Source organism: Enoplosus armatus, chromosome 9 (genome assembly GCF_043641665.1).
Source record: "Enoplosus armatus isolate fEnoArm2 chromosome 9, fEnoArm2.hap1, whole genome shotgun sequence".
NCBI lineage: Eukaryota > Metazoa > Chordata > Actinopteri > Centrarchiformes > Enoplosidae > Enoplosus > Enoplosus armatus.
The window spans coordinates 15,896,089-16,184,446 of record NC_092188.1 but is presented as its reverse complement, the minus strand read 5'-3'; the positions used below and the strand labels follow the sequence as shown (position 1 = coordinate 16,184,446).

At 39.5% G+C, this 288,358-nt stretch overlaps 2 protein-coding genes across 2 annotated transcripts; both read right to left on the bottom strand.

Annotated features, from left to right (window-relative positions):
* Nucleotides 1-65,588: 65,588 nt before the first annotated feature.
* Nucleotides 65,589-274,360, bottom strand: cdkal1 (CDK5 regulatory subunit associated protein 1-like 1). The gene is made up of 15 exons (XM_070912255.1): nucleotides 274,242-274,360; nucleotides 272,485-272,648; nucleotides 271,340-271,452; nucleotides 237,505-237,589; nucleotides 209,263-209,359; nucleotides 205,351-205,399; nucleotides 199,922-200,042; nucleotides 185,079-185,182; nucleotides 157,373-157,539; nucleotides 147,481-147,626; nucleotides 126,726-126,906; nucleotides 116,954-117,016; nucleotides 82,721-82,804; nucleotides 78,625-78,789; nucleotides 65,589-66,659 (listed from the first exon to the last, which is right to left on the bottom strand). Exons 2-15 carry the CDS (start codon nucleotides 272,640-272,642, stop codon nucleotides 66,498-66,500), a joined length of 1,695 nt encoding a protein of 564 aa, XP_070768356.1. The 5' UTR covers nucleotides 272,643-272,648; nucleotides 274,242-274,360; the 3' UTR covers nucleotides 65,589-66,497.
* Nucleotides 274,361-278,674: 4,314 nt separating this feature from the next.
* Nucleotides 278,675-286,633, bottom strand: LOC139290590 (transcription factor E2F3-like). The gene is made up of 8 exons (XM_070912413.1): nucleotides 286,526-286,633; nucleotides 284,542-284,662; nucleotides 282,921-283,051; nucleotides 282,566-282,654; nucleotides 281,323-281,481; nucleotides 280,841-280,955; nucleotides 279,976-280,121; nucleotides 278,675-278,942 (listed from the first exon to the last, which is right to left on the bottom strand). The coding sequence occupies exons 1-8, from the start codon at nucleotides 286,571-286,573 to the stop codon at nucleotides 278,675-278,677; spliced, it is 1,077 nt and encodes a 358-aa protein (XP_070768514.1). The 5' UTR covers nucleotides 286,574-286,633.
* Between the last annotated feature and the right edge of the window lie 1,725 nt (nucleotides 286,634-288,358).

Sequence of the window (288,358 nt, the reverse complement as noted above, 5' to 3'; positions counted from 1 at the left end):
CAGAAGAGGACATGAGAAAGAGGGAAAAGCAGATCATCTGCCTTCAGAGCAGACTTCACATTTTGATGGAGGAAAATGACCAGATCAGTGCCGCCTGCAAGGAGGACAACGATAGGATGAGAGCAGCACTTGAAAAAGACCTTAAAGAGGTCAAGGTCGAGTGGGCCACCAAGCTAAAGAAAGTGGAAGACAGCTGGCAAAAGAAGGTGAGCCAGCTTGAACAGATAGTGAAAGAAAAGGAGACAGAGATCAGCCTGGTCACTAAAAAAGGGGGAAGCTCGCACAAAGGCGCATCTGCAGACCTTGGCCCTCCTGAGTGTAAAAGAGGAAGAGCTGAATCAGAACGAGAAGCAGTGGAAAAACAAATGTGGCGGTCTGGAGGAGAGCTTCAAAGAGGAGCTGGGAGAGGAGAGCCCAGGAGCTGGAAAAAGAAAAGAGGGAGCTGGAGGAGATGTGGCTCATGAAACAGGAGGAATGGACACAGAGGACAAGAAAGACCGAGGAGGAGATCGAACTCCTGACAATGCAGAAAAATCAGCTTCAGGTATGTTGCTTTATGTTGCTTCACCTGGTCATTTTGCTTTAGAATAATTGGCTTGTTGAATTCTGACAGCATGGTTAAGATTGCATCAGAACTAGCCTTTAGAAGTGAAACAAAAACATTTATTGTCATTCCCTTCCAGGAGCTCACCTTAACAAAGAAGAAAGAGAAGAAGGGCTTCCGGTCTTGGAGCAGTTGCAGGAATAGAAATTGTGACAGTAAGATGGAGGCAGCTTCTGTCTGTCAGGTTAGAGACGAAGAAACTGAGCTTCTGGAGCTTTCACAGGGAGAAGACAAACAGTGAAAGCAACAGTAAGGCGCATGGTTCAGGCTGGACCCATCCGAAATGACTTCCTGACCTATTTTTACAATAGCACCACACCACTACCAACCACTAGTGCTCAGTTTTTTAGCCTTTAGGATGCTCTACTGCTCAATAAATACTTTACTTTCAGCTTTTAGATCTTGTGGTTATTTGGTGGCGATATATTCTATTTAATATTACACATTTTAGAATGATAAAATTAGTGATTTATTTGATATAGAATTATTTACAATTAACAGTTGCAAACTGAAATGAACTCATGTAACTAAGTACTTTTACTCAAGTACTATACTTAAGTACAAATTTGTGGTACTTGTACTTTGCTCGAGTATTTTTCTTTTCATGCTACTTTCTACTTTTACTCACTTTCATTTCAGAGGGAAATATTGTACTTTTTACTCCACAACAATTATTTGACAGCTTTAGTTACAAATTACTTTAGTTACAAAAACATATGAAGTGGATATGAAATATGATGCTTTGTTATAAATTAAACTAACTAAACTATTAAACTAAATGAGCACTGTATGCAAGTAGAGGAGAAACAGTCGATTAATTGATTAGTCGATAAACAGAATTGCCGACTATTTTGATCATTTTTCATGCAAAAAAAGCCAAACATTTCATGGCTCCAGCTTCTCAAGTATGAAGATTTGCTGCTTTTCCCTTTAATTATTTTGACAATTTTAATTTATAATTTAATTTTGAGGTTTGGACTGAATGTGTCACTTTGGGCTTGGGGTAATTGTGATGTCATTTCCCACTAAACTTTTACAAGTCGACCAATTGAAAATGTAATGAGGATATTAATCAATCATGAAAATAATCATTAGTTGCAAAATAGTTAAAAATTAGCTCCACCTCAACCAACTGCAGTATATATAATAGTATAACACTAACAGGGGATATTTTTCTACATTGAGTACTTTTTCTTTTAATACTTTAAGTACATTTTCCTGATTATATTTACATATTTTTACTCACACATTTTAATGCATACTTCCTCCACCACTGCTGACCAGCACCAATACAGAAATAAATCCCATCCAAATGGGACCAAGTCTTGCTCTGTTACAACCTATAATAGTCCTACCTAGAGCTGAGCTGAAAGACAAGGTCGGCACTCTTCCCTCAGAAAAGCTGAGGAACTGAGTGGCACAGGAGGAGAGAGGAAGGGAAAAGAGATGAGAGGAAAATAACAAGCTTTGGGTCTATGACAGGTGTGTGACTACCTCACTGTCTTTCTGTCCGCCTTTCTATGTTGAACACTTCAGAGTCAAGGGCAAAGCAATCTCCTGTTATTTCACACAGACAAGCATAGTAGGGACATGGTAGTGTTCCTCAGAGGCTCTGTTTACTTCAAATGTTCTGAGATACTGAGCATAACCATTATGTGCTTTCAATCCTTTAAAATAAAAATTGCGTAATTGCTACCAAGATGATGCAGTATATCAAATGTTACTCTTGGTTCTATTATGGTTGGAATTCGTCTTCTGTGATCAGTTTCTGTTGTCTTTTTTCACTTCTTAACCACAGCTGACAAAAGGAAGTTGCAGTGTGCTGCGGTACAGAACTATACACAGTTGGTCAAATGCTTCCATCACTCAGTTGGTCAAATGCTTCCATCACTCAGCCTACATGTTTATGTGGTCAGGAGGTCATCTATAGAATAATGAAGTGCTTATCAGTGAACATTAATAAAGAAGCATCTGCTGAAATTAAGCAGCATCTGCTTCCAAGGTAGTGTTGAACGAGGTAAACATGGGTCTATAGGCTAAGGTGCACGGTGAACACCTGCTCATCTCGTCTCCAGGTTGCGCTTCTATAATTACTTCAGTCATGAATTTGAACAATTAAGACACAGTAAGGTAATGATGACTTAAATATCTTGGGACAATTGAAAAATTCAAAGATTTCACATTTGGAAGGTATTCAAACTGAAATAGACATATTAGACAATAGATTATTGATAGTTGGGATTTAGTATTTGTGTTTATATTTTTGTATGGTTGTGTCTGAGTGTGAGTGTGTGGTCTATGAGTTGATGACTGCCGTGTCCTCACCCACTTATACACCCACTCACCCTCGCACATACACACACAGCTATTTGTTACAACAAAAGACAGCGGGTGACAGAGATTGATAGTTGATTGATGGCCTCAGCTGATTGCTGTAGAACACTGCAGCCAGCCAGCTACACACACACACACACACACACACACACACACACACACACACACAAACACTTTCTGCCAGTCTGCCACCACAGAGTTAGCAACAGTCTGCGTTTGCCTCCCTCACTTCTCCAAGCCAGTCGCTCTGCACTGCGGCAGGCAGGAGAAGCAGACACACACTCGCACATGCACACCCTTCTCTGCTCCACTCCCATATTTTTTGGAAGGGAAGAGACGAGGAGCGAGCAAAAGCAAGACAGCACGGCGTTTTTCGTATTTTTCTAACGGAGAGCTGCTGCAAAAAGCCAGCAGATATTTCAGGGATTTTGGTTTTCTTGCCTTGTGCCGAAAGTTGTTTCAAAGAGACTCGGAGTATCATCATTATAAAAGGAATATGCACAACTCGACCTGCCAGCCAAGAAAGAGACCCACAAAAAGTGGGAAGAAAGACAAGGAAATTTGGACCTATGTGATGGATTTTGGAAGCGAGCGAACATGCATGTCTTTTTTTTTTTTTTTTGGATGGGAGTGAGAAGGCAGGAGCGAAGCCAAAGGGGTCTCCCTGCTCTTCTTTAAAAACACTCTTGCAGCAGCTGACCCCTTGGGCTCTGGCTATGCTCAGTCTCCGCCTGCATGCTACTGATGATAAAGCGATGGAAATCTCCTGCACTCATTCCAGGATATAGATGCAGCCAGGCCTTGTGATTGTGCAGATTTCTGCACTCTCCATATGCAATATAAATCATATCCAGTGCAGCGGTATCCAGCTAGGCGAGCTGTCCAGAAACCGGCACCCAGCCCAGAGAAATCGTAGCCCCAGTGGAGGAGAAGAAGAGGCAGAAAACAGTGGAATGAATGAATGGCGAGAGAATGAGAGAGAGAGAGAGAGAGAGAGAGAGGGAGAGAGGAGCTTCCAGACAGGCTGACCTACATTCAACACTGTCTGGAGTCAAAGACAGAGTGAGAGAGAGAGAGAGAGAGAGAGAGAGAGAGAGAGAGAAAGAGAGGAGGGGATGCAGAGAGCCAGCAGAAACAGAAAGCAAAAGGATGAGATGGCATTTAAGGAAGATGAAAAAGAGAGAAGGGGACATAGAAACAAGAGAAACAGAAAAGAGTAGAGGCAGAAAGAGGAAGCTAATCATCAGCTGAGATCATCTATTCCATCCTGCCTTTTCCCTTTTGCTCCCTTCCTCTTCCCATATCCCCTTTCTCCTTCTGCCTGCTGTTCTACTGCTTTCTTTCCATCTCTTGTCATTAATCAACCATTGTCTGCGGTGTCTGGGGGGAATGCAGCTACCTGTAACCCCAGTCTGTGGCACACAAACAGGCAGAGAAACAATCATTTAGGATAGTCACTTATCACGCTTTTGTTGTTTTTGCTCATGTTCCTCATCCTCTTCTACAAGCTCTATTTTCCTTTGTCTCTTCATCTCCTATTGCTTCCTCTCTCCTCCACTTGCCCCCCTCCCTCCCTTTCTCGCTGTGCATCCCCTCTTTTAACCCTCTTCCCTCCATGTCCAACCACCCCATAATGCTCCCCCATCCACATTTATCTCTCTCTTTATTTCTCCTCCTCCTCCTCTGTCAGCATTTATCTATCTCTGGGTAGCTCTAACATTATTTTTATGGTGGATTACTTTGTCTAGCTGCATGCTGTTATCTAGCATCACTGGAGGGGAAGAACAGCACCAAAGCAGCGGCAGCAGCAGCAGCAACAGCAGCTCTATCAGTCTATCTGTCTGTGAGCCTGACTGGTGAGCCAGGCTTCATATCTATCTGATTGCCTTTTGGATGGAAAGCTGTCTGTCTGAACGCTGGTGGCTAACAAGCTGGTTCTCATAGCTTTTTGTAGCTGAATGTACGGTTAGTAAGGTGGTGAATTCAAGTGTGACTGCCTGCCTGGCAGAGAATTTGTCCACCTGACTGTATGGGTTTTATACTGTGTCCCACTGTTTTGTTTTACCTAGGGATGGCTTAGTTATCTTCCTGGCTGCCTTCTGTAAATCTACTCATGTATCTTTGCATACAAGCCCAACTATTGAGAATATCATTGCCCTCTGTAACCACTCTTTCTCCTTCACCTTGTCCTTTTCTAGTTTTCACCCCTCTTTCTCACGATTTCCTTCTCCCTCCCTGCCTCCTTCCCACTCCATCCCTTCCCTCCACTTGCATGTCAGTCCTCAGGGATCAGTGTTAAGGACATGAGAGGGGATTGCAGTTGAAGGGGAGGAAATGACATGGGTAATGGAAGAGGACACACGGGCACCTGTCAGGGAAAATCAAGGGTGGAGAGGGGGAGGAAATGAATTATTCATGAGGCAGAATTACGCTGCGTTCACCTTCTTGAATAAGGTAGATCAGAATCTTATGTTTCCTTAAAATCTTAAAGAAGGGGAATTTCTCTCTTTGAAGCACCCCTTATTTCTTTTTAGCAGCATTCATAAATATTTTATTTCAGAGGTTGACATGACGTTCTTAATTATTATTAGTTAATAGTTATTGGTACCTCCTGAAAATGTGTGGTGTCTCAATCATATAAATGGTTTATTAGAAATAAACTACTAAAGGTATGTCTGTGAAAGGCTTTTTCTATTCGTCAGTAGAGCTTTAACTGTGTTAAAAACTAGTCACTACTGCTCTCTGTGGTCAGGACAGTGCACACTTTTCTCTGATCTCACATCTTTGTACAAGAAATGATGTGAATTTTTAAATGGAGTGCCATTTCACCTTTTTGTAGCACTGAGGCAGCCTAAATCATCACTAACTCTGCCTCCACTCACTGTAACCCTGACAGATACTTGCTTGCCTTGGTTGACAAGCTTGTTTAGGCCACTGTGTTCTTTCTATATCAACATAATAAGGTTGACCTTCACATAAACATGCTTCTAATGAACCAGTCGCAACCCCCCACTTTCCATACTGCTGTCTTCCCACATCATATGACAGGTCCATTATTTGTAAATGGCAACTACACAGCACATCCCTCGTCACTTACAGTGAATCAGATCTATTTGTGTATAGTGTTTCTTTCCTTCTCTGTTCTTCTCACTTTTATCTTTCATCCTGTTGAAGCCTGGTTTGTAAATATCTCTAAAATCATGGAGAAATTGAAGAAAACCTTCAACATAGTGCATTATCTGTGGTTGGGCTTGTTCCTATTGAAAGGAGCACATCGCAGACAATGCCAGCTGTCAATTGCAGTCCAAAAAGTGTTGTAAAATTGGACATTCTCTGCAGGACTTTGTAGAAGATGGCGAATGCACTCTGCTTTTCACCTCTTAAAGTAAATGGCATCTATTTGTGGAATGGCGTGAATGAGTTGCTGTTTTTTTCCCTTAGTATCCTCACCTTATGGTGGTTCCTTGCCAAGTAATTTTCTATATGACATTTTCACAGTGAATAGTGGATGCAGTTTTTACCTTGCGTGTACAGCCTTTTCAAAGTCTGCTCTATAATTTAAAAAAAAGCATGGTTGTCAGCCATTTTTGAAAAGCTGACATTTTCAAATGATAAGGTGTTGGCAGCGGTGCTTTGCTGGTACAGTGTTGGGCCGCACTGTATCTTTTGAGGGAATAATTTGAGCCCCAAAAGACAGAAAACAATCTTCCAGAGCCAATAAAAAGTCATCAGCTTTTGTGTAGTGTGTTACTAATCAAAGTCTGTTTCTTTGAGGGTGTGGCTCCTTATTGGATCCATCAAGCACATTCAAAAAGTAAAATCGAAGGTAGACAAATTGGTTGTAAGCTTTAACACATGCCATTTACCAGTTTTAATCAATATGAAAGTGTACTGTAAGTGGGTCAATATGCCACATTTCTATTTCAACAGACCTTTAAGAGGCACCATGTCATCACTGACATAGTATAGATTGTAAAATTAGCATTTCATTTAACATTTTTCATTCTTGGATACAAAAGGTTAAACAAGCATTCAGAAAGTCCAGAGAGTCGTTAAATGAACCTCTCAAAAGCTGACACGAGGAGTCTTCCTTATGTGTTGTTCCTAATGTCACATTTTGTCTGAGTTTATAGGAATAACTGGCACCCTGGGGAGTTAACATCACTAGCACAGTGATATTCATGAATCAGTATGGTAAAATTGACTGTTGAACATTATACCAATAAAGCAACAATCGTCTTCTCTTTCATAAGTCACGTCTTTCACATTAAGCTGCATTTCCTTCCTGTGTTTGACACGGCTCTATTCTCAGTAGGTGGTCAAGTGCTGTATTAAGTCCTTATCATATTCTTTTCCGTGTCCCTCGTCTAATTCATTCTTCCTACTCAGACGTGTGAGAGGAGATTGTCTTATTATGTGAAATTTTAGACAGTAACAAGGCTCTTCACAATCAATAAGCGGAGTTATTCTTAAACTATTTAGAATGAAGACAAGGTGGAACAAATTGTTTATCAATTTTTCGCAGATCTCCTTTTGCTGTCTTCTGATTTATATTTATGAAAGAAACAACATCTGCTGTGTGAAAGAGGGGTACTGTTGTATTCAGATGTTGATGGATTATTACTATGTCACTTTGGTCCTTAGCTATGAAGTGACTTCTGACATATTAAACTGGGAAACCATTTCAGTTTGTCACTCAGGTCTTGTCACTTAATTCCCTTCTTTGTTCAGTAACTTCAACCAAGCACAACGAGAAACTCTCTCGGGTTGTCATATTTAGCCATTTAGATTTTAAAACAATTCTTCAATTAACAGCCAATACTTCCAATGAGGCAAGCGTTGAATCCCAATGCACCAGGTAAGTGGCTATTTTGCAAACAACCAAGCGTATCCAGTCTTAATCTTGTCTTTGTGATTTACATTCATCAATTTGTAAACATTTTTGATGGATAAATGTGAAATGTACCAAATATCTGTCTCCAGATCTGTGAAAAATGTAAGCAATTAAAAACGATTTTGTCAGTGATGTTTTTGTCCTTCCTTCTGCACCATAATAACTGTAATCATGAAGTTGCTGAAAGCATCACACTCCCTTTTCACACATTATTTATTTATTCTTTTTTATGTCTTTGTTGCTATCCCAAATAAAATATCTAACACATTGTAAAGTAGCATGCTACAATAAGCAGATCTGTATGAAACTGTGTTTTGACATAAAACAGACACATCAAAATGTTTACTGAAGATCCTCTGTGCCATAAGTAATTAACATTTAAACTTGAGTTTTGATATTCTGCAGACATAAAGCCTTCTTCCTTATTGTTTCTGCAGCTGTCTCTCTGTTCCAGGAGGTGAGAAGCAGGTTTCATGTAACAGACAGGTCAAACCAGCTTTAAACCACTGACTCAACTCAGTGACACACATCATGTTGTGTCAACAGATACAGAGATAGCACTTTTGAACTCAAATGGAAAAAAATATGCATGTGGGGTGTACACATTATCAACCGTGTGAGACACATAACAGATCTGTTTATTCACAAGTTCAGTTTAACTGATCTAACTGCTGCACTCATGTGTACAGGAACATTTGAACTGCATTCTGCTTTGAAACTCGATATAATTGCAGCTCTCTTTTCTTGGTTTCATGTATTTTGGTTGTATATATTTTTTAATATTTAAATAAATGGGTAAAAAATGACTATTTAATCTAACCATTCATTGTTTTATTGAAGCATTTTGGCCCAATACAGACAAATACAAGATTAAAAAAGATTAAGTAACTGCAATGGACAGTACTGGTTACAGAATCTGTGTTTTGATCTTTTTGCAGTTGCAAAACTGGTGAGTGTTTGCTTGTTTGTGTGTGGGTGTGTGTGTATGCTGGCATGCAGGTAGGTAAAAGGTTGATGAATCTATTTCTTTTTCTCTTAGGGGATGTGTGTCTGTTTTTGCCTGTAAACATGCCAAGTCTGAGTCTGTGTTCCTTTAAAGCTTCTTATTAGCAGAAGGAGTATATAGCTTCACACCGACATGTTGTGTTCTGGGGCATCTGGCAGAGAATCAGCACACAATCAGCATGCACACATTCAGTATAACATGTCTTAATGATATGGAATCTGACTTAAAGACACATATGCACACAGAGGGAGGGCATACAGTCAAGTAAGCATGCCCATGGCACATTCCTGTCAGGAGACTATGTAGACATGTTGACAGGTGAAATGGGATACAAATCTGCAGCAAATAAAAGTACAAACAGATTAAAACAACACAAACAGCCTGAAAAACAACATGATCATGTACACGAGTGGTTGGCAGGTTCACTGAGTTCACCCTCTGTGGCAAGTTTCATCTTTACCACACTCACAAGCTGGGTTGTTCTTTCTCACATACAGCAGGGTTTTTCCTCTTAAACACACATGCACACCACAAGAACATTAATATATACAGTACACACTGACTGTCATGGGCAAACACACACACTCACAAGCACACACCTCTCCCAGACAGTCCCATATGGACTCATTAGGGGCCAGTCTATCGCCACCTGTGCACTGAAAGGCCCAACGGACCGGCTTTGACACTGACAACGGACAGGAGCTGTGCAGGGAATACACACACACACACACACACATACATACACAGGTGTAGGCTATCATGCTCACATATGGACACACAAGCATGTGTTCACACACCAGACAGATACACACCCATTCTTGGAGGCAGGCAGGGGCAGTTTAGGGACATTATGAGCACTAGCTTGAGACAATAGAGAGTAGACTTCCCCAATTGACTTTATCCTTGTGTGTAAGACACCCCCCCTTATAGACACTGAAATGTGTGCATATATCATCATAATAGCACAGTTAGAGAAACTTAAAAAATAAATTGGTTAATACTTATGCTATACTTAATATTACAACAAGAAAACAAATGTGTGGGCCTGTTTCCCAAAGACATAAGAGAGATGGGGACAGTTGGGAAAGATAACTGTAAGAGAGTAGAAGGCAGGATGGATACATACAGGAATTAACAAAGGAGAAGAGAGCAGATGCAAAAGAGGACATTCTGTTTCAGTCCTTTTTCTTTGGTTCACTACTGTTCTTGTCATCACAGGAGGGATAGCAGGCAATCAGTTGTGTCAGTGATCCTCCAGGAGTCCTAGCTGTGGGAAAACCGTAATCCTGACTATCATGTATGTGAAACAAGTGGCTGACTGTGTGTGTGTATGTGTGTAAGCCTCGACAGTCACAGTCTTAGACTTCTTTCCAGGGGACATGATCGACCTGCACAGACGGTAGAGGTTTGTGTCTGTATGTGGGGGGCAGTGTAGGGGGAATTAAGGTGTGTGAGTGTGTGTGTGTGTGTGTGTGTGTGTGTGTGTGTGTGTGTGTGTGTGTGTACTGTATATCAGAAGAGACAGGCCCTCTCTGGAAACAGATGGTCCATAGAGCGCTGCTTATCGGGCTGATTGCTGAATTACGACTGAAGTTAAGGAAGCCAGCCTTGTATTGGATTTGGATCTAGGAGTTTGTCCATTTTAACCACGATAGATTGGTGTTTGTAGAGTATTTAGTATGCCAGTAGTAGCAACATTTGTAAGCCTGCCATTATATAGTAGCTACTACATAGTGTCACATCCAAAAGGTCTATTCCAGAGTTATTGGTGCTTTTGTCTCTTTTCTACATTTTTCATCCCTTTAATTAAACTTCTAAACACCAAAAAAGGAGCATGGTATTAATTCAGGCAGAGCACTTGAGTTGTGCTTGTACAAGCTGATTTTTTAATATTTTATTATGATGTGCTGAGTGTTCATTGTTGTTGACTGAAGTAAAGATATATTTCTAGGTGAAGCCTTTTTAAGAATACCTTTTCTCTGGGTGATATTAAAGCAGACCTTTAAGATATGAGGGTCAAACTCCGCTTTGTGCTTTTACTGTCCTTCTGTTATAGTTTATTACCATACTTGACAAGGCACATCTTGTCTTGTGCATTTTGTGCTTCCCACATCTTTGTAACATGTCTGTTGAGGTCTGTTCTGTATAGCTTCCCGCTGAATCCAGCATAGTGCAGGAGCAGCCTATTCCACCAAAAAAAGTGTTTAACCATTTAAGTAATAATTGGTCCTACAGCATATTTTCTGATGTAAGTGCCTCTCACGCAATCATGTTCACTGTGCTGCGTGAAATGCAAGACAAAATAATTATTTAGGAAAGTGGGAAACGAACAAGCTAAGGCTTATGTAATCAGGTTTAAGTTATTAAGTTATGTTGATATATGAATGTCAACCAGTCTATCGTAATGTATTCTTTGCTACATGCCTTATCTGATTAAAAGACAATATCATTCTATAATGTATGATACCTACTGGCTCTGCGATGACCTTGCTCTGGATTTCAAATATGTCATTTCCACACTCTTACAATCTACCGGCTGGAAAAGGGTCAAGGTCATCGACCAGGAGTCGGTGGACAGAGAAAGATCAAGGAGGAAATTCACATCTGAGAGCCTAGAGCCCACCCCTGACTGCGACAGAAGGCCTTAAATGTGGTTGAAAGCTCAAAAAGAAGCTAGTAAGTGGAACTTTGAAATATTTTATCACACAGAAGGCGTTCACCAAATCCCTGCAATACAAAACAATATAAAGGCCACCAGGAATCAATTCATTTGGTGCTGAAATACACAAGAAGCTTAGCAAATGTGTGGACAAAGTAATGAGTTTGTGTGGCGCACATGAGTTCATGTGACCACATTTATGTAATAAATTTGAGAGTCATTATTATGCTGTTATTGTACTGTGATTAATGCGTTTTGAGGCAGAACGTTCGGGTCCGCGTTAGTGGTTCTGGGAGGGGGGGGGGGTCAATGAGGGGGGATCCGTGTTCACGGTTTCTTCAGAAGCAATCTGGAAGGAAACTGAACACACCGTGTCCTCATTGCTCCTGCTTTTACCTGCTTGACACAGGTTGGTAAACTGTGAATAAACTGTAATGATGTACCTTATAAGGCCAGACGTAATTAACGTGTCTGTCCGCTAAGGGTTTAGAGCGCTTGTAATGATTTTGACATGCATAAAAGACTGAAAGAGAGTAAGTAAGTTTTCCTGAATTAGCTGCTAATTTGCAGCTGAAAGTTTTCTTTCTCACTAATTGAGAAAGAGTAGCTAGGGTGAAAGTGTGTTTTATTGAAACTGAGGATACTGAATGATGTAATGGACTCTAATGAAGGGAACTGATGAAACATAACTGAAATGTATAGGACAGAAATGTTTTGTGTTTACATGATATTGAGTGGTTTAATAAAACAACCACAGAAGCAATCTGGAAGGAAACTGAACACACCGTGTCCTCATTGCTCCTGCTTTTACCTGCTTGACACAGGTTACATATCTGTTGCTGTGGGACTCATTCGTGGGACACGTAACATTTGTCAGATGACTAAAGTCTGCTATGGATGAACTGTTCACTGTCATCAGCCGTTGGTACTGTATGTGGTTGGATTTTCAACTTTTTCATAACAAATTTCACTTTTGTTCCTCATGAATAGTTCTGTTTGGCAACAGCAACATGAGAGAAGTTCCCAGATCTCTACAACCTACTGTATTTGAAAGACTAAATTAACACATAAAAACAGTTTCATCCATTAGTTGATGGGATTAGGACCATATATTTTTAGATGTATATTTTTCCAAGTTTAAATTAACGCCACCTGACTACCACTTGTTATCCAGCCTATTAAAACAGCCTATTTACAGCAGTAAAATATACATGATCTGTCAGACCTCCACTACAATATGCAGGCTCTCTGGCACTGCACAGCACCAATTGACCCTTCGACCAAGTTGCTCACAGCATGAACACAGAGTTACATGTTGTTAATGACCTGTCAAGGTCATGTTCTACTTTGAGCTGTTTCTCCATGTTTCCACACTTCTCAGGGGGCATAGCTTTCATACTTCATCACAGTAGATCACAGCCACACTGCTCCCCTCTGTATTGCACAGGGTTACACCTTCCTATCTCTGTCAAGGTAAAAACTTTTACCATCCACATATGCATACTGATGTGTGTCCACACACACCCTAATAATAGCCTAACCTTTATGCTGGATCAGTTACTGATGTCTTGGGATATTTCATCATGTTGAAGCAAGGTGAAAGATCTCATTCTCTCGTTCCCTCTTCTGCTTCCGCTCTCTCTATGTCTTTCTCCCTCGCCAGTCCCCCCCCCCCAAACTGGCCTTTTTCTGTGAACTTTGCTTGACCCTATCCCGCTAATCTACCATGCTCTAGGGAAGCCAGCGTCAAAATGCAGAGCTTTAATAGAGTCTGGGAGCTAAGGGCTAAAGTAACACAGAGAGTAAAGGGAATAAGAGATGGCAGCTCGTGGCGTGGCTAATGCCAGGCTCCGTGAAATGCTCTGAAAGGGCTCTGCCATCTTTCATCAACTTGTCTCGAGGTGAAAGAGAGCTCGTCATTTTCATCGCAAGTGTACAATTAAATCGATTGCACTTGTACGCTATTTTGTGTTACAGCCTTCATTGTCTCTTTCAGTGCTGCTCATTACTTTGCTCTGGTTTGCTACTTTCTCCTCATATCTGTTTTTCTCCTCACGTCTCTCCTTAATGCAGAGCCATGTAGAATTTGTTAAAATAGTATTGTATAATCCAAAAACCGCCACATTTACTATGGTTGGCGACTTGGCCATACTGATGGGTTTTTTGGGTTGCACCTGTGCCAATAAAGTCCACTCTAAGCAGAGCCAGCGGACTGGAAGCGACGCAGTTCACACCATGTTTGTATTTTTCACGCGTCCAAATCAATTTAAACCCAGTACTTTCACACTTGGCTAGCTGGCGCATTTTCCAGGTTTTGCAGTGGCTGTTTTAAATAATCAGCGGGGCTCCATTCAAACTTCCATAACTTTGCCACCAACGTCTGTCCGCCTCAGAGGGCAAACACATGTGGAAGGTTACACATTTCAGCAGTGTGTGATCTGTCCTCATCCTTACACACTTCATGCCACCTTCTTTCCATCTCTTGTTACCTCTGAGCTGCTCCTTTCATTTGACCCCCGCTAAGAGAGTGAGAGGGAGTGATGGTTGAGATGGGTGAGAAAGAGAGAGAGAGAAGAGGGACAAAGACAGGAGATGGGAAAGAAGGAGGGATATAAAGACATGGACAGGGAAAGAGGGAAAGAAACTATTTATTGCCACTTCCAATTTTTTGTTGGTTCAATTCAACGACATTGTAAAGAAACGGAAACTCACTTCAATCACACACTTTTCAAAAGATTTTTTTTTCAATAGAAAAGCAAGTTTAGTGAAAAAGAATATGTGATCATACAGTTGGCAAAAGTCATGTTATTTTAGAAGCTTTTCTCACAAATCTATTGGTATGCTACCTTGATCTCAGTCATTATATTCATCACAAAAATTTATTTATTAATAATAAACACTCTAATTGCACTTATAGGTTTCACAAGGTCTGGAAGGTGGCCTTCTATTTAGTTCACTTTTTAATTATTAATATTATAAGGGTGCAGAAGTCAGTAAATGGATGAGAACTGGAACAAATTAAAGCAGTTTCCTCTTCACACAAAACACAAAAATGTTACTTTTTCTTCCCCACAAAGAAAAAGTTTGTATCTGATTCAGCACCTTTTGACCTACAGTATATTTACCTGAAGAAAACAGATGCACACGTCTCTTTGAGAGGTGTGTCCATGTGAAGAAAACCCTAATGAAATCCTTTTTCAGCTCTTTAACACAGATGCTAAGCTTTTCATTTTCTCTTCCATCTTCATCCACTACCATCTACTTTAATGCATAGTTGTGTTTGTCGTGTACTATTTGTATGTTACCTCTAACATGGTATTGTTGCTATCCTTGAACTCACAGTCTCCCTTCAATGGGTCCAGTTAAAAACATCCATTTGTGACACGTTGTTGGTTTTCAATGTCCATCTTTTGTTGTCGTCTTTTGCTTTTCACTCACTGTAGGATTTTGTGCATCGCTGCTTCAGGGTCATTAACTGTTATGCTTGTATTTTACTAAAAGTGACAACTAACAACTAACTGCCAAGGAGAGAGCAGTGAAATCAAGTGAACTCTAAACACAGCCAGACGCACACACAAACCAGGTGTTTCATAGATAAGGTCATAAATCACTGTTTTACATTAATTTTTCAAGGCTTGGCTGTAACATTATGGACTGCGCCACTGGACATGACAAAGTCTAAATGTTAGTGTAATGCTGGTGCACCCTTTAAACATTCATGCAAATACAATCTGGAAAGCTTTGTACAGTCTAATTTGCAGCTGAAAAGCTTTTAATTGTGCGTATCAACAAGGTGCTTGTGTGCCCATGTGTACGTGTGTATGTACATGTGTGTAATGTCCTGGTGCATTGCCAGTGACTCAGTCATTAGCATCCTGCCTACACACATACACGCACACACCACCAGCCCCAACACCCCAGCACACACCCCTTATGCCCCATCCATTGAACACACACATTGTTACTCCCATTTATACACATCCAGCAAATACACACACACACACACACACACACACACACACACCCACGCATAACATCCCATTCAATTTCACACATGTCAGGGGAGACTCCCAACCAGGCAGTCATATTAAACCAGCTCATTATTTATGCAAGGGGAGAGATTGCCAGTCCCCGATTCACCTCATAAAATGTTAATATATTCATCGGGAAATTGTAGTCTTTTAATCTGCCCCACCAGAAAAACACTTATCTGCCACTACAGCACCATGTTTTACAGTAGCTCTCTCTCTCCTCAGACTCATTCTCCTCCTATATCTCTCTGTTTTTCCCCTCTATTTACCTCTTGTTTCTCATGCCCTATCTCTCTCTCTTTCCCTCCATCCAAGAAGTAGCTGGTAGAGATCATGTATGACATTTGGGATGCTAATTCCTATTGTCTTCTTCGTGTTTTTAATCACCAAAATGTTATATGAAAAAAAACAGGGCTGTTTTTATTATTGGGATTGTAGTATGGGGAACATTGTGTCACTCTTCGACATGCTGTTTTTGAACTTCATGGGTCTTAAAGCAAAATAAAGGATACCTGAATAAATAAATTTGACTTTTTTAGTGTGCAGTGATTCTGGTTTTTGTCGATACTATCAATCACTAACACCAACGAGTAGATAGCTATGCACACTGGACCCATGACAGGGAGTATCTTTTACTTGCAATAATTCATTTCATCCACAGTAATAATACTGTATTTTATCTTGATATAGTATTTTGAATATCTGTTTATCTTATTGAGGTAAGTTAATTATTCTAGACAATCAAAGTTCAAGCTGAACTGCTGTGTATCTTAACAATATCAACATACTATTGTTAAATTATCCTCTGTGTTCTTTTGATTTCCGTCCCCATTTCTTTTGCTCCACGGCAGGCAGACAAAAATATCTCCACTCCTCCTGTTTTATTAAAAAAAAAACAAAAAAAACATTTCTATCACCTAAAATGAAGCAGTGCTAGCTAGCTGAAAATTACCTTGGTTGCTATGCAACCGCAGCATCCGTGCAAAGCCCTGTCATTTCCCAAGCCAAACTAATATCCCATAATAACCTCAAATAAGCCCTCTACTCGTGCGTGCATGTGCATGTGTGCGTGTGTGTGTGTGTGTGTGTGGGTGGGTGGTTGTGTGAGAGACAGAGAGAATGAGAGACAGTGTCCGTCAGTCTGTCTGCATGAATATTGTTCCTGTGTGTACAGTTGTGCGTGCGTATGTGTGTGCATTTGTGCAAGTCTGTGGACATAGCTGCCAGTCTGCCTGTCTGTCTGTCTGCCTGTCTGTCTGCTGAGTTGTGGATTACACTGAGGCAGTCATGTTCAAGGAAATCAAAAGGGAGGAGCCCAAGAAGAACTGAGGAACTGATGTTTTTGTAGTTATATACTGCTGTCTATGGATTTATCAATATTAAAGTATTGACATGACCATTTTCATGTAAATATAAATGGTTTAATGCACTCAGAAGACAAGTCATTAGTGGAAAATGTGTTTCACAAGAGATCTCTGGGATGGGTAGCGCAAAAACCTTACAATGAGGCTTGGCAGCAAACAAAATCATCTGATTGGTATTGCATATCAGTAGAACATAACTGAATTGCAACTTATGTCCAAGTTATCTATTTTGCAGCATGGTGTCTTGCTGTGAGGAAAAGAGCAATGCGGGACAGACAGAAACAGCTACACCAATTAACAATAACAATAACACTCTGACTTCCATGTCAACTGATCTGGGAGATGCTAATACGTCACTGAGCATGACAGGCATCCTGACACCAGTGTGGGCGTCCCATCAGTGCCTGCAGCCCTGCAGCCTCACTGAGATTTATCAAAAAGTGTCGAGTGCGGTGACAAGTTGTTGCATGTGTGCCATTTGCAGGATGATAGCTGGTGCTAGTGCCATCCACTCCACAGGATGGTGTGGTGAAATGAATTTAGGAATGAAGGTCATATTGAGATATTGGAAAACTTAACAGGGTAATGAATGACAACTTCACCTTTCCCCTGACAGCTGCTACTTCAGAGCCCTTGAACTAGCCATTTGATTGTCCTTCTTAAAGTACTGCTAGCAATACTAAGGATAAAAACTGATTGAGCGAGGCAGCCCACACAGGTTTGGGAATGTGAATAACTTTACCCTATGACTATGAAATTTACTGATAAAGCTGATTATCAACATAAAACACAAGCGTAGACAACACATAGATCATATATGAACATAATCCAGTCCAAGTGCCCAGCAACAATAGGGATTATCATGTCCAATTTTATTGAGACTGTTTTAGAGAGCTGTTGCTTAAATATGGGCATTTTTTGTAATGTTGCTTTGTTATTTTGCATTATACTGAAAGGCTCAATGAACCCCTTTTAAACATATACGTAATGCTTGTATCCTATTTTTACTTTAAGTCAACCACTCAGGTCAAATTATTTAAAGAATGTGTGTGGATGCCCGGCATTCAAAAGCTTGCATGTATTTTGAAAAGCATTAAGTGATCGAAATAATTCCCTTGCATGAAAAGCGTTTGCAGCACAATGTGCATTTTTCTTGTTCCACATGTTATGTCCTGCCTGGACCAAATGTACGGATCTTTATGTGTGAAATTCTATTTAAACACATGGCCATGTTAGATTAGGCATTTAAACCTGTTCCATCTTACCTGTAGAAATAAATGAACCCAAAGAGTAGGTCAAAGACATATTAGGGTTTACAAGAAACCTTTATCCAGCATGCATAGTGTGGATTAATACTATATTTATCCACTGCATATTCGAATACTATATTTCTTCTTCAGTGAAACTGCAATGCTTCTGGCATAGCTTCTTTCAAAGAACAGGTCTGACCCTAAAAATGTTGCAAAGAACATTTTCAAATAGAAAAGATGCCTTTTGATGTTCTGCTTTATCTGCTATATGATTAAAACATGTAAAACGACTTTATATTGTAAGAAATGCATTCATCAAACTGCTTTGACAACACCCCTTCCAAGGGCAGAGTTCACTCTCACACAAAGACAAGTAAAATATGGTATAGCTGAAAAAGAAAATATATCAGTAAAGTGATAATCTAAAGTGTTTGACATTAACCATGTCATTTTTATTCTTCACATCACAAGTGTTTTTACAGGATTTATCAGCATTCATGGAAAAAAGGATTGAATAATTGGGCCTTTTGGTTCAGTGTATTATACAGGAGCAATAAGGTGGCCTTTCTCACAAATAAATGTTTTTTTTTTTACCTTTTCTGTACTATGAACTGTACCTGTAAATAAAACAGGTTCAGTTTTTTCCCCTGCACCACCACCAAGTACCCACCCTGTAGAAGTGAAAAAAAAAGGAATCAGTTCACAGAGGATGATATCAAATCTATGTTAAGGTACAGAAAGCTGCTTCCTGTTGTGGGTGCTGCTGCATAAGTTCTTGCAGAGCTTTTTTAACCATTTCTATTCTCTTGACGAATAGTGTAATATATTGTATATCTAGAAATCAGTTTGTACAAAATCAGTGGAAAACTTTCTTGAAGGAGGTCAATATTTTAACAAATGTTAATTGTTCTAAAAATGTCTAAAGCCTTAACTTTTTTTTCCCTTGATGAATACCTTGCCATTGAAAGCCTCCAAACACACAACAAAACAAAACCATACTGGAATATGTCAGCCTCCCTCTGCCAATACTTTCGATCCAAGTGTTTACACAGAAGCAACAACACCAAGCCAACAAGAATGAATTGTATAGGTACGGGCCTTTTTCTGCCTTTTCCTGTTTGAATCAAACCATGTACAATGTACATGTACACATCAAAATACATTTTCAAAAATCCTCTTGGCTTTCAAAGCTCGCAGTGATTTAAGTCCAAATTGCACTTTGAGTACAAACTTCAGTCTAAACTTTCTTCAAAGAAACAACGTTGGCCCTGACAGCATGTAACAGCCTGACCTTCTGTACTTTCCAAATATCAAAAGACTCATTTCAACACCCATTCATTCACTTTCACACATTAATATAACACATTCCCTGGTACAATAGGCCAACATACAAACACACGCAGATGGTAGGCACTGGGACCAATCCAATGTGTGCGTGTGTGAGAGAGAGAGAGAGAGAGAGAGAGTGTGTGACTGTGGCTGTAGGAGGTTGACAGGCAGTGTGTCTGTGATTGTATGTCCAGTCCAATGCTGTCTACGCCTGCCTGTGGTAGGAGACTCAATAGGCAAGCAAGTACATAAAAGGTAAATGTATGGGAGTGTGAGTCCAGTGTGTGTGTTTAAACAGGGCAACTAATGCAAACATGTGTATCTATGTGTTTAAGTGCACAAACGTCTGTGTGCAAAGGCAGAGAAAGATGCAGAAACAGGCTTTACTCAGTTACTCAGTATTTCTGGCATGCTGATAAAGCTCTTGAAGCCATCAGAGTGAATAATATCCAACAGACCGGGGAGGCCTGCTTAGATTCTCCAGCCAGCCCTCTCTGGTTTGATAAGATTGTGTTAGCCACCACCTCGCACCGCCTCAGACTTCAAACAGTTACATATTGCCCTGGAAATTGTCGCAGGGAGCGCGTCAAGCAGATAAATTCATTTCTGATCATACATGTAGCTCAATTTATTTATAGCACCACCAGCCAGCCAGACAGGAAGCGAGGATGAAGGAAGGGTAGGAGGGACAGCTGGAGTGAAACAAGAGGGATGGAGAGATGGAGAGGGAAAGAGGAGTAGTTTACACTCTCCACTCTCCTCCTCTCCTTTTACAGTCCTAGTTTTCCTCCTGGTCATTCGATGCTCTCTCCCTCCTTCATCATCTCAAGTCATAGCTGAGCACCATGCAGCATGCAAAAGAATAGGTTATCAACATTAATGAAACATAATAAAACATTCTCGCAGATGAGTCTCGCAGGTTGATCACACTTCTCTACAAATCTGGCCCCCCCCCCCCCCAGTTGAGGGCCTTTTATAGAATCTCCTAATGTGCAAAACAGGGTATCAACATCTCATATGTTTATGGAAGTTGCCTGAATCTTGGTTGTTTAATGATTAGTTGCAGATTATCTGCTCATCTGATGAATGAAATCACTGTGGATGGAGTTCACAGCCCCATAAACGGTAAATAAACTCTCACGCTAAGTTACATAGCATTGCTAGTTAGCCAGCCGGCCAACTGTGTAGCACATTGTGTCTATATCATGTTACGTGTTGTAATTGCTTTGAACCTGTAAGTAACGGCAGGCAGCAACACCCCTGAGTGCAATCAAGAGGAGGGACTCAAGCATCTCCTCACAGTGCAATCAACACATCAGTCTTCTGTTTTATAAGAACGCCATCTTTCCATGTAAGAGAGAGGAACATTTACTGAACAAATGACCCAGCTTTCCATTAGTACTTTAAGTAAAACAAATTGTACAGTTCTCTGTAGATACCTGCAGTATTATCATGCAACTACGTAAATTGAACTTTTTTATTTCAGCCTCTATCACGATTCAGTCCTTTTTTCAAAATGCAGGCATCTATACATTTTCTTGTTGAAACACTGACTTGTCCTGATACTTTTAGCTTTTACAACATCTGCTCTGCTCCACCAGGTTTTAACAAGGTCACAGTATCAGCAAGAGAGGAAACAGGCTTCCATTATGAGAAAAAAAAAGTAATTGACAGCATGTCACACAACTGTGTATGTGTGTGTGGGTGTAGGAGTGAGACACCCGACACACCTCATCAGGTGGTTTCACCAAGCTGTGATGTTCTCACAGTGCTCTGCACTGACGCGCCTGCTAACTTCCTGCCTCTAAGTATTTTTAGTCTCGCTGTCTCACCTCCATTGTCTCGCTCTAGTACACACATACCGCAATCTCTTATACTTAGACAAAACAACACCTTTTTCTACCTCTCCAAGCCTCTCAGGCCACTCAATTACATGGACTTACATTACTTAAATGGATTCATTGTCTCTGTCTTTCACATTCTTGGCATGACCATTGAAAAAAAACTTTTACCAAATGGAAATCACTGCACTCTCTCTTTCTGTCTCTCAGGAGCGAATGATGACATTTTTATGATCATTATTCTTCCACCTCCAGGCTGACTTCAGAGGTAATCAGCAGGGGGACAGTAGTAGAGCTGGAGATTGCATGTGCTGCGTGTGAGTGTATGTACTGTAAGTGAGAAGAGAGAGATACATAACATGCCTTTATCCTGAGTTGAAATCCAGCTTGTTGAGCTGTGCGCTGCTTTAAACTTTATAGTGGTCCTTCATGTGCAGAGAAAGCTTTATTAAACTGGGACTGTGGGACTGAGTATGTGAAATGCAGATGTTTTCCTGGTTTCCTGAATAGCAGACAATCTGTCTTTAAGATGTGCAGCTTTCATCCGACAGTGGTGATTGTATTTGCACATGAATCAGGATTAAACAATTAGAAACTTAGAGACAAAATGTGACACTCTATTACTGTAATCCTTTTAGGAGAATGCAATCTCTCACTTCCTATAAAGGTCAGAAGGATAATAAATATACACGTTTTTTTTGATAACTCAATTATTGAATAGCAATAATGGTATTTCTTAAAATATACTTAATGTGTTCCTTAATGTTGCAGAGTAACTGAGCAGCTTCGAATGGGATGACATCAAATTTAAACAATGTTTAAACTGGATTGGCGAAGAGCAAAATGTACAGCAGCCACACTCTCTTTGATTGATCTTAGCTTAAATATCCTTCATCACCAGTTGACAAGAAGAAACCGTAGTTTATACAGACCACAGACAATAATAGGGGCACCAAAAGCTCATTGATTTGCATGTGCCATGTCTGTCAGGTGGAGCATAAAGCAGACAACTATTATCAATTGTCTGGAATCTACCGAGGTGCATGTCCTCATCATTTATAAACTACTGTAATGAACCACTGTCTCTATCAGATCTGCAGTGAAGACAGCGCTTGCAGTTGCAGAGACACAGAGGACAGACAGTGACAGTGATGTCTGTGCATTACAGCTGCAAACCCTCACTTCCACAGTAGTGATGGCACCTTGACCTTTTCAGCATTGGATGTTCTCACAGCGGTACAAGTGACAAGTCAGGTGAAGAGCCAGGCAGGCAGCAGCACTGTATAGGTCTAATGAAGAAATTAATGAATGCTTTACAGTGCTGAAGTGCTGACAGCAAGTGAAAAGACAGACAATGAGTACATGCTGAGAAAAAGTAATGCTATTTCTAATTAACATTCCCTTGACTTTGTCAATGAACTTGTGTAGGCTATTAATGCATAAATGCAGTTACACGGGTAGTAATGAATGGTTTAATAATATTTCCTTGTTAGTGTGGTAGCAAAGCAGTGAAAAAGACACTCAATACATAGAAATAGATGTATGGAAAAACATGTGAATACATACATAACTGGAGTAGAGGGATAGATAAATTCTCTGCACTCGGAGAGCACATACCTCTACTAAGGCTGCATTGGTTGTAGCAACAATTATAGGCTACATTGCATCATAATTTGCAGGATTTACTTAAATTGATATGACTATGTAATCTAAATGTGGTTGCAATTGCACATGAGTAGCGATGAAAATGTATTTTTTCTAAGAGTGGTGTTATAAGCAAAATTCGTCAAGTTCTTTATAACTGGCTAGATTGTGGCACTGTGTGCACCAAAAAGCAATCAATACTTATAGCCCAATGTTTCAAAAGAATGTACTGATATCTGCAATATAGTTTTTGAGAAATCCTGCGAAAACAAACAGGAGTGAAAACATAATATCCTTACAGAGTTAATGAGTGACTGGATACATTCATTTGACTGAATAAATGATCAGATTAAACAAATGTGTTTTTAGAGAGGTGGATGATATTAATAATTACTGGGGAAGGAATTGTCCATATTACATCTGGCATGATTATTCGGTTTGCTGGTGGCAAACTGAGAGAGTGAGAATGGGGGAAAGCAAGCTTATTTTAGCGTTGTGTCATTGGCCATGTGAACCTCTAGACTTGTCTCAATGTAGTTTGTGAGCTAAGACATTTAAGTCCTTAACCCTCACATGGCAGAGGTTCTTCTGCTCTGGCCACTCAGTGCAAACATTTAAAACTACAGCTGACTTAAACTTCACGGTCGAACTGATAGTCACATAGTCATTAAGGTATCTCCCATGCAAACAATACATGCGCACATGCCACAAGTTTGTCTAATGTCATCTTGTGTCTTCTCTCTGGTGTTGTCCCAGTCACCATCCAGTACATGCTGTCTATTTAAGTGGGGTGTATCTACAGATGAGCAACAGAATGAATGTGTAAATATTAAAAAGAGATGAACAGTGTAGTGTGACAGGCTGGAGGATGAGGTGGTAAGAAGGGATGAGGAAGGCCTGCAGAGGTTGTTAATCAGTTAGTGTCAGTGGGAGATAAGGGGGTTGGGAAGCAGGTAATGTGTGTGTGTGAGGGATAGCATTAGTGAAGTGGGTGTGGACGAGTATGAAAGGCAGATGCAAAAAGTGTTTGTGTAAAGGGTGTGTTATCAAGCTGTGCTGCATCATCACGGTGTAGCATGTAACACTTTCTCCTGACTTGCCTTCTTTGACTTGTAAAACTAGCCTCAGCTGAGACCTGTGGACGTCTGCTTTTCTAACTGCAGAATGCTTCATTTACTTCTCACTGAAGAAGAATTACGGGATGAGCAAATGGTCTTTAATTCATTCAGTCTGAGTGTCGTTTTGGTTTCCTTGTCTCTCATTTCATAAAATTTTTCATCATCACTCGCCAGGCTACCAGCATCAATTTGTCCATCCTTCCTGTTTCTTTTCCTCTGTACTTTCTTTCTCAGACTCTCTGTTGTCCCCTTTTTTCTTTCTTTCTCCTTCCTTCTCTCTTTCTTCCTTTCTTTACTCTTCCCCTCCACCCTAGCTCCCTCTGACCCCATGTTCCCTCGGTTTCATCCTTCATCTTTCTCCTCTTTTCCTCATTTAATCCTCCATCCTCGTGTCAAAAGAGAGGGAAAAAGAAGACAAAATGCAGGAGTTATTAATAAACCAAAATTTGTTCATTTATTCCTTTCCTCCCTCTTAGTCTATGCTATCATCATCCCACACCCATTTCATTCAGGAGAGATACAATAAAAGAGCTACTGGATCACAGATCTTATGGATATGAGATGCAGCCTTTAATCATACTGATGTTAAATAGATTATCTACAGAAAGCAGTGTCTATCTATCTCTGTATTTTCTAACACTATTCAACTAAGCATGCTGATACCGTGCAAATTGATTTGTTTAATAAGGGAACTGACATCCATGCACTAAGAAACCTGATGTTGGAACAAACAGAGGGTATATACATACATACGGTAGGTCATCCTGCAGAATGGGGGCCAAGGAAGAGGAGAAAAGAGGAGAATGAGAGACAGAAACAGCGGTTGAAAAATAAGCCTTAGGTACTATTTTGAGACGGTAAAAGTTATGTTAGGTATCCGACCTCCACTTTGACCTCAGAAATGTCAAGTCCTCATTTTCTTCTTTGTCTGAAAATGGAGAATTTGTAACTCATTATCGTAGCTGGAATGAATGTTTTCACACAACACTCTCACTACTAACGCAGCTCCATTCACTTTTGCTTTGTGAAGGTTTTCCCATGATTACATAAGGGAGACTCTCATAAAAGTGTATGAAAGATAAGTAAATCAGATGAAACAGATTAAAGCATATGTATTTCTGTTTTTATTATATCCCCTCTCATGTAAAATATCCCACTGCACTTAGTAAGAACAAAATATGACATAAAGAGAGGACATGAAGGACATAGTACATTGTTAATTACAATACAGTGCAGCTCACACCATCACAGAAATGCTCTTTCTGCCTCAGGCAGCTTGTGTGTATGTCCACCCTGTAACAAAATTCACATGTTGTTGTTGTCAGGCATTCATAACAGTGAATACTGAGAAAGTACAGACCTATATCCAGCCCTAACATTAATAGTTACTTGAGGTTAAGATACAGTTAGGAGAGATGGAGATCAGCAGAGGTTCAGCATCTCATTTATAGTATTGTGGACAGTTGCTTTACATGAGGCCTGAAGTCGTAACTGGGAATGTCAGAGAAAGACAAGCACTCGCTCTATATGAGGCATTATGGTGTAAAGGAAGAGAAAATATGAAAGGAAAAAGATGGAAAAGTGGCGCTTTAATCACTCACTCATTCCTCTCTCTCGTTCCCCCTCTCTCCTTCGCTTTCTGTATGCCTTCGGAGACGCTTTAGTCACTATAATCCGCTGAGCGTTGCTTTAATCACATCTTCGTGGGTCTCCACTTTTTAATTAAGGCCCGTGTTTCAGCTCATTTCACTGCGCATATTTAGCGAGCCGGTGGGACGCCGAGGCATTCATCAGAAGGATAGTCTGACAGAACAGCATCAGGCTGCTCCTGAGCACGGATTTTAAAGACACTGATTGGGTTTTGAACCAAGGGCAGATGAAGACACACACACACACACACACACACACACACACACACACACGTGATTGTAGAGACAAAAAGATCACTGCCTGTCCTCTTATTTGAAATATATTTCCACAGGATACACATTTTCTTACCCATTCTTACATACACAATGCATTGACTGCAGGAGTAAAGGGCACCTCTGACTCTTGGCTCTTTGAAACAAGCCAATTAAACATTCTCTCCAAATAACATTCTCAGTGGATAACATAACCTCACCTTAATTGCTTTTTTTGTTCGTGATTTTAAAGTGTGTTCCAAATAAAATGTTATTACTTTAATTGCTGCCTGCCTTTCTGTGTAGCTTGCATATCTAAATTTCAAATTAAATATGGTCTGTGTGAGTCTCTTTCCACTGCATCAAATGTTTTACAGGCAAAAGGCAGATTGACACACACACATGGACGTACCTCTGCAAGCATATGCATCTGCATAAACATGATCTAAGACTTATTTTCTTTTCTTAACTTATATTCCATATAGCCCTCTTATTCCCCTATACTCACTCTTCCCTTTTAGTCTCTTTATCTCTCTGTCTCTCTCTCTCACACACACACACACACACACACACATGTCCACCCATTGCTCCATCAGTGATCATCACACAGTCTTCCATTAACTTCGCAGCAAGCAGTTTTCCATCTCCCTCAGATTGTTCTTGTTTGTCATCCTAAGCTCTGCCTTCAATCATGTTTGCCCACGCCTTTACAGCACATTGCCCATTTAATTGGATTGAGAACCCCGTTTTGAATATGTAAGAGCAGGAGCTGCATAATAATCAGAAATATTCAAATGAAGGACAGTGCTGTTAATTGACATTTCTGGATGTGTTAGAAAGGACAGAGTTATTTTTTTATGGAGGGTTAACAAAGATGTTGGCTTTGCAAGAGATTTGTTACAGAGTGAAATCAGAATTTTCTCTTAATCTTAAATGTAATCTACTGCAGAACTTGTGTAGTCATCACTGTATCATTAGATTATAAATATTATTATACGGCTAATTGAAAATCTCCTTTTATACACGGTTTTAAAAGGGCATTTCATTTTGAACATTTTGTGAATGTGCAGAACAATTCTGACACATAACACTTCCAGCACCACACAGGAACATACCTTACACTGAGCCAACATGTGTTCCTATTAACACATCTTTGACACTTCAAACTGCAGCATGAGATGAGATCAAACATTATTGATCAGTGTGAGCAAATCAGGTAATTGCTACAGAAATTGAGAATGAACACGAGAGGTTGTGGCTGACAGATGTCACTTGTTGTCTTTCACCTTCACACAACAATACCTAAAAATGACTCATGCATTTAAAAAGAAAAGCATCGATCTGAATAAAACTGTACACCAGCCCTTTCCATTTGGCCCAATCTTGGTTTAAATTGTTCCGTTAATGGCCAAATGTTGATTATTGGCAGTCTCAGTGAAGGCTGAACATCGACATCCCTTACACCAGCGACACGTTGGAGATGTTGGGTTTAAGGTCAGGTTCATGGAGTCAGAGTTCACACCTTTGTGACATGAGGCCATGCTTTGCTGAATAATGAAAGAGAACTATCACTGTATTCACTGGAGGAGAACTAAATGGTTCCCACTAAATGACCAAAGGGTAATGGGCTGTAGAAAGGGAAACAGTCCCATTATTTGGTGAGTAAGTAGATCAGATGGATGGATGGATGGATAGATGCATGAACGTCATAGAGCTTTTTCTTATAAAAAAAAATGATGCATTCTTATTCCACATTCTTTTGATCTTGCTGTCAATTGACGGCAACGAAGGCAGTACGCTTTCTTCAACCCCACACAGTCAGTATCACAAGGAGCTGATGCCTGAGAAGTGGAAGGAGCTGCAATGCCTGGATCCTTCCCTTGTGTTTTGAGATCAAACACCTTTTAATGGTGATTAGAGCTTCAGGTTGTAACGAGACCACATGCGTAGATCTTGAGGGAGAAATGTATGTCTGTATGAACACCTGCTGCCTATTGCTGTAATAGAATAGAAGATCAAATGTGCCTCTTGGTGTATTGTTTCATACACCAAGTAGTCTTCCTGCACTAGAGGAGAACCCTGGAATTTACTGATAGAGACGGAAGATGGTCGGAGTGAGGAAACCAGAGAAACAGATGAGCAGAGATGGCAAGAGCTCAAACGGAGAGAGAATACAGACAGCATAAAGCAGTGACTTATAACAAAGTGACAGAGTTCAAAGCAAGGCCGAGTCCTCTTGTCTCCTCATTGCTTTTGCCATGCGCACGCACACACATACACACAATGGCTGACAGAGAAAAGGGTGATTCCATTTCTCTGAGCTGACATAAAGATCAGTGTTCCATGGCCCAGGGGGTCTACTGAGCGCGCTCACAGTCGGCTCCGACACTTTTCGACACTGCTGCCTCGAGACAAGAAGACCCTATCTCTCATGCACACACACACACACACACAGACATGGAAACCACATAGACAAGACGTTTGTGTATATACGTATGTGTGCTGCATTGTACTTTTGTGTGTGCACCTGTACGTGAGTGTGCACACTTGCAAACTCAAGCTTCAATGTGTGTGTGTCCGTCTCTGCTCAGGTGAGTGTGTATGACTCTGCCTCATCGGCAAATGCCAGCAAGGACCAATGTGTCAGTATTATGTGCAAATGCCAGTCATGATAAGGTAGAAGGGCAATTACCACTACAGGACTTTGGAGTTAGACAGCCTGTGGCCTTCAAAAAAAGACTTGAATAACACACATTAAAAGAAGCATTCAGGTTTTTATTGAGTTAAACAAATAAAACCTTAACCCTGATGTGACTATTGAGGCCTATTTCTGAGTGAAACAGACACCACCTGTTAGGTGGCGATTAATAATTGCTGTGTGTACCTTACTGAGTGCCCTTGAGCAAGACATTGGATTTTTTCTACATTATTATCATTCTCCCAAAGTTGCTGCTAGAAAAGCTGAAACTGATCTAGACTGTCACAACAATGTGCAGCTGCTGCACTGAGGGAGAATGGGAAATCAGGTTTGCTGGGGCTGTGAAAATGTAAGTAAAACACACATATCTATATTTAGGTTTAAAAGATCAAAAGGAACTCAATCTGCTTCCAATTTGAATCCAGCTTTGTAAAAGATTTGCTTTCATTTGCAAATATTTAAGATCAAATTTCCCCAGTGAGGAATGTGACTGGACCTTTGACTTTATCTTACCACTGCGACATTCAGTGCAAATCTCTGTCCAACGGTAGTTTTCTATTACTTTTGATCTCAATATAAAAAGGCAAACATCCAGTCGAAGGTCACTGCTTGGAGTCATGAAAGATGTTTATGCTTGTGGTCTCAAGAATGTATATTATGAACCAGATAGAACAACAACAACAGCAAGTGCTTTACTGTGCACCGAAACTAAAAGAATCGTTCAGAAAATCTTGTGAAGGACCAATGTATGTAGGAAGTACGTCTATAATGGTCATGAATGCAGCTTATTTACCAAGTTGAACAGCACTGTTTGTACAGTTTATTCATGAACATATGCATCGCTCCTAGGCTTATAACAGTAATATATATACATGTGAAACATCTCAGGTCAAATAACTTAACATATGAGGAGCTCTTAGTCTTGTCATGTTATGTGGTGTTTTGTGTAACTGATGTTTTCTTTCAGCACAAACAAAACAACATATGCAGAGCTTTTAGAGCTATTCAAATGAAAACATTTCTTTGAATGCACATTTCATACAGTAAGTATCTGAACATCTTTAAGGCTTGCTGCACAATACACAATACAAGATGTGTGTAAGATTGTCTTCATGCCTATAGATATATCTATGTGCGTGTATTTGTGTGTGTATGCATGCCCATAAAATGTGGTTACACATATCAAATGGGATTGGGGTCACCTGTGTAATGAGCTTTGTTGTCCCCACATGGTCACTGGGTGTCCTATCGGTAAAGGGCTGAACAGACGGACACACACACACACACACACACACACACACAGGTCCCCCTGGAGCAGTGTACATATAGGCGACATGTTGGCACTGATGAGGGCAGACAGCTCGCCCCCTACACATAGACAGGCACAGACAGGATGGCGTGGTGCCAGCAGCAGCTATGAGGTCTGTGTGTGTGTGTGTATGTGTGTGTGTGTGTGTGTGTGTGTGTGTGTGTGTGTGTGTGTGTGTGTGTGTGTGTGTGTGCATGTGCGCATCTGTGTGTGTGTCAGCTCTGCCCACCTCAAGTGTCCTGCTGGGATTTAGGCTCCATGTTATAAACAAACAGGCAAGAGCAAATAGGAGATGGGAGAATTGGAAAGAGAGAGGGACAGAGACAGAAAACACAAAGAAAGTGAGAAATAAATATCAATTTCTGGTTTCTATCCATCGAAGTATCTATCTCTCTCTCTTCCCACTGTCTCTCTTTTCTATAACAAAAAATACAAATGATAAGGGAGAGATAATGAAGGAGGAACCTTTTGCTGTGCGACTTGATGTCAGGTCAAGTCACAAGTCGAGCACCTTCTCTTAGCCATATGCTTTATGGTTGAGAAAAAGTCTCTTGTGTGTGTGTGTGTGTGTGTGTGTGTCAGATCCAACACATCTGTAGGTGTAAATGAGACTCAGGCAGCAGGCAGAGGCCTACTTCTAACTAAGCGAAAGAGCAAACGAGGGAGAGGACTGACATTCTGTCTCCTTTAAAGCTCTTTTTTCTCACGTACATGCCTCAAACAGAATAACACACACACACACACACACACCTACGTACTGTATGTGAACCACACAGACCCCCTGTTGTTCATGGCACTAGCTAGTTATGCTAATGTCTCTGCTCACTAAAACTGTCAAGGCGTGGAACAGGATTAGCATAAAGTTGATTTCAAAGCACGTACACACACACACATACAGGCATCTGGGCTATTTAAAATAATCACTCTTCAGGCTGAGTGTGAGTAATCAGCGTAGGGTGTCAGGCGTTAAAAGAAAAGAATATATATGATGTGTATGTAAAAGAAACGTCTGCAATCATGACATTATGAGCCTAACTTAATCTGCATAACAGCAATCTTAAAGTAATTTGCAATTTTCCTCAAATAGTCTGAGGCCAGAGGTGGTAATATTGGATTAGCACAAAACACACAAACTCCCTGAAGAATGCACATATTATATTTGAAGATCACATGTGCAAAAGTTAATCACAAAATCAATACCAGGTAACCATATTTCAGCTGACAGCTGACAGAAAAATTGAAAACTTATTTTCCACAGCAAATCATCTGAGGACAGAGGAGCACAACGCATAGAGCTCTACTTTTCATGCAGCATATGATTGTTAAACAGGAATACACTGTTTCCTTTCATTTCCTTCTTCCTTCATTTGAATAAAGATTTGATCAGAGGGAAGTAAATGATACGTACAATGTATGCATGAAAAAGTAGTGAGAGAACACATGGAATGAAACAACTAGTTACTGATATATAGAAATACATAGCATCAGAAAAAAAAGAAAGAAAATTCTGTGTATTACAGTATACAAATTAAATAAGTAATAATTAAATATAAAGTATCTCTCTCTTATATACACACTGAATTCAACATGAAGAATTCCTTGTTAAAATATGCAAGTAATCAACACAACCACAACACAGTTTGTTAAAATGTCAACCTTCTTCATGATGCCAATATCCTCTCAATGTTATCACCTCTAACCCTGTTTGTCCACTACACTATGGAAGGCCAATCCATCTGCACTGCATTGATCACTGCTGCATAAGAGTTTAATTCCCTATGAAGAACAGTTATGTTACCTTTACACTCGAAATGCCATTAAAACCTACACAAAAAAGTCTGCAGTGAAGAATGATGCAACGCACATTACGTTAAAAGCTGGAAGAAATTACAGCCTCTCCTATAGCGAAATCACAAGTCCATTCATTATATCCTTTCTCATGCATGTGTGTGTGTGTGTGTGTGTGTGTGTACGCAAAAAACACACAGACACAAATCAACAGAAGTGTGAACACATGCACGTGGTCACACTCACACACAAAGTGGCCACACTGCAGGGCTATCAGCTCCAGCTCACCATCGTGGGTTTCATCAGATGTTTCACTTATTTTTTTTCTCTCCCTCTGTTTTCACTTTCCCAGCGTCTACGGGAAACGACAGATGGAGGGGGGGGGGGGGGGGGGGGAGAACCGAGGGTGTTTTCTTCTTTCCTTTTTTTTTCTCTTTCTTTTTTGAATCTAAACTAAATCTAAATTCTGTGCTGCCATATGCTGACCTGCAGAGGAATGTTCCATATGCCCAGAAATTAATCAAGCAATACCGGAGGCAAACACTGAATGAGACTAAATATTAAGTCAATTCAAAGAGCCGTGCCAGAGACCATGGTGCTGTAGCAGAGTTGTGAGACAGTTTCTGCAAAAGCAGCAGGTAGAAGAGGATTAATGTGTGAAATTAAACTTTGAGTATGGCCTTGTACATAACTGCCAAGGTGAGTATGTGAAATATAAAATAAGAGAAAGGCCTTTAGACGCTGCAATACATGAGTTATACAAATGAACTAAGTGATGCTTTCAGTGGTTCTAATAGATGATGTTTAGGGGCAGAACCTTTTTCTTTTTCTACCTTCATTTCTCATTTCTCTTTTTTATTCTTTCGTCCTCACATTTGTGTCAGCATTGAATGGTATCATTTTCTTACCTTTTCCCTTCCAGGCCTGTGTCCATATAAAGGATATATGATATATGGGACTTGGGAGCATGCAGGTGTTATCAAGTCAGCAAAACTACTTCAACGCACAAGTAAGTTGATCTAAAAGTTACCAACTGATGACTTGAAATCCAACATGAGAGAGCATCCGAAGTCTATTTTCATTTGAAATCAAACATATATTTCACTTAAAAAACAGACCAACATTAAAGCAATAATCTACATTTTACTGCTGACTTTTGTCCTTCAAAGTCATTGACCTATCATTGACTGTATCATTAATAGCACACGCTTACCCATGTCACTTACATGTAAATACCACTGTCTGACTAAAACCATATAGTCTGGAATTAAGGACACATTTGTCTAGTGCAAGAGTAATATTAATATAAAGCAATCTGAAAACCATAATTGTATATTTAGGGAACTTTAAGAAATCAAATGGTCATTGAAAATTCATATTCAATATTGCTGATGCTTTTAAGCCATCTTTTGCCTGAGCCTAAAGCAAAAACACTGCACTGAGAAAAACATTTTAAACGCTCTTATATTCAATGACATGTGCCTCCTTCAAACAAATATAAATGCAAGAGTTTTCAAAGCTGTTTCCACATTTGTGGAAATGCAGAAATAGTATGAAATACATATACTTTGAAAAAAATGTGAATTTAATCGGGATGTTTTTCAAATCAACTGTAGTGAGTAGGGGGATGCCCCAAAGGCCTCCCCTTGATCGAGGGTGGAGGTATATGCACAGAGCTGGCATTTTGGTCCTCTCTCACACACACACACACACACACACACACAGTCAAACAGACTGATATGGGGGTTCTTCCCACAGATGTGATGGGGGATCATTTGTGTGCATGTGGAGAAAGCCATGCCCCATACACACACACACACACACACACACACTGCCTGGGCCCTGCCTGTCTGCCACGGGTGTCAGTACATCTAAAAGGTCTCAACATAAATGGGATTAATGCAGTCTCTCTCCCATCGGCAATCATTAAGCATTCTGTTTAAAGCGCAAACACACTCAAAATAAACGCACTTCCACTCTCCCCCGCTGCAGTAAATTATTCAAAGAAGAAAAAAAAATTAAAGGAAAGAGAAAAAGAGAGAGCAACTGAGATGGGGGGAAAATATGAGCGACTCCTCCGAGGGGAGGAGGTGCGTTGGATAGGGGAGACGGATAAATAAGAATGCAAGGGGAAGAGGGAGAACATGAAAGAATTGTTTTAGAGCTGAGAATCCTAAAATGCAAGCGGCTTTGTCACTCAGGAGTGACGCCCGCTTTCTCTCTCACTCCACTTCTCTCTGTTTTTCTCCCATTCCCACTTCTCCTTTCTTTCACCCTTCATCTCTTTCATTCTCTCCTGACACGTTCCTCTCTCTTCCTCCTCCCACCTCCCTCCCAGTTTGAAATCCCTGCTTGCTGCTTGCCATACGTTAATAACTATTTACTTCCCACTGAGAGCAATTACGCTAAGAGGGCTTATTTTTTTCTCCTTTCATAGTCTTGAACTTTTGAAACCAGGCGTATAGTTTGAAGTCCATGTTTGGAGGCCTTAACTAGATGGAACATGGGAAGTATGGCTTTCTGTTGTAAATGGAAGATTTGGTAATGGGGCGAGAAAGATATATAGACAAGAAAAAGCTTCCTAAAAGTTTAATTAATGTACAAGAGATTGTCTTTAGTTAATCAAAGGGGTTTTTAATTGTTGTTAATGAAAAGAGCAGTTTTAGTTTGACAGGAGATTCATTTTGCTAATGTTTCTCCTTTCCTCTTATCCTACAGTAAACAAAACCAAGGTGCATTTGATTTGCCCACTAAATGGAAGCCATTTTTTCTTTGAATGAACAAACTTGAATGCTATTTTTGTCATCACACTGTGCGTCGCATGTCGCATTGAGAGGTTTCCTGAAGCTAAAAGCCTCTGGTATGAAGAAATGCTGTGAGATGTGTCCATAGAAATAAAAGACAAAGTGATTAAAAACCTTGACTATTCAAAGCATTTATTGACTTTCTTAAGGAAGTGCAGTAGCACGGGCGATATTGACAGGGTCTTTCAGTCAGACTAAATGAGTGTATACAATTAAAAAGGAAATGAAGAATACTCTCAGAGGGAATTAACATTGCTTCAGTGTCAAAAGAAATGAGAATCTTGTGTTTGAGGAAAATGTAATGAAAGGGGAGCAACAGTTGTTTATTTATTGCTATTCAAAAATATAACTACTACCATACAACAACAACAACATCAAGCAAACAGATGCAACAAATAACTTTTTGAATGACTACATTAATACTGTCCGCACACTTTGACGTCTGCGACTTTTGTCAAACCAAGTTGTGTTTGTTTTTAATTGCTCTACAATTGTAAATGTATTTATTAGTACATCCGCTGTATTTGATAAAAGGAGTTTGTGTGAATAAGCAAGCTTCAATAAATACTTTTTTTCTCACCTTTGATGAAACTGCATTCAGAAACAGAAGTTGATTCATGCCTGTCTGATTTTGTTCCATCATCTTTGTGCTTTACATATTCATGTGTAAAATTGTTTTTTCTCACTTATTCGAGGTGTCTTGCCTGTTCAGCTCTCGCTTGTTATTCCTTTCACAAGCATAAGGCTGGAGGTTAGATTTAACATGTTCTTACTTGAATGCTGCCTCTCATTCTTGTCTTATTCTGAATGTTAGAATTAGCCATAATTAGTGCTCATCATTTTCATTTTTTTTTATCTTAAATGGGTTATTATCAAACCAAATCAAAATCAACACCACAAAAATCTGACTACAAATCACATTTTAGTAATTACATTTTACAGACACTTCAGTTTGTCTGTTTATTTTCTGTTTTTCTATGTTTTGACTTGATAGAGGGATGCTGGTGCATAATCAACAGCTCATTTGCAACTTCTTTCCATTTTTCTCTTCACTTTCTATTACCAAAAGCATCCTCTTAGCTGTCACTGCATGACAACCTCATTTACTGTAAACTGCTGAGCTCAGTGACTTCTTGCAGCAGGAAACACAAAAACTTTTGGAAGCGTGGGAACATAAAATCTAGCTGAAAATCACTAAATCAATCTGCTACAGTATTGGGCTCATCATTATCTTAAACAATAGCCATGATGTTTAAACATATTTACAATATGAGGCTGTATCAACCAGACTGTGCAGTGATGTTTTACTCTTTCTGTAGCAGCAATCTTCCATCAATCAGAGACGTCGCTGCCATCATACAAGGTTTTCCCTCTTGTATTGTATGTGATTGGCAGGTCAACCAATTTCAAAATATTTTATGCTACAAATTTGAGTTGATAATTAATCAGACATGACGTCATTGGTTAAAATCTTTTTCTTCTTATTGTTCACATACTGTATTTGCTGTATATGCTCTCCTCTTTCCTCTTTCTTGCCTCCTGTTTCTGGTTCTTTTTTTCCCTCCTTTCTTGAGCTATCTTGTCCACATACTGTATCTTTCCCCCCTCCCGCTTTCATCAAAGTGAATTAACAAGCAGACGTTCTGATTAACTTCACATGTAATATGCAGCCACACTGACATGAAATACATAAAAATAATTCCCACTTTTTTTTTTCCAATTAGCTATGACTTTGCTGTGGTTAATTACATTTCTCCTGGTTCAAAAGCTAGATAGAACAAGACTTCTGAGCGTAGATATATATTCCACTTATCTATCCAACAGTGATTTATGAAGCCTCAAGATGAAACAGCAGAACTGTTGGGCAATTTCTCTGCTAATGCATGGTTTTTATTCAGATTTTAAATGTACTCATCTAGTTGTAAGTACAAGAGTGCCACCACTTGGGAGTCCTAATAGGTGAATAGATTTTTTTATGGCTACAGCTTCACATGTTTATGATTCTATCTATCCATGAAATAGCCTGGACATTTGTAAGGATATAAGTGTTGATCCAAAAGTTTTACCACATGGCACTTCCACTCCTTCCACTCTGCCCCCCTCTTTGGGCTTTCTGGTCTCTCACCACTGTAGACTATCAAATCAATCAGAAGACTCATGAAAGTGGAAAAAAGAAGTATACATTGAGTTAAGGGAGCCCGGTGCACCCCGTCTATGACAACCGGTCTCCAGCCAGGAGCTTTGATGAAATATAGTTCAAGGGATGAGGCGATAACATCCATACCTTCTTATCATCTCTATCTCTCCCTTCTCTTTCGCCTTCTTTTCATTCATAAGTAATGGTACACAGTGAGACTCATCAATAACCTATAGCATTCATAAATGTTATCATTACCCCCAATGTATAGCCCTAGACGGTATCATATATCAGTGGTATCTGTGTGCAGGCACGCATGTTTGTGCTTGTATGCACTGTAAGAGGGAGAGAGAGGCTGAGAGAGAGTCAATGAGCCATGGGTGAAGTCATTCTCATGTATATTTTACTGTAAATGTATACGCTCCCAAGGGTAAATCTGGTGAGAATGTGTAGATTTCTTTGTTAATGTGAGTGGAAAATTGTACTCACAGTGGCCCAGAGCTTTCTCACCCTCTTGACTGCATATTTGTGTCAATGTGACAGTTTGCTCCTGCAGCTTTTGATTCATTAAATCAGATTAGGATATGGAGCAAAAAACATGGGCTCACAAGTTTGATTCAACCTTAAACTTTGGTTTAAAATAGATATTTCTTTGGTTTAGAATAAAATATTTCTTATATTATATTTTTTTAATTTTTAGAATAAAATATTTTTGGGCCACTTCTGGGCAGCGGAAACAAGCTGTGAACACAACTTTGAAATCATCACCTTTTAAGTTAATATGGTGAATTTGTTAGCAAACTGTTGCTTATTTAAACATCAAACAGTGACGGAGCAACTCTATCATTCATTTGAAGTCGTGTCAGTCCAATATTCACTCTATTTTATCTCAATTTTTGGTCTCTACCAGGGAATAAAGTACAGTAAAGGGCCAGACAGCTAAACAATTAGGTGAAACTCTCTATAGAGCTTTGTAATGCTGAGGGGAGCTGCAGTTCTAGTGACAATCCTCGAGAGGTTCATCACTTTGAGCGACTTTGAGGGACCCTTTTCCATTGCCACATTGTTTTCACATTGTCATTTGATACATTGTTGTGATAAAAATATACATTTTCCACTTTGAAATGACCTATTGTTACATTTTCCTCTCACAGTAGCAAAGGATATTGTTATGCCATCACAAAAAGGAAAGAGGTTGGGGTGGATGGTTGGGTGTAGTGTGTGACTTTGACATGGAAAACTGCAGTGTGCATCCTACCTCCTATCATCAATCAGTGTTGTTCTTTTATACATGAAGGAGACAGTAGTCACAAGAGAAATGACAGCACTTCAACTGCCTACTACTACCTATGTTTATGTTTACAAGACAAGGACCTCTCACTAGGTTGTGAGAATAGTGATTGTTGCCCATGAGGAACAACAGTGAAAATAGCATGATGTTGTAGGAATGGGGTCTGGGTGGATAGACCTCGGAGACAGCAATCAGCCTTGTTTTCTTTGAACCATGTCTGCCATCTTTAGTTTTTATACCTAAACTTAATCAAACCGTAATCATGACAAAAGGCTCTGACAAGCTACCCTGTCCTGCTGATTGAGGCGTCAGATAAGAAAATGCTCATATGTGTCAATTTTGAAGGCAATGAGAAACAATCTATTATATTGTTTCATTTGAAGGACTTGCTGTCATTAAGGCAACCTTTCCTGATACCCAGTAGCCTATTCTTCACCAGGCCTGAACAGTGGCAGACCACAGAAAACACTGCTAGTTGATTTCGACATTTAGCTATTTGTCGGGTCCTTTTTTTGTAATCATTATTAGCGGAAAATCACACAGTCTTCATTTTTTTACACAAATTTTGCACTGGCGATCATTGTCAATGCATTAATCCTGATTCTTGTTGATGTGTCCTTGAGCAAGATACTGAATGCCCTACCTCGGGGATGGCACCATTAACTTAATTAAATTTCCATCACCAAGTTAAAACATGTACATGTATGCACATCTCAGAAACATACCTCTAATTACATGGCCACTTAACATGGCCAGTGAGCACTCTAAATTCCTAGATTCTAAATTCTTTTTTTTCAAAGAAACGTATAAATATCATCATTTCCCATTCATCGCCCGCTGCCTTTTGTGAATGTTAGAGAATAGAGGTTCATGGGGTTCACATTAGCCGTGGCGGTGGTCGGGGGGTTAGAATCAGAGAGAGTACTTTGAACATATCAATTAATAATCCATGGCTGGGTTATTAGTGTATGAGGGATTTCAGGCCCCTATTACTGTAGATGAGTAGGACCAGAGGGCATCATGGGTAGGGATGAAAGAAAATGGCACACTGCTTCTTAACTCTAAACACATTAAAACAAAATGACTACATTTGTTTCACTCAGTACTGTAAGTCTATGGTCAAACTTCTTCTAATGAGCTCATGGACTTTTGGCAAAAACTATTCACTGTTGTCTAAAGCTGATGGTGATTCTTTAAGTTCTTTTATTCTGCTTCAACCAAGTTGTCTTTTATGTCTAGTCAAAGCTAAAACTGAATCCCCAGCTCTTCAATAGGTGAAATCCTGAATTTTTTCATCCAATTAATCAGTTTATCATGACTGCAGCTTGCATTTTAATTAATATCAAATGTTGTTCGATAACATTTCCATCAGATTTGCAAGCCCCCTTTTAAACCTTTTGGGATCTAAAAACACCTCAGCTTTGCAGCTACGCAAGATGAACACAAATCGTGTAAGAAATCATCAAATGTAGCCCATTACCCACACATCACATGGAAAAACACCTTGAAGCCACCACGCCACTATAGTCAATTTAATTTCCATACGCTTATGCTAATTACCCTGAAATAATCAAGCTAATTTAGAGAGATGCAAATGTGTTTGAGGTTGGGTTCATTAGTAAAGGGGGCCAGTGCGTGTGCGCAAGTATGTGTGTACGTGTGTGTTAGAAGGAGAGCGAGAGGTGGGTTTCATTAGTGAGGGGCCCTAATGTGTGTGGAGAGGAGAGCTGTGCAGTAAAGAAGAGAAGAATAGTGAATATGGCAGGTTCCTCTCACGAAAATAACCTTTTATACTAGACATACTTTGAACTTCAGTGTGTTTTTTGAAACTCCACAAGTCAGTCATATACTGCTATATACTTTGTAACGTGAGGTAATGGACAGATCTTTTGACTTTTGGTAATATACGTTTGACACTATTGCAGCTTCTACCTCACGACTTGTGAGATGAGGCCTATCTGTAGCTACTAATTAAACACTGTAATATCTCTTTACCCTGCTTCACTAAGAAGCTGGAGACTCACATTACACACAGACACCTCTTCTGCAATTATCCTGATTGCAGTAGAGCCACTGTGCGTTCACATTCAGATACACACACACACACACACAGGCATACTCTGCCTGGTCCCTCAAGGCCAGGCTTCGGTGCCACTGAAGGTTGTAGCAATTAAAAACATCATCCTCCAGTTGTCACAAACATGATGAATTTGTACCACCAGAGCAGTAAGGCATAACTCTTACAACCAACAATATGTCACTTTTTTTCTGTTCTTCTGGTGCTTTTCTGTGACATGATACCATCACTGAAATTACAAAATCTACGTATTTTTATCTCGACAAGGTTGTTTTTACTTTCTTGTTGACAGAGATAAGGACATGAAGCTGTGATAGCACCAACTGTCCTGCAGTTATTAAATGATTAGATTATACAGATAGAAATTATACAGTCACATAGCCTGAAGTCTCTTGCTGTTGGAAAAGGAAGAACATTCAGATTTTTCCAAACATCCTCTCTGGAGGTGGTGCAGCAGTGCAGTAGTAGTGACAGCTACATGTGCAAATGAGCGGATTTAAAAGGACAGGACATTTTGACGACACGAGGAACACTTGACTTGTCTTATTGCGACAGTGATTGGTGAGTGTGCACAACAAATCAAGCACTTGCCCACTCAATCAGCTACTTGTCGACTCAAAACCATGTTGAGATTAAATGAGCTGAAAATGGTCAATTCCTTTAGAATCATTGTCTCAATAGACACCAACAAGGATCCATATTAAAGTCAGTCTAATCCATGTTGCTGCATCATAAGGTGCTTTAATTGAGACCTCTAAACCATTCAAGACGTGTCCCACTATTTGAAATCTCACAGTTAATTGTCACCATGTGGTGGGGAAGTGGCTAAACAAATGTCTGGGTTGTCTCCTAGTTCTCAGAGCACTTTGAATCATCACATACAGAGTTTGTCTTGGCCATCTCAAAATGATGACATTCATGGAGTAGATGAAAGTGGTTTAAACGCCTGAAGGCATCCTTTTCTGTTTCTCTCTCATCCTAGTGGACTCCTGTTTGGTCACTGGTCTGTTTGATGGTAAACAACAGAACAAAAGAAGAAAAGAACACAGAGGAGCTTCAGAAGCTTCACTTCAGTTCAAGCTTCTCCAATGACTGGCGTCTTTACTGTCAATTTATGTCAGTCACAAAACTTTGTTTTGTGGTGAGAGCGCACTTTCTGATGATCAAAGAGTATAAGTGTGTATGTGTATGAATGTGTGTGTGCTACCACACCATAACATATACAGTGCTTCTCCCATATACAGTATGTCCAAAGCTCCAACGTGTACTTAAATATTGTATGAAGGGGAAACTCTAAAATGGAGTAAGATTGTGTGATTCTGACAGTGAGAATGAATGTATAGGGCATAAAGCAAAACATCTGCAGCACAAACACACATCAAAGAGATAATGTTGACGGTTTAACATATTGCAATTAATTGCTGTCCTTAAAAGTTGCCATGAAGTAACAACTTGTTACTTGTGCTATATATATATACAATTCTGGTCAAGTGACATCAACAACTAAACTGAATTTTCCAAAATCAATCGTCAAAACAATGTCTATCATAAACATCAGATCTCTGAAGAGATTTAAAGCCCAGTCAATATACACATATATAATTGTTTTCCTTACTACAAAAAACATCTGGATCACACATGGCGACTTTAAGGTCACATTTGGGTCAGTATCCATATTTCTCTGAGTATTACGACCAGAATCACATCATCACAAATGTACCTGTTAATAGTGACAATACAGCTTAGTTTAATGGTGATCCGTTGATGGCATTCAGATCGTCCCCTTCAGTGTGGAATAAATCATCAGTCTAAAAATCATCCCCCTAATGCAACCCATCGTTAAACAATCAGCGCTTGTTAAGCTCCTTGTTTGTTAATCAAGCACTTGCTTGTTAACTGGGAGATGAGATAATAGACCTCTAGTGTGTGTGTCTAATTTTTGGGGCTGTCTATCTGCCTGATTGTTTATTGCTTTTAAATTTCAGGCTCTGTCGCGAAGGCTTCACTAATTGTTTGTTTGCATTGCCTTGCAGCACTGATGGAGTTTGACTCAGTCAGGAGTTGGTTTGTGTTTTTTGTTGTTATTGTTGTTGCCGTTGTTTTGTCTGTCTCCTAAAAATCCTCTGCAAATGTTTTCTGTGACATCACAGTGCTTGACTGTACTCATGATAAACACCAACACTTAAACCTGCTGCAAGATGCTTACACTGAGACAATCAGGTATTGAATTTTATGATGGCTCTCTTTTCCTTAATCTCTTGTTTATTCCCCTCATGTTTCCATCGACGTTTACACTCATCTGACTCCCTGTATTTTATTGTGAAGTGGTTTTAAACACGAGGTCCAAATTGTGTTGATGAGTCAATCACACCATGGGATACACAAAAAATACCTCTTGTATTTGGTAAGGGGATTGAGTGTGCTGTGTGTACATACTATTACCAAAATGTAAGTGTACTGCAATCCACACAGATTATCAACCTCCACAACACTGACATCAAAGGTTGAGAAAGCCTCCACTTTATGCCACAGTGTACATAACCGTAAGTCATAAATCCTAAAACAAGAAAGGGTTTAGGGGGAGAGGTGTTTCTACTCTATTATGCATTTTAAGTCTCTTTTAGAGAGAAAACAGTGCTGACAAATCCTTGTCAATGAATGCATCAAACCTGATCAGTCTGGATTTGATTAGCATTATCTAATATGCCATTGAAGACGCAGAGAGAGAAAGGGAAAAAGAACATTTCTAGTCTTGGCTTTTGAAATCATTTCATTATGAGCCAATGGGCAAATATGCTGCTTCTGTTAAGATGCTTTGAGGCCTACAATGTCTGCATGGTTACATGAGAGTGTTTTGATGTTGCAGCAGGTAATTCATGGCGCGTTGGCCTAAAGCCGGCCACAGAGCTATGCCAGATGATAAATAACATGGATTTAGTCAATGATGTCTGTTCTTGTCAGTAAAGCCCTTTTCTCTCTCTCAGGAATTTATTTTTCTGAGAGGCTCTTAGAGGAAAATTGTCATGTTTTCATGTCAAAGGCGTGCTTTTATCTGTTTGTTTTCCAGGGTGCTTAAAGTTGTTTACTGTGCCAGGGGGGCTTTCAGTCTCTGTCAGTGTATTTGTGTGTGTTTGTGTGTATTTGCGAGAGAGAGTGTGTGTGAGCGAAACACCTAACCATGGATGATGCAAGAAGGAGGTAGAAATTTGACATCTAAGTCTTATTGTATCACTGTATCAAGTACAGAAGTACTTCGCGCCAGGACAAAATTTAGCAGTGGCCTACTTATCTTTGATCACGAAGAGCTGCCATTGATTCTCAGCCAAATGTTGACATAAAATGAGTCAAACGTGCAGATGACCTTTCTGAGTCTCCCAGAGCAGAGCGGGGGCAAGGTACAAAAGCTGGCAGAGTGTGCAGTGGAAATTATTCCTCCTTGACATTTCAGGGACCTCGGGCCGTCGATTTTTAGCATTCCAGTCCAGACACCAAGAGAAAATGTCACCTTTTTTATTTACTTGGGGGAATACACCAATTAAATGTGACTTTAAGGCCAGGCCATGATAGCTCTTCTCTACCACTGCCACGGTTGCTCATGAGCCAACACACACTCACACACACACACTCGAGGAATGTGTCCTCATCGTATCAGTGACATTTTAAATAATGCTGATGCTTGACCCTGTTGAGGTAACCTTTCTAACACAGGCTGATTTAGAATGAGTCTCTGTAGCTTTCTGAACCAACCGCTATGACCTGTGGGTGGTTGAGGAGACGGTCACTCTCCACCTGTACGCAGTCCTGCTCACAGCGTTCAGTGCAAACTCAGCTGGGACAGGAAGACCTGGACATTCCTGCAGTGCAGTTTGAAACTGGCTCACAAACTATGATGAACTCTTCAAAAACATTGTTGTCAATATTTTCTTGATAATAATAATACTTTTTGTAGATCATTACTTTATAAAGTCACTACTCCTCATAAATCATAAATAATTCTAATAAAAAATATATAGTTAAATCATTGTTGTGAGTGTTTACATTTATGCCTCTAATTCTGAAATACAGGACATAACTTCTGTGACCTTAGTAGGAGCTAGGGCCCTGGTTTTGAGAAAATCTATAAATAATTTTTAGTAATTTTTTGTCTGCTAGGCCATTTGGGAATGTTAATGGAACCTCTTCTCATCTAAGAAATCACAAGCAGTTTCTATGGGCCAATGAAGCCCAATTTGTTTCAGTTAACTTGACTGACCACTAAAACTTTTTTGTCACGTAAGTTACTTCTTTTAAAACAACAAATGACCATTCTTCCGAGTACACAAAGTGCTGGTAGCCATGGGGCCAGTTTGCACAGGCAAAAACTTAAAGCATTCCTTGACATCCAGACAACAAAATGCCAAATCTGATTTTCAGGGTACAAACATAATACCTGTCACATCCAAAAATGCAGGTAAAATTGTTTTTTTTTTAAAAATGTATGTAGTTTTGTAATTATTGGTCACATATCCATGTCACATATTACTGTATGATCCAACTTTTCAGGCAGTTGCAGCAACCAAACTAAAGGGGAAATCACACCAGTTTGTTTTAACTGCGCCAAAAGCTTCCACGTTATAAAATTAGTCTTTCTTGTGGCACCCAACTCAGTCTCTCCCTTTTCCCTTTTCTCAGACAAACAAGAGAAGATGAGTTTATGCCACATAAAATTATCAATTAGCATTTTCTCCGCAGCAAGAAATTCAGTGATTAATAATAATTAGACATTATCACACAGAAGACATAGCACCCATGGTCATTATCTCAGTGACAATGAAGCATCTTGAGAACATCCTACACAGCCGTATCCTTGCCAAGTTCACTCTAGTTTACTCGACTTGGACTGGGTTCAATCAGTGAACCCTGTGGAATCGTGACTTGATGCAAAAATGTACAATTTTATGCAAGAAACAGCAGATCAAAAATAACTGATGCAACATATTAAATTGGACAGGAAATGTCTCTGAAGCACAGGGGATCCTCCATCTCTTTCACCTCCTTCCCTCCCCCATAACCGCCCTCTCTCCGTAATTAGTGCTTTTTCAGTATTTCCAGCAATATTTTCATCAGTGTATAGCTTTGCTAGGCTTGGCTGAGAGAGAGAAAGAGTGAGACGGGGAGAGAGAAGGTCCTCTGTGGCTGTTAATAGTTCTCATCTCTCCTCTGGACTCTCCTTTAATTGCTCTGCTCTGCCTGCAGGGTCATTATTACTCTGATCAAGTGCAACTCTGTTTTTCACTGCTTTTCATGAATATCATTTTGCAAAACAACTGCTTTGAGGTTTCGCAGGCAGGGGATCAAATTTGATCACCTACCCCTATGTAAATGTATGAGTGTTCTTGACATTAGCAGGACACAATATCTTTCATATGCAGGGCTTTCAAGTCTTTGACAAATTTGACATCCAAAACACTTTGAAGTAATTTTTCCTCGTTTACTTGCTTTAATCAAGCAAAATGCCTTTCGAGGTTTTGACAGTCAGTGGTCAGAGAGCGTAGATTAGTTCTGCAACTAAGCAAGATTGTGGAAGGTCCCAAAATGCTCATATTTGTATCTTCCTGGTAAAATGGAGCTCAGTTCCCCTGGCCCTCCTTTCTAACTGCTCAGCTCTGTCTCTTGGGTTATTATTGCTCTGATCAAGTGCAACTATGTTTTACAAGCTTTTTTTGGAATGTCATTTAGCAAATATGATAGTCCTGGTTGTCCCAGCAAAAAGGGAGGATGAAGTACACAGTATTCAGGAACATTTATTTTACAAATTGTATTTGGAGAATAAAAGCATTGTGGAAAAAGAAAAATGTTGGATGTCACTGTTTGAAAAGGACAACTACAGCACACATGATTTTGGAATTAGATTTGGCACATCAAGAAATACAAATTGTGTCAATCTTTCATTGTTATCTTGACTAAAGGTGGGTACTAAAACACAATGAAAACAGAAGTATGTGGAGCGAGAAGGCAGATGAGTTTCTACTTTCTATACAAAAGCTCCACTGACTCCACTGCGATGATTTTATACAGTAAGGGGATAAAGTGTAGTTCATAGAGTGCATTTACTTCTGCCATTCAAAGTTACACATTTAGACTAACATCACCTATTGATTGCTTCCAGCTGAATAATGTCAATTCTTGACATTTAAGATCACATCAAGATTTTATCTATCGGCAGAAAGGTTGTTATGGTTAAGGTAGAGGTGCCCATTGGAAGCACCCAGTAGATGGTATTTGACGTTTTTCAAATATGTTAACGTGATAAAGATCTTTGAGTGCACTGACTGTTCTGCAGCAACATCTGTACAGCTGACTACAGTAAAACCAAATGGAAAATGCCACCGAGACGTAAAATAATAGAAAGAAATGATTATATCTTATTTACCTTAAATATATACAGTATTTGTCTTATAAGCAGCACATGTGCCTGAAGCCAAAATTCTCACTCCTGCTATAAAGAATTACATGACAAAGACTGCTATGCTGTTTGCCAATTGATAGTCAATCACGCAAACTCTGTGTCGTGTGCAATCCACCGTGCGGGAGCTGTCAAATAAACAAGTGGATCTTCAAATATGGAGAGGCTTATCTTTCACTTCCATTCCCTTGATGTTTTCTAATTCCACCGGTCTCACCAGTGTGCTTCTGAATGCATATTTTAGTGAGCAAACACTCCCATAAACTTCATATAAACCATCTCCCGAAACCTAACATCTGCCTGGCCAGCATTTGCCATTGGATTAAGAGTCATCTGATGCACATTATACCAGATAAACAATGAAAAGAAATGTCTGGCAGGTTCATTCGGTTTCAACAGTTCCACTCTCAAACTGCTTCCTTAAAAGAAGCACCAGGTGGAGCAGATTGTGTTTATGAAGTCAGCTCTCAACTTGTGCTATAATATCAACCAAAGCAGAAATATTTAAGGGCTTAAAAGTGAGTCCAGAGTTTCACACTCTCTAACTCACTAAAACACACCTGGGCATGAAGCAAGGATGAGCAGCAATATTTACAATAGCATTTTACTGTGATCAATTTGATTATATGTTGATGGTTTGTAATTTTTACAAGGATTGGGTCATTTATGACAGCCCTTGTTGCTTGTTCAGGCAATATTGTGTCTCAAATGTATCTCTTTTGACACATAACGTAATGTGTGTTTCATGCAATCAAAAGAAAGCATTCATGTCCAAGGTGTGACTGGCTGCCAGGGGTGCAATAATGAATACCTTCCTCTGCCAAAGACCAAAGCTGCTTTAGTTTTCAAATGACAGTGAACCCAAAAGCAGCTCTATTATTCGCCTGGCTGAATAATAAGCCTTGTAAAAATATTGTCAAATACACTTCTTCTGGATATCAGAGGAAGTCTCTTGCCTGTGATTCAACTCAGTAATGTGGTTAGAGGGTCCAAAAGCACATTTTATATCCAATTTTCTTGGACTGTGCAGTCTGGCAGCCTGCGGGCAGGACACTCAAAGCAGAGGATTCTGTAATGGTTGCATAGCTGTTGAAACAATTTGTTATGCAACGTCTGAAATACAGAAAAGAAATGCAAGGCAGAGTTGCCTATTTACTGTTAAAATAACATAGAAAGAAACATCACTTTTACATTTTTACACATGCAACAGTTATATCTAGATACAGCCCTGTAGACTGTTGAGGACTGTATAACTTGTATATCTGCTGTGCAAGATAAACATCCATGTATCTGCTTTTTTATCACACACTCTATGTGCTTTATTTGAATTTCATTCATTTTACACGTCATTTGTTAAAATCTAATGTACATATCTTAAATGCTACTGTATGTGTAATTTACCTTAATGTGTGTTCTTCTGTTCATGTGTTGAGGTGAACTGCAGTCCACATAAGAGGTTCAATTCTCAAAATCATTACAAATGCCACTGAATCTGTAAAAGTATAATGTTAAATGTGAACAGTGTGGGTTAAACGGCACTTACTGACATGAAGAATGAACTCACATGCAGGGCACGGTATATTAACCCACACTATTTTCTCTTAATGAGACACAGGCATTAACACTAAACAATAAACATCATCATCACATTATATGAATCTAATTGGTCTACTGATTGTATGTGGATGTTTGTGAGTATGTGTGTGGAGATGGATAGAAGGTTATCAAAAATTGCTATTTTCTTCCAGCTACTTTCCTAAATCCTGTTAGGATTGTAATTATTTTTCAAAGGTATCGTGCTGTGAGTTAGGCCGTGCCTCTTGCCCTCTAATAAATACAGCAAACAGATAATACCAACTGGATCTCACAGGGAGCCTCACTGTGCAGAGGGGGGTTGGATAGATTATGTAAGAGTGTAATTGTTTACATTTAAAATGGTGCTGCATACGTTGGCAACACATGCAAACACAAACAGACAAATCACTGTAGAGGTACCAACCTGTGTATAACTTTTTAGGAACTAACACCATCATCTATGGTATTTTGAGACGAACCCAAACAATCAAAAACCCACAAATATTAGGTGGAGGATGAATAAACAATGCCAATATTTCAGCATAATGCATAAGAAAAGAGAAACGTAGTCACATGTGACAAATACATGAGCCCAAATGAGATTTGATTCATTTTTTGATGGGTTCTGGCAACCGGTGGCTTTAGTATTACGATGTTATTGTGTCATATTGTAAACCAGTGTCATTGAACAGGTGGAAGAGGGATTTGAATTTCAGGACTATTAATGCCAGCAGAAGCTTGTCTCATATTATTCAACACACACATACTTTGCAGCATCCATGCCTTTGTAGCATAGCTTATACATCATACCAAATCTCTGTAAATGTCAGAAGTGTTGTACCCTGAGGTTTATGAAGTCAATGAAACAGTGTGTATATAAGCAAGATTCATCATACCAGGGCTCTTAAAGTGCACTGGTCTTATTTAGCAAAGCTGACCAATTAAAGATGATTTTTAATCTGAGAAGCAATGGGTTAATTATCTGAATTTGTCTGAACACACACACACCCACACACTTGACATATACTATTCTGATAACATTATACACACAGAGGGATCCAAAAGAAAGAATGTCAATAAATCAAAATTCAAATTGAATCTGCCAATCAGCGCACTTCCCCCCAGGTCAATCTGCCAGTCATATTGGTTTTCAGGAGGTCAGGGTTCATTTGGCAGAATCCTATGTTGTCAATATATCACAGTGTAGTTTCCAGTCAGCATCTGGTGTGTGTGTGTGCGTGCATATGTGTGTATGTGCATTCGTTCCCAGCAGACCTGCCACTGGCCCTGTTTCGACAACAGATCTGTGTACAATCCAACAGGGAAGAAAGTCAGTCTATTGATCCAAAGCACGAGAGACATCAAAAGATCCATAGAAGAAAGAGCTGAAAGAAGCAGAGAGGGCTAAGAGTATGTACATCTGTGTGTGTGTGTGTGTGTGTGTGTGTGTGTGTGTGTGTGTGTGTGTGATTGAGAGAGATCACAGCTTTCATTACATTTCTAATAATATCTTTATATACATCTAGTGATATTTTTGTTAGGGCATTGATTTTCTTTACATTTGTGTGTCAAATGTTGTTTACAAAAATCACAATTTCTTTGCTATCCTATCACTAAAACTGCTAAAAACAACTAGAGCAATGTTCATAATTGTGATGTGGTTGGCTGAGGGAATTAGAGATGTTGTAATGCCCTGGCAACACACACACACACACATACACATAGATCCTGAGTCGAATGACTTGCCAAATCTCTGGGTAGCAACACGGGCCCTGTGCCTAAAAGTCTGTGTTTGTGTGTGTGAGAGAAGGAGACTGTAGACATAATACACCATACTTGGAAATGGGTTTCATGTACCAAAACAAGATTTCAATTACCATTCTGTTACATCAACCAGTAAATCTCTCCCTCAACAAATGCACGTAAACCTGCTCGCTCACACACACACACACACACACACACATACACGCCAAAGCAGCAACTTCATCCTCCTTCTTCCTCTGTTTGCAACACAACAACATTTGTGAAAATTGTTCACCATTATGTTCATAGTAAGAGATAACACATTGAAAGACAGGATGAATAGAAGCCGGCACGTAGAGAGGACCTTGACTCAGTGTGCTCGCAGGGAGCTGTTACACCCTGAGCTTTCCTAAAAAGGGTTATTTTGTCTGCTAAACAGCTCCATTAAGAGCATTTGTAAGGCAGTGTATTAATGTTCGTTGTAGCTGTGAAAATGTCCCTTGAACAAAAATAGTGCAGGAATTTGTCTCATTCATATGTCAAAAAGGAACAAAACACAGCAATAACCAGAGGCAACAAGGCCTTTCAGCTACTGCAAGAGGGGAGGAAAGCAAAGGTTATGCAGCGTAACCCTAGTTCTATGGTGAAGTCTCATCCAAGGCGGTAGAGCCAGTTAGACAAAAAAGCTCTCTTGTCACTGTGTGCATTTAGACAGCATGGCATGCAGTAGGTTGTAGCTGTCAAAGCCTTACATGGTGCCTGGAGCGAACATTTGATTGGTTTAATTAAGAGGTGCAATGGGAGAAAAAACATACAATTCCCATAGACTGACAAAAATACTCCTTTAGATCTGTAGTTTTATCTGTATTTTAGTGAACCTCTACAGCAGTGGTTCCCAACCTTTTTAGCTTGTGACCCCTTAAAATGATGCAATGTCTGCTTGAGACCCGTCTTCACTGGTTTCATTTGGGTGCTGGTTGCCACTAGTTGAACCAAAGAGTGGCTTTTTTCCTTTTTTTACTGAATCATTATTACAAGTAAAATTATCTCGTAATTCACAAAGCAAATATTACACAAAAGTCTGAAAAATGAAATATAATTTGGTGTAGCAGATGTATGCTACTCTGCTGTCCTATCTTCTCTATCATCTTAATGACCCCTCAGATTTGTCTTGCGACTCTATGTGGGGGTCCAGACTCCCAGGTTGGGAATCACTGCTCTACACTATGAATATGTTTTGCAATCCATTGTCTTTTTTACCCTGCTAGCAGTGGGGCCTATCAAATTTCAGTTGGTCTGGTATGGTAAAGGTATGGTAAGGGAACCTGTGGTCCCCAGAGGATGATAAATCTTTTTTTTGTTGACCCCTGATCTATCTTATCTAGCACCATGGTGAGGGATCAAAAGTTTCCTTTCACCAATATGGGCACGACTGTGTATTTCAAAATGTCTCGCAGAGAGAGAGAGCGAGAGAGAGAGAGAGAGAGACACAGTAACATATGATGTACTACAGCGGTAATCCATGACATGTAATATGGATGGAGGGATATAAATTCCGTTAAAACTTTTATTTAGCTAACTATAAAAGTCTGTTTTGTGTGTTTGTGTCCAGCCTCTAACACGTTCATCGCCAACGTTATTAGTGTGGTCTTTAGCTGACTCCATCTGTTGACTGTCAACTGATGCAATAGGAGGCAACTGCTAAGAATTACTGTAGCACTCTCTCTCTCTCTCTCTCTCTCTCTCTCTCTCTCTCTCTCTCTGTCGAACACACACACAGACACACACACACATTTAGTTTTAGCCCGCAGGAATTATGTGCTCTGAGTGAACAACTTGAAGATTTCCCGTAAGAACCTGTTATGATGATAATAAACAACTTCATCTGTATTCTAGGTCAGCATCATGCAGGTATTTTTAATCTATATCCTGATTCAAACACACTGTATTATCTGCTGTTTGTGTGTGTACATAGGAGTATGTGTGTGTGATTCCCTCCTGCCTTCCTATCCGCCACAAAATGTATATTTTTTTAACCTATTTGAAGAACTGGCTGTGCAGACGTCCTCCCTTTCTCCCCCCTGCCGACTAATTCATCTTCCGTACGGGTGACACTAACAGCCCTGGGTACAATATGGCTTCAAACTGACACATGGCGAGGGCACGCTGGGTGCAAACAAGACAAACGCACACACGTGCACACACACATACAAAAGGGGATGGCAGACGGGACAGGGGTAGTGCATCTGCTCTTTAATTAAAATGAGAGGGGGGCCCACAGACAAGACCTGAATCAGGATGGGGCCCATGTCCACACACATACACACTAACAAACACAGACCTCTGTTGTTGGTCCATGAGGCAGACAACCGGCCCCCTACTGCAAACCTGAGAGACAGATAGGTGGGGAGGAAGGAAAGACAGAAATGTGGAAAGAAATACACAAAAAATGACAGATAAAGGAGGCAGAATGAAAGAAATAAGTGGTACAAGTAGAAATGTATGTAACACAAAAATGCAAATTGAGAAAACAGAGCATGGCACTTTGTATGTCCTTTGTAATCAAAAACACCATAAAGACTACAATAATGTTATTATGGATGGACTGAGGTCAGAGTTGAGCATCTGACATCCTAAAAGGTCTGCCGGTTGAAAGTCGATCTACCTCCTCCATCCCTTCATTTGTATATTATAAAGAACAGGAACTGCAAAGGCATGTACTGTACATCCTCACATTTGAAATATCTCATAGCAGAACACTGACACACTAGAGAAATCTAGGTTTAATGATCTGGTACGGTGAAGTAATCTCAGAGAATAAGGGAACATTTCAGTGGGCTGCTGCGGGATCTCTTCTGCTGTTTCAGTATTTGAATCAAATCTCTCTTTTGGTCTCTGTAAAGAAGTATATTCATAGAACACATACTTTACTTCACTCTTCATATGGTGGACACTAGTAGACAAACACTGTAAAAATAAAGAAACTTTAGGTGAACGTCAGGATGGAAAAGAATCACCGACCAGAAAATATTTCAAAATAAATGATTGAAAAGAAATAGACATGGAACTGGATATACTTAAAATGATTTCATAACTATGTGAGATTGTAGTCATATTGATGGTTACAAGGCAAGTGTTTCATTTCATGGATCAAAGACATTAGCCAAAGTATATGGATATGTTGTTTAAAGGCAGCATACACACTACATAATGTACTGTGTAATGTATTTTAAACGTAGCCACCAGTTTCGTCAGTAGTTCATAAAATCCTCATTTTAAACTTCTTTTGATCCAGACATTTACAATGGTCAAAGTGGGTATATCCAATGTATGTATGTGTGTATTTGTGTAAACGCATATGTGCGTGTGTGTGCAACTGAATCCATAGGGTCTCTCTGGGGAATGTCTCTCTGGAACAGAGTCAAACAGAGTGAGCAGGACCCCATATATCTACTGTGACTAACAGGATTAAACCTGACTGGGTTGGGAGACAGATAAAAAAAAAAGGAAGGAGGGAGGGAGGGAGGGAGGGAGGGGGGCAATGTGAGAGAAAGTGAGTGGCAGAAATCAAGTTCTCCTCTTTCATAAGGATGAGGGGAAGAGAGAAGAAGAAAGAAGTTATGAGTATCAAAAAGAGGTGGGCAAGAGGAGGAGGGGGAGGGCAAAAAGAGGAAGATGATCAGAGGAGGATGATCAGTCTGGCTGAGACGATGGGGAAGTGTATGCGTGTTTGCCTTTTCATTTGTGCATATGTATACATACAGATAAGGCATTTTGTGTATATCTACGATTGCGGTTTCTTCTTCTACATGGAAGAGTGATGCTCCTTCCATTAGCCCTGCAGGGCATATATCCACCTAACCCCTCCCTAGAGCAATTTAAGAGCAATTTAGAAACGCTTTCACACTTTAATGCCCTTAACACTACTGAGCATACACAGACAGACACACACACACACACACACATAGACACATACTGCAGGGAGCATGAAAGCACAGGTCAGCAAGATGTGCTGTTACTAATCATACAGCATCTACTATTAGATTAATATTTAATATTATTACTCAACTATGGAGAAAGAGAGAGAGAGAGAGAGAGAGAGAGAGAGAGAGAGAGAGAGAGAGAGAGAGAGAACATAAAGTCTGTTTTTTTACACCATCCCACGCTGGGTAAAATATGTTTTCCATAAGCCTGTCCTCTGCAAAGTGTGAGCCCTGCTCAGCTGGGTTTATGTATTAAACACCCTGCAAAAACTCATTTACCACCAGCATTGCAATCTCACTTAACACAACATTTGGAGATGTTATTTTACATGATACACTTTGGGGTTGCTCTAGAGGCTACCAAATCTTCTGGGAGTATTTACATTATTTTTTCTGCAGGGATTGTGAAGGCTCTAAAAATGGCTGTAACTGTGAGATCTTGCACCAAGAAGTGCAAAAAAAAAATCACATTTGCTTATCAATGCATTTAGTAGTAATTACTACATTACACGTCCCGTGGGGCAAGAAAAATGCAGCAGATAATAGAAAATAGAAAATCTAAATACATGATCAGGACAGCATAAAAAAAATGTAGATGAAAGTGAATGAGTAGATGTAGTCAACCTTGCTCAAATCCCAAGTCAGTGTAAAGCAGAGAGAGTAAATGAGTGGAGAGGAGCAGCAGCAATTTCTGCTCCCTGCCCGAAGCATTCTGTAATCACTCTGCTCCCAGGTGCTGCAGGATTTCTATCTGCTGTTCCCCACTCTGGTTTTTTTTTATTTTTATCTGCCAATACAGAGGGAAAAAAACCCTGTTCGCTCTGTAGCTGGGCTTGAAACAGGTTCAGTTTGTCTTATCACCATAACACTAAAAAAGTGTGAATGCTGCCCTACAGTTGCACTATGGGGCTGTTAGAATGTACTCTTTGCATTCAGATGCAAAATTTAGAGGTGGCTCAGATATATACAAAGTCAAGTGGAAATGTAAGATTCACCTTAGGCAGCAAAGACACATGTGCCCAAGTTGGAGTGAAAAAATGTGCTTACCCCCATACCTCCGCTCCCTTAATGCACAGAGACAGGAGCAAAAGGAAGGAGGCCAGGAGGAAAATAAGTGAATCACCTTGAGTTCCTGGTAAGTCTGATCTGTCACACATACGCATATACACTCCATACGCATGGAGGAGGACATGTTGTTACAGCAAATGTCTGCACTGTCAGCTAGAGAACTCATCCATGGGCTGTTTATGGTTCTGGATGTGTTCTTTAAGACACAGACACAGCAAAAGCAAACCAAGGGTCCAAGTCGCACAAATAAAGCAAGGCAAAAAATCATGTTGATATATGCCTCAGACTCTATGCTGCAGGCAAAATCATGCCGCTCCACCCTCCCCTCTGCAGTGCTCACAGACCCTGAACTCTTGAGGTCCTTGAAGCCTTAACTATAAATGCTGTAATCCAAGTGAAGTCAAAACAAAAGTGTCCAGTTCCAAGTTAATAAATCTTAAGTGAATCAGATTATCTTGAAGTTTGATGTGTAGGAAAGCATGACAAACACTGGGGTGTTGCAGTAGAAGTGACATGCTTACTGTTTGGAATTTTCTTTACGAGCAAGAAATACAATATGGTGCATTTCTATGCTAATAAACAAAAGGTCACATTGATAGCAAGACGCATTTACACACAAACACACAGGGCATGCTTACTCTCAGCATATCTAATTGAGTTTCAACCCCATGCCAGAGCTCTCTCTGATGCAGAAGCATATCCACAGGTTTCACAGTGGTCTGTCTCTGTCAAGACACTACAACCAAAGTCAGTTCTCTTTTTACTTCAAGTGAAGTCTCAAATAAGTCAAATTGTCGAGTCAAATAAGGAGTTTTTTCCCCCTTCGTCACTAGCCACGGCTGAAGCGCTCTTGAGCTCAGCCTTCAGCTGCTGCGGTGGAGCAGCTCAGAGGACAACAGGAGCATGTGGTCGCTCTCATGGAACCAGAGAGTTGCCGTAATAAAAGCTAGTGTGTTCAGTTGACTTCCTCTGGATGAATAAAGGTTGATACCCCATAAACGCTGATGACTGATACAAACACTCAGAGAGATTATATAGCGCTGGTAGCCTCCACAGTGTGCCGTAAAGAATCTGAGAGAGGAACTGGAAAGTGGAGATACTATTATAATGGGAATAAATCAAGTGATACTCTGGGGCTTGAAAATGAAACCTGACGTGGGCCATAAATCTTCAGGGATGTAAATAAAGTAGGACCAGAAATTAGATATTAGAACTTTGATATTAGATGACACCGCTACACCGACTCACTCTTTTTACCTAAGAAAAAAAAATCTACAAATGAGTAACATGCTCCAAGAAAGAGGACGATAGAGAGAGAGAAAATATTTATAGAGAGCAAAGGAAAAGGGCAGAAAGAGACAGTAGACAGCATGAGCGAGAAAGAGACAGGGATTATGGGTACTTTTCTTTTGCAGCCTCATCACAAACAAATAAGCCGATCGTCAAGCCAGGCAATTAATATTCAACAAATTAGTTTTCTTCTTTTTTAAAAAAGGGGGTGTGGTGGGGGGATTTAGATTCTTTTCCCCCCTTTTTCTGCACAAGGATCCATTTTGTGAGCTTAGGCTATAAACAGCTTGAAATCACTTTGACAGCCTGCTCTATCTCATGGAGTACATACACACACACACACACACACACACACACACGTAACACAAGGGATTTTAATTTCAACCTGTGAAATTGTAATTGCCTCTTCGGTAAGAGGCAAAGGATTGTGGGAGAGCTGAGTGCAATCTCTCATATATATATTTTTTTACCTTTGTTATCCATTTATTGATTCATTTATTTATTTTTTTTTTTACTAGCCTTCCATTCTTACCTTTCTCCATCTTTTCTGCCGTCTGCCTGTGCCTATCCTCTCCTCTTCCTCCACTGTCTCGCTCTCACACTCCCCTGTGCTCAGGTCTGTTTGTCTCACAGCGATGAGGCGAGCTGGCAGAGCTGACATTGAATTAACTGGAGCTGTCAAGACAGAAGAAGGGCAGCCAGGAGAGGAAGAGGGAAAAAGAAAGAGCAGGGAAAAGAGGAAGAACGTAAAGAGGAAATGAACGAGGAAGACAGAGGAGAGAGAAAGAGAGAAAAACATACCACAGGGTGAAAACCCCCATGACACAAAATGTGATGAAAATGTCTTAAGGGCATTTGGATGCTATTATTATTTTTCTTCTTTTGTTCATTTTTTTTATATCTGACTCCTCGCTGCGAGGCTGCCCTGAGAATGACTTCTCAACTCTATATGTGTGATCGTTGTTTTGCCTGCCACGCAAACTGTCAGCAAAAGCTACATTCAAGACACAGAAATAAAATTCTCAGAAACAACAGAAAAACAATCTTCCAAAACAGAAGGCAGAGCAGGCATGAAAGGCTTGCATGTGTGTGTGTAATTAGTTGAGATATTAAGTCATTTCTAACCTGTCACAGTTCTGCTCTCTCACTCAGACACACACACACACACACACACACACACACACACACACACACTCTGAGGTGAAGAGGTGCCTATGAAATAACAGTTACCTCTTATCAGGGCTTTGTAGTAAAAGTACTTTAGGTATATAAATATGTGTGTGTGTGTGTGTGTGTGTGTGTGTGTGTGTGTGTGTGTGTGTGTGTGTGTGTGTGTGTGTGAAATCTGTAATGTAAGAGTACAGGCTGGCTCTTGGCAGGGGAAAAGGTTGGCATGTAAACTCCCCCATTTCTGAGAGTACATCCACATTAAGCAGGATACATTTGTAAACACACGTTTTTCTCTCTGTTTCAGATATGTTGCTAACTGTACTGTCTTTTAGGTTAGCACCTACTGTATTTATATTAAATTGGTCCAGAATTTTCTCAGTCTAATTTTTCAAGTTTTTCCATGTACTGTTCATTTCAGAGTCTTGATGTCTCCAATACTTTCTCTGACACTTCATAAAAATGTAATGATCATGGTAGTGGAAAATAATAGCCTGGAAAAGAGCTTAAAAAGAAAAGCCAGCTAACATTTCATTTCAGTCATAGTGGTCTGGCAGCATCACAGATGAATTTGCTCAAGGGAGACCTCATTTCAAGTATTCTGCACAATAAGTTATTGACAGCTCTCTCTTTTGCTCAGACATAAACATGAACTAGTTTGTTTTAAACATGACTAATATACAATAGGCCTCTCAGAAGACCAATGTGTTCCTAAGGTCTCGTAAGTACACACTGTTCAAATAGTTTGTAGAGTTTGTAAGCTGGCCTTGAGAAGGAAATAATGCATTCACTGTCCATTGGGTAGAGGTTCATGTGAACACAATCATCACATTTGTTTCATTGTAACATTTTCACATGATGCTTTTGAAGTCAAATCTGAGAGATTATGCCAGTTAGCAACACTTGACTCATCCAGCCCTGAAAAAGCCCCTTCAGTCCATAATGTTTGACTGTGATGTGATTCAAACAGTGTGACATGTTCACTTCAATTAGTGCTGGTTGTCATTTGGCAGTCTTGGCAGGAAACTGCCAGAAGTCTCAGTCCTTGTGACTCTTGTTCTCTCTCTTGCCTGTACTTTTATGGCTCTTTCATGGCTCTTTCCCCCATAATAATCCCCTCCCCCCTCACATGCACATTTCCTGCTCTTCCTTCCCTATCGCTCATTTTTAATTAGCAGCAATAGATTAGTTCCACCATCATTTAAAGGATCTGCTTACCCTGAGTGTGTGTGTGTGTGTGTGTGTGTCTTTATAATTCCATCAAACATCAGTTGACAGCCTCCTTCTGAACTCCAAACATGACTTTCTATTGATTTCTTCATTCATTGTAAAGATTTTATGACAAGGTCATATCACAATATCAGAGGAGGGTGAAATCGACCATCAGGCAACAGAGTGAATGAACAGTGCCTGTAATTACTAGCAGGTTGTGTCAAAGCATTAGGACATATTTAGAAATGTAGAGGGAGAAATATACTTTATGAGGTTTAACAAGAGTCTACAGCCTTGCTAGCAGCTCTGTGCACTGGTGCTTTGTACTAAACGTGAACGTCAGCATGCTAACATGTGCAGAATGACAGTACTAACATTCTGATGTTTAGCAGGTACAATGTTTACCATGGTCATTATCTCAGTTTAGTGCGTTAGCATGCTAACATTTGCTTGTTAGTATTGGTATTTGGTCATAAACCAAGGTATTGGACAAATCAAAAATTTGAAAAGAAATCAGGAGATTACCAAGATTATGACAATTAACCCTGAGGGGGGCATGATCATGTGTACCAAATTTCATGGCAGTCCACCCTGTAGTTGCCTGGCTATTTCACCTAAAACCACAAATGTCAACCTCATGGTGGCCCTCATCAAGAAACATCAGGAGATCATTAGGATACATCATCTGGGAACCAAGAATGTTTCTACAAAACTTTGTGCCAATTCATCCAGGACATGTTGAGATCTGGGCACCAGGGACATCTGTATCAAATTGTATGGCAATCCATCCAAAGGTTTTCACAGTAACTTTTCATTAAAACACGTCAGCCTGGAAGGAAAAATCAGGAAACCACCAAAGTTGGTAGGATTCATCTTCTGGGGACCATGAATGTCTACAAAATTTCATGGCAATCCATTCAGTTATTGTGATATTTCAGTCTGGCCCACAGTGGTGGACCAACAGACTGACAGACATTGCTATCCTTAAAGCCATTCTGCCAGCATGGCTAGAAAGAATGGTGATGGATAGGCTGTTAGGCTCAACATCTTTACCAGGCCTGGCTGGAGTCCAAAATATCAGGGCTGTGCAGTAGGAAGCAGCCTGTTCTCTAGTCCAAGACAGGAGGGAGGGACGTTGGTTACCTCTAGCTGCCCACATAGATGATGTTTTTACTATTATAGATATCATTGCATAGTACTCATACAAAAAAATATCATCTGGTAAGAGTACTCTTAAAACACAAGAACCTGAGCCAGCCTTAGATAATAATAGTCACCTTTCATACATCTGAGAGGGTTGCCATTACATTACATTAAAAATGTAGTTATGTAAATGAGCATTGTTTCATGTGTGGACAACGCCACAGGAACACTTCACCATGGCAACAAACCAACCCTCAGGAGTCTCATGCAATGTACAGCTATTTCCGTGACAACATCATTAAAAGTTTCACGGCTGCCATCTGAAGCACTCTAATCAACATTAGCAAGATGAAAACAGCCATGAGACCTCAAGGTGACTTCTTACTTTTTTGTAATTCTGGTTTAAATAGATGCCAAGCACATTACTGCTGTTTGATGAAAAATATTGAGATAGAACTCCTCAGATGGTTCATTGAGTTAAACCTGCTAAATGTCTTTCATTGTCATAATGACCAAAGTTCCCTCTCACAGTTACTTTTTTTGACTCTTGTTAAATGTGACTTGTATTCCTGCCAACATCTAGATCTGCTGTCTGAGTGAACTACTCACTGAAAAGAATTTGAATGGTTAAAGAGTTTCATGAAAAGCTCTTCATTAAGTGTCCATGAATCCTGACAGTTCCTCCGTGAACTTTTTCAGTAATGTGCTTTTTGGTTGTGTTTGGGAAGAAAGTTCACTGATCCATAAGATTTTACCGTGAATCACATAATTTCAGGACTTCTTAACACCATATTTTTTAATTTTTCAGGCATGTGAATGTAACATTTTAATTCACTCTGTTATGAAAACAACACATGGCCGAGGCAAATGGTGTGTCAAGAGACATTAAAGCAAGCATTTTTCCAAAGCTAAACAGTAATGTCTTTAAAACTGTCTTCAAACTAATAACAACTTTTAACACCAAGTAATACTGCAGTGCTGCCATGTCTCTGTGTGATTATTAAAGTGCTTTCAAGAACAATGCTGCTGTAGAGCTAAAATATTGACTTTGGTCCCCCCGTCCCACTGGTGAATACAAACACCCTTAACCAAAGTCAAAGATGTATAAGCCCATCAAACACACACACACACACACACACATACACACACAAAACCATAGACACACAAAGATATACACACTACAACAGAACTGGCAAGCCACCAAGACACTCAATAGAGCCAATCTCTCCCTCGCACGGCAGGCTGTGAATTCCCAGTTTGCTTTGCAGCGACAACGGAGTGTATGTGCATCTGTGTCTGTGTGTGTGTGTGTGTGTGTGTGTGTGTGTGTGTGTGTGTGTGTGTGTAGATAAAACACAGCAATCACTGAATGCAGGCACAAGGGCCACCAAACTAAATGCTTGGACGAAGCTGGCATGAAGCCTCATGTACAGACACACACACATGATTAGGAATGGATATGCTTGCCAAGTCATTTTCCCCTCTGTTCCAGAAGGCACTGAAGTGCTTACACACAGTGAACAGACCTCAGCCTATAGAAATGGAAAGGCAGAGTGAGACGGGGAAAAAAAGAGGGAAAGGTGGGAGGTGGAGACAGAAAGCAACAAAGCATGCTGGTCACCAAAATTGCAAAAATTAATTGGTCACACCCATGTGGGCTTGCATTTGCATCTACCAATTGCACTTGAGCGTAGTTGCAGGGAAATTGGAAGCCTTTGTTTTTCACAGATTTTAGGTTAACACTAAAGTGCAAATATTTCAATTTATAATCACAATCTATCCTGCTGCCTCCTCAATTTACACTTCTCCCACTGGTGCTCACTGAGAGTTAAAGTTCAATTAAAATTACAGGCGGTTCCACTGCCATTACATAAAAATCCTTTCAGTGCAATACATGCATATATATATATACATACATATACGGTACTGTATAATTTCCCCCTGGGGATCAATAAAGTATTTCTGATTCTGATTCAGATTCAGATTGTTTTTGTATATATTTTTTATTTCTTTTTATATCTTATTTTTGTACATACTTTTATTTCTAAATTTATGCTACTTTCTACTCTTGAATGGGAGCACCGGTACTGTATAATTCTCCCCCGGGGATCAATAAAGTATTTCTGATTTCTGATTCTGATGATTCTGAACTGCCACAGAAAAGGAACAACTGCTCTGATGATTTAACAAACTTAATTCACAAGGTGCTCAAAATTGAGCTAAGCATGACAAAAAAAGGCAGATGTTCTTCTGATAAAGCACTTTGACATAAGTTAACAAAATAATGGTAAAGGTTTGTCCAACAGGTGAGAAGTTTAAGAATGGAGGAGAAAATGGGTGAGAAAAGGAACAAAGCTGCCAATGCATTAATATACAGAGGAGAAGAGTTTCATTCACCACTTCATAATCACTTAAGAATTCTTAATTTCACCGTGTGTTCACTGTATAAGGTCGAAGCAGCATGTAGAGCACGGTATATACAAACTGTACTGGTATGCAGACCAAACCAACTGAGCACATGTTCAATATCCAGTAATGTCACAGTCAAGGCCAAAGGTAGAAAGATAGAATAGAAGATGAGGAAAAGAAAGGAATATCTGCCCTTGTTTCTTCAAACCAAAGCAGGGTCAGGGTGGCTGGTACTTAAGGCAGTGACACACACACACACACACACACACACACACACACACACACACACACACATTACTAACAGACATTTTTTCAGCCAGGCCTCAGTTGTAAAGCAGTGTCAGTCACTGCTGTTATTGTACGTCTGCCCTGGAGCTAAGTAGACCTCCTCCCCTCCAGCCACACACACACACACACACACACACACGGCACAGTATTTTCATGTTTTATGTCAGTGGCTGTCACTGGCTGCATCCTGTGTCAGTTAACGTCAGTGCTAAAATAAATGCGATGTGAATGCTTTGATGCTGTAAATAATAATAAAAATTATTGTCTCTGTAATCTCACAGGAAGATGCTGCTGCTTCCACTGACATGCTGATAGAAGTTGGTCAAATTTTGAGTTAAAAATAAAAAAGAGAAAAAATGAAAATAATTTTTTAATAGAACAGTTTTGAAGCATGGTAAATTGACTGAGCTAAATTGGGCTTAACCTACCTGACAGACATCAACATTGTAATTATTCAGGTTTTTCTCTCCATACTTTGCTGATTGCTTGCCTGAAAAAAAAAGTGTTACAGCCCAAAAACAAAGAGTATCAGCCGTGCGTGGAAAAAAACCCTGCTGTCTACATTTCATTTATTTTTTCTTTCCTTTTGCTTCCACACATCGAACAGTTGAACAGTTGCCTGAAACCAAGCCATGCACTGTAGAAGATCCCGAATATATAGTGTGAGTGGAAAATTGTGCACTGTATGCTATTTATTCATTTATATTTTTCAATTTTATTGAAACATGATTTAAGTCAAGTCTTTGAGGTATTGATTCTGCTATACAAGAGTCCATATACCGCATAAAACATTCATTTAATTCAAATGAATGATTTATGTAAGATATCCAGACAAACACACAAGCAGGAGCTTCAGCAAAATAAAAGTGGTGGATGCAGATGTTAGTAAGGAAATAACTTAGGTTAAGCACTGTGACGGCCACAGTCCTCAGCAACAGAAAACTGCAGACTCAAATATCACATTTGTCAATATAGTCTAAATTTCCTTTAGTTAATACAGCTCCGCAAGACCTTAGTTTGATCTACCACTGTCATGAGTTCAGATCAGATGACAACATATAACTTTCAAAACAAAAGCACGATTTATCCTGAGATACTTCACTATGTTGCACTCGCAACCTCAGACTGTCTCAAACATAAACGTCCTCCTTTGAGTAACATCATCATTGCCTGCGTTCTTATGCAAGCCAAACCACTCTGAATTTAAAACACTTAAATCAATGAAATGAAATGACGTGATACATGAGAGATGACACAGGCAAACGCATTAATGTTCTACCCCCCTTGCATTGCCTCGTGTCCAAAGTCGCTCCGTTGCACATCAAAAAGGACGTCATTGTGTAGATGACAAATTGACAACAGCTGCAACTAAGACAAGAATTCAAAAACTCTTGCTTTTATTAGAAACAACTGAAGTGAATGATGTGAAGTGAATAATGATCTCCTTTCTATGGTTCCCGCCTCAATATTTCATAGTAAGTGATGATCTCCCAAACATAAAGGGTGTCGTTGCATCCATATTTCATTGGAGAACAATGCAGTCTAACTGACATACACAGTGAGGAAATGTGCTTACAAAGCATCAAAAGAACTGTCACACAGTATGGATGGCTGCAGAATAATATAGGGCACTGCAGGATGGATGTAACAAGCTTCATAGCTACACGCAACATTTGATCACATAATACAAAGCTAGTGTGTGTGTGTGTGTGTGTGTGTGTGTGTGTGTGTCTATGTGTGAGACACGCATCATTTGATCGGGTAATATAAAGCTTTGGTGCCTGTGTTTGTGTGCAAGTTTGCTTGCCATGTACCATTTGCCCATATACAACAATATTGCAGTGTGCTGTGTGTCATGCACCCGCAAGGTAAGAAAAAGCCAGGGTACATGCATGTATCTGTGTGTCAACAGAATGTGTGACATGCATCATATACTCAGATAATACAAAGCTAGCGTGTGTAGGCTACAAACAGTGGTATATCTAATAACAGGGCTTTCTGAATGAGAGAGTGATGAGTCCTGTCATTCGTGAACCACACATACACACACAAATGCACGCATGCTGACTTTCTGCTAAATTAAGCATTGGCGGAAAGTACAGACACAACATCAGACAGCGCAGGCATGTACAGACACACACACACACCCCCCTTCTGACAGTGAAACAAGCTCACAAACAAGCTGAAAGAGACACTTGTGACTATGAATATGCACAGATCATGTGCGCGCACACACACACACACACACACACATAAAAATGCAGACATACTGACAGAGACACATGTGCCAGTGCAATGCGACGCATAAATTGGGGCATGCATTATTAACTGTCGGAAATTTCAGAGCACATGTTGGGACTGTTGTACCTCAAAACAGAAAGACATTAGACAGAAACACAGACAGAGTCTCTGCATGACAACAACTGAGCGATACATAGCGCTGTAAAGAAACAGGGGATTGAATAGTAAAAACTTCAGCAGTTAATAATTCAATGAAACAGTCATTTCACACATGACAAGCTGATTTTGTCCTTTATTAAACTGTTTTGGATGGTTGGGGCGATGCTTATCAAGAAAAACAAAACAATAGTCCGTCTCAATGACTCAGACTATACATTCATCACAAGTAAGTAGTCCACATATCACCAGAGTAGATGTATTACAGGGTCAGAAAAACATTTCTCATGTACCTCTAGTGATGTCTAGCAATGCTAACAGTTTGATTATATTTGCCCACATTATGAAATATCTGGGACTGAGATTAATGCTGCCACCCCAATATAAGTAACAAGAGTAACAAGGTTATTGTTTTTTTTGGGGGGGGGGAGGGGGGGTATTTTTTCTACCTTTATTGTATTGGAGTGGCAGCAGAAATCCCATAGGTGGATATCAGCTGGACACCACAACAGGTAAGTGAGAAAATATGAAACAACCCTTTAAGTTGGCAACAGAACTGCCCATCACATACACATAACATTGGGCGTGTGGTGTTCTGTAGGACTAAATGATGAGTCAGTAATGACCATCAATCAGCAGTCAGCATTGTCCACCTGGCAGATTGCCACTTGTTATAACTAATCAGGTAAGGTAAGACATACATATCAAATGAATTCCATTTGACTTTAATGTACAAGGCAAAAACCATCAAATGAAACAAACAAAACACTTTTTGAACAACCACTTTAATGAAACAACGTTAAAACAACTTGACGTCATGAAGATCTGAAAATATATTGTCCTTGTCTCTCATTCAAAAATAAATACTTTGAAATGAAGGTTACAAATGACCCTTAATCAGAGTATTATAAACATGATTACTTCTTTTCACAGACAAAAATCACTCATACTGTAAAGTAAGCACAGTTGAATGGGCAACTCTATAATGTACCTATAAAATTATGTTGGATAATTCATTAACACCTGAGAATCACTCAGCAACTCAGCAAGCTGAAAAGCGACTGACAGTTTCATCATTCTCAGACTTTGTTCAACTAGTTGTCGTGCTTAATTTATCTGTGAAACAGCTACACTCACCCAAAAACATAATTCAAAACACATATTTACCAGTTTACAGACGACGTCAGGCTTTAGCCTTTATTGAACAATAGACAAAGCATAACATTTTCCTGAAACAGCCTACACTTAGAAAAGTTCAAGCCTCATAATGAAACAAAAATATGAAACAGAATCTGTACTTGAAATACATTGTAATTCAAATCTAGGATGAACCAAAAAGGCTTGTATAAAAAGTGTTGGCTAAGGTTTGCAAAGACTGCTGACCTGTCATTGCCCATGTGGTTATTCTTACTTCACTGACAGAAGACACTGACATCAATTTGTTTGAAGAAAACAAAGTAAAATGACTGCTAAATGGTAAACTATGCCCTTTAATTAAAAAGTAAAAGTCTAGGTGACTGTAGGTGTCACTGATGTCGTCTCCTTTTCTTTGGGTTCATTTAAAATTAAATGAGAGCGATGTGGAGTTTGTTACAGGAGATCCAAAGAAACACCTGCTTCAAAAACACTGTTTAGGCTCCTATGATGTCACTGTCCTCTCCCTTGTTCAAAACCTTCTTCTCGTTTGCAACTGCTCCATCAGTACAGTTTCTCCACAATGAAGGCCAAGATGGCTGCTGCCAGAGCGAGCCCGATTCCCAGCTTCTTCAGGACTTCCCTGTCCAGACTATAAGAGCCCATCAACAAAACAGACGAAGAAGGTGTAGAGGCAGGACCTAGGATGCCATTGGCCACCTGTTCCTGTGGGGGGAAACATACAGAGAGACAACCACATTAGACTGAGATCAAAAGAGGTAGAGATTTTTCATGTAGCCTTTAATTATTATCATCATCCAAACACTGTAATAACAGTATAATTCTTGGTTTGAGATTTTACTGATTGCTCTCCTCTGCAAAGACATAAAGATTCCTGGATATTGAGCTTGGAGTTATTCAATCGAACTGCATGGCAGATATTTACGGATATGAGGGTCTCAGCCTAGTCTCCCCGCTCATTAGGAAAAGATGAGCATGTAAAGAAATACATATTTATTAAGTGCCTTTCAAATAATGTGCATTTACAATGGAACGTGATCGGAGGTTAAAAATGAACTATATAAAATGAACATAGCACAGATCCTCCTGTCATGAAGGCCACCATGTTCACCAGGTGGTGTACTTCCTGCTGTAGAGGAAGAGGAACTTTGCACTCACTGACTGAACCTGCTGGTGCTGTATTTTTTTCCCCCTGAAGTTTATTTTGCCACATCAATCAGCCAAATCATTATCTCCATAAACAGATGTCTGCATAGGAAGCAAGGGACAAGATTTTGATTTTGGAAACCTTTGTCAGACGATAGCCGAGATTGGCCAAATCATAATTCACTCAGCCCTTGGTTTTCCTTGGCTCTTCATAAAATTGCCATTTATGTGAGTGGGTGTAAGACTACCCTTCATGGGTCATTGCTGTTGATCATTATGTACATTTAGAAACACATCTATTGATGCCACTTGATATTAGGATCCATAGATACTGCAGTGGTGTCATCATTTAGGAGTGCAGAAGGGAATTACAGGGCTTTATCATTTCCTCCACTTTCCTGTCTCTATGTTGTCCTCTCACCATCTGTCTCTCTCCTCAGTTTCATTTGGAAATTACCAACACAATAATAAACAGAATTATAAAATTCACTGCTTATTTTGATAGTTTGTGGATGAAAGCATTCATAAAAGCAGCCATTTGCTTATGCAAATGAGTGCTTTTCAATTATGAAGCCATTATCTCTCTGAAAAGCAGTTAATGCAGTTTTGTAGTGATCCAATTATTACAGAGTGCTGTCTATTGAATCAAGCTGATGTTGAGGAAGGTGCACTGTGATGTAGTTACCTCAGGAGAGACATGAGAAAATAAGAGTTAGCACACCATTTTCTCGTTGCTTTTTTCAGTTTTTCTATGTCAAGTATAACTTCACATACAAATATATAGCAACATAGAAAATTCAGATTTTAAGTGTGCACCCTACATCAATGACTGCTTTGGGCTGAGTTTGCGTGTTTGACAAGTCGCCAATAGTCCAACATGCACATTTAAACAATGCACATGAGCATGTGATGCTGCTTACTGAAGCAACACTAAAAGCAGCTGTGATGAGAGCAACAGCAAAAATAAGAGTGTTTTTCAGTCACTGATGGTGTTAATATTATTCAGTTGGTAACACTGAATACTGATAACCAGCACCATTTCTCCCTCGCCCTCCCTCATTGATCATCATTACACATTTATTTTTATATGTTTTATCTTAATATCTGAGAGTCGACACCTGAGGTGCGATTTCAAGCAAAGCCAATTGACTGCTAAATAAATAATTCTGAACAAGATGTGGCTCTTTTACTTTGAGCAATCAACAAATTGGATGAGAGAACCAACACTGGTCAACATGTCTGGGTGGAGTGGAAATCAATCTGCATGACCTTGTGGTAGCTCCTATATGTCTCCTCCTGCATGACAGTTGGTAAAATGCCTTATCTCCAAGAAGGTGGATTATGCAGGGTGGTATTGAGCAACTGATCAGCAGCTTTCTAGAATAACCTTTAATCAAGTTCACTGGGGATAACTGTAAGAGGTTTGGCTTTGATATTTACCATAGATAGATTGACTCTCTGTCTCACCTTCCATTATTCCTTCTCTCTAAGGATTCCAAGTGAGAAGTTTTTCCACTTTTTTTCATCCTCCATCTTTTTCACCCAAGTAGGATGTTAAGCAAACTTAAAGAATTCTGTTTAACATTACTCGCATCTGGCTGTGCATATTATCTATTGCTATCTTATTTAGTTAAAAAGTTCCTAAAAGTTAGTCCTCAAAGAGTTCGAAATTCAGAAAAACTCAGAAATGTACATAAAAAGTTGCAATTGTAGAGAATTTGCATTCACACCTACGGCACTTTTGACCCATTAACTAAGAGTAAAAGCATGACAGGTTTTGGTGAGTACAAACGTGTGCCTGTATGTACAGTATGTATTAGTATGTAACAGAGTCAGTGCATGCCTACACGTGTTGCATGCACATGGATGCATAAGCAGCTGCAGAGTGTCTGTCCTCTGCCTCTCTATCCTCACCATTACTCCCATGTCCTCTGTGATGGTTTTGAACGCTACCTTGCCACCCACTCTTCTCCTCACTGTTGCTGAATAGTTTCTTCTGTTACCGCACACAATGGAGGACGGATACTATGACCGACAACGCCTACGTGACACATCCATAAGTCACTTATGGTAACTTCAGACAATACATGGAGGAAGAATCAGTAACAGAGGTCTGGCTGACGTATCCACGTTTGCTTAATGTTAGATATGGACTCCCATATGGTGAAACTGATATGCGGTTTTGTTGCTGTTTTGATGCTTGAAAAACAATATGGGTGCTTTTTGATAAGGTGTATCCATGTCAAGTCCTTGTCATAGTGCATGTGGTACTTGTCATAATCTCATAAGCAATAATATATTTGAAAAGTACTGTTGAGTGAGGTTACACTGTACGCTTTTAGCAGGATGAATGAACTGGCAGGGAGAAAAAAAGAGACAGAAGTTGGTTTTCTATCATTCATAACTTCTTGAACATGAATGAATGTCTGAATGAGAAAGGCTGCCCGTAAACAGAATCCACTAAATAACATCCACTTAATAAACTTGAGGAAGAAAAGGACCAAGATGAATATTTAATGGACTCTGAGACAAAAGGTGAAGCAGAGGAGCAAAGGACTGATGAAATAGAAAAAAGTTGAGCATCAAAACCATTATATTTCTCTCGGCCGAAACACCAAGTATACTGCCTTCTCTTCTATCCATCTATGTATCTGTCTCTCTGCAGGTGTCTTTTAACAACAGGCTACCAGGAGAGAGACTGAATAGTAGTAGTCTAAAATCTATTAATAGTAGGGAGGATAAGTGAAAATCCAAGTGCCAGTAGGTGCGTGTCAGCACAGTGGGAGAGAGTGGAGGAGGAGTGAAAAACTGAAAAAAGTGAAAAAAGAAATGAGGAAGGAGTGGAAGAAAGGGGGCAGGAAAAGATGAGAGATGTGGCTCTCAATGATAGTTCACCACCTGCTAGCTGGCATGCTGAGTTTGTGCATGTGTCTGTGAGAAAGAGAGAGCAAGAGCGTTGGCATTTGTGAGTAAGTATGGTTGTACGTGTAGGCCTGTGGTGGATAATGTCTGTCTCTCTGCTCACAGCGGTAGAACAGAGCAAAATAATCCTACTTTAAAATGATCTTACACTACACCAGTGGTACAGACTGGCTAGCACAGCCAGATACTTTTCCCTCGAGGTCTAGGACTCTCAAATGTCTCTGGGTCTCTTTCCACATATCCACACTTTAAAAAAAAAAAAAGAAAATCTGCTGGCGTGTCTGGTGCAGCCTCCGCCAACACACCGACATATTCACACAAAGATACACACAGCGACACACACACCACATCACGAGAGCCAGAAAGCACAATACACAGTGGTCACATTTCTCACATGATCCTCACCAGCTGTCAGTGTCACTCTAGACTATGGAGGTGGTTTGTGTGTGTTTGTGTGTGTGTGTGTGTGTGTGTGCATAAACAGATACTGTAACTGGTTCCTTAGTCACGGGTGATTTGACAAAGCCATAGTGACAATCACAATGAGCTGCAGCTGTATTTACAACTGGACAGTGAGATGGGAGAGAGGGATTATAAGTAATAGTTCTGATACAAATGAATGTCTTCGTTGGAACTCACTCACCAGTTCACAGATTATAACATTTGTTTGGTTGGTTAGTAGAAAGATAGAGGTTACAGCTGTAAAAAAAAAAAAAAAAAAAAAAAGGCAACAAAACAATGAATAGAGGCTCAGTGGGGAACTTGGGTCATGTCTCTTTGTGTCTTCCTCTTTCTCATCTGAAATTCCTCCACCAATGCAACTGTAAAACCCACTGACACCACAATGTATAGGCATGCAGGTATACCTGTTGTCACTTTACACACACTCGAACAAACATCCTAAACAACATCCTAATCCAAACATATTGTCAACAGAAGCAATAAACACAACAGTGAATCTGCTTGTGTCTGCAAGCCATGGGAATGGAAATCAATATCATCAGTTCTATCTACAACAAAACAATCAGAAAGTGAGAAATATCTTCTGTGATGAGGGCAAATGTTTGCTTACAGTTATTTAATGTGGTGTTACTGTGATATTTCATTGCTTTTAACTGCCTAGTTGTCACTAGGGTTGGTGTCCCAGTCAAGCAGTTATGTGACACAATTTGGAACATAATCAATTATCACAATGATAAAAAACTAAAGTGAAACAAAGGTCATATTTGAGAAAAGCCAGACTTACGTTTTTTTTTTAATTATTCTGTCTCTGCTTTTCAGGCTGTGATGACGTTTTCATGGAATTAGTAAAGTATTGGCTGTGTCCCACATACACGCTTCTGTATTAACATACCGTAGATGTGCACATCACAACATACAGTACCTTTAATTGACATTCAGCGCCACTATCACCTGCATTCTCTGCAAAGCCCACCAATGACTGTGCTTCCTGGTCTATCATCTAACAAAAAAATTGAGATATGGACACTAAAGCACTAACCAACTAATTCCATTGTACTGTCGAGGACATCCTGGCAGGATTATAAAAAAACTACAGTAGTGGCGTCCAAAATAATTGAGACAGACCCACCTTCACTTAACAATCCCTGTTGAATGTTACCTGCTGCATACGAAAAACCCAAAACATCATTAAAGACACCAGTATTCCTGCTCACTCACTGCTTCCTCTGCCGCCAGATGGGAAACGCACCAGAGCATCACCAAATCAGCAGCACCACCCAGCTGATAGACAGTTGCTTTCTATAGGCAACAGACTGATTAAAACAACTATCTCTCTCATACACACACTTGGACTCATTGCGCATGTTACAGGGTATACTGTACTTGTCTATATACCTGACTAACATAGACATAAATAAGTATCCTTTATACTCATTAAAACACACGCACACACAAAGATGCATGAAGTTGTTTCCACACAAATAGGTTTACAGTTACTAAATACAGAAGACACTACATAACTATCTATCTACTATCTAGTGTACTTACACACACAGACACACAGTCAGATTACAAGTAAATACGGCACTGCAGTATACCAATTACTCTTCACACAGACAAAAGCCTCCTGTTACCTCAGTCATATTGTAACTTTACCTGCAAGCAAAGAATGGAAGAGGCCTGAGGTGGCTGTTAGACAACCAGCAATATATTTCAGATTTAATTTGACATTATAAATTACACCATTACATTAAGTAACCTGGTGTTCAAAGCAATTTACCAACAAGGTATGTGTTTGGAGTCATTCCAGGTAATGCCTCTCTGGTGATAGAGTAGCAAAGTGTTTTCCTGAGCCTGGGATTCAAGAGGGAAGATTATATTTCTCAGGTGGATCCCAACACTGAAACAAGTTTAAGTGAGCAAAGTTGCGGATATCATTAGCAAGATTACAGATTGGTGAAAAATGTCACAAAAAAATGTGAAAGCAAAACCCCACATTAAACGGTTGACTGCCTACAGTCTATAGACTGGATGTGGAGGTTATGGGAGACCAGAATTTCCACTGAACCTTCATTCAGCCACACATCAGTGCAGGGAGATGCCTAATAAGTAACCAATATAACATATCTTCTCTCATCTAAGTCTTAACACATTCAGCAAATTTCTTCTTAACAAATAGCAGAAGGGATACAGTAGGTTGCTAAACCTCTCAGCCTGATGCAACTGAGGATTAGGGTATGTCTGAGGGTTTAGCGGGACTGCTCTTGACATGTGCTTCTGTTAAAAGATAACTTTTAACAAGGTTCATGGTTCATGGGTTTTAAATAAAGATTATCTTCTCTCTCAATCAAATACTATTCCAAAAGCAAGAATTAACTGCTGAGACATACTTCAGCCAAACTGCAGCTGTAATTCTGTTGAGACATGGCATGTTGAGCTTAAGAGGACAGTGAAATTCACAAATCAGTGACTCATCTGCTGAAGAGCTGTGCTGAGAAGAGTTTGTTTACAGGCCCATACTGGGGAAAGTCTATTTTTACGATAACATGGAAGAGAAAGCCAAACATGATTACTCAATAACTTTTTTCCCAAACAGTTGTTGGCTAAGTGCTTTGTTATTTACATCTGCCATCTGTGCTTCAAAAGCAAACTCGGAGCAAGGGGCATTTAAAACCCCCTGACATTTTAAATAAACAAAACACAATGAAGCTACGTGATGCCATTTGACATGTTAGGTAAGAAAACTGAAAATAGACGTGGCTGATATTTTGATGGCTTAACATTTATTCCTTTGTTACTGTGGCTTTGGTTCTTCAAGTATACACAAAGCGCAGGCCATGTAATACAATTTGACATGCTAAATGAAACGCTTAAAATAGCTGTGCCTGCTGTTTTGAAGGCAAAACAAATTATTTGCTACTAGAGTAAACAAAGTCATGCAAAGGCCAAGCAAAACCTTTTGACATTTTAAATAAAAAGTTTAAAAATAGATTTGAGAGGATTAACTGTATCCCGACCAGAACAGACAGATTAATCTTTGATTTTTGTTATTTTCCTGACAATACAGATGACAACATGTGTGCTCAACGCAACATCAAAGCAAACAATCCATAACAGCTGCATGTCAACACGGAGCGGTTCAATTGTTTGGGGTGAAATACAGATTTTTGTTTGAGCGTTATGCCTGTGTGTGTATATGTGTGTGTTTTGTCTACATGGTGATTGTGTGTGTACAGCCAGTGTCTCATATAGCCTGCAGCTACTAAGAGTCTGCCATGCACACCAGGGGGGACTGTGCATCGGTGTATATGTGTGTGTATAAGCTTTGTTTTACCAATGAATCCGTAGTATATGTTAGTGTGTGTCTGTGTTTATGTATTGCAAGCATTATGATGCAAAGTACCAGCAATCCTACCCACTCAGCCTGTACAAGGATATGTAAAGATATAATTAGAAAATGACCACATCCACGCAGTGTGTGTTTTTGTATATTCCTCTCCTGCCACCCATTCAAGCCAAACCAGTAAAATACAAACACAAACACACAGGATGGATAAACTGATTAAAACAGAATTGGGAGGATAAATGAGGCATAAGGAAGAAAGGTAGTGAAGGAAATGATGAAAATAGAAACAGAAAGAAAGAAACTGACAAATAGAGCTTTAAAGAACAAGAAAGAAAGGAACAAGGAAGGCTGGAAAAACTAAGAATACCAGCTCTAGACAAAAGGAAAAAGGCCAGCAAATGTAATACTCCAGCGGAGATCTGTCCATTTACCTCCATTTTTTGTTATTCTGTCCTCTCTCTCCCAGTTCTCTCCTTTTGCTATTCTGTTGTTCATACGAACTGTCAATTTGCTGTCTTGTGGAAGGAGCAGAGCCGTTTTCTTCTCTCTCTCCCATTCTCTCTGTCTCCTTGACAAAGTATGCTGTGAAAGAGCTGGTTATTGGATGGCACTCAAGCTGCTTTTCTGATCCGTCTACCTTGCTCTCTCCCTTTCATTCTTGCTTCATATTTAAGCCCCCCCCCCCCCCCCCCCCCCCCCCCATCATTTAATTTCATCTGAGGATGGGGACTGGTGAAGATGCTTCCTCTTTTTCTTTCCTCCACCATGCTGTTGAGTGCTTTCTCTGCTATTGTGTCCCACTAAAAGACTCATTACTGTCCTTTCCTGACGGAAAGTGCTGTTTCTGTGAACAAAGGGCTGATAGACGGAGAGATAGAGAGAGAGAGAGATGTCATCCATGTCAATAAAAGCAAATTTCTTTCTCTAAAACCTTGCTCTTGTTTCATGTAATGAAATGGCAAAAACACCAAGGCCTGTTAATGAACATGTCACACCGCACAAAGGAATGAAAGCCAAGGAAGGAAAAATGAAGGAGAGAAAGTCAGGCTGAAAGACAGAAAGCAAAACAAAAAGGAGGGGAAAGCCAGGAGATAAAAGATGACAGAAACTGAGGAAAAAGACAAGAAATAATAATAATAAAAACCCCTCAAACATTATACTACTGCTTGTGAGGATCACCCACACCTCCTAATTCCTATTCTGGTAAGTGGCAGGGATCATCATCAGAAAGGCAGGGGAACACCACGACAGATTGCCAGTTCATTACAGGGTGACCACAGAAACAAACACGTCATAAAAGTCTTCACCTGACCTGCATGTTTTGGGGGTTTGGGAGAACCTGACGTGCCTAAAGCGTAACGTCTAGTGAACACAGGAAAAACATCCACACAGAAAAGATGTAATCAAGTCAAGCGTGTCAAATCGGCCAATTGGAATTAATGTTACCCTCGCTGGTATTTACTTTCAAATTTTTGACTTAAAAACGGTGGGTGCCACAGCAGCTCGATAGCTTTAGGCACTAAAACCTCCAACCAGCATCTGATTAAATACGTCAAGAATTGCATGTTGGGTTTGGCTCCTATGCTTCATAAATTTGGCTTTAAGAGCAGATATCCTCTGCAAACTGCAGAAACAAAGAGCAGTGTGCCATTAGATCACTACTCATCCATCCATAATTCCTATATTTGTCTATATGTTCACACATCCATGCATCCATTCATCTGCCCATCCATCAGCTGTGTGCATCTAAGCCATCATGTCCCACATCCATGCATCCATATTTGTCTGTCCACTTTCAGGTCCATCCATCCACAGCCATCCACACAAGCTTTCACATGCCACTCCTCTATACATCCATCCATCTATCCATCCTGCCATATCGCTTAATTCCCACACACATCAGTATGCTGGCTGCTGAGCAATCATCTCTCTCCATCTCTGAAATGATAGATCTCTCACTTTGTTCCTCTTTCGACAAATGGACATTATAGACCTTAGTGGGTTCCTCTGCCTATCCAATCACCCACTTATCTACCATTCTTTCTTTTTCTCACTTTCTCTTACAACTCTCCTCTGCATCTTAGATGAAACGACAAAGCTCAGACTCCGTCCTTCTATCAGCTACCCAGCTATCATGGACCTCATCACACAATCTCTCTCCTCCTGGTCCTTTATTCTTCTGTTTTTCTCTCGCTCTGCCAAAAGCCTGTAATTATAGACTCTGCTGCAAGACATGGGGGTGAGCATATATCTGCCTTTCCCTAATCACTCATTCATCACACACACACACACACACACACACACACACACACACATACACACTCAGCTCAGTGTGTGGTGGATCCACGCAGAGTCATAGAAAATAGATGGTCTTATATAATATGTATAGGCCAGCCACCAGTGTGTATATGCACAAGTGCATATCCTTAGATATGTGTTTATATATGCCAGTGTCAGATTGTACAGAATGCATGTCTGTGTATGTGTATATTCAATCAGACCTCTTCACTCCTAATAATAATAGTGATACTGGACACATGGCTGTCAAGGACATCACATATACTAGAGGGCAGTACTGTAAGCGTGTCTGTGTGTGTAGCTTGCAGATACTGCTGTTTCCAAGCCATTAGGTCACTTATCTATTAGCACTGTGCTCCAGAGCCACTCTGCTGTCATTAAGAGCCGACAATGCAGGTCATAAGGACTATGGATTGCAGATCATCAGCAGCATCACTGGAGATCACTTAATATAACAATATGTTAATTGCCAATATGCTGTGGACAGCAGAGACAAGCATTCATGATTTTTTCCAGATACACCACTGTATTACATTTTTAACCATACCTTAGCAAGTGCACATTTAGTTTCACTATTCTTTGTTGCTCTTGCTATGACTTTCTTATGCTGTGGTTACCAGTCTTGTGGTTGTCTAAAGCCAGCACACCACTGACGCTGCCCATATACACAAATAGTCAGAGTAGATTTTATACATCGTCACTCTATAAAAAAGAAAGAGACAAAATATGTAATATATATATGAAATATATCTTTTTACTCCCTCTAAATATAAATGATCTTCTAGAGCAAGTTGAGGGTAAGATGATGACTTTACCTCAATTTTCCCCTGAAGAAAACCCCCCGAGACACATGTAGACCTTAGGACTGGTAATAATTGTCGTCAGGAAATATTTGCATAAAGATATTTACAGTACAAAGACTGGACAAAGTGTATGTCAGTGTGTGGGAAAATAAGGTGTGAAGAGTGTGACAATCTATGTACAAGCGAGTGCATGTGTTGTAACATCAGTAAAAGTAAAATGAAGGCCTGCACGTTTTGTGTAAGAATGTCGAAGAGTGTTGAAACAATGCCAGTCTGGGGGAAAGTAAGAGGGGGAAAACAAATGCAAGTGTGTGTGTTGGATGGGCTGCAGACTTTATGAGGCTACTAGTTTTACAAGGTCTAGTCCTTACTGCTGAACTTTTCATTGCCAAGTGACGTGCTGCTTGGCTTGCTGTGAAACCTTTCTCTTTCTTTCCTTTTATCTCATTCTCTGCCATCCATTTCTCTCTCTCTGTCTCTCTGCTTGCTTTCCTCTTCATCAGTGTCCCCCTCTCTCTCTCATGTCTCTGTCTGTTCCTTCCGTCCCCTCCCTCTCTGTCTGGTAGTAAAGGCTGATGGAGTGTGAAATTAGAAAGTGTATCATATTCTGCTCTGTGGCTCCATGTCCTGAGCTATAAGCTACAGCTAGTCAGAGTGAAAAATAACATGCAGTGAAACAGATACATTAACATGGTGTTTGTGTGTGTGTGTGTGTGTGTGTGTGTGTGTGTGTGTGTATGTGGTAGAAAGGAAGATAGAGGACAGTTTAGCCAGGCACAGCTTATCTAAAATTACTTATCTCACGCCTGGTACACTGGTGCTTTTCCACAAGCTGCAGAAGCAAGCATGGATTAAAAATGTGGACAGACACACACACACACACACGCACACACACACACACACACCTTATTCATTTGCTGACCGAACAAAATTTGAATAGCCTGTTGTAAACTCAACTTTTATAGTTTTGATAAGGACAAAACACACAGTGAGAGCTTGACAGATGTAGGATAGGTCCTCTCATTACCTGAAAATATCTGGTAGACAGATGTACACTAGCATAGACACACTACGTAGGCAACTGATTCAAAGTTTCTAAGTATAGCCTGCACTGACCTAACTTTATCAAGACAAAATTACTTAATATGTAATAATATAGGTGAATAAGGCTAGCACTAGCAGCTAAAACAACTTTCAAAGAACCTGAATCAAATTGCATCAAATGGACTCTAAAACACAGTGTATCCTATCTCTCCAAAATGATCTATTGTCTTTGTATTGGATCATGAACCATGTATCCAGATACCTACCATACTCATCTCTACTGCTCAAATGTGTGGTATAGTGTAAAACAATGCTGTGTTTTATTTATTTAGTACTGACTGACATCTCTAGGTCCTGTATAATTCATTTCAGCTCCATATGTAGTGCAATTCCTTCTTTTTTACGTCAACCACTTTGTAAACTCTAGTTCAAGGTGATTCTTAGTAAATACAGTTTACGATAAGTATTATCACTTCAGTTGTGTTGTATTCTTCTCATAGTACAGCCATGAAGTGATGCCAGTGTTTACATACATGCATTTGTTTGACTCGCTGTGCATTTGTTTTTATGTCACTTTGATTTATAGTACTGTAGCTATGGCTACTAACTATGTCTGTATGCGGGTGTGCATGTATTTGTGTTGGTTTACCTGCATCAGGCCAGACACCTGTCCTTTCCGAAGTGGTGCAGCAATGGAGGGAGTGAACGGTTTACTGTCTTCTAGTGGTCGACCTTTCAGGAAGTGTTTTCCTGCCTCGTAGATGTACACCTCAATCATCTTCCCTTTGAACTCAGCCCTCTTAGGTACCAGCACCTGCAAACCAGGAGAGACACGTCATAACTGATGTCACTGCAAATGAAAGCCCTGACAAATAACCATAAGGAACAATTATTTAACATTTGGGTTTTTATTCATTGTAGCAGCGACTGAGGAAATACACCTACACTGAAAAAGATACCAAATAAATCGCATCACATTAGTAGAGCACAATATATAATACTACTGAGTGAATGTTATGAGATTTATGAGGAACAGGACAAAAGTAATGTGTCATATAGTGACTGCATTTCAGCGATATCAGAGAGATAAATCCAGCAACTTGCTGTCATTCTCCTCAACAGGCAGACCTGTATCAACATCCATTCCACCAAATAACCAACCCTCTGCATGTTTCTCCACATCTGTCAATTAACCACTGCTCAAAACTGTTCTCCCCAATGCACCCCCACGTTGTTATTTAGCTAGTCCCTGCCTGCTTACAAAAAAAAACACAGGGCTGAGTGTTTTCAGTTCCATTTATGGAAGCCCTCAAGGTCACAAACTACAGCAATAGCTGTGAGATGAACCACTGGGATTTACTGGTTTGTCTTATTATTTCACCATGGCAACTATAAATCTCGGCTGATCACAGCAGGAAGGAAGAGAAAACAAAGAGTTATAATTACGGCTTAGTGTGAAATGGAATTTGTTCTTAATGACTTACCCCTGTAAATAAAGATCATATGCAAATGCTTTTTTCAAAACAAGTTTTAAACTAACCACAAAGCTGACGGATTGACAACGATGTATGTTGTTCGGCTAGAGAACTGATTTACTTCTTTTCTTCAGCTCTTGCTTTCAGATTCAATAGCTCTGGCACACACAAATAGAACGATTGGTGTGGTGGCACTGCAATTCCTTAATTAATTAGTAATGAAATTGTTACACAAGTTCAAACACAATGCGTAATATATTATTATTATTATTATATATAAATAATGATAATGTGGATTTTGCTTGCCTCTGTCCACGGGCAGATCAGAGACTAAGATCAGCAGCAGTACCGCAACCTTGGACCTGCTGGGGCTTCAATGTCTTGCCCAAGTTCACTTCAGCAGGGTGGTTGCATGCTGACTCAGATCATCTGGTGGTCTGTCTAAGCATTACAGGACTCTGCAGGGCTAAGCTACTGACTGGGCAGAGAATAGCACGTGAACTGGTGGAGGGAGTGTTACTGCTGTGATGGCAGGAGAAAGCCTGGCTCAGTGTTAATCTGTCAGTCTTTATCCAGCTGGTGGAATATAATAGCCGACGGAGAACAGGCCAGACAGACACACAGCCAGCGCCACACCTGCCTAATCAACACACCTGCTGCTCGACACTCTGACCACTGTGAGGGTGTGTGTGTATCTGTGTGTGTAAGTAGCCAGCAACCAGGCTGGGAGCAGAGAGGAAAAACAGCAGGGCACTGGGGGAGGTAGGTGAGCATGTGTAAGTGTGTGTGTGTGTAGGTGAGGGTCATTCGAGGCCCATTACAAAGTGATTAAATGATGAAAGAGCTTGTCCGTTTTCATTGGAACCCAACCCCCCCCCACCCCCCCACACACACACACCTCCTGCTTCCTCACATAGCCACTAACAGATACACACACACACACGGGTTGGGTGCTTATTATACCCGTCAAGATAGATATCCATCTGATGGTGTAAAAGTGAAACTAGGCCAGTTGTTCACGCTCATACCTCTCTCTACCTTATTCCCCACTTCCCTCCACGCACATACCCACCCCCGCCTGTCCTTTTCTTTGCTTTTAACTTCTTTCCTGACCCATGACTTCCTCATTTTGTTCTCCCTCAACCACCCAATCCCTCCAAGTGAACTGTTCTATGTTTTTCTTCTCTCTTTCTCTACATTCTCTCTTTTCTATGAAATCTTTGGGATGTCGTTATCCAGAGAGATGTACAGGAAGTTTAACCTTTGTGATTACAATATACCACCAAAAATAAATATTGAGTTCTTAGAATAATCATATACTGTATATACAAGTGAGGAATAATGACTGGAGGTTCTCAAAATACAACTTGCACTGTGGGTCAGACCTCTGCAACGTGTATACAAGCTTATGTGTATGTACTGCATGTGTCCATGTGTCCCGTGGATGTAGACATACAGGCTACATGATATGGGGATGTATCCCTCGGGGGAACATATTGGTACATAGTGTTTTCAAGTTCTTTTTCAAAGTCAGAGAGTGATTTAGGAGGGAAAACATCAAACAAGTCAATGTGCTCTCCTCTTGAGTACAGTGAACAGACACACATGACATACATGTCTGCATATGCACAAATGCATGAAGGAGTGTGCACTCACACATACATGAACCGAGTGACACTTGTAAGTAAAGTTTATAGCCTGCAGAAGGAGGTGCAAAGGAGGAGGAGAGGAAAGTGGAAGGGAGGAAAATTATTGCCATCCCCTGCCCTCCCCGCTAATAAAAAGCATAACTTCAAACATGTTTCTGATGATGGTTAAAGCAGGAGGAAATTGATTTATTTGAAGATGTGTTAAAGTGAATTTTTCACAGGTTGAGAGAGGGTCTTTGAAGCCATGCGGATTTGTGTGTATGTGAACAGCTGTATGTGCGTGTGTAGGATGGAATGTTCATGTCTTTAGGGCTGACCTTAATGTTAGTACAGTAAAAAAAAGCAAAAGGTACTGCCGCTATCAGCTGCCAAATGCTCTCAAGACCACCGCAGGGTGGATGTGTGTGTATTTGTGAGTATGTGTGATATTATAGCTAACCTACTTTAGTCAATACAAGCTTAAGCTTCTGACACCTGCTGTGAGTACTCCTGTGACATGCAAAGCAAAGCTTCTGATCTGAAGCCCCTTTCACACGTGCAGTCTATCCCTGAAATGTTCAGGAACATTTCCTGCATGGGATCATGTGTGAATGGGAGCAGGGATCGATATTCAGGGAAATCTGTACCACCAATTTCCCACCTCAAAACCTAGTAACATTTCAGGGAAAATGACGGTACACGGTGCTGTGAATGAAAGCACTAACATTGCTGGGACCAACAAAGGTAAAGGGTTATATCCGTCTGACGAAAGACGCTTTCATGTGGAGCGAGCGAACCAATCAATAGACTGATAACATATTTGAATCTGTGACTCACTTACAGTTGCCTTGCCAATGCTTTCGCAGGCGATTTGATAAGTAAAACATTACTTGTCTTGCAAACTTGTTGAATATTAAATACATTACAAGAACACTGGCACCAGACAAAAGCAGTTCCTCGCCTGCCGTGTTCTTGAAAATAATAAGAGACATCTTCTGCCGCATACACGTACATCCGGCCTTGACTTTTATGGTGGCTGGCATTCATAAGTGTTGCATTACCGCCATCTGCTAGACTTTTCCTCGCCGGCAATGCCATGGCATGTGTAAAAAGGCACAAGACGGAAATGTTCCTGAATGTAGCTGCATGTGTGAACACTGAAAATCACTAGTTCACATATGGAAACATTTTCATCAAATGCAGATTAAATGATGCCTTTTTCACTGTATGTTTTCGATGGTGGACGGAGTGTGTAGGCCAACTAAACTATTTTAGGATTCATTCAATGCAAAAGTGTCAACAAACATTCAGCATGCTGAATCGTCTTTCAGCAGACACAGATATCCATACCAGCCAGTGCAACTTCGCTTGATTATAGGGTTGATCACCAAATAGGATAACAAAGAATAAAAATACTCATTCATTCACTCAATCATTATAATCTCTTAAAGTATATACGTTAAGAAAATATAACTAAAACACTACCAGTACTATAATAATGTCTTAAAGATTGTTTTTAGGGTGGTTTAAACATTTTTAGTATATTTTAAATTGCTGTGGTCAAAAATTGTGGTTGTACATGAATGTGCTATTAACCCACAAAGTCATCATTTATATTTATGTATTTTAACAATTGTCTTACCTGTTCGTAGAACTTGTTGTGAGCCACATAGTATTGTGCATCAAATGACTCCTCTGTCACCAACACATGTTGCCTCTCCCCTACCTACACAGACAGTGAGAGAGACAGAGAGAAAAATCATATCATGAAACTGTATGCTCAGACAACAAATATCAACCATATACAAGTTTATTAACTAATGTTAATCAGCCTTTCATTGTTGTTTTCATCTGTAGACGTGGCCATCTGTGTATGTCCTCAGCAAAACAACAGGATTAATATCCCTGGCAATCATTTAGGACCCTTCCTTCTCTATCCCATTCTCTACTTTCTTTTCTATCTCTGCATCTCTTTCTGGTTGGTTCAGTCTGATTACACTAAGTGACTTTGTTCTTTTTTCCCCCCGCCATTGATGTGTTTTTGATTGGAACCCCTCTTAGACTCAAATATTCATGGGTCAAATTTCTTGCTCCCCACTTCTCCTATTACTCTACTAATAGAAAATTGTTAGAAATTAGGGTAATTTCCTTCCACGGAGCTGACAGAACCACACTGTTTTGGTAGCTAATTTCAATGCATGAACACATACACTAATCAGTTGACACACATCTACTGATGTTATTTGACCATTTAAGTAACTTGTAAAATGCTTATCTTAGTTTATGTACAGTAGATATATATGCAAACATTGGCTATGAGTTTAATGCTTTTGTTACACAGGCGGTGTGTAAGGGCTGTGCATCTTTTAATTCAACACAAGCAAGCTGCCTCAGTCATACAATATACTTCTATTCATCAAGATCCCAGTTCAATCAAAGCTTTGCACTTTCATGTTTTTTCATGCTTTCTGTTAGTGCAGTTCACCATTTAATTACAATCTCAAGGTTCCAGAGCCACTTCAGTTTTAGCGCCTTGGCTAAGAGGATAGTGAGTACTATAAGGACTCAGGTCCTTACAAAAAAGGGAACTCAATCAAAAGGGGAAAAAAAACACAAGGCTATACAGGATATAATTCAAATGCTTACAGAAAACAGTCTATTCAGGACATCAGAAAATCAAATACTACAACAAGGCCTCCCAATAAAGAAATTTACTGACAGAAATATAATAACAGAAACTATTTTTTTTTAAGAATGTTGTTGACTCAAAGAAGGACAAAGAAGAGAGGAGAGAGAACTCTGTTGAAAGTACTGCAGGCATGAATGAAACCATCTCATGTTACACAGAAAGTCAACCAGAATTCAACAACAGACTGGAAACTTTTTGATAACCCTCTGCTGTTTTGTGCCCTAAAAGCTGCCCCCCCCCCCCCCCTCAGATCCTACTTAGTAGGTGCCACCTGAAGCTGCTCAATTGTCCTCCTGGACCCATCCTCTTCTCTTACATTTTACCTTCTACATTTTGTTATAATAATTGTATATATGAAGATTTTCTGTTGTGAATCTATTCTGTACATGGCATCTAGTGCATGTCTGTCCGTCCTGGGATGGGGATCCCTCCTCTGTTGATCTTCCTGAGGTTTCTTCCATTTTCCCCCTTTTTTAGGGGGAGGGGGTTTCCTTATTTGAATCCAGGGTCTAAGGATAGAGGGTGTATGTTGAAGAGTGTAAATCCATTTTTGACAAATATCTGACTGTGCTTGAAGGGGTACGTGCTCATTTAATTTTACTTTATTGCGGCTGGACAAAGTCTAACATATTTTGTTGTTAGTGTGGCCTAATACATCTCCTTAAGTGTTCTGATTGATGTACAATTAATCTTGGATGCATTTAGCACAATAATGTCAGCTGAAACCAGTGCCCTAGATGAGACACATCATATTTATTTTACCATGGCATCCTTGTCATATTATATATCATATGTCAAGGAATCCCAACAGAAAGTTTTGATCCCAGCCAGAAATTCAAGAAACGGGGCTGAAGAGCATAAACCAGCTGTGTTTTCAAAAGCAACATATAGTTGAAAATGCTGAGGACAGAGTGTCCTGTAGGCTCAATGGGCAGTATTTGCATTTCAACTCTGTCAGTGATGAGCCCTGCACTGTAAAACTGTGCTGACTGATCATTTCCTTAGAAATGTGTCAGAGTCTTAGAAGTCATGGCTCTGACACATTGCTCTGGGTGTTTCCATTTTTGCAGACACATATCTTCTTTGCTCTTTTCTTCCCTCCTTCTCGTCTTTATCCTTTTGCTTCCATCCCTCTCTCCTATCTCTGGGCATTTTCTTTGTTGTTACCTTTCTTCCTTCCACTATAACTCCCTCTCATCCTTCTCTCCTTTCTTTTTTTTCACTGATTTTACTGTGTGTGTGCGTGTGTGTTCCAACACAGACAGCACCTGCACAGGCATGCTGACAGACTTAAAAGGAGACCAAATAAATCACTGTTTCCTGCAAACAGAGCAATTTTCAGAAAAAGAGGGTGGAAAAATATCCTTTGAACATTATTACTGGATGGCAAACATTTGATTTAGGCCTGTTGTTTGCTCCTTTGGACTGAAGACAGGTGTTTGTCTTTTAAAAACACTTAAAACATAGCAAACTCGTCTGTTAACATTTTATCATTCAGTTAAATAAAATACTGAGTAATGACCATCATTTGCTTTACCTATGTACTATGAGTCATTTAGCTCTGTGCCAGACAGAAGATAAGATAAGATGGAACTTTATTTATCATAAGGGAAATTCATTTTCATTTAGTTTTCAGTCTTACACTGTGGAGCAGATGAGAGATGCACTGGAAGAACTGAAGGCTGGATGTGAATGCTGTGAATTTGTATGGATCTTCCTGCCTTAATACCTAATCATTAAACAACCAGCGAGGAGCAATGCTCTTGGATTAAGGTATATCCTAATATGTTGATTGAACTCTGAATAAGAGGATGATCATGCATTAACACACCCAAGCATAGACAATGACACATATGAGAATGTAGTGAATTCAGTAAATGAAAAGTTGATGAGCTCCACACACCTCTGTGCCCCACACCTTGAGCTGTGTATACATATTTGTATGCAGTATGTGTGTTGGTCTTTGCTTGTGTGACTGCTGGTCTTTCCTTGCATATCTGCGCTTGCGAGAGTCTGCATTTAGATTTGTATTTACTCCATCTGTTGGAAAACGGTCAGAATACCAAACAAGGCGAGTATGTGCATGTCTTTGCACAGTGAGACGTGTATTTACTTCACCATCCAGAGAATAACATCCCACGACACACAGCAGATCCACCACAGATTTGTGGGATCATGAGTTTAATTGATAATTAATCCACATCTTAACAGGGATAATGAGAGAACTGTGGCTTTGAATTGTAATCAACATTTTCATCTGCGTCATGAGTAAAGGAGCTGTTCACTCGAACTTCATCTGTGGCCTTTTTTACCATGCAACTGGATTATGATGCTAACCAGACTGAAAAGAAGCCAGACTGTTGCATGGGATTAATTATAAAGGAGCTAGTAGTAGTGCCTACAATGAGGACACACTAGATTATCTGAACCTATTCTCAAAATGCATTGCATTACATGCTCACTCCCTTTAAAGCTCACGCTAAATCATCACAAAAGGATGAGATATTCCACACACAGATATAACATAATATGATGATTTTTACATTTATCCATTTGACTCAAGACAAAACAGTCAATGAATCAAGCCAATGATGTAACAACCACGGATGTACAGCGTGACATCAATCAGAGCAACAGCCATACACCTCTTGTCTACTTCTGTCTCACCTGAAGTAAACTCTCATTGGCTATTGGTATTCTCAGATCTTGCTATAAAGGTGTAATCACCACACACCTAAATGTTTTTGTGTCATAACAACATAACTCAAAACAACAATCAGCGGCAACACATTCAGTCCTCCTGCATTTATAAGCAGTATATAGCCATTAATAAATGGTTCAGTCAGAGTCAATCAGGGTAATTGGGTTTTCAAAGTGCATCCATCATTGCATGCTGTAAGTCCTCACTTTTGTGACTAATTTTGCCAACATCAAAGCACTTTTATTTGTGGAGATGTATGTCTACTGGATGGTACTGTTTGTTTCAGAAAAACTTTTACCCCCAACTGATTTTCAGCTTTTCATCATTAGTTTAATCTACAACAGTGTTTGACCAATACACAGCCGTGTGTGAACCGCACCCCCCACTGTTGAGCAGTGTTTTGCAGGCTTACGCTACTCATTGTACATTTATGCATCACTCCCTCTTCCTCTGTCACAGCTCGTTTTTATTTCTTCATCTAGCTCTTAAAGTCATTATTCACCCCTATTGTTCCTATTTACACACTTTCCCTGTACTGTATCACGCAAACATGCGCACACACAGTCAGAAAGATGGAGGAATATGATATGCCTTCTTGCTCACAAACTTTGCCAAATTATCACAAACATACAACCACCAGAACACTCACACAAAGATCAACTGTGACACACAAACCCGCAGACACACAGCCTTCTGTAGCCCCTTGTAGAAAGAGATTTTGTTTTGTTGCCTGCTAAACAATCGTTGCAGGGAGTAATTTAACAGGGCTAAAGAGAGATGCTCTGATCTTTTGGAGGTTCTCTTTGAATAAGCTGCTTGAAAGAGGAAGAAAAAACACCCCTGTTGGTTTGGGTATTTTGTTTTACCCTCAAAGTCAAAACCAAAGTAAAAGAGACTTAAACTTTTCAGTGTTTGCCACAAAGACCTAGGAGATTAAGGGTGGCTTTGGTTAAATGTTTGAGGGGACAAATGTAAAATCAACACAGATCAAAGTTATACAAATGAACTGTAACATAAATATTTTACTCAAAGTAAAACACAAACAACATGATAACAAAGACAGAGCACAGTAGACATATAGGATGACAGGATGGACAAATGAGGAAGGTTAAAAGAAACTGAAAAATAAGACACTGAAGCAAATAAAAAAGGAGAACATTTTGTCAAACACAGCTAACTCCAGAAACTCTTTTCCAGAATTGTGACAGAGTAGTTAACAAATCTTTGTCCTGTACAAAACCTCTGCAAAGTGGTCTAGGCCAATCATTTCATGTTTGTGCACATACACACCCAGTCATGTCTTTTTCAAACTCAGCCACCAGCAGTCGATTTTCTCAGTTTCTCCTCACGCTTTATCTGTCTGTTCATGCACTGCACTCACCTGTCTTTTACAATACGTTCAAATACAAATACTTTCAGCCTTCCAGAAGTGTAATGATATCAGGTTTACATTCTAATGTGTAAGAGGAAATAGGTCCTTCTGCACTAAAGACAGGAAAGTCATGTTAACCACTGCTCCTGAGTTTACAATGTGATATGACTGGCTCCAACAATCAACAATGATATCTATGATATCAAATTAGTAATGTTGTTTGAATTATTGGTGACCACTTGCAAGTTTGATAAAATGAAAACGACTATGATTAAGAACAGTTCATGAGGTCAGGTTGATATCAAATGTTTGAAATGGTGTTTACACAAGGGAAAATTAAAGAATACAAAAAGGAGGAAATGCTACAATTAATGGCTTTAAGCTTTGAAAAAGGAAGTACCCTTTGAGAAACAATGGGTTAGAAATTTCAGTGGTAACAGAAAGTAAACAGTGAAGAAAAAGGACATTTGTGAGTCCTTCAGCTTTGATCAGACCCAGACACAAACACTTCTGCCAGTAAGACAAGTGGGCTACGGAGTCATGAAGTGAAAAGGCACATGGCATCTTTATCTAAACAGCTCTGATAATGCAGTGGGTGTGTGCATGGATTAGTGTGTTTGATAGAAACAGAGAGAGAGAACATATTAAAACCTGCTGTTTGTTATGTGAATCCAACTTGAATCCATCCACCTACCTGTAACCAAATGCAAGTGAGTGTATTTACGTACATATGTACTTTATGTGCGCACTGTGTATCTGGAAATGTGAATATAATACATATATAGGAGTGTTTGTGAAAGTGCATTTATATTACAAAATCGACAACATAAAGCTACAGTGCTTTCCAGCCATTTTCACTCTGTATAAATTCCTTAAAGGAAAAAGACACTCTTGACGTTCTGGGGGCTTTTTCAAGGTTTTTAAGTGAATACAGGCTTTAAATATCCAAGGTGTTGTGTTGTCATACAACTACGACTTGGGACTTGAAGAATTTATCAGCAGCCGATCAATATGTTTTGTGACATTCCACAAGTTTTATAGCACTTTTAATGAAACATATATTGTCCAGAATATTGAAAGCACACCCTTTATATCTCATCATTTCTCCACAGTTTTTGAGAAAATAAGAGCCCTGATTTTACAGAGTGACTGGAGTCAATGCTCAAGGGAAAACAATTTTCTTGCTTGTTTTCTACTTCATGGAACTTTGAAGCACTCAGTGAATAGCAATAATCAATGAACCCAGCTATGATCAGTGTGAAATATTGGACCCTTAGTTATAAGAAGTTGGGAACATAGAGAGGAGCAGTGGAATATAGCAGAATTTTGACTCTTTCAGACAACTGAGACACCATGAAAATAAAGTTTGTGTGTGGGAGATTTAGAACAGATGAATGATGAACAGAGAGAAGATGCATAACGATGGAGTGACAGTAGATGAATGAGGCACAATATGTGCCTTGGTTTTAATTCAGCCTCATTCCTGGTGTGTGTGTGAGTGTGAGAGACAGAGAGAGAGAGATAGAGGGAAGCAAAGAGGAAGGAAAGATATTGGGCAAGGCAGACAAAATTACAGCTTTATTAGCATGATAAAAGGACTCTCGTACAAATAGACCCAACGAAACTAACCAACTCACACACACACACTTACTTACAAACAGAGCAACATGAAAACAGAGACAAAGCTCCACACCTACAGAGAAAGACCCTGACACACCACTATACCGAGTATCTCTTTAGGCTCATTTAATAACAATTACCCTGATATACCTCCATGAATACATACTGGGCTGAAGCCTCACTAGCTCTGAGTGTGTGTCTGTCTTGAGGCTATACACCAGACCTCTAATGCTTTCTTGGCTCTTGTAGCCACCCCCGCCCTCCCTCTCTGAACAGGGCTGGGGAAATACGAGAGGCTTTTGCCAGAACAGAACGCTGTGCACCTGCATCAAATCTACAACCCCCCCTCCAGGCCCTCTCTAGCTTTCCCAAAGTTCACCAGGCTATGCCTCACACACACAGTAAAATAAAACACATAAATGGTTACCCTTACTGTAAATAGAGGTGTGGTGCTGCAAGAAGAGTAAGAAGTTAAATAGGAGAAATGTGAGTAAAGGAATGGAAAGGTTTGGAAGGGAGAGACAAGCGAGCAAGTACGCAAATGACCTACACTGCAAACAACAGCTTTAAGTGTTAGCCTTACAAGCACTCTGAAATCCTGGTAAAGTTTGCACTTATAAGACAGGCTTTCATGAATGTTGAGGTCACAAAACTTGTTTGGTCGAACAAGGACTTTCAAATAGTTTCATAGAGAATGGAAGAAGAATGGCAAACATGCAAAAGTTAGTATAAGACACACTGCAGCAGCAATGGGCAACTACAGACATCCCCTTTTAAATGTTGTTGCAGGTTTGGTCTTCAATGCCAGCTCTGATAACCAATTCTAAAACATTCTCATGATACATGGTCAACAGCCTCGAAAGGAAACTTCTACAAAAAGACAATACAGTGCATTTTTCTCCAGCGTGTTAGCTATCCATCTATTTTTTTCAGTGTGATTTAATAAGTTTTTTTTCTTTAGGTCAACCTAGTACAGAAGATTTGACTGCATTTGATTTGTGGCTCTCAAAAAATGTAATATGCGATAATGAAATATCTTCACTGTAATCCACAGACATAGCAGTAAACAACTTCACAGAATACTATTTTCAACTACGTACATACAGCAACTTAAATCCCAATGAACATACAGCGCACAACAGTATTTAGAAAGTGACACTGATATCAGGGTTACAATTCCTTCACTTCCAACATGGATGTTAAGACTGTTATGTCAAAAAGTAGGGAAGGCACCACATCACGCTCATTTTAGATCCAATGTGTTGGAGTACAGAGCCAAAGCAACTAGAAATGTGCCACTGTTCATATACTGCATGGTTCAAAGATGGATAGATCACATTGCAGCTAATAGTTAAAATATGTCACTATAAAAATACATAAGATTGTTGATACATTACAGCTGCAACCAAAAGACTAAGTTTAAAAAAAGAATACAAAGAGAAAGAGGACAAAATTAGAGTGAAACAGAAAAGCTGTAGCAGAGGATGATGAGTTGTTACATAAAACTGATTTATGTGTTTCCATTTTTGCAACATGGACCTGAAGATCATAATGCTATGTGACAATGTGCTCTGCTCCGCCTTGACAATGCACAGGTGCTGCATTTATGTACACAAAACATACTGTATGTTGGCACAGTTACACAAAAAACACACACCATCAGACGCATACACATTTGATTGCCTCATCAATTTCAGCTAACCAACAGAAAAGACAGTCTGGTCTGCCACCAGTGTGACAGATCTAGTTTGTCAGAGGAGACAGATAGATGTCTCTCTCACACACAATACACACAGGCCTGTGACAGTAGCCTGTGGGCTGTTTAGCGTCTCAGATGCTGGGATGAATCACATCAAAACATAGACATGGCAGAAAACACAGAATGAAAGCCTCAGAACCATCAGTTAGTAAAATACATGATATCACACATGGAAACACAATCCCACAAACACCAAAAACACATATACTTGGTCATATGGAAAAGTACTTTGATAGTGTCGTGGAGAAAGTAAAGAGTTCTACAGTATAAGATGACCTTTGCAGAATAGAGCTAGAGTAGAATTTGTCACAGTCACGTGTTTTAACTCTTCCTTCAATATTTTAAGTTCTCTTACATCAATTACTATAATGAGTAGAAATATTAACTTGACAAAATCTACCGTGAATGCAGTATTAACCCAGATACCAGCCTGGCCAAAAAAGAAAACGTATGTAGGTATGTCACCTTTCTTTACAGGAGATATTTAAGATCTCACCTCCTGACAGACCATGTAACTAATGCTCTTTGGCCTAAACCAGTCCTTCTTCTGATACAAGGTTCTATACTGTTAAGCATTGACCATGTATTTCTTTCCTCTGCTGGGGTGGTTATAATTGATATCATATCTCACGTAGCCACAGTGATTGGAAATTGTAAAAACATTCCATACTCCTTTATTTATTCATCCACTGAGGGGCTTGTTTGGCAGAGTATATGTGTATGTGTGTGTGTGTGTGTGTGTGTGTGTGTGTGTGTGTGTGTTTGTGCGTGTGTTTCCGAAGTGGGTGTGGGGGACCAAGCCCTTGGCATTACAGCATCTATGTGCCTGAAATTGTGTGTATTGGCAACTGCAGCATCAATCAGAGCTCAGCTGTGATTGTCAGGCTGATTGTCCGTTATGTCCCTGTGGGCCTGGAAGCCTTGGTGTGTGTAATTCATGTGTATGTGAGTGCAAGAGAGAGAGAGAGGGGAAGAGAGTAAGAACGTGCATGTGTAATGCACACATCTATACATCCACATTAATCTATAATTGTGGCTTGGCAATAGCAGTATGATTATGATTATCACTGGAGGCCACACCGGAAGACACAACAAATCATACATGCATAGGAAGGCCTATCTAGCGAACGTGTCTGATTGCTGTTCAAGGCTAGCCCTCCAGTCGTCCCATTAGAATGACAGAAATGTATGTATGTGTTTTGATAAAGGAGAAAAAAACATGAGCTACAAGGCCATCCTGGTGGCTCTGTGGGATAAGGCTCATGTACTCCTAATGCCTGATTGGGTTAAAAGCCGGCTCATGACTTTTGATGCATGTTCTATCTCTGTCTCCTTACTTCTTTTTTTCCTGACTTTTAGCAATTGCGCAAATCCAAATAAAAAAGGCGATACAAGTGATTGGAAATGTGGGTGGAAAAACTGATAAGACCAAGAAAATTGTGTGCTGCAGAGAGAAGAGGGGAAAAAAAGCAGCAGTCTGTTGATGTAGACTACAACAGCCTTTCCAAGTGTAAAAGATGGTAGACTTTCAAACAAATGTAAAGAAGGAAGTGGGTGTAAATATACAAGTGCCCTCATCCATATGCGTAAAACCCTCTACGATCCAAATGTGTTCAGCTGTTGGTGTTAAACTCTGCCTCTGTAGTGCAGTCTCCAATCCAACAGTCAGTGAGAATACATGTAGTACTGTGCTGTTTAGGTAGCATGGCAAAAAGTAGCATGCAGAGTGTGGATGGACACACACAGTGGTGGAAAGTAACTAAGTACTCAAGTACAGTACTTAAGTACAGCTTTGAGGTACTTGCACTTTACTTGAGTATTTCCATTTTCTGCTACTTTGTGATTCTGCTCAATTCAATGCTCCAAATCACGACAAAAGTTATCTCATGACACTTTACATATAGAACAGGTCTAGACTGTACTCTTTAAAATATTATTTACACAGACCTAACTGTTCCCACTATGAGCAAGCACTTGGCAACAGTGGCAAGGAAAAGCTTCCTTCTTTACTGCTCCACTACAATTCAGAGGGAAATTGGAGTTCGAGTTGTGGGACCTACAAAAACACTCCTCACAGGTTTTTTCTTCACAAACAATCTTTGGTCAAGTAGACACTGGACTACAGAGAGCACAGAAATCAAACACCCAAGTTGAATTGTTATCAAGTTACTCAAGGAATTACCATTAATTAGCGGCAGCTGATATGACCGACATTTGTCATTTTGACCGGCAAAAGTGATGGTAAGTGCTGGCTAAAACTGAGAAGCTGTTTTGTACTCTGCTCTTTGGTAATGGTAGTTGGCGTCAGAGCTTAGTATATCCGTGCATTTTGCCAAAATTGGTCAGTCACTGGTGCGCTCAAATATTATGCACAGTTCCACAATCTAATTTTCACTTGCATATGGAGCAAAATTCTTGCACTGTAGAGGTGAAGGAAAGCAGTGGTGGACAAAACACAGTACAGTAAAGAAAAGATTGGCTTTCACTTCATCCTATTAAAAATACTACACTAAATACCATTCTATAGTTCAGTCATGTGAACGTGAACCTTAGAAGACGTTGGTACTAAACATAATGTGTCTATCATGTAAAATATTTTCAGTCTACACAAGGTCCATAGTACCCTGTAAAGCTCTTCTTTGCCTGTAATGTGAACACATATTCTTAAAAAATACAGGAAATGGTTTTCTAAACATGTTTGTATTTGTTTGTTGCGTTTTCGTCTTTCACATCACTGTAGCATTCTTCTCAACTGAACAATAAATAAAACAAGTTCAGTCCATGTCAACCAATGTCAAGGAAGCCCTTAATAACTATCATTGTATACCACATACTAGGGTTTGCCTACGATTATGATGTACTCCTCCCTTTTCTCTCTCTTGTACATGCTGTAGAGTGATTCTCTTCATGGGCTAATGATTCTGTGTCAGTGTGTATTTGTGTATGTGTGTGCATGGCTCAGTATGGCTTGTGTCCTCTTCATCTGTCCTACTGATGGTACATTCTGAAGTGGTGCAATGATGGACTGTCAAGTACTCTGCGTTTTTTTATCCCTCCGACTCACTCAGGTACCCAAGGACAAGAAAACAACAGATGAATCAAGGGCATGTAGAAAGGAAGAAAAATAAGAGGGAAGATTTGATTTTCTGTATGCATTTGATTTTTTCTTGCTGTCTCCTTATCTTTTTTTCCCTTTTGTACTTTTGCTACATTAGGCAGTAACCACAGGCGAGTGACAGCGATGTCTGTAGTGAGGGAGGGGACAGACATGGGGAAAAGTTTGTATTCTGCATTCAAACACACAAAACACCAATAAAGTGGCCAGGAACATACTGGCCCCTTCAGTGGAGGTCCTCATTTATAACAAAGATGTGGTAAATGTGAATTGCTTTAAGAACATCTGAAAACTCTCCTTTAATGTGCTATTCATTTGCTCCAAAGTTTCTTTCGTCAACACTAAATTAGATTTCTTTATTGATTGAATGTTGCTAATGAGTGTTAACTAAAACATTTGTTTTGACAGTGAACACTACTATCTAGTGAGTAGACACTTGAGAACAATTCCTGCTTAGTATAACAAGGGCAGGTTCAGACTATTGTTGAACCAGGAATAATGTCAGGACAAGTGAAAGAGACTCATAAAGAAGAAAACATAGTGTATTTACAACAAAGTAGAAGGAATTCAGTGGCTAGTCTGACACTTAGTTGGTCCAGCTATATGGAGCAAAAGGAGAAGAGGAGAATAAAGGAGAAAATGCTGACATGAAATCTTGATGCAAGGAAAAGGAAACTGATGAAATGTTAACTTCCTATAGGGAGAAGTGAGCAAAGAGAAAAGTAGTAGTAAACTCTGCAAAGCCTTGGGCTATTACTGGTTTTGACACAGTATAGCATGGAAAGAAGATTGGGTTGAAAAGCACTGACAGTACTGATCATATGTATATATAAAAGGTCACACGGCAAGGGATGCATGAAACCCACAGAATATAGTTCCCTATAGGGAGACAGCAAGCTTGAGGTGACAAAAATCATGTATGCTGAAAGGCAAATCACACAAAAGGCATTTTGGCCATTCCAGCCATTCCGGAAAGTTCAGCAAGAAAAGATGGTGACAGCTACAGATTGTATGGATGTCAGCACCATATACCAAGTGGAAAGGTAGGGCCACTGAAGAAGCTGCTTCATTCAATTTCTATCTCAACTACCTCCCATGATCCCCCTCAGCTACCACATTAGACCTGCTTCAGTTTTCTCTCTAACAGTGTTCTTTACTCTGTTTAACTTTTTCTTGTGTTTGTCTCCTTTCTTTTGTTCTGTTTTTCTCTCTGTGCTGTGAATCACTTTGGATCATCTGTGGTGTGTGTTAAGAGCTGAATAAAGCTGAGTTGAGGTATTATTTCACATATGAAGCATACTACATGTACTTTACACATGATTTCCCAACTCCCACTCACATTTTATACACCCCTGTCAATGGGACTGTCCCACTGTACACCCATCCTAAAAATAAACACCACATTCTGACTTTGCCGGCCAGGATGCAACATTACAATAAAAAAAGTATGTAAAGAAATGACTATAAACCCAAAGCTAGTTACAAGTTTATCGTAAATTGTATATTGGATTATTAATCCTACTGTACCTTAAGAGCTAACATAACACACTGACTCCAATACACTCTGGCGTTCCTTCCCTTCAAAGAAAATCCTTATTCCACTGAAGATGAACTGCATCAAAGCCATTAAAGTTTAGAGGTGGCTACAGAATATAACTTAGAATAAAAGAATATAATGGTTTATGCAGTTTAATGTCAAAGTTATGAGCCATGCATCTTTACTTAAACCTTTTGCTACATGCATTGTGGAGGTTGAATAATAAATATAGTATGTCACTAAAGTGTTTATGTGAGTGATATAGACTATGAGTGGACAGAAAAAAGCAGAGATGAATGTAGTATGCCTGTTTATTGGCCACAGGGTCATAAAGCATTGACAAACCAACAATGAAATGTGCTTATTAGCCAATGTATGGACAATGTGTGAGTATAGCACGAGGTGAAGGCTGTGGTATGAATCTATTTATGTGTCTGAGAGACCAAGAATCTGATAAGATGGATGGGAAAACATGTCTGCACATGGGTTATTATGTGCATACATGTTTTCCCATGTGCAGTTCATATAAAGAATAACCTACTCTCATGATTATGGAATTTGCTAAAATATCCCACTCTCTCTAGCTTGAGAGGATATTAATAAAGTATGGCTGTTTGGTGGCCACAGGCTCAATGAGAGCTGACACAAACCCGCTCTGATGTATGCATGCTTACTGGCCAATGTATGGACAAAGTGCCGACTATAGCATGATATGCAGGCTTTCATATGAATGTATTTTTGTGTCAAGGCAGACAGAGAAGGGGTCTGGACAGTTGGAGAGAATAAATAAACATATTATGTCTCCTATTGGTCTAATCCACATAGAAAGAAAGACAAGGAGAGACTAATAGGATCAAAAAGAGCTGACATGCACACACGCAGGGCTGCTTGGCAGATTCTAACTTAATTAACTTCAGTTTCAAACATGCTCAGACCAGACACCCATGATTTTTTAAAATGGCTTTTTCTTTAATATCATCTAGCAGTTGGCCTTACTGTTTCATTTATATTAAGCAGATTGAAAAGATTTCAGGCCTACATTGTTTGAATTTCCCTCAATAAATCTAATGTATACACTGTAGATATAACAGGTTCAAAAGTGAGATCTCAGGCAGAAAGTGAAGAAATACCAATTAGGGGACATAACTTAGTAAAAATCGAATATTAGTTAGAATGTCCTTTACACTGGCCAAATATTGAGCAAAACTCCATATTTAATGCAATACCTTATAATACCTATCAGAGGAAGCAATCAACTGCATTATCTCACTGAATCATTTTTTCACCCTTTCCTTACAAAGATGAAAACATGAGAGGGAGGATCATTTAAATATCTAAATACTATCTAGTCAAAGAAAAAATCAAAACAGACAAGTCAAAATCCTCATCAGTAAAAGTCATATTGGCTTCAGCAAGATGAGACTTGAATGAGCAAATGGCTCACAAAGGGGGAAATATTAGCACTTCAATGGTGTTGATTGATTTGTGGGTGGGGGGATCAGGTTGAATTGACTCCGAGAGCGCGCACGCACGCACGCACGCGCACACACACACACACACACACACACACTGAGACATAATGAACATTAATCAAAGGGAGCAGGTAGTAATCAGACAGAGCTTTAAGAGGCTAGCCTGCTAGCGCACAGCTGTGCCATTCAAAGCAACAGTCATCAGAGGCAGACAGATAAACAAAAAGCACAACCTCTCAGCATTTACTCAAGACCAGTAAAGCTCACACATAGCTAAAACCCAGGATACACTCACAGATGCAATCTTGTTTACTGCTCCTATTAAACCACTTCAAACAAGCATGCTTAGTATGTTGCAATGTGTGTCTATTAATGGTTCTAGGGGAAGCATTGTGGGTTAAGTCTGTTAACGGTCACAGAGATGTGTAGACTAACAGCAGTATAAACTAGGCAAAGTGTCTAGTGTGGAATCAATATCCTACAATACTTATGACATATATACGAATGTGAAGAAAACACTGAATAAGTGTGAATTTGCTGTGTCATATAACAATATACCAAATGCACATCTAACTGCAAATGGTGTGTGTATGTGTGTGTGTCTATGGAGAAGACGCAGGGGGCATGTTGGCAGGCCGACCCAGCTCTGATTGTGGGCTAATGGCACAAATGCAAATGAGGGGCTGATCTAAATGGCTTTAACGTCATTTGAATATGCATTATAACAGCCTGTGTCTTTGTGTGTACACAGTTATGAATGTGACTCTGCATGTGTTCATAAATGTGTATGTCAGTGCTGTATTTATGTGCATTGCCTCTGCCAATAACTTTGCCTCCCTGAATATGTGTGTGCATTTTTGAGGGGCTGATTTAGCATCTAGTAAGCTCTGATCTGCTGTCCAAACAAACAGGGATGCAGGGACCAATATGCCAGGCTTATACGTGTATAGCTCCAAATCTGTTGTTTAAATACTGTGAATGAGCATCTCAAATGGCAAGTAAAGAGGGAGTGCTTGTGTTTTTCTGCGCGAGTGTGTGCATGTATGCAAATGTATTTGTGTGCAACAGAGAAAAAGTGATTACTTCAGTGTGTCTCTTGTTACTGTGTGTTTGTGTGGCAGCAGATGCCAGGCCCTTGGGTGGCATATGGCTGAGTGGCAGGGCTTTCAAACGGCCAGTGCTGTGTGTGTCCATGTGTGTGACAAGCCACACGGCTGGGGCTTGAGTAGGATTTGAATGTTCATCCAAAAGTAGACCCTCTATATTCATCACCTCTGACAAACACACACACACACACACACACACACACACACACACACACAAGTACCTCTATGTTTGGCACAGAGGGCTCTGTTAATTTGTACACCGAGCAGATGCTTGGAGCAACTGTACTCATTAACACAAATCCATACACACACACACACACACACACACGCACACACACACACACACACACACACATATGTACGAACAAGCAAATGAAAAACAAAAACACTTTCCTGACATAATATAAACACAGACACTACAAAGATTCACACTGACAAATTAGTGCACTTTTGTACAAATAAAAACATATACAGTACATATATTCAAAGTCTAGTGTTTATTACTGCAAGAGTCACAGCTTTTTTACGATTCTATGATATGTCAATAAGCTATTTTCAGCCATTACAGTTTTGCACAAAGTTTAAAGTAAGGCTGTGTACTCTCTGTTGAAAATACATACATCCATCAAGGGGAAAGAGTTGGCAGCTTTGTGCTGCTTTGAGGTGAGGGTCGAATTAGAGCAGCACAGAATCTGCATTGATATAGCTGAAGTTGCATGGGAAGTGAAAGTAAAACGTGGATTCATTTCACACATCAGATAAGTATTTGTAAAATATTATCTGATGTTTGGAAAAGCAATAAATGTGTGCTAAAAATATATAGTCATCATCTATCATTTCATCCCTTATGCTGCAAAAGGATGTCAATATTTGTACAACAGCTACACCAAATTTCATCCAACTGGGAACACATTCCCGATTCATACAACATTTTTATGTAAGGTTCGTCACTGTTTTTAAATAATGTCCTGAATACCACTGCATGCACTTAATGTAATCATCATCATTATATGCGTTTTAGCTGTAAGCTTAATCTTTTCCAAGAGTGAAAAGTCTTACTGGACATTTAAGACATTTTCAGACTTATAAAGGACTCATGGAAGCTCTATCGATTCAAAGCTACTCTTTATCTGTGCAAATGCTGAAAGCAGACAACTCTAAGTAGAGGGCATAATTCAATATGATGGCAAAACTTGTACTACTTGATATTTGTATTACCTCACAATATGTTTTTCCTTACCTCGCAATATGTTTTGCATTCCCCCAATACTAAGGACAGTAAAATGTGTTGGGCCAGTCCAGTTATAATACACTGCCAGTTTAGGGAAGTGCTCTGCAGAATTTACATAAAGAAGAGCGATGATGTGACACTTATATTGTAGGTAAGATCTCTGCTGTATGAGAGTGGTTAGCAAGAAGTTAAAGCATTAAAGGCTTGTAATCAAATTTCTCTTCAAAGTATATATGGAAACCTGCGTACATGACTGACTTTCACTGCATATAGTGCAGTTTAAAACAATATCAACGACCTTTTAATGCCTTGAGAGGCTGGTTTTGTGACCTTGTTTGTCTGAACAAATCCCTTTTGCCTCTACTCACATTTATTCATGGGCAGTGGATAAAAACATATCAACTTGCATAGTGGCCTGTGGTGAACTTGATACATAAACAAGCCTACTGTATGTACCAGATAAAAGCCTATGGCAGTTTTGCCAACTCCATATACTAGCCTGCTAATGGGCACACACTGTCATGCTCTAATGTCAACAGGCATTTACCCATAAACAGGTCAAAGCAAGTGAAAATTACTTCATACTACATTAGATTAATTAACTAGCCTATAACCTCCACAAGTCCTCCACACAGTTATCAATTCGATCTATACTTGCCAGCAAAGGTTATTCACTCATGTATGCTACATTAGATACATAAACAACTTGTGTCCTCAATAAAGGCCTGAGGCATTCCATGCACCACTCTGCAAAGTGTTATTTACTCATGAAATAACCTATCAGATCGCATAATTTTCAAGCAAGCCAGTGCAAGCCCTGAATGACTTTTGACTTTTTCTAAGACCTGAAAAAAAAAAAAGTGAAACATACACATGCAACACACTATGTGCTCTGTAAGAGCCGAAAGCACAGCTGTATGAGGCCTATTAGGTACAATTTTAATGTAGGCAGTGTTCTGGCTCAAGGGGAAAAAATAAATAAAATAAAAAGGAACATATACCTGACATATAATGCAATTATACTTGCAAACATAGACACATTTTCCATATGTTAAGAATCTTTTTTAACAGTGAAAACAACACAAGAATGCAAACAAAAAGACAAACTTAAAGTTTCTAATTTCAATAAAGCAATGGGTTAATAAAATAGGAAACACCAACTTAACTTTTACTGTAGAAATTTCGTCGCAGGAAAGTAGAAAAAAAATGTATGTACAAGCTATACAGACGCACAGCCAGGTATATCACTTTAAATAGTACATATACAGATCTTTAAAGTTTCACAGTGTATATTGTAGTAGTTGTGTATATTGTAAAGAAAGTTCAACAGTATCCAAACAGTACACTAAAGTGGGCCAAAAGTGCAACAGCAGTTCAGCAATAATGCAGCAACTATGGGATTTCAAGCCCGGCTACGTCTTCATATATGATACATTAAAGAAATGAGCCACACATCCTCAACAAAAGCCTTAAGCAATGGTTGTCAATGCACTCTCACCAAACTGAGGTTATTCACATTTTATATGTGCTTCATTGGATACACACACTGGGCTCAAAGGAAGCCCAAAAGCACAGTTATCACCTCCACAAATAGCAAAGTTCATTTACATTATCTACTAAATAACATATGACAAACACAACTGATAATTTACCCCACAGTTAGTAAAAAACTAGCCAGTGCCCTTAATTCTTCTCTGAATTCTCGTACAGCTAGTGCCAGATGTGTAAAAGGTTATACACTTACCAGAGGACACTGTGTTATCCTATAGTCTATACTGTTGTGGCCGATGGGGAATTAAATGTACTGACTGTGTCTTAGCTCAACTTTAGCTTGAGGACTTGTTGTCACTACATGTGTTGTCCTGATGAAAAAACACTCTCCAAACAATGTGATTACTATGTGGCCTTACAGTGACTTGTACACACACTGCCTCAGAGTACGGCAGTCAAAACGCACTAAATACTCACACACACATGAGCATGGAAAGGCATGCCCTTGTGTCAAAGGCATATCAACCACATGCGCAGTGATACAGATTTACACACACTGACTCACACACACAAAACCCAAAACATAGAGGCGTTGAAAAGACACAGATTCAAGAATACACAAAAAGACACACATACATCTCCAGATACGCACATGAAAAAAGAGCTGTAGGGATACTTTGGCTTAATTTGTTTATGCTGGAGTTCCTGGAAAAGATTGTGCTCAAGGCAGCACATCACTTCTGCATGAGAGGAGATGACTGGAACTGGTCTGCCCCTCTCTTTATTTCTGTCTCTTCTCTCTTTTGGTTTTGTCTCCATCGATGACCATCTTTCACACAGCATACACTGCAGCCTCTGTTTATCTGTCTCCCTTTTATTTTACATCTTTCTGTTCTTTGGCCCTCTTGACAAATTAGCAATTAAATCTCTGAGAAGGTGCAAGGTCTATAAGAGACACACACACACACACACGCACACACACACACACGCACACACACACACACACACAGACATGTCTTAAGCTATGCAGATATTGTATGTATAAATAAAAGTAAATTATATATGGGAATTGAATGCCATGGCAATCACCAGCATACAGACAGATTCAGCAATGTTGCAGCTACAACACACAGAGGTTGGGTCAAGAAGAGGTCACTGAGCACTACAAGGAGCCACCATGACCCACGGGGTTGTGGGTTTGTGAAAACCTGTTATAACAAGACATTATCTAATCTGCTATGAAGGCACATAACATACTGTATGTATGTGTGTGTTCTAATAAACACTGTGCTCCCCTGCTTGAGTCTTCTAAAAGACAGCCTCCATCTGACCAGATATTTGCTCTTTCTTTTTATAGTTGTGTAATTATTTCTCACTGGATGATGTTCAGGAGGGTATAGTCATTTTCTGCCTCTTGTTCTACTCCTTTACTCTGGGTAAAAATATGCATTACATGCAATATATCTGCAGATTTTAGAGAGCCACTTAAAACATTTTAAAATATGTTTTAATGCTATGCATTACTTAATCAAAGACCAGGCTACTGATCAAACAAAAACCTACCTCCACGGCCAAATCAGCCTATTTCCTGATTAAACATACCAGATTATTCAATTTCTGAAACTATAAAAGTCTCTTTAAAGGATTGACATAATGCCAAAATGTGTTTACAAAAGCAGATACATATTAATTCTGCATTACAAAGTTGGCCACACTAACAATTGCCAAATGTAAATGCAGCGGCTCCACGGGTTAAAATGATGAGTTTTCTGCTCACCAGTAAAAAACCCAGAGGCTCTTTAGTTGAACAAATCTTTTAACTGTGGTGCATCTGTTGTGCTACTTTTTCTTCTTTGTTACTCAAAATTTTATTTTCTTGTTTTTATTCAACCTGCAAAGTACACTGTGAATTTACATTAAGTGCTCTATACCTTACGGAAATAACATTGAAACCATCACTTGAAAAGACTCAAAAAGACGTTTAAGAAAAGACACACACACACACACACACACACACACACACACACACACACACACACAGGTGGCCATTAAGCATTTGATCCTCCCTGCTTTCTTTCAACAGAAGCATCATGTCATCAAGTTGTCTGACAAGCCCTCAGGGTACTGTTCGTTCCTTTCAAAGCCAGACTTATTTTAACAATATGACAGACATACATGTGACTGATAGAGATAGATGATAGAGAAAGAGACTAGAGAGAGAGAGAGAGAGAGACACAGGGATAAATATGTCCAGGTCATTTTAATTTTAAATGGGAGCGTGGGTCTGCTACGCTTCCGATAGTTGATTTATGCAAATTATGTAAATGTATGTTAAATGGCTATGCTAATTAGGTACATAGAGAATAACCTGAGGGAGGAAAATGTTGAGTGAAGAAACTACAGTCTGAATGACCAGGAAATTCATTCACCAACAGAGAGGGGCAGGCCACTGCTTCTTCCCCATGAAGTGACCAGGGAAGTTGTGGGAAGTTTAGTTAATAATTAAAATGCTGATTCTATACTTTTTACAATTATCTAGTGAGCAACAATGCTCACTACAATTATTCCCAGTGGTCACGCCACAGAGATTCAAAGTGTGGCTTCACTGACGGCAGTTATTTCCAGCACCTGAGCTGATGCTCTGTTTGCGCTGCAGATTACAGTGTGGACTACAGTATTTATTTAGCACTGAAAAAAGAAAATTAATTTGAAGGGTAAAATTATTTTGCTGATAAAGAACACAGGCACAGTCAAACACGCCCATGCTGCATGGATACACACAGATGGACAGTTAAAGTTAAATCATGAGATCAGAGAGCAAAGAGATCAAGCAGAGTTAAAACCTTTAGGTGTACACTGTAACCAGATTGCAGTAAATAACTTAATTAAAGTAAGTTAGATTACAGCAGTCATATGCAATAATCAGATAATTGCCTTACTCCGATACAACAATACTATAACTAATACTGCTATAATAGCAGTATTAGTGTGCATGAGAACCCACCAAATGAGTGGCTGTGACAAAGAAACAAATGAAGCAAACGTTCGAGCCTCACCTGTGTCCATTCACCTTTTTGAAGCATGAAATATAACCATGGATGAAAAAACAAGCTGCTGTAGTCAAAAGAAAGAGAAAATCCCTGATTCTTTTTTTGCTGTTTAAAGGGCCTTTAGTCCACCTTTTCACTGGCAGGACTTCAAACAACTACAACTCGCTTCAACAAGTCTGAGCTTTTTAATACTTCAACACTCACAGAGAGATGAGCAGTAGTGAAGGGCAAAGAAAGAAAGGAAGGAAGAAGAAAGAGATGAGCAAAGTGAGGACAAGATGAGACAGCAAGAAATGGTAGACTGGTAAAGACGGGAGAAAGAAGTAGAGAGCGCAAGTCTAGGTTTTCAATCAGTCGAGAGGGCAGACAGTCTTCCAATCACCAAAAATGTTCAGACTTCTGAGGGAGAAGAGAAGACACTGCTGAAGAATTAAAAAAGCACAGGGACCATCAGCTGCACTCACTGAGTTACAGCAAAGTTCAACATCCAAGAAAACTCCAAACACATTTGAATGCTCTTTAAGTTACCCATCTGCTTTACACAACATATATCCTTTTAACCACTATCCAGTGATGCAATTCTAAACTATAACTGCGATGTAAATATACATATAAAGCCATATAAACAACCATTTACATAAACCCAACCATTGTTCTTGCAAAAACGCATGGAATGAAATTCAGTTTGACCTAATATTTTGTGTTTAATCCAAACATTAAATTTGTGTCAGCCTATAAAGGGTGAGTGAAACAATTTTAGGTGGGTTCCGTTTTACACTTCCTTTTGTCATACGTGAACGTGGTTTTTGAGCAGGCAGGGAATTCAATTTCAAGGAAAGTCTCATTGGTCCCAATAAGACTCACCTTGAAACCCATTTAATCTAAATGTCGCGATGAACAAAAGTTCCAGGTGAATGTCCCCACATTGTAGTTTGCCACAGCTTTTTCCATCGCTGCCTCACCTAACGATGCCTGTTAATTACAGCTATTTATTAGCCCCAAACAGCCAATTAACAGGCCTTCAGCACAACAAGCAAACACACTAATCTATACGCAACACATTGAGAGATGACTCCACCAAAGATTATGAAGAAAGAAGAGAGGGCCACAGATGTGAATAGGTGTCAAATTTGAAAAGGGTCTTTGTTTTCTTTTCTCCTGTTCGGTTCCATAAATATTCAGTTCATTCTTTTTTTTCCTGAGGTGTTTGTTTTTGTTCTTTTGTCTCACTTTCTCCTATTCAATATGTGAAAGCTCTAGCTGTTTTTTCCACTTTATCTTTCCCTGATTCTCTTCTTTATTCTCTAAATCATTCCAGGGTGTTTTTGAGAGAGTAATGATGTTGGTCTGTTCATATCATTCTTCACAACAGTGCTACGGTACACAGTTCCAGTACATTTCTCTCTTAAATTCTGATAAATTACAAGTCTTACTGACTAGACTGATATTGTAATATCAGTCTAGAAAACCATCAAACAACCACTGCTTAGAATTTTAATAATGGAAAATGTCTTGTGTTTGAAAATAAAATGAAAAAAATCACAAAAGGAAATAATAGTCATTGCTAAAAGTTATTAATAATATGTAGTTAATACTGTTATAACAATCATAATCACTCCCTTAAACTCATGACTTACTTGGCTTTTCTCTCACTAAACAATAAATATCTGATTGATTTCCAACAGACATGTTGTTTTATCATTTTAAGCTCTAGCATGGTTGACTGCAGTTTTATGTTTGCACCTAAATGTTGTTGTGTGCACATAAAGCTGGATTATTGATTAGATGTCAGCAGCAGATTTATAGTTCTGCAGTGGTGTCTACTAGAACATTGACCAACATTTCTTGCAACGTGCTTTTTTGTTTTACATTGTAACTGACAGAAAAGTAGCTTACTTTCTCTGTTTCGGAATGACAACATCCTTATGGCAAATCCTTTGGAACTTGAAACTGATTTAATGGCGCAAACAATTTTGTCAATAATTACAGAACATTTGACATCATAAAACGGTCTGAGACCACTGAAGAGGTTAAGGCAGCCGAGGGGAGAAATTAAAACTGAACAATTACAGTTCTTTCCACCTTAAGAAAGCCACAGCCTCTGCCCTACATATACCTGCAGTACCATGACATTATGTTGAACCACAAATTAGCCTTTAGTGTACGAATCAATTCTATCCCATCAAACATGTAGCAAAGGGTTGAAAGGCTCAAGCTCAGAAATCTGTAAGTATTTATGGATAAAAACACAAACTTTTTAAGTTTCTCAAACATGTCACGATAAGACAACTTGGAAATAATCTGTGTCATACAAAAAACATAACAAAGCTAAAAAGCTCAATACACCATTTTTTTTACTGCCTGCAAACTATAAATTCCTTCTCCCTTACACACACATACACAATGCCTGCATGAATCAAATATGCATCTTAAAACATGTGTAAAGTGTAAAGACACTATTCTCCATTCCTGCACATAAGAAACCAGAAGTAGGCACCTAAAGGCAGGACAATAAACAAGGTGTTTACATAAAATGTTACACTAGGCTTAAGTTGTTAAAAAAAGTGAAAGAGTAAATCAACCAATCAAGTTTATTTGTCACATGTCATATAAGGTACAATCACAGTGAAATGTAATCTTGGAGTTCCTTCAATTTAAAGTAAAAAGTACATTTCTGAATAGATCTCAGGCTCTGATACATTTGTAACTGGTTCCAATTTTTGAACCGGGTCTTGAAAACCCAATCCTAATGTAAACACACTGTGTGTGTGTGTGTGTGCGTGCGAGAGCGGGTGTGGTTAGTGATTGCTGACTTAACAGATAGAAGGCAGATGTGGAGTGAAAAGTCAGACAGATGTTATTAGCCTCTGGTGGTTTCTCACACAGATGAAGAGATAGATGGGTCCACCAAACTGTGGCACTAAACCTCTCTATCTTGGGAAGAACGGCGGTGCGGGGTTTAACGACTCTGCACTGAAGAAAGCTTGTCTCTTTAATATAAGTAATAAATAGTAAGTAAAGTAATATGAAAAAAAGACACACTTATAGACACACTCATATTGTACTATGGTGCCTTTAACATTTTAAGACCTCTAAGGTCTTCGGTTGATGTAAAATAATTCACAAATAGAAGAAAGTTCCTTCGGACAAGTGGATAACCTGTAAACATGCATTGCTCAAGATAAAAGCTTTGCAACTACCAAGTAAAATCAATAAGTAAATGCAAGATTCCAAACGGTGTTAACATGTAATTTACAACAGACGATAAGCTCTCCACAGATTGTTAAATGAGAAGTTAAAGTAGCTAACAAAGGGAGTGGTGTAGTTTACATCTATCATGGCAAAGTGAATTAATCCTACAGAGATTGGCTGCGTTAGACCTCCGTCTTGACAAAGTGTGTGCGACTGTGAATGTGCGATACTGTGATAAGCTGAGATTTAAATGGGAGGGGTGACTGCAATGGCCAATCGTAAAACACAAATAACATTCACACACTCAATAACTCTTTTCTGTACCTAGATATCTCCCTCTTTCCCCTGTGCGTTTGTCTGTGTACTAAATAAAGGCCATCCCCGCTTTAGTTAAGAGCTGTCTGGACTGAACATGGAATGAAGATGAGATGAAGTTGAGATCCCTAAACAGCATGGGAGTGAGGAAGGAAAGCAGAAAGGCAGGAGAAAGAAAAGTCCAACCATGGTTTTACATTGTAGCCTGAAACCATGCATCTAAATTTCCATATAGATTGTAGCGAGTTTCGTTGAATCAGACTTCTAATATTTCTAATGACAGGCTATCCTAAGCAATCAGGCACAGTCAAACAATTACTAGGGCTGATAAGCCTGCATACATGCATACATAAAAACACACATACATACATACTGTGCATGCACATACAAAAAGCAAATGTACAGAGACACACAGTACACACAAACTGTGTAATCAGCTGTGATGATGCTGAGCTGGGGTGGTGAAGTGAGACTCCATCTGCTACAGAATGGCCCTCATTAAGGATGACCCCTTGTTAACGGCCCAGCCAATCGGGGACTAGCAGGAATTGTACTCTAAAGCAATAATCAGTGTTGATAAGGTTGTGCAAGTAGGTCTAAGTTCCACTTGGCCCAGGTATGAATTCACAGGCCCGACAGAAAAAATAAGCCTGAGCCTTTTTTCATCAATTCAAGAAATGTATTACCATAAAACACACATTACATACATTAGCAAAGAGCAAAGAAGGCTCTAATAACTCACCAGCTTTCTGTAAATGTAACAAATAGTGAAGTGAGAAAAGCCCAAACAAAGAAGCAAGTTCTAAGTCTTAATTTGATAAATGCTTGGTTGATAAAACCATACAGTAGGAAAAGAGCTAAATCTCGTCTGGTACCATATATTGTTGAACACTGCCTGATGTTGGATATATCAAAAGAGCCTTGTGGTTATTAAAAGAGAAGTAATTGCAGCCATTTTCACACCTCAGTCATTACCAGTTGTTCCTACATCTGTTCGGAGGAAAGCATAAGATGATAAACCTTATTGTACCCAATATATGGTTGATTTATTCTAAATAGAATCCACTTAGCCTGCCAGCTGCAGAATATAGAATGTAAAAAACACACATACCTTTCCAAATGAAGCTGAATGGGAGGGCTACTGACTGAATCAGGAAGCATTCACACTCCTGTCTAGGAAACCATTTAGCAACACAAGCCCTAATACCCCTTCCTCATTCGTTTCTCTGTCCCTTTCTCTCTCCCTCCGACCTCCATTCAGATGTCAGTCACAAAGCATGCTGTTTAAAAGAGGTAGCTGCAAACCCATGGTTTCCTCTGGCCCACTGCTGTGTGAGTGTGTGAACCTGTCTGTGTTGATGTGTGTGAATAATACACAGGCTGACGCCTTTGGCCCAACAAATGGGAGCAATCAACAAGCCATTACAGCACACACAATGTCACTTTGAGAAAGACAGAGTGTGAGTGCGAGAGAGAGGGAGTGAAAGAGCAGATATTTTTTTGAGATTGTATTATGAAAGGAGAAAAATTATTTCAACAAAGCAAGCCAACTGAGCCATTACGATTTCTAAAAAATCTCTTTTTTTTCTCCAGCCCATCTCCATTTCCCAATTCAGCTCAGTTTTACTAAGAAAACTTTTCTTAAGCTGCCAAAGTAGATACACAACAACAATCTCCCTTTTCCTTTTTGGCTAGACAACCTTGGGACTATGAAAGGCAGACAGAAAGATTCAGTTGAGTGCTTCCTAATGTTTTCAGGAGTAACTGCCATTACTGTGACTAGGTTAAATGGCTGTTTTCATGTTACTGTAAATTGACGCTCTAGTTTCCACTATTTCGAAAACACCACAAAACACACCATTTAGAGATTAAAGAATGAACCATCATGCAACATAATATATATTGAAGTTAGCAGTTCCTTGGGTTTGGATGGGAGTGTATGCCTCTGACCAGCAAAGCAATTCTGCTCTTGTGGTTTTGTTTTCTTAAGGTTCACCATTTGGCATCATAATTGTATCACAAATAGTAACTCATTAATTTAGAAAACTTGCCAACTCCTCAGAAACTGTTGGCTCCACACTTTCCCTTGTATGGGTATAGGGAGGCATGTTAATTCCCAATGCTACCTTTTTTTAAATGTTGCAGAAAATGTGTGCTGGGTTGTACACCAGCATCCACATCCACTACAGTAGCGCACTGCAGTAGCAGTCTGATTATCTGGGTAGCCCTAATGGTTACATGTTAGTGGCTGTGAATTGTACAAGCCCCTGACATATATAGCTGATATGTGTAACCGTGCCGACTCTATGCAGACAAAATCTGTAAAAAGTAAAGCAGATAAATCCATACTGTAACAGCCTTTAACTTGTCTGAATTAAAAACACAAAAACTTAAACAACATACCAGCCAAGGATGCCATGCTTGGCACAGTCATATACCGTTCGTGTGTACTGTATGTCTCTAGAACAAATACAATGTAACTATAATGTGGTGTCGCATAAATTAGAAAAATAAACAACCTGGGAATATTTCAAAGGCAAATGTTTGTTTGGCACCAAATGGACTAAGTAATTATGGAGGCTCACATGTGTGTTTGTACTTTTGTGGGACCATTCATGTGTGTGTGTTGTGCATGTCCCCGTTGTGTAACCTTGACAGATTGAGAGCATGTATACATGGCTATAGAGTTCTACTGTACAGTAGCGGAGGAAAATCATGTCTTTGGCAAGCAGCATTGCAATGTGGGTGGAATATCAGTGTATACATATACATGTAGACACACACAGGTCTCATTTCATTTGTTCCATTTCTGTTGCCTTTGATCAAATAGGAGGTGCAATATTATCCAGCACGGTAAGATATTATGTATATCTTAGCCTGCATAAAGCTACGGAGGAATCTATTTCTTTTGTCTATTAATTTTGTCACAGAGAGGGCCTCTTAATATTCACCAGATAACCTTCTCATCAGGTTGCAGACGTGCTTTTAATTAAAATACTGGAGAAAAAAATGCCAAGAAACTCCAGAAAAGTGTACAGTTAGTCTAATTCTCTAACTACCAGAAGAAAAGTATAAAACTAGTAACAACACATATATTATTACACACTACACGTTTAGGGCTTAAGGGTCAAAAGAGATTGCCGTTATTTCCCATGTACTGGCAAAAAATGTGGCACCAGAATGTTGGTGTGTTTTGGACTTGAGCAAGCGGCTGTTCTTTTCTGCATCCACTTTTTTAAAAACAAGTTTTCTTTTAAAGATTTTATTTAGATTTCCAAATATACACAATGTACATCATATACACCTGCATCGACAAAACAAAGACCCACAATCCTGACAAAGCAAAACAAGACAGGAAAACAAAACATACAATGACAACACGCACTTTCCCACATATAAAAGAACTTATACACCTGTATTTTATCCTTCACCAATTGAAACTTCAACAGGGCCTTTAGATTCTGCCCACTTTACTATCACGTCCCAGGTGTCATTATGGTCCACCTATCCTACATTCTAAAAAACACAAATAAACAACAAAAAATAATAATAAAAACATCAAACTAGTGGACTAATTAAAATGAAAAGTCCACATTTTTGTTTTTTTCTACCGAATTTCCCCTCTGGGGATGAATAAAGGTTGTAGTACCTCTCCTCATATGATTTCAAATGGAGTAAATTTGTTCTTTCCAACAGCTTTTGTCTTTTCCATTTTCAAATAATAATACATGTCTTTTTCAGTGTAGGAGGGTGCGTGGATTTCCAGTGTTTGAGTATATGTTTCTTAAATACAACAGATAAAAAAGAATAATTCAATTCCATGGATACCTTTCTGTATCCTGTAATATATCTTGAAATATAAAAAGTGATGGATTAAAATTAAATTTTACCTCCAATGTTGTATATCAAACCAAATCTTCAGAATTTTGCAACAATCCCCAAAAGTGTGTATCAATGAATTCTTAAGACTGATATATAAATGTGAAAGCTTGGACTTGCTTCAAGTTTATTTTCTCACTTCCATACAAATTAGCCTCTCGGATCTTTACTATAACGCTGTTTACGCACGGGAGCTTTCCTGGAGCTACTCGCACCCCACATGTTCAGTCCTGCAAATGCACCCCTGTCCTGCCGTTCTGCATCCACTTTGAAAAGGCCAACACACAGCTCTGGCTGTGTTCAAAAACAACATGCAGTATGCCTGCAGTGTGGCATGAGAAATGACTGACAGAAGCAGATATGTGTTGGCTGGATGAAGTACAAACGTGTTTGGGTGAGTGAGGGTGTTTATGTATGTTCATTCTCTCAGTATGCTGCTTACAAAGTAAGAAAGTGCATCAGCAGCTACTCAGCAACTACTGAAAGTTACAATGTAGACTCCAGCTGGGAGATATTGCATCTCACAACAACTATGTGTGTTTAGATTTCCTTTCAGGGAGTATGTGACACACGCATACATAGACCACATCATATATTAGACTCTTAGTGTCTGAAGGCACTGAGAGAGATAAAGCCATGTGGTGCCAGGCAGAGAAATGCTTTCGAGAACACATCTCATATAGAATTTCTAGAACGCAAACTCAATGAACACCCAAATCCACCCCAATGATAACATTTTCATGTATTGTTGAGTCCATCATAATTACCAAATTAGAGATGGCACAGTAGTTGCAGTTATCAGCAGAAAAAATAATGGCAACATAATCAACTGTCTTTGTATGGTAGCAACAAAAGAGCTCAACTAACAGGACTGAAGTCTGTAAGTACCTTTAAAGCCTTACATTTACATCATTTAAGACATTTCCAGACTTTATAAGAGCTATTCTGAACCTGGAGACAAACAGAGCAGAAGAGACAGAAACAGGCAGACGGGTGTAGAGACAAGTAAAGAAAAATAACCAATATCTATGTCTCCCCCCACTCCCACCCTCTCTTTCCCTTAATAGTCAGTTAATTAACAGGAAAGGAGAAAAAGTGCGGCCAGCAAATGTCAAGTTCGACAAAGATGGAGGTTACCTTCTCGCAACAATGCAAAACAACAGCAGCTTAAAAAAACTCATTCTACGATATAAAAGTAATTAAAATCTCCAAAAGAGAAAAGAGCAGACCACTACTTGTGCAGTTTAGCAACGTGCTGAAAATATGAAACAAGTGATCTGTTGGGGAGAGAGAGAACTGTTAGACTAATTAACTTTTTTTTTTGTTTTCTTCAAATGATGTCAACCTCTATGAGGCAAACTGGGACCTCAGAATAACTGAAGGGGGAAAGTTTATTGAGTGTAATTAAGTGTTTTATTTTCTGCAAATGCTGTCTTTCTCTTGCTAGTCTTTCATTATCAGCCTTTCATTTAGCCACCTCTACATCCCTCTCTGTGTCCAACTTCCAGTTCTCTATCTTGCTCTCTACGTGTGTGTGTCTTGTGTGGCCGGGCAGGTGCAACGGGCCATGTTGACAGCTTGTCCCTTCTCTCTTGCCGCAGGGAAAACTGTCACCCCTGTCATTCAGGCCTATGAACACAGCATGAAGAATGTATGTATGTGTCTGTGTGTGTGTTCTCAGGAGACTATGACAGTGTGGGGTGAGAGGGGCTTTATTAGCTCTGCCAGAAACAGCTGAATGCATGGACACTCACACACACACGTTAAGTTTGCTGAGAATGACTTAAGCATGATGGGAGTTTCACAACCTCAACCTGGAGGGGCTAAGCCCTCAGGGAGCAAAACTTTACACCAGATGACACGGTGATGCAGCAAAGGGAGAGAGATCTGTTTGTGTGTAGTGTGTTCATACAATTTTTCTAACTACACACATTTGCACAGTGGAATAAACTGTGGTCACCATAGACAAACAATAGCAAGAAAAGCATGACAGTGCTGTGTATCACCCTTGACTCTCACTGATGAATAAAGACAGTAATAATTACTTGTAATGTAAGCACAGATAACAGGTACAGCAGAAGCCTATAAGGTGAGAGAATAAAGGCTTTAGATTGTAAAGTTGGCAGCTTAAAATCTCCCAATTTAACAGGGAACAGCCCTCCAGTAACAACTTAAAACGCAGCTGCAATCAAAGGTTGAAAATATTGGTATTGATCCCATATATAAATGTGTCTGGGTGCATGTGAACAAAGGCAGACAAAGGCTGTGGTATTCTGAATGTATTTTCATAAAGTTGGCATCATCTTGGTTAGTCTTTAACTGTGATTCAAAGTACAATTTTCAGACATCTGGTTACTGGTTGATACTGGTTACCAATACAGTTCATGTTGATGCATTTTTACTCAGAAACTCAAGTTCCATGTTACTTGTGTTCAATTCAAGAGCACAAGTCATGCAACTATTTGACCCTTAAACTCTGTCTTGGGACCAAAATAGGCTGCAGACCTGCCCTACACGTCAAAACTACACCAGACTCGTTTTAAAGGTGAGGCACCACCACTCATGTGGGACCCGGGCAGCGAAAAAAAACAAAAAAAAAACAAGCAAGAATCTGTATTCCAAAACAAAACACAAGGCTCTAACATGGCTCAGTGGGTTACACAGTCGAGGCCTTAGAGAGTCTGTGTGTGTGTGTGTGTGTGTGTGTGTGTGTGTGTGTGTGTGTGTGTGTGTCCGGTGCTGGGCATCGGCCCTAGACAAAGTGCTCCGCCATCTTTCTGCCCACTGGTCTTTTCATTGCTGATGGATGGGCCTTGTTCAGCACCATCTGGCTATAGGATTTTTCACATTAATCATCACACACACACACACACTTCTGTCTCTTCAACATACACACACACCCAATGAGTACAATTATCTACATGTAAATGAACACACAAGAAAACATCTACGACACTGTGTAATATATAGAGGCAAAGTGACAGAAAGGAAGACAGAGAAAGAAAGACAATTAGGAAAACAAAGGAAGAAAAAAAAATTTCTTATTGACAGCCCATTTTTGTTTGTGTTTTAGCTAGCCATTTTCCACATTTGTGATTCAGAGCTAGCCACGGGAGATTAAGAAACAAGCTTGGTACAAAAAAAACAATTAGTTCATTAAAAAAACATTGTTTCATTTGGTTGGTAGCCTGGAGCTGTGGAGCAATAAAGCCTCACTAACCCACCACCCCCCACCCTGACTCAGTCTTTATTAATGACCTTTTCATACCTATAGTAAGATGTGTATTAACAATAATGGTTATAAAGACACCAATTTCTCCCTTCCCCCTACATCTGTGCGCTCTCTCTCCCTTTCTTTTTGTCTCTCTCTCCCTTGGACACACACACACACACACACACACACACACACACACACAGATGTGTTAGTAAACACATAATATCTTTACATAAACTGTAAGCTGAAAGGCCAGACACCCCAGGGAATTTAACATAAAATGAGGGACATTATCAGACTTCATTTATTTCTATCTAACGGCTATGTGGGCTTAATACAAGCTGATTTGCCTCAACATTTCCACGGTGTATGGACATGGGCAAGGACAGGCAGAACCGTGGTTGATCTGGGAGGAAGCATGCTTGACATTAGATTTATTATCATTAAATCATATCTCACGGCTATCTGGGTTTGTAATGCAAGGGGATTTATTTGCACATCTACACAATCTATGGAAAAGGAATAAGACCTACAGGAACATGGCTGGAAGTTGAGCTGCATGAACGATTTATGAGAAACTTGCTTGACATGTTAAAAATATTTATGTGCGTGGGCTATCAGATACCATATAATAGGACAAGATTATTTTTGACACATTTCATCCACAAAATATAGTGAAATAGGCAAGGTTATCAGTGCGTTGACATTTTACTCTGCTGGGGATTAAAAACATATGCAGCAGTAATAAATGTGGCATATCAGAGCAGTGTAATCATTTTAACAGTGCAATTTTATTATCCATTTACTAGGTAATTTATATTTCAACATAGCTGTTAACAATAATGTGCTTTACAGCATGAAAAAAGCAGAATGCAATTTCCCAAATACAAAAAAAATATCACTCCAAATGAATATAGAAATTTGAAAGAAAAAGTGCATTAACTTTTTTATGACTTATGATTACTAATATTGTCTTTTAGGAGAGGGTCTGGGGCTCTTACTGCGGCCACGTTCCATCTTTAGCCATAACTTTGGAATGGACAGGGGCTTTGTCCCTGAGGATCTCAAACTAAGAACTGGTGAGACAATATAGTGTCTTTTAAGTGGTACTTCACACAAAATCTATCTTTTGAGAATGAAACACCCCCTGTATGCTCTGTATATTCACAAAAAAGTACAAAATATACAGCTAATATATTCATACATTCAGATATACACAGAAGAAGTGGATTTTGCTGCAGGATACATTTAAGAAACTGATTTTCTTTTGACTTTTGTGTGCCGTGGCGACTTGTTATGAAACTTGATCTGTTTTAGGAGCCTTGAAAGTGTCTTTCAAGGGTTTCAGAAGTGGTTTGTAATATGCAACATATTCAGAGGTATTCTCTTTTTGGCTTTTCTTCAATTCTATGACATTTGCTGTAGCATAATTAAACTCCTTGAACAATCTAAACCTTCATGAATCACTCAAAAAACACACAAACCAGTGAGTACAAAAAGGTGTTCAGTAATATTCGTGAGATGGTGGTCAGCACAGCAGTCTCAGTACACAGTAGGTTTCTAAATTCCTCAGGGAATCGTACTTGAGGAGAAAGCATGTTCACATGTACTAAGTATCTAATTTAAATGCAACCGTGATGTTGATGTACTGTATTATGAAGATAGGCATGCTCAGTCTGCTGTCAGATGTTAACCTCATAATGTATGAGCTCATACACACAAATATAGGAATATACACATACAGTTCAGAATTCAATCTCTCTCTCTCTCTTTATCACACACACACACACACACACACACACAATGTAATCAGGAACAAACACTTCAGGTCTCCTCATCCACTAGATTGCTGACAAGAGGCATCCATCTTGAGGAGACAAAAAACTCATCACAGCCATAAAGACAATACGGTGATGGTGACCTATAACTACTTCTGATGTCAAGTGAAGGCTTCTGGTCTAGAGGTGAATGAGAATACTCAGGGGTCTCCACATTGAGAAATAGGCAGATAAAATAGTTCACTGTGAGAAAGACCAGCACATTTTAAGGACAAAAGTGAAACAGCTGACAGACAGACGCAGACATGTAAACTAGGAGAATGATCAAAGAACAAACACTGAAAGACGTCTTACCTTGTGGTCGTAGGGGTTGTAAGAGTGGAAAAGTTGTGACAGCTCTTTAGTCCTCTGCTTCTTCTGTAGACAATCAAAAAGACTTAAATTAATTTTAAGTTTAAAAGCCACTCATATAATGCATGTATAATACAGATCCAACAAAAAAAGCTGGAGCTTGATTATCACTTAATATAGATTTAATCTTACATAGCGGAGTGTATAAAAAACACTTTACACTTTATATTAATGATTTCATACATGCCCATTCATAGGTGCTGTCAGTTACACTGATCAGGGTTTATATATTTCATATAGCTTATTTTTCATACATTTCCCAACAACACTAATGATCTAAAATATTGTTCTTTGGCCTTTCCTCATGCTCTTCTGCTTGTCTGTTGTAGCAATTAGAAAACCTGATGCTGTCTAGTGTTGACATGAACATTTTAACACGACAATTTCCATAACATGTGTCACAGATGGAAAAAAATGACATATGGTATAAATATGGACATACAGTACAGTTTTACACATGTTAACTTATTGGGTCACTTAAACAGAAACAATCACCATGGCTGAGAACAATGCCCACAGTAATTCATTAAATCTATAAAATATGGAATGAGCAGAGAACATTTATTTGCCCACCAGCTGTGGCGGAAAATATTCCTAATTTTCTTATTTCATTCCCGCTCAAAGTCTGGCCTTAACCTTGCATGTCCTTAATGTGTAAAGAGATGCACAAGCATGAGACATGACTGTTTGATGTGTGGCAATTGTTAATGCAATCAGTTACATGAGGCCAACGCAGTTACAAAAAGGGCTAATTAGCTCGCTGATTAGGCCATGTCTGGCTAAAGGGGAAGGATATATGTATATGCTACTGTAGCTAAAGGGAGCATACATTCATTGCCATGTTCTCTCCTCTTCTTTCCCTCTCTGTCTTTTGCAGTGTATGTAAAGGAGCTGGATTCAATGCCCTTAGGCTGGATCTGTACATATGGAGCAGACAACTAACAAGTCGCTTTGCTATCATACACAGGCATCATTACAGCTTGACAGACAAATGCAGCTTCAGGATAGGCAAAGGCAGCTTGAGGAGGCAGAGAAGGAAGACAAAATCTATTCATACATACATTATGTGTGGTCAAGCTGACAAAGATGGACAGGCTGTGCCAATGTCCTTAGACGGGAAGAGTGGAAAGGCCAAATTACAAAAGGAATGCTAAACAAAGTGAAAAGAGAAGATGTGGCAAGAAAAGTAAACAGCAAATATGAGGAAACGAAGGTGAAATAAAGGTATTAGGACGGGGTGGTAACTGTACTCCTTGACTTTGTTGTTCTTTGTCTCTAGTGAGGCCCATCCTTTCATCACTGCACCTCTCATAGCTCCTTGCCCTCCTCTCCATTCCCTCTATCTGTGTATACCTTCACTTCTTTTTTTTCCCCACGCTGCATTTCTACCCATCTCTTACTCTCTGTTCACCCAGGGCTCTTGTGATCCATACAATCCTGTAATCATTGGCCCTGTCCTTCTACCATCCTTTTTTTTACCCGATTCCCTCTGGCTCTCTCTGCCAAAGGGCTCTCCAGAATCTCCAAATCCTCTTTACTCTCGTTTTCTTTGCCTTTCCACGTATCCCACAGTGCTCTACCTCTCCCTCGCTCCCTGTGTTTTTCTACAGTGAAGGAATACTCATACTAATCATACTGTCTACTCTCTCACCAATCCTCCCCCTTATAAGCCGGACAGGATCCACAATGTCTCTCACTCTCTCTCTCTCTCTCTCTCTCTCTCTGCCTGGAGCACCTTAGGTGAGAGCAATTCTCTCATCATTTCTCCTCAACAGCATTCTCTCTCTCCTCCTTCCATCCCTTCATCACTCTCATCATCACTCTGTATTTGGTGATGGTCAGCTGTGTATGTGGAACTGTAAGACAGATGTAACCGCAGGTAAGGATTTCTCAACCCCCTATAAGCTCCCAACAGAATTTACCCAGTGCAGTAGCACACACCCGCCTACGAAAGCACACACACCACATGCTCACACATTGACTTACACAAACACATGCTGTACACTAAAAATGGACAAAGGTGTGAAAACATTCCAAATACAAGATAATTCAAAGGCCGAGCTAACTGAAAGGCAAAAGGAGATAGAGAACAAGACAGATTACAGAACAGATACATAATTATGAGAGAAAGACAGATCCATAGGAATCACAGAAATGAATGAAGGAAACATCAACGTATTACTTGTTATCCTCAGGTCTTGTAGTTTTCTAGAGTAATGTTGCCACTTACATGGGTGTTAGGAGGTGGACATTTTTGATAGCAAGATCCTCAGTTTAAAGTCCCTAGACTAGTGTGGAAAAAGCTGATTGATGGCAAGTAAATGAGAAATATTCTCATCATCCCACAACAGCTGCTGTTGGGGTGCCTTTGAGCAAAAACTACACCCCAAGTTGCACCTGTGGAATTAATCAGTAGCCACTAGCAGAGCACTGGGGAGATGTGTAAATGTTGCTCATATGAAGCAAGATGAGGTTGAAATAGGCCACTCATGCTCTGTAAAGGTGCTGTACCATATACAATTTGAGACTGCACAACTGATGAAAACAACCATCAATGAAAAGACAGGAAGACTTTATTAAACTCTGCACTGCATTTGTAAACCTGGATTACAGTAGTTATTTTATATAAATAATTACTTGATGCCCTTACTTTCCAATACTTCTCCGAAAATACACCCATCTCTTTCCATACAACATTGATTAAATCCTACTTGATTAAATCACAAAAAAATGTTACATTGCAAAAATACAACTGCAACATTCTTCTAATACTGACCTGAAATCTGCACCAAAAAAAGATTATGTAAAAGCTGCACTAAGATCACCTTGTTAAATGTCAGTGATTCAGGTGGTCATACCGTCTCTAAGAGCTTTATTAGTGTGCTGCACGTGTGTGTGAGCGCTTGCATGTATGTGTAGTCCATCAACCAGAAAAATTAATCTAGCATGCCATCGAGGTTGTGTTAGTGACAGCCCAGCAATGCAAAGCCACTGTGTGTGTGTGTGTGTGTGTGTGTGTGTGTCTGTGGACCTGTCACCGTGGTGATGATGAACGATGGTTGTTACCATTACATCCATCTGTTGTTGCCGCCAGAGACGGATGCTGCGTCTAACGGGAAGTGACATTACATGGATGTATACACTTGTACTCATACACAGATCCCAAACACATACAGGAGCGGTGTACGCAGGAGCACACACTCTGCTGCCAATAACACACAAATAACTTCATAAAAACACTGCTGTTCCACATAAAACTATTTCATGTAAAGTAGGAATATCTGCACAATGCTGTGAAGAAATTCATGAGTGCAATTACCCTGACAAAGATATGATTGTCTTCAGACTGGCAGCTTCTTAAAAGTAATATTTTAGTCAAAATCACCAGCAACTTGAGACTAAAAAGAAATCTGAAACTGTGCATGCAGTCTGCAGGTGATTGAAGTTAAATTCAAAACTCATAAGATGTTTGTGTGTGTGTAGATTTAAGTTGTCAGTTCTGTGAGAAGCCAACTGCAAAAACACTCTCTCAGGGGTTGCAAAGGCTGTTTGTAAGACAGTATTTTATGTGTGCAAGCCAACACAACCAGCAAGGTCCTGCTCTTGGTTTAATGTTTGTGTATTTCAGAGAAAAATGCTTAACGCGTGACTCTATGACATGAGGCATAGAAAAGTGTGTGTGTGTCTGTGTGTGTCTATATGAGCAAGTACATGCATGTCAGTATGCCGGAGTGCGAGTGTGTTGTGAGGCAAGGTAACAGTGATCTTGCCTTAGCCTGTACTGTATGAGCTTCTGGCTCACTAGTATGTGCCCGTCTGTCTTTCCCTAATGACAGACAGATGTTAGTGCCATAGAGCCTACACCCACGGCATGTGTGTGTGTGTGTGTGTGTGTGCGCGCGAAGGATTAACACTTCCTGAAGCATCACAACGAGAGTGGTCACAATGGTTATGCTGGTGATGTGTGTGCGAGACCTTTCTCTCTCTACAGAAGTCACTAGACATAAAATGTTCCAACTATGTTGATGTGTCAGATCTGCTGCATGTTCTGTTGACTAAGGTTTATACAAGCCATATATTGTAAATTGTTAACACAGAACATTTCATTTTGTTTCCCTGATCAAGGTCAGGCAAAGTGATATGCTAAATGGACACAGGAATGTGTATATATGAGGTATGATCACACTCAGCATATATGAAATGCCTTAAAGCTGCTCTTCACTTTGCATCAGAAGAGACTACTAACTTTAAGTGACTTTGTCATGTCATTAAGGCAAATTCAGGCCAGTAAAACAGTTACATATAGTGGCTACAATCAATATAAATCTAAATAACTGTGCACTATTTTGTTTCAGTTGAGTGCCCTTAGTAAAATCTTGTTCTTTTTTGTCTATTAAGACAATACCTGATAGAGCAAAGTTATACTATCAGAGGAAATGTAAAGACTTTATTTTAATTAATATTTATTCTCATGCCAACAGTGGAAAACCATCATTATTACCATTAAAACATGTTTTTAATGTACTCAAAAGTGTAGCAAAGTGTTCAAATGGCCAGCAAGTATACGAGTAAAAATCCATTCTGGAAAATACTGTATGCTCTAAGTGACAAATTATATCCGATGCTTACAGATGGAAAAAACATGAACCTTGCGTCTGTGTGTGTGAAGATGATGATAATGACAGCAGTAGCACAAACTCAGCAGTCTATAAATCTACACTTATGTGGTTCTTTTTTAGACCCTGCAGAACATCGTGACTCTCCGTCCCTTCAGCTAGTTAACTCTTGCATGAACAGCATACTGATGATCTATTCAGGTAAAAAACAATGCATTTGAATGTGGCAAGCAAAAACTGTGATCATTATAAATGCAATGTGTTATCCCTTCCACTGTTAGTCCTAGGTCCTCATTAATCAAGTTCAGGCCTACCTGGCCCCAGACAGCAACTTAACCATTAACTCAACCTTAATACCTGTTAGACTGCCTTTAGTCAAGTGTTATTATCTCCCCTGATCAGTGTATGAGAGAGTGTCTGCATTTGAGACGGAGAGGGGAAAAGGCATGCATATGTGTGTCTGTGCAAGTGTTTGTGTGTGTGTCCAGGCGTAGATAAATTATCATGAAGCTAGGGGATGGAGCTACTAGTGGCTGGCCAGGTGTTTCACTTTGACAGCTGCCACAATGGTGCCTTGTGGGTAATGGAGTTCTTAACCAATTACAACCTGGGGAAATTAAAATCACTGTCCCACTAGAACAGCTAATCTCCTTCTCTATCACTTTTTTCCCCTCTTTCTCTCCAGCAGATGCTCATTCTCAACTCTTTCTTGCATAGCAATAGACACCCCAACACACACATACACACACACCCTCCACTCAGCAAGTCCATTTATCAAGGCTAAGTTCTAGTCACCGGGGGATGATTATGGAGATCCAAGCTAATAGCATTCACATCCCTTTATTCTCAACATGCTCCCTCCATCCCTCCATCCCTGTGGTCTCCTATTCTTTCCATCTGCCTCTGCTCTCCCCTCCATCCTGCATTCTCCAATATATCATCTATTACAATAGGTAATAAGTTAGACCTACAGATACCCCAAAACACCTGGACCACATCACAGCTGGACCCTATCCAGCTCTATGTGTTTTCTCTGCTTCACTCACTGACTTACTGAGACAAAGCTGTCTGTGTGTTTTTTCTATTCAAATATGGGTTTTTGGCATGGCTGGAAGTCAGACTGCTGAAGCAAAACAATATGTCTTAATGTATTATCATCAAAATAAAAAAATCAGTATTACCAATTATACACATGAGCAAATATTAGTAGTAATAAAAAAAAAAAGTTTTTACACACTTTTAGGGTGTGTTGTAGCTACTTTACCAGCCAACTATGTGCTCAAATAACAAAATGACTGATGTGGAAAAACAACTTGGCCACACTAACTGAGTCTGCTCTTTATTGTTACTTTTATATAATGACAATTACTCTTTAGGCCAACCTCAGTTTCTATATTTTACATCATTTTCTGCATTTGTGCTGCGTGGGAATCTGTCTCATACCAACTTCCTTCAATCTTCATGATCTTTCCCTGTCCATTACCCTAAACACACACTCTTACATAAGCCGTGTGACATTCTGGAGAAAGGGGTGTATTGGCAGTTCAATTTACCAGCTCATCATACAGAATGTCCACTGCTGTCAAGACACTAAAGCCTGTGGACATGCCTAACCACTTCCTACCAAATGCCCTCCTCTAGACATGCTCCACTGTTGCAATGACCTACACTGCACAACAATACACACCTACCTGCTTTTAAGTCCAAAACTACCTTAGATCATTTGTCTTGAAAGGTAAAATACATTGAAGATCACTAAATCACTGACAACAGTGTCGGTACTACAATCACGATGAATGAAATATGGTGAGTCTGAAACTCTGCTTGGCCTCCTGTTAATAGTGGTGCTGGAAAAGGCAAATTGTCATGTAGGCATCCCATACTGATAAGAAAACGTAAATATCTGCACTTGCTTTTAAAGAGCAGTGTGCTATATTTTAAGGTTAATGTACGATAGACATAGACCACCAGCTTCACCACTGCCAAATGGTGAGATTGACTAAACTTCATCAGCTGCCACATTTAGTAGGTGAGCACTCATGGTGGCCATTTACATTTCTAAGGGGGGTGGTGCCCCTTCAGGTCCCTCAATGGCCATGTCCCTGTAGCTTTTCCTTTTTGTCTCACTTTGTCTCCTCCATCCATCTCCCTCCACCTTTTAGCTTTTCTTCCCATCCTCCCTCCTTGCTTACCTTCTCTCCCTCTCTTGCTCTCTCTCAGACCTCCTTCTGTCTCTGCTTCCTACTCCATCTAGTTCTCCATCCATCCCTCCCGTGGCTATTCAACACAGTTGTGTTCCAGACAAACCATCTGGTGCACTTTATTAATGACTGACCCTACATGGCCTAGACGTCGCCTAGCTGCCACCACTCGCTGAGTGTGTGTGTGTGTGTATGTGTAAGAACAGGTGCATGCTGACTGATGATGTGATGTTGTGTGCGGCTTTAACCACAGAAGCAGGTGTACTGGTTACAGGGACCCTAACATATTATTCCGACTCTCTCTCTCTCACCTTTTACTATTCTCTGTCGAGCACAAATATACTCATAATTAACTTAAACATTTAGATAAGCAGCGAAACTGCAGGATGACAATGTGATCATGGAGATCTTATTCTAGGCAGTTAAAAAAAAAAAAACAATTGCTCAAGTGAAACACACCTCCCCTTTGTTGCCTGCACATTTCAGACAATTTACAATGCACCTCACAATGCTTAATCTGTGATTTAGCACAAAGCTCAGTCATTAAATAAACTATAAAACTATTAAAATAATTTGATATGTTAAAAAAGGGCTGATTTGGCAATAGAAAAGGTTTCCACAGGAACCAGCAATATGCCACAGTCTGACAATCAAAGAGCTGCCTGTGGAATGATGTCTGGGATAGATGTGTGCTGACATCCAACCGCTAACAATAAAAGTCGGATGAGACAGATGGAGGAGAAAGACAGGAGAGGGGAAAAAGATAAGAAGAGAAGCAGTGATGTGGTTGTCTGGGGATTGATCCCTCTAAGACACTCTCAGCTTCTCCTCAGAGAGTGAAGAGAGATAGGAGGGAGGAGGGAAAAAGAGAATGACTTATGAAGACACTCCACTTGAAAGAGATGTGTCAACACTTTGATGGTAAAGAGTGAGAGAGTGCAAATGCAAGAAGAGACAGAACATATAGCATAGCATGCAGCATAATGTAGGAGGTCAAACTAAAGAAAAAAGGTCAAAGAAAAACATTTCAAGCACAAGTAGCATGCACCCATGTTTAAGATTCAATAATGTGAGAACTGTTGCATACAAATGTTTTTCAACTTCTTGGGGAATAGGGATGCTCTTATTTAAATAACATGATGCAACAGTGCAACATGATTAAATGTGGATGCAAGTAATGATATAAGTAAGCAACTATGAATGGGCCTACTTTGAGTGGGTTGGCCAATGGAAAAGTATGTTATTTAGCAAGTGCTAATTAAGCAGCAATTCTTTCTGCTTATTTAGCAGAATTAAATAAACAAGGAACAAAATTTCATTTGAACAAAACATGTATGTATAAATGTGCATCAATCCATGGTAAGAGATGAGCATAATGAACATAATGAGCATTAAGCACGTTTGTTACACTGCGGGGGCTATAGACAGTATCAATGGTCATAAGTAACATTTCTCTTAATTTACGTTTTACAATTACATTATAGATGTCGGTGGCTCTGCCAAATAATGATGTAGCTGAGAAACCTATCAGGCAAAGGGGTCAAGACAACACTGCTGATGGTGACGTGTTCAATCTGCAGTTCTCTCGCATTTACTCTCTCTCTTACACACACCTTTCATAACAATTATGGCTTCATTAGGCACTATTTCATTCATTTGGCAGCAGATTGAGAAAGAGAGTAAGAGAGTCAAGAGTTGTGTGGTTAAACAGAAAACAATAAGAATGAAGCAGCAACCACCATGACACAATGTGTTGCAGTTACTCTACTCGACTAAGGCCTTTCAATCTTGGCTCCAAGAAACCTCTGACTTGTGTTGAAGTCAAGCGAAGAATACTTTGAAACTCTCTTTTGAAATACCTTAAAAGATCAACACAACGTTACTATCTCAATCTAGCAAAATCCCACCTCTCTTTGTGTCAATTCTGATAATAATAGTTAATTCAAGGAAATATTGCAGCTTCAAGACTATGTTTTGGGGCATGTTTGCTTGACTGACAGATGTCTTTTCCTATCACAATCAATTGCCAACTTAGTCCGCCCAGTTGTTCTCAACTTTGAACAAATCTGGATTTTCTGGTCCCAGTTAACCGCCAGCAGCAAATGTTTAACTCAAATGCAGGATTTAACATTTAAACATTAATACAGCATGTGTACCGTATGTGTCTGTCTGTCTGTCTAAAAAGGACAGTGAGACACCGTAACTCTCGCACACACACGTCTTTCAGGATTATATAATATTAAAATTCATACAGAAGTCATGACAGAACTAGAACAGGCTTTTACATTTTCAGATGACAGGAGGCCAGCCTGTGTTTCCTCAATACACACACATGCACATTTGTGTGTGCACTTACAGTATAGTATATGCATACATGTATTACTGCTTCTGTTATATTCCAAGCTGTAATTTGATTAATCATTTAGTTTTTAATTTTTTTTAAGAAGAAGAATAAGGCTTTGACAAAATCGTCTGCATTAGACATGTAAAATAAGAATCATCTTACTGAAGAAACCAAAGAAAACAGAAGAAAAAGAGCCAGAAGTCGGTAGACAATTGTGTATATACTGTGTCTGGATAGCATTGCTGTTAGTCAGGTCACGTTTTCTGCTTTGTCTCAAACAGCATTTTGTGAGATCACAAAACATAATTTACAGTCCTGCACTAAAGGTACTTAAGTTATTGTCTGTTAAAGGCTTTGTGCTGACAAACATACTGTATTCTGTAAATTGTGTGTAAAGGTAAAGTGAATAGAGCTACCAATGTGGCCACATCACAACAGTCACATCTCTATCACTTTCACACATGAGCAGCCAAATTAAGGCCAAATCAGATACATCAGATGACTAGTAGTAAAGGAGTCTCTGTCTCACTCAGCTCAGTCTTGTCAACACTCACCACATGTGCTGGCACTTGCTCCATCTTGGCGGCAGGTGTACCGGGTCTGGGGTAGAACTGGTTGATGAAGAGACTTGGGAATCGGTAGAGTTTCACCAAGTCTACTGTCTCTTGGAAGTCTTCCTCAGTCTCACCAGGGAAGCCGCAGATTATATCTGTAGCAATGGTTACACCTGGGACCCTAAAAGAGAGACAGAGAGCTTTTTAGGCCATATATCAAAGTTATTTCCTGGTGGTAAAATCATTTAAAAGAAAACTGGTGTTGAGGTGCCCTTTAGAAAGGCACTTAACTTCTGCTTAACTTCTGGTGTTGCAAGGTAATAACAAGCATGATCCTTTGACCTTCTCTGGATAAAGGTTACCATTAAAACAAAATAATACCATCAGAGGGATTGATATTGTTATGTAGCTAACTCCACATTGGTGAGCATCATGGAGGTCAACATCATAAAACAAATAAATCAGACAGACATTTTCCCACAGTTCATATGTGGCTTTGAAAAACTATGTGAAGCACCATAGCATTAAAAAAGGCTAAAGCCTTTCCCCATGGACTCATTCAGCCAATCAAACCCTGATTAGCAAACTCTGCTGCCAATCATTAGCTATTGATTATTGACCTGCTGACTCATTGGATTAATGGTAGCCAGTAGGGTGTGGGAATGGATGCATTGATTAGTTCTATGTATTTTGTTTGTACTGACAGGAGTTAGATGGCTTGTAAAAGAACTCCAAGGCTAAGTCAACACTGTCGGTCAGAAAACAATGCATCTCAAACAGTACATACTTGACATTCCCATTGAAATGTATGCTGTTTTGACATGTTGGCATATGGTTTTAATGATTAGGCTTAATCCCAAAGGCATTTAACATAATTTCTGATGGCTAAAGTAGCTGTAAAATAACACAAAGGGCTAAATTTGCAATATGAGAATTCTACAGGAAACATTATCTCATTCGTAATGATATTCTGAGCAGCAGAGTCCAAATTATTTGTGACAAGCTAGCTTTCCAATTGCCTGTTTTTTTTTTGCTATAGTGGCCTTTTTTTCTCCTTAAAGTCAGACTGGGAATGGTATCCAATATGGAAATAATTGGAAATCATTCTTAAAACAAGCAAGCCAAGGCATTGATTAAATGCTTTCTAACATGAAACATCTAGATGCAGTGGAATAGGCGAGACGCTGGAGCCTCTTAATGTAATGTGTAATGTGTTATAAGGCAAGCAGTCTGCTACAAGAACCCAGGATGTCATTAGTAACAGACAACTGAACAGATTTCCTTTGAAAAATCTGTGGATTGAATGGAAGAGGAAGATCATAGTGACTGCGTAAACTATCAATCACCAGTAATTTTCTATTCACTCCTTCATTTTATCTTTACTCTTGCCTCTCTCGCCTCCTTTCCTCACTCGTTTTTAAACAAGCACCTCACTCTTGATGTTGTAATTCTTTAACTGTATACGTTGCCTTCTACAGATTAGGACTTGGCTGCAGAAGTGCTTACACAAAACTTGAATAAAAAGTAAGAATGTGAAGAATATTTGATCTCTTGTTAAAAATCCTTGAAAAATAATACATTAAGACAAGAAACGAAAACACATAAGAATACACATCAGACCGATGAAGAGAAGGACAGCTCAATGGACAGCTCAAACACATTAAGAAAAGAGTGGGAAAGACATTTTCTCTGCAATCGACAACATGATGCATCTTAAATTACATTAACTTCCTGCATCTGCAACCCCGTGATAACCTCTGACCTATTGATGAGTTCCGATTGGCTGATGGTCATTAATATTAACCAATGGCCTGCAGGCACAGGCATCCTTGACCTCTCAGATCTGCCTGACAAATGCCCCTATGGAAAAGTAAAACTAAATAATAATTAAAAACAAAACTCTGTGCATGGAATGGTTAAATGGATGAATAAATGAATAATTCTCTATTTGTGATTAAAATTTACTTCTTGAATCCCCTAAAGCAATGCTTTTAAACCCACTGAGTAAAGCAAAATACATGGTTTTAATCCTTTACTTTGTTAGGTAAACAAAGGACTATTTGCAGCCTGTAGGCTTTCTACAATAATTAATCAAGTTAAGCGTTGGTGTCGGTGTGTACCCACATTATGGTTGTCAGTAAGTAACTTGTTTTGTAGCTGTGCAGGTTTAGTTCAGAAGCCACATTTGAGAAATTTTGTACAGCCTATGGGATCTGATCACAAAAAGTATTCTTCTCCTACAGGGATAAAAGAAACGTTTGAATAAACTCACATTATTTATTGCTATTTAATGCTCTTGTCACTAGAATATAAAATATCTATAATACACTCCCCCAAGCTATTTCATTAATGAAAATGGGAGGGAAGGTAAATAAAATTAGCAATGCGAACAAACAAACACATTTTTTTCTGGCCTCAATAGATAACTGAGTCTTTTGCATCTCCCCGAGGCTTGTATATCCAATTTGCTATGGCCTTTTGCTGGTAGCTGTGGTGAGGAAGGGTATAATGTAGGTAGCCAGTGTGTCCTTTTCATTCTTGCAGCAGTACTAAGAAATTTTACACCATTTCTGGAAAAATGTGCAATTCAGGCCAGGGGTGCAAAGTAACACATGGAGATAGAATACTGAGCGAAAGAGCAGGCAAAGAGACTGGTGTGAATTGGCTTTTGTGGATTTTCCTGTGGTGGAGGCTGAGAGGGGAAGAAAAAAAAAAACATGTGCGCATTTTGACACCTCTGTCTCCCCCAGATCTAAGGGTGATGGAGGTGTGATCTGTGATACTAATGAACAAGAACCACACTGATACTCTCCTTGTTAAAATGAGAGAGGGGAAATGTATCTTGTTATTGTTCACCTTTCCAAAAAAGTGCGTGAGAAACAGAAAGGCAAAGATACAGAGGAGGAAAGGAGAAAACCAAGAAAGATGACAGATTAGGTGTCAGCTCAACTTGCTTTCAATTAACCAATGCAGGAACAGGGCCATTATCAAAACTTCTCAACTGAAAAAGCAGTTGGACTTTTTCACAAAGTACTGGACATAATTTTAACAGTGGATGAGTTTTCGGTTATCCCAAAAAGTCAATCAGTTATGTCCATCCATTCTAATTCTATCACGTCACTATTCCTCTTTTTCAAATGTCAAAAACATATTCATTGTTCCTATCTAATAATTAAATACTGCGGACTAACTGTATGTGGGCCATTGTCATGTTAAACCAGGAAATACATATGTTTTTAAAAGAGAGAAATTAGTTATCTAACCAGTAAACTGAGAGAACTGGATGCAGAGTAACAAAAAACAATAACAGAGCAAGATGAGTCTCTTTGGTGTGTGGAAAGAAGATAAACAGAGAGCAGTAGAGGATCTATCAAATGAGACATTATCTGGTATGTCCGGCCCAGAGAAAGAGTTAACAACGATTAGTATTGATAAGAGAATGCTAGAAAAAGTAGTCTTTACAAAAAAACAAAAAGGATAAAAAAGGCAGTAGTTAAATGAAGAATATAAATCAAATTCCCCCAATGCTCACCACCCTTATTGCCTCTTTAAATGCATCCTAAATATCTGTTTATAGAAGCTACATCTAATTGGTTCTCTGTTTGACAATGTCTGAGACTATGAATGGTCAGTTTTAATGGAAACTAATACCCTGTGAATATGTTATGTGCATGTCTGTATGATGAGAGAAAGGAGGAGGATGGACCAATTTTTATCAACAGCTAGCAGTCGCTCGTGACCAACGCTATACTTCCTGAAGCTACTTCAGAATAAAAAGACACCACAGCCCCTGAAGCCCCAAATCAAAAGAGATAATAGGACAGGAAAATAGGTGTGTGTGTGTGTGCTTTGTTCCTGTCATTTCTTCTCCTGCCCCATGGAGGCACAGAGACCACATCACTGAAGACAGTAGCCTCCATTATCAATAGTGGGCTACCACTCAGAGTTAGCATTTACACAGGGAGAATGTGTTCATAGGAGACTAAAGTCTTTTAATTAAAACTCATGATAAGCACACAGCCAGTCCCCCATCTGCCTCAATGGGCTGAACTAAGCTTCATAAAACACACCATTGTCTTCAGCACAATTACTACCAACTCTTTGTTTGCGGAGGCACCTTTATGTCTATGAGTTTCTATATACATACAGCCATCCTCTTCATGATATATTCAAAATATGTGCATGTGTATGTGAGCATGTTTGCACAACAGATCACTGTGAGCGCCCCCCGTGATAAGATGAAGGTGAGACCATTGGGACAGCAGAACGCTGGAAAACAACAGCAAGGAAAAAATAGAGTGTGGCGTGGAGGTGCAGAGAGGAAGGCGATGGGTGGAGGAATGGAAGGATGAGAGGGGAAGAAAGACAATCTGGGAAGGTAAATATTTACCTATTCATCTGTCGGAAAGAGGCCGTGATACCCATCTGTGCTGCAGTGTGTGTGTGTGTGTTCTCTGAAATGATAATGTGTGTCTCACTGGGGCCGCTGTAGTGTAGGAGACGGACAGTGAAGGGAGAGAGAGACATGGCGATGACGAGAGGGAGAACGAGATGAAGATGGGAACGAGATGGGCTGTGGGGAGATTTGTCGTCAAACGTACGAAAAAGTTTGGAAAGCTGCTGTCTTGAGGAAACTCAACTCCTAAATAAAATCACATTAACATGTAATCTGACAGCTTTACTATAACGTGTGAGTGTGTGCAGGAGAGAGAGAGAGCAGCAGCTGGGGTGAGAGTGAAAACAAATTCTACAAGGACTGAAGTTTGAAGATTGCAGAGCCACAACATATTGTGTGAAATTGATGTTCAAGTCATAATCAATGCTTATGTGAGGATGAGCAGTGGGGTTTTCGCCACAGATGTTATCATAGGGGCCGTCTGTCCTCTCCAATGCTCCAAAATTCCAGGTCATCTCATGATACCACAAAAGGTTAAAACAAGTTACACAATCTCGTCAACCGTAAAATCTAAATCATAATGGGTTTATTTTTACTGACACCTTAAATGGCCGCATTAATCTGTCTCAATGTTACCATGTATCCCTCATCTATACAACAGATGTCTTGCAAAGGTTCTTGACCCTTAAGAGTCTGTAAAATACCATTAAAACAAAAACATCTGCCATCAAGCTGACTCGTTTACCTCATCTCATCCCTGTCTAACCCATCCCGCAGTTTTAAAGGTCATCCATATCTCCGTTTGCAGCGATATACTGAGATTTAACTTTGAAGATGTGATCAAAACCTTAAGAAGGTGCACGCAGAAACATCACGTCATATGCCTCACACTTCATCATCACTGATGCCTGAAAAACATTTAATGGAAAATTGTCAGTGAAGTTCAATAAACAGTTTTTATTTGCATTGTGTTATACGGGTCAGTTCTTTCTTAGTTTGTCATATTTCTCTTTAGTTTCTACAGAGGTGTGGTTTTCCACCCTCATCTACATGTTTTTTTATTCAGTTTTTCTTCTTTATTTTATCGTTGCTGTGAGATTGCTATACTTTTGAGTATGCATTGCACTATTATGTAAACTAACTAAATGAAAAACATTGTATGCACACTGTATTATATATTTAGCAGAAAATGATTCCTTCTTAAAGGGGAGACAGAAAGAACCTAAGAAAGGGAGAAGAATAAGGACACTTGTGAAGAGTGTGAGTAATCACTCAGACACTTAAGTGTTTGATTTGGCAGTGGCAGCTGGAGGTAATGGCACTGTCATGTAGCAGCTCAATTTACAGGGACAGAGAGTGAGGGAAGGAGGTCTGCTTGGTTATCACTCAACCACTTCCACCATCAAGGATGAACGAAGGGACGATGGTTGGTAAGAGATGGTTGAGGAGGTGCCAGGTGACTGGCCAGATAACAGAAGGATTTCAGACATATTAAAGCTGTACAGCCAAACAATGGTTCTCACTGTAGTTCTAATCAATGATGGTAAAATTACTTTGGATACCTAAATGACAACAATAGAGATGAAAAAAATTTTTTTATAAACACATATGTTTTAAATGAGAGAGACTGAAAGGTGAGTCAGACAGTGAACAGCACCATGTATATGTGAGACAAGTTGGTATTTGCATTTTTTGTTGTAAAGTGATTCAACAACTGAAGGATGCAAAAGAAGCAAAAGCTGACAGTAGCATGCTTGAGAGTGGAGCGGTGACAGACAAATGATCGGTTGAGAGACAGAATGAAACAGGTGATGACTTCAGTTGGCTTGAGAGGATCTGTCAAACTGTCAGACAGACTTTCTCAACCTGAATCTCTCGCTCATTCTTTCCTTAAATCCGTGCTCGCTCTCTGCCTTCTTGCGGGCTTAGAAAGTGGAGTGTGGAATGATTTTTGTTTTACTTATAGTCAAGTGAAAACCCTACATATGCACAAACACACGAGCAGGCAGTTCTATATTAAAGGCACTGAGCCATCACTTTATCATCTTTCTCCCTTAATCATCATTTCTTGTTAGCTATCATTTATCGGTAATGGGGATAGATGGAATTTAGCTTAGAATATTTGGGGAAAAAACCCATAAAAATGTATGGTGTGCATTTGGGCTGTGCGGAATGACTTTTCTTTTATAATATTTTAAATTGCGCTTATTTAAGTCTATCTTTTTTTTCCCCAATAGGTAAACAACTGATATTGGATAAAATAGGGTGTGTAAACACGTTGGCTATGCCGTTAGTCCACTAAGTGAATACCAAGTCATTTGTCTCTAAACCTGCAGTGCAAAATAACCTCTGTCTTTCTGTGTAGCAGGTCATTTGTAAAGATCGAGGTAGCTGCTGCGGAATGAATGGAGAGCCAAGTAAATAATGATCCCACTGGAGTCATCAGTAAACTTTATCATTTAATGAAACAGCCTGAACACAGCAGAGCAGAACTGCAGTTCAATTTAACACACACACTTACACATGCAGACACACACATACTTCATTAGCCTTGGAGAAGGGTAATGAGAACACACACATACACATTTCATTAGTCTGAGGGAGGAGTAATAAGAGCGCACAGACACCACAAATCCATTCACTCACTCACTCTCTCTCACACACACACACACACACACACACACACACACACACACACACATACATACACACACACACATATATATATATGCCTAAGAGGGCTGCGGTGCAAAGGCATGACACTCATGACTGTCTAGCCAGGCGTTAAATGGACTGTCCCTTTGCACTTTATTTCAATTTAATCCAACCTTCATTGGCGTACTCGCAGTGTGCGATTCATCATTCCATCACGCTATTTTGACCTGACCTGCACAGATATGGATAACATTAAAGCACCAGATAAATGTTGGACATAAAAGCCTTACCTGAATCAAATGAATGTTGGGCTCGCTTTAAGTACAGGCTTTTTTGTGCTCTCTCCATCAAGCTGCTCACCCACAGCAAGCTAGAAATATTGTTGATGACATAAATTGCTGAAATAAGAAACTACACACAGCCATCTTCTCTTTTTGTACAATTAGATATAGGTGGATGTTCCAAAATGCTAAAAGGATCAGTAATTAAAGGTGATAAGACATAAAGTAATTTTCCTCTCTCTCTAGCAAAATGGATTAATGGGAGTTAAAAGGACCACTAAGGTAATTGTTAGGCCAAAAAAGACAAATACTGAAAGTGTTTCTTAGTTCACAGCTGTGTTACTCGCAACACAAAAAGAGAAGCAAGCTGAAGCTGCTTCTACAGCTGATAGGGGGGTTAAGTTTGCTTCCAGGTTAGCTGGTTAGCAAGTCAATTATGGGCGATCTAAGTTATGTCTAGGTCAATGTTAGACACAGCTAGGCCTAAATAGACATTAAATAAAAGACATGAAACTTTGATAGCAACAGAAAAAGGGTGAACACTGTGGTATATAGAAAATACTTAATTTCTGCTGAAGTTGGTTGTTTTTTGTCAGACAGGTAATTAACTGACTAATTATTTTTAACTAACTAATCATTTTATGAATCATTAAGCTGAGAGTCCAAGAGCATTATCATATGGGCTTTTCGTGAGAGTGAGGAAGAACCTGTCAGGGAAAATCAATTAGTACCCCTTTGATGTGTGTGATTTCTCCAGTAAAATGAGCTACATCAGAAGGACTTTGATAGAGTGCAGAACAAGCAGTTAAAAATGACAACATAGTCTGACATGGAGAAGACTATATTGCCAATAAGGGGAATGTCAATGTTTCAACTTTTCCATAAACTTGATAAGGTAAACAAATCTATAATACAGATTTTTAACAAAAACCAGACATGAGATCATTTTTGTAAACAGGGTAAATGACTGTATGTATACAATGAAATACTGAGTTGATAATTGTAAAAGACAGAGGAATGGATACTTTTATAATGGTCAGTGTATCCATACCTATGTGTTCTCTACCCCACCTCTTTGATGCTTTTAACACACACACATAAGTTATTTTCTAGCTCTTTCTTGTATATGAGTATATGTTATATATATATATATTAAGATAGCGTAGTAACTGTGTTAGAAGTATTACTGTCTATCTGCCTAGAGTTACAGAACTGAGATAACTTTCAAACCTGAGGAACATGTGCAGTAACAGTAGATGAACTGAAATGGTATGGGGTAAGATTGTGGCGGCAAATTTCCCTCCCTGTAAACAATAGTGTACAGGAATTTAGAAATGCAAACTGCTGCCAGTAACAATCCACTTGAGACTGGAATAACTGTTGCACAAAGTCAAAAACACAGTGTCACTCAAACACACACGCAAACAGATTATAGTCAATCAACAGTGAGTGAAACTGTGTGGTTGAAAATGAGCTTTGAAAGGCAGGATGACTCAGTGAGCAAGAGAAACATGATCTGAGAGAGAGACAGAGAGAGACCAAAACGTGAGTCAGACAGTGAAACATGACTGTTCTTACATGTACCCAAGTATCAGCTGAGCTTGCATGCGTGCGCATTGGGAGGGTGCAAGCACATGGAAAGTTAACACTTTGCTGCCTTAGCAAGTTACTTGACTTTCCAATATGTTTGTGAGAGGTTGTTTACATGTTACATTGTACCGCCATGCTACTCTGCTCCCTGTCATGCGTACCTGTGAGTCTAATCTCACTGTATATGTGTGTGTGTGTGTGTGTGTGTGTGTGTGTGGAGCCAATAACTAAACACACACCTGGCCTTTTAATCAAACCTATGGCTAACTCTGGTTGCTGTTAGATGTGACAAGATGTTTGTTCTGTACGTTTTATGACCCCTAAACAAAGCAAAACTTTGACTGAACAAGTCTTATGGATGTTTTGAAATCAGAGGTCTAACTGAACAATATGATAACAAACAGTCTGAGTGTCCAGGTAATCTGATCTCATGCAGTTTCAGTTTGTACTTGGCATAGGTGGGAAATAAGTCCGTAGACTTTCCCATACCAATGTACAAATACGACTTGTTTGAGGGAAAAAGAAAACAAATACCAGTACATCTTTTAAGCAAATGCAGAAAATGTTTAACAAGTGAGGAAACTGTGGTAACTCAAACATAACCTCCGCTCTTTGGGAACACAGATAACCTTGAGGCTCATGAGTCAAACCCACATTAAAGCATTTCTTGATAAAAATGACAATGACAAACTACAGTCAGTTAGTAAGGAACAATATTGACTGACCACTTCTGTGATGTGTCATGGGAAAGCTGACAATGAACAAGAAATAAGAGTCAATAATATCTTTACAAAAATGTTTTTGACTTCAAATTAAATGGGGAAAAGAGTATTATGGTGATGCAATTCAAGGGAAAAAAAACACCTTGTTCTTTCTAAATTATTCTGGGAGGGTGTGTGTGTGTGTATGGGTTGGGCTGTTTTGCCACCTGCTCTTTGTGACCACTGGGAGGCATAGAGTTTCACTGCTGCCCTGACATGTTTTGAAGACGCACACATGCTTATGTAAGTGTCAATACTCTCTGTCCATCTGTTTTTCTCCCTCCCTCTCTCTCTCATGAAAACGTGCTCTATTCTCTCTAAAGACAGGAAGGATAGGTAATGTGGTCTGAGGGGCCTAATAATAAATTAACACTACTTAATGAAGCAAAACTTAACTCCTGTAATTATAGTGAAGCTGTATGCATCCTGTGTGTGTGGTTTGTGGGAAGGAAATATGGTATAATCCAGAGGAAGCGTCAATAAGACAAGGATGTGTTCGGAACTGCCAAGACTCATTATCCTCAAGCTGTTTCTCTCAAGTGCACACACACACACACACACATACACAGAGAGACACACAAACACACACACACCCCAGTTTCAGCTTGTTGTGAAGTTAATGACTCGTTCTCTGCTGGTTTCCTGTTGTTTAAACTGAGCCAATTCACAACGCTAGACTTATTGACACACTCAGCCAGGTATGTAGGCAGGAAGGCTCCCTCCCTGTTTCACTCCTTCCTGGATTAAATCACTTCTATACATAAACACGCCACATCAACAGGCAGCATACACAAGCAGACACACTGATAAATACTATTCCCATACCTATCTGTGATGATAATATAAACATAAGAAAGGGAAATCTTGTTTACTATTCACACCAGAGTAATCCTTGATGAGGTAGATTGCAACTGGTGGCAAACTCTGTGTTGTCTTAGTTTTATGTGTGTGTGAGTGTATGGGAGGGGGCTAGGCTGCTGAAACGTAGAAATACTGTCCTGAAAATAAGGACAGTGGAGAAAGTTTGGAGTCCAGTCTAATTTTTCAGATAGATTTTAATCGTGCAATAAGCATGCCACTCAACTGTCCAATCTGGGCACATAACTTCTGATGGGGTTGGTAAATGGTTTCATAGCTATCATATATATTTACCGGCATCCATTTGGCTTTTGAGGCCATGCAAATAGACAATCAAGTATAGAAACTGCATTCATCAAGACCTGCAGACACCATGAATATGTCACCAAATGCTTCGAGAGGCAACACAAAAGCATTTTCCAGATTAGCGATAAAAGTGGCCAGAATCAGTGCTCGTCAGGTTTGACTCGTTAAGTCACAACTGGTTAAAAAGTTGCCAAGTTGTCAACAGTTGCATTTTGTTTGCCAAGCAGCAGCAGAACCACTGAGGAGCCATGCACTGCTGTTTCTAGCCAGTTGAATAGTGAGGTCTGTACATAATACACACATTATATTAAAACATTTATAAAACATGGATAGCATTTGCAGTGTCACATGCATATTAAGGTTTCAGAAAGGTTTCTGGCCATTACCATTTATGTAACTTTCCGGAACCGACAATCCAACATTCACACCAACTTCTTGTCTTGATGGGTCAGTTGTGCGGCGGTGAAAAAGGAGCCAGGGTTTGAACTTCTCTCTCTAGCTCTCTTTTTTCATTCCTCAACTATTTTGGTCACTTTGTATGTGTACAACCATGTGCAACACTATGACTGCGACTGTCTGAAAATGTGCGCCAATATCCCCATTTTTAAACAATAAGTCTCCCCCCTCTATATCAGTCGGCTTTTCACCCTGCCTTCTAATGTGGGCAATCAGAACAACAATAAACACTTTTGATTTCTGATGTGGTCTGACAACACATCGTAGGAACCACTTCTGTTTTAAAATAACCAGGCCCTTAGGCTAAGGCAACTGTCAGTCCACAAAATGAATGTCCGTTATCTCTCTTTAAGCATTCATGTTTGAAATGTTAAATTGGCCAATAACAAAAGTGTAAGTGAAATTACTTAAACCAACATATTGTGTAAAAAACAATTGTTACTTCAGCAGAGATGTTGGGAGTTTTCTCAATCCTTTCAATTCAGTATTTTTTTTTTTCTTGAAGCCAGTATCTAGTGGCCTTTGGGTGTAATTATATAATTTCACGGTTTATAGAAGACAACAATATTTCTCCATACAGGAAAAGCCTTCAATGAGAAGAACAGAAAACATGATGGGTTCAGGTTTAACAAGTTTACAACGGCAGTGGCCTGTACAGACACAAGCTTACACACAGATGCTCATGAGTTCAAATCTGCCAAGCACTCGAGGAAAATATTGATGTGAAAACTTGGACACTGTGTGTGTATATATGTGTGAGACGTGAGACCAGGCAGTTTGCTGTACATGTTCTGCTGCGTAGTTAAATAAGGGTTGTAAATCAGAGACCCAGAGTCAAAACACACACAGAGACCCTCATTGCTTCATTTACTTTACTTGCTGAATCATCAGCTGGACGGAAAGGAGAAGAGAAAGGAGGGGTGAAACGCTGACAAGTCCCACCAGTGCTGCAGGTTATCGCGGCAAACCATTCTCGCTCTCTGCTCTCTCTTCCCGCCTCTCTTGCCCTCTCTTCTTTCCCTCTCTTTTTTCCCTCGCTTCTCTTATCTTATTCTGTTTTTTTGCTTGTCGTTTTTTTTCCCAATGCCTTCAGGGACCTGCTGCCCCTCCCACCTGCTATTCCAGTGAAACATTAGCCCTGGCTGATACCTTAAACCTTTAAGTGTGTGAGTGCGTGTGTGTAAACTAATGAAGGTATGTCTTCAACAACAAACAGAGTGAGAGACTGGCTCCACACTGCACACACACACATGGTGCAGTCACGCTACTGATGCATGTGTCCTGCCGTAACCCAGGGAGGTTTGATATAACCCTGTCCCCCCTCCTGACTAATAGAGATGACTAACACGTCTACACACACACAACAGACACAGCACACAAACACAACTGTCTTGGAGCCGTTTGTTTGGAGAGAAACAGTCGCTACGCTCAAGAGTCAAGACTGAGACACGCACACAGAAAGTTCATCATCAACACATTATATCAACAGTCACAGCGTCACTCTGCCGACACACTGGACATTGCAACACACTACCAACACGTAATGGTGCGCTTAATACAAGGAAGCCTAAGCAATCAACTGATGACTGTTTTGTGAATCAAAGATTGAAAAAAAGTGTCTTGTCTCTGTTTAAACTAGTTCTGTTCATTTTTAAACTCAGTTATAGTAAAGTTACAATTACTTTAACACTTTTTCCTGAACAGCTATCAACCAAAAACACACTCTGACAGGATGCTCACTTGGAACTATGTTAAAGGAAGCATGTGTTTGACTGTCATGGTCACAACAAAATGATAGCCTATAAGTCATGCAATGTGAATTATAAATCATGTAATAAGGCTTTAGAGTTATCTGCACAATGTAGATTGGTCTGAAGACAATATTGTGTGTTCTCTTTTATTTTATTGCTTTGTGATTAAATTCCAATGCTGCCATCTCTAAATGAGACATATGGTGTCCACCACCGTAAAACCACAGGAGTAATAAAACCATGACTGCCAAATTCAAAAGGACAAGTTATTACTCAACTCTTTCCATGTGGGAATGTAGGAGACAAAGGTAATTTTGTCATTGAAATTTTAATCTTGAAAGAGTTTTGGTGTGCTAGTCAGATCCTTTTTAGACCAAGGGCTTCCATGTAACTAAATGTTACATAAGAGCGAAACAGCTTTATCATCCCATCAACAATAGGACTGAGGATTTGGCATTTTGGGGGTGAACCCACCGTTCTGTGAATATAAGGTATGAATATTATCTCTATGAATCACCAGGCAGTTTTGACCAGCTGCGTGTTTAAAAATGTGTGAAGTGATAAAATGTTCTCTTCACTTTATAGATAAGTGCTAGAGCATTTTTAAAGCGAGACTAATAATGTGCTGAAAAATCCAGAGACCACCCAGAGGCATGCCCTTTGTGTGTATGTACTGACCATCTTGAAATAAAATTATTCCTTGGCAAGAGAAAAGAGATAACATTTATGTAATAGCTCTTTCTCTGACGTCTTTTTGTAACAATCAAGACAATATAAAACAAAACCTGTCAAGTAATTGTAGATCATTAAGTGAAATCAGGTGGAGCTATGAGAATGTTTCACACTTGTTTTTGCACGCTAAACGAGGGTGAACAGGTTGAAATTTTAAAAGAGAAGACAGAGAGGACAGAACGCTGTATTGCTCTGGTGCCTTTGAGGAAGAGTGGAGTTATGCTAAAGGTCAGAGGGATTTCACTTATACAACACATGAAAATACATCTGGATAGTTTTCAGATATGAATGGCTTGAACCTATGAAGCAATGGAACAAAACAGTGCAGAGTGGTAACCAAATGCTCAAATGGAGATTGAATGGGGAGTGCTGGGTTCCCATAGGTCATGTTGTAGGTCAAAGGTCGTCCCCAGTCAGCTACTGGGGTCACACAGATTAATCACCTGTTGACCTCTTCAAATCTTCATTCACTTGGGACCACACCAGCTGTTGCAGCTGGACATGCCCTCAACATTTTCTAAACTTCAATAATAAAGTGAATAATAAAGTGCTGCTTTACTCTATAGTTTTTGGCCTGACAGCATTGTTGTTGCTGCTTTCCTCTTTCAATTGAGTGAGTGTGTTTCCTTGGGAGAAGGACGTCTAAGGGCTGAGATTGAAAGAGTTTTCAGAGACCAGGAACACATAACCTCCAGGAAAGCCAACCTACCACCCTGAGGTAAACCGCAGAGGATCTGAGGGTCACTCAACGCTCAGCCCCTATCATCTATCCCTCTCTGGGAACATGATGGCTTACACCGCCTCCTGTCTGCTCAACCCAACTAACCCTAAAGTTCAACATTAATACTGCCAGATTCAGCTCCCCTGCACACATCCACAACCAATCCCCAACCCACAGATGCATTACTATTCTTTTCCAGGCGTTTCATCTCTGGCCCCTGTGAATCAAAGACACTTAATCCTTGAGAGTAGTTGAGGGAAAATCAGCCCAGATATTATGGCAAACTATGAAACAACAGTGGAAAATCCTCTGACCACGTTCACTCACTCTGTAACAGCCTTATTCCACCATAACAGGATTTTCTCCATACATCATTATATAAAGACTGTACTTCATTATGTGATTTTAATTGATAGAAGCAGAGAGAAAAGGGTGTAAAGAAATATGGTCTGTGTTGGCAGACGAGGACAAATTAACCATTTTAATGAAATAATTATTCTACTGATTGTTAAAATTATGCACGGCAGAAAACAACTTGGAAAAATCAGTTATGTCATTCAAAGGAGAGTATATTTAATTTCAATTCAATTTTTTTTCATTGTGGATATGGATGAATTTAGTGGAAAAAACCTGCAGGGGGAATTAGGCTAAATATTAAGTCAGAGAACAATGGCACTATACATAATATTAAAATAATGTCATAAACCTGGCCTGGAAGAATGAAAAACCTGCAATGAAAGAATGAACAGACTGTAGCAGATTAGTATTCTAAAAAATACATTTGGTATACTCAGAGGGTCAATAATGTTCAACCATGGGATGTAGAACTTAATCCATCAACAGCATTGTTCTCTCCGTCTTTCATAATGACCACAATCTTAAGCAACACAGAATTGATTTTCTTCCACCAGCTCATCTACACGTTTCAATGAGGGTCAGAAAAGCCCTGATTTGCCATTAGATTTGATAAGTGTGAATGAACTTCCAGTGACGGGTGATTTGGGCATTCAACCTTCAAGGGACCTTTAAACTCAATACATGTTTAAGTGTGGAACAAATCAAACTGCTCGAAGAAGCTGTCGTATGGTCATCAGTGTGAAAAATTGACTTTTTTTCCCTCTTTTCTCCCCAGAGTGCAGTGTTTGGTTAGTTTCTGGGGACATTGCAAATATATACTTAATCAAACTGTTTTGTTTTACTTTCCACTGCTGGAAACTCACAGCATTGTTCTGGAGAAGATCATGGTGATTGTTCATACTGTAATCTTTTTCAGTTGTTTCGATGGAACATTTGTTGCTTTGATATTTGTGGTTATATTTACTGCTTCATGATTCTTAGTCTGTGACTAAAAAGACTAACTTTTCCGGAGAAAGACAGAGATCATCTACTGAGGAGCAGCAGGGACCGCAATTCCAAACCTCTTGCAGAAAAGAATCATATTGAACCAAATATCAGCCTGCAGAATACTAAACAAAGAAAAGTCTACCAACATCATCTTCCTTTCCAAAATGACTCAAGTCATTTTGGCTGAAGTTCATGATCTTCAGCCGTGAAGGATGTCAAGGAGGGAGGTCTGATGTGTGTCTGCATGTACGTGTGTGTGCTGATTTTTTCTGATAAGGAAGGCCAGAGGCATTTGACCCCTCATGACCTCTGCAGCGTTGGTGGCATTAAGCTGTTTGTAAAGAGAAATACATTTGTCTTCTGCTGTGTGTGTCAAGCAGATAAGCTCTGACCTCACACATACCTGTACAAGGTTCCTGCCTGGCACATTCTCTGAGGTGAACTTTAAATGGCTCAACAAAGGACTAATTGTGAGAATCTACATTAACAGTCACCTGTGAGTCTGACTCACTACCACACACACACACACAGAGGGCTTTCACCTTGAGTTGTTCCTGTTTGCATGAGTGCACCAGTGTCAAAAGTAGAGTGAATCAGTAAAAAAAACATGACTCTCACACACGCACGCGCACGCACACACACACACGCGCACGCACGCACACACACACGCACGCACACACACACACACACACACACACACACACACACACACACACACACACACACACACACACACAGCACGGTATGGGGCCTTCTTTTAAGTGTTTGAAAGAGAACAAGAAAAAACAACAAAAGTTAGAAACAGACCAATTTAGCCCACAGCTAAACAAGAATAAAGTCAGAGGTTGACTATCTCTGTAAGAGAGAGAATAGCAGAAGAAAAGATTAATCAGAGGTTTAGTGGAAGAGACAAAAGGCTGGAAAAAATGATAATAATAAAAAACGAATCAGTCAGTCTTTTCAGTTCTTATGTTGTTAATACTGCTTTCACTCATGCAAGTTGTCAAAGGTTGGAGTTTAAGTGCCATGCTCCAAAATAATTAAAGAGTACATGTACAATATTGTACAATAATATTAATTCACCTTAAAACATTTATTTGGTATAACCTTGCAAGTGCTACTACAGTAAAACACACACACACACAAATACATTTCCAATGTATTTCCATGTCTAACATGCCTTGTCTCTTGCTACCCCCTTCTCTTTATCTCTCCTTATCATCATGAAAAGTTTCTGAAGGACCCACACCTCAGGACTAGGTGCTTTAAAATGGTTTCCCTCAACAAAAAAATAAAAAAAGACTACGTTTCACAGATACACACACTTGCATGCTCTTACTCTTTCTTTCACACACACAGCGGGTGTGTTTTTTGGCTTGTCCAAAGCCCTGGCCTCTCTCCCAGACCCTGAACTGCACCCCAGCTATTACTGCTGCAGCCAAATGGGTCAGACCACTGGATGTGTACTGGTATTGATTTCACACAACTGATAGCACCCTTGTGTGTTTGAATGAGTGAGTTTAAGTAACAGAAGCCAGAAATTGAGTAAACCCACACACACACACACACACACATATGCAACGACTCACACAAAAGGGTAACCAGACAGTTTATGTAAACACGATCGTGTGGTGAGCTTGTGTGTATGGAGTCTGAGTATGGATTTTTTTGTGTCTCCCATGACCATTTGCAGTGTGTTAAGATTTTGGCCAGCTCAGTGCCACTGATTGAATCTCTATCTCTAAAAAAACAGTGTAAGAAATGACTGCACACTGCGCCCAATCAAAGGCATTCAATGCTAAAAGATACACTTGAGTGCTGAGAGGAAGACAGAAAGGTACATTATTTAAAATTGAATTCTTGTCTGTCCTACTTTTTGAGCACTGGTACTTGAACATTTTAGAAAGTAGAAATTCCTGTTTCATCTGTTAAACAAATCCAAAATGCAATAAAGCCTTGGCGATGAATTTCAAACAATAACCAGCCCTAGAAATAAACAGTTGGTTGTGGCAACCTTTGTTTTTCATCTTTTTGTTCCATCTTGGTATAGAATTTTAATCCCATATGGACACTTTTGTCTGTCAAATGGTGATTTTTTTCACTTAAGTGCATGGCACGCTAAAGGTGCGCGCACAAACTGTGTACATCTTTGCCAGCTTTGTCTCAAAAACATCCAGGGAAAACCCTGGAGGAGGCTGCTGTTCTTCCAAAAGAAATTGAGTTGTTTATCATGATAAACCATTAACCCATTAAGTCAAAGACAGAAGAGAGCCGGATATGAAACTAATGTCTTGTGTTCAGGTTAGTTGGGTTTCCACACAGTGCCAGAGGGAAAAATAAAGGGGAGCTGGGGAAGTGTGTGAAGGGAGAGGTGAAGTGAGAGAAAGAAAGTGTAGACTACTATGTACTGACTCACATAGTGACTGATGCACAAATACCACACATACACATACACACACACACACACACACGCTTTGTCTACCAGCATTTCAGGCTGCATGTGGTGAGTGGTTCTATGAACTCTGTCCATCTAACAATAAAGGCAGGAATCTCTGTCTGTCTGTGAGTATGACTGTCCTTTGCATATCTCGAGGACCGTTCATCCCATTGACTTCACACTTAGGTGTACTGCTTAAGGCCCAAGGGAATGCAGTGTAGGTGATTCACATCTCAGATCTCTTGCTGATGGAGTTGTGAGAACATGCCAGAGGGTTGACTTTGCTTTGGTTTTATGGCCAAGCCTAGAAGAGATGCAATGAGGTATGTAAAATGTGGGGCTTATCCATAGACACTGAATGGGACTTTAACTTCATTGAGGCCATAAAATGTCGTGTGCGCTTTTTTTACCCATATGACGCGTATACTCTAGCATTGCTAGGGGACGCAACTATGTTATGACAGGTGTACTGCAGAGGGCCAAAGGAAGCACAGTGTCGAGTGTGAAGTTATTTGGATGAGCATTCCTCGAGAAAGCTGCAAGCAGCAATACCGGCGTGAGCCAAGCAATTGGCACTTTCTAAATGGGCACGCCCTGACCAGGCACTGCACTGGTATAGCTAAATACACAAAGCTTTAAATGCCAATAGCTGTATAGTGACCTGAATAAAAGTCTTGCTCACCCAGATTTACATTTAATCCTATGGCTTGACTGTTGACCTACATGAAGAAGTTACATGAAATCTATTGATTGCTGCAGTACATGGATCTCATCCGCTTAGAGTACACTTTAGGTCAAGAAAATGACTTTAATCTGCAACATCAAAAGACATGTATGTGAATATATAGATATTAATATTTAAGATTTTTAAATGGGATCCAGAGACTGCAACAGAGAAAAGTGCACATTCTTAGGTCAATGTGCTGAATAAGGTACACTCTCATGATTATCTGGATATCGATGTCCATCATGTGATTTGGCTTTGTTTCTAAAAAAAAACTTACTTATTTCTGTAAATCTCTGAAATGTATAATAAAATTAAGCAGAAATATCTCATACTATACCAATCTTCAAGCATGCACAGTGTCATTTAATTTCAGAAAAAAGGCATTCTCAAAAATAAGAGGTTATCATCTGCCAACAGCAATAACATGCTTAAATATACCATTGCATATGTAAACGGCTTTCTTCTAAATCACACAATAATACCTAGAGATTTAAGGCAGAAATGTGACCCAAACTCATTTTAATATGAATCCCTCCACAGCGTATTATCATAGCATCTATACGTGCATTGCCATAATTAATCATACTCAAATTCCATAACAGATTATCTTTCATACAGTAAAAGATTAAGTTTGCATCGTTTCTCATCTTGTGTGCTATGTCAGAGGTCAAATTCATGTATTATGTGCATGTTTCAAAATTGTGGATTTGTATTGTTTAGCTTTAGAATCCATGTGTGTGTGTATATTTTGGAAGTACATAACAAGTATGTCAGAACTCAAACATTCAAACAGTGTTAGAAATGTTTAACCTTGTAAAGTCATGTCCTGATGAATGAGAACTGACAAAGAGGGAAGGACTGCAGAAAAAGTGAGAGATTTAGAAAAGAATACATGACTGCTATCATTCAAAAACTTGCATTTTTGTGAAGCTAAAAGGAAAGCTTGTTTTCATAGTTGTAAAAAGCTTGCATTTGGTGATATGATATCCACCCGACAGTAACAATAATTATACTTTCTAATATCTCTGCTAAGATATAAAGATAAGATATTATCTGAAGCAGTACATTTAAAAAACGAAGTCGAGCTAACTGACACCCCAGATGACAGTGGCAATGTCAAGAATTTAAGCACGTATCTTATCAAATTGAGGACAGATATACAGTTTGCATAATCCAAACAATGAATGCATAACTCATTTAAACACTCCTGCATATCTAGCCTGACCCATATGAGTCTCAAAGTGAGCCAGAGAGAGACAAAGGGTGAGAATAAGAGAGATCAATGCTAGTCAGAGAGAGAGACGGTCTCCAAATAAACACATATGAGCTGTCCTGAGAACTCTGACAGCACCCTGAAATACCCACTCAAATACAGCACATGTGACACCAGTGACCTTATTCAGACCAGTTCATTATGATCAACAAGCATCCAAACAGGGAGCTGGGTGCACACATGCATGCGTTATATTTTGTGTGTGTGTCCATATGAAGGTGAAGTTTCTGCTTTTTCAAAGTTCATAGATGTAGTCACACAAACATACATGCATGCACACACACATATAGACACTCAAAGTCTCATAAATTGTCATTTTTAAAGTCAATTCACAAAGGTATATTAAATGAAAGAAGTGAGAGGAGAACAACCTGAACAAACAGTTCATGTTGGTGTCATAAGGACACTGACATGCAACTCAACATTGCACCATCATGAGTCTATTAGGACTCCATATCCTGTCTTACCTCTCTTTGAGGAAGTCCACCACCCTTTTGAAGTCATCAATGCAATACTCTCTCTTCATGTCCATCAGGACGCTGTCTGAGGCTGACTGCACCGGAACATGAAGGAAGGCATAGACACGTGGATGATTCAATATCTTAGCCATCTCCTAATGAGACACAGAGGAGAGAGAGCAAAAAAAGAGAGATGGGAGACATAAAAAAATAGAAAACAAGGGTTACATTTTTCATATGTATGGAAAGGCAAATGGGGTGAAATCACTAAAATGTCTGGATTTGTCAGCAGTTGCTCATCTCTTTGCTCAAAATGAGTAGTAACAGAAAAGGGCACTTTCCTGTTGTTAAGTTTACAATTATACACAAGAAACTAAATAGACTAAATATAACATACCCAAACCTTCTAGCACCATGTTGGATAAATAAATGCACAACACTGATGGCCTGAAAACATTTGAAAAAGGTAATCATGTCTAAATGGAACTACTGTACTGTAGATGAAACACAAGATTATGTTGAAAATCAAGCATTTTTCAATTAGTAAATTTGAATTCAAGCATATTCCTAACCCTGAAAACAACTAATTATCAATTAGACTACGAATGATCATGGACAAACCTAGGACAAAAGACATTCTGTACAAGTGGTGTCCATTAGCCATGGGAGTCCTGACTCTGAGGCCAGAAATGCAAACTCTAAGTATGTTTATGTTACAATAAGGTTTAGTCAATGCAAACACAGTAAAAGAAGCAAAATCTGACGGACAGCTCTGATGAATGATAGCTGCTAGCTTTGAATAAATGAAGGTTCCATTAACATTCCTGCCTCTTTCTGCACTCTCCTTCCTCCAGACCTTCTACAATAGACTGCCTCTTTCTCTTATTTTCTATTTCTCTTTTTTTTATATTGAGAGGAGAAAAGAAAAGCAGCTCAGAGAATTCATCGTGTACCCACTAGATCCAAAGTCAAAAGAGTCAAGGCTGCATCAGTAGGGGTTCTTTATGTCTTTAAAGTCAAGAGCTTTTACTGAAGCATTCAGGTCCACCTCTCAGATCAAAATGGTGAGGGGAAAAAGCAAAGTACATGAAATCTATAAGTAAGGATTTCTGGCCACTAGGTACCTTTCTGTTTTCACTAAAAAAGTTATACAAATGCTTGGGGTACAGTACGTGCTGGGCATAATGTCGGCAATTTCTATAATACAGGATACAGAGAGCAGGCTAGTGCTCTGTTGTTAAATATGGTCTAATCATTACTTATGGACAAGGAAAATGCCACCATCAGATACTCATCAGACTGTGATGTTCAGTGCATTCTAGGGGATGTGTTTATGAGATGAAGCGATAAAGTGAAAGAACAGACACACATCGTGAAATGAAGAGACATTAAAAAGCTCTATTTCTTCTATTTCCATGTGTTTACATATAAGGTTCTCACACCAAAGGATGTGTTTGACACACTACAATGTTCTTGACTTGATCTTAATTAAGTAAACACCCACTGCAGCTTGAATCAAGAGCTTCTGACAGAAGGCAAAGCTAAATTCACGTTACTATCTGTTAAATGTGATGTGTTGTATCATATTGAGAAATAGACAAAATTATACATTTTACTATCAAGGTCATCATACAAAGATAATGAAGATCTATAATTTCAGTTTAAGGAACTGAAAAGAGTAGTGGAAACTGGATTTTCCAGAAGCAACAAAGGACTTTGAGTCATGTCTCTTTTGTCTCAGCTCCTACCAAGACCAATTGCAAGAGTGACATTCTGTGTTTTTTAATATACCACATTAATCTGGAGAGTTGAAAGGTTTTTTGTTTTTCTTTCATTCTTACCACAGATGTCAGATTTTCCTGATGGACATAATCAGGATGCTATCATTACCACGCTAATCACCACAAGAAGGAGAAAGAGAAAAAGAGAGGGGAGGAAGAAATTATTTAATGATTTCCTACAAGAATATGCTGATTGCAGTCCGTCTTCTCAATTAAGATCTATTGTAGAATGTTCCCTACTTCATACACACACACAAAAAAGCATATTTGTGCGTGCACACACACACACACAAACACAGCTCAGTTGCAGCGCACCACAGGGGGTTGACCACTGGAAGCTCCAAATTAGAAAGAATTAATTTGGTTGGAAAATGGAGCTTGATTGGCGACAGAAATCAGCTTGCTGCATGTGTGTGTATGTGTGAGAGAGAGAGAGAGAGAGAGAGAGAGATAGTTAAAGAAAAACATGTAACTGAATATGCATTTATGTGTGTTTTTAAAATCTTTTAAAGGTAAAAGAATAGTAGATTGATTATGTGCCCATGTGTTATTTCTAACAAGTTTCTACAAATTACCTGATAATTATGCTCTACTTTTCTCAGTGTAGATGCTTTATTGAGTATACTTTAAAATTAACATGTTTGAAGAGCAACCTTTTTACCTCTGGTACATTGTGTTATAAGCCCTTAAGTGAGCACTTACTGAGGTCTGCAATAGTACATAGAATAGACCTGGTTCAGTAATATGGTCCCCCATTCTTATTCTACCTGTGTATTAGCCACCAGAAAGGTCTGATTGATGATAATTATCACGTGCAGGTCACAACAGGTACATTGAGATAAGGCCAGACTCAAGTCCTTTTGAACTAAGCAGTCTCTGTCTGACTTGCTCACTGCCACAGTTTTTTTCCTCAGGATTATGATTTGTTACTGAATATGTGTGTTTGGCTGTATGAGTGTGTGTCTCTACATGTTACTTGTTGGGGTAAGCATTTTAACGCAAAGCACATTGAGTTAACTTGTGGTGAAATGTGTGGTATGAATAATATTGCTTTGCCCTGCCGTGCCTTTTGGTATATATTCTGGTGCAGTGTATAGTGTTATGTATAGTAATATGCTGATCCACTCACATTAGGTTCACTATGATAACTCCCCAGTGACTGCAAAAGAGCCCACAGATTGTGTGAGGGTGCATGCATATATGACTGTGTTGCAAGGGTGAATGGGGTCTCAACAGATGGCACACTAGTTTGAGTAGCAGGGCACTGCTGATGGCAACTGGGGATTAATCTATAAGGGGAGGACTTTTCATTCACACAAGCCATTTATCATGTGTGTGTGTCTGTCTGACAGAGTGCTTCCCATCCTCCAATGATTATACAGTACACTGATATGAATCTGTCTTGTTACCAATCCCTGTGGAGTTGAGGCCTTTTCAGTGTTTGACTGCTGCTGACAGACAGTTTAGTAAGTCTGAAGTTGAAAATTATGCTGTGATGAGGAAGATATCGCTCAACAGTGACCGGTGCTGCTTTAAAGCCTTAGCTCCTGGGTGGATGAACTATCCAGCTCAAAGCAGAAATCAACGAGCTTAAACAAACCAATCAAGAATTGGTGCAAGTTTTGTTTTTTATCAGTCTCGACAGTGTTTAAAGCAGTATAACATTGTTTCTCGCTCTCTGCGCCACTTTCCTTCCCCCCACCGGGCCTATCTCTCTCATTCACACAAACAGACCCACACTCCTTTCATCTTTGGTTGATCAGCTCAGATAAACACATAAACCAGAAAGGATCTAGCTTAACTGGCTTAGCTCAAAGGATCTAATATCTACCCCCTCAAATCAGATACGAGTGAAAAGAACATATCTGGAAAAAAGAGAGAGAGAGCAGACAAAAGGTGGTGGCACAAAAAAAATGTGTGCTCACTGTGAGCTTGGTGCTTCCTTTGGAATTTTCTGCATGAGGATTTTGTCTGTAGCTCTCTGCTCTGTTGCATGTCCTTCCTGTTCATCAGTCCTTCGCTCTTTGTTTTTAGAGAAGAAAACGTGTGTTCTGTGATTAAGCTTCATCCCCTACTTGCACTTGTGTTCGTAGGTGCCCCGATAAATGCTAACGCTACCTATGGTTTGAGAAAGCTATACATGGTAAAACCGTCCAGGGAGGATCAGTTCAATGTAACTTTATCTCTTCGGACCTGTTAAATACTGTATGTAGTTACTATTATTCATTATACATCTATGAAACTCTTCCGCAGCAAAACATCTTAAAAACGTATTCATTATGAAAATATCCATACTCATTGATGTATATTTCACAGCAACTGAAATTCATATATTTGGCAGTAGAAGAGTTATAAAGCTGTTTGTTCGGACACTGGGGAAAGAATTGACTGGTAGTATAGTAGTAAATCCATGACTTGACGGCACTTGAGAATCAAAACTCAAGGAAATTTAAATTTGGCACCAGAGAGAGGAGAATGCAGAATGTGGAATTTAAGAAATAATAATAAAAAAAAAAACATCTGTCAAAACATGAAAAGAGTTGGTGAAATTTCTTACCAGTTGCTCAGGACAAAACAAACCAGTGTATTTTGAGTGTGTGTGTGTGTGTGGCGCACAAAGTGTTGATTGACACTATTGTCTCACAATGCAACAACTTTGATGTGGAGGAGCAATTCACAGCAAGAAAAAAGTTAAAGTACGAATTGTTGGGAATGCATGCTTTACTGGCTATTTGTGGTCAAATTTGAAAGTGGTGATAACGTTTTGAAGTTGTAGGTTCATGCCATGCTTCAATTCCTATTAGCTAAAAGAAAAATACAATCTTACACTAAAGTAAGTAATTGCACTGTCAATATTAGTATATGGCGTATACTTATACACATTCGTATGTATAGTAAGGAATAAGGACACAGTGGTGATTGTATTACAACAACACACGCACACAGCTGGATTCCCCAGTGTGACAACACACAGACAGAAAGGGTTACAGTCTGGTTCAAGTGAACGTTCAGAAGCAAACCCAGAATAAGTAGCACCTAAGTGCATTCACATACACACTCGCAGACATATACACAAACCCACACATAACAGAGTATTAACAGGGTTCACCCAGGGGAGTCTGTAGAGAAAATTATTCTACAAGCCATTCCCAGGATAATAAGTCAGGTCCCCATGTGTTTGTGTGTGCAGAGCTGGGAAACATATTCAGCAGCAGATAGAGAAACTGAGCTCCCATTGGTATTAAACATTTCAAAACACTTCAGACTGCACTTGATTTTCCGTGGAGGGTATACCGAGCATATAGCACCTCACACAATGCACAGCAAAGGGGAAATTAAGAGCATGTGTAGCATTTGAATGTCACACTGTATTGTGCAGTGTGTATCATCTGACTGTTGTGAGCTAGAAAAACACTGATGCTAGATTATAGCATTTTGGCATTTTCCATACTGTTTCCTCATTATAAAGACTGTGTCAAAGTTTGTTTTGAGGGATTTAAATAGTGAAACAAACCAACCAAAAATACTCCCAAACTAAAATGCATGAAACCACTATATGGATAAATATGTTTGATGTAGCTGTGGAATACATCAACGAATTGCAGATAATTCAGTGTACTCACTGCCACTATTGCAGTCTTAATTATTTCCACCCTTTGAAAGAAAAATAGTATCTAAAGCCTCAACAAAAGTCACAGCGAAGATCAGTTTTAAATGGGCAGTCGGCATTTAAATCTCCATCTTTCAGAACTCATAGTTCGCCGCAATAATTCAGAAAACATAATTCCCTGCAGTAACTCAGGACTCATAATTTAGAGGCACATCAAAATAGCTTTACTGTGAGCATTCATTTGGAGTCGGGTCCCTCACACAATGCTACATTAGGTCTCTAATGTGAAGAGTCTCCCAAAGGCTTCATTAAAATGAAAATGGTCTGAGAGGGTGTGTCTAAGTGTGTGCCCGTACAGCTGTGCTTGTGTGCACATCTGAGTGTGAAGGTGAGAGATGTGTGTGAGTATGTTTCCGTGTGTGTGCATTCATGTGTCCTGGGTATGAAAAATATCAGCCGATGCAGAGGATGGAGGTTTCGCTTTGTTACGGTTATTTGGTAGTTTGTCAACCTTCCCAAGTCCTAGTACGGCTCCACTGAACTGAGAACGGTCATAAATCTCTAAATGAAAAAAATCTAATAAAAAGTTAAAAACAAACAACCATAAAACATGTAAAAATAATTACAGATGGTGCCCACGTCACACAGTCAGAAAATATTCACTTTTATGTATGTTTAAAATTCCACGTTATCAAAAACACAACAACATCTGACACTAGAGAACAGTAAACGTGGCCTGTTATTTCTTCTTATTGTTTTTATCATTTTTAATGGATGTATTTTTAAGACAGTGAGGAAATCAATTTAGTCACAGGAGATGCAAAACACTACTTGGCATTTTTTTGGCAAAATTACATTTTAGGTTTACTTAAAATTGTCTTTGTAGCTGGATGAAAACCAAAGATAGATGTACATTTTTGTTTCTCTGACTGTATTTAGAAGATCCTTATTTGGAATGAAGCGTTTTGAGTGAATAAAGCTGAGTCTCTCTTTGCTTGCAACACTACAGTGTCACACCACTGTTTCACAGAGCTAACTGTGGAGAGTGTGTGAACGGCATATCTGATGTATCTCTAGTCAAAGTGAGATGAGCTCTGTGGAGGATGTTTAATGAACAACTGCCATTCCATTCATTTCAGCCTGACTGATTGCTACGTACGAGGAGGCTACTTTCACACCTCATTTACTGAGTCTGCTAGCATGTTAGATTCAATCACACTCAGGCTCGCGCAAGCACGTGCACAGGTATTTGCATACATACACACACACAAACACCTTATATGATCATATGACCTACTGCACTTTGACAACCGCATAGCCATTTATTGACAGACAAATGGACAGACAGACAGAGATAGAGAGATAGATAGATAAATGGATAGACAGACAGATAAAAAATGTGTTTAAAAATATAAAGTCTGAAGAAAAAAAGTCTGAAGAAAAAAAAATGTCAGCAAAGCGAAAAACAAAGAAGTTGCATTGTTAGAGACATTTTCACTTGCAACTACTCAAGTAAAAATATCCACTGACGGCACGATGCAATCAACTAAAATGTCAGAGACAAGTGGCCAAGAGAGGTGATTGGGACTTTAACTGCTCCAATCAGCAAATGGTGCTATGAGGCTGTCTACATCTGTCAGGAAAAAAACAGGCTGCACATAGGAAGAAATATGTGCTCGTTGGTGACAGAGGGAGAGCTGATCTGAGACAGCATGTGTGAGAGAGGGTGATCTTTTAGGGGGAAGTGGAGAGGTTACTTGGCCTTTTCAGCTTCAATCACAGCCATTCAGTATGATGCTGTTATATAAGCGCTGGTGTTCTCCAAAAAAAAAAAGGGTTATAATTTGGCCTTTACTTAAGATGAAGGATAAATCTACTTTGGAGATCATATTGCTGTGATTACCACCATCATGAGAGGATGTGGACAAGAGAGACAGAAGAAGAGGTGAAGGAAGAGTTATTAGGATGAGAAAAACAAGAGTGGGGGAGGATTAAAAAATTAAAACTATGACAAGAAGTACATGAAAAATTACAGAATAGTAAGAACTAGAGACAGAAAGGGGAATGAACAGGGATTCGAGGGAGAACAAGCTAGAGCTCAAAGAGGAAGAAACAAGAGGACTTAAACTTTAAGAAGAGTAAGAAAGAAACCTTCTGGCAATTGTCTCTGTTAGGTGCTCACAATCATTGACAATACATGGAAAGTTTATAAGTAGGACTAGATAGAGAAAAAGGAAGTGAAGAGGGGCTGGCAGGGGAGAGGATAAAGGGTAAATGGGGGACAGGAGCAACAAAAGACAATGATAAGTTAAAGAAGAGCACTCTTATCTTTCCTTATGTAGGTTAATTGACTGAGGAATTATAGCAAAAAAAGATATAATTCAATTCAATGCATGGACATTAACAATGAAAGGGCCGGTAGCATATGAAATGATTCTTGACACACACACACACACACACACACACAGACCAAGCTAGTGTGTCGTCCTAGTATATTTCTAATTATCAGTTAATTGTTATTCCCTATCATTAGGAGGGTGGTTTTTTAATTGTAATGTAGCCAAGCAGAAAGCCTACCTATACATGTGGGGGACAATTAGCCACCTCCATTAACCCCTGGTTAATTACAACCTCCATTGCTGCTTCCCACAGCACTTTCCCACTCCCTTTTACCCCTCATCCCTATCCCCGGGCCTTCATCCCCATTTTTTTCGTTTCTGCCCTCATTTCATCCATCTATGATCTCCAATCTTCCTTGATTGTTTGATTCAAAAAATATATCTGTTGAGAACTTCACTGGCTTTTTTTCTCACTTTTGTTTCATTTTAGTTTTCTAGGTTACCATCACCCTATTTCAGCCCTCTATGTCCTCACTTTCTCCATATTATTTCTCTCCTCTCTTTCTTAACTATTTTCCTCAGGGATGAGACAGGGAATGCTAAAAGGCAAGCAAACTACAGTAATACATGGTTCACAATGAGTGTTACGAACCAAAAAAACAATCAGAGGAAGCAAATCCCTGAATTGTGTCTTCATCACTTTAACCCAAAATCTTCCTATTCAATTTCACTCCTTTCTCGTAAAAGGCCTGCAAATTCCAGTAAGAGGAAAAACAAGGCTAAAATAGTTACTAATTCCCCCAGTTACCACTTATAAAAAGCAGAACACTAGCTAACTGCAGCCCCAGTTTGTGCCTCTCACTCAAAGCTGCTGGTTGCGCTAAAACTGAAAGGTGGAAAGGGTTATACTTGAACAAGATTTATTTCTCTGCAGTGGCAGCAAACACAATAAATGTACCTGCCGATAACTGTGCTGTATTCAGAGCTTAAACAGATATTTAGGGTGTACGAATAGTAACATTAACCGTGATAAACAACTTGGCCACGGCTACGTACCGGCACTCCGCCAGAGAAACACGGAGTAGAGCCGGGAGCCCAGCTACAACACATGTGCCCACAAAGTGACATTTTAAGGGCCATAAATGTGTATTTTTATTGTTAAAAACTACCTTGAAGGTATACTACAATCTTTGACTTCCTGGAAAATCAGGTAATTTTACAGGTTACACATGGTGGGCCAATAGCTGTACCTAAAAGTATATATTCTCTTTCTCAAACACACACTAACACAAACACACAACCCTAATAAATACACAAATCTCACAGCAATCACATGGACACACATGGTGTAACCACATGGAGAAAATCCTAGTTGCATCCTGCTGTCTGGATTATATTGATTTTGATAACAATGGAATTGTGACAGACCAGACTGACCACAAAACAGATACGTTAATGTTTCTTCAGCCTCCTACTTTATTTATCCAAATAATTTGGACAAATGAGGGGAATGTTTCAGTAAATATCTCCTCTGCATCCAACGCACCCTTCTGCCATTCAGTTTTGCATTCCTTTCCTCTCTCTAAGTTGATTTGTCTAAAAGCAAGCCAGATATGTCTATTGTCCATTGATGGTGGAAAATGGTGATAACATGTTATAATATGTTGTTACCCTAACACTTCCAGAAGCAATTAATTTAAAAACATCTAATTTAAATTATAGAAAATGCATGTCTGTCAGACAGAGACAGACATGCAAAAACAGAGAGAGAGAGAGAGAGAGGGATAGAAAGAGAAAGAGAGAGAGAGAAGGGATAACAATGTCCATTGTTCCATTAGGGAAGACAATAATGACTGATAAAATGAGGTTGCTAAAGAGGACACAATGGTCCTTAATTGACTCATTAGGGAAAGAAGAGAATGAACAGCACTAATGAATGTGTATGAGCTCTGCAGCTAAACTGCTTGGTAAGCAAAACAGAAAGGCATCTAGTTTATTAAATCTAGGCAAAGCAATATTATTTGTTTACAGAAAGGGATAGCACAAGAGACAATAGGGACAAAAACAAAACGGTGAAAAGGAAACGTGCCTAAGTATTTTAGTTTTATTTATCAGTGATGTATTATTATCTCTGACAGTAATTTGGGGTAAAATGGGTGATCTGTGCATACCTCTAGGTGTTCCAGGATATATGGTGGGTTGGTCATTCCCAGCCTCAGCATGACCCCTTCAGGAATCTCCTCCACCAATCTCCACAGCAATGTGGGCAGGTCTGTCCCTATGTCTCTGCCATAAGCTCCTGTGTCCTCACTCGTCAGCCAGATCTCACACACTCCCTCTGGAAAGAGATATACACACAAAAACAAGAATTTAACATAATGTAATCAATAATGCTGAAGTATTGCTCATCCAACTGGTCTTACAGATGCATTCAATATCTCTGGTAGCAAGCAGCAAAAGTAATTTGTTTGAAGAAATGACACTGGCTAGTTGTTATTATTGAAGACTATTTCAATTAGAGAATTACAGCAATCAAAGCATTTAAAACTGCTTTTGAATGACTGCCTAGCTATGAACTTTAAAAAAGAGCTGCCACACATACATACTGTGCCCACATATACGCCTTCTTATGGTAACTATTGTATACACACTACAATACCCAAGAGGGGGTTCTTTACTGTGACTATAGCTATTACTTAAGGGAATTTCACATTTATACTCCATTCAGTGCATTCAAAATAACCCAACCTACTGTCAGCAGTGAATGCAAAGCCTGTAGACTGAAACCTGGGGGAGCTACTTGATTCAGACCTCCAGTTTCTGCTATTATCAGAACACTCTTTAAACACAATCTCATCCCTGAGGATAAATTGATCAATATGGGTGTGGTTTTTACCACATTGGCTAGCCCAAGCAACAAAGCTCCCCCAACACCATAGCAGCTTCCCTTAAGTATTATCATTTCATTACCTTTAGGAGTCTCTTGTTGTCATTGCCTAAATGCTCCAAGGCTTTGGCAGAACCCAGCTCATGACAGTCACTGATAAATATTAAAAATATCTATCTTATAAACGTGCATTCAAGGAATGTGAAGGTCACAGACAGCAAGAGGGGACGATCTACCAACTTCATGCTAAATTAGAGCAACGCTCACTGCGAGAGCTTAATGATCTAACTGTCATTTGGCTGTAGGTCTGGAAATGGTTGAGTGTCTGCTTAAGCTATGTGTTAAGACATATCATATCATGCAGGCACACAGGAATACATTTGCAATTGCAGGGGCACAAACTCAAGTACACACCGACACACACAAACACACCGAAAACCACACAGCCATCATTATCATTAGCTGTGCAGAGACAGACAGAAAGATGCATGTGGTCATTCAGAGAGTAAAGATGGTGTTTGGCTAATTGGACAGTTTGTGTGTGTGTGTGTGTGTGTGTGTGTGTGTGTGTGTGTGTGTGTGTGTGACTGAGTGAGTGAGAGAGAGAGTAAAACTGTGTGTTTAAAAGCGTGCAGAGGCCAGATAGATTAAAGATGATGACAGTATAATTGTCCAGAGTGAAAGACTTTCCAAAGCTCATCATCATTGGCATTAAGATGCACTAATGATTTCTGGAGCAAGCCACGTCTAGAAACACCATCAAAATCATCCATCAATCACACGTGATCAGATCTAACGGCTAAACACACACAATACAAGAATGCATTCAGGATGTGATATTAATTTGCCTCAGTATGCAATTAATCCAAAGCATATTTCACCTTGGTCCAATGCTCAGTAATAGCCTAGTTCATTAAATGTTCTTTATCATTTATTAACTCATTCAATTTATTTGATTTAGAATGCAGGCTCTGTTTTAGCAATGCCTCCCTTCACAGACCAGATAGATAAGAGCTACCATCTACCATTGGCCACTAAAGAGCTTAAGGAGGACCTGGAGGTCAAGCTCTATGCAGATACATGTTATCTTCAACTACCATTGATTCATAATGAAAGAGTATCTCTGTTTAGCAACATTAATACCATGGTTGATTTGCTGCAGTCTATCTTTTCAACATAATCTGTGTCACATCTTTCATCTTTTTAGCCTGAAGGAAGGTGGTGACAGCAAATTCCCAGGGCAGCTTATGTCAGCTTGTTTGGACTGAATTATGCCAATCCCTCTGCCAAGGTCCAACCCTTGCCTGCATCATCTGCATCCCAGGAGTGAATGTATTCCAACACCCACTAAACCAGCAGCATCACTTTCTACGTCACAGCTCTGTCCCCGAATAATATTGGCCAAGTTGTCTCCTAATACAGGGCCTGACCTGCATTCAATTGGTCTAGGAGCTAAATTGGTTCCTTCCAAAACAACATTCCTGTAATTCCACACACATAATGCTGCCAAGTTGGTAAGCTTGTGTATTGTCTGGTATTAAATACCTCTTGTGATTCCAGTGTTAATTATGTTTTCAACCAGGCGCTGCTTTGGAAAAGTCTCAGGTGTATACTCAAGGCCACAGTCCTACATAGATCTCCAGATAAACTCAATAACCTGCCCAGTAATTTGCCCCTTTGGCCTGCTTCTTGGTCCCTTTTGTATTAGGTGTGCCAATGGTGTTATTGTTGGCCAAAGACACAGAGAAAGTGTTCGTTTCATCAGGAAATGTTCGCTTGCTCTCCATTCTCTATCTGCTCTGATACACACTACACAGCTGCTTCCTTTGGTTTTGGTATGTGTGCAGTGGAGACAGGGGTCGTGGTGGTGCAGGACTGAAATGTGTCAGTGTATCAGATATGTCAAGATTACTACAAAAAAACCCATCACCACTGGAGTATTTTGCAAAAGGACATTTATTAAATCTAATAATGTACAAATAATTACTTTTGCTTTTAATATTGTGCTTTAAACCTGCAGTAATTGTGAAAATGAAGACCTTTAAAACCAACATAGTAAGCCAAATGTGAAGCAGACACCATATTTTGACAATTTCATATTTTCAGTGTGTGAATTCAAGGCAGTCTAGTCAAGCAAGACAATGAGCGTGTACCGGTTTAACAGGTGCTGTTCTGTAGCTGACCCTGACCTCTGGCCCTGATGTCAAAGGGAGACAACTAGAAGACTTTCGACACATCAATACAATATGAATAGTCATAATGTGTTATTGTTACTGTTATTAACAGAAAAATGTAAAAGTTGTATCTCTTGAAATAAAATCAAGCTTCCATTCTGCTTTGACCTGTATGTGTTCATATTAGAAACCCTTCACCAAACTCTTTTTTTCCATGTCACCTTATAGTGTAGTTTGATGTCAGAGTAGTTATAAACAAGGGTGGGGAGTAGGACACTTTTCCTAAAAGCTATTAACATTCACTGAACTCTGACACAGCACTGCAAACAGCGCAGGTAGGAGTGACCAAAATGGCATATGGAAAGAGGGCAGGACAGGAAGAAGTCGAAATCGAGTATATGTCTGGACCGTGTGTGGTCAATGTGCTATATTGTGTTACATGGGTAGTCTGGATATTAAATGTTCATCTGCAATTGTAGTAATATTTGTTCTTAATGTGTACTGAAGTAGAATATAACATGACATGGTTAAGCTACGTTTGAGTCAAAACATTTTATGGATGCAGTTGCAAGAACAGAATTTTCCACTCATATCTTAAGATATTTGATTTGAAAGAGAACTGATTCTAGTTGTAATTATAACTATTGTAATTTTCTCTGAACTCTTTCATTCATTTCTATCGGCAAGATGTCTCTCGATTTTCTACGACTCACTCTGTATTGAGTGTTTTGTCAGAGTGATATTTAGGGTGCTGTAACTGTGAGCTCTCCTGCAAGCCACTCGGCCACTGCAGTGCTGTTTTTCTCTATGCTGGTATGTATCAGTGTGTAACCATCGTCTCTACTTCTCACAGCAGTGGGTTTTATGTTGTTTTCCGGTGTTTCAGGTATCAGGTATTATACCGTCTCTGTGCCATCTGTGCACATATGATGTACTGTGATGCGCCTATACTCATAGAATCTGTGGGCCAGTGGTTCCTTTAACTAGCTGAAGAAAAAAACATTTTTGGGAGCCGATTGTCCGGTCTCAGTTAAACTCATGCACAAGATGAGATCGAGGTGGGGCCCATGTAGTAAGTATAGACTGTCTTTTAGGGGTGGGGCTATAGATAGGTAGAGAGAGAGAGCATGCACGCACAAGAGGAAACAGCTGTGTGTATGTCTAAGCTGCATTTGTCTTTGTCCAAGAATAACATCATCAGCATGTCTGACAAATGCCATACACATATCAAACAATCATCACTCCAAATCTCTGCCAAATACTTGTTTGCTGTCTGTATGTGTGTGTGTGTGTGTGTGTGTGTGTGTGTGTGTGTGTGTGTGTGTGTGTGTGTGTGTGTGTCCATGGGTTTTCCTAAGCGAGCCCCATAACCTGAACTGAAAACAGAGCTGTAAATGTGGTGCTCTGTTGCTCTGTCTACAGGATGAATTCAAGTCAATTTCCGTTTATATGTATTTAGTTTTGCTGGGCCAATGTTACCACTTTGAGCTCTTAATTGTCTTGTAAATATTCTTAAATCAATAAGAAAAAAAGTAAAAGGCAAACAAAGAATCCAAAACAAAATGAATAAATGAAAAAAAACAACAAAAAAAACCAAAACCAGCCCCAACCCAGAAATCGAGGAGAGGGTGAGAGTATCTCTGCCGACAAGGATGGGAAGACTGATCTATTTGGGATTCCCAAATGTACTTAAACAAGGAATAAAAAGTTTTTATTTTCTAGTAGTGTCCTTATAAAGACCTGAATTTAGTCATACAGGAAGCTAAAATCAAACGTTTTCAAATGTAAACATTAATGTGAGATGCAATTATATGTTGTTCTACAGTTTTGGCGAAAAATATTTATATAGTTTTCATTCATCACTTATATGATATTGTTGCCATGTCAACAATGCCTACAGTAGATGCGGCAGTCCTTAAAATCACACTAGCATATACTGTAGCAGACCTCCATATATCATTAAAGTGTTTACATATATACTTTGTTATGGCCCTGTGTCACTGCTCCGCCTCTGGATTAAAGGATGGGAAGAGTGGGAGGAGAAAAGAGATGAGGGCTTTGAAGTGGTTGCTTTGAAGACGCGTGACAGAACCAATTGATTCAGGTGATTGGGAGCTTTACTGAAAGCCACTGTTGAAACGGTAAAAGGGTCTTAAATCATAAATGAGACACACAAGCGGCACAACATGACCACACATTTTCATGTCATGCTCGTTTTTATTACTTGGTACATTCTGGCTCTGATTCCTTCAATAGCACATGCCTACACATATGCATGGCATACATAAAATCAGTCAAGCTGACTGAATACTACCTAGGATGATTGTTAATTAATTTAAGAATTAAGGTAACAAAGTTCAATTTCAAAAATAGCTTTTGTCATAACCTCCATTAAAAATTGACTGGAAATGAAAATGAAAACTGAGTTTTATCATTATATTGATTTTATTTTATTTATTCTAATCTGTTCTGTTTATTCTATCTGATCAGTGTTTTCTCCCAATAAGATATTATAGATACGAGAAATTGCAAAAGAATTTACTTTCTCTGGGTGGACATATCCTAGCTTACATTTATTGTTATCACAAAAAAAGACTGAAAAAACTCACACCTAACATCAATGCTGTTATCAATGGGAGAAATAGAGGTATAAGAATTTTTGGAAAGGAGGAAAAACACAGTGGCATACAGCACACTTTTCAAATTCTGCACATAATGGCTTTAATCACAACTTTTATTAGCTTTATTCTGAAATATCAAGGTCATTGTACTTCGAAAGGATAGTTGACTTATTATATAAAGTACTGTAATTTGGAAAATTTGGTAAAATATGGATTTTTGGATTCTTGCTAACCTAACAAACATAAACTGAACATGAACTCTAAACTAACACATTTTCGAATCACTCACTGTGTGACCAATGCTCTGCCCCTCATGTTAATTATTGAGAAGGGACATCCCTAACATTCTATAGTTTTACAGACAACTCCATCATGTATGTGTGCATACCCAAAAATACACTGTTTATATATTTATATGCATAAGTGCATGTATGTTTGCGTCTAAGTCTGTACTGTATGTGGGTTGTACATGAATACACGCATTACAAGTTACCCCTCCATCCCTACCCTACACATATGGGTGCAGTATTCCTACTTATCTTAATCTCTTTGGCACAATATACATTTTGATTGGCTGCCGCAGGCTATAATGTTTAACAGATTATAGATTAGATGATCCTATTAAGGTGCATTAAAATCGTATTTTCCACAACACAAGTCAATGCATGGCTAAGCATGTTACAGTACACACACACACACACACACACACACACAGAGGGACACAGTGAACTTGGTTCAAACTCAACTCAAGACTTTATTTGGTACTTTAACTTACAAATGTTCTTAATCTTTTTAAAATTAGGCAATACTTACAATTCTAATATTGGTCAATTATACTTTGTTTGGATTTTTAATATACTTCAATGTGACGGTCTGATCAGGCTTTATGTCTATGGCTGATATACCTTAAAAAATAAGCACACACGCATCATGGCTGCTTAATGTATACAACATGCTTAGCCATGTGTTGCTTTATGTCATGGAAAATAAGGATTTAATGCAGCATAATAGGATCATCTTTATGTGCATATAATCTGTAATCTATTAGACATTAGGCCCCTGCAACCAATCAGAATGTGCATGACCTCATGTACAGCAATAACAGCTAAAATCCCTTTGAGCATATTCGCTCTTTGACTCAATGACTTAACAGATCTCATAAAATACTTTGTACTGCGTTTACTTTAATGCTGTCCATTAATATTCATCTGACTACCTAAAAACCAAAAATATATGCCTCATATTCTGCTACTAAAAAATATTAATCAGCACAACAGGTTGCTCTTGTCCAGGTAGACAGTGGAACCAAATCATTTTAAAACAGAGCTGGCAAATGGGTATCAAGAATTACATATTTTCATGCAATGAAATCAACAGCATATATCCAGTAGTGGACATGTAGTGCACTTTGCTAGCTAGCACATAATATTACTACATATAAAGGACTTTTTTTCGCTAGAGAACATGACCTCACACATGACAACATATACCCTTTTAACAAGCAAAACTAAGATATAGACACATGCATAAGTGATCTGCTGCTTCGAGCTATCAATTCATTTGACCATTATGAATATGTATCAGACAACAAATTAAGACACTCTTAGAGGGATGTGTATTCTGCCTTGCAACACAAACACTCTACACTGATCTTTATAAATAATATCTAAATTTAAACCAAAGCCTTTTCAAGAAAGGATTCATTTTTTCATCACATGGAGAGAACACGCACAGACACACACATCCAGGACACGTACACACACCTCATCTACATATAACCATGTATAACCATGAAACACTTTCTTACAGTGCCACTGACTGGAAGGCCTGTCTGACCTTCAATCCCATTAGTCCCTCCCCTATTCTCCCCCATCAGCCAATCCCCTCTGGCTCTCTGCCTCCACAGTAAACCTCCCACCCACCACTAGACAGTAAAACATTCTGGGGCAGATGTCAACAACAGCAACTTGAGAAATGTAATGATGAATTTGGAGGGAAAGAGAGAAAGGTGGGAGTCTGTGTCTGCTGAGGTTGGATGAAGAGGAGAAAAGGTTTGTTGGGAGAGAAAGAGGGATACAGAAATATTGCATGGTATCTAAGAAATTTGTGGGATAATTGTACTACTTGTATTAAGATTAATCATTTGCCATTGTCTACATCACATGACCACTAACTAAATCTGCTAGTGCTTATTCTAAACTTTCACATGACACTCATTTAAAAATTCCAATAGTATACACTATATAATCATTGTTTTAATTTATTTACATCCCTGCCTACAAGGAAACATCCCTACATAACAAGTTAACACATGTCACTTTACCACTTTTTACCACTTCATTTATTCAACTTTTCCCACAGTGTCTGGCCTGTCTGATGCCGGTTTCCATGTAAAACAAAACAATTTTAGCTGTATTTCCAAAAAAATACCACTTACAGGATTACTGAAATGACAGAGTTTACCTACAACACAGTTTATACTGGTGCACTTTTCATTCTGTGAATATTATCCACCCTTGCATGACATATGACAGACATTAGCCGACATGAAAGAATAATCACAGCTTGTCCAATATGAAGAAATTCTGCAAAGATTCTCACCATTTTTCTTTAGGTTTGTCTTCAACAGCTCTCACTGAAATTCTTGATCTTTGCTAATCTTTGATTCACAGGCATGCAGGAAATAAACATTTTCACAGACACAAGCAGCTACATATTAATACACATATACACACAAGCCCTCCTTCAATCCCCAGCACAGAACTTCTCACACATTTACACACCATAACTCGTGCACAAACACCACATGCAGAGTTTAATTGCAGTAATTAAGCAGCTTAATTTAGAGCAACAACTGTTGACGTGGCGCGTGGGTGTTTTGGCAGGTAGCATCATCATCATGGATGATAACCCAACACACACACTTGGATATGCAAATATTCTCTCTCAGGCATGTTTACACTAAATACATGCATGTGTGCATGCACATCGAATGTTGTGCTTGCACACATGTGGATGTACATGTATATGCTTGGCTTTAATAGACAGCCTACACAATCCTTTAAACAACAACATGTCAGCTTTAACCTACTTTCACATAGTTTCTGAACTACAGGCATGACCCTCTGTGCACGCATGTGCAGGAGACTGAATTTCTGGATACGTCAAAGCTTTTATGTGTGTGTATATACGTGCACATACGTGCAATGTATGTGGTGCATATGAAAAACATGCCATAGAATATATGGGTCAGACATATTGTATGGATATATCAAAAGTAATTGGAAGAGGGCCTCCAAGTACAGTGTGTGTGTGTGTGTGTATGTGCTGTATGTATGTATATGTGCGCGTGTGTGTATATGAATGTATAGGGAATAATTGGGAGAGAAGTTACATCCCCTCTTTCATCTTTTCTCTGTATGTTTGTGTGTGTGTGTTGTCAAAGAGGAAGCATCTTGTGAAGTTTCCAAAGCAGATGGACTGCTGCATAAAAGAGAAAGGGGATCTGTAGGGACCAAAAACAGCCCTTTTACTACCCATGGTGCTGCAACCCACTGGCACTTTCTGTGAACTCTGAAGTTACAGTTAAATTAGAGAAAGAGAAAGCCACAAGCTGAGGATAAATTACTCAAACAAACTGCTTTTAACACCATGAGTCTAAATAACGTTTTGTAACATAGATTACATGGGGATATTTCTGTGATGTGTTTTTAAAACATCCATTTTCATTTAATAATTCCAGGGAAACACGTGTTAGGAAAGATTGCCTGCGTGCCTGAAAAACAGTTACAGATTCCACTTATACTGGGAAATTTCACAAACATTTGATTTAGGATTCATTTGATGGCAAAATGTTTCAAACATCTTTTCCTTTCCTGCCATGGCTCAAGTCTAACAAGAAACTCAGAGTGTGCATCCTGGTGTTAAGTCACTGTTTTTATACCACATATTTGTAGCAGAGGCAAAATCATGGTTTGCTAAGAGCTACACAAGCAAAATGGCCCAGTGGTTAGCAGTGTCGCTTCACTGTTAGCATTGGTGTTCTCCGTATGCTCTATATGTCCTAAATGTGTTAGCTCTGTGATAGACTGGCAGCCTGTCCACATCATGGCCTGCCCCTCACCCAGTGTATGCTGGGATAGGCTCCAGCCATTGCCACCCTAAACAGGACAAGCAGGTGTATAAATTGGATGGGTGAATAATGAGCATAAATATACTTATTATTACATATGCTTGATCGCCACCTCTAGGTTATTTAGATTTGAATGTATGAGCAGGAGGTGACTGCGTAGGACTATTACAGTCATGTGAGTCAGTCAGTCTAAGGTAGTTGAGTTGTCTTTATTTACCTGTGCATAGCTATTACAAAACAACATCCTAAAAAACTAATGAAAAAACAAAGGGAGCAGGATAGATAACAAATAGACAGGAGTGGCAGAGATTGTGCAAGAACTCAGAGAGGGATTTTGTCAGGAGAGAGAATGCTATTAGTGATTTTGTTAGCAATCAACAGGCCTTGTTATCTGCTCTCATTAAGAAATGCTCTCATTAGTGTCACTTAACGAGCAATGAATGCAATTAGACAGGAGAGTGAAGTGAAAGATGCAGTTGTCAAAATAGGTCAAATTCATCTGTTGATAAATTTTATGTTAATATGATCCAAAAACAACTGTCCCTGAGAATATCTAGCAAATCATCACATTGGAAAGGCTGTCACTTTCAAATGTTTGGCTTTTTTACTTGATAAATGCGTTAAAAGTCGAATTGATTATCACAAATGTCACCCATCAATCTACTGATTAATCAAATCTTTTCAGCACTAATTGAAATGTTTGAAAAAAGGGTATGTTACTGCAGATTATATAATTGTATGAAGCACGTGTTATCTAACAAAAAGGGATTATCTATACTGTCTCGAGATTTGACCCAATGTCTGTCTATCAAGATAATGAACTTGTACTGTATGTCATTAAAAGCACATGAGTTGAGCTGAGGGGAAGATGAATGGCTGATGGGGTGCGTGGATTAGAGGGCAGGGAGGCTGAGACACGGAGAATGTGAGAGGGGGAAGAGAGTCAAAGGAAGCTATAGGGGGCAGATCCCATTTCTGTATGCTTCAGAGACCCCAAGAACTGCAAGGCACTAAGGGCCTGCGACACACACACACGCACACGCATCTCAACATTGAGATTACATATGGAAATGAGGTCCTATTATAAAGTCATTGAGGTGGTAATGGTTAATATCAGCTGTCAAAGAAGTCAAGGCCGGGGACACAGACACACATAAAAATGTATGATCACAAATATTCTCACATAGACACACATGACCCCCCCACACACACACATACAGTACTACAACTGTGTTATTAATCAGACATAATAAGGTTTAACTCTTTCTAATTCAAGGCTGTTGACCTAATTTCTTCATGAGCGTGTGTGTGTGTGTGTGTGTGTGTTCACTTGCCTGTGTGCTTGTGCAGGCACTAATTTGATAAATAATAATACGTCTGGTCAGTATTTATGCTAATATATTCATGACCCACCAGCAGGCATCATGTTTGTGTTCGTTAATTCGCTTAGTGTGCGTGTGTGTGTGTGTGTGTGTGTGTGTGTGTGTGTGTGTGTTTGTCTATGGAATAAGTTACTGTAGCAAGCCCGGACGAACTTTAAACATTCCGTGTGTGTGTGTGTTAATTAAGTTAGTGACTCAATAATGTATTGTGTGTGTGTGTGTAACTGTATTTAGAAATTTACAAATGTAATAACACCCTGTGTGTGTGTGTGTGTGTGTGTGTGTGTGTGTGTGTGTGTGTGTGTGCGTGTGTGTTAATTTAGTCAGGATTTGTAAACATTATCCTATTATGTAAATATTAGTATTTTTATGTCAACATATGGGGATATTTTCTGTATTAAAGCTTTAGACTAATGACTGTGGTTTGTTTACTGAGTTAACAAGCTGAGAAACAGATAGCCCATATGCAGGGTTACTGATCCCAATCTGCCCAACTTCCCTCACTACATTCCTCTTCCTCTTTTCAACTCTCCCACTCCATATAGCAACACCACTTTCACAAACAAACACTATGACACCGGGGACTCTCATTCTTTCAAACGAGATCACTGGTCACTAGACAAGATGTGATTGTTGTCAGTCGCAAAACATTTGGGTGACCTGTACACAAGTTATCCCAGATCTTGTAAATACACTAAACATGACTGTATTTAAAGCTGGTCCATAGGTCCAAAGAGGTGGAAAACCATTGCATCATCTTATATTAGCACACACATATACTCCAGCCAGTTTCGCTTATGTCACTTACCCTGTAATACTCATCTTCACAAGTCCAAACTGTCTCATTTTAAATATAAAATACTTGTAGTGCAGCTCAATTACTGATAAGTTACAGTATATCCTCCACCCTGTTCAGTCACGAATTATGCTATATGGGAATTCTACAAAGAGATACAGTACAGGTCCTCAGCAGATGGACAGAGAGAGGGAGAAAGAGAAGGAGGTGGAAAAGGAGAGGAAAAAAGGTGTGGACTACAGGAGAGAAAGTGCTGAGAGCTCATAAATGCTTGACACTGGTTGATTTATATCAGCTGAAAACACACACACACACATCACAATAAATTAAATGTTTGTCACTCTCAGATAAAGATAAACACCATCATCCTCTCAAACATCCTTCATGGCTACTTCAGGCCAGAGTGGCTTAAAGGGAACAGAAATGTGGGCTGATTATCAAAGAGCTTTAGCGAGTGATGGACAGGAATAACATCTCCTCTTCTCTCTCCTGCAGAATGATGAAGCTTTTTGGACGGCAGGAGTGGAGGTATGCACAGGAAGGCGAGTTTCAGATGGATCCCTCATGACAGTTAAGGCTACTCCTACAGAAACTGAAAGCTAAAGAGAAAAGAAATGCACACGCGCACACACACACACACACACACACACACACATACACATCTAAAGACACAATTCTAGCTACTAGGAAAGGGGCTTTACAGGAAGGCAGAGTTCTGCCTCGAAAAAACACACACACACACACACACACACACACATGGAATGGGGGTCGAAGGGAATCAGGCAATGGGTTTTCTGCAAAGTGACAGATGTGGCGACAGGCCGTCCAGTCAGGCAGAAACACTCAAAGGCTTCTTCAGCTGAGGACCTGGAGTGACATTCACTGCGGCTACAGACAAAAGTGTCAGCACAGTGACACACACACACACACACACACAAAATGCGCACAATATACAAACACATAGCTAATTTACAAGGAAACACACATTGCTTCAACTACAAAACTGCGTTTCTCTGGTAAAGAAATTTCCCCTTAAAGAGAAAGTAACAGTTCAATAATTGTTATTGTCCCCATATTCAATGAAAGGAAAAATATCTTCACAGCGCAGGACTCACTAAAGCTAAATACCACACTACAGCAAGAGGTGGGCAGAAAGACCGAGAGATGCATGTTGCAGACATGTCCTGACATGTACCAAACATGTACCGACATGTGGAGGTAGGTTTGTGTGTGCATTTACATGTCATGACGTACAGGATTCTCTTTTCTTCCTTGTCTGTGGAAATAATTTCTTCTCTTTTTAACGAGTCAGTCTCTATTGTATTTGACCAAAACCTTAAGGTAAACATAAGAAAGTATATGTGTTTTTGTGTGTGTGTGTCCTTCAACAGTCCCCCCACTTCTTTCATGCCTTCTTTCATGTTTGTTTATTTTAGTTCCAAATATTTCCTCTTTCTCCCCTTATCATTTTCCTTCTTATTAAACTTTAATTAACTCTTTTCTCTTCTTTCTGTTACAATCACACTATCTTCTTACTTTTATCTTTCTCTCATCTACTGCAGCAATCTACTTTCTCTTGTCAGGCTCTGTATTTTTCAGTTTGAGTATTTCTCTGCTTTGCTCCATCTGTGATGTCTCCTATCTGTCAATCTTGTCCATCATGCCAATGTAGCATACAAAAAACTGCTTTAAATTCCTATTGCTGTACGACTTTGTCCGCACTCCATGGTACAGTCAAATAATACTCTTAAGTATTAAAACATAATCCCAAAATATATCTTAACCCCACGGATCAGATTGACATTACTCAAAGCTGTTGATTGAAGTGCTTTTGAGGTTTCAGAGGCAATAAAATGGGACAGCACAGCTTCAACAGATATATCAGATCTATACTAGGGCTTAGCGCCAAGAAGTGAAGTCAGATCTGAGTATGACGGACTAATAAGGTCTGTTCTTTACTTGCTATGTAATATAAAAAACGAATTTCACCCAGATGTTACGTTTGCATGCATCAAAATGTATGTTTTCAAAATGTTCTATTTCCTGCTATAGTTGGACACTGCTTTCTGCCGTAAACAAGGTACTCAGAATGTTTACAAATATAGAAAGCAAAAATAGAAACAGAGAAAACACAAGTTACTTGTGTGCTGTCATTCAGCAAACAACAAAAACACTAATAAAGTTTGCACTGAAAATGCTTTTAATTTTCATGTTGGCGTTGAATATTCAAATATTTTATAAAGTCCTTGATTTTTACGTTTTAAATGAAACTATAGAGCTCTTCGTTCTTAGCTTAGGCCTGGTAAAATATGTTTCTCAATCCAGGCTGTAGAGTAACACATGTAGTAACCCTACACCTGCTTGGTTTGGTTGACAATGCCAGCTCCCCACCCACTTACTTGATTTGCATATTGTCCATGAACATGCCATCTGATAACACTGCAGACAAAATATACACAATGAGTAGGCATGGACTCATATTTGGATAGGATATTGGATGCAGATCAGGTTGTAATGTAATATTCAAATATCACCGGTCTTCAGAAACAAACTCTAAAACCAAAACTTTTTGAAAAACAGTTTGAAAGGTATTGCATGAATGAATGTGATCAATATAAGGCTTCCAGCTACTTCCATTTCTAAACTGCTGTAGAATGTAAGATTTACAAAACAGGACACATCTATTGGAATTGACTTTTGTCTTTTAGTCATTCTACTATCTTGAAGCACAAAAAAAAATGAATCAATTGATGAACGATGTCCTTTTAATATTTTGCCATGAAGCAGTGGATCTCAAGTTTCACTTAGAGGCACAATACATAATGAAAAGGAAAGGCATGCTTCCAATATTCTAGGTAATGGTGTTGTTGGCTTTCCATTATACTGTAATGTTGCAAAATGAATATGATCAAGACTTCAGCGCATTCAATTCCAATTTAAAGGCTTTGGCTACAATAAACTCTGATGAATTGTCAGTTTGTTCCCATCTGCCAAATAACACTGTGTCCACAAGGAAAAGTCGTTAAATTTTTTCAGTGTAGTCACACACCCTTTTAAAATGGATAGTTTCCAAACTCATCATCTCTACACACGCACACACATTAAGGACATTGCATGTGCATTTCAAAGTGCATGTTTATCTAGTTGTGTATGTGATGGAGAGCTATTATTTATAGACAACAGTGGGACAAAACAAAGCTTGTTTGTCAAGGGGCAATGCCAAGTACAACCTGAAGCACAGAGAGAGTTTGAGTCAAAAGAGTTAGAGGGAATATTTATTAGAGGACAAATTCAGTAGTTTGCAGCATTTTCAAAACATTTCTCTGAGCAAGTGTCTGTGTGTGTTTGTGTGAGTATGTGCGTGTGCATCAGCTGTCCCCCCTGTAGGCCTTTCATGTCACCCAATACCAGGGGATCGTGGCTGTGGCCACGGGTGGTCCACTATGTGAGAACTGGTTCCTGCAGGGGGTGTGAAGAGACCCCCTGATGGTAACAAAATATATACCACAGGGGGACAAACACACACACAAGAACGTACGCGCGAACACACACACACAAACACTGTACAGTGCTGTAAATTATACCCAGAGGATGTGGGTGTCTTTTCCTAGATAATGAGACAATGAGATTTTGGCTAGAAGTTTCTTTCGTCATTCCTTTTGGTTCCCAAGACAAGAATGAATAGAATAGACTGAACAGTACAGCTAGGTAATCACAAAGGATTTTGCCGTGGTGGGAATCTTACAATTCCATTCTGATTTTTGGTGTCACGATTAGATTCAGAATTGATTCTTGATTCAATTAATAAAAAGGAGCACCATATTACTTACTCCAATTCATTGTGTGCCAAACACTCATGTCTTCAGTCAACTGCACTGCAATACAGAGCAGAACTGGCATTAATCTAACTGGACTAGATGAAGGTCATAGTCTGAAAAATAACAACAACAATTTGCTGACCACCACCACTGGCTGGTTATGTCTCTAGCAGTGGAGAACACCATCTCTGTTGTAGCGCAATCACCAGGGAAACCCATCGTTCAGAGTTGGCTGGAAGTTTTGTGAAGTGTTGCAGTGTGTTGGTTCTCCAGTGCTGCTGGCTTTCCCTATTCATTCAGCAGAATGGGAGATAAATGAGTTGCTGATGGTATGCACCTTGAAGAATGGAAAGAACTGGGTTCTCTTTAAGTGAGATACATCTTGCTTATATATATATATATATATATATATATATATATATATATATATATATATATATATACATATATAAGTGCAGTGGTTGATGACAGACAGAGGACACTAAGATTGATTGAGCGAAGTACACAAAAAAAGAGATGGGGCGAGGATGCGAGGGAGATGGAATTGCTAGAAAATGAGAGAAGATCAAAGAAGGGGAAGCCATAATGACAGACGGGAGAGAGGGAGCAGAGTGGGGGGGGGCAAAAGACACAGGAATAGAACCATCATGTGGAGTGAAGTGGGAGTGAAGTGATGGAATGGATTCAGACAGGAAAACAGACAAACACCAGAGCGAAAGTGGGACAGTTGCATAATATTTTAGATTGAGCAAATAATCTCAATATCTGTTTGACTTCCCATTTCTCTCTGTCTCCTTCAAGGGGCCATCCTCATGAAACAAAGGGAAAAAAGCTTGCTCAATAAAGTTACTATTTTTTTTACTTGGGATTTGTGTGTTAAGTGGGTGTGCATGTGATGTGTGTATATGAGAGTGTGTGGTAAAAGATAGAAGAAAAACTGAAAGAAAACTGAGTAGAGAGAATGAATTTACTTTTTGCTGTATACCAGACTATTAAAAGGGATCAAATGTAAATGAATCATCCTTGAACCAAATGTAAATATGATTAAAGATGTGTCAAAATGCTGTCTGACATTCACAATGATTCAAAAGACAGGCTGTTTATACTTCTGCTTACGCAGTGGAAATAAAAAGTAGAAATGAAGGTTTTCTCCATAAAGGCAATTGGTTCTGAAAACACGCTGAAATATCTGTCCTTTGTTTAATAAGCATACTGTGAACTGAGAGCAGATTTATACATTTTGTCTATACAAAATCTGAAAGGGGGACCTCTGACCCAATCTTCAAGCTTCACTGATCAATATTTTTATACTAACAATGGATCATATGACTATGTGTAATGTGAATGTGGCCACTTGTAGTGGTGAACTCTTCTGAGCATTTTAGCGTCTTTCAGCTCGTTTTGGTTTACTGTTTTGCTTCACTCTCACTTCTCTAATCAGCATCATTTTAAGATGCAGCAGGCAGCTGTTTTCAACAAAAAAGTTTGCATGCTACCTGTCAATCACCAGACTAAACATAGAAGAGCATTTAGCAACATAATAGTCCGATATTTCCCTCAGGAGTTGGTGGAGACCAAAAACAGCAGGGAGGAGAGTAAATATTGACTGAAATTTAACCAGAAAAACACTCCAAATGAATGCTTATGCTGCTTTGTGTCTGCTTGATGTGTGAATAGGCAATTATTGCACATAAATTGGACCTAACATGTTTATAAAGTGATAATTTGTTAATAATGTGTATACAGCTTGTTCTGCTGCCCCCAAGTGGCCAAAAAATCTGAAAACACTGCTTAAAAGAATTAAGTTAACTGTAATGCATCTTTGTTGCATATTCTAGATAAGTGGTCTATAAAGATTGACATGTAGGCTGTTATTACATTGGATTGTGATGTATGTATGTAGGCAGACAGGAAGGCTTCTGTTCACCTGACAAAATGTGCTAATGGAACTAATATTGGATGGAACGAGGACTGTACACAGGTGATACAAGTGCATTCAATGGTAGATATGTTTATTGTCATGACAAACAGACTCAGAAAGTCATTACACTGTGCTACTATAAGCCACTGAATACTGATTGATCTGGAGGAGTATTTGAGGAAATCCACATGAGTATGCCACAATGCCTGCAGGTATCTAAAGGGCTTTTGTTTTGTGACATTGCCAAAAAGCTGAAAGGGTTCAAACAAGGGACTGTGTAGATTAAACAGCCCAATTAATCTCTCCTTCTCCAGCCGCCCAAGCTCCAAGTCTAGACTTCAAAGCAGACACAAACTTGAGGACTTGAGCCACTTGTAGCTTTTTTTTTTTTTTTTTTACCTTTACACTGGTGTGTGTGTGTGTGTGTGCGTATCATGACTCACGGGGGCTCACTGCAACAACCTTGTAGTCATTTAGTTATCTTCGACAGTTAAGTGCCAGGGCAGAGAGCAAAGGCTGTGGGAAAAAAAACAAAGAACTGAAAACTAAAGTGAAAAATTAAAAAAAAAGTTTTTTAGCTCAGGAAAGAAACTCCGAGGACATAGGGCCTTGTGCAAAGATTATGTCAGTATCTTTGTTTTTAGAGAAAGATATGGGGTACCAAACTTTTAATTGTGAAAAGCAACCGAAGAAGCAGTGCAGAAAGATAGAATGGGGCAGGAAAAGTAAAAGAGAAACAGATGAGAGTGAGTTGTAGAGAGGAAAAGAATGACTAGGGCAATAAAAAAGACCTGAAAAAAAAGACCTATTGTAAAAACAACGGTTGCTTTATAGCACTTTATACCTTAATCAGCAGATATACACTGTAATTCTGACCTGAGTCATACATCATATGCCCCTCACTCTTCACTGAACATGATGTAACAATATGCATAAAAAATCTAAAAAATCTTTATTGTTTGTTCTGGGTTGGCACATAAAATGAGGGTCATAAGGGGAATTGAAAGGGGGACCCCCAAAATAATTGTTACTTTGAGTGGGCAATCATTACACATATTTACAAGGCTACAACAACAAACAAAGAGGGTGTCATTTCTTTTTTTTTCTTTTGTGACTAGCACAGGCTAACAAGGAGGAAGTTGGTATGTAAACAATGGAGCAGTAGTGTGTTTAACAGCTTGTGAAAGGGAACGAACACACACACACACAGTGGCGTTTTGGGTGGAAGAACAAAAAGCCAAATGTGAGTCAGAGGACTTACAGCAGTTAAACATTTTAACAGGAACAAGCCTACTCTTGGTGTGTGTGTATGAGAGACTGTGTGTGCGTGTGTGTGTTGAGCCATACAGACAATAACAAGGCCAGTGAGCCGCGCACATGGTCCGGGTGTGAATGTAAGTGTCCTACTGCCACCTATTGACTGAATGTGGAACTGCTTTCCCCTCCCCCACACCGGGTTGTACAGCAGAAAAATACAGTAGCACACAGGCCTTTATGTGAGAGAAAATGGGAAAATTAAAAAGAAGAAGAGAAGAGGGGGCACAAGAAGAATATGTCATGAGAAGAAAGAGAAGTGAGAAAAGGCAAGAAAGATTAAATCAATCCATTTTTCTTTCAGTACCTCAAAAACAACTTTAAAATCTGTAATACATCTTCATCTTTTGCCCAGAGGGACATTTCTGTTGCCCTTCAGCTGTTTTAATTCCTTTAATAATAATAATATCACCCATGCTATTACTTTCCCATAATCCCATTTTTGAGTTTTGCTTAACTTTTCAGTGTACAGTGCGCTAAAAATACTATATTACAGTGTGGGAAAAAAACATACAACATTATTAAGGTACAACTGTTAGTAGCACCACTATATATTCCACATAGAAATACAGTATAGAATGTGGAAAGCAATTATTCAGTGGTAAAGACTGTGTACAGAGTTATAGATTTAGTATAGGGTTATCACATGTATAGTAGTACAGGAACGGTACAGTAAAGGGTACAGGGTAGTAATATGATGCATTGCAGCAGTACTATGATTAAGAGCACAGATGTTAATTTTACACTAATAAACAGCAGTAAAACTATGTATACAGCTATAGGTATATTGTACATTTAGCCGTACGACAGCATATAGAACATTTAGTGGCACTGAGGTATATTGAGCTATACAGGGGAAGTACAGTAGTACTATATAGTCTGGTGTCAAAGGCTTTAAAACATTTTGATATCGTGAACTGGAGTAGGGAGAGAGGAGAGGTGTGGACACAAGTTCACAGAGGACAGAGCAGATGGTGTCTGCTGGACTTACACAATCTCTCACACACAAACACACACACTGGTGACATAATAGCAGCATGCCAGGTGTGCAGTTGGTGGCCTGCAGTCTGGCATTGACTGTGAGTTGTGCATGTGTGTGTGTTTTTGTGTATCCCGTGCTGTCTTTGTGTGAAAGGGGCCCCCTATTCACTGGTCTCTGCTGCCAGCTTGGCACTAAATCACAGGACAAGACGGTACACGCGCGCAAACACACACACATGCACGCACACACACCACCCTCTGTTGTCTTTTTGTCCAGCCTATGGAGAGAATGAAAAGAGGTCAAACAAGACGACAGAGGCAGAGAAGCAAATGAAGGACGGTGGCAGTTTAGTTGAACTTTAAGAGCAAAAGAAAAATAAAAGATATTTAATATGATACAAGAACGGAGAGAAAAAATGTTCTCTCTCTTCTTTTGTGTCTCAGTGTCTCTCGTCCCAACAGTGAGCTAACTCTGAGAATACACACACACGCACACAATCAGCAACATGGCTATGCATAATGAGTAGTGGCAGAGGTGAGACTGCAGCTGGGTTTTCCAATCCTTGCCTGAAGAGACTGCCTGAGGAAACTGTGTGTGTGCGCTTCATATTCTTCTGTATAGCGTGAATGAGTGTGTGTGTGTTTAAAGCCAGGCAAGTAGCAGTTACCAAACAGCCAGCGAGTCTGCTCTGTTTCAAACTAGTGACAATAATGACACAACCAATGGAATATTTACACAGAGACAAGGAGGGGCAGAGAGAGAGAGGGAGAGAGAGATAGAACCAGACACAAGCAGTAACAAGCAGACTGAGAGGTGGAGAACAGTCCCAACTGATTATCTCTACTCTACCTCAATTGTGGCTGCCTTGAATATGAAGCATAACCTGTAAACAGCTGGTCCTCTGCAACTTGCTATGATAGCAGCACCTACGCAACTGACCTGCTGTGGTAATGTATGTCAACCCTGCAACAAATACTGGCAATCACGCTACCTGTTGATGAATATTACATGAACAAATCATCACACCAAGTTGGGAGCTTATTGGCAGATAATATAATTTCTACTACTACTACATTTCATAGCAAGAAAAGCACAGGTGGAACTAATAACATTAACAATGGCTCAGTTCCATTTTGGTCTCTCAGTAAGCTATGCCGCCAAGCCAGCATGCACAATACAGGGCCCTGAAACTGGAATTGAATGCAGCAATGCTTAGCTTTATTAATTACACCTGCATTTACCAAGTCTACTATGAAAAAAGCACTACTGAATTGAATTACTGGGGATGACTACTGGAGCAACACAAAGACTGTACCAATTTTTACTGGGATTATGTCATTTATTTTATAAACTATAACTTGTGTCAACAGAGTAATTTCACAAATGGTCCAATCACAAAAAATCTACACAAACTTTAATTAGATTTGCACTGTTTATTCTATAAAAGACAGTCATTTTGAAATCTAATTAATACTCTGAGAAAGTAAAATAGTAAAGTATTAAAGACCAACACAGGACTGGTCCACATGTCCCTGCTGAACGACAGATTTTTCACCATAAAAGTCAGAGACCAAAGTCTCACAATCTTCTTATGATGTTCATAAAGACATATACACCATAACCACAAAAGTATATAAAAAGCTTTCCTGATTCTGCTGAATATCATGCTGCCAGCATGTCTTCTATACAGACCATTCATTTGGATGTTTAACAAAATATATGACTTAAAACTGCACAGCAGTTCTTAAACACATTAAGTCGAGAAACGTAAGACTTGTTATCACGTCTTGATGCTTCGGTAGTGGTGACATATGTTTGAACTCTGGTGCGAGCGTGTGTCTTTGTGTGACTGAAGTCTGTTTTGAGTTTATTGGCTACACGACAGCCAGATTATGAAAAACTGTTGCTGGAGTCTGAACCATTTCTCAGTGCAGAAGAGCACACATGGAGAAACTTCTGTCTGTGTGAAAAATATCAGCAACTTATCGGCCTGGAGGAGATTCAGAAAATCCATTTTTAGCTTTTCCATGAGAGCTTTCCCAGAGGATAATAAATGTGACTGCTTCCACACACACACTCAGGAAACTTGTGTTAGAGGCTGCATGCTCAGCAGTTTTCTGCATGATCTTTCCAATAGACGGCACTTTGATGGTGGTGACTCAACTACGATCAATGTGCTCCTATCAATATTTCACTCTCTGCTCGTCTGCCTGTGTCTCTATTTCCACTCTTGCTCATCTCTCATTCAATGAGAGACAAATTAGAGGTGAGCTTTCTTTTAATCTTCTTACCTACGTCTCTTTTACTTGAATGAATGCCAAGTGTTCAATTCACATTGCCACATATGTATACAGATATGTACCTATATTGTAAGTGTTTTCCCATCTGCAGAAAAAATACCTGACAATGTTAACAGCTACTGAACATACACACCGCTTGACCGAGTAAATCTGTGAAATGACGCTGATCTTTTTATTTCCTGTATTGCCCTGCTCTCGACTGTCCTCACGGGGACCTCACCTTACCTTTCTTGGAATCTAATCTAAGGTGTAATTCAAATGCAGCCACTAAATGTCAACTTGGACACCCAACCTGGAGGAACCACTGACCCATGGAGGATAATTCCTGGCAAACTTTGGCAGACTCGTCTGACCATGTGTCGCATAGCTGCAGCAGCAGGGGTAAACAGGAGCTGACACCTGTCACAGATGTTGGAGCTAGCCAACAAGCTAGCCCACATATCTGTCAGTTTATCTGTCATATGTCATCTAGCTGGAGCCAAGAAACTAAGCAGTGTCATTTCTGCTAATGTCTGTGTTCCACACTGATGCCATCAGTCATGTGCAAATGAGAGTAGAAGATGATATGTGTGAATATTAGTGGGTATGTTTGCCTTCAGTGAATGATGTTATCATACAGACATAGACATGTTATGTAAAAGTAAACAAGATAACTCTAAAAATTTGATTATATTGTCAGTTTCATGTTCCATGTTGACATCCAGGCATTACAGTGCATTTTTAGTGGTTTTGTTTAGAATCTAGCGCATCAAATATTTTTACATAAGGGAGAAAAGCACCAGCTGTCAAGTCTAGAGAAAAAGCAATAGTGGTGATACAAGGTTTCAGTTGTGTGTTGTCATTATGCCAACACTCGCTAGAGCCCAAAATTCAAGCTGTGTCGAGATTGCTAAGACGCATGTCGCACACTAATGTAGTGTGTCATGTGGGAGTGATAGCAGTGTGTCTGTATCTACGAAGCATCACGTCTTATTTTAGAAGGGGCCATTAAAAAAAGAAAAGAAAAAAAAAACAAAAACACCCTACTGACAGTTTAAAATGACAAGGCGACAGCCACAGTGGGTGTTTGAAGACCACAACAAAAATAGAGTCCTCTCTCATACACAGCCCTGGCACCTCACTCTGCCTGACTGGCCCCATGTCTCCTGTCACATTTCTATGGGGCAGCCACCATGTTTACAGGACAGGGTATCTGCAGTTTCCAGAGGTTAAGAGGATAGGAAGAAAATATTAATAATATACTTAAGCCTGGTACAGCAATGTCATGGCTGCTCTGTGATGGACAGCAGAAAAATCTCATGCGGCATGTACAGTTGGATTCATATTTACATTCGAACAGACCCACGCTTAATTATAGGCCTGATCATACATCATTATCCATCATCACATGACCATTTCAGTTATTTCAGTTACTGTTATACTCACAATTTTGTAAAAAAGTGACCACTCTCCCGTGTTTAGCATTTTTGCCCCTAATTGGGTGAGGCCTTGTGTTGCCCTACAGGTTTTTACAGCCTGTCCATTGCTGCAGAGGGACTGCCTTGATGGGAGACAGGCCTCATATCACAGAGTCAACCCTGTCAGTTCAGCTAATGCACTGACAAGGTGACTGATTTGGGGGTTTTAAAAACACGTCAAAAAAAGACCTTCACCGAAACCACACAATAAAAAGTGCAATCTAACACATTACCCATATTGATCAGAACTGTTGTAACACAGTTGTAAATAATTTCCATGTAAGCAAAATAAGAATCCAACTTGCCCGTATATTTTGCTTATGAAGCTTTTAAGAAGTATTGCATGGTTTGGAAATTAAAGCTAAAGCTAATAATGCAATTTCAATGTTTTAGACAGTTTAATATAAATATATAAATCCAGCTTTTGCCACTACTGCTGACAAAAGGAGGACAGAGGGGAACAGTGATGGTGTGAGGAATGAAAAGGGTCATGAGAGACACATGCAGGTGTAGAGACAGAGGAGCAACAGGAAGGGGTAAGGAAAAGAGAAGGATGAAGGTTTAGAGGACAGCAAGGAGGAGGAGAAAAGCCTTTGGTTTGTTGGCAGACTGCTGGTATGAGGGTTGTACAAGTCCTTCTATCTCCTGTACTCACCTCATGGAGAACACTGCCATCCCTAGAAACTGCTCATTCAGAGGAACATGGTTAAATATTTCTCTACTTCTGGCTGTTTTACACACACCGAAAGATACACACTTCTGGCCGACACACAGACCAACCCACACTCAATCAGTTTCCCAGCATGTCTCGGTCACACACAAAACTACGCATATGAACCCCCACACACTCCCCACCCATACATACACACACACACACACACACACACACACACACACACACACACACACAAAACCTTGTCATTTCCTATGACATCCCCAGCCTCCATTACCTGCATACATTAACGAACCTCTCTGATGTTAAAAATTATACATTCATACATTTGAATAATTCAGATTATTTTAAAAGCTGTGCACTCACTCACTCTCTCTTTTTTCCAGATGGAAAGAGAGCTATTTAGCTCAAATCGCATTTGAATAAATCCCATAAATCCTTTCAAAGTTCCAAGAGATAAACCAATCAAATACCCCCAACGCTGGCTGACTGGCCAATCAAAATTAGCATTCATACTTGCAGCCTTTTTTTATTCAAAAGACATCAAATAGCAAATCAAATTGCAGGGCCTATTTGTGAGGCTCAATTTGTGTGAGATAAGAAAAAGGTGGCTAATAGAGTGAGAGTGAGAAAGAAGGGGCATTGCTGCAGTGCCATAATATAATTCCAAACCTAACAAAAATATTTGATGCCGTAAACAGTGTGCCTTTGGTTCATAAATGTGGTAGATGATTCAGTTTAACAAATATATATATATATATATATATATATATATATATATATATAAGAATATATATGTCACAGACAAAATATACATTAGATGGCCAAAGGGTGTGGACGGCCAATTATTCCTGAGATGAAACCTGCTTATCACACTCACCAGTGTGTGTGTGTGTGTGTGTGTGTGTGTGTGTGTGTGTGTGTGTGTGTGTGTGTGTGTGTGTGTGTGTGTGTGTGAGAGAGAGAGAGAGAGAGAGAGAGAGAGAGAGAGAGAGAGAGAGAGAGAGAGAGAGAGAGAGAGAGAGAGAGAGATTACAAAATGGTCAACAAGAATCAGGTTGGAACTTGGTTGGAAGACTGTGTCTTACTGTGTTTCCATTGGGCACTAAACATGTGTGTGTGTGCGTTTATGTGAGATGGTAGAGTTACAATGAGTAATAACAAGAACATAAAGATGGAAAAGAGTGATTGTGTACATGAATGGACCTATGAAGGGCTGAAACTGACCAGCAAGAACAAAATATTTTAAAGGTTTACTAACTTGAGCACTGGGTAGATAGTGAAACATCGTCTCTCTCCTCTCTCATTACTCATCTCTCTCTGTCTTATTCCAACTGTCTGTAAATCATGACAGGCGGTAACCTCCAGCTTCCTCTTTCTCTGTTTTGAAAACAACTAACCGTCTTTGACACTCATGTTTCCTGCGTTTTAACGGATTGCACACACACACACGCACACAAACACAGACCCTTTACATCTGACCTCCAAACTGAAGTTCCTGCTTTGAGTCCTACAACTATGGTTAACCAAAATCAAGTCACGTAAAAGTTTGCAATTTGTTTAGTGGACTGCTGTGTTGTTTGGTTTTGTAACTGGTCGTTTAATTGATTCATTAATTCATTGAATAAATATTGTCTATAGTTGTTATCGAGGTTGTAAGTGAGTTTTACTACAATGAGTATTTGTGACAATTTTTAATAAAAGGCAGCCCCAGCCCTAATGTTTACATTACAGAAGAGTAATGTGGATACTGCGAGTCACACAACACAGTCTTCCCAAAATATTAATAAGCCCTGCATACTTCTAACTTCTCTCAAACAAGACTAAAGGGCAGGTGAATCTTCACCCTGCACTGTCACTCACATCTGACATGTGCACATACCCACACATACACACACGCCAAGGTTCAAGCAGCTGGTGAGTTTGCCCTTGACTGCCCACCCCCGGGCACTGCAGTGGCATGGATGCAGCTGTTTTAAAGGGTTCTGGATTGGATTTAGAAAGCCATGTCCTTGTCAAGGGTATACTCTTGTTTTTCATTAGCCAGATATAAACTGAGGCTTTGTTCAGACCGACAATAGCACTGCGTCAAATCTAGCTAAAAAGTTGATTGTTGACTGTTATTGCTATAGCACAATCAAACATCATTTTTTTAAACCCTTTTTTAAGTAGGAGGTTCCTAAAACACTGGCTTGCACCACAGGCCAACAAGTGTTGGCTATGAACAGAGATGCAGCTGGATTTTTAATCAAATGAGATACATGCAAAAATTAAGGTATTTTGCTAGAACATTGTTAGAAAAGCTGCATGTGTAAACAAGAAGAAACCGTGTGTTCGCCATTCTGTAGCAAAGAGCTTAGCACCATGAAGAACGAGATCTTCAGAAGGAGGCAATGGACTAAATACTGAATGTAAGTGACATATTTGTTTCTTTTACCTTTTCTACTGGCATTAACAGTGTTAGAACTGGTTCCAGTAAGTTATCCCAAGACTAAAAACAATAAGAAATAATCAAATTTATCTCTCACAATAAATCAAGCTGTTTGAAGGGTTTTCATACATTTCCTCAGGTCTCAGGAATGAGGTCTTTGCATACTGACACTGAATAAACAAGCTGAAGTTTTGATCAGGATTTAAAACGCAGCCCTTCTAAAACGTTCATGGTCAAATTTTCAGGTTGAACAACATTTAAGTTATGCATGAGCAACGAAATGTTAATAGGATGTGACAATTGACCTTAGCTTGTTGCACAGTACTCCGGGCATGACGACCCCAAACGCAATCATTTGACATGAATTAAGCTAGGACGTTTGTAATCCAGAGGAGAGAAGAGGAGGGGAGATGATGTGAGTGAGTTGCAAAGAAAATGAACATGAATCTGAATTCCATTACATTTGCTTATTTGTGTATTAGTTTCAGTGTCTGCTTACAAATATAGTACACAGATTTGAACACCAGACAAATAACTTAACAAAACAAAAAATTAACAGATAATACACTGAATATAGTAAATGCAGTGGAAGGGAGATTTGTGTTATCAATGCGTAGACTTGCCCTTGACTGACCCGCCCGGGGCTCTAACAGAGACATGGCCTGCTGTGCAGTTGGGGATTCTGAGAGTCTACTCTTAAGGAACAGATGCCAGGGCACAACAGCTGTTCATCTGGCATCAGATTCTCCAAGAACCTAGTTATCCAAGATCAGGACCTTCTATTATCCAATAGCAGCCCTTCCAGTTCCACAGCATATAAATCGAGTATATTAATTTGTAATTTGTCTGACCCTTACTGCCATTTAAGTGCATCTTTTTTGAAAAACGATTTTGAAATGATGACGCATATAAACATCACAATTCAAAGTCATGTTGTGTGTGTGTGTGTGCGCGCGCACGGGCATGTGTGAGAGAGATAATGTACTCACCCTGGAAAGACTGCCTGGCTCTCTCCACTAGCTCCTCGATGGGATAGCTGGCCAAGTCTCCTCTGGCATGCTTAGTCTTACAGTAGGTACACGCATTCAGACACCTAGACGAGCAGAAACAGAGAGACAATGAGAGAAAGAGAGAGGGATGGGTGCTTTAGGAAAAGAGCAGTATTCTTCAAACACCATCAACGCACTTGAGATAGTGAGTGAGATATACAGATGAAAGTTAAAGTTGTATACAATTGAGCACAGAAATATGAACACTTTTGTAGTGCATTATATCTCGCAATTCCTACAAGCTGGAAAATGCTATAGGAAAAAGCTGCTTCTTGTACTACACTTAGCTGGCATTAAACTGAGCAACATTATTATTATTATATATTATTTCATTGCACATTGTAAATCATTATAACACAACATCTCACAATTGACCAATGCAGCCATTAACAACATTTCCACTTGAAACAACTGAACTGTGGAAATAGGAGGGGTTGAGGAGAACATGGTGACACTCACAGATAAATAGATGAGACTTTTTAATGTTTTAATGAAATCTATTCATGCAAAATAGAACAGAAGCAGGAAAAGAAAGCAGGGAGTCAAAACTGTCCTTTCTCTCCTAAACTGTTTATAAGGACTCCAGCTAGCTCCAAAACAACCATGGACAGCTGTCTCTCACACCGAGGCAAGAGTGGAAAGACTAGACTCAATACAGTGTTTTGTTTTACAAAAAGTTTGACCGTGAAAGGGAGGGACTAAGACTATGAAGCAGAAATAGGCAGAGAAGAAAGGAGAAATACTGCCTCATACCAGATCCAAAAACCATGGCATGGTATCAACTCTAGGGGAGTCTTTGTTTAGTATGAAGGGGGCTTTTCTTCACGAGTTGTCAGTAAATCACTACTGAAAAGAAGGAAGGCCTTTGTTAAAAGCACTTTTTGTATGTACTCCATTAGGGTTTGTATTTCTGACCTCCAATTTGTTACACCGGGTTAAAAATATACACTGTTACTGCTACCAGAGTAACTTCTTTTAAATCACAATTTCACTCTTGGCTTAAATTTCTGGCACCAACTCCAGTTTGTTGCAGGAACATGCTGTCGGGTGAACATGAGTTAAACACTGTAATTACTTAAATGTGTGTGTTTGTGGGGATCAAAATATTTCTCTTTTTGAAATCATTGTTCCTGTATTGTGCAAAAAAGTGAGCTTGGCACCTATACCTTCAAGATTTCAGGAAGTTCAGCTTCCTGTATGACTCCGTTGAGGATGAATGTAACACTGCCACATTTAAAGTTCAGTTCCCAATGGAGCCACACTGTGTACACTAACAGTGATGTAAAAAAACACATCCCACGTAGAATATAGCATGTCAAGTGGTGTTTTCACTAAAAGCCCCAAACTAACCAAACTGTGACTAATACCACAGTCCAGCTACTCAGACAAAAAACAACATGGCCATCTCTTAACACAGCACTACTAATGCAAGCTTTTGGCACAGAATAAAGATCAATAGCCCCAGTTCCTCTTTAATAATAGTGTCACAATTTTAAAATGGGTTTGCTATGGGATTTATACACTCCACTGCAATGACAAAAACATCTTACTAATGATTAACAACCATCAAATGCTGGGATGTAAGGCAGCTAGTATGAGACTATGAAATCAGACAGTTGTAGATAACAAGCGTAAACCCTGTATCTGTCCGTGACAGACTCATGAGGAAATAACAGGGATTTCCCAGACGCTTGACACAAACAGGCCAACAACACAGAGCTCCTGCTGGACCGAAGACACAACTGTTGTCATGTAGATTCCATATCAATCTAGAAAAACACTTTGCCAAATTGTAACAATTCTTTCCAATTACTAGTCATAGTAAGATGTCTGTAACACTGACAGATCTTGCTTGGGTAATGAAGTAGTTTCAACTAACTGACTGAAGTCTTGAAGTCCACATACAGAAATGGTGTTAAAGTTTCATTTAAAATGTATTTCTCAGAGTTAATGTTACTTGAGGCTTCAGACACTTCTACACATTCATATCAGGGGGATGTTAAGTTTTACCACAGTCCAATACTGTTGGTCACTGAGCAGAGATAAATGATTAAAAGTCATCCTCTTTGTGATTAGGGTCTAAGGAACCTATATGTTTTTGAACACTCTTTTTACTGCATTTACTAGATTGTGGAGACTTTTATAAGTGCCCACTGAAAGTGCTACAAAATCTTTATCATCATTCTGAAATACAACCAAAATGCCAGGAGCATTTTTTTAATGTCACCATGGAAAAGACAGAAAAACAAAAGAGAATATAGCTGTATCTATCCATCTATCCATCCATCTCTCCCTCTCAGGGTATTGCTTATCCTAGTTGAGGGCACTAAAGATGGCAGCTAGGTCACAGGACCTAGCTGTGGAGAAAACACAGACAGATGGGGCCCTGCATGTGCGCGCGCACACACACACACACACACACACACACACACATACAGCACCAGGGGGTCCATCCATCTTAATGTGATCAGGCCCAGCTGAGTGGATCACACCAACATTAATCTCAAGAGACAGTCAGTGGCCTGTTTGAGTGTGTGTATGTGAGTGTGTGTGTGAGTGTGCTGCTGCTGAACATTTGTCCAGTATCACAACAATGCATTAGCCGTTTCGACCTCTCCATCAGCCTAAACAGACTGCGACAACTAGTCGGCAGTGACTGAGGGAGAGGAGCAGTGTCACTCTCTCTGACACACACAGACACACACGTTTGCTGTGTATTCAAGTTGTGCTGGGCTGGAGTTATTTGATTGTGAATGGCTTTATTTTGTGTCTTCCTGTAGAGCAGAGAAGAGGTTACTGTTCATGGAAATTAACTAAGCAGCAACAAAAACAGCAACATCAAAAACACCCCAGTGGTGTGAGGGAGAAATACTTGTAAAACTAAAACAAAATATTGCTCCTCCTTATCAAGCCTCCATCCTTTCCCTCTTTTGTTTCTGTCCTCTCCCCGTCCTGTTTCGTCCCAGTTAATTAAACCACAGAGGTAGCTGTTGCACCTGACAACAGTGTAGTTCATCAATGTGTTAAAATGAGAGAGGCTACCTCCCCAGTGTGTGTGTATGTGTGCGTGCATGCACGTGTGTCTCAGGGAGACACTATTGTGTGGTTGCAGCCTTGAAAAGGTAACAAAGAAAGGAAAGCCCTGAGGTTCCTCTATACATTTATAAACCTCCCTCTGACACACACACACACTTCGCTTTGGAGAGGCTCCCATGTGCAGCAAGACACAGACTGGGAGAGAGTTGAGCAGGAAAAGGTTTTCTCAATGATAAGCATTTAGAGTCTACACATTAATTAGAAAACTGCTCTATGCATAAACAAATTGAGCCTTGTGTGCATTTACGTGTGTGTGTGTGTGTGTTCATGGGGGTTCGTATTGTGTGGGCTTGAAGATGCAATTATGAAAACAAAGCTTAAACTGCGAGGGAGAGTCTGAGCACTTTGCAAATTGTGAGGCAAGATTATTCATTGGACTTATTGTTGACTGGGAGAGGGGTGGAGCGGGTATATGAGCAAACAAAATCTTAAAACTGCTATTATATTAGTGAACAAAGCCTCGAGCCTGTAAGTTTTACAGTTAGTGTCATCTCAAAGTCAAAGTGGAGGTTGCAAAATAATGTAGAGTCAAGGAACAAAGAATGCTGACACAATGGAGTAAAGACCTATTAGGAGAAATGAATAGAGGATGATTAGTTATTCAGAGAAAGGCTGGCAGCTAAACCCTATTTACCCTTGATAAACTGTCAGAAGTAAGAGATGGCTGCATTCAAGTTACATGGGAACTTCGCATTCACACCAATGATCTTGTGTGGCTCAGATGAAGACAATATTCTTTACAGATTATATCTTTTTAGGGCCTCCAATTTTAAACCATGATTAGGATGTGGGATGAAACTGAAATTTAAATGCTTGTAGCTTGTTGTGGAGCTTAACCTCCTTTTGCACTTTTATGCAAAGAAATGCTGTGTTTATTAAGTAAAGACATTGCTGCACCAGTAGAAAAGAAATCATCACCATGTACATAAATCTATGCAAACATTTCAGCGTGTCGTGTCATTACCAAATTGGGCATGTGACAGACACATTATGTTTTATTCCACAAAACAACAACGTAGTGGCTGTTATTAAAATGACTCCAGAACACTGAAGATAAACCAAATGAGAGAAATTGTGCCCAAGTTTTAATTTGTGAACGCAACATTTTTCAGTGGCTTTTCAGAGATGGCCCATTGAATGGTGAAGAGTCTTTTATTTGAGTGTCTGAAGCTGTTCTACAGACAAGAGTTTAAGTTGAGAAACAGGGAGATGTCATGGACTCGTTTTCTGTCCTGCCAATAAGAGAAATAAATAAAGACATTATTTACTATATTAATGGTATAATTTACCATTATTTCACATAATATTGTGTGTGTTGGATGTGTGTGTGTGTGTGTGTGTGTGTGTGTGTGTGTGTGTGCGTGTGCACGTGCATGTTTCTTTTCATCTGTGAATAGACCAGTGTATGTATGAGTGTGTGTGCTAATGCAGCTGGAACCCATTCCTCTGTGTTCAATCCAGTCTGTGTGTCTGAGCTCTTGAATTCTGTTACTTAGTCTCGTGTTCCCATTGAAACAGATCTGTGTGTGTGTGTGTGTCTGTGTGTGTGTGTGTGTCTGTGTGTCTGTGTGTGTGTGTGTGTGTGTGTGTGTGTGTGTGTCTGTGTGTGTGTGTGTGTGTGTGTGTGTGTGTGTGTGTGTCTACGTGTTTTGAAAATGTGTCACATGCTGACCTCGGATTTCTGTAACTACTATAGCAGCCCCGCTTGTTGTTTTGACTGGAGAGGGACAGCACGTGTGTCTGTGTGAGAGCATGTGCAAGTGTGTGAAACCACAACTCTATGTCTACATAGGAACTGTGAGTGTTTTCCCAACTTCTTGTTTTGTCTAAAGACAGACCTCGAGACAGTGTTTGTATTAGATCAGTCAGCCCATTGTTACTGGACAAAAATGGTATGATGTTTGTTTATTATGAACAACCAGACACGCTGCTAAAGTCAAGGGGTACACGATCTGATCTGAAGTTAGACTTGATTCTTGATTCTTCAGCCAGCTGATTATCTAAACTGTTGCCTGCCTGGCTTACTGACCACTTTACTGTGTAACTGACTCTCTGACAACCTGACTCACTGCAAGACTGAGTGACCTGCTCACTGTGACTGAATAACCCACTGGTTTGACTAGTGACTGACTACTTTACGGAGTCACTGGCCAAGTAGGTGAGCCACTAAGTTAATAGAAGGCTTTATGAGACCTTCTACGTTTTTGGTGATGCATGTTTTAATGTTTCACAGATCTGTAAAATCTCTGTGATCCAACTCAGCGGCTGGTTGGGACATAGAGCCCAGTGGCAAGCTGTAACATAGGTTTCACTAACATACATCAGAAAGCATTAAAGTGCCACTGCCAAGATTCTGGCATGATTTGAAGCTGGTGTTTTACACACTGTGAACTCTGGGAAACACATTTGAGCACTTTGGCTAAGCATGACATTTGAGCAGCAGGCCCACCCAAAGTAGCACTGCTGCACTGTTTTCGTTCTCTGCATAGGTAAAGAACAAAGCGAATCTGCAGCTAATAATGTAGCCTTATTGACTGATTGAAGGCAGTGTGAAGATGACTTCAGTACAGGCCAGAAGAGCATCACCACAGAACATACCAAGTATCTGCTGATATTTGTGGGTCACTGAACATTATGACTTCGTCTAAGCTCATGTTAAGTTATTTTTGTATCCACGGAAAGTGTTACGGTTCCTGCATACCTCATCTGATTAATTGTAGATGTAGGCAGCCTCACATTAAATCAAGAGACTTTGACCTAAGTGCCAGTGTTTCCTGTTAAAATCCAATGCACTGGTCTCACCACAACAACAAAAATGTGTCATTGTCCAAATAATCTGACTGTACTGCATATGTACACACACCTCTACAGCAATGTTTGAGTCACAGAAAAAAAGCCTAATCTCTGGGTTGATGATTCTGTCTTGGCGACTATGGACCATTTACCTCTTGGAGGGAAACATGTAGGAAACTGGTTTGTGCAAATAGTCTGTAAGACTATCAGTTATGTGTGTGTGTGTGTGTGTGTGTGTGTGTATGTGTTTGTGTGTGTGTATAAACCGTGTTTGTCTGTCACACACTGGGGATAATTCAGTTACTCAGGGGTTCTGTAGTGTAATGCCTTGTAATGACACACAATCTCATTTTGTCCAAGGAGACACATCAATCTTTTGGATTTACTGTGGGGAGCAGAGTCCCTCCTGGTGAGTGAGTAGGAAGAACAGTAGATGGAGAGCGTGTGTGTGTGTGTGTGTGTGTGTGAGTGAGTGAGTGTGTGTGACTCAGGCATGTATTTGTGTGTTAAACAGTGGGGAAGAGGGAAATGGAATAATATGTTCAGACCAGTGGAGCTGAAAACTACCCATACATTGGTTTGATAAACAGCAGGAAAGGCCACCATGGTACATAGCTAGAAGAGGTGTGTGTGTGAGTGAGTGGGAAAGTGTCTGCATATGATCGTGTGTGTGTCAGGAACGTAATAGAAAAAGAAAATGGGAATTCCTTTGTGCCGGGGTGTGTGTTTGTATGTGTGCTAAAGTGCAAAATCAAAAGAAACTGTGTGCATATTGCGCATCCATGCATTCCCACAATCCTACACACATATGTACGTGATCAGAAACCCTTGTGTAAACACCCTTCACTCCTCTGTAACTCTACTTTTCTGAAGCACATCAGCACATTTTCCCTCTTTTGTTGCTGCTTCACATAATGCGTTTTCACTTCTGCTCCTCAGGGAGAAAAACAACACAGAAAAGAAAAGATGAGATCATTGACCAACAAACATCAAAATGAAAATGCAGTCAAGTAGAGCAGTGTAACGTGGCTTGTGTATTTGCTTTTAAGGCGAGGGAGGGATATGGACAAATTATCTGCAGTGAATATCGCATGAACCCCAGTGGTGGCGATATTATAGTCTGAATGGGAGTCTCAAGCTGCAACAGACATAGCTGCTTCGATTGTTAGGGAAAGTGTGTGTGTGTAGGAGAAAGAGGAAAAAAGAGAGACTCCTTGTGTGTCTCTGTGGCATCTCAATGCAAAAAGGCCTTATTCACTTCCACACTGTAATTGCCAGAGAAATTCAAATTACAAAAGAGCACATAGGCCTGATTCAATTTGCTTTTAACTCTGCTAATAACTTCCCATCTCCCCCCGTTTCTCCCCGTCTCTCTCTGTGCCGCACTCCCCTTCCTCTTTCAAGCAGAGACTTTTATCTGCAAAAACGGCTCCTCTATTCTTATAGTGACTCTACTATTCTTTAGTGATAGTCTTTATCATAAAGTGTGTCGCCAATGAGCTGTGCTGTGTCTTTTTTACCCCACCACGTCAAGGCCTCTGGCATCAAAAACACAATGTGCTGACTTCGACTGATCTCCAAACAGAAAGTGTTGCAAAGAGGGCTAAGAAAAGAATCCAGCAGCAGTGGAAACTCAGAGGCGTGCTGATTGGGACAGAGAAAGTAGAGCACGACTATCAGGTGCTGAGGACACAGTGCTGGTATGATAATAGTCAATATAAGAAAAAAAAAAGACTATCGAAAAATGTTCATAAACTGTTTGTTAACTGGATGTGACAGTCCCATGTGTTGATGCAACTAGGGATGTCATTGGTTAACCACCGCCAATATTTTTGACCAGTTATGCATGTCGGTCTATAGGTAAATTTGCATACACACTCCACTAACGGCTTCACTAGTTAGCAGTCTGAAATAACAAATTAATAGCGCTAAATTGTGTGATGCTACCCTTCAGTTAGTAGTAGCACTAGCACTATGCTGTACCACATTAAGAACAAGCACCCGGCTGCCATGTCCAAGAATGGCTCACAGGCAAAGATCATGTCGCTGCTAGCTAGTTGTATGGAAGTGTCTGGTAACTTAATACTTTTGTTACAATACATTTGGGCTGAAAAAACAAAATAAAAAAATCATGATTATTTTGCATTATACTGTACTTTCATCACGTTTATGATGATTGAAGTGATTTCAGGAAAAAAACAAAATTGTACTGCAGTTATTGGTGTGTGATCAGCTGCGACAGCCAGACCTTGACCTCAATGACACACATAATACACACATCAGCTAGACCATTTCTGCTGTACTATGTTCTACTATCCAGCAGTAAACACATACATATAGGATACATGCACTCAATTTAGCAAGTTTAACTCAAGTTACCTGGAATTGGATTTAATAACAATTTAAAATCCAAATTATTAAAACAAATCTGATCAACCATAGCCACAAACAGGAAGTTTTGTTGATGCTAATGAAGCCCAAGTGTGTTTAGAGGAGCAGATGCACTACAGAAAACATGTTTTAGATATTGTACTTAACCTGTTCTACACTAATTAGTGTAATATTTTAAAAGGACTGTTTAGGAGCTTTTAGGAGTATTAAACTTTTTAATATCCCCCAGATACCGTGAAATGCCGTGCAAGCACATACAACCACATATTAACACAGAACAAACACAATCAATTGGTCATTTGTATGTTTACAAATGTAGATCAGTCCCCCTCAACTCTCGGTTAGAACAACACATCTGACCTTTTTTTTGGTAACCTCATAGGAGAAGTGAGCTTAAAATCACCTTATTTTGGAGCATTGTTCAAGTACAGCTTAATATGGGAGAGTAGGATAAACAAAGAGTATAAAAGAGCGCAGATGGAAAAAAGAAACAAAGAATTTGACCATTATGTATAAAAGCTGTGCTGTCACTCTGAACCCTCTCACACACTGATTCAAACACAAAAGTGGAAAAACATGGTAAAAACACACAGCTTTGCTAAAACTGTGTCCTCAACTCCTCTCCTATTACCCTAGGTGACGGGGAAGCATTATTGCTAAGACAAAAAGCAGCTCATTATTCCTTCATATGCCTTCATTTTCTATGGCAATTTGAACTAAAGTCTATTAAACACCAAATTTCTGTCCTTAACACTGTGGGCATTCATTCTGGCCCTGCGCTCAGCTAGAAACACTGCAGTCTGTTAATTGGTCAACAGAATCATCACTTCTTGCGCAAAGGATGCGGTTTGTGCATCCTTATCAATATCCCATCAATTGCGAAGACTAACCCTCTTTTTATTTAATTCTGAAAAATGACGGCGCGCAGCTCTGTTCCTTGTCCTCCATTGTGTCATTGTGTTCCTTTTGTTTCCTGTGTCACGTTAGATATGATGTCACACTACTTACGTGGTTGACATGGCTATTACAATCTGGTAACAACCCTGCCTACATTTAAAAGTACTGTCTGCGGTGTAAACACAAAACAGATCTAGGGTTGAGGTCCATGTAGGTACGGCTTTCAAGGATACTATATCTAAAGCATTTGGTGGAAAAGCAGCTTTACGGACATACCAGGTCAGAAAAAGAAGTGAAGAAATATTATTGTTTCAACATCTTCTTTAAAGGTAAAGTCTACCTCTGAGATGCAGGACGTTGCTGCTGTGTTTGTGGCTTCACAGCCACATCCTAACCTTGGCCCTGCCTGTTCTGACGCTTGTTTTTCCTCTCCATCTCGACATCTGTGACCCCAAATTTACTACTCTCAGCTGGCTAAAGCCCTGAACGTTACACCTTGGTCACAATGGTTAACACAAATCTATGTAAAGGTCAGCAGAGATAAGGCCTATTATTCCACTGTGTCAGCGTGGAGAGTGGATGGAGAAGTTGTGGCAGCCAGACGCAAATCACAGGAAACAAGGAGCTAACACATTGGGGGCCCGTCAGCTAACACAAACATATTCACAATGTCCGCTAACACACAAGCACAAAGACACTTTTCACTCTGTCTCCGTTGGCTTTGTTAACGTATGTGAGTGTATTTTGCTACAGTGATTATTAGTGATTGTAGAAATCAAGGATTTAGCAGGGATACAAGTCTGTGAGAAATGAGCCACTAGCTTGTTCAAATCCTTTGATTGTAGCCAACCACAGACATGAATAGAAAACAGGGGAAAAATGATTCAAGATTAATACTATGTAGCTTGAGTAAAGCGTCCAAAACATTGCTGTTCAAAAGGTATTAAATATCTTTTCAAAACCCCCAACAATGGCATCATGTAATGTCAACGTGGCTTAACGGCCAGATTAAATTAGCTTTCATTTAAGCAGATAAATATGTTACTATTAGTGTCAGAGGGTGAAAAACGGGATAAATGAATAGAGGGAGCTGAACAAAGGAAAGAAGATAAAATACTGTATGGGCTCCAAGGTTATCTTTTATGCTCCCTGGATAGGTGAGGCCAGTGACTCAGAGAGTAAGAAATTTCCACTCTCCTGTAACAAAAACCAGGACTGTTGAAAATGTTTGTGTTAAATCCTTCAATGTTTGTTTCTACTCAAGAAATGTCAGCATCTCTATTTGTCGACCTGCCTTAAGCTTAAACCTGCAAGCATTTGAAGGACAGTGATGTGCAGGAGGTGGCTGCGGAAAACATTAACCCAAAAGAAGCACAGTATTTTCACAGTATCATATAATGACTAAGAAAAATATCATATTTTAATGGCATACAAATCTGTTTGGGGGTAATAAATCACATATATTTGCACTACACATGGCTACAGAATCAGAATCTGAAATACTTTATACTTTATCTATATACAGATGCTAAACATAACTTTAGTTATGGGGTAATATTTAGACAGGTTTTTAACAGGCCACCATATCAGCATTAATTCAACTTTTAACTATTTATTGGGGAGTATGAGCTGGCAGCACAGCAATCAAACATCAAGGCAGCAATCACTTGTGTCTGAGAGAGCTCTCAAACCACAAGAAGCCTACTTCCACTACCTATTCCCTCTGTGTCATCCCGTCTGCCTGCCTGCCTGCCTGCCTGCCTGGAGCATCAGATGAAGATGATTATTGGTTTGGGGTTAGAGCAGAGGACCATTAACACCTGACTTTTAGCACATTGCAACGACAGAGATTATGACTGCCAAAAATGTGACTAAATAGAGAACAGGGAAAAGACAGATAATGAAATGAAATGAGCTATAACTGTGGAACAAAGTTTTTTTTTTAAATGCCTGGAGTATAGTGGCAATGGTTCACATAAACAGACACAGCAACAAATACATACACAAGTTTAATGACCCATTCTGACTGAGTGGTTGTAAATTCCTTGTTTATGACGGTGGGGCATCACGATTCAACTTGTTCACAAAAGGGCTTTCACTGTCGCTGACAACACACACACACACACACACATATAGATATACAAAGAGCATGAAAGGACCATTAGTGTAGCCCAGGGCAAAACACACGCATACACGCACCAGCTTCCCTAATAGTATCAAGTGTGTTAAAAATGGGACACAAAACAGAGCATTAGAAAGACATAGTGAAGTCTTTTTCCAGTCTGAGGCGGTATGAAAAATGAACTCTGCCCTAAGGCTTATCTGTTTGCATAAAGAAGCTATGGAAGAAATAACATAAGAAACAATCCTAAACTAAATGCTGGTGACTGGAACGTGAGCCAATTAAAGAGCACAAGAACATCAGCTGCTGGAGTTAACACGAGAAGCACAAGTAGGGTGGAGTTCAAAGGAACCACTTCTGATTCAATCCCACGTTGAAAAACAGTGCGTGTATAACCATCTTTTATTCTTCTCATTCATAAACTACTAGTCCCTCCACTGCTTCACCGCTCTCACTGAGCACTCAATATGTACATACACAACCTGTGAAAAAGATTTCTGTTGTAGTTCAAATTCTTTATTGTCAGCAATTATAGTGAAGCCGTCATTGGCCATGAAAAGTTAAAATATAGGAATATAATATAATATATATAGAGAGAGAATGTGTTTAACATGTTCTCTCATTATATAGAAAGAAAAACCAAGTATCTACTACATTTAACATATGTTAATATCTTATAATATAATAAAACTATTTGAGAGTCGAGACTTTTCAAGGACATGCAGATAACCTGTGGAGCACTCCACCCTGCAGCATGACATCAACTTGGCACAAGTGAATGAGAGAGAGAGAGAGAGAGAGAGAGAGAGAGAGAGAGAGAGAGAGAGAGAGAGATGAAATTAATGCATCCCACATGTTACACACAAACTCGAGACATTGAAAGGGTGGCCTTTAATGTTTATTGCCACACACTACAAATTAGTAGTCTCAAATATTCTTTTCTGACGCAGAGTAAGTGCGGAGAACAATTGCAACGGATGGTGTGCACATGTGTGTCCGTGTGTCAGACAAAGATCTCTCTGTTTCATCAGCTGACATATGTCACCAATGATGTCACTACTAACTCAAAAAAATATTTAAAACAGATCGTCTAAAAACAGAACATAAAAGAACACCCCCCCACACACACACACACACACACTAGGAGAACCATGTCAAATTAGTGCCACCAATGAGTGACCAACTCGTACAAAAGCACACATTAAGCTTGGATTTTCAGTAACACCAGTGTTATTTGGGAGAGATTTGTCAACAACCGATTCACCCAGTCAACATATTCATGTAATCCCACAGCCTCCTAAAGAGTTCCAGTTAAAAGAGTAAAAACAAGGGGATTTATTTGTAGCCAGCCTGACCCTTTTGAAAAACAACAGTTCATCTGGATCAGATACAGACCCCCTGCTGGAGGGAGGCTGGCAAGGGACTGACATCTGCGCACACATACCACAACACACATAAACTCACAAAATGGGAGACATGCAAAAATGCACACATCAATGCTGAAAGGCCCACATAATCACAGACACATGAGGCAAGAAATACAGATATTCACACTGTAGTTGTGATTTGATAGTGACCAAGAGAGATTGAGATCAATTTATCAACAATTATGAAAAAGGACAAACAGAGGCTGTGAAAGGACCAAGGCTGTGCGTTTGCATGTGTTGGAGCTATTCCTAACAAAGAAGCCAGGAATAAGCCGATCATATGACACTGGTGGCCAATTTTAGGCAATGGTTTCAGGGGAGCAGTGAATGAGACTTTCAAATAAATTGGCTGGACGACCGGGGTACACGGTGGCATTTTCCTTTGGTCACAAACCATTTTGCCTTTTAAACATGCCAAAAGTGGTGCTGACCGAAAGTGCCAGTGTATTTAAAAATCTATGGCTGAACCAGTTGGATTTACAGTTTTACAGTCATTTTAAATGAGGTGTAGTCTAAGAAGCTTCAGTCAGGAATAAAGACCATTGACCTCTGCAGACTACAAACACCTAAGACAAAATCAACTCTTTAGGAAAGATGGATTTTTTGAATTGATGCTTCTTTGAATGAATGAAATAATTAAGGTATCATGAGTTTAGAAAACAATCATGACACAATGTTGTTAAACATGTAAGGTAGACAAAAATATAAACGTGGGAGCTACATTTTAGCTCATGATAGACTTCCACCATGGTTTGCGATCTATGTTTTTGCAGACAAGCCCCCCTATAACAGAACAAATATGTAAATGGAACCACAGAACCTCACAATGTATCCACAGCTTCCCTATCACACCCAAAATAGTCATAAAAATGCCTACTCTGGTAATAAAACGGTAACAACTAATAGGTCAGGACTTGACAACAGGTCACAGCTTTCTAGTTGGTGGGTCACCACGTTATAAGGACAAGAATGTGGCTGTAATTATCCAAGAAGGTTCAAGGACACTGATAGTAACAAATGTGCACACAAAAGGTTCAAACTATGAGATGGTGATAAGCAACAGCTTAAGCTAGTTTTCTTGACAGCTAGTTAAAAAAACGAATGCGAAAATAATGTTATTTACTGTATTTATTTAGACCAAGAAAGCTCTAGTCTCATAGAACACTAGTGGTGTGTCTACAAGTTATTTACTTCATCGCTTTGTGAGTCAAGCCATTAGTGTATAGGCATTGAGGACGTGCAGGAGGATGATTGATGGATTATCATCAGTGGAGGCCGAGCACAGTGGAATTAGTCTGTCGTAACCATTTTTAACTAGCCCACTGAGAATACAGCACATGGGTTAGTAGAGACACACAGATCTGTAAACAACATGAAATTAGCCCATAAAAATGTGGGTGCAGTGTCTGTGCTTGTGCCTCTACACACATGAAAGTGGTCAAGTCTATTTACCCATCCATCCATCCATCCACCCACCCACCCATAACATTTATCTACAATATGTACATATATTTATCTATCTACACTATGAAATCTCCTTTACTGGTATTACTGTTTTTGGTAAAATATAACCAAACCACACAGAACAGAAGTGTTCTTATACAAACTCACTGCCAGTGACATAACAGGCAAAATAACTGTAACCAGGTGATACATAACATCACAGCTATGGTGATGAAAAGGGTGATAAAGGGAGGCGGTTTATCTATGCAAGTGTGTCTTTTTTCTTCCCTGCTTTTATGATAGAAGTCAAATGGAAGAGACAAAAAGCTAGACACCTGTTGGGTTTCTATTACATTTACATTTGAAGAATAAATAGAACTATATGCACACGCACATACAAGCACCCTACTACACACACATCCCAAGCAAACCATTTGAAATTGATACAATTAGAAGCGCAGGGGAGCTCTGTTTAAATGGCTGTGCAAAGAGAGGGAGAGCACAGGCACAGGCACACATACACCATAAACCAGAATGGAAGGGAAGCAGTGAAATTGAATTCACAGTTAAAGCTGAATATTTATTGAGTCATGTTCTCTGTGTCTGTGTCCTACCCAGTGTTAATGGAGATGATTTCAATGAGAGGGTTCTTCCTGATCTTGGGCAGGTCCAGTCTAGCTCCTCCGAGCCTCCGGCCTCCATCCTTCTTCTGACCCAACAGACGAACCGAGTGGCCTGAAAACAACAAAGAAAACTTCACTACACATTCCTTTACAAACTGAAACATTAGCTGTCAGTGTCTCCCTGTTGTTACTTGTTGCACATATGACACACTAACATGCAGACCTATGGGTGCGAAGATGTAGGCATTTCCATGTTAAAAATTTGTACATTCAAGTTCAATTCAAGAAAGCTAGCTTTTAATTGTGGAACATCCACCTCTAGATAGCCAAACAAAAGCCTTCATTAAACATCTCTCAGTGTGAGCAGGACACAGGAACAGCCAGAGCAGCATATCAGATCAGACACAATGTGGTAAAGTTATGGTCAAAGGAGGCAGAAATTTAACAGGCCTAGCGGTGCAGGAAATGGCATAATAGACCAACCTCTGGCATCAGGTGAACTTTAAATCAATTAAGGATGAACATGAATACACAGAGAAGGAAGTAGAGCAATATTCTTGCTGAAGTAAACTCCACTGATATTACCAAATAGTTAATACAGGTGGAAAACATGAAGGACAAGAAAGAAAAAGGGAATCTTCAAAATAAAGAAGGCAATTTCATTCAGATCCTTTAACAACTGCACACTGAAACAACTCTGAAACTAGTATCACTCAGTAGATATCACACTGGGTTACAGAAGCAAATGAAAATCCATAGATGTGTCTAATAGCAAGTCATGTCTAGCCTTTGGTGTGCGGAAATGGGATGCAGAAGTCTCTCTCTCCAAACATCTAACAGGCTACCAGCTAGAGGGTGAGCGAGATGGAGGCGCTGAGGGATGGAATTGTCTTCCTGTTTTCATCCGCTTTACATGGGTCTCCTGGGAGGGTGGGCTCAGGGCAGGAAGTGTGGCTATCAATTGGTAGATAAAAATGACAATCTGCCCCAAAGGAGGACAAAGAGCCAATCAGTGAGGCGTGACTGGTTGTAATATCCCAGTACAAGCAAGGAAATTAGAAAACTTCCCTCGTGGAAAACAGCTGGGACTTCGAGCGTGTTCGGCCATGCTTTCTTCTAGCTAGCTATCTGTGTGTCCGTCTTTGGTCATCAAACATGTATTTAAAATTCATGCGTGCTCTAATATTCTTCCCTCCGTAACCATAGCTCTATCTGTTGACTGATCGATCAATTCATCCATACATTAATACTTCCAGCTAAGCTTCACAGTTCCACCTGCTCCTCACCTGCTGCTTTAAACATTTTATCAGAAGTTCATTCAGCAAATGTACTATGTGAAAGAGAAGAGAGTTAAGGGAATACTAATGACGATGGCTAAATGATGTACACTAGATGAAGTAGTACTTTTTCTTCTTGATTATAATGCTTCAAGGTCTAAAGTTACCCCAAATCATTTCACAGGACAATCTAATAAGTACTGCACCCATCACATAGGATGATAAAAAGGAAAAAAAATAGACTTATTTTTCCCAAAGCACAAAGTGACAGGCTATCACAGAAAGAGCCTAACCATAATGGCTTGCATATTGAGGTTCAACAATGGACTCTGGAACTCACATTTAGGAGATGTGCCGCTCAGGCCTGTTGATGAAGGACTGTGGTAAATTCTGTTTTGAAATTCCAATTTTCTCCAGATTGTTGACATTATGCATTTGTGTCTGATGGTTTTAGCTGTGGGAAAATAAAATTACCAATACCTGATTGCATACACAGACTTGTCAGGAGAAAGCAATTACCAGCATGGTGCTGGATTTTCAGATGTTTTTCCAAATCATGTGATTGTCCCTTCTTATAAAACTTGGAAATTGTCATTCCCCATATATTCTTTGCCTCTAAAACTGCACAGGACCCCTGTCAATGTGACTGCCACCAAAGACTCAAGAAATAATCTTACTACCAGCATGGAATCACTCCAGGAGTGTACCCAAAGCCAAATTCAATTTCAGGGCCTAGGGGGCCATGAATACGAAGCAAGAGATAAAATAGCTAACTTGAGTTGCTGAAGAAAACTGAAGAATGCTGCCCTATTTGTCATCTCAATTACAGAGTTTAGAGAGGCCAACTGCTGTGATGGGCTACCCCACATAGACACAGACACACACATCCCTCTACCACATTTTCCAGTTACTGACTGCCCTCCTCCTTTCCCCTTGTGTTTTTTCCAATCTCTCGGTCCTTTGTTCTGGTCTCCCTTTCATAAATACAAACCGACATAAATCCTTCTATCCACTCATAACGTACCATTATAACATGCTAGGGAAAAGGAGGGAGGGAAGGGGCAAGGATAGATGGATGGAAAGGTAGATGGATGGATGGTTGGGTGATGATAGAAAAAAAAAATACATCACAGATGAAAGATGTACAGGATAGCCAGATGGATGGTTGGATCAGAGAGGTAGGGAGCTAAAAGATTGACCTGTTGACCTGTGTCTGATGTCTCATAAGTGGTGGGACTTGTTGTGCTCCCTGGTTTGATTGTAAAGCAGCAGGCAGGATCGGGGGATGGGGCACATTGGAAAGGAGGGACAAAGGTGGCAGATGAGGAGGACAGGAGGGGTGTAATGCTTGCCATTTATCCTCTCGATATAGCAGGTTATTAGATATGTACGACTGCCTTTGAAAAAGCAGTTTATTTCTTTGCCAAATGTTCAGTTTTGATGGGAAATATCTAAGATGCACATCAAATGTATTACTTTTACGCTATGCCTTAATGCAAACATTCCATTAGAGCACTTCCTTTAAAAAGCCATACATGAGGCTTTGATGCTTGGCAGTGACAAGCTCCTCCACAGAGCTTGCGTTTGTCACTTCCAGAAGGGAGGTCACTGAGCATTAAGACGTTGTTCAGAATACCTTCAGATGACTAAGTAAATGAGAATGCACTGACTTGTCTCTTTGTACCTGTATGTCATTGTCCTTCCTCCTGTGTAACGGTTTCTTTCTAGTCTGCCACATCTTCATACTCCTGCTTTACTTTTTCAGCACTGATACACGCAAACAGTTTGTTTATTCTGGTGAAATAAGGATCATGAGGTTATATGGATGCCATATATCTGATCTGTAGCTAAGTAGATACATTAGTCTGTCTAACCTTTCCTGCCCCCCCGTTTCTATGTCACACACACACACACACACACACTAAATCTAAACTGTTTCTAAAAGATGAAAGAATATCAGGTGAAATGGTATCATCCGAGGCTATCGCCTCAGTGAGAGAAGACAAATATTAAGAGGCCAATAAAGAAACAAAGACATCAAAAGCAGCCCTATAAAGAAAGAGGTCCAGCAGTTATTTATTAATGGTGTAAAGATCAGACTTCAGTGGAAGTGTGCGTTCCTTTAAGAGTGAAAACATGAACAAAACGTATTTTCTAGCTTTTACATGGGCTTCTGTGTACATTTTTTTCTTGATGAAAAAAATGTAAATATTCATTCTCTGTATTTTACTCTTTAAACAACCAATTGTTTTTGTGTTTTTGTTTGTTGAGCATCACTAAGAGACATAAAACCTGGCTGGATGCCCTTGGAAAAACGTGTAATTAATTCATTAATTTTTTATGGATCTGCCAGTGGGCTTGGAATACAAGATAAATCCAAAGCTGCGTTTGTTGTTAGCAAGAAAATCAACATCTGGCACAGCTAAAAACAACAATAATTGATTTGGATAAGCTTGTGACCACAGTAACAACCCTATCTACCAAATCACTGACACTGCACAGCGGCAAGCACCAGAAGACTGGGCAGTAGTTGTAATGTGTGTGACTGTATAAATGTTAAGTGCTGTGTGCATGCTCAGCAATCCAACCTGATATAACTAAAGGATAGAAATGCCCTGCCATTTACAACAGGTTGTAACTTGAGCTTTATGTCAGGTAGATGCACTAGGATTAAAAGCGGTTTTACAGTAGTAGTGAAGTATCCTTACAGGGTGACAGTTGCAAAGTTCTTATTGAGCCAGGACCCAAACTGAATTAGATAGTCTCACACTTCAAGAACCAAGCTCATAAAAGCATACCAGTACTCTTGTCATGTGGAAAACAGACATGCAAGCAATTTTGGCGCGGAGAAAGAACTGTGTCTATTAGCAGTTCATTGAAGTAAGTATTTTAGTAGCCATTACGAAAGGCAAATCCCCTAGCTTAAAGGTTTATGCCCAGGCCTCCGAGCTGAAATAACAGCTCTCAGTTTATACGAGGTCATAAAGAACTGTAATGATACTGGGGAAATTAGTTTCTATGGAGGGGGTGAAGGGGGGGAGAAAAAAGGAAAGGGAAGGAGGGCAGAGGGGATGGAACAGGGCAGTGAGAAGGCAGAGGGAGGAGGAAGAAAGGAGGGAAAGAGATCAAAAGATGCTGATGAACGAGAAGAAGAAGGAAAGGGAAGAAAATGGAAAGAATGAGCAAATCATAAAGAAGGGGGAATAAAAGTCACAGTGTACATGTGTGAATACGAGTGTGTGTGTGTGTAGAGTTTAGGGTTGATGGCATATTGTAAAATTAAGCCTCTGTTCAGCTGTCCTTCATTAGAGTGAGGCCTGCAGTGTAAACTAATCACTCATACACACACACACACACACACACACTGTAAACTCAATCTGCTCTTTATTAGAGAACAGCTGGGGGTGTATGACAGCTTGACTGGACACTCTCACACTGTAAACTCTGCCTGACCTTCATTAAACAGTTAAGTGCGGTGGTTCACGAACAGTTTAAATGGATGACCTAATCACTGCCATGTGAGTCTGTCTCGCTCTCAGTGAGCTGCTCAGACAGAGAAGACCACTTAACTAGCTACTCAGACAGCAAGACAGATAGGATCTAAATGCAACATCTGAAAGACTTAAATACACAACGTCAATCCAAACCATTAATCTTACTGAGCAATGAAGTCAAAAATAAGTTTTGTATGCATTTTGTTTCAGGAAATTATCATCCTTTAAACCATGAAAAAAGCAGTAAATTAAGGCACCCTGCCCTTGAATATCAAAATTCTAGCCATGCAGACCGTAGGATTTTGAATAATACTGAATTTTTCTAATAAAAACTCTAGCTGGTACCTTATTATTAACAATAATTGCTCAGAATCAAATCTTTGAAAATGTGAATTGTGAGAAAGCAGACAGAGTAACTCATTTTAACTTGATTATGTGCTCTTCTACTGGGAAGTGTAATATTCTTACTCTTGGCAGTCAAGCCATTCTTAGTCCCCATGTTCTGTCAATGTGGACAGACGACTGAAAATCATTCATACATTCATTTCCTATTCCAACAACGAAAGGACTCTCATTCATGCATTTGCTGATCAATGCAATGCTGCTTATTCACTCATACAATGGGTGCTTTTTGTGTGTGTTAAAATACCTTTAACAGCCTCGTCCACTACTTCCACCACTCGATCAATCTGTTGGACCTGAAATACAGACAGACACACATGGGAAAAGTTTATTGACGCTGACAAGCCAAGTCTACACAGTCAAACAAAAGCCTGATATTGACAACCCACAAACACACACATACACTGATCCACATTTAAACAAGGTAGGCGTGTAAATATACACAAAGAAAATATGCATATAGACAAACGAGTACAAACAGATACAATCACACCAAGTTTTCTCCAGCCAGGATTAAGTGATATAGATTTCCTAAATGCCACTAGATGTCTACGTGGCTGTAACGCCACTTATATCATGCATTGACAAGAGACACAGTCTGGTGGTAGGATTTCATGGAAGAGAACCAAGAGGCAGAAACGGGAAGAGGTAAAGCGGGTGGCAGACAAATGATCATATGGGTAAGAATAAACCAATAGCACATTGAATCATCTTATGATCAAGCAAGAGAGTTATTCTCCTCATTGCATCCTATTGAGAAAACCCTGTGGATCTGTCAAGGGGAACTCTGAAACACCACCAATTCAGGAAGAGAAAATAGGCAAGACTATTACGAGGTTGAGCTGGATACTAAAAGAGCCTGAATATTCTATTGAGAACAGCACTGATTTAAAAATCTAACATCCTTCTGCTAATAATCGTGAGAGAAAACGGAGGAGAGTGAATGAGAGGAAGAGACAGAGAGGGATGGAGAGAGTGATAAAGTAGTGGGGAAGGAAAAAATAATTTCTCCTGACATTATTTCTCCTCACAGCATCCCTTCACCCTCTAATTTGCTCACTTTCTCTATTCTTAGAGGTCTATGCTCTAGCCCTTAGCACCCGTTCTTAATGCCTCCAGGACCATCACCCAGACTTTCACTTCTTTCACACGCACTCACAGAGATGTACACTGTGCCTTGCAGGCAGCAGTTGTATGCATGCGAGATAAAAACCTATTTTCTTGTAATGGCCAGGCAAACTGGGTTCATTTAGATCAGCAGAGGGTGTCCCTATGCACAGCGAGGGTCGGGTATTGTTTACATTTTAGTGATTAATCCAGATCACACTTTTCAGTTCTGGTTTTTATCAAATCCTGCTTTATACACCTGGATAATTGTTTGAATAAATATATATGTTGAAAAAATACCCATATCATCAGTAGATCTAGGCTTCCAGAAAAAAGAAAAATCATTTTTTTGCCTTTTAAATAATCTTTATCTTGCCATTCACAAGTGGCATATATATAAACACTCCAGGTTATTTTCTAAAAGAGTTGTCAATCTGTGTAACATTATGCACTTACAATAAGCAGTAATGTGAAGTGCATAATATTAAGTAGTTGGGCTAAAACAGTAAAACAACATAAACTGGGCTCACAATATATTTACTAATGAAGCCCACCCAAGCCATACATACATACTGTATGCTGAAAAGACTGAAGACTGATGTGTGTGCTTCTCATGTTTACAGCACTGCTTACCCACTGTAATCCTCTGATTACCTAACCAGAACTGTGTGTGTGTGGATGTGTGTGATGTGTCTCAGGTACAGGATGTGACATGTCTAGTTCAGAGATGCGAAAACACTGTAGGCTACTGCGTGACTGTCTGTGTACCTTGTATGTGTACCCATTCATTTCACAGCAACTTCAGTCAGGAAAACACAACAGAAAGGCACATAAAAGCTGACACACAGGTTGATTAAACTGAATGAATTCAACAGGAAGCACTTTTTTTTTAACTACCCCCCTTATCTAGCCGTTAGTGCAATCACTATATACAAATTTCATGACTGGTTATTTGCATCTGATTTGCATAACCCACCAACTGTCACTGTCATTGTGAGGTTGATTGTAACTACCAAGGATGCACAAAGGGAGTGTGTGCATACTCATATACCTCTGTCTGTGTTTGTGTGTGTTTGCATGCATGCGTCTGAATGCATAATCTACTTATGACAATGAAAGGACCGACAGTGGTAAACTTCCCAGATGTTTCTGCCTCGCCCTGAAGGCTATTACATATACAAGCCTGTTTATCTGAATGTAATTATATTATACATACGTGCCACTTGATTTGAATGTAATTATGTTACATGGTGGCATGTTTACTTAAATGGAATTACATTATTCATGGTAAAGGATATTTAACATAACAATTTGAGACACCCCCACCCATTATTTTTAAAACAGTGGCAGTTATCAACGTTGGATATTGGACTGCTTGATTTATCCCTATTTTCAACGAGGCAGTTTGTTTTTTACGAATGCGAATAAATTCAGCATTATGTGAAATTAAGATCAAGGTTTTCTGTGGTGATTTAGAAGGCAAAGCTTGGTCTCTCTATGTGTGATACAGACATGTTTGCATTACACATTGCTCAACTAGAATAAATATTTTAACAACTTCAAATTGTATATTTATATTGGACTGGCTGATGTAATTGTGTTTACACGATTACCTCACAATAATACAAAAGTAACTTAACATGCACCCTTAACAAGACCCTTCAGTTTAAAAGTATTAGACTTAAGACTTGATATGATTTTGCAGGTTCCTGGAAAGTGGCAGTAGATAGAAAATCACACTCTCTAATTACAAAACATCATCAATGATTTAATGAGGAATACTCATTTAGCTGTTAAATAGTGATAACCTTGACACATGTTTTTAGTTTCCTTCTGTGATTACTGAGGTGAAGCGGAAATTGTTCCATATCACGTACAGTCATTCATACCTGCACCGCCTGATTATGAGTGTAAATGGAATAGCTCAGGGACTGCAATCCAAAAAAAATAAAAAATCACTTGTTTGTGTTACAGTAGACTGTATAAACACTGCAGGGAAAATGGCCCTAATAAATCTACTTAAAAGGATGTTTTTTTTCCTCCTGTTGTTATATCTGCATATTCCTATGAATTTGTTCACTAAGTTTTCCCTTTTAGCTACAACACCTTTTGTGTTGTTGGCTCTGTGTTATCTGTAACCCTCTGCTCTCTCACTTCACTGTCTCAATACCACAAAACAACTAGACTGTCAAATGTAACCTTCAAGGAAAAGGGAAAAGAAAAGCCAGTTTATGGTGAGGGCCCAAAGCCATGAGGTCTTTACATCATTCATGTGTCCCTTCCTAGCTCTGTCTTTCTCCACACATCAGACCTTCCCATAGCATAGGGGTTAATATACCTGATCTTTCTACACTGGTGGGAAATTTTCTACATGTCGAGGACAAGACAGCTATGTACTGTAGAAATGTAGAAAATTGTGAAATTGAGTGAGTTTTGGGATCATTTAGTGTAGAATTTAGACACTAAGCCAATTGAAGACATTCTAGTTAATTAATTTCAGTCTTCTCAGTTATCTTTAAACATTGTTCACATGAAGCACTAAGGTTCATTTTGGTGTCTAAACTCGTATTTATCATTAAGAATGATGATCAACAGGGTGTATTAAACCAGTGTCCGTGCATATTTGTTTCACTGTCATGTTTTTCTACTCATTTTCTTACCTCTGTCCTTTCTTCCTTTTCAACTATATCAGGATCTTTCCCTCTCTCCTCCTCCCTCCCTCTGTCTTTCATACTTTTCTCCCTCCTTCCATCATATATTCTTCCTTCTTTTTCTACTTCCCACCATGTTCATTTTAGTAATCTTGGTCTTGGCTCCAGGGGAGGTCTATTGATCAACCAAACAGCAGGGAGGCCAGAATAGAACAGACACAGCAGGTTGGCAGCCAGTGAATGACAGGTCAAACTATCTCTATATGTGTATATGCGTCTGTCTGTGCTACTCCAAGGTTGTCCATTAGACACAAATAAAGGCAAATGAAGGGACACACGCACACGTTCGGAATATGCTGTATGAACACATCCTTACATTACTCAGATTATCATTTACATACCCCAATGATGCTGAGTCCTTTGAGGTAGTCCATCCGTGGCTGGGCTTGGGGAACACAACCTGCTACTACCACCTTTTTCTCCTGCTCCTGGGCTTTTCTGTACAAATGCAGAGAAAAAGATAGAAGAGGAGATTAACATTAGTAGACAATATGGCATTTTTGCACCAACTGTTTAAACAATTCCAGCCAAAAGTTTCTGAATTAACCAACTGAAAACAAATCATGGTACAAAAGCACAACTGGCATTACATACTTCCCCATGCCACCATGTCTGTACATGTAAAATGGAAACTTTACACAAAATCTGAAGCTGACATATTCCATTTGCAATATCCAATGACAGTAAAGCAAGATGCTTACAAAATTAAACTTGGTATTCTAAGATAAACACAAACAGGTAAAATCTGTTTTCCTAAGCCATTAATGAAAAAATACTGCCTTGACTGGGCTGAAAAGTATATGCTCACACACACACACACACACACACACATAATTAAATGGCCTTCGATGATAGAGCCTGTCTGCATTCTGTATCAAATATAAAAATACCCAAGAAGCAATATAAGGCTCACTGGATTGGCTATTATCTGTGTTTGCTATTATCTGAGGAAATGAGTCAGAAGCATCCATCTGAAGTGTACTTCACAGTTTCACAAGGCCATTTGGTTGCACATTGAGTAGCAGATACTTCTATGTCAGTAATGGTCTGTGTGACAAAGGGATGCCATGTTATCTGTCCATGAAAGTTTCCTACCACAAGGAGAACTGTTTTTGTTTTCCCTGGTGGCATGGAAGGTATTCTCTCCTGAAATGTCCATGAGAGAATGGAGAAGAATTTACTCAAGGTAATTCCCACAATACTAACTTTCATCATGTCCAACATATCAAAACAGAGGTATGGCAGGCTTTCTTCTAAAAAGATGAAAATGAAAATATTTATTACAGTGCACAACAGAGATGACAGGTGTGTTGATCCAATGTCTAATTCATATAAATGGTTGTCTTTCACATCACAATATCTCATAAATCATTGTGGTACTTTAACAGATGGGTTTTTGAATGGGCATAGTATAGTAAGCTGGAAGTAATCTTTAACAAGCTGTGGGAGAAAATGAAAGCCAGTGGGGAAGGTGTCTGTCACATTTTTGCAATTCCAACTCAAATCATATAAAAAAAACTTATATACTAATGAGGACCAACTATGCCCCTTTAAATGTTTTTTTTTCATGATAACTATGTTTTGTATTAGCACTGTGTCATATTTTATCTATAATAAAACACAGAAGCTAGCCAGGAGTTTAGCAAGTGCCAGCTTGGGCTCTCCATTGTGCCACTGAGAGATTGCAAAAAGATTGGAATTCAGGAAAAAGAGCTGGTTGGTGTATGAGCATGAGAATAGCAGTGCAAGTATATAGCAAGGTGATCTCAGCCATTATATGGTCATGGCCCATGGCATGGCACAGCATCACTATGTCCTTCCAGCTGTGTAATCCTCTTGGACTCAGACGAAATGATACGCACATTTAGTCTAATTAGTAAAATGGGTTTTGCAAAAAGATCTGCTATACTGTACGGACTGTAATCAATACAACCTGTTCAATCATAGTACAATACATTATATGCGCCTGTGTGTGCATGTGGAAGGATGAGAGAGAGAGTGAGAGAAAAAGTGACAGACTACTCTGACAAGTATGCTGGTGAAACAGTACAGCCATTGTCTCATAAATGAACCAGTAAAACATGATAGAAGACATGAAACATGGAATTCATAACATTGTTTTTCTGAAAAAACAGGTCACGTTGACAAAAAACATAACCAAGCCAAAACTGGGGATTTATAACACTGTGATGAGTGTGTATTTACAGCATTCATGAACAGTGAGGCACTGCGTGAAATGGTCAATGGCAAGAGAGTCATCACTGATGAGGTATCTTACAATGACTTATTATTAGAAATGAAAAGTAACACTAAGAAACCCATTTTCAAGATGATTTGAATTAAAAAATGGCTGGTCAGTAAAGTAGTGTAGCAAACCACAAGGAGAGTGTGTGTGTATGACTGTGTGTGCCTGTGTGCATGTGGATCTATGTGAGTCTTTATGTCACCTCCAGTTAGTGGCAGTGAGATTTGAGACACTCGGTCTGTCTGACAAAAGCTTTTGGAAGAGCTACCCAGACTCCACCATGAATCTTTAATAATGAAGCCTCCTGACAGCTGGAGCGAGAGAGGGAGGGAGGGAAGAGAGGGGGGGCATGTAAGTGAGGGAGGAATAGTGGGAGGGGGACAGAGGAGGAGCACTGAAACTGGATGCAAACTGTCAGTTGCGTTTTAATTCATACTATGTTTGTATTCAAAGCAAAACAAAGAGTGATGGAGGTGGAGGGGTTGAGGGAGAGAGCAGAGTGAGGAGAGAGAGAGAGAGAGAGAAAGGTGAAGGTAGACAACTCAATTCAAAGCCAGCTTACATTGTCATGTGAATGAGGAAGGGCGGGATAGATGAAAGCTAAAGTTGGTGAGAGATGAGTGGAGGAATAAAGGGGGGAGACATGAAGGCAGAAATGGGGTGTTTTTATGATTATTTTGAGATGTTTGTATTATTCAAGGTTATTTTAGTGACTCTTCTCATCTTTACTTCTCGATCTAACTCTCTATTGGCATAAAAGTGTTGAGCAGGTAACAACAAATTACTTAAGATGCCAAAAAAGATGAAACACAAAAAAAGAAGAAAGCCTGTTATGATATGATGCCTCACCACAGACAAAACAGTTTCAACAGCACATTCAGAGAAACTGCACTTCCATTGATCTTCAGAAAATGCACATTTTTACTGTGCATGTAAATTGACTGGTTTTATCCACTGACCTTTTACCTTTATTATAGAAGGTAATGAAAAATATCCACGCCACTGTGACTCTTTTCTGGTTTAAACACACCTTGAAAACAGATCAAGGAGGTATGTAGCAGTGGAATATCATGATGCTAGTAATTAATAAAAGGTGGATAGAGGTCAACTTTCAAGACTGGGCGAAGTGAGAGAGGAAGACAAAAAAGGGATATTGTCTGTTCCTCATGAGGGACTCACACTGGCATCACTGCGCGCACACACACACACACACAGTAGGGGTGCGTCTGCATAATTCACACCGTCTCCTGCCAAAATGCGCCAAACGTTCCTTTAATGTGCTACTTGCTCCCCGCCCACAGACGCAGAGCCATAGCTGACACAGAGAGTAAGCAGACAGCGCCTGAGCCGTCGCCTCAGCCCCCCAGGGGGAACGGGCCAATCACGTCACACACAGTTTGTGGATGGGATGAGATGGAATGGGATTATGCGATGCAGTTGCCGTGGTGATACTTTTGAGCCCCACCGAGCGCTCGCTGCCAGTGACCCGGACCACAGCAGATGCCCCCGAGATCACAGGACAAGGTGGGTGTGTGTGTGTGTGTGTGTGTGTGTGTGTGTGTGTGCTTGTGAGTGTGCACACACGTGTTTCCTTGGCTTCCTTGGCACCTTGCCCTAAATCTCTACGGCCCCCTGTCAACTCTGTGTTACTGCTCTCCATAGCCTCGAGACCACACACACGCACCCACACACAGGGTCCGAACACCCACACGCTCTGAACATACTGTACATACACACGCCAATGGTCACGGATGGCAATGGCAAAAACAGTAAAGCAGTCTATGCATACATGTATGACCTCCGTGGTATGTATGTATGGTAGGGAGGGCTGTACTGTACATACTGGTTTTTAACAGCTGAGTGGACACAGTGAATCAGTCAAATTAGACCAGACTAAATGTCCAACTGAAATGATCAGGTTGACTTGGAGAAGCCCCTTGCTGTAAATATGACATTAAAATAACTCTAGGCATTAAGATGTACCACACAGCCTGACCTATATAAGGGCCTCTTCAACTTTCTCACAGCAAAACTTGAAGTGAAAGAGAGGCCCTTCCTTTGTGGCAGTCTTCTATAGTGCTATTTACATGACTGCAAACGAAATATAGTGACTTCATCATATAAATGAGCCACAATGCTGATGTTCTCACAACTGCCGCAAATATCTCACAAACCCAAAAATAGCTCTCTATGTCAACGTTATAAAATATGACCGGCTTTATCCTTTTTCTTAAACTTTAGCCATTAAGTGGTGTGTTATAAAAAAATAACTTGATTTATTTTTGCTATCCATTAGTCCCGATGACTTGTCGCTGTGTTCTTGGTGCCTTGTGTTTCCAGTAAAGGTAACGTCATTGTCTTGGATACAGGACCATTTTTCTGCAGTCAACAAAAATGAGAACCACAACACCAAAAGAAACCCCTAATATGTCCTTTTAAGTTGACAAACTTTTGTGGCACAAAGACCTGGAACCTCATCTAATGAAGCACATTTTTTCTGTCAGGTGGAGAAACATGCAAAACAGGCTAGCAGCTGTGAACTGTGTGTGTGTATGTGTTTGTGTGTGTGTGTGTGTGTGTGTGTGTCCTCTCAATGACTCTCCCTGCTGTTAAACACCCTCAGCCCTATACAGATAACTACATGGGGGGAAGAGGATGAGCTCATTACACACACACACAGAGTTAGCCATATGCTCCGTAACAAACATGTTGCTTAAAGGATGAGGTCATACTGGTAAGAGTAGTGAGGAAAGGATGTGTAACTGAGATGTACATATTTACATTGTGATTTGCTCTGTGTGCTTCTTAACACAACGACCTATTCCTATGACCAATTCTGTTGTGTTGTGTACTATTTTGATTTATCTCAGCTTAATTCAATGGAAATGTTTTTTGTTCTACAGCAAAAACAGGGCATTAAAATTGAATCAAGTACAACTGATTTAATTTCATTACATCCCTTCTTTCCCTAGCCTTTTTCTCTTTTCCCTTTCCCATATTTCTCCTGTCCTTGCTCGTCAGTCCCCTCTCCTCCCTCATCCTCTCCTCTGCACTCCGACAGTTTTCTGGCTGAGTTGACAGTGAGCCAGCCAATCAGCACACTCCTGACCTCTCTGCATTAGCATAAGCAGCAAGGGGCAAGGTTAAGTACCCATCAAGCCTCAGTAATTAAGATGTGAGCTGGTGTGTGCATGAGTGTGTGTGTGTGTGAGAGTGATAGAGAGAGAGAGAGAGAGAGAGAGACAGACAGACAGACAGACAGACAGACAGAGGGAGAGAGAGAGAGCAAATGTATTTAATCTTCCACTTCACATATTTTCCACTTCCATAAACTTCTCCTACTTCTACAACAATGCAATCACAGGGTTGGTCACTGTCCCAATTTCAATTCCACAAAGGCTATCACAATCCATTACAATACTTTATCTTACTTACTTTTGATCTAGTAAGGGAACTATAATGTATGTTTATTTGTTTAATGTTTTATTCATTTTTTCACATTTATTTTCCTGTGTGTTGTTTTTTTCTAACAGCAGGAGATGTATCCCTGTCACTGACTGACAGGCTGGACTGAATGAATGTGGAGAAAACACACTTTGATTGAGAATGCAGCCTCTCCTCTGTGAATAAGTATACTAGCAAAGTTTACTATCAAAATACAAACAGTATAAATACAACAGATATCTCTGGGCCTATGGGATCTGCAGACAAACTAAACTAAATGTACTAGACCAGGGGCCTCCAGGAGACGTAGCTGAGAGAGGGGAGAGACAGAGGGAGAAAGCCATAAGAGTGATTGACAAGAAATTGTCAGAGGAACATCTTGATAAAAATGTAAAAAGGAGAGAGAGGAGGAAATGACACAGGTGAGTGTAAAACAGGAAATACCTGATGGTTAGAGAAGATAAAAGGCAGGAAAACACAACAGATGAAGCAGAGGGAGAGTCAGTAAAGATGTCTAATTCCCATCAATCCTACTGTGTTACCCGTCAGTTTAAACAGCAACCTTATAAAGTACTACTCGTGTCAGTTATCTAATACAGTTCAGATCTCCAGCACCATACAGCTACACCAACACTTTGTCCAATAACCACCTTACTGTAGCTAACTGATAACTGTAATATCTATGTAACTGAATATGCTTTACATGTATCAGTTACTGGCTTTCATTGTGATATCCTGTCTCAGACTAAGCTTTTTTGATAAGAAATAGAAAATATTTACTGATGGTCTCTCTGTAAATATTATTATTATTTAAATATTCCCACATTTTTAATCTTGTTGTTTTATAGGATGATGACAGATCTGAATGTCACTGCCAGCTTTCCTGATTCAGTTAGAGGACAATTTACCAAGTTATTCTATATTTTCAAGAAAACAAAGGACAAGCTTAGGGGGTGTAATTGGAAATTAATGTGATTAGAGTAACAAATGCTCTTAGCGTACAACCTTAAACTCCTTCAAATGGACACCAATCAATGATTATTTTTTTGTGAAACAAATCCTAAAATCAGCCACCTTTTATGTCCTCAGAAAATATTGTTTTCATTTGTTTATCTAGATGGGACAGTGCATATTAATCATGTGCTGGGGATAGCCTAAAAGCTAATTTGCAACTGTGTAAAAAAAGCTTTGTATAAGAATATACAGAAGAAAAAAAGTCAAAAGCATGTACCATTTTAAAAATCTAAATACAGAGGGGGGTGGAATGTGTCAGGAGGGAAGGAGAAACAAGGGAGCGAGATAAGGCGATGAGTAAAAGGAAGGAAAAAAACTGCCAAAGAGCACATCTTCATCACCAAGTGGGGAGAGGGAGAGGAAGGATGACAACAGGACTCAAAAGGAAATGAAGGGGGAGGACGAGAGCTCGGAGGCTGTGAAGCAGGATTGTGATTGAGGGATGAGAGAGGGGTTTGAGGGGTAAAGCTGCAGAATCCCCTGGCATCTCTCTCGTTCTCTCACTCACATATAAACACACACACACACACACACACACACACACACTCACTCACTCATCGACTGCAGCTGTGTTTCACAGGATAGGCTGATGCCCATAAAGAGACACAGATTGAGAGAAAAACTGAAATTAAAGAGAGAGAAAAAAAACAGCTGAAAGCAAAAGAAATGACAGCAAGGTAAGAAAATAGAAAAGGCAAGAAAAGGGATGTCTAATTTAATCAATACGAGATAATTACATGAAAGCAAGTCTTTTAAAGCGAGGTGTGGTAAGTTATGTTAAAGACAATATAGATTTGGGAAGCCTAAGCACCTAAGACAAGTTGCAAAGGCCTGATTGGCTCTCCTGAAACCCTGTTTTCAATCTACATTTGTAAAGACATTGATAGTAGAGGAAGGATCGAGATTGATCTGGGCTAGCACAACCATAACCATGCCCCGCTACACTTGGAAACACAACCATATAGGAGGCGGTGGAAAAAAACTTGACTTGTTTTCAGTTTTCCACCTTTATTACCAATGTGGTTAATAAAGGCATTCACGTTAAAGCTGTGTTTTACAGGATATAAGCAATCTGTTGACCAATCAATACACCTATAACATGGCTAGTTTATAGCTAGCTCACATGGCCTTCGGGTATATCAGAGATAAGATGCAGCCCAATTGTCAACATGGGCCTAGTAAAGGCTAGTAAGAGGAAATGCAAGGCTTTCAGATTATGGCCTTTTAAAAAATGCCTCACACACCTGCACAGTGTTGTGAAATGGATGACATCTGCCTTGTAAAAATGAGTTGAATGTGTGATAAATATTCCATTACTGTAAATGAGTTGTATTGGCTGCTTGAATGGTTCATAATAGAGAAAATGCTAATAAAGAAAGCAATGGCAAAGGCCCACACAAACATTCAGACACGCATTTGTGCCGAGTATTGCATTAGAGATGAGCAGTTTACTGACCCACAAAGAGGAAAACCCCAAAGCTGAATTCTGGGAAAAGTCCCATGAGAGCCATTTCTAATGCAAAGTCCTACTTTCTATAGGAGGGCCTGTTATGGGATAATGATATGGGAGCAACCCCTCAGCCTGAGGCTGTTGTGGAGACACAACTGCTGAGTTAAGACTTAGGGATGGGAAAACAACACACACACACACACACAGACAAACATGGAACTAAATGTGCACTATGAAGCTGCTACCAGACGATTAGTGTTTTTAAGGAACCAGGAATTATTTTTCCAAAATATAATCATGTGCTTATTGGAACAAATGTCAGCAGGCAGTTGCTATACACAGATTAAGGTTAGTAAAAATCAGGAAGGAACAAAAGTGCGCAGTGGGGATCAGATGGGTGTGAGTGGACTGCCGTAGATTATAGAGGGTTTGTGCTGCAAACAAACCAACTAAATGAAATATTTGAGTTTGCTTATCTATTTAATGTAAACGGGTAAACACACAAATAGTGTCTGGAAAAGTGGCAGTTGTGTTAGAATGGCAGCTTTAGTCTCAGTCTAAGCAGGTCAGGTCACAGGGCACACACAGGCATTTATCATTCAGAGCCACAGCCACTCCCCATGAGGCCTTTCACCTCTGTGTGAATCAATCTGAACACGTATGAGCATGCATGTAGACATACATGCATTTTTCTGCCTGTATGTAAACATGATTGCATGTGTATGTATAGCTGTGTGTGTGTATGGGTGCATACGCACTGTATGTGTATGGTTGTATGCATCTGTACAATTATTCTGATCCAGAAGTGGACACGAAGGGGAAATCCTTGCTAGGATGACAGAGGTGAAAGGACATTCTTGGTTGAATGAATCCACACAAAATTATCCCAAGCATAAACAATCGTGATTGGTTTCAAGGTCATAAATTATTAAAAGCAAGGGTTTGGAAAAGTGGAACGGCACATGCTCAGTGACCTGGAATGCATCAACAATCTTTGCAAATCAACATTCTTTATTTCCAGCAAAGATAAAATAATTATACCATTCTAACAAGTAGGGATCACAAAGTAATATCCAATCTTAAGCAGTCAAATTGTTAATTTGCCCCCAATACTAACAATACTGTTTGTAACCTTTGATGATTGTCCACAAAATTTGTAAGATTAGGGTAGATACGGTGTACATAATGTAGGACTATCTCAGAAGTATCAAGTACTTATCTTACTGTAAGATGTCTTCTGGTGTGAACTTCCATATTGGAATACATACAGGGGATACAGGGATTTTTAAATGGTGCTATGTAAATTAATGACAGCATTGCTGGGATTTGGAGGTACAGTTCATTTACAGGTAACCACTTCTCATTGCATCTGAAGAAAGGTACTGTAGCTCGAGACAAGACGAATGTCACAGAGACAGTTTCTATAGAGCAGACTTTGGGGACACACATGTATGTATATATGTACTGTGAACTGTATACAAAACCCTACAGATCCAGGGTTAGCTGTGGCATAGCATGGCATGGTAACATTAATTTCCAGTGTGCACTCTGTGCTGGCCTGGGACACTATGGCTCGGCTTCAGAGCAGCACCAAACCGTGATACCCTCCACACTTAACTGAGCTGTGTCTTTATGGTTAATTCACTGGCCTCACATGTGTGGTCAGTGAACTGAAGACAAAGCATTTTTCTAAAAGATTTGCCATTTTCATCTACAAATAGTGTTGAAGCTTCTGCATAACGTAGGAATTAACTGTAAGAAAGTTTGGAGTTTCACTTCATTCCAATATTTCTGTCCAACTGGTAGCAACACCATTGTTTTCTGATTCAACTTTTATCAATTCCCATATGTTAAGTTAAAATGCCAAAATAAACTAAGAAAGGACAAAATAAAGTGTTGAGATATTTCAATACTGAATGTTAAAATTACAATAATTGCAATGTGTATGTTTGCACACATTGTCTGCATTTGAGTGTATTTTCTTAAACTGTGTCTGTTCCTTTGTACTTGCATACATGTTTATAGCGTGTATGTGTTTTGCACATCTATGTTTATGTGATTTGGTGCACTGTGAGTTATCTATGCTATGTGAGCATGCATGTGAAAGCAGATATGTGAGCGAATGTACAGTATGCGCGTTACGGGACTATGCAGACTATGGGAGTCTCATTATAGAGCTAAAAATCTAAGCATCTATTCAGCCTGTTAATTTCCCTGGCTGATATCTTCTCCCATGCACAGTCTGAAGTAGCTCCACGGTGGCTCATCAGTCCCTCTAAAAGGCCTCCTCATTTAACCGCAGTGCATTATTTATTCTAAATAACATTCCTTTAAAAGCCAAGGATGCAGCGTGCACAAAGCCAACTGTCTAAATAAATTGCTATGCAAGACCCCCTTACTTGGTAAAAATTAATTTATGGAATGTTTAAAAAAGGATTTTTTCCCCTCCACACAATCTTCTCATCTGAGTCGACACCAATTAAAAGGAAGGTTCAAGGCAAGGTTCATTACCATTAGAAAAGAGAGAAGGGGGCGAATTCTTGGAAGAAAAAAGGCTTAACAGAATGAGGAGGTGATTTTTAAAATATATTTGGCTTGTTAGAGGGATGGTGAATATTTTTCTAGTTGGGGATGAATAGAGCTGCCTCAGCCTCTTTTGTTGAACCACATTTGTTACATCTCTCTCCTTCTCTCCTTTTCACATTTTCAATCAGTCAATCATGTTTAATAAAGATCCAGGTTCTGTGGTCTACAACACACATAAAATGTTTTATTACATCTGGAGTACTAAACTAACTAACATTAGTCACACATATATATGTTACATCAAAATCGACTTTTTATTTGAAGGCTGACAATCCAGTTTCTGTCTAAGCCACACTGAGATGACATGAAAATGTATTGACAGATGAAATCTCAATTTCATGGCTGAACTCTGTGTTGAAATGCTGTTTTTGTGCACTACATCTAATGTTTAATTCATGCTACTTACACCTGCAGAACCAGCAAAGTATAGGATACAATTTTGTACATATCTCAAATGTATTTTATAGAAAAAAAGTGGATCTCATTTTGGAAAAATACTAATTCTGTAAATCTTTTGTCCAATTCTTTTGAGTGACATTGATGTCTACACTAATTATCCCTGTGCCCATATCTTTTCATACCTTGAAAACCTGTTATAATGCTATGATATAGAGTACATGACGCAATGTGTCACTGTATTATAATCACATGTAGTTTTCATTTAAAGGCTGTTGTCTGATTTTATTTTTTTTTTAGCTGATCAACTGCTGGATGCAAGATTAATTTGCATCCAGTTCATGATTTCTGCATCTCTGCGGCCGTGAGGGTCTGTCTGACGGTCGGTCTGTCATCTGCCTAAGTCTGCAAGGGTCAGGGCAGACCCCTGTGCGGACATCTGCGTGCAGCCCCAAATTTGTGACCACGCAAACTGTCCACGCTACAAGCATGCCAACTGCTTATGCACACAAAAGTAAACTGGATGCTTGTTTCGTGCACTGTGTTACTCATCCATAGTCCCATTCTTGTTAAGAGGTTTCCTAAAGCTAAAGCTTCAGAGAGACTTTGAATAAACATTATGCAAAACACTGGATAAAAACTCTTATACATAAAGTTTACAATACATGCCTAGATGGCACAGAGAGAATGCATTGCGGTACCTTATCTGACACGAACACACAGCAAGACATACATGCACGCACAACAACTTCATCACAAGTCACTGCTAAACCACAGTGATATACAGGCAGCCGGGGAATGCACAGTAGCCTATATGCCACATGTGGCCTGATCCCCACAGCAATATTCCTTCCTTCCATATCCCGCTAACTGTCTGTTTGTTTACAGCACCTCAGAGGTTAAGGGCTGCCCCGGGTATATTAAGGCACCGACCCACCGACCCCATGCCTTACAGAGGTTGACATCTTGCTGCGTACGTTACCGTGCATCCATCATTCTTTGCATATATATGTGACTATAGCCAAGTTGTAAGCCGTGGGCTTGTGTCACTCCAAACACTGTTTGGTGAAATTGCTTCTTCGCTAGTGTGCTGCACCCTGTCCATCTGCTGATCAAGTAAAATTAGAAGCAAGCCCTCCTAAATGAAGTGCAAGATGTTTTGATGACAACATCTTCAAAACACATATGTACACCCCCACACAAAAACTGCAGATAAATATAAATATGCAGAGACATACACACACATTAACACACAAATACATATACCAACTCACATGTGCATGTATTGTTTTACATTAGGTTTCGACTGCAAACGTTACCTCAATCATCTGAAATTGCATGTGACATCTTTATGCTCTATATCTCCTTTTCTCTCTTACTCCTGCGTCTTTCTCTGTCTCACACAAAGTTGACCAACCCTTCATGCTGTCATCTGTTTTCTACTCCAATCCTTTCTCTTCCACTGTGTGCATCGCTTCTTTTACCCTCTGGGTTCAAACATAAGGCATGCAAAGGTCAAAACTTCTTACTGTCATCTTGCATGACTTAATGTATATCAAGCATGTCTCTATACTTTAACATATGGAATCTGGATGTGACATCCATTGAGAGAGACTTTAAAGGAGTGTTTGTATCGTCATCAGTGTGTATACGTTACTGCAAAGTTTCTCAAATAATTTTGCTGTCACTTGTCACCCTGAAGGTATATGGAGATTGAACACAGTCATTCAGCATGCAGAGAGGATGTCATCTTTTATAACTTGCAGCTAGTATAAAGTATCTCAGTAGCTCAGTAATTTCCAGGTCAGTGCTTGTTTAGCTAACACCAGCTGAAAAAGCCTCTGGGATCGTCAGCTCAAAAAACAAGACCACAGCTCAATAGGGAAAATGCCAAAAGCTTGCAGGTGCTCCTCAGGAGAACACACACACCTCTTCCCTGCCGTTGCCCTTTTCTCTCTTACAGTTGAGTATTATTAATAAATGATTAGGCAAGTAAAAACAGCTTGTTGAAGCAAATGTTGAAGGATTTCTACGATGTGCAGGTCAACCTGTGTGTGAGTACATGGTGAATATGCATTTATGTAATTTGTGTGTATGCTTGTGTGTAAGTTTGTTGGGTCCACAGTGTATTTGTCTTTCTGGTGGATAGATCCAGGGCCGATCATGTTTCAGTATCACAGGGTTTGGTTCAGTGTCAAATCCATCTGTGTGTAACTAAAGATATTTGATAGGAACACGGCAGCTGGTATACTGGCTGTTACGCGCGCACACACACACACCTGCCAACTGAGTCAGTCAGTCTTTCAGGCTTTCTCACCCTCTTACACACACACACTCTGAATCAGTAGATTAGGGCCTCCCTTATTTCAAAGAAAAAGTTAATACAACTTGTCCAAACAAGAACAACAAATATGACCAAACACAACCTGGGAAAACAGACAGAGAAAAAGAGATACTCTAGCATTACTGGTCTTGTCTTTCATGTCACTGAGGCAGTTAGACTGAAATTGAAAGAGAGAGAGAGAGAGCAGCAGGTGTTGTGTGTGTCTTTGTGTCAGTACAGGTGAACAGAGGGTCAGTGAAGTGATCTCCATATGCCATCTGTCAGATCAGCTACATCTCACATTGACATTTCCCCCCATTCAGTAACAATGTCAAACCCCCAAGTCCTCAATCCGATGCATTCACCAACACAGACATGTTAACTAAATGCCAAGTTTACTCAAACATTCAGCTTACACAAAGTTTTATTGATGAGAGAAGACGAGCGAAGACTACTCAGTGCTCACATGCTTTTAAATTGAAAAATAAAATGATTTATGAAATGTCAAAAAATTTAGAAAAGTTCTGAAGGTCAAAGGTGACGTCTTTAAATGTCTTATGTCTGAGCAACAGAGCAAAACTAAAAACATATTTAAAATTAGTTTTTGAGAAGCTGGAACCAGAAAATATATGGTATTTCTGCTTGATTAAATGGCAACAATCTTCATCTGTTCTCTCACAAAGAGATGTAAGCAACATATTTGATAGTATTTTTCTACTATAATTATGTTTGTGCCAATCAAAATTTCATCATAGAGCTGCCCCTTTATCAATGACAATGTGCAGTTTCTTTTTGTACTCTGAGAGACACAACAAAAACACATCAAGAAACAGACATCACCCTAGTTCTTCCAACAATCGCTCATTTAAGTAACAAAACTTAAAAAGTTTCTGATTCTGAGTTCAGTTCAGCCCTGAACTGAGCTTCACTCGCTTCATTTCCATCTATCTCCCAATCTTTTCTTCCCCTCCCCATCATTCTCCCACCCTCTGTTGCAATGCAAGTCCTAATGAGGTGCTAATGACATTCACAGTCCTCTTCTGAATCAGATTACAGTGAATTATGTAAACCTTTAAATTACTGCTTTAAAATGACACGTGGCCTATGTAGCAACATGACACCCTGCTTTTACAAACTGACAGCACAGCGACAGTGCTGATTATGTTTTATAGAAATCACTGTATGCTTTATTAATTATCAACTTGTTTGTTTGGATCTCTTTCTTTGTTTGCAATACTTTAATGAAATGCTGGACATGCATTTTAATTTTGGGTGCCAATGAGATCCTGGTAAATCATTTCATTGGCCTAGGGATGTGAACTGTAAAACCAAAGACACAAGACAGAGAGAGAGAAATGACATGGCAAAAGGTGGAACGACGAAGGTGAACATTTGGAAATTTAGAGTCACCAGAGTGTGTGAGAGTGCAAAAGTGGAGAGAAGTGACGGAGGGAATGATAGACAGAGAGAGGTAATGGTTTGACCTTGTGAAAGTCTGTCATCACCTGCTGGGAGAAGAATTACCTGCAGGAGATAGCCAGAGCACCTGAAAACACATCAACTTCCTACTCTCTCTACCCTCTGGCTCCTTCACCACCTTATTAACTACACCCAAATGAGGAATATGTTACTTGCTCGAAATAACTAAACTCAATTAAACTGGAATAGAAATGACTCTGGTGGGTCCTCTGCTTTCATTAATTGGAAGCAAAATAACCTCACTCTCCTTAACTCCTACATTTCATTCATCTTTTCATCTCTCTTTTCGTATTTTTTCCTTCCACTGTTATTTGTCTTCATCTATCTCAAGTTATCTCTTTAGCGGCTAATTCAATTTAATGTGCCTTATTTGCCTCAGAATTTGAGACCAGTGTTGCCAAGGCATCAGGGTCATCAGTTTTGCATTAAATTTGTTTCACGCTAAGGGTGCACCAACACCCATGGTGTCAAATTGAACAAGACAATTTTAAAAGCAAACTGCGTGTGTATATGTGTGTGTGTGTGTGTGTGTAAGAGATGTTTCATTTTCCTACTACAAGTATCTATTCAAAAACATTCTTTGTACAATTTCCTTAAACATTGTAATCTATTATTATAATTGTATAACAACGTTATTGTGGAAAATTAAGCCAAGTATTTCACACAATCTTTTTGCAGTATATATTCGTACATCAAAATTAAGCATAAACCCAGTGAAGTCAAATTGCTAGCTGGGACTGGGACTTTCAAGTTTTGTAATTGCTGATTCAAATTAACAACAGAAGTCGTAAAACGACTTCTCTTCCTCCAACTCTCTTTTTTTTTGCAAACTTCTCCACAGCAAAGCACAAGTTTGTCACATTAATGTTATGACTGGTCATGCCTTACTAGAAGAGCCTGATAAACCATAATGGGACTTTAGGTGACTGAAAATCTAAACACTGTAACACAGTTATTAAACATGAACACAAATGTGTCACATACAGTTATCTGTGATTAATTGTGCAGGTCTGACAATAACTGACTCTGACGCTCCCTGTTTTGTTCCATCATCCCTCCATCTCTCGATTGTATCTCACGCTCATATCCTATTTGTGCTCTCTATCAGCACTGTTATGCATCTGCATCTTTTCCATACCATTAATAATGTGGGATTGTTGATGTCCAATCCATAGCAGGAAATTAACTTCTCTGTCCACTGGCCACAGTACTGATACTGCTCCATTTACTCTCACTGTTTACCAAGGGCTAAAAGGGAGCAGGACTCTCAAACAATGGTTGACCTGAAAAATATGCTAAACTCAACTCAAACTCAACTCAACACAAGAAAAAATTAACCAACTTTTGGCTACCAGCCGGTTTAATTTCTCTCCCTGTGCCAAACACCCACACACAAAGACATGTTGGAGGTACTCAAGAATTGAGGTAATGAGGAAAGATAAAATTTTAATGGTAAAAGACAGTGAGAGAAAGGAGAGAGAGAAGCAGGTGTTAAAGCAATGAGGTGGGAATTTCTAAATTTAATCAAGCCCAAGTGTGTGTGTGTGTGTGTTTGTGTGTGTGTGTGTGTGTTTGTGTATGAGAGAGAGAGAGAGCGTCTGCCTTCATTTCTCTCCTGTCACAATAGTGGCAAGAAGGGTCCTTGGAGGCTAAGATGTGGCCTCCCACATGCCTGAAGGGGAAAACACACACTCACACAGGCACACAGACGCACATGCAGGGGGTTATCATGGGAAATAACTCATACCAATTGAAGCTTTTTGTGTTATTGATCAGGAACGCCCACTTTCTTCAGCTCATATTATTTGAGCACTGATAATCTGTCGAATGTGGCTGTGAAGAATTCAAATACCCCCAAAAAACAAAAGGAGCAGAAATAACTTAAATACTACTTTATGAGGCAATGCTACCATGTATAGGTATTCTGTAAAATGTACAATATGGTAAAATTACATACTGTGGCATTATTGTGAAATTACATCTAAACCACCACCAGTAAACATCAGTAAACATAATAAAGCATCCCTATTTTATTTTCTATTTCTTATTTTTATATTTTGTACATACTTTTAGCTCTCAATTATGCTACTTTTTACTCTTGAATGGGAGCACCGGTACTGTACAATTTCCCCCCAGGGATCAATAAAGTATTTCTGATTCTGATTCTGATTCTATATGCGCAACCTAAACACATAAAAACAAGGCCCAATAAAAACACTGCATCTGCATGACTTCAAACAAAGATGATGACATATGGACTATACACTAAGTCCCCCTGATCAATTAATCCCTGGTCTACACACACACACACACACTCCCATGCGTATGTGCAAAGCCCCACAGACACAGCCATGTGATTCATCACTAGCTAGGAGAGTATGACCTCGAAAACCTTTTAAGTGACCACTGACCTCTTCAGCATGACCTTTCCAAAGGGTCATTGTAGATTTGTCAAACTACATAATGAGCATTACAGCCACCATCACTCAGTACTGTGTAGCTCTCTCCCATGAAAAAAACAGAATATACAGGCCAAATGAAAACACCACCACTTTGTCAGCTTCCTAAGGAGACCTCCCATCTCAACATATTTCACCATATTCTTATTACAGCTGACAGCTGACATTGTCTCTCAATCTGCACTCCTGCCCTGCTGCTTCACTCTTTATCTTTTCCTTTTACCTCCGTCTTCAAATCCCCATCCTCGTCCTTGTCACATATTGTACCACACACACACAGTCCAAGTCAGTCACTGATGCCTAATAGGAAATTAGCGCTGTGATCTAGCTGCCCATGGGTATAATGCATTGCTGTGACTTGAGACATCTTGCTGGTGAAACACAAATCTTTGCGCTGTAGCCATACTGACGAAGTAACAAAGCTGGGACAGTATTATCGACATCTGTTCTAATTAACAGTATGAAGGTTTTGTATGAAAGACTGTGATGAGTTGTATTAATAACTGAGTACTTTCCTTTATTGTTTGGTGGTTAAAGGCCTCTTTATATAGCCTTAACTTAACCCAGACCTCACCAACCTAACCTAAGCAGCATAACCTAACCTAGCACTACACAAGTTGGGGTCTCAATTCTCTGAAGTCCCTCAAAGGGTAAAGCATAGGACATCATGGTGAGTTGTCTCCCCTTTTACATACAAACACACTCATGAGATTTTAGTTTTATGCAAAAACATGTTATACATGAATGACAAAGTCTGGAATTACTATTCAAGTATCCTACAGTCGCTGTCTTTCGAAATGTAAAGCCTCTTCCATCCTTTTCCAGCTGTTCAATTCGAGTGTCAGAGGCATCCTCATCTCTTAATAAGACATCAGTGTTTCCTGAGAAGTGTAAGAATCGCGTGACAAGTTCATCAAACCCCCCGCTGAGGGATTTAGCACCCCTTCTTTCCTTTAAAGCTCATAAAACATGGAGACTGATACGCCAGAAGGAGGAAAAAAAACAGTTAACATGAGACACTAGTAATCCTATCGTATCATAGTGGGCTGATGTACACACTGTGCTATGATATCTTCTTTCTCTGTTTTTCCTGCCAGTCTCAACTGAGTACAGTCTAGCATAAGTCAGAAAGGTGGTACTTTAACAATGATACACCTCATAAATATTACATCAATTCTGTTATTTATTTCATGGTGCATTGTACCACTGTTTAGCCAACTGTTTTAAAGTGTAGTACTTTAGCAACAAATACATAACATAAACAATTGCATTAATTAATTTGGCTGAGACATTTCACGTTTCACATTTTTACAAATCGGTGACATTTTCTTTAATAGACACCATTAAGGTTTGCTCATTAAGAAGAAAAACTCCAATTCCAATTTTAAGCCCATCATTAATAACAGGTAACCAAAAATGTATAGTTTTTGAGCTGCATCAGCCTAACCCCTGTATTATCATTTAAAAACCTCTTTCAGCTAGGAAAATCTGTGATTGGTCCCCCTCTCCACACCCTTTCACTGTTTCTGTCCCCAAGTCAATTATAGATGGCTGGTCCCATTTCCAGACTCATCCTTTCACAAATGTTTAAAACCCTAATCTAAAACGGCAGTATGAGAAACCATGGTAGGAAACATATGGGGCTACAATTTGGCTTTAGTTTTAATCTGATTGACTCAATTGTGGCATGAGATTCAAGACAATTTTCCCACTAAAGAAGACACACCACTTCAGTACAGTTCATAAGGTGATGACTTGACTTTCCTTTTTTTCTACCCATATGTTATGTCCTACTTTTTACCCTTATCTCAATCACATTTCTATATAAGTTGAAATGGCCAACACACTGAGTCCTTCAGTATGGGCAAGACATTTTTAAAGCCCCTCAACCAAACTCAAACTCAATCCCTTTACAAAATGCAGAATTTAACTTGGGATTCAACTATGGAAACCCAGTTACTTGCAACACCAGGGTGAAACGTCCCCCCATTATCTTCAATCCTATATTAACTTGGCCTCTTATGGTTTAAATCCACAATCAGGGATCAGCGAAAAGGCTGGAGCCCAGTGGGGTGCCCTAAGAGCCCAGCCGTCTGAACAGATGAAAGGCGGCAGTTGTTTGTGATTGTTGTTAAGGAAGATCTTATAAGGACAGCAACAGTGTGACTATGCAGCCATTTATAACGCTTTTGTAACGCAACAAAATAAAGACACTGAAGAATGTCAGTTTGTTTTCCTGCAGGCTTAAGCTTTCCTCAATTTGGGAAGAAAGCTTAAGAGGCCTCACAGTGCATTTATCACTTTTAAATGTAAAATGGGCTGAATTTCAGACAGAAAGGCAGCTAAATCCTTATCACAGACATGAAGAAGCATTTTCTTAGATTCAGATATGTCTACCACATTCATCATCAAATGTAAATAGCAAGCCCTAAACAGTTAAATGGATTCAAACCAAAACGCCAAGAACAAATGTTGCTGTAAAAAGTAACACAATTCTCCACATTAAGTATCTAAAAACCACTTATGGTAAGAGTCACCAAGTTATATAAGACAATTTGGGAACGATGTGGATGTTTGCCCTCTCCACTTCCACTTTGTTTCAAATATATGTATAGTTGGCTGATCGTATTTGTGGGGCAACAAGGGACCAATAGTGATACACACACACACACCAGCAAATACATACACAGAAAACATGCAGAAACAAGATCTATTTGAGACTTGGATACCAGAGCCCCATGCTGTGCTGAGCCCTGCATTCAAACTCATTGTATAGAGCAGATATGACAGGTTGTTTGTGAGGGGAAGTCAGCAACACACACACATGCACACACACACACTGTATGTAAACATCAAAATGCACATAAAAATGTGGTATAGAACGGCATACATAACTAAATATATAAACCAAAGAAGCTTAGAGATGCTCAGTGTTTGGCCTGTTTGAAATAATCACAACAGATCTTTGTGCTGGTCTAGAGGTCTGCCTGTCCTCTAATAATTTCCATCACTGGCACCCTCCGAATGCATCTAAAGGCAATAAATGTCCCATTTGCATGTGTTTGTGTGCATTTCTTCGAGGCATATTTAAAAATAGTGTGGAGTCAGGCGGTTAGGCTTAACTAATAGCATCTCTATAATTTAACTTTTTGTGTGTGTGTTGTTTTGAGCTGGAGACACAGTAACACACTATATTGGGGATATTTCTTATCCTGGCACTGTGCCTGACTCTCCAAGTCACATTCACAAAAAATGGAGGGGTCTGGATTGTACATGCTTATCAGATAGGGTTTTTCAAAGAATGACAGTAAGACAGCAAAATACAAAAACACAGACAACATTTCGCTTAATAAACATCGCTAATATACTTACTGTAAAGAATACTGATGAGCATTTTAAGATGAAAGATGCAATTGCAGTTGCCACCCTACAGTAATGCCTACATTTAATGGCTTGTTCAACAGAATAAAGATTCCCCTGTGCTACTGCTGACACAATGGTGACCAGATAATAGCGTAACAACCTCTGACTTGACATTCCATTACTAGAGCAGTATAAAATACTTTTCAGCTGCTATGGGATGAGAGGATATAATACCTGGTCTTTTAAAGCCGATAGAAGCTGATAAAAGTCAAGTCCGTTAGGAACGGGGATTTAAACATTATTAGCCTTTCATCACATTACATTCATCCCTTCTGATGCCTGCTTTGCCTATCACCTTTTCTGATAAACAAGCTTAAAAAAGGTAAGACTGTTACTTCACTTTCAGCATTCCTCACACAAAATTGGGTCTGACTGTTTGTTGTTGTAGTTGAATGTCTTAGGTTAAGCAGAGACAAAAGTACAAAAATCTAGCCTGACAGCAGGTAAATGATTTTAAGAGGATACGTCTGTTGGGTCTGGAACGCTAGATACTGACCTGACTAAAAGTCCTGTTAACAGGTTCATGTTAATGTGAGTTAGATCAAAGCTGGAGCTACCCTGGAGAGGGGGGGATCTAACACAGAGCCCAAGAACTTTCAGCACTGGGGTAAAGTGAATTATCCAGGCCAAGGTTCCTGTGAGGCAGCTATCTGCATCTTGAGCAGCTAATCGAGCTAACACCTTCGAATGTTGTTAAAAGCTGTTGACTAAAAAATATTTAACACAGACTGTTCAATAAAACAGATTGAGACAGAGAACAACATGGTTGCATATAGTACAGAACAGGGGTATAGCACAGAGCCAAGCCTCAAGGTTGCATGGTCTTTACTATGAATAAATCACAGATCTGACATGGTTGTATTGGTGACAACAATGGAAAATAATTCTTGTTTTGACCACTCACTTCATACTGAATCACATGCGACCTTAAGGAATTTCACCTTACAGTCACAATATAATACAGTAGACCACAGCAGAACAGAACCAAATGAATAACCTGCTGCATGAAGTCTGTTTAACTCTATGCATGTCGTTGAATCTACACAGAAGAACTGTGAAATGTAAACAACAGCAATATGTTGTCACCATGAAAACCATTATGTTGTAAAAAGGCTGGTATGCTGTATCATGAAATAAATGAAAACAATAAATCTGATGAAATTTAATAAAAGGAAAACAGTACAGAAAGCAGACAAAATGACCCATTTAAAAATAAAGCATAACCTTACTAGACAAAACACCATCTTTAGCAGCAGAGCGCAGAAAAGTACAGTCTAACTATGCTGATGAAGACATGTTAAAAGCAAGGTCGTGTGCGAGCCAGCCCCGGCCTTGGTGTGGTTCTCATACAGCCCTGGGCTCTCTGAGGCCAACACATCAGGACGCCTGAACTCGGCTACACTCTTTACCTCCCCTCTCTGGCTATGTGTCTGTTTTCCCTCTGTGTCTGTCAATCTGCCTCTCCCTCTCTCTGACTATTTTTGTGTCTGTGTGTACCCCAAAATGTAGGCTAATGCCCTGCAGAACTGACAGATTAAATGCCAATCCCTGGGTTGTACCAAAACCAGCCGCAGGCAGCAAGCTCTGTGAGTGTGTGTGTGTGTGTGTGTGTGTGTGTGTGTGTGTGTGTGTGTGTGTGTGTGGGTGTGTCCAGCCAGCTACAAATCCATGCCTGTGTCTGCTGGACTGAGTGAACACAGACATGAAACAACTGCCCTTAGTAAACAACTGCAAAGGTCACTGCAGATTTCAGATTGTTTATACCTTGTCCTGATGAAAAGGAAACATTTCTGGCCTTAATGTCAGTCACTTCTGGTGTGTCAGTTCATTTAAAACAACATGCTGTAAGGCCAAAATAAACAGCTCCATGCATTACAACCTCTGTGAAAAGAAAACCCATCACTTGACTGCAAAGCAATGTAAGACTTTTGATTGATTCTTGGAAGAACCAACTAGACTCATATATATTTATGTGCTAGTGTGGGTGAGCAGTGTTCATGTTTTTTTTTTCGAGGTCAGCCTCCGATCCATTATTAATGGAGCAGCTCAGATTTTGTCATTTGAAAGATTTGTCATCTGACAGATTGCAGCCTCAGCTCTCTGGATTCTAGCTTTTGGAGAGAGTTGTTTATGCTCTCAGACACAAGTTGGAAAATTAAGGCTGTGGAATAACATATGTAAATTTTGTTTCACAGTGGATTTTCACTAATGATTTTATTTGCCAAGCATGACCTTTGCCTCTGGTAAATATGTGGTCAGAAATCAATGACATAAAATCACTTGCCCAACGTCAGTGGACATCTTACTGATCAACAGATGCAGCCATGGGCTAAAATGCATATTCACCACCCGTAGCTCCACTATGAATATACAGTATTAAATTAAAATATACAATCAGGACCTGTGTGTTCAACTTTTATCAGAGTTATACTTCAGACCTTTCTACTGCCAAAAAAGACAATTTATCAACTGAAACTAACCAAAAATGTAATTACCTACAATATTAGTAATATAACAATGGCAGTGTGCACTGATTTCTCAGCAGAAAAGAATTCAAAGAATATCTTGAACTTGAGATGTCCTCTTTTGTCTTCAGTGATCGGCTCACAAAATATGGAAATATTTTCATTTTCTCATCGGTCCTTTTAAAATTCTGAGTAAATAATAGCACCAAAGTACTCTCTCTTTGGGTATTATCAAAATACTAATACACAATCATAACTAAGATATCTTATTTTTCTACTTTAGTTTTATCTTGTGATGTGATATGTAGGCCTATACCCTTTGTATAAAGCAGCTAACTTAACATCAGTTTCCCAATACACTTTTGGCAGCATGTGGTCTACAATCAATGACCCTAAATTTGTAAAGTAACTTCTGCCAAGACAATTCTGAGCCAACAATAGACTGTCCTGAAGCCGGGGGCCATAATATATATTCACAACCCAGCCAACACATCTGTTATAAATGCACAGTATAAGCACAGCACATCCACTTTGGACTACTTCCAAGAGTTCATTCTGTGTGTTGTGTGTCCCTTTTCAATTAACATTAATGATTTTTCTTTCTTATGGTTGGTTCATGAATATCAAAATTATATTCAAATGAATGTAAATATAATGTGGGAATTGGCGTATTTTGAAAACAGAAGTACAGACCTCCGAGTTGGGTTCTAATTCGTTAAGCATGCATTCCCTTGATCATACAAATTACTGGAGACAGCCAAGTGGAGAAATCACACACATACACAAATACACCCACCAACACAGAGCAGTTTAATTACATGCTGTTGAGCAACTGTTTCTTTAATGCATTCCACGTTCATTGATTTGAGAGGTCTCTGACATTGAATTACGCTATAGATTTCGGCATTTAAAAACACACGCACAGGCACACCCAAATATCCATACTAATTGACTTTTTAGCATTCAGAAGCTGCTCTATTAGCAGTTTATGCTATTGAGTGAGGTCCTGATGTAGAATTCCTGCTGAAGGAGTGAACAGCATGGCAGAGTGCGCCAACACTCTAAAGAAGAAGCTGGAGGGAATAGCATCTCCCACATGTCGACTCACCCCTGCACACTGAACAAAATTATACAAGCCAGCTTCATTACAAAATGCTGAGGGCAACATTTTGGAGAAGCAGTACAACGCCACAGACAGGAATTATTAAGTAAACAAATTAATGCACTGGGCTTTGATATCATCTTAATAATCACAAATTACTTAAACAAAACCAATCTTGAACCTGGCACAAGTAGCAAAACAGAAGAGTCTGTGCTCACTATAGATTTAACCTAAAGCCGTGCAAAACTCATGTGTGCTTAATTCTGGGTGCTCACATACAGAAAAGCAGCGCACGAACACACACACACACACACACAAAAACTAACCTCTGTGTTTTCAGCTTCAGGACCAATCAATATTGTTCAATGGTTTTTCAATGCAGAACAGAACATATCCATATGAATATCTGCTAGCATTTTCTCACAGGGTATCCCTACAAACACACACCACTCTTCGACAAGCTGCCTGAGCATCCATCCACCTGGCAACCCACATACACGTACACAAACACACAAATACAACTCCTTATCCCACACACTTGGCATGGATGCCAACTAAGCCCCAGTTCTCCAGAAGTAATAAACCGTCTTTTCACTGCATCTCTCCGAACCATGATAGAAGACTGCTGAAAGCCCCTGTGCTTCCATTTTAAACCCCTCAACTCATTTACTAGGTCACTGATTGTTACTTCTGTGACCATGTGTGTGTGTGTGTTGGTTGTACATAATGTCCCACATGCCACAGCCATGGGGGGAAATTAGTTTTACACACTAACGTACACGCAGACATCAGTAAAATGGAACAAAATGACAATATGGACAAGTGAAGTGTTTTTAACATACACAGGACCTGAGTTAATTCTTTACGATAAGAAAACAGTAAAACACTGCCTGAATTCCCACACACAATTGTGCATTCACTGATCTGCCTTAAAACACAGATCTCAAAAAGAAACTGAATCTATAAACCCAACATGCACAGATATAGAGTTAACACAAATTGTCATTTCAGACGGATCTTTTCTTTCCTTTCCTCTCCTTCAGGGTGGTCTGGCCCGTCTCCTTTAACCTTAACGTGGAGCTGTGACAAAGCGTAACAGCATGGCTAAGGAGTCTTTTTTTCTTTTACTGCAAAGTGTGTTCAGAACAGCAAGCTGAGCACCACAGTGTAGCACAGCTTGTTAGTTAACATCCAGTGCAATGGCCTCTAAATTACCTCTCCAAGTAGAGGAGTCAGAGAGGTGAGACATGCGCATGTACACATTAGCAGAAGGCATTCAAGGTTAACACATTATTACTCATGAAGGCCGTATCCAATAGACACACAAACCTCTACCATTATATGTGGAGATCTTCTTGATAGGAGGCAAAAACGCCTTAAAAACCAGGATGATAAGCTCTACAACATAAAAAAAAAATCACTAATATTATACTGAGACCATTTATGGGAAACATCATCACTTTTGAATGGCATAATTATATTAAAAAATAGTTTACAGATTAAAATTACTTTTTTCATGAAGTCTTACTCTTCACTATATCATGCTTCTTGTGCTGCCTAAAAGAAATATCCTTGTTTTTCGCATGATGTCAGCTGGTGTTTCCCCTCGGTTTTTATTGGGACAGAAGCAGCATGTTGAAATAAATCTTTGTCTTCTAGAGGCTGCAGGATCTCAACAAGGCTATGGTGATCTGAAGATTTTACCGATCTCAAATACAGTTATGTTCACCTGTGAAATGTTTGTACTATCAGAAGCCTATGGCTTATAACAAGTACAGAGGCAATGCACTGCATACAATTATTATGAATATTTTTAGTTAGACCTTTTCTAGTCTGTCACCAGCTATATCACGTCTGCCGTTGCACGTTGCTCATCAACCTTCTGCTGGTAAACATTAACTTTTACCCTCCTCAAACAAGGAACCTGGGACATATCTTAATTTAAGATTTTTAGGCCTTACAATTCAAAAAGATTGAATGACTGAATGATTTTTTTAGGACCACCAGATATGACGCCCTGTACAAATGTGTGTGTGAATTACACGTGCGTGTGTTTGTGGTACCAGGAGGTGCAGGCATAACGGCCAGCGTGTGACCGAGCGCGAGGCAGCCCGTGTGCCTAACTCCTTCTCTCATTTTTTTTTCTTTCTGTCGATCATATGAAGAGAAGCCAAAGAAAAAAGAAAAAAAGACTTAAGTGGGCATTTGGATTCTCTCTGATCCCGTACCCCCTCATTTTGTGTCTCCATCATGCAAGCAGCAAGTGATGAAAGGCAAAAAAACGTTTTCATTCCTCCTGTGTGAGTGTGTGTGTGTGTGTGTGTGTGTGTGTGTGTCCCTCCCAGTGAATAGAGCATTAATTGCATTAGCATTACAGCTGGGTGATTTCCAGTCAAAGAAAAACTCTGGCATCAACAAGGAAGACATTTTCAAAGTCTTGAAGTGCGTTATTATTTTGTGCATTTCAATTGAAAAATTATTTTGCCTTAAAATTGGCTTCAGAGAAAGCAAGCGCAAGGAGACGGCTGAAGCAGAAAGACAGGAAGATTGCACTGATCAAGTTGGCCAAGTGAAATTGTTCACCCTTGAAACTGTAATATTGCCTTATGATAACTTACTCCATTCTGATGATTCAGACATCCAAAATGCAAAACGTGACAGATGATAAATTGCTGCTTTTTGCATTTATCCTAAAATGCAAATTAGCTATAAGTGCTAACCAACTAAAACGCTGACAATTTGTCCATTCAAACATGTCAGACAACTGTCCTGATGCAACTCTGAGGTTAGTGAGGCAGGAAGGTTGTGAGGTGTCCAATTGTCAAAAAAACTCTTTAGAGTGGTGACCATTGAACTGAATGCTCCTTCCTCTGTTTTGCTAGAGGTGGAAACATGTGTAGTCTCTCCACATTCACTGTGGATAAATAGTGTAGGTCTGTAATGATTATTTTCTCAGTCGATCCATTTTTGTCAATAAAATCTGAAACTATTTTGAAAAAGTCCCCGGAGCCCAAGGCAACATACTTACATAGCCTATTTTGTGGGACCAACAATTCAAAACCCAAAGCCAATCAATTTACTATTATACAAGACAAAATGTTCATGTTTGAGAAGCTGGAACCAGCAAATGTTTGGCCAGTTTTGCTTAAGTGATTTCAATAATTATCAAAAATAGTGAACTGAAAAAAAATAAAGATCCGATGAGGACATTTGAGATATAATTCATAATGTAACTGCTAGTAGTTGTATTTCAGAAGTCAGGAAATTCAAAGCCTACCAAAATTGCTGTTAATAATTACTGATCTACATTTAATTCGCTTTTAATATCTTTAGTTATGATGATATACGTTTTTATATTCAATTAAAACAAGTTTTGCAGTTTCTGAATTTGATTATGATTCACTATGTATGCCATTCATGTTGTGTTGGACTCAAGCTAACATGCAGTCCTCTAATGACCCCTAGAGAAAAGCTAAAGTGGATTATCTGGATTTTACATGACTTAACGGATGTTAATTAAAATTTTACAGCAAAAATGAATGTCTACTTACAGGGGTGGAGAGTTTAAAAATGTATCAGTTAATAGTGGATACTTCAAGAGTCAATATGATCACTTAAAATAATTATTCTTATTTGATGCCCACAGTCCATAAAGATCCAGAGTCTGAGCTGAAATGAACCTTAAAACTGTTAACAAAAGCAAAAACCTGATTTTTACACCCAGTAACTCTTGGTCTCTTTCACTACCACAAAAGCAAACACCCACCAGGTGTGTGTGCCCCAGGTGGATGGAAATTAATCAAAATGCAAAACAGTTTCTAGCTTAATTTCTCTGTTTATGCAGATCTCTCTCTCTCTCTCTATCTAAAACAGTGAGTAGGTGGAAACTGATATGGGGCAACAAGCTGAAAAAATGTAACACATCCACAAAGACACACACTTTTATGCATGAGAAAATACATTCTGTATAGCAAAACGTGACTGAAAACAGCATAAATATTTAAAAAGTATAATGATTTTTTTTTAATTTCCTATAGAGCCAAGTTCTAATTCCAGCAGTCCAGACAGACTTATTCCACCACAATATATAGTGAATATTTTTTTTTATCAGCCCTCTTTTCTACTGGCTACAAAAAATAATAGTAAATAAATATTGGACACAAAGTGTTTGTGTGGGTATTTTGTGTTTTTCAGTACTTGATTGAGTTTCTGAAGTGGTCCTCTGCAGGGTTTTTCACAGTGCAGCTGTTGAGCAACCACAGGTCTGCGTCTGTTGGGTCATCTATAGAAAGAGAGAAAGTTAATTTATTTTCAAGTATGACTTTATAAAGAAAGAAAACCGTGATCTAACCAATCAACACATAATCACAAAACAAAATGTGATACAGGATTCAACAAAGCATAGGGAATACTAAAAAAAAAGAAGAACTGCTTAATTGGTCTCTGGCACAGTTCCTTTGTCTGAAGCACGCAGTGGGTCAGCATGTCCTCAAAAAGTAACACCCAAATGATCCCAGTCTCTAAATTGTCACTTTCATTCAAACTTGTGAAAAAAAATCTACTTCTCTTCTAAAACCAAAACACTGTCTGCTTCACATAGAATAATCTTTTAAGCTCTTCACAGTCTTTCAAAGGTGTCTAATGAGTTTGAGGTATACAGGTATCACATTCGCGGATTTGATTAAATATTTTAATTCAATGTGCATGTGTGTTTGCTTGTGTCACTCATCCCTGGCTGGCCTGCATCTAATCCAGAATGCTGAAGCTAGGTCTCTGAGTGCCAGACGAACATTTTTAAGGTTTTATTGTTTGTTTGTTCATAAGGCTTTCAATGGTTTGGCACTTTCCTGGGCTTCAGATTTCTTCTGACTTGACTCAAATAAACCAAATGTTTTAATAGTTTTGGTTTATTTTGTTTTTAACTCGAATCCACTGCAGCAATGCCAGCTGTTTTTTAATGTGCTTTCTAAATAAAGTTGTTTTAAGTACGGAGACCTTAAAGTTACCAAAGGCATCCCATTCAGCTCCTGGACCGACATCCTGGATTATAAAAGCGTTTATTGGCTGTGACCCTGGTCACTTTGCATGGCTCTGAGATGGAGATTAATACTGCTATAAGAAATTCATCTGCCATTTCACCCCATAGTATTCCTACTCATTTTGCTATAAGCATCACTGACATGGTTACAGTTATAATATTTGAGCAAGGAAGTTCATTCTTGACCTTGGGACCAGTATCTGTGACAAAACTATTTCGACTCAAAAGGTCCACTTGCAAGCTTTTCCTGAGCTTTCAAATGCATCTCACTGTCTTGCATTTACAATTGCGTATCCTAGGCCCTCTATCCAAATTTTGAATACTGAAAACCACTCAATTCATTTTTACTTGCCAAAGCTTCTGGAGTGTCTCACATAGTGGCCACAATTTGGCCAAACCAACACATATGTCTGCAATACTCAAAAACAGGCCTGTTTTGCAATACGAGTTTCTTCAACTAAGACGGTAAACGCATATGTTTAATTGACATGTACACACACACACGCACACACACACGCACACACAGAGCAGTGTGTTGCTCCTTGTGATGTTAAGCTCCCCTGCTGCTCAAGACGATGGTGGCAGGCTTTGCATGGCACTGCCAGGAGAGCTGTCACATACATACTCGAGGGGATATGGCACGGCGGTGGTGGGGAGCTAGAAGCTCGCTCCTTTATGCCACATTGAACCAGATATTTCACTTACAATCCACTTCCCTGCTGCAGTCAAGCATACACACACCCCACTCTCACTATATTTCCTGCATTAGTTAATTTGATACACACCCGCAGTACTTTTCTGTAACACACACAGCAGGTCCCAGGATGCAGAGAAAGGGGAGATTACCAACCACACCACACCTTGCCTTAGGTAAACTCTCCTTCTCAATCCCCCACTCTCAACAAAACACACACTCACACACAGTTTCCAGACCAAGGACAAACTATGAAGGTACAACAGCATTCATCAAATTATTCACAATGAGACACAAATAAAGTTAAAAGTCTATTCACGTGAACAATCAATATCTTAGAAATCTTAAACGACCAATCAGTCAACAAATCTGTAAGAAAAAAAGCCCTTTCACAGCCTTTAATTCACAATGTTTTGATCACCTAATCTAATACAATGTGACAACACAGCAGTGTGCGCCTTGAGGTCTGATTGTATCAGACAGTAAGCAAGACTTAATGAAGTCTCATAAAAACAGTAGTGCAGCTGCAAGTCTTGTAAAAGCACTAAAATAATGTGAGTCACACTGGGAGGACATGAATCATGGTTTGGGTTTGTTTGTTTGTTTGGGCTTTTGCGTGTTGAGGGGAATCATCATTTCTTTTGGGACAGGGCTATCAATAGAAAGGCCAAAAAATACAGAGTAATCCAAAAGCTACAAATGAAAAAAAATATGAAATATGTATGTGTGTATGTATGCATGAGGAAATTAATAGAAACAGTGATAGAGAAAGAGAGAGAATATGTTCAGATGGCAAAGGGTGCCCATTATGCCTACCTTTATTTGTCTAGGCAACCAACACACACACACACACACACACACACACACACACAAGACTAGTGGGAGTGGTCTCAGCTGTGTGGTTGCTGTCTCCTCTCTGTCCCGAGGGAGGCTTTCCAGACCAACAATAACAAGCTCTCCATCAATTTAAAACACACACACACACACACACACACTAACGGCAGATACAAACATCTGCAAAACAATCCTATCTACAGAGTCAGCACAACTTACCAGTACACATATAAAAAGAACTACAGCGAACAGTAAAAGGAAAACAGGCTGAAGTTACTCTGCTTGGATATTTTAGATTTAAAGCTTCCTTTTGCTTGAGAGTTTTAGATGAAATTTCAAATGAACCGGCATCTATACATTAAATCAGTGTAGCAGCTGACTATCATTTATAAAGGAATCTGCTGATTAGATTAATGATTTAGTCTGTAAAATGTGAGTTATTATGAAGTTACCAAGTAGTTATTTCATAATCACATTAAACAAAGCTAATCCTTGCAAATGTTTTGTATTTTTACTTTGATTTTACTTTATTATAATTGATACCTTTGCTGTGCTTGCCCATGACACATTATACAACTAGCTTGTGTTCATGTGATTTTCAAATCCTTGTTTTTCATCACTGAAGCAAGACAGCCATGGACTCTGTCCAAATGCCCATTCTAAGGACTAATTTTCTGGTATTTGTAGCTTTAAACTTCCAAGGCCCTTTCAGTCTGAGAAGTGACAATGGCAGCAGCTGATCCAGCATAGGATCAGCATAGCAGATACACACTGCAGAAAGCACAACAGTTCATCTCCATCCAGTAGCAAAAGGTTGACATAGTCAAACTTCCGCAAAAGATCAACAGTTCACATCGGTGGCAACCACCCCCCTCCGGTGCCACAAGTGATGCCAGTGAACTGGGGGTCAAAGCCACCACCAGGCAATGAAATCAATCAAGGCAGCAGCTACTTCTCAGTGACAAAGGGCTTTAAGAGGCGTATTAATATGGCAAAACACCAGAACAAAGTACAGATGACAGAAGACACAGTCAACAACTCAAAATGTATCTTGTTTGAGGTATGGAGATTAATTACGGCTTTAATCATTTCTAGATAATCCTAACTCTTTCTTTTTTTTTTTTAATCACAAGACAGCCCATCACTAAGTGGTGGTGTTTTCAAAGCAGTTTAGGGTCACAAGTACTGCAGTGCTACAGTAAGGACCCCGGGGGTTACAGCTGTGGTGCAAGGCCTTCTGATTGTGTTTGTTGTGAAAATAACTACAACTGTTGGGGTAAAAGCAAAGAGAGAAATCTGAAGGGAGCAGAGTGTGTTTGTTGAGTAATCATTAGAGGAAGACAATTCTGACAGGAAATAGTGGCTAAAGAGGAATTATTAAAAGGTGTGAGGGTAAATGTATGTGTGCTGATGGGTGATATTTTCCCATGTTTACTGTCGCAGGGACACAAAGTGGCTGAGATGAGTGAGTGGGGAGATAAAGACACCGTTAAACACTAAATCCATGAACATAGACATTGCTGCAAATCTCATTCAAAATGCATAAAAACTCAGTTGTGAGGATTCTGTGAGTCTGTGGGTTTCCAGAACATAGAAAATTGCAAGAAATTCCACATGGGACTGATCGTAGAGCCAGTAGGCTACACCTTGTAGCTCAAAGTAGACCCATAAGATCACAGATAAGAGGAGGAAGTACTGACTGGATTCTTTTTACTGGGAACCTTGCAAACTATGACATGAATTTGTCTTTGCTGACTGATTATTCATTGTGACATTACTGGAGTAGATTTACTTTTAGGGAAGTTATTAATTCTTGGGCCCCAACAGGTGTGCTTTTCTTTACGCATTTAAGTGCACATAAATTATTACCACACAGAGAAATGCTGCTATTGGGAAATCTCTGAAAAGGTAAATTTGCATAAGATTTGCATAGCCATGGAGGTGCAGCCAATGACAGTGGAGAGATTTGGTTAGTTTTGCATATCATGGCCATCAGGCAATTATGTGAGAAGTTGTTAGTACAGAATGTGCACAAAAACCAGTGACTCATTTTTTATCTGATGAAGAAAAGGCCCAGAGGGTAAGACAAGCATCCTGGTATATGTGGGAGTGTGGGTGTGTTTCCGTGAGTCTGAGAGGGTAAATGTCTGCGTGTGGGTGTGTGTGGGGGTGTGTGTGTGTGCCTGAGAACATTCCTGCATTGAGATCAGTTTTTAAGAAATAAAATATCACTTAGATGCTGTGTACTTACTGCCATATTCTGCAATTTGCATACACAGATGCAACATTAAGTATCCACACAAAAAAAAGAAAAACGAAACAACAATTTAGGCTAATTTTTATCATACATTTTTTTATCCTTGATTTTGCACTATGTTGTAGTAGTCATGGGGTACCTTCACACCTGCAAATATCTCTCTCATACACACATACACCAGTGTAATAATGACACTATTTCACTCAGTCTGCAGCTCACAGATGAAAAGCCTGTTTTATATTTTATCCAATATAGGAAATATATTCCATTTGACCACAACAGCTGACCCCCAAATAAATTGTTTTTTTTGTGTGCGTGTGTTCTTGAGTTTCTCCAATAAGGAATATAAAGAATTCCACCACTCTCAAACAGTTGACCCCACTGTACACAAGAGGAAAATGACCTCTGCCTGCGCATGTGTGTTTGTGTATGTAGGTATGTCTCAATTTGTTTGTATGTGTGTGGAGGTGTACCACAGCGCATTCTTTTAAAACATTCCTAACAACTGATCCAAACAACTGAATCTAATCCATGAGGTTTATTCCTGTGTGCGCTTCCATGTGTGTTTGTGTGATAGTCACCCCGCAACCAAATCATACAAGAGAGACTGGGATATTGGAAAGGGAACACCTGGGGTCAGTGTATGTGTGTGTGTGTGGGTTTGTGTATACATATACACAAGGTCATCCATAACACATTTCAATCACGCTACTCCCTATGGAGATGAGGAGAAAGGGTTATGGGAGCAGGTGCATGCACCAAATAAGTATGGACGGAAAGATGGACAAAAGAAAGAGTGAAAGCAAGGATCAGATGGCTGCAAGTGTATATAGAAAGAAAGAAAGCAAAAAGGATGAAAGGAATAGGTAGGACAGATAGACACGGAAGAGGGTCATCCTGAGAGAGGAATAAAAAGAGAAAAGTGAGTGTGAAGTGGAGGCAGGTGATAGTCAGTACCCAAATGGGATTTAAGGATGACCAACCATGTGAGCAAAAATGAGTATAAGGAGAAACAGAGCCAGAGCAACAAAACGAGATGTGAAATGAGGGGAGAGAAAAACTGAGAGGTGGAGATGAAAGTCGAAAACACAGGGAGTCAATAGAGGGGGACAAAGAGGGAGGACAAGGAAAAAATCAGCTGGAAAGAGAAGTGGGTGTCTTCAGTAAGTACCCCACTCGGATCTGAAAAAAGACATTAGATTCATAAACAAAAAAACACATACATTTTATGGCATGTTTAATATAAATTCCAGGTGGGGTAGTGTTCACCTTTGAAATTATATAAATATTTAGTTTCAGAAACATTATGTATTCTGCTGTATTTGCATGTTATGTCGATTTACCCACAGCACACAGGTGTGTGCAGCACCCCACAGAGAAACAGAGATGAGGCTCAGCTGCAGGGTCAGAAAGCAGAGAAACACACAAACAATAACAGGCAGAATGGGAATAAGGTAATTTCCCTGAACTCCCATGTATCCACTGTATGCAGATGTGCCAATTCACAAATGAAAACTAAATTCAACTCAGTCGTTTACTGTACATAAACAAACAATATTTCACGCTTAAGTGATAAAGTATGAATTTATTTTTGTTCGTTTCCTAAACCCAGCTGATTAAAACTGTGACATTCACTTTTTAGCTGCATTAGCACCTTTGCACAACATAAAAAAGGATATAAGTGCATGTAAAAATGCATGTTGACACCCAATGCATATATAAAGAATATAAAGTGAATTTGGAGTGCTACCCAGGATGCAGCAATCTTTGTATGTTATTTGATTTGATTCCTAGATGCCATCCTCCAGCTGTGGCTCGACAGCATGTTCAAATGTCAATAATATCTTTTTATCAATATCTTGTTTCATAATATTATTTCATAATACCGGGAATGTGGGTTTTAAAATCAACAACGTAGAAAGGTCTGCACTATTGAGAAGTGGTATCAGGTGTGTACAGTCAAGGTAAAGGTAACATACATGAGGCTGCTTTTATACCTGAACAATTGAGTTTCTCCTTGTCCACTGTGACACTTACAAAAAGACAGAAGAATAAGTGCTATCATTTAACAAGGAGAAGTCAAGGTGCAGTAGCTTGCATGTACTAAGCCTGTGAGAGTGAAAAAAATGCTTTTCAATTGTTTTTCAAGGGCATCTATGCTGGTGTATTCAGTCATCTTTACCTTCACTGACATGTGAGTATTTGCAAAGAAAATGACAGTCGTATGTACAGTATCTAAAAGTGTAGGCGGCATAGCGGTGTCACCTCACAAGAAAGGTTAGACTCCATAAGGTAGTTTGGATGTCCTCCCTGTGTCTGTAAGAGTTATGGTTATGTGAATTGGAGACTCTAAACTACCCGTAGGCGTATATGTGAGTATGTGTGCAAGTGTCTATATGTGTTAGCCCAATATTAGACTGGTGACCTGTCCAGGGTGTGAGCCGGGATAGTCTCCAGCCCCCCGTGACTCTGCACAGAATAAGCGGGAGTAGATAACGGATGGCTGGATCTTGAGGTGTGGCATACAACATCGGTGTGTAAAAATGAAGAAGAAGAGGAATGACGGAATGTGTTTAAGTCATCTTACTGCCAGTGTGTCCGTCAAATCACACAGAACTAAATATCTGACCTGTTACGTTTCACAGTTTGATATGGACTGGACGTTGAGACACACAACCTATTAAACTACTAACACCATATACTGCTACTTTAGGCTGACAACACATGCAACACAAAATTAGATCAAGCCATGATCTATCAATCACGATTTATTAATATTAAATCAATGGCAGAGATGGCAAGGTAGAGTCCATGAATGAATAACACAAAACACCTACATTTGTCTTTTTTGCCAATGAAATCCTGTTTTGGACATTTTCCTATAACATGAGTATTGGCTTTCTGTGGGAAGGTTCTCTAAATGCAGAGTAATATTTAGGGCTAAATCATGTAAAAGCAAGGCACAGAACTGCCAGAGGAGGATTCACCAAGTTGACCAAGGACAGAATGACATTTTTCGCTAAAAATGAATTAAGTAAGTTTCCAAAGATATAACCTGAAGTACAAGATGGTTTTAAGACTTGTTTCAAATGACAGTATTTTACTGGAGACACCAGAGTGTAAAAATGTACACAGACACAGTGGGAGGGAGGAAGAGACAGGTGTAATTCACACAGCGTTATTAAGCTTCTATCAGCATGCACATACCTGATATTTTACCACAACATCCTAAAACCGCCATCATTCTTTTACTGCCTCTTTTCCCCCCCACATAACTTTTTTCTCTTCTCCTTTTCATTTTCCCCACATTACCCAAACTCTATACCTCTCCACCCATCTTATTTAACCACCCTATGTTACATCCACCCACTTTTAGTCCTGCTTTCTTGTGTCATTTGTAAACCCCTAGTTGTCACTACTTTCTCCTCTTCTTTTTTTCCCCACATAATCATAAATGTCTTATTCCATTTCTTCAATTTTTACTGCACCATCTAACCCCAATATTAACCTAAGACATTTATCCCTTTTCATTTTCCCCAGTCCATCTTAAGATTACAGTGTCCTCAGCTGATTAAAAGGATATTTTTAGTTTTACTTGAAGTGAAAAGAGACATGATAGCAATTTTTCTAACATGGACGACGCTTAATGATGATTTCTCTGTAAGATCTTGCAGTGGAAGAACACAGGGAAGTTGTGTTGTGTTCTTAGAAGATTGTTCATATACTTAAAATCATCCTTGTGTGCTACATACGTTTTAAAGGTGAAAGTGATAAAGTCTTTCCTAAAGCAATCAACTAGTCCCATATTTCATCCATTTGATTAGCAGAAAAGGACAGACAATTTCCTTTCTCCTTCATTTACCAAGGACAGTAAAAAGCATGGATAATTAATGATGGTTTTACTGTCAGACTTATCCACAATTATTATTTGCTATGAACTTATAAAGTACATACTTTGACCTCAGTACTGCAATAAGGCTATATGTACAAAAACTGTTCCATAAATAGCAGGTTCATTTACAAAGGCTTACAGTAGCACATTCCTTTCAGTAGTTGGGACTGTGATCTAAATAATTAAAGATTTTGTGTTGATATGATTGCAATCTAAAATGAAACAGCAATCTTGCTTTCTAGCACTATGGAGCTCCCATGGTGATTACTCTGCAAACAGACTTGTTTTCTCCCTGCCAGGAGAGTACTTTGCATTTTTAGTTTTCACTGACTATAAAACATCCTGCTTGGGTTTTTCAGGCAGTTCAGGGAAGTTCACAGCAGTCAGATCTTGTATATTTATGTAGGAAAAGGAGCTCTGGAGACTTCCCTCTTTCCAAGCACCATAAACCTTTCATACAGGCTCCTTTAATTCTCTCTCTCAATGATAGATATACATCATATATAACCTTACTTTTACTGCTATCACTGAGGCTACAGTATCGTATTTTCCATTTCCGACAGACCTACTTAACAAGTTTCCAAACTTTCTCTGACATTCTCCCGCCAGCTATACATACACTACGTAAGTTATATCTGTCCCTAGTGGAGACTAGCAGGTAGAGTTAAGCTATAAAGGCTTATTCAAATGTACAGAAGAACAAGGCAGACTGGAAATGGTTGTTTGTATTTGCAGTACACAGTTTCTCAATCAGTATGGGATTACGTGTCCCATACTGTTTGGTTCCATTCAGTCATTTCCCCCCCCCGACTACATAAACTAAAACAAAGTATCTGAGCGATTGAGATGTGCAGATTTTCCAGACCAAAGAAACGGATCTATGCTGCCTCTGATTTCCCTCTGGTCTTCAGCCCTGGTAGATGATATATGGGGGCAAAAGCAGCGACGTCTGGGTGTGTATATTGTTTGTGTGAGAGTGTGAGTGTGTGTGTGTGTGTGTGTGTGTGTGTGTGTGTGTGAGTGAGAAAGAGAAGAGGCAGACAGCAGCCCTAGGGGTCAATATGATGCTCCTGGTGCTTCACACACAGACCACACCATGACCCACTTTCCATCCCATCCCACACATACCCCCACGTGCACACATGCATGCATGTACACACACTCACACATACACACACTTCTCTCCCTTGTTATTTCTGTCTTCTACCCTCCATCCATTCGACCCTCCATCTCAAACACATCATCTTTCCTCCACTGCCCCCCCCCCATCTCTCATCTTACACACACACACACACACACACACACACACACACAAACACACACACACACACACACACACACAGGACATGCTGACCTTGGGATACAGTGCAGTGGTGGTTTATAGGGGTAAGCATGCTGGGGCAAAGGGGTGGCTTTGGGGTGAATGGATACACTTGACTGAGCTAACAAGGCCTGTCTGGCCTTATTGGCTGATTGGCTGACCGGACAGCTGGATGCCAGGCTGACTGGCTGGGAGGACAGGTGGACTGGGAGGCAGGGTGGGGCAGTGACCCACTCACCAGTGCTGTGCATCACAATCAAATCATGTACTAAGATCTCTAGCCCGTCAGCAATGTGAGATTTGCTAGAACATAACATGATCCAGCCAAATTCCTTGCAGCTATGTCAGACTGACAATGGCGAGGATTACTCTCTATCTTAAGCTTGTTAATGCAAACTGCAACAGCATCACAAACAAGTCATTGGATTTTTGTGGTGCATCATGATATGCATCTATGTAAATGACTGATTGATCTGAGCAGATGCATCAATACATGAAATGAAGCAATGACAGCATCTAAGGAATAAGTGTGCAATTTGAAAATCTATAACACCCAACAAAGTCTATTATGATGAGTCATATAGGGCACTGATAAACTGGCCCAAATGTAACAGCTATACACACACACACACACACTCACTCACACACATGCTTTGGGAATATGGCTGCGTGAGTGGGTGTGTGAGGAGTGACAAGTTGGGCATGTCTGATTGGGACAACAAGACAGATACCCAGGTGACAACATTTCTGTCTAAAAGGTTCCCTCTCCTCAGGGAGTGTGTGTGTGTGTGTGTCGGTACATCTGTGTGCATGTTTGTGTAAATCTGTGTGCATCTCGTGTGTGTATTTGTACGTTTGCCTCACTGACGTGGCAAATTGTGAATGGGCCTTAGAGGACTTACAGGTCTCACTTCCAATCACATTTTACAAGTGAGCACTAGCACAGGCAAACACTAAGAACACATGCACACTCATATACACACACACACAGAGGGGCCTTGGGGTTTTGGCGGTTGGTCTATCTGTCTAGCAGGCTGAGCAACCACTCAGCCGTGGATGATAATGCAATCAACTGTCATTAGAGAGACGCTGGCTGGCTACACAGACTCACACAGAGTACAGCTACCCGCAATACGCTAACATCTGTCAGTCAAAAGTAAAAAAACTGCACACACTGCTATAGAAAGTTACAATATTAGTACATTTCCACTGACTACATGACAAACTCCTTATATTTAGACTTGGTGAGATACTTAGGTGAGAAGTATATTATTATTATAATTAGTCAATCAACAGAAAAATAATTGGCAATAAAAAAATATTTTGATAATCAATAAAATCATTACTAGTAACTTTGTAGCTTCTCCAATGTGAAAATGTGTTGCTTTTCTTTGTCATAAATCATTGTAAATAGAATATCTTTTACGTTGTCGGTCGAACAAAACAAGACATTTGAAGACGGAGTTGTGAAGGATAATTTGGCACTATTTGACATTTCATAGATTAAACAATTAATTGAAAAAATAATCAGCAGATTCATCTATAATTAATATAATCATTAGTTGCAGCCCTAAACATAATTCATGTTAAGATCCAGTTACAAAAAAACAGAGACATGCATATGAACATACATAACAAACAGAAAAACACACAAGCACAACCACATCTTCCATCCTCATCGGAAGTTAATTTTCTGATGCAACTGCAGAGCAATACCAGTACAGAACTGGAAATGGATGCCTCAGTGACCCAGTATTACTACAGGTTTGTGCAACAGTTCTCTGTCCTGGTGCTCCTCCTGCAGTCTTTATTTTCTTTTTTTTTTAATTCTTCCAGTTGACATACAGGTAGAGCTGGCAGGGTCATCAGACCTGATGTCATTCACCTGAGCTGTCTGGGCACAGGATGTGTATCCTACACATCCTTTTTGTCTGTTTTTACTGCATTACAACAAACATATTTACTGTGTTAACTTTGTCTTAGATTAAAAAAAGCAGGGGTTTACAAACTGCAACCTACTGCCTGCATCTCATTAGGAAAGCAAAAAATTGCAGAGCACCCAGCAACAGGAATAAACCAGCCTCAGGCTTTTTAATCCATCTAAAGATGCTCAGCTGACAACCAAAACGGTCCAAACAGTTGCTCTGTGTACCAGTAAGTACAGGGTTATCCAGCTGTTTTTAAGACGCATTTTAAGTTTGGGACAAAAATATTCTTCTGGAAATGCCAGAAATTAAAAAAGAAATTATGGAAATAGAGAGTATGTAAATGATATCATTGAAGACAAGAAAATGAACAAATGGGGAAGGATGACAGAGGAACAAATGTTAATTGAGGATACAGGAATAAATGGATGGGGAGGTGAAGACTGAAGAAAAAGAGTGAAGAGTCAGAGGAGAGGGTGGAAGGCTGGGGAAAAAAACAGGATGAATCATCTGAGCTCACATTCACACTTGGGATGTCACGATTTTGATTCTAAATTGAAAATCAATCGAAATGAGCTTTCGAAATCAAAAGCAGGATCGGTGATTCTCACAGTATCATTTTTTCTTTCCAACCCCGCCTACTTGCGAGTGTCTAAGGAAAAAAGGAAACATGGTAGCTTGCAGGTAGCCTGCAGTTGCACTTTTCGAGACACCCAGACACACACACACAGGTAAGTGGTTAGACAGTCCGAGAGTGTCCGTCGCTAGCCTGCCAACGCCTGGCAGCACATCAAAAAAGTTGTTTGGTCGGCCGTCTGTCCTTACAGTTCGGATCCGTCTTCTCTTCACCTACCACGCCACACCAACCATTTACCCACTACTGAGCTGAGCAGAGAACTTTTCTACATACTGACACAGACTGAGCAAGTGACTCTGGGGTTGTGTTGAACGGGCATTGTATGTTGGACTTTTCTCTGCCTGTATAATAAATACTATGAGGAACATAAATGTTTAAAATCAAAACGTGACCTTAAAATCGAAAGTCAAATCGAATCATGGATTTGGAAAATAGTGTATCTTCTGACTGCACAAACATAAAGATATGTTAGCACCTGTGTTGAGTGATTGGTAATACTGACATACAAAATGAGTGATCACAAAGAGCTACAAGTAACAGAAAGAAAAGGCTTCTTTGCATTGCAGTATATTCACATTTGTCAACTCTGGACAGTCTTCTCAAAAAGCTTAGTTTTTAGGAATGGAAAATGCCAACTTAATACGGATATGGGCCGAAAATAGAGAAAATTATGTATTTTCAAATGCATCCGCATTAGCGTGGACATCATCTAAGCTGTCATTTTTTACAGTTCCTTTCTTTTCTCTCTCCATCTTTCTCCCTCACACACACACTCACCAAATATACCAGACTGCAGTCCTCTCAGACTCACTGGGGGCCTTGACGGCATCTTTCCCATATATCAGCTTAGTTAAGTGGCAGAAATTCACAGCAATGATTCTTGTAGCATGTGCATAATCTACTGTCTCTTCTTCTCAGAGACAGATATGGCAGTGTGTGTGTGAATGTTGCTGTGTGTCAGCGTGTACTAAGAAGCGGGGAGGGTATGCCAAGTTAGGCACAGCAGGGGCCCGCCATAGCACGCACGCCAACAGTTTGACAACATCTTAGAAACATCTATTCACTTGGGATTTTACTCCAGTCCTTAACAACTCTGAGTCCACTGCTGTAGGAGAGGGAGAGCCGGCCTGACAGACAGAGGCAGTGAGAGAGAAAGGAGATTGATGGAGGGCTGAGAGGGAGGGAAGGAATCAAGAGAAAGAAATTGAGAAAGATGGAGGTGGAGATTCAAAAAAGATTCAAAAGACTCACAAGACATAAGAAATTTTGAAAAGGAGGTAGGAAGATAGAGGCAAGGAAAAGAGGAGTATGGGAGAAAATGATGAAAATGCAGAGAAACAGACAGAAATAGAACAAAATAACGAGGGTGAGCAAAGGAGAGACCTAGCATTAGAAGAATAAGTGGGGGTATCTCAGTGAAAAATAGCAGGCAAGCTCAGCTGAAAGTGGAGCAGGAATGATGAATGCTGTGAGGCAAGCCAACCACTAATTTGGATGGCAGAAGTTTGCTTCTACAGGGCAAGAGGCTGGAGTCAATCTGTCTCTCTTACATCTGATCATAAAGACACAGTGGGTGCACCTGGGTCCAGACAAGGGCCCCTCTCTTAGACTGAAAATAGTGGATATAACTACTGAACTGGCAAAACAAACAGCCACTTACATATCTGCCTGCAGTGAGCAACATAAAGGCACATTCCATTGGCCAGTGTTTATAATATACTAGAAGTGGTCAATATATTGTTAAAACCAGAGAGCAGTGGCGATGGAGGAGATGTGGAAGGTTAGCATGTGGATTGGAGAAATAATTAAATTTTGAGCTATTAAGTTTCAAAGTAATCACTGCTGAGAAGATAAGCTTGTAGGGCACATATGGGTTGTATATGGAAAAAATGTACAACAGAGGAAAGTAATGATAAACATCTGGCAGTGGATTCCCTGTGATTTTAAATGTGCATTAAGTGTGATTTATCGAGGTGCATACAGGCAGAGGATGGAGACCAGGCCTAAATAGATTTTTGCCATTACACGTCTCACCTTGCATAGATAGGATGATTTGAAGCCTCAGGTTCATGCAGTAATTGGGGCCAATCACTAGTCTGCAGCTCAGACAGAAAACCATTATGATCATCAGTGCAGGCATGAAAAGATATTTCACATAGCGAGAGAGGGATTATTAGAGTCAAGGGCACAAAAGTCAGTGTGTCTGGGAGAAAGAAGGGCCTGGGAGGTTACTGACTGACAGAGTAATATACCAATGATTTCACCTTTACCACACACCTCAAAGTGAAACATGGCAGACTCTTTCACTTTCTAGATGGAGGCCAGTGTAATTGCCTTCTCATTATAAAGCAGAATTTGATTGTCCACATATGAAGTTAGCATTTAGTGTGCTTAGAGATAGAGGAAAGTCAGAACTGACAAACTAAAAGTATCATTCAGTTTAGCTCTTCTGCTGTAAAAGAAGAGTGTTTAGCCTCATCTTTGTCTCTGACTACCGACAACACTCTTTTATGGGACTTTTACTTAGGGTTAGGGTTGCTATAAGATACTATACCTGAACTGTTTACTAATAAATTGATTATCAGGTATTAAGCAAACAAAATTAGCTGGTATTACATGAAAGAAAGTGTGTACACAACCCCATAAACAAGATTAACATCATACTAAGTGGTTAGGTGAGTTAAGTCTCTGTGTTCTTCAAAGAACAAACATGCTCACTGTACATATACATTGGGTGGGAACAACACCACAAACACCTGAACACCAACAATGCAATCAAAAGCATCAGCTCTACAATAAATCCTACCTTCTAGAGGCTTGACATGTACAATTTTGGGCGAGAAGTGACAATGTCTCAAGAAGGTGTTGATTTAACTCTAGAGCTTGTACTTTGAGGTTTGCACTCTACAACTTGCATACAATACAACACCAACACAGAATCAAAAATCCAGTCCACAGCTGACATCAAGACTTTCACAAAGTTAGTATGAGGACTATTGTATTGTATTTGGTTATACAGGTGTTTGTGTTATGTTTGCACTCTGTATAAACTATATTAGTGGACGATGGAGTCATCGACCACTGAGCCCTCTACCATCGTAACATCGTGATTAAAACGTTTCCATGTTACTCACACAATTTGTATGGCAAAAACAAAACTTTGTCCTCAAGTTGTAAACAAGCTATAACCCATTTTTATTCTAACAAAATGTGTTGGTAGTGTTTGTGTTCATTGATTTTTCAGTTTTATCTTCAACATTCTATCTAGTTTCACATGTAAACCTGTCATGACAAAATGCTCAATTACCTCCTTGCCTGTAACATACTGTATGTATTTGCATATTAACCCTTTGCATGTTAAAAAAGGAAACATTTACAAATCTACTGAAAAATATGATTCCTTGTAATGTCCAATTCAGAATCAGAATAAGAAACTGTTTATTGCCAAGTAACATACATTACATGGAATTTGCCGTTGTCTGATGGTGCTGACAACAAACGTGTAAAAATATAAAGGTAAAAGAATAAAAGAATTCTCCCAGCTCTTGGATACGTCACATAATCATTTAAGTATTTAACATTTAAACTATGATAGGAGCTCATTAAAAATTATTCACCTTTACTGAAATAAAATAATCCAAATATCAAAATGAAAGTGGAAGATTGTGTGTGTGTGTCTGTGTGTGAGAGAGAGTATTTTTCTGTGCCTCAAAGCCAACTGTCAAAATCATGCACACAATGGTAACCACAGTCAGTTCCCCATTTCACAACAGTAACACACTAGGCAAATATTGACGCACTATTTCTCTGACATTACAAATGTGATTATATTTGCTGTTTGCCCTAGGAGACGGCAGTTTATATTCAATGAGGTGTGTGCCCCTCTGTGTGAGTGGGTGTGGGTGTGTGTGTGTGTGTGTGTGTACATGTTGAATTTTAAGTAAAAAAATAGGCCACGGGAAGAACACGCATCAATTTGCTGTGTACACAAAAGAATGTGTTAGCAGACCGTGAGAGATCCAGAAATGCGTGTGTGTGTTTTCTTTCTATTTCTCTCGCCTGTCACCTGGAAGAGAGACAAAGAAAATGAGGCAGAAAGGTAAAGAAAAAAGACAAAAGTAGGATCCACCTGTATGTAAAAGCTCGGGGGGGCTGTGGTCTGTGGTCATTAAGGAGACAATATCAAACAAGCACTAATGGTTATTATTATGGGGAAATGCTGCTCATTGAACTAGCCTGGACCAAGATTCTCATGTTTCACAGATGTAATATGAATCACACAATAGTCTTCACCAATCCTGTTCTGTCTGCTAATTTGTCATAGCCCCTCAGTTTAAGTCTATGTTCAGATATACACAGTAAAGGAAAGATTACAAAAACTTGGGAGGACAAAAAACAGTTGGTCTCAGTGTCTCAGTGCCGACGCCCCTCTGGGCGCTTGGAGGTGTTTGATGCTCTCTATATTCACTTATACAAACCTATAATCCTGATTACAAAAAGAATAAGAGTTCAGTTCTGTGACAGCAATTAAAACTGTCCCATATGTAGGTCCCTGACAAAACAAACAATTTTACAAAAGTATTTAAAAATCTATAGACTATACTACAAATCAAGCAACCAAATTTTTACCAATATCTCAGTTGCTGTACATGACTTCCCTTGGCTTGTTTATGTAAAAAAGTCATTTTCAGACATGGAATACGTAACATTCCTTCCATCATCATCCATCTGTCAAAGTGATGGCATTTTGTCATTCAGATATAGGTGATTTTTACGTTAATGTACCTTCATTCAGACATGACAGCACATTTACAGAATGAACTGCTTACTTGCGCAACATTTGTCACCTGGTGCGTGAGAGGGAGCAGAGAGACAGAGACACAAAGAGAGACAGAACAGTGGTGAGGTGGAAAAGTAAAGATGGCTTAGAAGAAGAGCATTATTAAAACTTATTAAACTGATTTTGGGCATTAGACAATTATTGAGATAATACATTTATTACAATGACCTTAGAACGCGGTACAAGACATGCATTTAATGGCTCTCTGTGCATTTGTTTTATCTTGTGCTGCTGCAGCCTTTGTTAATCCAACAGCACTTCAGACTTGTCAAGTGCTGAAATGATATGGAAGTGTTACTAGGTCCGACCTAGTAAGAAGTTGTGACTTTTTACGTAAATGTGACCAGGGTGCTCATTCAGACTGGAGACCGACATCTTCAATTGGTTAATGTAAAGGGGTGCATGTCTAAGGGGGGCTTAAGCTTCTCTTAAATCCCCTTCACTGTGGGCGCCCTGTTCATTATCAGTTTGAGCAGTTTGTTCAACTGAAGGAATTTCTGTGCAGTGGAGAGCACCAACCCCTGTGTTTGAAGGGAAGTATGTACCTCTCAGATGTACTGCATGTACTGATGAGATCAGTGTTGTGTTCAATAAGTCTGCATAGCCACAGTCTATACAATTCCTTGTGAACTGTGAATAGCCCAATGCAAAGCTGATTAGCTTCTTTGATTAATTAGGTCTGTAACGTTTAAATGGATATCTTTGAGGAGCTCAATATAGAAGAGTTGTTTGTGTCCTGAAATAGAGAACCTACAAAACAAAAGGAGCCTTTTGATCAATACTATAGGTAGAGGAAGTGATTATGCAATGTGGGAAATCCAGCCAACTGCTCAACCTCAAGACACGCAACCACAAACACACACACACAAAATTGTATTATCTCTGTGCTAAAGCAGTTTACATTAAGAGCAAGTTGCCTCAGCTTGCTATTGCAGTTAATAACCCCTTCGTCTATTTACGCTCCACATGTAAAGCGTTCTAATTGGATTAATAGTAATAATTAGACCTTCCTCTGCTCTTTTATTTCTGGGTGGAATTGAAACAATTTAGGTCATCTGGCCCCTTATTCCCAGATCCAAGCTGTGGGACATGCAAATCAGATGCAAATGCCACAGAAAAGTGAAAACTAGTTATGGGCCCGGGTAATAAATACTGAATTTAGCCTCTTGGCATTCCAAAAACAGCCAGTTGGGGTTCATATGCAAATGGTATGCAAATAACCCAGACGCAGAGAGCTTTTATTTTTCTGACACAGAGAACATGGGGGGGGGGGGGGGGGGGGGGGTTCCTGGTGGCTTAGTAGGCAGGGGCACATAACATGTCCTTATGATGTTGTGGGTTTGAAGCCAGCTCATGTTGCCATCCCCAGACTCTCATACCTTTATATTCACTCTCCAACTATCACACATAGAAAAAGGGGTAGAGTGGGTAGACAAGAGGAAAGACAGAAGAAAATATGTACAAGACATTAAATGAGAGGGGGGAGACAAGGAGAATGAGAGGCATGGCATGTAATTTCAAAAGTAAACCCCAGCCACTGCTGGCTGCTGATTAGAGGATCAGTGTGGAGACGAAGGCAGAGTGAGAAAGACAAAGACTGTAAGAGTAAGAGATACAATTTGAATGTGGCAAGGAGGCAAGTCAAATAAAAAGAGAGAAAGGTTGCACATGAGTCCAAAAGAAAGATGAAGATATCAAAGAGAAAGAAGAAAGGAGCTGATGACTTTGAGACAGACACTAGTAAAAAAACAGGAAGGTTGGAAAGACATCAGAAAGATTCACTATGAGAGACTCAGACAGAGAGATGGCCAGGGACAAACAGACCCAAGAGATGGAGAGAGATATGTATAGGAGAGCGTCTTTGAAGGTGCTGAGAGAAAATGTGTAAAAATACAGCTACTATGATGAAGGGGAAAATTAGATAAATACACACACACACACACACACACACACAGTTTGCTGATCTAGCTTGTTCATAAAAAGGGGGGGGGGTAGATGTAGCAAATTAATCTGAAGGAAACACATTGTGCACGCATAACACATGATAAGCTTAGTGGACCACATTGTTCAATTGGCAATGTCTTCACAAATTACATGCATCACTGGCACACCAACACACACACACACAAACCATGCTACATCTCCACCTGTCGTTCCACCATATTAGAAATAATCACTATAATGCTCTTAATTGAAACCCAGTGTTGCCCTGAACACATCACCTGATCTCTCTACCTGCAATGCCACCGCATTCAAATGAACACTGCAAAGCTCTTAATCACAGCCTCTACCCTCCAGCACACACACACAGGCTTATTTCTGATGTGCTTAGCACTGAGCAGTGAAAGGAATGTGGATGTTGGCAGGTAGACTGGTGATTAGAGAGGCTGTTCTGCTGAAAGTATGTAGACCTAAACATCTTACACACATGTTCACTAGAACAAATTGCTAGTCTATCTTACGGCCTCTGAGTACATTTACATACACATCAATCTATTAGAGAGGTCAGTTTCTGAGCTTCTGCATTTTAAACATCTTGTATTTTGTTTACCACAACACTGTATATCTCTAGTGAATGTGAAACCTCAAAATGCAACACCTGTTGAGAAAGGAGATATTCAGAGACATAGAGGTGTAAGGATATAACACACAAGAATACCAAATGTCCAAAAATGTGACTTATGACTAGTAATGGAGGAATCATGCGAAAAAATCTCAGATTCATTATAACGTGCTGTGAATAAACACAAGGACACCCCAACTGAAGACCAAATTAAAGGCTAAAACGCCTGACGGAGACTAAAAATGAATTTAACTACAATTTTTGGGTTATTTGTCTGATTTTACCAGTTATACAAAAATAATCCATACCCTCTCACTTTCCTTTCCTGCCACTCTCCTGTGAGTGTAGCATGGTATTTCCACACCACTTCTGAACTGCCAAGCCTCATTAAAAATGCATATTCTCAATCTCGCTGTTTCCAAGCCAGCTTTTTATTTGAACAAGAAAATTGCAGTATTTATTAAAATCTGATTTATGAGAAATTACAACAGGCATCTCAATGGATAATCCTGTGGAACTGTTGGAAGCGTTTTAATAGCACAAAGCTGCCTACGGCATTTGTGTCTGTGTGTGTGTGTGGGTGTGCATCTGTTTGTGCACGTGTACATGTTTGCTTGCATGTGTGCCTCCATGCATCCGTGCATGAATACATTAGCTAGGTGGGGCGGACACGAAGCCAAATCCCAGAGAATTTGCCTCCTAATTAATAAATCATTACAAAATGGAACAATTTAAAGTGTTTTCCATCATAAATAATTGATGTCTTTGAAGTCAATGTTAATAATCAGTCTGCTTTTCCCTGGGACAAAAAAAAAAAAAAAAAATTGGAAATAATAAGACAAAAAGGCAGCAAAATCTGCCGTACAAAAAAGTAGCAAGGATAATCATTAAGAACAGGGGTGTGGGGGTTGTACACACACAGAAAAACGCACACACTCCCTCTCCCTCTAACAAATTCCACTGAAAACAGATGGCATCAAAATTATCTGATGTCCTGTCACTGTCTTTTTATATGCTAATCCACCTCCTACACACAAGCGATTCTCTTTAATCAGATATCAGGTCAGAGAAGCTAAATCAAGCTGAGACAATCATGCTGCCAGCGTATTACAATACACTGAGACAGGTAGTCAGACAGCAATGTATCAATGCACTTAACGCCATGAGACTCAGGCACAGTGTGGAATTAACATAGCAAGGCTTTCAGCACTTCAAGAGGATGGTAAAAATGGAAAAAGTGTTTCGGCAACACACCTGAACTTTTAGCACCATGACAAACTTTCTCTGCATAATATTGACATCTTTATCACTATGTCTCAGCAGTCATTCTGTCACTCAAACAGCATTGTCACAGCTGGAGCCCAGTTGTTTTCTGTACTGTTTGACTCATTTGCTGCGTTAAACTAATATTGATGCTTTGAAATCTAATGTTGAAAATAATTCAAAGCTTCATTCCTCCGTGTGCTTCACAGTAAAACTGTTGCAAAGTGAAGGCAGTGATGGGTGCGGTGGCTTTTACTGTAAGGCCACCTCAGAGACAGTGAAAACTAACAGAAAACTAACATTACCAAAAGAAAAATTGCACTCCAGTTTGCAGATCATATGTAGTATTCAGTTTTGATTTGTGAGCAACAAGATGAAGTGGTGAACTCCAATTGTGGCAGAGCTCAAACTTCCAACATGAGAAATTCCAATCAATGAAGACCAACACCGTGTTCCTCGCGTAGATGTGTTATGGACCTAAAGAGGGCAGCATGCAGCGTAAAACAGCATGGGCTCTGATCATGCTGTTTTTATCTGTACACAATGTTACATTAGGCAGAAACATTGAGTATAGTGACCTAAATGAACAGAAACAGGCTTAAATATTGTAGCATCTGCTTTAAAAGTTAAAGTGTAGACATGTGTGGTGCTGATAACTCAGTAATCAGCTATTTTCCAGACCACCCATTCTCTCCCTTCCTTTTCACTTTCCAATGTATACAGTCCAAGAAAAGATAAAATAAATATTCACATTATCTCATTTATAAACTCAGGATACTGAAGCTTGACTGATATTTGACCAAACAACAGACAAAATGAAGTTCAGAAATTGTCATAACAGTCCTATCAACCATTGATCAACTATCAACCACAGTCTCATGATGACAGCAGTACAGACACATTCAAACCGCAACTGTAAAATAACTTAAACACAACAAAAGGGTGAAGAACCATGCACATGCACACACGCACGCACGCTCACACACACACACACACACACACACACACACACACACACACATAGAGGAGTCAGCAGGGGACTTTTGAGGACAGATTTATTGAGTTCATCCTTGGAAACCACACACAGACACACTCACACACACACACACACACACACACACACACACACAGCAATCATCAGATCAGATCAGATATCAAAAGGCAGTGTCTGTCTGGAAGATTAGAAGAGCCATCTGTCTGCCATGTGGAAAGCCTCGGATTATCAATAAACTTCACACACTTCTGTATGTGCATGTATCTGTGAGCTTGTGTGTTTGATCCAGTCACTGAGTGTGGAATGCAAATGAGGGAGACAGAAATGCAACCAAAGATAAAAAAATTAAAAGTCACAATAAAAATAAACACTCCTCCTTTTGGTTGACCTTATTAGTTTAGTTTAGGCTGAAATCTACCCAGTCTAGCGTATTTTCTGGGGGCTTGGCCTACACTGAAACACACCAACACTTCCAAAAACATTCATTTTCCAGCACATACAGACAGCCAGGAAATGACTTGTGGCCACACTTAATGCTTAATCAATATATAGCTATCGATCTCTTTCCTGGCTAAACATTACCTGTATATACTCTGTGAACTTCCCCCTGTATATATCTACACATGTAGAGAGAGGAGAGGTTGAATAAGAGTGAGAGCCTCAAAGAAAGAAAGCACAAATAAAAGAGTCAGAAAATACAAGTGAATTAGAAGTGGTTGACTAGATGGAAAGTGGATAAAAGTGTGCACACAAACACCCCTTCAGGCAAATTCAAGCGCAATTATTACTTGTCTACACCCTGCCTTGCAGAGTGGACAGCAGACAAGCTATTAGGCCTATAACCTGTAGATGACCACACAAACACACACACACACACACACACACACACACACACACACAGTTACTCATATTCATTCACAGTTTCTCTCTGGTCAAGCAAGGTCCTGCTTCCAGTCAAGTCATCTTTTCTGCTTGGCGATCAAGGTTACTTTGTCCGATGATGATTCAAATTAAACCCACTGCTCACATCATCCGCGGCTTTTAAATCCACTTTATCTAATATCTGTGCTCTCACATGGCAATCTAGCACATAGCTGATTCATTTATATGTATGAAGGAGAGATCAGACAGACACACGTAGAATTAATTTATTACAAAAGATGGAGTTGTGAGACTTGTGAGGACCTCTGAATGCTTTAACCCTCTGAAGTATTCCCTTATTCCTTTGTTCAAATTTCTGGCTGGTCCTCATAAAACTCAGAAATTCACACAACACATGCTTACACTCTTCTATCTTTACTCGCAGGTAGCCAGTGCTTTTATTTCAGCAGGTGGCCTTATATGAACATCCACACACACACACACACACACACACAACGATACAGGTCACCCCTGCTTTCCATTTCAGCGGGTGGTCAGGGAGTAATGGCACTGATGGCTGAACATTGGACACTCAGACAGAAAGCAGGGGTTATCTTCCAAAACAACACAAATAGGCCCAAAGGGAAGAGAGGGAGAGAGGAAAACCTCAAAGAGGGCCTTGAAAAGTCATTTACTACATGTCCTTGAATGCCTAACTCTCAGTTTTTTTTGCTTTTTATCCATATGTCACCCACACATTTTCTCCACCCACACCAACAGTCTGGCATGCCACGTTAATTACTAACGTCTTTCAAGCTTTCATTTCCTCCTCATGAGGGAAATTACATTTGTTTTCCTTATTGAGTCAAGATGACAGGGAACACAAAGGGGAGGGGAGAAATATGAATTGAGGAAGACTAAAAAGTCTCTTTCAGCTTGTAAAATAACAGACAAGCTAATTATTCAAAAACAGAGAAAGCGACAATGAGTTGTCAAATGTCAACTTTGGTCTTTCTGGCTCTACTGTCAAGGAGTCCGACACAATATTGAACTGTTTTTGTCCTCCAAGAGAGGAAAGCTAAGGGAGTCCCTGACATCGCTCCAATGAACAAATAAAGACATATTATTGTGTACAGACATTGACATTTTGAAATTAGGACAGTTTGTATTGTCAAATTATGTGAATAAAACTCAATTTGTCCTGTGGTGACCCTAATTAAGGCGTTTGCTATGCATTCTATCTGACACAGCAACTCTCAAAGCAACTTCATAGCTCAAGGCTGAAGAACAGGTTGAGGAAGAGATGATAATAAAGATATGTTGTTTCACAGTAAACTGACCAGTTGTCAGATTCTCCATCATGTCACATGACTAACAAAAAGTGGGTAAGATTCTATTTTTTTCTTATTGTCAAAAAATCCCATGAAAAGACCAAAACCAACATTGCATTAGTCTGTCTTTAATACCTTGACTTCCCCAGTCTGTCTATGGTACCCAGCCCAAAGCCCATTTGTTCCTACTGAAGATCTTTCACAAAGTCCTGAGAGGAGGTCCAATCAAGCAACATGACTAAAAACACCTCTGTAGGTGTATTGTGGGTGTGTAGACAAACATGTCATGAATATAAACTTCCACTTAAAAAAAGGCTTGACAATTTGGTAAAACAACTGGGCACTGTAGATTTTAGCTACTCAAACAGGAGTAAATCATGCTGGAGTCTACTTTCAGCCACAGATTTGGTGCGCTTGACAGTATTCAAAGCAGCAAGACTCAAGATAAACTTAAGTGCCCACTAATTCATTGTTGGTTTTGGCCTTTTCAATAAGAAAAGTAAAGAATATCACTTATCCTTCAACTATCACTTTGAGCCTTTCACTGTGCTTCAGTGCAAAACTAAATCTGATAAGAGACTTTTAAATCTGAAATAGAATGTTATCAAAAACATTTTTTCAATGTATAACAATCAAAATAGCTAAAAACATTAGGCCACTTTTCTATTTAATCATTATATATGGCTATGTTAGTGGGATGCATCCAATTTCATGAACAAAAAGTGTCACTTTTAGGCCTCACAGTTGCCCAAGAAAACACTCATTTGAATTCATATTAATAGAAATGAACTGGCAAGACAGGGGCAATGGAGGGTGGGTCACATACACACAACTGGGAGCTGCCCAACATATCCACAGGCATGTCGTGTTGCCCACTGAGCAGCTCAAGTTGAGATGCTGGGGGTTAAATGCCTTGTCAAATGGCACCTGATGCAACTTGTTGGAGAGGAGGGAAAGCGTGACTTCTTCAATCTCCTATGCAGTGTGGACGTTTTGGTCTGAGATTTGAACTGTCAATCTACAGGCCATTAGCTTTTATTTTTTAGGCCATTAGGCCACCTCTGCTGCCAGAAAGCATCATCTCCCGGCTTTGATTTAAGGCTCAACTCTGCAAATGTGTGCAAAACCTGGCTTCGCCCCTCATCCCCTTTCCAGACTATCCTCCTCGTTTCCTCGTCCCTCCCTCCCTCCCTCAATCCCCTCCACCCCCAAGCCTTTCCCTAGGCTCTTGCCTTATCCCATTACTCACATCCCCTCCATGATATTCCCATTATACCCCTTCAGGGTATTCCCAATCCCTGTGGAATGCGGGCGGTATTCCTGGGATAACAGGAGGTTGACTGGCTGGCTGGCTTCTGCTGGGAATAGGGAATACGCTTCCTCTAGAGGGAAGCAGCAAAGGAAACTCCTATCCAGCTTCTCCCTTCATTTATCTCTAGCTTTCTTCATCAGAGAAATGAAAGTGCGAGTGAACAAATGCATGGACAGAGGGGAGACTGGAACAGAGTTCCTTTCCTCCATTATTCTTCCTCTCCTATCTTTCCTGTATCTTTCTGGGTTGAGAAACACAGGTGAGATATCACCACCCTTTGGGGAATCAATTTGTTCTGTTTTTTGTTATTTCTCAGAAGAACAAGGAGTGGTCTCTCTTTTGGTCGACTGTAATTCTCTTTCCTTGCTCCTAAACTTCACATATGGGAAGTGCTACTAGCAATACGGGAGATCTTTCTATCCTTGGAGAAATGAGAACCAGGGAAGAATAATCCTTGTTTCCCTCCTGCAGTCCCCTACTATCAATAGTGGGCATCTGGTCATGTCGTTTTAACATTACCTATTTACTTATTTACCTATGACTCAATTATTAACATGGCTATTAATATAGAAAAATGCCAAAAAGGACAACACCAATAAATCCTTAAGACTGACTTTGTGCCATGGCAATCTTCTTGCTGCAATGGTTGTTCTCACCAGGTCAGTTTATGATGCTGTCAAAATTCCTTTCCTCAGAATAATCAATAGATTAGATTGAGCAGTGATCCATCCTTTCCTGAAGCCATCCGGTTTTCTCCTCTATCCATAGCTCCCTCAAGGGAACCTTAAGGCAGGAATGGCTGGGGTCCCTAATCCCATGGCCTCTAAATGGTTACTGGGTGCTGCCTACACATGGGTCACCTTGTAGGATCACCAAAACACATGCACATTCACATTCACATTCACACTCGCGCACACACACACACACACACACACACACACACACACACACACACACACACACACACAGGGCTTGGGATCACTCTAATCTCCTGGCCTTTAAATGGTTACACTTGACTGCCTAGACTCATGGGTCCATTTGTTAGGATTTTAAATGAATTCAAAGCCTTAGAAACTGTGTGTGTGTGTGTGTGTGTGTATATATGTTTTACAGAGATGGGACAGGGCTATCTCATTTTCATTTTAACAGCATTGCTCTGTTAAAGCCACACATACTGTCCTTAAATACAGAAATTATTAGCATTGTGTGAACTCAGGACTGAAATTATAATTAATAACAACTACTGAACTATTCTTACAAAGTATAATAATGATAGTAAAACGCAAATGTCATTAAGTAGTTCTTATGTTTTGTTTGATTGCAAAACCTCCATACAAAGGGACACCTGTTTTGCCAAATGACAGCTTTAATATTCAAAATTGTTTAACCCTCATGTCGCCATACTAATATTTACATATCCATATTTACATATTAACAGCCTGTCTGTCAAATGTCTGCTTAGACTTGTTGAACGGTATTATATTTAATATATTCAATTCAAATGTACATGCAGTGATGAAAATTTATTTCATTCTTCTGCTCTGTCTAGTTCCATGTATAGTCTATTTAGTTTCTAGTTTAGGTTCAAATTGTCAATTTTCTCACAACTATGTCTCTTGATTTATATCCATTGCAGCCAGCAACCATTTCCTATCCACTTTACCTCCTTTTGCAATGCACAGATTTTCTCTTTCCTTACGTCTCTCCTGTTGTCTGTTGTTCTTCAAACCACTCCCCTCTTCTCTCTTTACCTTTCAGTGCCTTTCTCCATTACGTTATTCCTCCATCTATCCATGTCTCTATTTCCCGTTTCTGCAGCATTGCCAGAGACTATTTCGTTCTCCCTGGCAGCGTATTACCCTCCCTGTTCGCCTCCTTTTTCCGACCATCGCTGAGGCTGATTTTGGCTTCAAGTGCATCTGTCTCTGTCGCTGTACCCTTCATCCCAGCACCCTCCTCCCTTCCCCGCTGACTCTTCCCCTCGTCTTTCCTTACGTTGCTTTCCCCTTTACTCTTTTTCACCCCTTTTCCTCTCTAATCAGCAAAGTGGGACTGTCTGACACACACAGTTGCATGATAGTAGAAAGAGAGTGAGCATACAGTGTTTCTCACACGCGTAAGCACATCAGGTGATCTGTCTAATCTTGCAGAATGACGGCTGTCGAAAACTGAACCGTCTCTCACACTTTCCCTGTACAATATCAATTCCCACCACGTCTGCAACTGTATGTGAGAAGAGTAAATGTGTGTGTGAGCTGGCTGTGTGTGCTAACGTGTCTGGGTGAGTGTGTGTATATGCGAGAGGTGGAGTCAGAGAGAACATTGTAAGTTTTCATTGGCTATAACATTGCGGCGTGTAATGTTGCGTAGCACACAGTCTGCCAATCAGAAGATCCTCACACACTGCCTTTTATGAATGAGATGGCATGTATGCGAGGTACACACACACTCAGACTGAGAATACTCTACAGTGATGTAATACAATCACACAGAGCAGCAGCAGCACTCACAACACAAATGCAGTATGAGCTGAATCAGAGTAGTTCGACAATGTTTCAGCCTAAATTTCTAAATACAGTCAATTTGAAATATCCTGGAAAATGTATATAATTGAAAAAGTAAGAACATTCATTGAATGCAAATGTCACATATCCTTTATGCCAGTGAAATGAAAGTAAATATTAAATTGACAAATATGTCATATATTTTCCTTCCTGCCATGTTACATGCATACAACATTAAGTGTTTCATTTCAAATAGAAGCAAGAAGCATTTAGTGTTAAAAGCATAATATAAGATTGCTAAACCATCTAGCTTTCTTTCGAAGCCAATGAAGCATTTCATATCAATCAAAATTTCAAAGCAGTTTATTGTCTAAAAGGCACAGTAAAATTACATTGTATGTGACACCTCCAGCATTTTCTCTCCAGAGCAGCACCTGTAATACCTGCTGATCAATAAAATCCTCATATCATTTTATCAGAACAGCTCACACCCTCTCTCTGAAGCTCATATCCTCCAACTGTCTGTGTCCAAACCAGGAACTGAGAATGCCTGATTTGTCTGACATTGTGTACCAGGGAGTAATTTTGCCTAACCGGTATGTAAAATCATAACTGAAGTGCTGTGTGTGCGGCTGGCTGGGAGAGAGGAGATTGGGAGGGGAGGAGAGGAGAACAGCCAAAAACAATCAAAATATCCTGGTGTGACTTTCCATGAAGGGTGTGTGTGTGTGTGTGCACGTGTGTGTGTGTGTGTGTGTGTGTGTGTGTGTGTGTGTGTGTGTGTGTGTGTGTGTGTGTGAGAGCATGTGCGCACCCATGTGTGAGCATACACGCCTTTCTATGAAGTCACTATTTGGCACATTGCACTGTATCAGTGTACTATCCTGGGTAAACAGTGCCCTCTCTGGTTGTCCTGAGGAACAGCAACTCAGAACGAGCCAGGCTGAACAAGCACAGACAGTATAACAAGTGTGGAGACAATGAAAGCAGAGAGGAGAAGTGACACAGGTTGTTGTTTCATTGACGTAAAAACAGGACAAGACAAAAACTCAAGGGAGAAAGGGGAGACATTTTCTCTTGAGATTGTTGAGAATTACTTAATATTTTAGATATCCCCTCAACTGGCCAGGGTTTAAACATTTGGTGTGGAAAAAATACTCATCTCTCATATATTATATTTAAAAAATAAACAATGTATGTACATGCCAAGGTGTTCTCCAAGTGAAGAATGAGGAGTGGTCCCTCTCATCCAATCCATCTACAGCCACTTTATATTAAACCTTAAATCAAAAAGGCTCTTGTTATGTAAAAGTCTACATGATGTCATTATTAGTATTACATTATATTTTCAGGTTAAAAACAGCGTTAACAAAGAGCTGGCTTAATGTTATGAACACTAATGATCACATCCGATCATGTGTAGCCTTCACAGACTCAAAGTTACAACTTTTAAAACTATGAATGATAAAAAAGAGTGTGTTTTTCAGAAGGATGACCTCATCCTGATATTGCAGAGATGCAGTCTTTGAACAAAAGGCACTTCCCATGAGCCAAGGCTGCCACCTAGAGGACAACATAAGTACTGCTACTATGTCTCACACCAGGTGATGTCATAGTTTAAGACAGAAAGAAAGAGTTAGAGGGAGGTATGAAAGAGGGACAGGGGAGGGCAGGGGGTGTGAAAGAGAGAAAACAGGCAGGAAAGATGAGAGGGAGGGAGAAGGTGATGTCATGTTTTCAGAGCAGTGGAGGCTCCGTCTTTGTCCAAACTCTTTCAGTAAATTCTGCAGTTCGACACTGCGGATCAGAACAACAGACACTGCAGAGGTATCAGGTATCTGATATTCATATGGTATCATCATTTTCTACATTTTTTTTGGAGAAGGAAATAACATTCTGACTCACAAATCATAATGTTCAACCTCCTCTAAGTCCTCATGTTCAATCTGGCCCAAGACTAGACACTACATCCTTCAGGAGCCCAATTCAATCCTTGCCATTCCAGACTATTCCACTCTCTCCAATCCACTCCAAAATAATGTCATGCCATTCTACACAAGTGCATTGAATTCCATACTATACCATTCAAAACAATCACCACCTGTCCTGAGTGTAATCTCCCCCGATTCTGGCCATGACAGGCAATTTCTCCTTCCAACAATCCCACAGTGAAAAACAATCAGCGAAGATACTCACACACAAAGAAGGAGAGGCGGAGATTGAAAGAAAAACAAAAAAGTGTTGCAGGAGAAAAGAGACAGAAGACGAGACAAGGAAGCAAACAAAGGGAAAGGACGCAGATAAAAAGCAGAGAAGGGGGAGACAGAAACCAAACTAATCCTTAAGCTTTAGCAGTGAGACACTGACCTTTAAAGTACTTTGTTGAGAGGGAGAGAGAGAGAGAGAGAGAGAGACAACAAGGCTGAAGGAGAGAGACAGGGAGAGTATTCTGAAGCTTCATCTGTGAAGGATCAAGGCATCTTTGAGCTACAAAGTGGGGTAAAAATAAAAATTCTGCTTTTTTGCTAAACAGTTACCCGTAGGACACACAGAGACACAAACACACACTATGAATAAAACCTTTCCCCTTCATTGATAAACATTTATATACCTGGCCATTACTTAACTTCGTCTGCAGTGGTCATGTTGTTACAACTGTGCTATGCTCACAACCTGAATATAACCAGGTGGGAAGAGACACATACAGACACAGACTGATGGTTATGAAACTGCAGCACCTCATCAGAGCAGTGTCAGTCATAGAAGAAACTAATACTGGAGTTAGTAAGGTCAACACACACACACACACACACACACACACACACACACACACACACACATCAGCAAGAGGAGGCACACACCAGGTAGACAAGTACCAATGTCCAATGAAAACATGAAACACAATCACACCCTTTTGCAAATAGATGAGACTATGCAAATGATATGTGGCAAAGGCCACCTGAAAGCCATTAAAACAGAACAGTTTTTTTTTTACCCTTGTAAGTATCTACATCACCTATTATTCTGTTTTAGTGTTGAGTGTCTTTCTCACAGGCATACACACACCAACTGATGTGTCTGATCTTGAAGAATGTCAACTGTCAAGGATTCCCGAACAGAATACACTAATTTGTTGTTCATATTCTAAGATATCGGTGAGAGAAGTGAAATATGTTACACGCACAGATATTCATACCACTGTTGGGAGCACTTCTACTGACCTGAAGTCTAATGAAATTAAATAGCTGTAATATTTGCTGAACACTCTCTGGAACCAGGATCCCTGTGTGGTCACTGCATGGTCCCACTTTCAGGAGAAGAGAAGAAGACTGAAACTAACCTAATCCAGAGATTAGAAAAAAAATTCAATAACCATAACAGCAAGTTTAACCTTATTACCTTAGATTGTATTACATTACACCATCTTGAAATGTGTATATCTGATGAGGACTTTAACACGACCAGAGAAGCTATGTACTGTAATCAGATTCTGCGACAGGCACATATTTCTCGTACAGAAATCAAAGTGGGAACAGAAAACAACTCACTAACTACAACCGACAGTTTTCATCACACTCACAATTGCCACCGTTCCACTAAATTACAGTCGAAATAGATCTAAGGTAAGACAATTAGCACGGTAAATCTCAAGCCTGAGTAGATGCTTTAACACAGGAAATGCAACTCTGTCAAGAGGGTGAGAGACCACAGAGAAGAGAGACAGTATGAAAGAGACACGGTTTGTATCTGAGACAAGCTCAGGGGACAGAAAAAACTGTTAAAAACAAAGAAAGGTAGGAAAAGATAAAGAGATCAAGGGTCTAAACTACCAGATAAGGGGGGAAACCGATGGCCTATGTTCATGAGTAAATTGTGTCTTGTGTGTGTGTTTGTGAGTGAGTGAGTACATCTGCATTTTTGAAGTGTGTGATTAATGTCCTTCTAAGGCTGTGGAGACCCCATGGTGAGAGAAATGCCTGAGGGGTTAATATTAACTCACACACAGACACAGAGACACACACACACACACAAAACACACACACACACACACAGCTACTGCACATAGAAAGACAAACAGTACAATACAATACCTTTTCTTCATGCCTGATTGTGATGAACACGGGATCGCGCGCACACTGACAAGGAAACTTGTTTGGAAGTCGTACTCAAATTATTTTTAACTGACAACTACAATTCAACACACACATGCTGAAATAATGTAGATCGTCTATCTCGGTCTCACTCTGCTTTGTCTGTCGGTCTCTCTCACCTGTGCACACGCACACACACACACACACACACACACACACACAATCCCTCATGAAAGACCTATGGTAATCTAGTTCATAATATGTCTGGCCTCTATGCAAAATACATGCAAAACTAAACATGAAAGGTAGAATTTAACATAGTCACATTTTGTCTAACAATCTATAATGTGACACCTGTCAACTCTTCTCTCTGATGTATCACTCTGTCAGGACAAAAAACATTTTAACTACTAACGAAGCCTAACCAACAAGATCTCCTAACCTTAACAAAGTACTTATGTTAACCCAAACCATTATCTTTCCCTAACCAAGTCATTTTTGTGCCTTAACCTAACCAAACCTTAACCATAGCAATGTCAGATCATAATACGGATTTATTTTTCCAACAGTGATTTGTGACAGTTTTGGAAGGCACTGACAATTGATAGTGTCCTGTCGATAGGGGCGTCAGATCAGAAAACGCTTGAACATGTTGGAGGGCAGTTACAAACAATATATTTTGCCGTTTAATTTGGAGAGCTTGTTGTATTTTAAATATCATCTTTATAACTTCAAGTTATACTGAAAGAGTTTGCTCTTTATTTAAGCGTCAGACTGAATGTCCATGTAAATTATCAGCCATCAGATATCTACAAATATATAAGTACTCTGCATCCTTAATAACAAAGCATGAAAGCCAATATACCAATATATATAGCCAATGTGATCAGTGTTAACAGATTTTCCAACTTTTCCAACCATTTTGGCAGAAAAATGCCAAATACCTCTACAAGTCATATTCTATTCAGGCTAGCTGAAAACATAAGTTGTCAAAGAGGCTGGTCAATTTTGTATATTAACCTGCTGCAGTGTTCTCTTTTGTTTCCAGACTTAACACCCCAACTATAAAACGTCTCACTGTGCCAACACATCACCAATCCGCTCCCCAATTCAGTTCTGGGAAAGATACCAGGTAAGGCTGGTTCTCAGTGGACTTTGTGAGCATAAGTTGAGCAAAGCTTGCAGTTAGGGACAAATTCCACCAGGTTTATAATGATTGGCAGACTCCAAACATGATCCAAAACCTCACATTAACCAGTTTTAACCAAATACATTTGATTGGTCAAGTTTGTAGAGGGCAGTACACAGGCCTGGGAAGCTCAATCCAGCAATTCAGGGCCAAACAAAGTCTCCCACTGGACAAACACACAAGGTACAGCTTACCTACAAAGCAAGACTGCCCCCTTGTGTTTATTAATAATAATAATAATAACAATAATGACATCCATTCTATAGACACCTAAGATATAAAAAAAAGTAATTACACAATTTCAGCTGTTCATTCATGTACCTATCTCCAATCCATCAGTCTAACATCCATCTATCCTTCTATCTTAGTATTATTTCATTAGTATCTATTAGTAGTAGCATTCTGTTAATGTTGTTATTCGTATTATGTTATTCACAGACCTCCAGTCAATAGACATTATACCACCACAAATAAACAATCTCTTACCAGTAATCTTGTATCCGCTGGCAGCTAGCTGTCCGGCCATGTACTCTCCATCTGAGTTGTTATGACTGCAGCCCCATGTTTTCATCCAGATCTTTTGGGTGCCAGGGATCAAACTAAAAATGAACAATGAATTACGTTTTCGTTATATGATGTGTGGAAATGATAAAATCAATATGTAAACCTAATTTTATTTCATAAATCTGCCACAAAATCTCATCTCATCAACTGAGAAGGACTTGTCAACTGTTTTTTGTGTAGTAGAACAGACTGAAAGGGTGTTTTCACATCTAACCTCTTTGGTTTAGGCTGATGGGAAAGCTGTCAACCAAACTCTGGTAAAGACCAAACAACCAGAATGAGACCGTTTTCAAGCAGGCTCTGGTGTGGTTTGTTTGTAGTATGAAAGCAAAATGGACGGATGACAGGATTTTGTGTCACCAAAGAAGTTAAATATAAAGTGCTGTATGACTTGCTGGCTTTCTCCAGAATTTGGTTTTCCCCAGCAGATGATGCAGGATGACAGTCACCATAACTTTCCAATGAATGAGTTACCGATCAGTCCATATGGCTTCATGTTTACATATCTTGTTTCATTCGTAATAAGTCTGTGTGAACACGAAATGGATCTGAACTAAAAGGCAACAATAAATCATATTTTTCTTGGTCTGGACCAAGTGTGCAGAACTACAGGTGTGAACACAGTTAGTGTCCTCCTTTTCCAAATAAACAAACAGAGCACAACTCTAAAAATGCAGCTCCGCAATGTTTTACTTTGATACTTCTTTGACCAAACTGACTATATAAACTGATCAAATCTTAAACATGACCTTCTCATTTTTATCTACCTGATATTTTTTCACATTTCATTCAGTGTTAATTGGCAAATATTGAAATATTACAGTCAACACACCCCCCATATGTATCATATTCCATTTGATTAACTGAAAAGCTTGAAATTAAGACATACTGGTTGCAAAACCAGTAGTTGTCTGAACTCAGGGGGTTGATCTATTGTTTAGTTCTCCAACTACTAAGTGACTTATTGGGAATTTAGAGTTTGCTTACCCATCATCAGCCTAAAACATACTATACAGAAGCAATATCACAATAAACTACTGTACCACTATATCAAACATTTGACATACCTGTCAGCTTGGAGCTCCTCATGGCTCAGCAGTTCTTTTTTCCTCCTGGACCTTGGTATGATACTCTTTCTAGCAGTCTGTCTCTCTTGAGGAGTGGGGTCACTAGAAGACACCATGTCCTCAATGTCTTCAATCAGAGAGTCACAGGCGGACGGCATGATGGTCTAAAAAAATCAGAGTAGCAGACCCTAATTACCAAAAAATATTGCATTGGTGAAACTACTTGTAAAGAAGATTAACTAGGAGCAGCAGCCGATGAAAAGATATTACATCACCACAGTGAGGTGGCATAGTACAATAGGGCTGCAACTAATGATTATTTTTGTTTTTTATTAATATGCTGATTATTTTCTCGATTAATCAGTTAGACTTTTGGTTTATAAAACATCATGAGAGATTTCTGAAGACCAGTTTAATGTCAACCTTAAGATATTTAGTTAAATATAAGACAAGGAAAAGTAACAAATCTTCATATTTAAGAAGCTGAGACCAGTGAATATTTGATATTTTAGCATGAAAAAATGAATGAAACAATTAATTATCAAAATATTTGCTGATTAATTTCAAAATAGTTGCTGATTAAATTTGTTTAATCGTTGCAGCGCTATAAAACAGAGGGGGGGAATCACTTTGGATGCATACCTCGAGCACTTCACACTGGTGATTAAAGCCAAGATGCAACATGATTTTCTCTATGTTAGTAGTGTGCTGCCTCCTTCACTGTAAAGTCATGCTGTATGTGTGTATCTGCTTATTGAACAGCTTAAAGCCTGATATCTCCAGATTTATAAAATAGTGTTTGGATAAATGTTTGCATTAAAATTTTCGGTAAATGCTGTATATGGTGGTGATGTCAGGGGCAATTTTGGTGCACAGCATAAGAATACTTTTGTAAGGAAAGAAATGTTAAATTCATATGATCCTACCTAAACTGGAGAGAATAGTTACCTACATGATTAATGAATATGACATCGTCGTGCTGATTAGAGCAGAGCAGTGTCTACTGACGTATCTTAAAATTTAGTTAATTAGACCATCCCATGTACAGAGAAAGGTTAACGTCTTTTTGAGATTTTGTCATAAAGATCATGATTTTAGCTCATTTTTCAACTGTCTATCTCTCAGTTGGTGATTTCTCATTCTTCTACCTTTCCTTATAATATAAATGATGCGTTTCACTGTTCAATTGAATTAATCTTTCATTGAAAATACACCGCAGAAAAATGCTTTCAAATTACATGAGTACTTTCTTATTGGGTTTGTCGTATGAACCTTCACATTTGTGAAAATAATAATTTGGCTTTCTAACTGACTAGTGTTAACGTTACCCAAAGAGAAACGTCTCCCGACTGGTCCCTTTTCTTAACTGCTGCTGTTGACATTACATAATGCGAATAGTAGGTAACGCATGCGTTATTTAGACATCTTAACAGTTTATCAAATATTAACTGACTTAAACTACGTTAAAGTCATATTAACCTACCTAGCTGATGTGGTGTTTTATTTTCAACCGACTTTCACATATAAGCTTGCCGCATACAAACGCTAGCTGATAAACATTAACGTCGACTGATACAAATGACAAACCCCTGTGAAAATGCTTAATATGACGGATACCTAGACACCGATATTTACATTTTGATAGGTAATAGGCGAAAGCTAACTATTAGCTTGGCTAGCCTCATTAGCGAACTACTACCCACGTGCCCCTTATTTTGGACAGACAGACCCCTTACGATACTGTATAAATCCTTTACCTGTGTCACAAGGTGGTTATTAGTTCAGATAAATACGAATTCCGGGGAAAGGAGGTTTCAGAAATGGAAATAAAATATTATTTACACCATCAAAACAGTTGTCACAACTCTCAGGCCGCCATACTTGTGCGTAGTTACGGTAGGTAACGAGGGACAAACTAGACACGTGCGTGAGTGAATAATGCTTCATTTTTTTAACCATACAATATGAGGCTTGTTATTAAGCGAGCGATATATGGATAATTAAATATAGGCTTGTTTTTTTCTGTTTAATTGTGCCTTTAACATACAGGAAACCAATGTGTTCTCAGACTTAGATCTTTCTCTGTACCTACCTTCTACTATGGTGCAAAGTTATCCCTAAATACATCATAACCAAAACATGTACTTCCATATTTATATTGCCTTTATTCAAATTTTCAATTACAAACACCCAAAGTACAAAAACGAATCCATTTATCCCTCCCCCCAAACAAATATAACTCAAATTCCTCATTTAACAGATGTTAAAGAAACTTATATAAATGAATACACATCAAAAATCATCACATTAGTTTACCTTGAACATTCAACAGCACACCAATACTTTCACCCATGCGTTCAAGTTGCAAAAACAAAAGTAAATGTGATATTACAGCTCTTTTTTTCTGCAATTAGTCGAAACAGGCAGCAATATCATAATTTTACAGTCAATTCTTTCCTATCAAATAGTTTACTTTTCACATAACCTTTACAGAATATTTACGGCGCAATATATTGTATTTGGTACCAGCTTAAGGAACAGGAAAAACAGTGCCGTGTCAATCTTGACAATAGTTAACACCACATTAAGCCTAATGATAACTTTCTGTAAGGTCTAATCATATCAGAATCACACATTAGAAATGAAGGAGCTGTAATTTTAAGAGTCACCCATAATACATTTTCAGACTCACTGGCAATGACACTATAGCAGTGCATTAAAATCTTTCACACTCCATTAGAAACCCGTGGAAAGGTACAATCTTTCCAAAAATTACGTTTCCATCATGTAAAAGTGGATAAAATATTGTGACCAGATTCTGGTCGCTCAAAATAGATGGAGGAAAATATAATTACCTATGTAAATGGTCTTAGAAAAAAGCACAACTGTGTTTAGTGAACCAAATGGGGCAAATATTGAGCTTGACTTTTCCATAAATACATATGAAATACACTGATATAAATATGCCTATAGGGAAATTGTTCTGTGAATCAGAGCATTTCTGTGCAATCAAGTCAAATTTCGTTCGCTTATTATAGAAGCACTAATTAAGCAAAATTATGATGACTAAGAAACTGTATTTTCTTCTCAACCGAATGGGTGAAGTTCAGGTTAACAATTGGGTTTTGATTTTGCAAAGTCAAAGCTCAACAGGCTTCAATACTTTCCATCAAAGTGAAATTGGCAGAAATGCAAAAAAAAAAGTTTCAGACTCCCTCTCATCATTCCAAAAATAAAACGGACACACAGTGTCACAGAAGCAAAGCCCCCTACACACTTCAGCAGAGGACACAAGTCACTGATCCTGGTTCAGTGGTGTATATAGACGTAGTAATGTCTACTAATGACCAGTAAAGGCAGATAGGCTAACTGTGAATGAATGACTGCATGCATGCATTTTTAACTGTGCATTTACATTTTGGGTCTGAGAGAAGCTCTACATTTTACCAAAAACAAAAAAACATTGACAAAAGAACAAAATAACCCCCAAAAATATTGCAATGCATGTGTCCTCTTTTCTACCCATCAAATGTGCACCCTAATATTCAGATTTAAGTTGCAACAATATGAGACTGGTTTAAGAGCAAAGGCATACTCATTATTATATCAGGGTATGAGTGCAATGTAATATCCAACATCACATCGAAATAATATAAGGGTCATTTCTACAAAGAAAGGGGGTTCAAAGACTCATACACACAATGGCATTTACCTCTATGCCCTATTACTATTGTCCAACATTAAGTGGGAGGTAGCCTACAGTACCTTGTGCACTGAAAAATTTAGAAAACTGTACATCAATTTACACATGGCAGGCTTACTCTTTAGCAAGCTTGATCTTTGACATAACTCACACATGCTGCACACGCAATTGCTCAAGCACACATCAATCAGATCAGGGGAAAGTTAACATTAACAGCAGCAATATTACCTGCGGCCGTAGGTTTCTCTAGCCAGGATTTCAGACAAGATGTTTGCGCTTTGTTACTATCAGGGATGTAATCAAACAGAAGAAGCTATTAAAAGTGAACAGCAATGGTATTCCAAATACCTAGTTCACCAAGTCCTCTAGCTGGCTTTTCTTGATTAACCACTGTTTGAAGGTTCAGTGGCCCTAGACAACACACGACAGTATCACCAGGCCTAGTATGAAACATGGCTTGGTTACACTGAATTTGCTCCAATTACAAAAACAGGTCTATTTTACTTTTTTTTCTTTTTCTCATTTTTTAAACATCCTGGAGGGAAAAAAGCCCTTCATTACATGCTGAAGCCCAATTTAGTGGCTATCTGGCCCTTTGTTGTTTAGGTGACCGTGATGTCCATTAGTTATTTCTACAGTATTAAAATCCATTAAAATTCAACACTCATTAAAAGTCTAAGACTAATATGCACCTATGCCGTCTCCGACACTGCCTACTCAGCACACATGGAGTAGGCAGTGTGCATCGATAAGTGGTTCAAAGTCAAATTTTTCTGATTAGCTCAAACCACAGTATAATTTCACAGCACACAGTCTAAGAGAGGAGGCATTAGAGGAAGTTTGGTTATGGCAGATTCTGCTGATAAAGATGGAGGGGATAGGCAAAAAAGCAGCAAGGAAGTGGAAGTTTGGGTCCTGAATTCACAAAGTATCCATAAGAGTATGAGTTGATATTCAAGTTAGCACATCATGTGTGCCAACGGGCCAGATTTATACACGTACATCAGGTGTTTTTGCTTAACCCCACATTGTCCAGGTAGGATGGCTTTTTTGTGTTGTTAGCACATGGGTCATGTAAGGTTAAACATCACAATACCTGCTCCCATTTTGAACATTTTTGTATTCTTTAAAATGTAAATTTCTAGTAAGTGTACAAAATATGAGGTTGCACACTTAATCAGTAGATAACGGGCTGATCAGGTGACAAAGGTCCCTTATTACTTTTACCTTCTAAATCCATTTTAAATATGGAGGATATAGCACAAGAGAGAAACAAATTGTGTGCAAGGAAATCAAACTAAGTACTTGCCATAAGGCATACTGTAAATATTTTGTTCACCTGTCTTCTTGTAGAGCATTAAGAGTACACATTCCTATTATTTTCATTAGTATTTTACAGTTTCCTTAAAATTGGATAATTATGACGTGTACTCCAAAACAGTACGCGATCTTCCATGCAGCTCTCAATACATCTAAATAGTGCTTAAATGTACAAAATACTCATACTCCTAGTAACTTTATGATTATAAGGCCAAATAGCACAATAGGTAACCTGACAAGTGTCTGAGGAGGCACAGCCTGTCTAACAGTAAGACAAGACTGTAACAACAACTGTAGTCATGAATGCTGTGCACCAAAATTGCCCTGTTTTTTTTATATTCATTTTAATTTCTAAAATCTTCTACATTTGAACACACAAAATGCCACAATCAGCCACATAACAGTCAGCAGTATGAGCCTTCAATCACAGATCATTGGTGTAATTTGTGTAAAGAATGCACTCGTTAAGAATTCTTCAGAAGCTCCTCATGCCCCACATCACGTGGCATTAACACATCTTAAACTCTAGGATATGTCTAAGAGTGGGTACCTGGATTAATTTGGACACCTAACATGAAAATGCATCGCTGGATTCAAGATTTAAACAGTAAACGGTTTTCCTCTTCCCTCTTCTTGAGCGTTCTACTGGTGGCTTTGCATGATCATATCTGTGCATCTCAGGTCCATTACACTTGGATATTATGCTGAAACCCACCCATGATGTGTGTTAATGCCAGGTGGTGTGGAGGTGTTTTCCTTCAGGCTGTTCTGTCTTTGTTTGTCTCTCTGTACAATGACGTGAATCTTGCGTCATACAGAGAGGTGGATATCCTTCCCCTCCCCATTTACACTTAACCAAACAGACGGCAAAGGCTTTCAGATGTCCCCCAATGCCCTGCTACACTGGGGGCCTTACATAGCCTGAGACAAAGAGTAATGGATACATCATCACACTGACCAGTCATGTCTTTGTGTGAAATCATGCAAGACCATTTATCTCTCACACCATGAAAGAACATGGCATTTAGTCCCAGTGGGACTGAAAAAGCCCTCAATGTTTCCTTTCCATCTATTTAGAATTGGCTTCCACTAACTACAGGCATCAAAACCCTCACTGATTCTCCATCTCTCTCCCATGCACCTCATCTGAATTTCTATTACCTAATGCTAGCTGCACAGGAGATCCTCCAGGCCAAGAGAGGGCATTTTATCAAAGTCACAGGCGTCAAACAAGTCGCTGATTCCCTGGTCATCTCCCAAACCTAAAAGGTAGTCATCTTGGTCCAGAAGAGGAGGCCCAAGGTTTAAGAAAGGCCCCAGGGATGAAGGAATCTGATCTTCTGTCTGCTGGAGAAGACTGGTGTAAGGGGACGAGATGGGGGAGAGAGTAGTGACGGACACAGCTGCGGAAGAGGAAGGTGGAGCCACGGAGGGGCTGGGAGAAGCTGTCATGCAGCTGGGATCTGTGAAAGAAAATGGAGTCACCTAGTTATTATCTCTGCATGGTCAAGGAACCCTAAAGTAGATTGTGTGGGCCAAAAGAAGAGACCAATATTCAAATCTGACAAAAATCTGACTAATCACAGATGGTTTGTTTTCTTTGATCTGAAATAAGCTCCAGTGAATCAAGGCTTGGAACCAAAAGTTGCTTGGACACAAGTTGGTTGTTTATTGAACAGAGCAGGGGTTTACTGTCATTCAGCCAGGTCAGAGGAGTTTTTTGTCACTGAGAGGGTGGGACTCAAAACAAATCTATTCTAGTACCCGCTTAGCTAAGCATTGCACGCTAATTTTTTCTCACTATTACACTTTTGTCATTGTCCATACTGGTTAAAAGTTAAAAACAAACAAAACAAAATTGTTTTTTTAAATTCCCTTCAACATTATTATGCTAGCCTTTCCAAGCCTGAAGAACTGTTCCATCATTGTAGACTACTTTGTTTGTACTGGGGTCTGAAAAGATTCATACACCTTTACAACCACATTAACGGCAATGTCACGAAGCCTGTCATTAAATTTGGTACTGACCAGATCATGAAACCTAATGACTTCGTCGATCCCCAGACTTTTCATCTAGCATCACGAGCAGGTAAAATTGTCCACATGTCCAAAGTGCTAAATCGTCCATGACATGATACAGTACATCATAAACTAATGCTTCAAGCTTACTGTTAACATGTCAACTATTAAGTGTGTCAACGCTACAGGTCTCAAAAGACCCTGTGCTGAACATATGAAACACTCCTCTTGTTGGAAAAATCCCTGCAGGAAAGTCTGCACAGGAACAAAGATGCTTTAAAAGACCATCAATTGTCTTGTGTAGAAATAAATGAGAGCTTCCATAAGTGACATATAACTTATGTATATGTGTACTAAATGTAAGCTATGACTAAGTTGTTTCTTTATCTTTGAAGAGAAAGTTGAAGGAAAGTCATTACAGCCCCTGCACACCTATGTCTATCTGAAACAAACCTTGAAGGACTTTGAGGAAAGGCGAGTTCCCATTGATGTCCATGTTGCCATTTTTTACAGGACTCCTGGGGTCATTCTCCTCATCTGGGCACAGCAGGACTTCAATAGGACCCTTAGTGCTGGTCAGGTGGATGGACAAACTCTGGAGAGATTAGGAAAAAAAAAAAAACAGTGAGTTCAAATGAAAAAACTGACAAGACTGCACTTGATTAGAATGATGGACAGACTCCACTGAAAGACTCCTTTCCACATGTCCACAATGATGCAGTAAGTTTTGCTACAGACCTTGAGACTGCTTTAGTCACTGAGATGTTATCCCTAAACTCCTGGTAAAACAAATCAGCAACACCAACTCTAGAGGGGTCACCTGAGCTTACCACAGCTGGTGTATTAATGTCAGAAGAAATGCTGTGTCCGTTTAACAGTTTAACAGCTTGACAGATTAGAAGTGTTAGTGCTGTACTTCACTGCACTTTTTCAAAGTTTACACTCAGCAAAAGTGTTGTGAAGCTGTTTTTAGAATTCATCATGCTCCCAACATTTAGAGAAATACAATAGTTTGAGTCTGAAGGAATTTGATATCAATATATGCATCCAACACAGAGTTAGGTCTCGGACAAGTTAGTCTGCTAATTATAAAGTCAGGAAAACTAGCATAACAGACTAGCATCGTCCCAGACACATTGCAACACGTGATTATTCATATCAGTATCCTCAGGGTAAGATCAGAAGTGAATTTCCACAAATGTTCAACTGTTTCTTTAAGGGAAATACAAGTCATAGGTCAGATGACAAGTGAGCAAGAAGCAGAAGTTTCATCAGAACAACATGGACAGATGTAGCTTGTGCTTGTGCACATACCTCATCAGGGTCTGGTACTTCTAGTTTGGTGTCTGTGGGCGCTTTGACAACAATAACCGTCTGGTCTCTGAGGTTTCCCAGCTGTTTGATGTCTTGGTACGTTACATAGGCATATGTGGAGATGAAGGGGTTAAAGAAATAACACTACAATGTCATTACATGTTGATACTAAACCTATTAAAACTAAACAAACCTCAAAACTGCTGAAGTGATTGCATGCACCTACGCGTGCTGGTGTCGTAAACTAGATGACTTACTTAACATTTTAGGTACCATGATGTAAAACAAAGATCTGCTTTATGTGTAACAGATAAGATGGTTTGTAAAAAATCCACAAATCATAATGAGTGTTCTCTAAAGACAGAGTTGGAAGATGAAGCCTTGCACATCTGCTTAGGATCTGGCATTTTTTAAACTGAAAAAAAAAAAACTCAGTTCAGTTTAACTTTTGGATGACATGTCAACTAACAGCAAAAGGATATTTCTGGTTGCTTTGCAACTCGCTCATGTGTCTCACATCCAGGCTGCATCTCTGGATGAGTTGTTCAAGTCTCTGCTCTTCATCTCCAAGCGCAGAAACCTCCGCTGTCAGTCTCTGTCTCTGGCTCAGAGCCCCCTCTACCTCCAACAGACTACAGCCCCTGAGAGTGAGAAGAGAGTGAATTTAAACAGATTTAGTACTGACACAGGCTCTTTACTTGCCCCTATAACACTGTCTCTTACTCGTGGTATCAAATATTTTGTAAATTGGCTTCAACGGCAAAAAAGTGTCTAATCAGTTTTGCCATTTTTGGTTAAGTTTGTATAGTACAGATTTATGTTTCAATACATTAGTGATGTGTTCCCTGTGAGCAGACATTACAGAAAAAATATATGGTTTTGTACTTGAAAACTGTATTTTCAACAAGCAAAAATCTTCCTAGGTTCCCCTTGAAAACTACACAAACCTCCTGTAAGGCACAAACAGACTACAAATCACAGCAATTGAGGTCAGAGTGCTGAAAATGTTTTGTCTGTCTTGCTTAATAAGAGCGATCTAAAATATGAACTTAGGCCAACCACATCTCATCCAAGAAAGGTCAAAATCAGCACTGGAGATACAATATATTTTCCTCATAAGAACAGAAAACATATCCAGAGCTCATTTGTTTCACTGAATGCATTCATAGGCCTAAAGTGGTAAGCACAGGTGCTTATTGTGCTATTCCTAAACTGCATGTGCTCTTAGTGATTGCTGAACAAATGAGGGTGTAATTAAATTGGCAGAGTATAATGTAGCACAGTCAGGTATCCTCCTACTTTGATGTGGCAACAGCGTGCATGCAGCCACCTGCCTTCCTGCGCTTTACAGGCCAAGGAACATTCTGAATCCGTTTGTATGCCAAAACCCTTCATACCATTTTTACCAACCCCTGATGAACCCACAACGATTTTCTGAGACTTTAAAACTGCAAACAATTAGATAAGTTCTCACAAACACGACTCCGCTGAGTTAATGCTTTTGTGTAATAAACACAAAAAAGGAGAAAAGATGGAGGAGGCAGACACAACCAAGAGAACTGGAATATGTGTCACATTATGTTCTCAAACCTCTGCATGATGGATGAATTACACACAGAGTATCAATTTCAGTGGGTGCTTGGGTCCACAGATAAGACGAAACATACATACATAAAAAGAAAACCAAGAATTTGAGTGATAGAGTGAGACAAAATGACCACTTACATCCACTGAATGTTGTTCTTTGATTTCTTCTTGATGAGGTGAATGCCTTCTAGTACATTGGTGATATCATACAGCCGTCTTTTCTGTACCTGAAAGTAGAGGATACAGGTGTCGTCAGTTAAACTGTATCAATTATATTTAATGGATATATATGTTTAGGATGTCCCCTAAAAATTTTTTTTCCCCTCCCTCCCTCCCTTTTAGTTCTTGGCGCCCAAAGTTCATCAGCACCACTAACAGGATTTAAAGGAGAAATGCATTTACTATTAGGTAGGTTATTATTACATAACCATTCTACCATCAATACCCGCTTTCTTTTTCTCTGTGTCTAATGAGCCTTTTTCAAAGAAATTACCTGTAAAGTTTCAGCGGCGAGGTTGAGGTCCAAAACGCCGTCAGAAGACTGAGCAAGAAGGTCCACAAACTTCTTCGTCAACAGGCCCAGGGACGTGTCATACCGAGTCTTCTCTGGTGGAGACTTGGGCGCTATGGTGGAGGAAAAGAGGGAGGAACAGAGAAATAAAGGGGAAGGACAATGAATTTCATCGTTACACTTGATAGTGAATTTTTACAAGTAATACACAAAAAGTTTTACTTAGTAGCAGGAAACCCGAGTAAATCGTGGGTTTGTCCATAATGTGAAAAAGTCAACCTGATCACAAGACTCCTACACTCACCTTGGCTTCAAAAACAAGCAGTAGAAGAACAGCAGAGGTGTCAGTAGAAGTTAATAGTAGGTAGAACAGTACAATTTCATTAACTCCAACACAACCACCCTGCAATAAATCTTACCTGGATGAAGCTTATCATTTCATATTCAGTTTGTGTTGTGACTGTGTCACTAAGATGTAGATTCAGCTTTGTTGTCCTTTAGGGAAACTGGTGTGGGGTTTTTGAACTGGACAATATTTATAGGTTTAATAGCTGAATTACATTGCAATGCTAGGAAAACTAAAACAGTTGTTTTTGGGGTCAGGGAAAGTTGGAGGCAAATGACTCAATCAGTCATAATCAGCTGGGAATGTGTGATTTACATGAAGAGGGGATGACAAGCTACACTACAGGTCAAGCAACAACTTGAAGTTAACTTGAACTTTGATAATCACCAGCTGGAAACGTTTTGCTTAAAGCACAAAGTTAGATATTTACCAGCTGGACTTGTATTTCAATATCAACAGCTCTGTGTTCCCCTCATCAGAGGGTTACAGCATGTCACCTGTCTCCTCCTCCAACACATCCTGTGGCTGGAATCAACAATATATCACACTGCTGTAACGGCCATATATCATGAATACAACTGATGTGCTTTGTTTTAAGTTTTACACTCCATTTATATCATCTTCTTAGCCCCAATCACAGGTAGCAATTAGGAAGGAAGTGTGCACACACACACACAACAAAAACTAAAGCAACTTCATGTTTTTTAATGTGTGTGTGCACATGTGCGTGTTCAGCATTTCAGCTCCACTTAGTCTTGTTCAGTGAAATTCAAGGGATTACTATTTAAGTTGTTATATTTTGTGGTATGACATAACACCACGGAGCCTTACTTTTTGTTTTTTACTTATGACTTCAGCAAATAATGACAAAATGTATTTTAAAACTACTACCCATAGCAAGAAAATATAAACCACAATGTATTCCTAAAAATATTAAGTGTTGATGCCACTGCTAAGGAGGCTTATAGATGATTTTAGATGGTTTGTCTAATGAAAAAGACTTTAAAGATCATTGATTTTTGAATGAATTTTGAATGCCAATTATTCTCACACAAAATGGCTGGGGTAAACTCTGTTCCATTTATGTGTTCAGCTCAATGATGATCCATGTTTTTTCTGATAACTGTATTAAGTAGCTGCATTGAGGCTATTCCTGTGTATAAAACTATGAAACAACCTGAATCACTGTGCTGTAAAATTCTAGGTTACATGTACAAACATGGTGTCAGAGGGTTCCGTATAGCCTCTGCTTCTTACTTCTGGGTGTCTTTAGCCTTGCCCCATTGGTTGCTGCAGCCCCTCCTCTGCCTCTTGGAGTCCTGGCTGGTTCAGACTGGTACTGGTGGTCGGAATCATCAAGCGCCAACCGCCTTTTTGCCTGGGGTGACAAAAAGAAACGGTTAACAGCAGATATGGACATTTTGGTCACTTGGAAGGCATCTCAACTTTGATGCCACCTCACAAGAAATGATGCATGATGCTAAACGCATCATTACTTTAATGTTATATGTCTCCAGTGTTCAAAACCATGTGTACACTTTAAAAAGTTAACATAAATACAGTAAGAAGTTGTTCTAGGTTATGAAAAAGTTTATAAATTGATAGACAGTGCACTTTCTATGCAAACACCAGTGTTATTTCTTTTGATCATTGAATCTGAGAGGACTGTAGTCTTTCCCATTTCAGTTCTGAAAAGGAGGGCACACTTTGTTTCAGAATATCTGAGGCGGTGTGGTCCGCAAGACACGGTTATAAAATAGTTCGAGACATGACGTTCCTCAAAAAAAGTCAAAAGTCTTGTGATGTGGCACATAACCAGTGGTTGTGATTTCTCATTTTCTGAACTCATTGGCCAAGACAAACCCACATAACTTAAGAGTGAGTCACACCTATGGGTTTGATCACATTGTTGCCCAGTAATGCCAAAGAAAACCACTATAAGCATACAGAGACACCAGATAGCCCTGGAACTAAACCAGGCACCTACTGTTCAAGAATCATTTTCTGTATGTTAATCAAGCCCAAATAATAATGCCCTTTCTGAACAGCTGAGCTTATTGTCCAATTGGACTCAACATTAAAAGGTTGCCAATGTCTAATTTGTCACAATCAATTTATTTTGTAGTACCCTAACCCTTGAAAAAGGTGAGGTATGTTCATTACCTATGGTTTCAGCAATAGTAGATATTTTAAATGTCTGCCTCATCACAACCATAGTACTTGACACCATGCTTAAGCTAATTTAGTTTGTGTGTTCCAACAGCCAAGGCCATTTATACAGACATTTTTGAATTGCCTAACATAACCATTTCTGAAAACTGTTTGCCTATCACCAGCCTAAGTTGGCATTCTAGTCATCATCAAAGGTACATGGTGTGGTGGCTTAGTGAATAGCCTCTTCTACTAGGGAACCCTTACACTTGTGTTGGCAAGAATCTACCCTGTTTTAGTGTCTTTGAGCAACACACCAGTACCAGGGTGTTTCCCTCTAAACCCCTGGTAGGAGATAAGTCAAGTAACCTTCAGAGTGTTTTAAGCATAGTAAACCTGATCTTTAATACTTTCTTACTTAATCTAGCCCAAGTCTGAGAAAGAATAATATGCCCTCTGTTGACAGTCAAAAAGTCAGCCATTTTATATCAGCAAGCAGCAGCTCTCCCCCCACCCCTGCCTGGTCATGGCTACAGCCTGAGATACAGAAGCTGGTTTAGTTCATGAAGATTAATAGCCAGGAACAAACCAGCACCCTGATTGCTGCTGAAACTATTTTGTGTGGTTTGTGCAGGTTGAGAATACAGGAAACGTGCAGTCAGCACTAAAGCAACAAACTCGAGTTTCACTTTACTTGGCATGAAAGGCACCATAACGTTACACTTTATTTACAAAAACAGGAACATAAGACTTGTGTAAAATTAAGGTCATGGCCGACAACGAATAATGTTGTCCTCTAATAACCAATACTGCTGCTAGCCTTGAAAGCTAACACATTTTCAAGCTTCATCCAAGTTGGCTGGCATGCTCAGAGACGACTGGGAGAAATATCTATCGAGTAGTTTCAAAACTGAAGTGAAGCTTTAGCTGAATATAAACCCACGTCTTTGCAAGTTAAGCCACTCGTGTCTTGTTAGAGAGCTAAAAATTAGCTAACTAAGAGCCAAGCAGCCCAACAATACCCCCCAACCCCCAAATTAAGACACCAACAGCAGCCACTAGGCCACCGCTAACGTTACTCATCTCTTACCAATATTTCCATCTGGCTGCAAGGGTGAAGCGGACTCAAAAGCACCATGAAGTTAGCATAGCACGCTATTAGATGACAGGTCTACCCTTCTGGTAATGCAAAACTAACTTAAACTCGCCGTTTGCTTCCATACAGTCAAGAAATCACTTAACCAAGCCAGTTGGGTAACTTAGCTAGCGGTAGTTAGTTAGCCACCTCGCTAGGTTGAGTCGTGGGAATGCCCTCGCTAAGCAGCTAACGTTAGCTGCCCGAACAACAAGCTCGGCTAGCCTAGCAAGCTAACATTTTGTCGTGTTTGTGGCTAGTTGTAGCAAGCCAAATATGTTCAAACGAGCTGTATAGATGATTACCGGCGGTCTTCCCAGAGCGGGTCGTTGTCCTGCTCCGTTTGCTGCAGCTTGTTGTGGAGTTGTGTAAATGTTGTTTATCTGAGGTTCGGATAAACACACATTTGATGTCTGTGTAACGTTGCAAGGCGGTGGGGTCGTTATTATTTGGATAAACGTAGCGTTGGATTGACCGGGGTTTAAACGATCCGAGAGAGTTGTTAAAATGATATTATTGTCCAGAGGAGAGCCCCCGACCCCCGCTAAAATCACTTTGTCCGGAGCCGAGGAGATCCCTCTTCTCATCTTGCGTATTCGGGGTAACCCCTTTCTTGTCTCTGTACTTTCAAGCCTGAATGGCTGCTAATCCGCCGCAATTGTTACAAAAATAATCAGACCGAAGTAAAGATGACAGTCTGATTCATCGACTTTTGTAAAGTATTTCTCCTTAAGAAAGTGCATTTAGGCAGATGCAACGGATTAAAAAGTAGCGCAACTCTCGTTTGCCCCGTCTAGAAATGGCTTCAGGAAACGGCCTGATGAATGAAGGGATACGGTTTACGCGCTCAAGAGCCCTCCCGCGAAACTCAGATTTCCCGGGAACTTTTCAAACGGAATTTACATGCCATATGCTATTGGTCCTCCACAGAACAGTCCCCGCCCATATTACTGCCGTATTGACCAATAATAGCTCAAGATTCGGTGCGCCACGTGTTCATTGGCAGTTGTAAACAGGCGACGTCACCTGTCACGCCTTGCGTGTTCCCTGACAGGACGCTAAGTGGCGCAAGTGGCCAATTGTGCTGAAGAGAGGGTGAAGTGGTAAACTAGGAACCCCACAACAGAATAAAAAACACGACTGTATATATATACTTCATATTAGTTTGATATTTTTTGATCTGTTTATTATTTTGGTTCTGTTACAGTAAATTCGTGCCACAAGATTTTGTCTGTTCTAAAGGAGCAGAGATTAAAAAAATTCAACCCCTGACATAATGTTACGCCCTTTTTCAACTTTATTTCTGCGGGCCCTTATTTGTCAGAATGACAAAATCATCTTTGGGCATTAAATACCTACCTCTACCTCTCTACCTCTGTTATTCTCATAAAAGAAGGTACAATTAGAATTTTAATATTGTTAGGGATCGAGGTTTTCTGCACAGCTCCTTTGGGACCCTATATGTAATTCCTTGCTTTCATATGAAGTATGTTTTTTGAACATTGGCAAATTTATTTGTTTTGAGCTTCTTTGTTTCTGGTCAGTGCTTCTGATTTTCAATATTTGCAAAGCAAACCTTAAATGTGGGCCTCAGCATTATGTTGACAACATGTAGAAATGAACTCATCTTCCGCAAGGACTGTTTTCGCATGACATATAACACTTTGCGTATTGCATAGTAACCCACATGATTAGTGAGTCAGAATGTACTGTATACCCTGTAAATAGATTGTGAATTGTGGTGATATTATGACATACAGGATGAAGAGACAACCTTTGAGGATGCTT

Bases quoted from the DNA above. Each gene is read 5' to 3' on its own strand.
- cdkal1 (XM_070912255.1), bottom strand. From the start codon at position 272,642: ATGCCGTCCGCCTGTGACTCTCTGATTGAAGACATTGAGGACATGGTG. The intron at 200,043-205,350 runs GTATTTTAACAC...TGTTGTTTTCAG, and splicing joins AGTGGACGAGGCTGTTAAAG to GCCACTCGGTTCGTCTGTTG. The intron at 147,627-157,372 runs GTATGCACAGAT...GTGTCTCATTAG, and splicing joins ATATCCTGGAACACCTAGAG to GAGATGGCTAAGATATTGAA.
- LOC139290590 (XM_070912413.1), bottom strand. From the start codon at position 286,573: ATGGTGCTTTTGAGTCCGCTTCACCCTTGCAGCCAGATGGAAATATTG. The intron at 284,663-286,525 runs GTAAGAGATGAG...TTGTCACCCCAG, and splicing joins GCAGCCAGATGGAAATATTG to GCAAAAAGGCGGTTGGCGCT. The intron at 282,655-282,920 runs GTAATTTCTTTG...CTCTACTTTCAG, and splicing joins TCGCCGCTGAAACTTTACAG to GTACAGAAAAGACGGCTGTA.